This window comes from Castor canadensis, chromosome 10, assembly GCF_047511655.1.
Source record: "Castor canadensis chromosome 10, mCasCan1.hap1v2, whole genome shotgun sequence".
Lineage (NCBI taxonomy): Eukaryota > Metazoa > Chordata > Mammalia > Rodentia > Castoridae > Castor > Castor canadensis.
Window position 1 is genome coordinate 108,294,945 of NC_133395.1, and position 288,358 is coordinate 108,583,302.

The window sequence follows — 288,358 nt, forward strand, 5'->3', positions numbered from 1 at the left end:
GAGGCAGAAGGAGGGACAAGAAAGTAGATCATTTTTCATTTTTGTGGACAAGTCTGACCAGAGAAATATCCTGGGTATCTAATAAAGTGCATTACGTAAAGGATGTCTAAAATTCTAACACAAAGTGATTGTGCTTCTGTGAAATAAGTGTCCTATATTGCCCCCAAGTCATCAATAAAAGCCTCTACATAATAACGGGAGTATTCCAAGGAATTCTTACTTGAGTGGGGAGTCTTAGAACCAAAGGTAGAGGCAAGATAAACTGAATGCCCAACAGCAGTATGGCGGGGCAGGGGGAGGGGAAGAGAAGCCATCAAAATGAATGGAGTCAGAGTTAGTAAGATTTTATACACCAGACACAGGAATGACAAAGCCCCCAAAGGAAAGCAGTGACTTTTACAAGTCAGAGAATCAGGTATTTGAGAAAGAGTGAGCTCAACTCACCCTTGAGTTCATAGTCTTTTAAAAGAGTAGGAAAACTTGGACCCCCATCTCTAGGAATATGATTACCCATTTAAATGAAGTAAGTGGGGCATCTGTTCTGTATATCTAATTTTGAATATATGTATTTTTAATATAAATATATGTATTTTAATAAAGGTACAGAACATTGTGTATCCACATAAATTGCTCTTCAATAAACTGGTCTCCAATTTATTGAAAGAAAATGACAGTATGAGGTTAACTTTTCCAAACTATTTGGAATTATTTTAAAACATTGTTATAGCTCTGATAAAGAGTAAATACAGTTGAGGTTACTGTCAGGGACTGTTACTCTGGGACAAAAATAATATACATTTTTGAATTGTTATGTTTAAAATGGAATCTATCTGTGCCAGAAGGAAGATTGGACATTTTCATAATGACCCAGATGAGAAATAGAGAATGGAAATAAAAAGTCTCCCTTTCAGGTGGTTTGAGATTATGGTGATGCACTGAACCCCTACTCTAAAAGCATATCTTATGAAGACACTTAAGTCCCACTGCTTATAACATACCGCTTGCAAAAAGCAAATTGGGCATAAAATGCCAATTATTTTACACCTGAGACACAAAAGCAAGACATATTACAAACAAGTGTATTTTGGGAGATTCTTTCAAAACAGTTAATCACTAACTTTGGCTCATAGTCTGTTGTATGAACTTCAGTACCAAACAAGAGGCAGTTGGAGTTACTGTCAACAACAGAAGCACTACATAAGAAAGTCACAAGTTTTAAAGAAAACCTCCTGTACATTTGTATTGTAGAAATCCTTCTTATAAACAACGGAGAAAATGTCACTAAAAACTCAAGGTATTATTCTTGGAAATATTCACATTCACATTGTCTTGTTTTACTTTTTTGGCTCCAAACTATCTCGCGCCCTTTATGAAACTAACAGAGAAATGAGAGTCCTCCAAATTCCCTTAAATTTGGTTCATAATAGGAATGCAACACCAGTGTCAACCCAAATACATTTTTTCATTAATCCTGATAGACTTAATACTCTTGAGTGTCTGTCTTGATTGGGTTCTTAGAAGCAGACTTTGACATAAGGATTTGAGGGCAAGAAATATGCCAGGGAGCTCTGTTAAGAGGATTGGGAAGTGAGACAAGGGATGTAAGGGATAAAACCAATAAAGTGCACATTATCAAGCAGATACTCACTGTGGATATTTGAGGTTCAGTCCTCCCAGGAAGCCTCAGGAACAGTGCAGAACACACCCCAGAGTTGTCCCAGTCAAGGGACAAGTGGATGGCAGATATTTATCCACCAACTCCCATGTGTCTGTTGAGAATTTGCCCTGTGGTGGGCCTCCCATCCTCCGGGAGCAGAGAGATCCCCTCAGCAGAGAGCAGAGAGTGCTTGCATAAACAGCTTTGAATCATGTAGAGGAGGATGCCAAGAGGACATGTACAAGACACCTTCAGATCCCCCAGGGTGGCACTCAAGCATTTCACTGTAGAATGAAAGGATGTCAAATAGCAAGGGATCAAGTCCTTTCAATAGGTGGGTCTGATACCTTCTACCTGTCATAGCCCTCTGTGCTTTTGCAGTAAACACTTTAAATTATTTTAGGAAGGGAGAATAAGAAGAAGTTGAAATGTGCGGTCAAGCTCAGGATGTAGCTCAGTGGTGGAATGCATGCCTAGCATGTGCAGGAGGCCCTGGGTTCCATCCCAATACTAAAAAAAAATAATGGTGTTGCCTTGTGCCTGTCTGAGTTTACATGGATTTCATACAATTGTGACTTTTTTTGTTTTATCAATTCCCTTTCATTCTTTAATTTTGCATCCACTTTATTTTTTTTTCTTTTTTTATTATAATTGTTGTACTGGGGGTACATTGTGACACTTACAAAAGTTCTTACAATACATCAAATATATTGAATTCACCCCCCTCCATCATTCTCCTTTCTCCCCTCTCCCCTACCTCCTGCAAGAATTTCAACATGTCCAATTGTGTCTTTGGAGGTGAGGAAAGGAGAAGGTTGGAAAATGTGAGTTCTAATACAAAGGGCAAAAGAAAGGAAAAGTAGGAGAAACTGTCAGTTATGTGGTATGCACACCCCATCCCCACCTTGGGGGAGATTCATGCCAGGCATCTAAGTCTCACAGACAGAAACCAAGGAACTCTGGGAAGCAACAAAGATAAGAAGCTCAAGTTGGCTTTTGTGTTAGTTAGATTTTTGTGGCTGTGACAAAGGACTTGACAAAAATAACTTAAGGAAAAAATGATTCATTTTGGCTCAGGTTTTCAGAGGTTTCAATCCATGGTCAGTTGACTTCTTGGCTTTGGGCCTATGGTGAGGCAGAACATCATGGCAACAAGGACACGTGAGGAAGGAGGCTGCTCAGATCATGGTGGATGGGAAGCAAAAAAAGACAAAGAAGAAAAGGACAGGGGCAAAATATACTTTTGAAAGGCATTCCCTAGCAATACACTTTCTCCAATCAGGCCCCACATTCCACAGTCCATTTAATCATGAATCTGTCAATGGATTAATCCATTGATTAGGTCAGCCCTGTCATGATCCAATAACTTCTGAAAAGCCTTACTTCTTAACATTGCATTGGGGACCAAAACGCAACACATGAGCCTTTTGGGGGAGCACCTGATCCCTAAACCTTCACAGCAATTACATGAGAAGCTATGACATCATAAGAAAAGGAGACTTCTTGGTTTTTCTGTGCAATGCACATTTAACCCTAAATCCATGAAGACAACTGGATAGTCTGAGGGCAGTCTTAGAGATCCAAGGGCACTAGGAGGCAGCACCCTCAGAACAAGCATCAGTCACCTCAGCGTGGATACCAGCCTCTGTGACAGTGTTGGACACCCCTCCTAAATGGCTTCACAGATAACCTATCACAGAGGAAAGTAGAGTTTAAAATGTGGGAGAAATGTTAATAGCACCCAAGATACTGTCAACAAGTCTTAAAAATACTGAGAAGTGGTGGGGAAGAAATGGAAGTCACAGCTAGAATTAGGTAAAGAATCAGTAACGGAGAAAAGGATAAGATGAGGTCAGATGTTAATTGAGGACTGAGATAGTACACACATCCTGTGCACCACATATCCTGGTTGTACAGGATGGACCAGGGATGAAGGAAAGTTCATGGAGGGGGAAATCAGGAACCAGGATATGAGGAAAGCACCAAGAGAGGCTCTAGGATGGGTATGGAGAAAGGATTCATTCCTTTAACAACAAGTACCGATTAGATGTTCACTACGTCCATCCCCAGGAATACATCACACTACAAGAAAGTTCCCACTCTCGAGGAGTTTATAATTTAACACAGTGGTGGTAAAGTGTGTGCATGATGTTAAACACATTTTTTTCTCTTTTAAAACTATATTTTTAATTGTAAACTACAGTCATCCCTCATCCCTCAGTATCCATAGGGTATTGGCTCCAGAGCACTTCTGTCCTTCATGTATGAAAGAGTGAGGAAATTCATGTCCATCATTCAGAATGACAAAGTGTTTGTGTAACCTACGTGCTTCTTCCTGCATGTTTTATGTCATCTCTAGACTCCTTATAATGAGTAATGCAGTGTAAATGCTATGCAAATAACTGAAATACTGGATTAGTTAGGGAATAGTGACAAGAAAATGAAATCTGTATGCTCAATACAGACCTAATTTTTAAATATATTTTTGATCTGCAGTTGAATCCACAGATCGAGAACTCACAGACGTGGAAGGTCAACTGTGATAGTTTCTTTTAAATTAAAAGTTATTATCTTAGGATGAGGATTTTGCATATAGAAATATCCCCGGGATGAAAATGATTGTACCAAAATTTAACGTGCACAGTTCCTCAAATAGACATAGGTGGGTTCGGTAATTCCATGCCTTTTGGTACAACCCTGGCCAATGAGAGTGACAGGAAAATAAATTAAGGAGTTTCCAGGTGAAAAACAGTTTTCATTCTTTATAAAAAGACATTAAAAGAAATTTCCTCCTTTCTTTCTGGCCACCTGATTTTGTGAGTACATGGTACCTTAGGGGCAGTCATCTGTGTCCATGATGAAACAAACAGGGTGAGAGGAAAGACCACGAAAAGAACTTGGATCATTAGTATCATCTCTGGCCATGAACTGTCTATGTCTTATCTCCTTTTTCATGAGTATAGAAATTCTTGTCATTTTTTATTCTGCTTTTAATAGAATATTCTGTTACTTGCAGTCAACAGCATGCTGTCCGATGGACTCAATGAGTTATCAAAGGATCAACCAACAACACTTTTTAAACATCAGTAACAAATGTTCAAGACTGAAAAGAAAAATGTTATTTCTTGACCTGGAATAAACCTATTTATTTCAAGCATTCCAAAGACTGATTTTCCGTGATTAATTCTCATTTCTTCTAAAAGTTAAACCTTATAATTTTTACCATACATTATGATGAAATAGTTGTAATTTTTTATGATATATGTATTGGATATACCAAAATGTCAATTGATACATTTTAGTGACACAAAAGAATAAAAAAAAAATTAAGCCCCAATATTGGAGCATCCCATCATCAGAATTTCTTATGGAGAATTTGCTCTTTGTGGCAATTTGCTTAGCATCCTGTACACCTGATCCTTTAGCATCTATTTTTAAGGTGCAGAATGCCGGTACCCTTGATACGGATCCACTACCCTCACCTACAGCTCCACTTCCATCCTGCTGGCCACTTACTCCATGGAAGAATTATCTACTAACATTATATGATGTAGAGATCATCATGAGACAGTAAGAAAACTCCCTATAAAACTCTAAGCTCACTTCTCTTATATTGTCTTTATATCTCTATAAATCAAAACAGGTAAATCCTTCATACCACCTTTGCAAAATTATATTTTAAAAAGGAAGAACAGAAAAGAAATAATCAGCTTCTCTCACTGTCAGCTTTCACCGTTACATTGTGAAGACCTTTCAAGACTTTTCCCATAGAAACTATGTCAGGAAGAATCTCAAAATATATCATATGATCTGAATTGTGGATGACAAATGGCTTGGGTTTCCCATCATCCCAATGTTGTCAATTTGGCCTTCCTCCTCACTGACTCAGGACAGACAGTGGGACTCCAGCCTCATGCCTGCATTAAGCATCATATCCAGTAAATGAATTTATTTTTTACTATTATCATTGAATCAGGGAGAGTTGTGGTGGGGGGCGTTGGGTTGGAAGAACATTCCTGGTAACTGCAGATAGGGCTATTTCCTTCCTGTAGTCCCAATAAAAATGAAAATTTTTTTTTAAATGAAGAAAAGTAAAAAAGAAGATGTAGGAGAAGACAGAAGAAACAATTTCTTGTCAGTTTCATAGTCCCCCTCTGTTTTCATACAAATCCACTGCATGATAAAATGCACACTTGCTATATGGGACAGTGTGGATCCAATGAGTTCTCCGCCTCTGCCTGCCCTCCTTTCTCAGAACCACAGAGTTCTCAGATGATACAAGGGGAGGTATCTCTGGTGCTGGATGCCAACCCCCACCCCTATCCAATTTATTCCCTTCCTGAAAGCTTCCTTCCTCCTATGTGGCAATCGCACGCACCTCTTCACCTTCCTCATCCAAGAGCTTTGTTAATGTTCCTGATTTGTTTTCCCCTGCTTAAATAATCCAAAACCTGCCACTGTGCAGTACCTCACAGAAGAACAGATGCAGTTGGGTGCACCTGGGGACAGCTGCAGTCTGGACTCCGGGCCCCATCAATTATCACCCCCCCTTTACACTCGCCCTCCCCTCTGTCACGTTACCACCTGTGCTTTGTGTATTCCTGAGATTCCTTGTTGAAAAATGCGAAGAGTGGCATACTGAAGTCTCTCTGATTCCCACATTGTGTAGTCTCCCCTTCCAGCTCTCCCTTTCAACGAGCTAATTGTAAATGCAGATACAAAGAAATGCCTCCAGAAAACGCAGGCTTCAAGCCCAACCCAGACAAAGGTGTAGTGACTGCCAGAACTCAAACACTATCCGATTTCTGTTACAGGCATGGCTTTGAAATTCCTGCAGGCTCACAATTCTCCTTGTCTTCAAGGGCAGAACTAGGCCCAAGCAGGAGACAACCCCTGTGAGTCTGAGGACTTGCCCAGCAGTGCAAGGGTTTTCAATATATTACAATTATTAAAACACCAGTGTCAAATAACCTGCTCCACTATAAAGGGTTCCTGAATCTCTGAAATTACTCATTTCTTAACAAGGCTGGCTTTGTTGACTACACTTCAGTCGGAACTAGAAAACAAGGGTAGAGCCAGGCTCTGGAAGCTCTTAGAGTACTTGCTTACTTGCATTGTAAAGGCAACAACCTTCTTGCTCTGTTATTCTCCTGCGATTTTAGTGGAAACCAACCCAGATTTAAATGGCAAAGGGGAGCAACTATTAGCAACCTGAAGAACACAGCTGAAGGATGAAAAGGTGCTATTTATTCAGATTAAGAATACAGTGGGAGGAATCTTTGAATGAACGTCAGATGGTTTGATGAAAGCTAGTACAGGGAGGAACCCTGCAGAAAAAAAGAGGGAAATCAGTTTTAAATCAATAAAATCCTTCTTGCTTCTCAAGATGTACTGAATGTCCATATCATATGCTTGGTCTATTTTAAAGCAGCTGGTCACTTAAAGCAAAAATCACACAGATGGATGAAAAGTTCTCACAGGATTAGGAAATGTCTTTAAAATATCCATGACCACATGGGCTCTGTGGCCATTGGCAAGACTAGGACTTAAGCCTCTTTGCCTACAAGCTCACAGACTCCTACCACTCAAGTAGATTTCTGGCTCTCACAGTGTTATGGCTTTCTTCAAATGCAATTTCTTCTCTGGCCAAGAGTTTCTTTCTGACAAAGTAGGGCTCAAATCAGGTATAGAAAAATGTTATAAGGATTGATGGGTGCAAGCCATACACAGGTTCCAAGGAAATTGCATTTTTGTTTAATCTCTGAAATACAATATGCAAAGCTTTGATCTTCCTCATAGGAGGGTTTTGTTGGGACTCTGGTATGGTTTTGAGACCAGCTGTAGTTGTACCTACACTTGAACTTCGTAAGAATTTCTAGAGTTTTATCAAGCTAGGCAAAGACAGATCAAGTCTATAAATGCAACCCTTGACTCATTGCCATAGCAAAGTAACCTGGGGGTAGAAAAGTGCTTTGAAAATCTTCTCTCTAGCAACTTCTAACATACCATGAGTGCTTACTCTGTTCCAAGAACTGTGCTAAAGTATTTTATATAAAATATCTCATTTATTCCTCTCAGCAAGCTGGTGCAAAAGGCAATCTTGGCTTCCTTAAGCTCTAAATGAAGAAGCTGAAATATGTGGTATTTTAAGTGTCTGTACCCACGGCCACGGAGGTAATAAATACTAGAACCAAAAATGGACCCATGCATCCTAATTCCCAAGCCCATACTCTTAACTGCTACACAATTCACCAAAGAGAAAATGAAATGGTTACTACACAAACAAAAAATATCACTCCTGTGATATTACTACAGGAGTATAATATCAGAAATGTAAAAGACAACAACAAGATACTCTCTTCTTTCTCAGACTGGAAAATATTTACAAAATGGCTAGCAGTATTATGAACAAGTATTTTTAATTATTTTTTATTTTTTCTGGATTAATAATGTATTATTTTATAATCAACACAGTTTTAAGAAAGCTGTTCATACCTGTGAAAATAAGGTTAATTTGATTTTACAGATCAGCAAATCACAAATACATTGCATAGGCAATACAGATGTGAGATCAGTTATAAAGAATCAACATTTTCTTATTATTACATAATACTGAACTAAAATTAGAAAATGCTTTGTGAATTTAAAATGATCCATTTAATAATGCCTCTTTTATTCCCTCAGGTTCCAACATGCTCACAAGGAAAGGCAGAAGGAAGGGGTTAGAATTCCCACTACCCTAGGGAATTGGGTACAACCCTGCCTGATGTTATCAGAGAGGCAGCTTATTATTCATACATCAGGGAGATGAAGTCTCCACCCTACAAATTGGTGGGAGGAGAGGGCGATATACAATTATGATATTTGGTCTTAGTAAGAATAAGGGTCAAAGTCTGGCTAATGTCTGCAACTGAGTCACCTCCCATCATGTGAACTCTGCAGAAAAAGAAAATTGGGAATAAAAAACACAGACTATTCAAACTGTTTCCAGACTGAATGTCTGAAGTCCAACACAGCCCAAAATACTTCATGCTTACATGCAGAACTAACTCAATCCTTAACATTTTAAGCTATACCCACAAATTAGAGGACTCTGATTGTAACTTCTCCTTTCCACTGCCTCTTCATCTTTGCAATGCAACCACAATGTTCCTAGAGCCAAAGATGCAGGTTCAAGCTCTGTGGTTATCAACCAATCTGTTTCATGTACTCATATTGTAACTCCTGTGAGTCTTCTTAAAAAAAAGAGTTACAGGTTGGTCAAATAAGCCCAAAAGACTGAATTTTTAGCCAATATGGCAAAAAGTCAAAACATACACTATAAAAAGTGGGTTATTGATGTATTTCTGAACTACAAAAACAAGTACATATAGCATTGAACTATCTTGTAACCAGCATACTTTTTCTATATGTTTATTTCTTCATCCAATAAATATGTTAACTGATGGTGAGAAGCACATTCTTTGACAAGATCATATATGCTAAAAAGATGCAAGCCCAGATGAGTGATGGTTTCTACCACTTACAGCAGGACCATGCACTCAACAGATAAGGACAATAGTACAGTTGGGTTGGGAACATGGGTTATAATTCAATTACGAAATATTTGGAATGAATGTCCACACATAACAAATATTGCTATCTACTTCCGTGCCATTACATCAACTTTATCTGATAAAAATCACAAGCTTCTCTTTTTAAATATTATGTGTAAATATAAATATTTAATTTGTTTGGTGTAAATAATTAGACATATACATGTGTGTGTTCTGTTATGCATTTGAGTATATATAAGGATATATATCATGATGTGCTATAATTCACACCAAACTTAAACCTGAAATGATTTTGCATACCAAACCATATTTTATCACCTCAATAAAAATATTTAGTGAGCACCTTTTGGTGTACAAGTTCTGCACTAAGTGCCACAAAGGATATAACCATAAACAATAAATTCAGTATATATGCTCTCTGGCTGCTTGCAATTTATTAGGTGGTTAGAAAGACAAGCAAACAACTATTAAGTAAACTTAGCTAAGTGATGATGAGAGAGATATAAACAAAATGTTATGAATATTTCAAATATTATATATAGATACAGATATAAAAATAGATATAAATCCACTTTTTCCATACAGAGTAAATAAATGAGTCTCTCTGGGTCATACTGGACTTTGATATTGTAACCCAAAGCATCTATAAATGAGATGCAAATCAATGGGTGTGGCTGCTTCCCACTAAAACATTTGTAGACACTGCAATTTAAATTTCATATAATTTTCATATGTTACAAAGTATTATTGTTGTTATTGTTTCTCAACCACTTAAAAATGTAGCAACCATCTTTAGCTCACAAGCAATAGAAAAACAGGAGATGGCCCGAAGATCTTAGTTTATTGATTCTCGATAGTGATACAGGCATACAGAAAGAAACAGAGATCACAACTGGGGTGTGAGAAGTAAGAATTGTGGGAGGGGAGGCCCCATGGAGACATGGCTTTTAATATGCATCATGAAGGGAAATGTTTTAGAAGAGCTGTTAGGGTAATGGGAATGGTAATGAATGGGCAAGGAAGAAGTCATTTGAGGTCACTAGAATGCCAGGCACTGGTATGTGAGCAGGCCCTGAGAAATCAGGGAGATATTTTCAAATAAGGGAAAAGATGGGTTTGGTGAGGAAAAGGGACTGAGCTACTCTAATTATCCAGCTGAGATATAACAAAAACTTGATCTTCCAAAGTAGTCATGGGACTGAGGATGGGAGCAAAAAGTCAGTGTTAAAACTGCAGATCTAGTGGGAAAGTGAATATGGTGCATGAGAAAAAGAAAGAAAGTATGATAGAATGGCTCAAGTGATAGAGTGCATGCCTAGTAAGCACAAGGCCATGAGTTCAAACCCCAGTACCACCAAAAAAGAAAGGAAGCAAAGCCTGACTATGGAAGAGGATGCCATGAACAGAGACACAGGGGTCTGCAGGAATGGTCACAGAGGGATTACAGGAGGGTGATGCAAATGTCAGGGCCTGGTCAGGGAAAGAGGAACAAGCATACAAAGAAGGTGATGGTCAACTAGTTCACAAAATATTTTTCCACATGCAACCTATCTTCTCCAAGCTGCAGGACCATTGAGTTTGCAATGATTTCAAATAATTGTAGTGTATTACTTCCCAGCAAAAGTTGTTTTGGAACTATCAACATCTGGGCTCACATGGTTTTCATTAATCTTAGATGTCTTGGTAGAGAATATGTACAAAGCTAGGTTATCAACTTCAAAACTCGAAATTTTAATGACCCAGGCTACCCAAAACACCGAACCTTGGTTCCACCTTACTTCTCCATCCACTTGTTAACTGTAAGCCTGGTCCTCAAAAGAGTTTGAGTTTCAGTAGTAATCTGGAAATCAGTAGTATACAGAGTAATGGTGTCCAACTTTCTGCAATGAGGAAATTGTTCCATATCTGTGTTGATCGATATGGTAGCCATAAGCCAGGTGTCAGTGACCCATCCCTCTAACCAACTAGGATTACAGGGATGGAAGGCTGAGATTGGGAGGATCTTGTTTCCAGACTAGCCCAGGTCAAAAAGTTTATGAGAACCCACCTCAATGGAAAGCAGCTGGGCATGGTGGTTACACACCTGTCATTCCAGTGAAGGTGAGAAGCTTAAGATAGCAGGATCATGGTCCAGGTGAGCCTGGGTGAAAAATGATACTCTATCTCCAACTTCACCAGAGCAAAAAGGGCTGCAGGCATGGCTCAAGTGGTAGAGCACTTACCTATCAAGCAAGAAGCTCTGAGTTCAAACCCCAGTACCACCAAAAAGAAAAATAAAATGTTTGGTAGCCTTTAGGTTTCTTAGGAAGGGAAAGGGAAAACTACTGCTTAACACACACATACCAAATCTAACAACCAGGCTTTCTAGACACAAAAGAATGTGTACATACAAAGGAAACATGTTTTCCTTTAAATGACTTTTTTTTTCCTACTGGAGGAGGAAACTCCTTATGTGGATAGATTCCAATCAATATTATCACAGATTTTTCAATGAGAATTTACACTAGACATTTTTGTACAAATGGGAATTAAAGTAGAAGACCTAAGTAGGTCACTAAGAGAAGTAAGAATTTTTGAACAAAGTACAAGGGAAGCAAGAGAGAGGTAGGTTGAGAAGGGTTCCAAAAAGAGTAGAGGCAAAATATTATATTGTCATTATTGAGCTCAATTAATAAGAAGGGACCAGCATAGGAACCAAAAATCATGAGTACCATGCTTCTGAAAGACCATGTGGCATGTGTCCCCAAAAAGCTGGTTTGGAACTTCATCTCCAGTGCAACAATGCTGAGAAGTGGAACCCTTAAGAAGTGATTAGGTGATCATGAAGGTTCTGCTCCATGAATGGATTGACGTCATTACTCAGGGAGTTGGTTTTGTTTTCACAAATTGGTTGTTCCCCTTTTTTCTCTCTCTTGCCCTTCTGTTTTCTGTCATCCTACCACAGCATGACACAGCGAGAAGTCCTCACTAGACGCAACTCCTCAGTCTTGGACTTTCCTGCCTTCCCAGAACTGTAAGAAATAAATCTTGTCTTTTATAAATTGCCCAGTCTTGGGGATTCTGTTAAAACAGATTTAGACATATGCTTAAGTTAATTCTGCTTTCAGGTAAAGACACTCTTGAGGAGTGAATGCCAAAGCATCCTCACCTGAGATATGGCTAGCACCATTAGAGCTGGCACAGAGATAGTCAGAGGAGACACAGCCATTTTCACCTCTCCTCTCCCACCCATCACTGTACTTCCAGCTTACAGGCCTACAAATAAGAGTTTTCCTTTACTTTCCTCTGTGCAGTGAACATCAACATTGTACCTGGCTTATAGCTTCAGGCCTGTGAAACACATAGGTTGTGAAATACTCTTTTAAAAGAGCATAGAATCATAGACTAGCAAAGGCTTTAAAACGAAAGAAAAAAATCCCCAATTATCTGTCTTCAGACAGGTATTTCTTTTTTCTTTTTCTTTTTTTGTGGTACTGGGGCTTGAATTCAGGGCCTACACCTTCAGCAACTTTTTGGCAAAGGGTTTTTTTTGAGATAGGGTCTCCAGGAACTGTTTGCCTGGGCTGGCTTCGAACTGTGATCCTCCTGATCTCTGTCTCCTGAGTAGCTAGGATTGCAGGTGTGAGCCACCAGCACTGAGCAAGGTATTTCTTTAACGCTCCCACAAAAGATGATTATTTATTTCCTCTTTGTCAATCCTTAGGTACAGGAAGAAACATGACGCTCTGCCTTGTTTGTTTGCTGCAGGATTTATCCAGATGTTGCTTATTCTGAACAGAGACCTATATTTTCATGGCAAAACACACCAACCTTGAAGCTGGAGCCTTTGTTCAAATGTGCACTACACTTGAATAAACACGTCTGGGTCACTAAGTTTCCTCAGCAAATGTTTTAACATCTTCCCATTTCATTCTTCCATTTGTTCAATTCATTTCAAAAATAATAATCATTGTTCCTTGCCCTTTTGTCCAGTTTGTTACTCTGTCTTGTATTTTTTTTTAATTAGGGAAATTTAAAATCAGAGGCAACATGTTATGCCTCTGATTTTAAATGTCGACAGTAAAGCTCTCCAAACTCATGATTTCCATGGCAAATGTAACTCAGTCTCATTGCCGAGTCACAGAGGCACAAGCATTAACATTTTATGTTATATGACAAAATACTGCACTTTTGGAAAGGGCCAGAATTAATGTTACTATGACAACTCCAAATTTCTGACTTTTATGCATGTAAAATTTCAAAGATATGGTTGCATTATAACATGAGGTTGTTTATAAAATCTCACTTGAGCACTAAGACATTTATTACAAGTTCTCACTGAGACCAAGAGAGAGGGTCAACAATCCCCTGCCCCAAACCAATGCACACTGGTGAAATAGATAGTGTATAAATGGTTGCAAAATGTTATGAAATCGATTAAAATCTTATTTCTTTCTGTTGCTGCTATACTTACAAACACATATATACAGTATGCAGTACTGGATAGAAATACAAATAAAACATAAAGAGAAAACATATAAAACCTCATAAATATACAGTATCCTGCCTTATCAATATTCATTTATGCATATCTCTGCACTCACGCATTAATAAAAGCACATATATTGGATTTGAATGTGTGAGGGATGGGTAGGGAAGCTGTAATCAAGATATTCAAGCTCCCTATTCATGGAGAAGTATTACATTATCTCTCTCAGCCTATTATGTTTTCTGAAATTTCCAAATGTATGTTTTGGCCTCTTCAACTTTAGTCTTTTGCATTTAAGTAATGAGAAAGTTAAGTGCAATAAATGGATCACTCAAGGGCATTACAAAGAATGTTTTGATCTATTTAGAGCCTTTAACTTCAGAGCAAAGGCCTGGTTTAGTGTGACCTTAGCGAATTCAAATTGTTTTGTTTCACTAACAAGTACAGCATATATTTCAATAGAATTAATGTACGACTGACTTCTCAAAAAGACTCAATTGCAGGGGATTGAAGTACCTTGCTTCTAAACTTCCTCACCTATATTTTTAAGGGAGCATTTCAGTGTACTGTCAACTGACGAAAATTTGAAAAGTGTATGATCTTGAAGCTCTGTATGTGTGTGTGTGTGTGTGTTTTAGTAATTAGTTGTACGTGTCTAGCTTTTTTCAAAAACTCAGAGTGCTTGGCCCTTTTCACAAAAGCTCTAGTCTTTTTCTCAATAAACTCTTACAGTGTACCCCAGGAGATACCAACCTGCAGGGCCCTGTACTCTGTTCTTATTTGAGACCTATCAATATTGAGCCAAACTCAACTGTGAGATAAAAATTATGCTATTAGTGGGATTTCATTTCCCTTAGTTGTCTCCTTTTTTCTATGACTTTTCTCATTCCTTTGATAACCAAAAGTAATGCACCAATATCCTTATGAAATACCAGTTGTTTTATGGAGCCAGGATAGATAATTAACAAATTAATTCTTTCTAATTACCTCCTTAATTTATAAAAGATATGTGTGCCTATGAGTGAATAATTGTGAACCTGATTTTTTTCCCTTTCTACAAAGAGTTGGAAAGACATTTACATGGCACATCTCACATGTTTTTACTGAACTGGCCAACACAGGAACTGTAACAAAGCCTCAAAAATGGAGCCTTTGACTTAGTAACATAGCTCACATCTTTTTTTGAGTTCTTCTCAACAAGATGCTCTTCCAAGTATGTTGCAGTTGTATGTTTTAATCCTCACAATTAGATAAGCACTGCCTCACCCTCCAACAATTCCCCCCCCCATTGTATAGATGAAGGCTAGATGATTTGCTTGAGTTCTTCAACCAGAAAATAATGGATCCAGAATTTGAACCCAGGCAACCTGACTCCAGAGCACACTAGATTTCTTTGCCTGCCTTAATTTTATCAACCCTTTAAAGGAGATTCAGCATTTTTGGCTTAATGTTCTGGATGTTCTTCAGGTCCCTTACTGTCACTCTCCATCTGAAAATGGATTGGTCTTCCATATAAGTGAAAGCTTTCAAAGCAGATCCTCTCACTTCAGACAAGTTTTCCTGCTACATGCCTGATAGTCAAAATTCTTCAGGGCCCTTATATCAGTGAGAGAAGAGAGCACCAAACATGCTTTACTACACTTAAATTTTAATAGTTCAATTTTTCTTTCTAATTTTACAGGCCTTTTTCCTTATTGTAAAAGTAATGATCTCTTATTGTAGAAAATTTGTAAAATATCAAAGCAGTCATTCCTAATAACTATGTCATGTTAATTATCACTCCTGGTAGTAATGCCATAGCAATTAGTACTTTCACATATTTTCCATCTCCTCTACAAATATTTTTCATATATTGTATATAGTTTTTGCTAATATTTAAGACCAATAATCAATCAGTAATATGTCAAAGACTATTCTAAGTTTCTTGGGCATCTTTTTTATTTACAGTATATAATAAGTTTCATGCCAATTATACCATCTATTACCAATTCAATGCTTGCCATTTCACTATATGTAATATTTAATTTGTTTATAACTTATACATTTTTCCCATTTTCCTACTATTATAGATACTATTGAAATGAACATCTTTGTGTTTCAGATTATTTCTGATGTGCTTGGGATACATTTCTGGACATGGAATTACTAGAACAAAGGACTGACCCATTTCAGTATTGTTTTTGGTAGTTATTGCCAAATTACTTCCCAAAATCTACCGTGTGATTACTAGAAACCTGAAACATTTAGTGAAGCAACTGAGGTTTGGAAAGGTTGAATCAAGAGATGTGCTATCCCTGTTAAATCACCAGAAAATTCCATGTTTGAAATTCATTAATGTGAACCTCTCAGAACAGCCTTCCTAAAGTCACATGTCAAGAGTATGACCTTGGCTTTCACTGAGGACAATTAAGAACAAGTCCATGTCGTAAATCACAAGGTCTTCAGTGTTACTCAGTATCCCTCAAATAAAGGCTAACCTTTGTCCTATGGAACTGACATACATTCTTCTTTTTCTTTTAGAAAAATATGTAATTCCATTTTTGCTTTGACAGTCAGGAAACCCAAGTATTAGAATATAAGTAAATATACTAGAGTGACCTCCAAAATGAAATTCACTGACTATTTTTGAGAAATAGTCAATTATTCTCAATTATTTCTCTATTATTGAGAAAACAGTTAATTCACTGACTATTTTTGCCCCAGTCTGGCATTCCAATCACATCTATTATTGGTGTAAACTCACTCTCTGATCTAGACAAGTTTAAGTCCCACCTTTATGGTGTCTTTAATGTCTTCCTTACATGTGCAAGGTCCTTGCCTAAACACCTATTTGGGTCTTACATGCAGGTCTATTTTCTTTAGTTACCTTTCTATGTCCAACTTGGTGACTAGGTCATAAGCCCCAAAGGGCCTCTCTCATGTCCTTATCCTATAGGAACACTTGTAGGAGAGGGTCTCATACCTTAGGTTTATTTAGTAACCTGTATGGAGTACATTGTATGTACTCTGGGGAAATACAGTGAGACAAGGAGAGACAATTACTACCCCCTTATAACCCTAAAGGACTTGAAATCCCTTTATGTCATAATAACCTCTAATAAAGGCATAGTCACTTAAGCTAGCGAGTCATTCTCATGTGCAATAGACATGTAAATTGCTAAAGAGGTCCCACTTTCATTGTTAGAACTACAGCTTAGTGAAAGATCTCAGCTAGAATTTACTGAGTGGTTAGCAAAAAACAAATGTTGACTCAGTACTCATTGTATGTACCTAACCTCTTTCAGAAAGAAGAAGATCTTTCTGAAAAACCCCTTTTCAATTTAGTTAGGGTTTAGGAAATGCTTTCTGTAACCCTGAACCAGAAATCTTTCCTAGCAGCAATACTGCTACTGGAATAAGTATGTTTTATACAAACATCTTTGGAGAGTGCTTGTATTCTATGTTAAAGCCGTTATTTTTCAATATGGAAGCTCAACAAACTAACTCATGCCCCTTTGTATCCCTTAATCATTCCCTCTCCAGTTTCCAGAATTACTTGAAGAGAAGTAGTCACTTTTCAAACCTTCCATTGTTAAGTAACAGTTTGACCTGTATGCCTCAGTCAAGAGTAGAGTTGTAAAATGTGGCTAAACAAGACACTTGAGAAAAAAAATTCAGGGTCAGTGTTCAAGTCAGCCTGGAGAAGGAATGAATTCACTGAATGAAGTCACTAGGTAATGAGTAGGTTAGAGGCAATTGAATTTCATCTCCAAAGAAGTCTTAAACTCTTGGAAGGGCTAGAGAAAGAAAACAGACTTGTTGATCCAAGAGTCTCTTTACCTCTCTTATACCTCAAGTGTAGAAATGTCCAAAACTAGCCATTAAGATAAGATAAGGCAGCTTCAAGACAGGCAGCGACAGTTTTCCCTAATCTAATTTTCCATCAAAAACATACAACAAAGAAAAATGCAGAAACTCAGATCCTGGAGACCGGGAAGTAGCTAATGGAGCCATGAATTCATCATATTGATTGGTCCATTGATTTTTTTTCCCCCTTATTAAGCACCCATTTCTTGATTCTATGCCAGAGATGCTTTAAGGAGCTTAAACAAAACTTACACCAAGTCTTGCCAACGGCTCCCAAGGAAACTACAAACTAACTTTCTCTGTTGTCCCAACTGTAGCATCCAGGTGAATATTAAGCAGAAGAAATTGCAGTATACTGGATTCAAAAAGCTACTAAATCTATCTAACTAATCACTCTGACTGGGAAGAGAAGGAGCAGCATGCATGGTAAACTCAGATAGTTGAGTCAAGTGTACATGAAGAAAGAGGCATTCCTACCTCAGCTACTAAATATTGAAGGATTTATATTTCAATCAAGAATGTGGATGATGTTTTCCCAGGACCAACTACAAAAGTTCTGGCACCATCAATTCTTTAACTTATTATTTTATGCACTTTACCAAGTTTAAAAGTCATCTGGAACCTTATTAATAATGCAGATTCCTGGATCTACCTTCAGAGAATCTGCCTCAGTAGGGGGCAGGGCCCCAGACCCTGCATGGTGACAAGCCAACTCCTAGTAAAGGGAGCCTTCGGATCAAAATTGAAGAAACAACACAAAGGTTTACAGAAAAGCTTTGACTGCTGACTGCTAGAGATTACCTGGAAAGGTACAAAATGAAACCTGTTAAATCTTTGGATGACTGATAGAATGATTATCCCTTTGTTGCTATCCATTCATTCTTCTCTGCACAGTAATCAGAGAGCCTCTTGCCAACTTTGAATAACAAATATATAAAGACTAGCATTCCTCAAAAGCCTTAGATTGCAAGTAGCAGAAACTGACTTAAACCAACTCAAGTAAATCAATGCAACTTTTTAATATGCTACAGTGGCATCTCATGGAGTTCTAAAAGTTTATAAAAATACTGAGAGTAGAACTAGAAACTCACCACAGCACCACCTCTCATTCCTGCCCTCAGTTCTGAGGACCTGCACTATGTCTCTCCATCCCCCTCCCCATCCCCCTCCCCCTCTCCCTTTCCCTCTCCTTCTCTCTCTCTCCCCTTCTCCCCCCACCCTGCCCCTTCTATCTCAAACCACCTTCCCATTCTACACAATCGTATCTCACAACAAATCATAAAAAATTAAGATTATTCTTTCCTGGAAGGAAAATAAAATGGATGAATACCATTTAGTCTCAGCACAGGGTCAGCTCAAGGTATAATTGTCAAATAGGTAAAAAGTTTCTTATTCTCCTTATTCTCTTTGCCAGCCATGATTTCCCACCTATGTCTGTATGCTCAGCCCACTCTCTTCAATCAGTAGATTATCTCTTATCAGTCATTTGTACCTAGCATGTATGTTTAAGTTGATGTGTCCCTTATTCTAGGGGAAAAGATAACCACAGTATGCCTAAAGTTGCCCTTTTGAATGACAGAACATGAATTTCCTTTACCCCAAAGGGATCCTCCTCTCCCGAGGCATCAGGCATGGAAGTTAGTCCTTGTGTAAGATTTTAGTGACTCAGATTTGAGCAGTAAAGTAAATGAAAATGGACAGAGTGTGATCAGGAGTCCTGATCTCAACAGCAGAGATATTCTCAGATATATTTTTTGGCACTTCATGACCTATTTGCCTGTATCAGGAGATTTTTCTGTTTTTAAATATTTAAAAGGGGTGAAAAAGTTCATTTCAGCTTCGGTGGCAGGCAAACCCCATAGAGCTCTTCTACAGCCTGAACAGAATTTTCTTTCTGAAAAGATTCATCTGCCAGAGGTTGAAGGTGGAGGGGGAGTTTGATCACAACTTAGCAAACCTTGACATTCTCTACAAACTCTATTGCTAGAGGGGTTTTTCACCTACCCAGGTGTTCTCCACAAGTAGTCAGTTGTATCAGTTGTGGGGAGAAAGAGAGAGAGAGGTGTTTTTTAATCAAACCACAAACTTCTTTGCTTGAAATTTTATAAGCTCTTGCTGGATTTAATTTGTTCACTTGAAGAAAGAATTACCAATAAGCAGCTGATCTCTTGAAACTAAAGATGCCAACAAAGACTCCCACGGGAAATTTGAGGCCAGCTTCAAATGAGTCTCCCTTGAAGTCCAGTGTGTACAACTTCAAGTTCTCAGCTGAGATGTGGCTCTTCATTATTTAAGATGAGAATGAACAAGTACCAGTGAAATCCAATAGGACAGAGGTAGCAATGAGTTCTCACAACTTTTCTACCCTCTGGGAATTCACCACAGAAGGAAGGTCACTCCACACTGAGCCACCTTGTGGCCCATGTTGAGAACAACAGTCAGAGGCAAAAGTCATTTTAGTCTTGGGTGACAAGTATTTTTAGGACACTCTTGGGAGGATGTGGTGGCAATTCTGTGAGGCTCCTTAAGAGAATGTAGCAACTGGACAGCAGAATGGGCTTCTGATACGCCACTCTGTCTTCTACAACTTAACTATTCAAGGAGATAGTATTATTGTAGTGATTCATACAGAACGTTTGGAGTCAGGGGGAATTCTCACAATTTCTTCTGCTTACAGAGTCACATTTTGAAAAGAGAGTAAGATCCTTTTAACAATGCTATTGAGTCAGTGTATAAGTTTCATCATTCTTGAATTCAGTGAGTTAAAATGAAGCTATTTTTAGATTATCATTATAAAGATGTCCACTTGATGTCAATATAGACTTTGAAAACTTCCCTTCTCTTTTTCTTTATTGGGCCATTTGGCCAAAGTAGAGATCTTAAACATTAGGAATGTAAGCCAGGGAAACAAATCTCCCAGCCAGCTCCAGGCAACCAATACCACATCCATTCAGAAGAAAATTATTGGTCACTCTAGAGCAACTAACCCCAAACCAGTGAGCCAAAAGTTCTTTTCTCCCATTTTCTCTGTCTTCTTCTTCTCTCTCTCTCTCTCTCTCTCTCTCTCTCTCTCTCTCTCTCTATTTATGTCAGTACTGGGATTTGAACTCAGGGCCTCATGCTCGCTAGGAAGGTGTTCTACCACTTAAGCCACTCCTCCAGCCCTTTTTTGTGTTAGGTATTTTTGAAATAAGGTCTTGTGAACTATTTACCTGGGCTGGCTTCAAACCACTCAAACCATGATTCTCCTGATCTCTGTCTCCTGAGTAGCTAGGATTACAGATGTGAGCCACCAGTACCCAGCTTCCATTCTCTTTTTAAATATTGTATATTCTGAATACATCTGGAAAGTTTTTTTCCAGACTATAGAATTTTACCTATATAAAATACAATGGAAAAACTTTTGTGGGGGTAGAAGTTATAGAAAAATATTGTTCAAACCCAGTAGATTTCAATTTTGAGTAACTCCCCAGAAAGCAATATCTCAATAAGAAAAGGTAACTAAGATAAAATTATAAAATTATTGGAAAATTCCAGATACTTAGGGGGATATTTCTCAGTCTATTTCTCAAACTCATGAAAGAAAATCTTAGGAAGATGGTTTCAGTCAATGTAATAGCCAAAGACCCAGGTAATCGGAAAAGGTTAGTATTTTCCTTATCCATTTAGAATATAATTGAGGTGGCTTGGAAACCAGATTCAAGGAATCACAAGAATATCCAAGTGCAGGGATAGCAATATTTTAAATCTTAATGACAGATCATATGTGCTTTGGCCATTTTCCTCCGTATTATTCAACATAAAGTAACAGGAGTGGGGGCGAGAAGGCGTTTAGTTTTCCATCTCACTAAGGTGCTCAATATATTTTGTTGCTTGTATTTAATTTTGAGAAGGCACTGCATGAATGGGAATTATGCTTAATATCATAAGAATATATCATATTATATTTCACAGTTTTAAAATCCCTTTAAAGTTGGTAGTTTAGCTTGATCTTCACAACAATGAAATATGTCACACAGGTCATTCTTTTTTGCATTTGACAAATGCAAAAGATTAAGTGACTTGTTCAAGTACACTCTGCTAATAAATATCCATGTTGGATTACAATGGTAGTTTTAGAGGTGTGAATGTGATGTCAAGGAAATTTATGGAACTTCCTCTCCTGAAAATCTTTTAGAAACAAACTACATTCTCCTCTAAATCAAGTGTTTTGATATGTGGCTCTGACTAAAGGTAAGGAAAGAGATCAGAAGACCTCATAAGAATTCTGCATGCCCTGTAATTGGGACCATTTCTTTCTCTCTAAATGGAAGAACAGTGATGATAATAATTAAGCTTCAGGCTTCCGTACTTCCTTTCATCTGAGTTTGTCAGCCAGACAGGAAGGAACCACCACCCCTCTTCATGTTATGCTTCTCTTTTCAAACTGGTCCATGTTCATGAACCATCTAGTTTTGGTGTTTTGGTAAAGACAAATATCTTAGCGATATTTGATATTTGTCCTCAAGGAATTTGAACCTCCAAATGTGTAGTAGGTACACATTTTTACAAAGTAAGATGTTACAGGTACATAAAACTTTCTGAACAAAGAAAGTTGCTGCTCTTACACACAGTAATGAAGTTAAGGAAGCATCAAAATCTCTAGTCAGCAACATCTGCAAGTTTAGTGTGAAGTCTGAAGATAGAGTACAGATAGAAATGTGAATATTCCACTGCACCCCGCCTCCTCCCAGCCTTCCACCTGCAATAGACTGTATTCATCTCTCCCAGAGGAAATATGCTATTACTGATAATATGATCACTGAAACACTGGGAGTGGTTAGATACAGAGCTCTGGCAGTGGGTTAATAAAAGACCTAATGAAGGACAAAAAATTCTGCTAGTCGCTGTAAAAAAAATATTGCCCTCGGGAAATTATAAATCAGACACCATAGTGTGAAGTTTAAAAATATATGTGTAGTGTGTGTGTGTGTACTACATTGACTGCCTGATAAATGCAAGAGTGGGCAGACTAGTGACGAAACATATATGTCACTGGATGACCTTAAATTTCAGTCTACCTCAGCATGGTGCACTTAAACACCCCAGCAGTGCAAAGCCAAAACCACATTTGCTCAGCCTTGTCAGATCACACAGCCCATGTGGCAGAAACAGGATGCCTGGTCTGCAAATTAGGTACAATTCCCAGAGTCTCGCTAGCTTTTTCCCTTTTTATTTTTACTTTTTTGTTTGCTTGTTTGTCCAATTTCATGTCATTAATCTCAATAGACTCTTAAATGCTGTTACTGAATGGAGACCTGTATTCAGGGTTTTTTAATACAGCCACACTGAGCCTGTCTGCAAAAAGCCCAGTGGAAATCAGTTTTATGGACAGCCTCTACAATGCCACCTGACTGATTCAGGAAATGTGGTAACAATATAGGCCAAAGGCCTTGAAGAATAGTAGCACTTTGCCTTTTAGCTAAATTACCAGTGTCTAGGAAAAAAAAAGAGTTGCCCTCTCCAACTCTAGAAACACTAAACCTTGATACCTGACCGCAGTGACCGCCCAATTACTCAATGAAGAGCTGAAGTTCATCTCTTTGGTCTCTCCTCTTCACTGAGTAATATCTGCTTCTTTACCCCACCACCCTCTATCAGACCAGTTTACCCCCAGGGCACTTTTGCCACCTTCTCACCTAGTTGATGTGAGCCAGCCATTAACTGGAGGCAGCTTAATGGGGTCAGTACCAAGGATTAAACCACTACACACTGTAATGAAACCTGCTTCACATTCCACCTGTTGAAGCTGGTATCTTTCTATGCACCCTTAAAATAAGTGGGGAGAGGCTGGAATGTTTCAGAAACTCCTTTCCATTTTTTAGGGTGTCTAGGATATTCCTTTCTATTTCTCAAGGCTTCCAAAAAGCAATTCCAGGAAGTTAAGAAACTCTATTAAAGAAACTTCCAGCTCATTTACAAGTATCTAATAGGTGGTGCAGAAAGACATCTCTATTTGTAATAAAAATCTGGAATTTTATCCTAAATTCTCTTCCTTGAGATTTATATTTTCCTGGAAATCTCTACAACACTATCAGAACTACCATTACCCTGGTTTCATTGGGCCTCTTGGCTCAGACATGGCATCATATTTCTTTTATTACTGAGATGAGTCAAGAACATGTATAAAGTATCTAGAGATGGGGACAACAGGGAATCAAAACAGTAGAGAACAAAAGGAATATACAGTTTGGTGATCTGAGTGACACATATTGCAGTCTAGTGGAACATTGTTTGTACAGAGCAAAACTCTGATGGAGTGTTCATCGGTGTACAGTGAAACAGAATGGAAAAGAATAAAGTGGAGTGAGATTTTTTTCACCTGTAAAGTACATATAGTAAATTGTACTGATTTTATTTATTCTCATATTTAGTCCTTATGCTTATTGTCATAAATATTCCTTTCTCTTAACAGTAGATTTTATTTGCTTTTTATTTGGTAAAATAAAATGTTAATCACTATGGGTTACTCCCCCACTTTTTAAATTTTACTTGTCCCAGAAATCCAAAGGTCTAAGAACCTCCACAGCAGAGAGTTGGACCCCTGCCTTATTGCCCATCTACGGCAACATAAGAGAGTCTCCCTCTCTCTATCACTGTGGAACCAATCCACTTCAGCACATCCAAAGTTCTTAAAGTATAATTCCTAAACAACGAGGCTTCCACCCACATTCCAGTAGTGCAAGATTTTCCTAAAGTTGAAGAGGACCATCTACCTTATACCTGTTCTGAGAGAGAATTAGTTCCTCATAAATGCTACAAAGATGATGTCTCCCACTTGTTAGCAAAATGAGAGCAGTGGCTCATTTTAGTAGTGCTTTTTATTACTATGCTCTTAGGCAAACCAAAGACCTCCTTCCCTTCCATGTTCATCTAATTCACTGTTATATTTATTTTTCTGTGTGTAGCATCAAACAAAGCTTTGTAATGGTTCCAAATGTTATATGACTGACATTTGTAGAATAAAGCCTTGGACAGTAGCTATTTATTCATCTTCATGTATGAATACCAATTTTTAATTTGTATCACATGATACCAAATGAATAACCCAAATCAGCTGGGTTATCTAATTTTTCATAACTCAGTTACTTACATACAACTCTTAGTCACATGTAAAAATGAAAGTTTATGAAGTGACATATTGTTTCTACTTAAGAATTTAAAAAAGAACTTGTATTTGAGTGTCAGGTTCTACCAAAAGTAGATCCCTACTGGGTAACAGTGGAACCTCAAGCCAATCTTTAAGAATCAGCACTTGGGGAACCCTAAGTTACTGATGAATGAGTCATATTTATAGACCAGAATATTGGCTTGCTAGATTCTTTAGACATTTATTTTCTTTTGTTATTCCTGAACTTTTAATTAAATTTGTTCACTTGTTTCTGCTATGACAGTAGATCTTAAAGAAGAGTCTTAAATCTACATCTGTACTAGGACGACTGAGACATAAGTCTATATTAGAGTTAGAAGTTAAAGAAGAATAGAGGAAAGGCCCTTGTGCTGTCTTGTGATTGAGAGGAAAGTCTACAAGTACAACCATTGCTCTCTCATTGGCCAACTTTAGAGAACTTTAGTCATGTTGTTCTAAAGATACCACTAAATGCTGAGTAAAAAGGTGAACAGAAAATTAATCTTTGAAATTGGTACCATAAAGTTGGTGGTCTTAACAGAAGCAGTTTAAGTGAAGTGACAGGAGTGGAATCAATTGGATAACTTGCTGAAAAGTGAATTCAGGGAGAATGTACAGTAGCATTTGCAAGTCACTCTTGAGAAACCAGGTTCTGAAAAGGATTGGGAGACTGGTGTAGTAGCAGGAGGAGCTGCCAAGCCAAGGACATTTAGAGGTGGGAGATAATACAACATCTTTGTATTATGGGAAAAACCATTTAGGAAGGTAAATACTAATGACATAGCGGAAAGAGAATGAGCAATAAAGCAAAGATTTTGGTACAGTGATTGGGAGTGAGCTATGGAGTCTATATGGATATGCCAACATTTGGAAGGAGGAAGGACATCTATGTCTTCCATTGAACAGTAGGAAAGAAGGGGAAAGGTACTGTTGCAGTGGATTTGGATCACCAATTTTTAAAATAAGGAAAATGACAAAGTTCTTATCTTATGGTCTTGATGTTCATGACATTAGATTATCAGCTAAAATGAGGCAGAAAGAAGTGAGAGTGAAAGAAATATAAACGTGGTGCTTAATTTTAAAACATAGAATTGGTGGAGTCATATTGAGAAGCAATTTGAGGTCTGATATTTTGTCCTGAACTGTGTTTCTCTTTTTTGGGTGCAGATATGCAAAAGGCAAGAAAACTTATGCTAACACTGGATTTTTACAAAATTTGTATGACAGAAGGAAAGAGAATAAGACTATTGAAAATAATTGGAAGGGAGACGCTACAATAATAGATCTTGAAATCTAAGCTAGAAAGAAAGGGAAGTGTTAGGATAAATGAACTGAAGTCTTCTGGGTAAGCAATGGAATGGATGTACTGATGGGAAGTTGTGGTAGAAGAGAAGGATGTGTTTGGAATTTTGGAGGAGCAGAGATGAAAAAGTCACTGTGAAGACCATGTTCCCAAAAATCATGACAGGAGGAGAAAAACAAAGATCTGAAGCCAAAATTTAATGAAAAAAGGAAAATAGCTAGGAATGGATGTGTGAATAATGGTCACTAGAGGAAAATGATGGTCTGTGTGGAAGGGCAGAGCCCCAGAGATGTGAGGTAAGAGGAAGGAGGGGAATCTTGGCCTAAAAGTAACACAGTACAAAGGAAGACAGCTACATATTCTCTCAATCCTGAAGGGGAAAGTGTGCTAAAGAAAGAAAAGGAAACCCGTTTTCTAAAAGGAAGGCTACTTAGTGAGATCTTCATAAGATAGTCAGGTCTCAGTTCAAGGAGTGAAGTGGACATTTATTGGAGAATATGAGGCTCCAGGAAACTTGACAGAGGTCAAGATTTGAAAATGAGAGGAGTATGAAAGCCTATGCCAGTGTAAAAACTCAGAGAATAAGCATGAAGGTACTGCTTTATCTGTAAATACAGCCACAATTATGAGTACTATTGAATATCTACAATATACAAGGTATGCACATTACACATTATCTCATTTAAACATCACAAAAATCACCACTTGACAAGTCATGAAATTGGGACTTAGAAAGACCACATAATTTGCCTCCAAATAAACAGCTTTTAAAAGACAGAGCTTAAACTTGATTTACTTTACTTATCAATTAGTCACAGATGAATTCCTAAATAAATTTATTATAATCTGAATTTTTGTAAATCAAGCAATAGTTGTAGTTAAATGTAAGTGCTGAATGTTTCTACGAATCCTATTATGATCCTTTATCAATGTGAAAATAACTTCCCCAACTGGACATCTCCAAACTAATCTGTTTGACTGATCCCAGTTTTCTTGAAGCATAATTACTTTTACTTTTTACTGAAAGGTGTATTTACATAGCATCTTTCAGATATTGCATTGTCTCTCTGATTTACAAAGGGGGTGCCTGATGAAGTCAGTGGCAAAAGCAAGAATTACTCCAAGGTACTATGACACTACTCACTATAAAACATCGTGATTCCTCACTCATTAACAGAGTTTTATTTTTTATGGGATGTATTTCAAATGAGGATATGCTATAAGTAGAAAACAATACATACGGGTTCATTAGTCTTGCTCTTTTAAAGATAAATGCTGTATGTGGGATAAATGCTGTGAGCAAGAAATTATAAGCAGGTTCCCATATGCTAGATATCTATTTCCACGACTCCTATCATCACGATTTCTGGGCACTTTGACAGATAGATGAGGCTAATTCAGGCAACACAGTACATTCAGAGGAGTAGGTGAAAATTTTTTCTCTTTAATTCACTGCCTCAAAAAGAAAAAAAACAATAATTCATTGCAAAGTACGAAGAATAAAAGATTTTCTGGAATGGAAATCTAGGGGGCAGGTTTCAATACTTTGGTTATAATTAATAATGTTGACTGCATTACCTTTTGATCAAGGTGTCTGGGAATCTATCCTAAGTACATAATTCTCAGAGGGGAAAGTGTATGCTAATCACCGAAGCATTAGACGGGGGAAAATGCAAATGCAAACGAGGAAGAAAAGTGTTCAAAAGTAGGAGATAATTGTAAATAATTTATGGTGTATATTTCACCACTTATCATGCACTCTTAAAATGGTATTTACAAAAACTATGAAATTATTTGGGAAAATCCTTATAATACAACATTAAATGATGAAAATAGGCTATAATATTATATGAACAGTATGCTCCCAAACCATTAAAAAAAGAAAAATGCAAAGCATAGAAAAGGATCATATGCTGAGACAATGAGCCATTTTACTTTTTACTTACTTAAATTTTCTGTGTTTGTCAAATTTTATGCAAAATGTCTTATTTTAAAATATAAATGATAAGCTCATGATGTGGACTTTTAAAAGCTGGAAAATTCTACCAGTAATCACATTTTTAAAATCAGTTACTACACCCAGGTGCAGGTGGTTCACGCCTGCAATCAAGACCCCATCTCCAAAAACAACCAGAGTAAAAATGGTCTGGAAACATGGTTTAAGTGGTAGAGCATCTGCTCTGCAAGTGCAAAGCTCTGAGCTCAAAACCCCATTTCCATAAAAAAAATCATTCACTATGGATGATTAATAAATACATAATTAGCTAGTCACGACGTATTCTCTATTATCTTTTAATCAAATTTTCTTGATTCTATGTAACTTAAAGTACATTAAAGTGTGAAAAGTTTGGTGAATACTGATAAGTGCACACACCCATGTAAGTATACCATAATCAAGATAATAAAACATGTCCATCCTTCTAAAATGGTTCCTTATGCCCCCTGCCTAGTCAAATCCTCCCAAATGTCTAGAACAGGCAACTATAGATCTGTTTTCTATCACTATAGATTATTCATTTTTTCTGTTCTGGAATTAGATGTAAGTGGACTCATGAAATTGGTACTCTTAAGTCTAACTCATTATCTTGACTCCTGGGTGTTATCCATGTCATTACATGTGTTGGTACTTAGTTCCTTTCTATTGTACAAACCATGTCATATGCAAATGACTTTATGCAATCACCTGTTGATGGTCATTTATTTCCATTTGAAGGCATATGAATAATGATATTATAGCCATTTGTGTTCACATCTTTCTGTAGATGTACTTTCATTTCCCTTAGGTAAATACCTATTAGCGGAATTTTTGTGTTGTATAGTTGTATAGTAAGTATATGTTGTGTTGTATAGTTGTATAGTAAGTATATGTAAAAAAAAATGCTCCACATACTTTTTTTCAAGGTGATTTTAACCCTAAAGCTTCCAGGAGAAAATCTTTTCAACTTTAGAATAGGCAAAAAAAATTTTTAGAGAAATGCAAAAAGCACAAACTGTACATGAAGAAATTTTATATATAGGACTTCATCAAAGTTAAAAATCTATGTTGTTGTAGATAGCAGTTAGGAAATGAAAAGGCAAGCAACAGACTGGAAGAAAATATTTACTGTATATACACGTGTGTGTGTGGAAAGGAACTTGCATTTGAACATATAAATAACTTTTACAACTCAATGATAAGAATTCAAATACCCAATAAAAACACAGGCAAAAGATTTGAACAGACATTTCTTCAAAGAAGATAAACAGATGGCAAAAAAAAAAAGCCCATGAATAAATGCTCAATATCATTAGTCATCAGGAAAATGCAAATTAAAACCGTGATGAGATGCCACTAACACTTCTGCTAAAATGTCTAAAATGGCAAAGATTGATAATGCCAAATGCCGACAAGTTGTAGAGCAACTGGAACTCTCACACACGGTTTACTGGGATGACTCATCTCACACTGGTGTCTTAAATAAGTAGAAGATTACTCTTTAGAGTCAAGGCTTAAGATTCAATTATTGTTCATTCGTGTTCTCTCTCATGCCCTCAGACTTTGCTAATTTCTGTGCCCACATTGTTGCATATAGCATAGCTAAATATAAAATATTCTACATCAGGAATGAAATGACTATTATTGAATTGATTGAGTTATTTGAGGATATCACCTCTAAAACACTGCCAATTCTTACATCCAATACTTCATTCTAAAACTGTTCTATTTTAATTTTCATAAATCATTTTAGAGACCATACTATGTATCCTTCTTACCATGTAAATCTTCTAATGGCTTTGACCAAAAGTAATAAAAGTCAATCGAGAAACAAGGAGCAAAGTCATAAGTGATCTTTCAATTTGTACATCAACTTGAAAAACTAATTTTCCTTTGTCTCAAGTCAAGCTTTATGGACTCATTTAGAATAGTAGCAATGCTTAGTTGTGGAGTTTTAACTGTGAGAATGGGAAAATTCAAATATGCTTTTATTTAATCTAGACCTTTATTTTCCTGTAATCCCCTAGCAATCTATAAAATAGCTCAGTGGTCTCTTTGAAAGACAATGGCTCATTTCTGAATTTTACTGGTTCTACTTCCCTACTAGACTTATTTGCTCTATTTTTGTTACTGTGATGTTTCCAAACCTAAAATCAGATATTTTAGATGCAGCTGAAAGGAAAACAATCTGATTTACCTTGTTTATATGCCAGAGTATGAAATTTCCAAAATTTCTTTGATTTATGGAGAAAATGAAACAAAGTATTTTAAATTCAATTTTTCCTTGATCCTCAGAATATGCATTTACCATCTCTATAGCCATACAAAATATTCTCTTCACACCACAGCAGAAATATTTTTTCAGGAATGTACCATTAAATATTGCATATATTCAATGGTTTTCTTAAATATTCCAAGTTTGGAAAACCATATATTCTATAGTTTTCTAAATTTTCTGTAGACTTTTGTCCTATATCAACTTACTCTTTTTCAATACCAATATTAATGGACTCTGCTTCATTGTTCACTTCTGAATAAATTCCTTTAAATGTAGGCATGTACAGATTAAATCAGAAGGAAGAATTGTTCACGGCACAGCCTGTACCTTCTTGAAGAAACATATTTAATTAATTAAGAAAAATAACAGCATTCTGCAGGAAAAAACAAAAAATGCAAGATCAAAACTCCAGCTAAACTCTTTAAGCCATTATGAATGACCTCTAAACCACAAACAATGCTAAAGTTCTTGGGAAAACTTTGCTTAACTGGCACTCACAGTGCATATTAACTCAGAAGCACAGCCATGCCAAAAATGTAAACCAGTCACTGTTTATAAATGTGAAGAGAAAATTAGCACATGAGCAAAAGGAAAAACATATCTTTGGTGTCAACCTCTCTGTGAACTTCTCTACTGTGATTAGAGTGGCATTTGCTGGGTTTTGCAGAGGTGTGATGGACAGAGGGAAATGTACACCTGGAGTGAATGATGCAGCTGTTTAGAGTTATAGCTGGATCTATGTCAAGTATGACTGTGTTCATTGTGGGTCTTGATTTACAGAGCCCCTTAAAATAGTCACTGCAAAAAGAGGAAGTCTTGCAAAGGTCCCCAACCTTAGCTGCATGTTATACTCACTAGAGTGTTTCAAAAGTAAATAAATAAATAAAACCCTCCAATGCCTGATTCCTTCTTCATGTCCACTAAATAAGAACCTGCAGACATGAGGTCTGGACATCAGTATTTCCTATTAACACCTGGTAATTCTGACCCACAGTGAGGTCAGAAAACCCTATGTTAAAACAGATGTTTACAGCTATTTCCAACTCAGGCTTCCAATTGACAGAGAGAGTAAAAGCAGGATTGAAGGCCGCAGAGTGATTTCCAATTTATCAAAAAGTATAAGAGAAACTGTAATGCAAGCTACAACAGCCCCTTTTGGTTGGTTGGTTGGTCGGTTCATTGGTTAGTTGGTTGCTAGGGTGGTTGGTTGGGTGGTTAGAATATGATTATATTGACTTGATGTTGTGTCATGAAAGACAGATTAATTTATTTAACAAACAGAAACTGAGAAAATGAATTATTACATAAGAAAATATTTTCAATAGACTTAATTCTTTAATCACAGACTCCATGTGGTAGAAACTAAGAACAACTATAAAGGATCTCAGTGACTTTTGCCTATATAAAATCCATTCTCCTTCTTATGGAAACATTACTCCATTTTGTATTAGATAAAGATCCTTCCCCAGGTGTCAGTCTGAGTTCACTTGACCTTACCAGCTGGTTCTGGGAAGAGCATGTGACCCAGAAATGGATAACATAAATATCAGAACCCCTCAGCAAGAATAATTAGTTCAAGTCCATGAAGATTAACCTTGTCTGGCCAACAAAGTAGTCAAAGATCAGCTTTGGGACTCTTCTAGAGTGGTGAGAAGAAAACATGAGTCACCAGGACCACCATGAGAGAAAAGTCTATTAACCAAGAACACAATGCAGAGGAATGCAGAGACTAGCAGAGCAGGCAGATGGAACTGGTCTACTGTCCCTTGTTGTCCGTTATATGATTCAGTAAATCTAATTGTGTTAAATTTGTTCATTCATTGGTTTTCTGAAAGGAAATTTGAATAGGGATCCTGTTACTAGCAACCAAACAATTTCTAATGAATGAAAGATACTTGTGTTACTAAAATTGTCAGAACCATGAAGATACACAGAGATACTTCACTATTATTCTTTTCCAGTCTAGGCAAATTAAAGCTTTGACTTCCCAGAACCACAGGAAAATTTCTAGTCAATCATTCAATGCATCAATAAGTATTTAATGAGCCCATCTGTGTCCACCAGACAGGAATGTGAAAATAGGTAGAAAACCTTGTCCCTGCTTTGAATTAACTTACCACTTAGTCAGAGAGACCAAGCAAAATATTAGAAATAATTTAGGGAAGAAAAGGACCTAAGCTTCAGTGGAATGATGTATCAATTACTTTTGACTTTTATATGAGTCAAACATCATATGAAATATAGAAGAATCCTAAGAAAGAAATAGTACAGTCACTGCCCTCAGAGAACATGTAGTAAAGGACATGACACAGAGGACTTAAGGTCATTAAAAAGCAACATATTATAATATAATAATTAAAATAATACCTCAGTATTCAAGTCTTAAGGGGTAGAGTGGAAATTTCTAATTTACTCTAAAAGTTCAAAGAATTCTTCTATGGCTTCCAAGGGTCAACACTTTCAATTTCATGGGCTCATGTTTCTACCTAAACATTGAGTATGTGGGGCTTCTCCCAACTATACCCGGATCCCATGATCCCAAGACTTTTCTCTCAAACTATGTCACCCTCTAAAAACTGTAACAAATAACTCTCCATCATTTTCCAATTCTTTGAACACACACTATCTCAGGAACAGAATCAGAAAATCCAAGAACTAAAGGTTCTCTAATGTCTACTCTGATACTTCACTGCATTAGTTTTTCCTTTGAATTCTTACTAAACTTTCTATTAATGCCTGGATAGGAGAGCACGAGGCACTGAAAAAGAAATTACATGATTTGGCTACTTAGAACTCTTATTTTTAAATAAAAAGTTGACATTTAACTGAGTGATTGAATAATAATGTTAAAATATTAGCCAGCATGATCCCCACCCACACACCCCAAGTAGTCTCATACCGTGTCTTTGGCTTTCTCTCTGCTCAGTCAGCTAGGCTGTTCCCATCTAATTGTTTCAGAGAAGGGCTGTGACAGCAGAAAACAGAGAAAGAAGTAATCACTTCTTGGTTTTTGAATTTAAAAGCCTGAACAAAAGGCAAAAGTAGAAAGAAGTCATAACACAGAAAGGATTCAGGATAAAATACCACAGTGAAGCCCACAGCTTTCCTTAGGTCCCCATGGCTTATTTAGAAAGCAGTGTTCTGGGATGTTGATGGATGTGGTAGCAAAGGAAATACAATGTGAACATAGACCTGGGTGTGTCTCAGAGGGAGGGGCATTGTCCATCTCCTAGGCCAAGTCCAAGGCACATAACCAAACCCCTGAAAAGTTGTGGGCTCTAGGCTGAACCAAACAAGGCAAAATCTAAGAGAAAAAAAAATCACCTGAATCCCTTCAGGCAGATACAGCCTTAAACAATACCAAGATTTCCCACTCTGCCTTGTGGCAGAGAGGAAGGAAGAGGATTGATGTTGTTCGAGGGTGGCTCAGAGATAGTAGGAAACCCACTGGACCTGAACTGATTTGCATACTGGAAGAAGGCATTTCTCCATGGTGACCTGAGTGAACTAATGCTGAAGTCCAAATGACACAATGAATGTCACAGCCATTGTGGACATGTATCATCAAGGATCAGATGAAGCAACGGACACCTTCAAAGATGCCTGTATGGAAAATGACAATGAGGACCAGATTTCACCTGCCTCCACTTTTGCCTATGCAGAGTAACCCATAATGCAAGATCTTAACATTAAATAATTTATAAAGGCAGATGGAGTATCTGTTAAGCTCTATAAAAAACTGACATATTTCAGTAATCAAAACCTATTATCCAGCTGAATAATAATGTTCAAGTGACTGTTTCTAATGCAAAAACTTCTCTTTCATATTGATGATCACAAATTTCTGTGAGTGATCTCTTTCTAAAATGAAGCTGATCAAAATTTTACAACTGACAAATATGATCAACAGTCATCACATAGCCTTAGATTAATAAAAGCTGAAGTAGTCACACTTCACCCTCTTGAAAACAGACACAGGACTGAAACATTTGCAAACCAACAGGCACCAAAAGGATCATTCAAACAGTGCTCAGTATTAGTGCCATTTCCCCATTTCTCAGAGCAATGAGTGGGTGGCTTAAGACCAAAGCAGAGTAAACCTCTGAGCTTTTATACTGGGAGTAAATTAAAAAGTATTTATAATGTCACTCATTTGCTGCCTTCACATCATATTGTAGTATGCTGTTTTGAAATGCCTTCTACATTTCCAGGATCTAACCTTTACACCATCAACAAAAGCTGTTTGAGAACAGGGATTGTGTCAACTGCAAAGGCACCTCTTAATTCTATTAGTCCTTTCTCCTATATTTAATCTTTTTTTTTTTTTTTTTTGGTAGGACTGGGATTTAAACTCAGGGCTTCCTACACAGTCACTTTACCACTTGAACTATGCCTCCAGTCCTTTTCACTTCAGTCACTTTTCAGGTAGGATCTTGTGTTTTGCCCTAAGTCCAGCCATTGGCAGCAATTCTCAGACTTAACACCTTCTATGTGGTTGGAATTGCATGTATGTGCCACCACACCTAGACCTGTATTTAACATTCTTGCCACTTAGTCATCTTAAAACTCTCTTTTCACTTTGCTCCTTGACTTAAACCATTTGGCCATTCAATAAATAGTTACTGACCACCTGCTATGTGGGAGGAGCAGTACTAGTCCCTGGGAAAACTGCTGTAAACAAGAAAGTTACCATTAAGATTACATTACAGTGCAGAAAACAGGGTGATAGGAAAAGGCTATTTTTATTTAGGGTTGTCAGGAAAGACTTTTCTAAAGATGTGTCTTGTGCTATGAGACCTGAAGGATGAGAATGAACCAGACTTGCAGTGATCTGGGGAAGAGGAGGACTGAAAATTTCTAGGCTCAAAGACAGGATCAATCCTACTTCATGTCAAAAAAACGAATGCGGCTTACGCTGAGTGATCCAGGGGGAGAGTGGTAGCAGGGCCTGAAAAGGCAGGAGGGGTCAGCTTGTACTGAGCCTTTGTAGCCCATGTCACCACACACATTCCAATTCTCTTCTCTTTCTGACCACTCTTCCTCATCAATTTCATGAACTTTTCCTGCCCCATCTGACTCTCAAATACTAGTGTTCTGCAGAGTTCAGTCTTTCCCTTTTTAGGCTTTCCCAGGTTATCAGCACTTACAATCCATTTGCTGAAAATTCTAAAATCATTATGTCTAGGTGTATCATGCATTGATTATGACTCTTAAGCCCCACTGATGGGCACAGACCATATGAGTGTCAAAATATGAGAATTATCTATGTTGCACATCTGTAGGACCTACTACCAGGTAAGTTGGTGTAGCAGAGTCAATGTTCATGGTAATTATGTCTAGAATCAACATATAAGAGTTGTATATAGCACATCATAGCTCAGCTAAGAAGAAAACCACACCTATTGAGACCAATCATGAAAAATAGATGTTTCCTAACATATAACTATTTATCTCAATGGAACTCCTCCCATGGCAGGGAACATACTGTACCTCATCTCTCCTAACTTTACTTGAAGGTCAAGCTTCCAGTGACAGAAACTGAGTGTCCATGCCCACAAAGTATCTAATGGGATCCCATAGACACTCATCCAGTGGTTAAGGCAATGTATTTTCATACTCCTACTCCAAAGGGATACGGAAGTTTGTTCTTCATAGATGAATAATTTTATATTTGAATACATCTGTAATATTGAATAATTCTACAATAATTGTAAGTAACTTGAAAAACCTACTGTTGGGCATTTTTACTTAGCGCATGGAAGCTAGAGAAGTGTCTTAGATGCCTCCCCCATTACCTTCCCCCTGAGCTTTACGTTCATATATCCAATATCCTTCTGGGTGATTCACTTTGATATATCCAGGAAATGGCAGATCCAAAACTGAGCTCTCCCTCTCCTCCACAAACCTAACCCCCCTCCTTCTGAGTTATCATTATGTTATGATTACACCTTAAGTCACCAACCCCAGAACCTAGGAACCAGTCTAAATGCTTCTAGCTCCCTGCCCCATACCCAATCATCTAGCAGGTACTCCCAGTTTGATATTTCTTAACTATTTCCCCAAATCCATTCCTTTTTCTACATTTTCATGACTTCTATTCAGGTTAGACCTCAACATGCTTCCCTAGCCTGCTAACTGGCTTCTTTACTTCCATTAGCTTGTCTCTGAATCCCATTAACAGACTAAGGTCAGACAGACTCACTGAAAACCACTATCAACACACACCATTCCCTGGTTGAAATCCTTTCAATGATTCCTCATTTCCAACAAAATGTTCAAACCTCCTATTGTAGAATAAAAGGCCCTCAGCTTCTGGTCTCTACCCATTATTCTAGCATAATTCCACAGTGATTCCACCTTATCTTTTATGCTCTAGAAACATTCCTTGCATTTCTCCTCATCTTACACTGTATTCCAACTCCTTAGAAATATCCTAAACGTAAATATTTATATTTAGAAGTTTATATTACATTATATGGTGATATTCAACCTATTAGGAAATTTTATCAACTCTCTTTGGAATTGATCCAGATTTCAACCAGTTCATGCCACTGTTGATGCAATCACCCTGAAATTTTTTTCTTCTCACTTGGGTTATTGTGATAGCCTCCCATTTGAGTTCTTGCCTTCACCTTTGCTCCATACAATCAATTTTCTTCTAAAAAGACAGAGTAACACGATCATATCATGTTTTAATCCAATGTTTCCTATATTACCAAATTTTTCCTAATGGTACAAAATCTGCTAACCTAAATGCTAAGATTTTTATCTCTTCTCTCTCTCCTTTGCTCACTCTTCTCCAGCCACAGTGGTCTCCCCACTCCTCCTGAATATGCCAAGGAAGTCCTCTCTCATGGCCTTTTCACATGCTCTCCTGTTCTTAGAGACTCTTCCCCTCAGTATGGATGTGGATTACTCTTTAACTTCTGTCCAACTCCACAAGAAAGAATCCTTCTGTGACCATCCTAAATAAAGTAGGACACCAACCACCCCACCCCTTCTATAACCCATAATCTACTTTTATATTCTCCTATTTTATTTCTCTTTTACCAGCACAGTTCTTTTTTTTATGATTTAGCTTGTTTTAATGTTGACTGGTATAAAAATGAAGACTTCTGCCTGGTACATTTGGCTTTACAACCGTTAATGACTTGCCAATGCTTGTGCTGTATGTTAGGCGTCATTATAATCGGCTGACCAGTAACAGCTCTTTCAACGTGGGTTAATACCAAAACATGAATCATGGAACTTGTACTAAGCATACACACAATCTACAGAAAACTTAAATACTAATCTATAATATCTAACTGAATTATTGGATCCATTGCAGGATTAGCACAGTTCTTCTTTTAAAAAACAACAGAGCTGTTGTTGATTTTTTAAATTGCCTGTCTCCCCTTCTAGAATACATGCTATAAGGCGCAGGAATTATTTTCTGTCTTAATTCTCTCAGTCCTCTATACCTAGCACATGCAAATTGTTCAGTAAATATTCTTTGAATTAATAGTGGATCTCCATGTACCTACCTAGACTGCTTTTTCTGCCTGACATGTTCCATCTTTTCTCCTTTTTGCACAAACTAATTTTTCTCAGTATGGACATCATCTCCCCATAAAGCCTTTCCAGAAACTCTAGTTTGGGCTATCTGTTCTTCCTCTCTACACCCTTAAACCTGAATGTGTCATCTTCTAGCAAATATCTGTCTACCAAAATGATAAGAATCTATGCCCATCTCTTTCACTAGACTTTAATATTCACCGTAAGAGGGAAATGTCTTCAGCAGACACATTCGACACGCAGGTATTGACCATATAGTACTACTCATTGAGAACACAACATGGATTTTCAGTCCAGACTCTTGTACTTAGGATCTTTAAGGTGAATATCTTATTCTCAGATGTTCTCCCAACACTTGGCATCACCTGGTACACTGAGATGATCAATGAGTGTCTCTATTTGGACCTAATTTGTTACCTTATATGTGAAATGTGGTGTCTCTTCATATTACCTCTCTTTCATTAGAGTAAAAGGTATGAATTTGGAGGTATTAGCTTAGGTTTCCTGTATAGGTTATGCAATTCTGTTCCTATCTCAAAAGCCAAAGACATTTGTGTATTTTCACCAGGACAGGAAGAGAAGAACCCAAAGAGAATGGAAAAGTAAACTTATCCAAACAATATATGCACGTGTGAATAAATGAATAATAATTTAAAAAGAACAAAAAAAGTAAATTTACATATTATTTCAATTTGGGGTAATTATGAGTAAAACTGCCATGAATAGTTTTATATGAATTTTTGTTAGATAGCTAGTTTCATTTCTCTTGAGCTAATACTTTGAAATTGAAGTGGTGGGTCATATGGTAATGGATATTTAACTTAATTGCAAACTGCCAAGCAGTTTTCTCATGTGACTGAACCATTTGTATTTCTACCAGAAAAATATGAGAATTCTAATTGCTTGATGTCCTTGTCACCACTTGGTATTGTCATTCTTTTTACTTATGTCAATTTAATTCTTATAAATTTCATGACAGGTTACTGTTTTGATAATTAGGACAAAAGTCGGGGAATACTTAATTCTTATAGAGTAACAGAAACTAACAGATATATTTTCATAGATGGCTCAGCAAAGTCTGTGTGGTAGAGAATGGGAAAAAGAAAATAGCCAATACTAAGGGCTGAAAGCACACAAAAAACAAAATAGACTTTAGAATTCAAAAGGCAAGGACACAGAGGATAAGGCTGCAAGCAGGAATCATGGTTGAACCACAAGCCATAAGAGTGAATACCAGTGTCGAGATGAAAATCTAATTTGTGACCTGAAGGAGATGGGGTTGGGGAAGATTATAGAGAAGCAAAAGGGTCCTCTAGACAGAGCTCACTTCTAAAGAACTTAGATACAATCCTAACAAGTAGGATAGGGTCAAAAGATGTTTTCCTTAAGTTGCTAGAGCTTAAAACCTAAATCAACAGTTTTATCCTGAAGGAACTGAGTTTACTTAGGGATAGCAGAATTAAACCATTGCCCAATAAGCCATCATAAGTAAAGACTAAATTAAGGTTGCTTTTTTTTAACTAAACATAAACTTCATTTGTGCATACACATATTTTCTCTGCAAAAATTCACTCACATCATAACAACTTGTATCTATCTGTTTATAAAGTATCTATTAAGCTGTCCACATTTGATTATCATATTTTTGGGTGGTGGTATAAGTTAGAAAAGAATACATTAAAATACTTTGTATTTGTATATAATAAAATAATTTTGCTTTAAAAATAACTTGACTGTAGAAAGCAGCACTCTTTAATGGAAATGTTATGAACTTTTATAAAATAAACATAAGCCTGACATTTATAGTTGAAAAATATAAATCTGCAAAAAATGGTACAGGTATTTACACAAATATACCTGAAATAAGAGTGTACATAGACTATATATTATATATGAGTATAGACTATATACATAACATATATATACTTATATGTACATATATGTAATTCCTGGTGGTTATTTTCCATGAAGTTTCTATGACCACTGAATTAGTGAAAACTGAACCATTGCCCCATAAGGGAAATCCAGGATTAGATTCCTGCATGCCTTTGGTCACATTTTTATCAGCTAATCAATATGTGACCTAGTTTTATGTGTTTCCATTTAGAGACATCTTACTTAACATGCATTGTTGATTCCCTGACAACGAATTCATGGTCAGCAGTACTGTGACTAATGCTGACAGTCACGTTAGATAAATGAAGGTTACGGTGCACATAACTGCCTTGTAGGGAACATCACTGGCTTCTTCTGCTAGACAGTTCAGTGCTTGGATGTCATTCCCAACAGAGAAATCACTAAAAGCACAAAAATTTTTTAAAATGTGAAACTAAAAAGGCAATGGAGAGGACATTTGCTTACAGTAAGAGGATGGAGACAAATAGGCATAGTATACCCTTGTTTGACGTCAACTGGAAACATACATGTTGAGCAACAAGAATCTGGATGACTTTGAAGGCCTGTGAAACTTCTGTGAGTAGTGATTTTACTGGAGTTACAGTGAAGTTACAAATTCACAAATAATAATGAAGATCAACTGTGTGTGGGGTGTGTGTGTGTGTGTGTGTGTGTATGGTGTGTGTGTGTGTATGGTGTGTGTGTGTGTATGGTGTGTGTGTGTGGTGTGTGTGTATGGTATGTGTGTGTGGTGTGTGTGTGTGTGTGTGTGTGTGTGTGTGTATGCAAAACATTGTTGATAAAGCTGATAGACCCTAGAAAGAAAGTTCACTCTTTATGGATACTCAACAAATAATGAACAATCAGTAATTTTTGATCCAACATTAGTAGATCAAAGAAATTTAACCAAGGCTATTTCTCTCCAGATATGAATAACTCATGAATAATCATTTAATCTCAGACATTCTCTAGGCTAAAAAGCACTTTGCTAAGTGACACTTTCCCTTGGGAAAAAAATTATATCCAAAAATCTAATATCCCAGAATTCAGAAACCAATTACTAATTGCTATAGAACCTATTTGCCAGGCTTAGAAATCTTATAGCTTAAAGTTGGAGCTCTGTGGTCATTCCTTAAAGAAACTCCCAATCAACGCATACAAGATTTTTTGGGAAACCACATTTAATTGGCACCCTGATTTACCCTTTCACTTTCTAACCCTTCACCCAGCCCTTTCTAGAAAAAGCCAATACAATACCTTCCATATTTTAAATAAACTCATGGAAAAGTACACCAAATGTAAAACATTTTCTGTAGTTTTAATTCTTTTTTCTTATTGGATTAGAAATGGTGTAGAATAATTGTCCATTCATGCACTTATTTTTAAAAATCATTTAAGAAATGATGACTGAGTGACTATCATATCCTAACTCAACATCACGCTCTGTGCAGGAATCTATCATCTACGTAAATGCCAGCCAGCCAGCTCTCTGCTAGGTCTAATAATCTTGGTTCATATTTCTCAACCTTTCAGTCATCTTCATGTCTCTCTTCTATCATCTTTTTTTTTGTTCTGAAAAATCTGCTTTTGGTTCAAAAACCCAGTACTCAATCCCCTGAACATTTGACCTAGTGCAGACAAAACCAACCAACAAAAACTAAAGTATGTTGATACAAAGACAGGGAAAATATAAATTTTCCTAATTATAAAATTAATAAATATTTTTGCTCTAACATATTCAAAATAATGAACTTCTAAAGAAAAGAGTAATTTAAAATAATAGAAATCACTGCTAACCCCAGGATGCAGAGATAATCCCTTCATAATGTGCTGTATATCATTTTCTGTAATTCTTATTGACAATTTGTGGAGTTCTTGACTTTTCCACTGCCCTGTAATTTAAACTATTTATAACTATGATAATGTCCTATTTCTTAATGACATCATGATTTAGTTAATCACTCCATACTGTTAGACTAATAGATTCCTTACGATTAGATAACACTGCAAAGGCTTCACTATCCAAAGGAAGTCTTACTCATTTTTGCCAGGGTTGAATATGGCCTATTATTTCTAACTGGTATACAATAAATTTGTTCTTTGAGAATATAATATTCTGTGTATTTTTTACTTCCTTTTGTGTTTACAAATGTCACTTCAAATTCATTTCAGTTGGAGGTGTGAATTTAGCAATGGAACTTTAAATGACTCTACTATAAATAAGTGATACTTGAACAGAAAATACATAGAAGGACATGTCTGCTATAAAAAAAAAAAAACCCAAAAAATATTATTATAAAAATAAAGAATGTTAGAATCATACAAAAATAAACAGGGAGCTTATATACAATAAGATTTTATATATTTTTATACATAAGATACATAGATTATATATATATTATATATATAATATATATATTAGCCCTTAAAGATACAACATAGTCTGTTTAGGGCAGTTCACTTCACGATAAATTATATATTGTATGATATATGATGATTAAAAATATCAGAACTTTTATTACTCAAAGCTTGTGAAATAAGGGTAACTCTTTCAAATGTAAGCATTTCACTTTTTAATTTTAATCATGGCAACTATTCTTAATATTTATCCTAACATTTATTCCTAATATTTATCACCCCCCCCCACTCACCCCAGGGAATATGGCAAGCTACCAATTTGCTTTGTATTTGCTGAAAATGGCAGCTAACAAGTCAAAAAAAATTATTTTAAAGAAAACTGTTTACCCACTGTTACTAGGTAAAAGAATGTATTCCATACAGTGTTTTTTGGGCAAGTGGTCAAGATGTGGGAATAAAAAATTGGTCTCAAGAAAAGGGAGACCAAACCAGGATAATGAAAACTAAGTAATCGTGGGTGTTATTACCTGGGAATAAATCCCATCTATCATTCTTCAGAGTAGTCACAAGGTTAAATTACACTTCCTTCCCTCCTTAAAGTGAGATCTGGTCATGTGACTTGCATAAGCCAATGAAACATTAGGATGGAAGTCATTTTTGGATGACAGCTTGAATACCCATTGCACAATTTACCATAGGTCTTTTTTCTTTCCACTGTAATGGGTGTATGTTTTTTACCTGGGTTTCTGAATGACTATAACAAGTGGACACTTATTGCCAATTTACTTTGGAAATAAGTCATTTATAAGAAATAAACTTTTATTGTTTTAAGCCATTGAGATTTGGGGCACTATTTGTTACTGCAGCATAACCCTAATTTATTCTGAAACCATTTCTGTAGGAGAAAAAAATCGAATAAAATATCTCTTGCTATCTAAGTAACTTAGCTGCAGAGAGCCCAGTAGAATTGTGGCAGGAACTGAGGTCTTGTAACCAGAGCATTTCTTCAAGGCCTAGGAAAATGGTGATATTTGCAATTTGCTTTTAACACAACACAGGACTACTGAGCATTCCTTATTCTATGAGGTAAAATCCCCTTCTGATTAATGTTGGGTTTTTTTTTTTTCCTGTTTCATGCTATGAACGCCACAAAATTTATTCACTGCCTGATATATGCAGGTGATGTGAAGAATTCAAAGATGACAGGAACCTTACATGTGAGTACTTTATCACTTAAGGATGAGGATAAAACACTTCCAAACATAAGTACATAAAATAGGAAGTGAAGCCCTCCCCCTGAACTCCCATACTTTGGAAATAGTTATTAAACTGCTGTATGGTTTTACTGCATACATTAAGCAGTTTATCCTTTTATGTAAATGGAAATATACTGTGGTGTTTTAGAAACATCTTTTCTCCCACTTCTGGAATATCTTTCCATATGAATGCACTTAGTTCAACCTTGTTATTTTTGTATGTGTGTAAGGGGTGTGTGTGTTCCTCTGTGTAGTCCAGGCTGGCCTCAAACTCGCAATCGTCTTACCTCAGCATCCCAAATGCTGGAATTTACAGATATGAACCACATCACCCAGCTTTTTATTGCTTTGTATTATATCTAGAAGTATCTCAGTTTACCTATCCAAGCCCCCTATTATAAAATGCCCAGTCTTATTTATAAAATACTTATTTACTATAAAGGCACATATATTTATTCAAACCTAACATAAGGATATTAAAGGACAGAAGAATCATCTCAGGTAGATCCCAATTCAAAATTGCCTAAGGAAAACTAAATTGGCTTGTTTAATTTAACTGAAATGCCCATTGATCTTGCTCTAGACACTTCAACTGTCGTTCTTTCTCACTATTTTGTTCCAGCTCCCATAATATTCAGATGTTGCCACAGTCCCAACAGACACTCACGTGCAGAAGAAGAGCACATAGTCCCAGGGGTCACAATCAAGATTCACTCATCACATCCTTGGCCAGTCACTGTGCCCAGAGGAATGAGTGGGCCCTATGTGCAGGTGAGGGTCTCATGCTCCCCCTCTAGAATTGAGGTGATGGAGTACCTTGTTCAATGCATGAGTTAGAGAGAAGGGTTGTTGTGAAAAGGAGGAAGGCTAAATGTAAGACAATAACATCCACAGAAGCCCCATCTACTTCCCAAACCTCTACCTGTCCTCCCCACAGGCTGTCACTCTTAACACCGCTCATTATTCTTTCACACATTTTTCATGCATCTACAAGACACACACCAATGGGGTTATGCTATAGTAGTGTTTATGCTATTTGATTTTTCATTACTTTATCCTAGACTTTCCATATCTGCCCATAGAAATCTACCTTATGCTTTTCAATGGCTGCATAATATTTCATTATACATACGTACCTAATTCATTCAGATAGTCCCCTAGTATGGACTTTGGGGAGTTTGGGGGAGAGTTATAATAATAAATAGTGCTTTAGGGAATACATTGATACATATGTCTGGATACATTTGTTCAACTTTATCTCCAGATTAAAATCTTTTACTGGGACAAAGGGGGTATATGTGTAAAATGTTGATAGATATGCTCCAAAATACAAATAAAATCAGAGACTGAACTTTGCACTCCTATCTGCAGGATTTGCAAATTCATGTGAGTCTCTTTATACCTTTGCAAATTTGCAAAAGTGGTGACTGAAAACACTGTTTTTATTTTATTTTTCATGACCTATGTTTACTGGCCAAATGACTCCTGTTACCTGCAAATTACCTGGTTCCATGTTCATTTTTCCTTCCGAATAATACAAAATTTCTCTCATCAATTTCTTTTTTTATGGTACTGGGGTTTGAACTCAGGACCTTGTGCCTGCTAGGTAGACACTCTACCATACAAGCCACACCTCCAGCACCAAGTTCTTAATATATTAACAAAATTTGGGTCTAATCTACTATGTTATCATTTTTATGAGACTTTTGACTTTTTTTTACATTTTTGTCATGTCAAACTTTGAAGCTCTATGCATTTAAATTTGTAAATCTCTTTCCCTTTGAGTTTTTGGATTTGGTATGTTACTTAGCAATCACTTGAAATTTACATAATTTCACTCACATCTTCTATTCCTTTAATGGCCACTGTTCCATTTAAGTCATTAATCCCTCTGGAAATTATTGCTAATGTTAGAACATGGGAATATGTTTCTCTCCTCCCACAGGTTCCTGGCAGATAGCATGATACCCTATGGTGGGTGAGGATTGTAAATAGTTCAGGAATCACCTGTGAGGGGAAGTGACACAGGTCACTGAAGATCACACTACTTATCACTAATGCAAGACCTCACCCCTTCGATGCAGTGTCAGGCTGTTTGAGATAATAGCCATTCCATCAGCCAGGGTCTCCAAATCCATAGAAGTCTCCTCACACCTATGAGTAAGAAACGAACTTTGTTGATATTGAGCCGTTAGTGCTTGCTTACTTATACTTGATTGATTGATTGGTTGATTTTTTTTGTGGTACTGGGATTTGGACTCAAATCTTCATTCTTGCAAAACAGGCTCACTACCACTTAAGCCATGCTTCCAGTCCTTGTTTCTCTGACTATTTTGAAGATAGAGTGTCACTTTTTTCCCTGGCCAGCTTGCACTGTGATCTTCCTATTTTGTGCTTCCTGCCATAGCTAGGATGACAAGCATCTGCCATCACAGTGTTTTTTCCCATTGAGATGGGGTCTCAATAACTTTTCTGCCCAGGCTGGCCTGGAACAGCAATTCTCCTGATCTTAGCCTCCTATGTAGCTAGGATTACAAAGCATGAGCCACCAGTATCCAGCAACTTGGTTTCTTTTTAATTGCTTTTTAAGCAATTCTATCCCAACTTTTCTTTGGGGCACAGTTTTGTAGCAGATGCTGTCAATGCCTCTCACATCATCTCCCTCTTAGCACTGTTTGCACTTGTACTAACTTCCACTTCTGGAGCCAACAGTTCTTTGTTGAAGGTATCTTCTTGCTGCTGCAACTCACTTTGCCACCTGTTCAACAGGTTGATGACTCTGGAATTAATGCTTCCAGGAGCAACTCTCAGGCAATATTTGAGGAGTGTCAATGTATAAAAATTGCAGCTCCTGTACCACATGGGAAGGATGAAATCACTTCCATGGGCTTCCAAATCCTTCTCAGTGGCTTCCTGGAACTGGAAACTGGCTTTCTTCAAAAGTCCCCTTCCCTTCTTTGTGTCACTCACTCATCCTCTTATCTTTCTCTTCCAGTAAACTACTTGAGCTTAAAGCTTATCCCCTACCTGCTCTCAGGTAGCCCACACTAAGTCAAATTCAACCAGTGAAAAGTCTGGGGACATGTGGAGAAAGCAGCATGACAATAGAAAAACAAACAATACAATTGAAGAACAGTGAGCCATTTGGTTTGCCTGCTTTGAACTATCTGCAATGGGAAATAGTATGGGATCCAGCTGGGGAAAAATCTTGAGTGATAAACTGAAGTGCTGCGGCATTTGTTTTCATCACTTCTTAGCCTATTGTGATGTTCAACCTTGTTTTCATTGTCTTATATTCTCTCCCAAATGAGATCTTTTCTCTCCCCTACTATGGATCAAAAAGAAGAGTGCATAAACTCATTAAATACAGAAAAGCAATTTTCTCTATCATTCAATAGCTTGATAATATCAAATGGTGGAAGAATTGGACTACAGCAGCTCTGTAGTTCTAACCTACAACCTACACCATCTCATCTTTCTGCTCTAAAGACTATAGAGGGAATTTTTCCTTAACAAAATCTGTGCCAGACAGAAGATCAAGACCAACCCGAACTACATAGTGAGGTGCTGTCAGAAAAAGAGAGAGAGGGAGGGAGAGGAGAGAGAGACAGAGAGAAAAGAAAGAAGGAAGGAAAGCAACAACAAAAAATTCTGACTTAGGAGACAGGGCTATTATCCACCCATTACAATTAGCAAGCACATAATTCAAGAAGAAACCACAACTAAGGATTGCTAAGTGTGAAGTATCAAAAAGCTGTATATCACATGGTAATCTCACGAAATGCAGATACAACTCAAGGACCCAAGATGCTGGTTTCTGTATAATCTTAACCAAATCACTTCTCGTCCTTGGGACACAATTTTTACATCTCTAAAATAATGGGGTAAGACTAGAACACTAGAAAATTTTGCTTAGCTAAAAATGCTTAGCACCCAAATAACTATGTTTTATATATGTTTTATTGGTAAGCAGAAAAAAATATCAAGGAATTCCTATACCATTAGCCAGATCTGCAATTCCAGATTTTTGTGGCAATGTAATATGTACTGTCTCTATTCTCTGGATTGACTTCCTCCTCTGTTTGCCTTTCTTTCATTTACAGCTGGAAAGATGGCATGCAAAGCCATCCTCCCTCACCCTCAGTCACTAGATTTAAACGCTGTCTTTGATCTCAAGGAAACTGAAGCTAATTTTTTGATTTGCTAATGACTGGGTATTGAGGTTTCATAAGCCTTCTAAGTCTATTCTGAAAGAACAAGAAAAAATAGTTTTAAAACGAAAGAGAATACTTCCAAAGACCCTCTAAAGTTTTGGGCTGAGGGACTGCATAAACTAGAGGGTTGCCAGATAATGCTCTACAAGTTTAGAAATTTTCAAGGATGCCAAGTGCACCCTTAGTCTAAGACTATACAACAGCAAATCTGCATTATTTCTATGCCCAACACTCCCATGGGAGAGAAAAGGGTCCCTTGGGTGCCATTGACAGTATCCAGGGGCCACATCTTTGGTTCTTCTTATCAGGGCAGGCGCAAGAACTAATCTTGTCCTAGAGAGGACTAAGGTATTGACTATTTGACATGAGGTAAATTTGAGCACACTCTACTATACACTTTGTTCAGTACTCATCTGATTATGGGTAACTCCATTCTCAAAACCCAAGATGTACATACTCGGAAGGAGATATGGAGGAGGGAGGTGACCAACCATTGAAGTTTAATGTGTACTGGGACCTGGAAGGTTAAGTCTTAAAAACGGAATTGGCTGGTGGCTTGGACCTGTAATCCTAGCTACTCAAGAGGCAGAGATCAGGAGGATCACAGTTCAAAGCCAGCCTGGGCAACAAAAGCTAGGTTCTATCTCAAAAATACCCAAGTGGTAGTACAACTGACCAGAAAACAAGAACACCTCACTTCAAACCCCAATACTGCCAAAAAAAAAAAAAGTCTGAATGGTTAGATTTTAACAAGTGGTGTGTTTCTATAGCATGTTTTTGGTTTTGTTTTTTGGCAACACTGGGGTTTGAACTCAAGTTCTCATGCTTGCAAAGCAGGTGCTCTTACTGCTTGAGTAACTGCCAGCCCATAAATGGTATGTTTCTATACATTAAGAACAACTCATATGTGCCTAACCAGAAAAGCATTGGCATCATTCAGAATAAGATAGCAATTCTTGATGTGATATTAATTGAATGAAAGCTTTTAAAAATATTTTTGCTAGTGAGAAAAGTCAATAAGCAGTTTTTTTTAATGGAAGAAAAGATTGTGGTATCAAAAGGATGAATATTTATTTAGCCATAATTAATTCAAGGCCCGTTTACTATCTCCCATGAGAAGAGTGTCTCAAGAATGTAGAGCTCTGGGTTGTGAAATTGATACCTTTCCCAAGGAATTAATGAGCACCCTCAGATTTGAACAGGTGTCCAGTGAGAAAGTTCAGGCTTTCCCGACCTATGGCAGCAGGAAATCGACAATTTAAAGTTCCTTGGATGTCCTTCCAGAGTGCAAATCAAAACTCAAAACACTATTTGAAATGATCATTTTTAGGGTTTTACCATCAGTCCATATTAATCTAGATTGGCGAAAGCGAGTCTTGAAGAACTCAGAGAATAAAACCCACGTTTTGCAGTTTACAGATTACAACTGTGAAAGGAATTTTTCCACTACTGGCAAAGCAGGAAAAAAAATTATTGTTTTGTTTTGTTTTGTGTTTTGCAGAATTTGCAAAAACAATAATGTTAAATTGGTCCTCCCGATCTACCACAGGTTCTTAGTAATCATCCCTATAGGTATCTTTAGTGAGTTAGTTTCTGTTTTTTTCTTCAAAACTAGCTCCTTTTTGACATTTTTGTCCAGTTTTTCTGTTTGCTAAAATAACAGAAATCTCAGGCTGGCAGAGCAGCTCAAGCAGCAAGAGCACCTGACAAGCAAGCATGAAGCACTCAGTTCAAACTCCAGTGTCACCAAAAACCATAAATAAATAAATTTTTTAAATAACAGAAATCTCCTATTATGTAAACATCAGCAACTTTGCTGGGGATTTTGCTTCTCCAGCCCTCAGCTGTCTGGTCCTCTATCAGAGCAAGCAACCTGGCAATCTGGCTTAATGCATTTCACACAGAACTTTCTTCCTTAACCAACTGATGAAACTGAAATCCAGACTGGCCCACTGCTCTATATAAGTGTCAAATCCCTATTCTTCAAAACTTCAAATATTTTGCTGTGATTTCTGCAAGAAGCTTTTATTTTTTATTCTGATCTTAAAGAATCTAGTGTGCACCAAAATCAAAAATCAAATAAAGGGAGCTTCTGCTTCCAGCCAATTGACTCTCACCTGAAACAATCAGACAAAATATATAAAGCAATGGATCATCAGGTAAGGTGGGCATTGATCCCTGAGACATGAGAAACAAGTGAGGTAGTCCCAGTGGCTTCCCTACCTTACTGCTTTAGGGGATTTTCCAGGCCACTGCACAAAGAGGGAGAACCCAGGTCTCATTCAGAGGACTCAGTGAGGTGAGAGCACGGAGTTAAGGGTGTGAGGGAATGAAAGCAGCACAGAGGACCATAGAGGAGAGAGCTGCACAGAGAGAACCCACCATTCCTCTGCACGTTGTTCCTTAAGAGTCAGAAGGGAACAAATGAATGCATTCATGTGAGCAAATTATCTGAGGCCAAAGAAAGAACCACCCAAAAAGATGAAAGATAACAGTGTCCAGGGAACAATGAGGGGAAAATAGTGCTATACCCACATACAGGCAGACTGGAAAAGCTTGGGATATGCAATGTGCTGAGTACAGCATTCAGAAGAGTCTTGCCTCAGTACTGGAGAATATACACGATCAACACCACACTGGTCTGTCCAGGAATTCTTAAAAGCAAGATCAGAAAGAATCAAACTGTGTCCAAGTAACAAAACCATGCCGAGTCCAAAGCTCAACAATATTTATAGGAACACAAATATATTCAGCATCCCACAAGGTATAATTTACAATATCTGGCATCCAATCAAAATTTTCCAGACACACAAAGAAACAGGAAAATATGATCCATAATGAGGAGATAAATCAATCAATTGGATCTGATTAAGAACTAACCACAGATGTTATAGCTAGCAGAGAAGGATATTAAAATGGTTATTATAATTGTATTCCATATGTTCAGAAAGTTAGGCAAAAACAAGTAAAGTGTAAAAAGATCCAGTTCAAACTTGTTTTGATTAAAACTAAAATGCGTGTTGTGATAAAAAATACACTTTCTGGGATTAACAGCAGATTAGACATTACAGAAGAAAAGATTAGTGATTTTGAAGGCATATCACTGGGAATAACCCAAAATGAAATACAGACAAGTAATTAAAGTGAGAAGAGGAGAGAGTATTTCAAGAAATTATGGATGAAATTTTTCCTAATTTGCCAAAAACTAAAAGTCCATTAAGCTCACCCTAGTCAGTGGATGCTGGAGGCTCCTGCCTATAAACCTAACTACTTGGGAAGCTGAGGTGGGAAGGATGGAGGTTCAAGACCAGCCTAGGCAAATAGTTTGCGAGACCCCCATCTCCACAATAACCAGAGCAAAATGGACTGGAGGGGTGGCTCAAGAGTTGGAGAGCCTGCTTTGCAAGCATGAAGCCCTGAATTCAAGTTCAGTTCCACAAAAAAAGCTCAACAATCCCTAGCAAAATAAAGAAAACAACACCAAAGCACACAGTAATCATCAAATTTATCAAAACCAGCGATAAATAGAAAACTATAAAAGCAGTAGGAAAGAAGGATATGATATGGATAGAGGGATAAAGGTAATAGTACACTTCTGTTACAAACAAAGCAAGGATACAAACCAAAACAGAGTAACATCTTTAAAGTATTGAAAAGAAAAATTTCTGTGATTCTACAACTCTGTACCCAATGAAAAGGTCTTTTAAAAATGAAAGTAGGCCATGGTGGGACATGCCTGTAATCCAGTTATTTGGACGACAAAGATTGGGAGGATCGAGATTTGAGGCCATGGTTTGGGAGAGGGAGAAATTTAGCTAGACCCCATCTCAACAACAAAAAAGTCAGGCATGGTGGTTCGTGTCTATAATTCCAGCTATGTGGGAGGCATAGGCAGAACTGTGGTCCAAGGTCAGTCCTGGACAAAAAGCATAAGACACTATCAAAAAAATGAATAAATAACTAAACTAAAAAAAAGGCTGGGGAGTGGCTCAAGTGGTAGAGTTCCTGCCCAGCAAGTACAAGGCCATGAGTTCAAACCCAAGTACCACCAAAACAAAGAAAAAAGAAAGCAAAATGTAGATTTTTCCTCAGATATAAAAGCTAAAAGAATGCACTAATTTCTTTGAGAAAATTGGTGGATCTCTAGCCGGAAAAAAAAAAAGAGAAAATACAAAATTGCCAATAGCAGGAATGAGAGAAATGACATCACTACAGGTTTTACAAATATCAAAATGGTACCAAGGTAACACCACAACCTTACAGCAATAAACTTTGCAATTTGGGGGCAGTAGACAAATTCCTTGACAAATGCAAACCTCAAAGCTCACTCAAGGAAAATACAAGACAGCATGAACAGCCCCATATCTATTGAAGAAAGTGAATTAATTGTCACAAAACTTCCCACAGAGAAATACTGAGGCCCAGACTACTTAACTGGATAATTTGGCCAAAGATTTAATAAGAAATAATGCTAAGTCTGCACAAACACTTCCAGATCACTGAAAGGATGGGATATTCTCTAACAAAGAAGCTGAAATTACCTTAATATTAAAAAAGGAGATGAAGAATTATAAGACAACTGCAGACCAATAGCCTCATCATGATAGATGGTAAAGTTCTTACCAAAATAAGCAAGCCAAACTCAATACTATATAAAAAGATGTGTAAGGCTGGTTTAAGAATGGAAAATGTTTCAATGTATTCCGCCATAAAAACACAGAAACAAACAAAAGAAAAGTAGACTGTATGGACATCTCATAAGTGCAGAATCACAAAATTCAACATGTCTTCCCAATCTTCTAAAAAAAAATCTCAGAAAACTAGGAATAGGGATAAAAAAACACTTTCCCAATTTAATAAAGGACATCTACAAAAATACAGCTAACTTTAAATACAGATTTAACTATGATGGAACAAAGCAAGAGCTCCACACTCAATGTGTCTCTTCAACATCAAATTGGAATTTTCGCTGAGTGCAAGAAAATAAAAAGAAATATAGATTGGAAAAGTTTTATTTCAACTGTCATTATTCACAAATGACATAATTCTAAAGAAAATCTTCTAGAATCTGTAAAACAACAGCATTGCCCAATCCTTTAGTGAATTGAAGCAATGTTTTAGGGTAAAAGATCAATAAGCTAAAATGTATTGTCTTTCTCAATAGGAACAATAAATTATCGAAAATTAAAATTTTTAAAAGCACCATTAAAATAACATCAGAAAATGAAAAAAATTAGGGATAAATCTTTTAAGGACAAAGAGATGAAAGATCTGTGCACTGAAAAGTATAAAACATTAAGGTAAATAATTAAATAAGACCTAAATAGTGAGATATCTGTATTCAGAAAAAAAGCTAAGAGATACATTTGTCCTGAACCAATCCACAGACTTAAAACAATCCCAATTAAAATTCTAACAGACTTTTTATAGAAATTAAAGGACCAATTCTAAAACTGATATAAAAATTCAAAGGACCTAGAATAGCCAAACCGACTTTGAGAAAAGATGAGCAAATTTAGAGAACTCACACTTATTATGAAGCTACAATAATCAAGACAGTTTGGTAGTGGTATAAAGATAGACAAATATACGAATGGAACAGAAGAGAGGCCAGAAATAGACCCACACATATACAGACAAATGATTTTGACAAAGTTTCAAAGGCAATTCAGTGGAGAAAGATTAGTCTTTTCAACAAATGGTGCTGGAATAATTGGATATATACATATGCAAGAAAAAAATAAACTTTGATCCATATCTCACACCATAAAATTAACTCAACATGAATCATTGACCTAAATGTAAAACTTTTAGGGGAAAACTTTTGTAGCTTTGATTAAGTAAAGATTTTTTAGATAGAATTCCAAAATCACAGTCTATAAAAGAAAACATTGATAAGTTGGATATCATCAAAATTTTTAAATGAATGCTTTTTGAAATACACTACTAGCAGGATGAAAATACAAGCTAAGCTACAGACTGGGACTAACTATCTGCAAGTCATATATTTAATTAAGGATTTGTATCCAAAATGCACTTCTAAGAAAACTCTTAAAACTCCAGAAAGCAATAGACAAAGGCCTTGAACAGACACCTTTACCAGTGAAAGTATCTGGCTGGCAAATAAGAACATAAAAAAGATCCCCAAAGCATTAAATTAAAACCACAATGAGGGATGGGTGCCATTGGCCCACTGCTGTAATCCTAGCTATTTGGGAGGCTGAGATCAGAAGGATCGCAGTACCACACCAGACCAACCCTGGGCAAATAGTTTGAGAAACCCCGCTTCTAAAATAACTAGACCAAAATGGACAGAGGTATGGCTCAAGCTGTAGAGCACCTGCTTTGCAAGTGCAAAGCCCAGAGTTCAAACGCCAGTCCCCCCCACACATACGCACAAAAAAACACAATGAGACAATATTACAGACCTATGATTAGTTAAAATTAAATTTTTAAAAAGGACAAGGTGATATCTCTGATAACCTTTCAAATAATCACCCTGGTAAATGACAAGTTTCACCTTGAAGCTGAACTACCCAAAGCTTCAGTAGTTTGAAACTTGAAGCTTCTTACCCAAACTTGAGTAGACCAAGGTCAGACCTAGGTGTTTTAAGCATGAATGGTATTTTGAGGGTTTCTTTTTAAGGAAAGAAATAAAAAATTAAAACTATAATCTTAGGCATCAAAGTGATTATTATTATAGAATAAGAAAGTGAAAAATACTTTAAATGTTAAAGGACCAACAAAAAACCACAAGTTGCAGAAAGTTTATAAAAATAAAAAAAATAGTTTTTATTTTTAAGCACACTTCTTTTTTACAGCTTTATGGAAGTAAAACTGACATACAAATAACAGCATATAATTAACATGTATACAACTGCATGCATTTGGGCCTACACATACACTCAAGGCACCATGACCACTATCAACGTAATGGGCGTGCCCACCACCTCCAAAAGCTTCTCCATGTCCCTTTGCTGTGTGTGAATGTGTGAGAGTGTGTGTGTGCGCGTGTGTGTGTGTGTGTGTTAAGAACACTTAACATCTGGGAGGTGGAGGCAAAGCATTATGAGTTTAAGACAAGCCCAGACAAAGGTGGCAAGATTCCATCCCTGAAACAAAATGAAAGCAGCAACAAAAGCACTTAGGGGCACAGCTCAAGTGGTAAAGTGCTGGCCTAGTAGCATGAGGCCTTGGGTTCAATCCCCAGCACCAAAAAAAGAAAAGAAAAAGCAAGAACACTTAATATAAAATCTATCCTCCTTGAATATGGTTGATGTATTTTCTACACATGAATACACATGGAGAACTGGAACATGTCAAAATCATTTCAAAAAGGAGAGAGGGAAAAGGGAGAAAAATGGGGGCAGATGAACCAAAGAGGGGTACATTATATGCATATATGGAAATGTCACAACAAAATCCCCCCTGTACAACTACTATAATTAATAAAAACATTATTAAAAAAATCTACCCTCTTAATGTTTGAGTACACCATAGCTTATTGCTAACCATAAGCACTATATTATAAAGAAGATCTCTTAAAAAATCTTGTAACTATACTCGCTGAATAACTTATGAAAGCAGAAAATAGCATAGTGGCTTCCAGGGGATGGGAGAGGGTAAAGGAGATGATAAGTTACCACACAAAACTTTTTTTGTGTGCAAACTCTTTGTTGACTGTTCATATGACAGCAATTTAATAACATGGCCTATAAGAAAATAAAAGGATGATCCAGTATTTCCTCCGTATGTGTGTATATGTCTTGAGTAGTATTATTTATTATATTCCTGAAAGAAGCAAACTTCCTGTTACAATTCATATTGATAAGAGCACCATCATCCACTGGCAACTTCATGTTAATGGTAATTGGGAGACTTCCCCTATTTCTCCACATTTCAAATGAGGTTTTCTCCTCACTACATGTACAATTCTAGTGCTAAACAATTTAGTATTCATTCAGGTCCTGATAAAATGTCTGACCAAGCAGGTTCTTGTCACAATGCCAGGTGAGTGGGCACATTTAACAAAAACGTATTCCTAAAAGCCAATCCTGCCCTGAAGGTCTACCTCTACCTTCACTAAGATGGAAGTGTCTGTGCCCCATCTTCATGTCTTTGATTTTAATTACATCCCCAATAGAAGTCTCCCTTAGCCAGATTCCAAAATGTTCTGTGGTCACTTTTGTGCTACCTAACCCAAGCAGAAATATAATCAGACAAGGAGGATGGAGAGGGGTAGAAGGGAAAAGACAAGAGTCTTGACCAATTGCAGCTAAAATGTCTAGCTTTTGAAAATTATAATTCTATAAAACCCATTTCTAGGGTTCCTCTCATAGCCTTGGAAGTATGGTCCCTTGTGAGTGATAGATCCTGAGGCAGAAATGTCTTAAGTTTCAGAGAAAATGACATTTGAAATGAGCCACTATTACTTTGTTCAGCTTCCTGTTGTCTCTGTACTGATGGTCTCTCCTTCATAGTCTTCCCCCAGTTTTTCTCATTTTCTTAACTGAGGATATAATGATAGGCTTTTGGACTTATATATGATCCATAGAACGAATACCTTGAGAATTTTAGCTAAGAATTCTTAGCACCTAGAAAGGAAGAGACTGGAGATAATGAATTATTATAATAAAAGAGAATGTATTTTGCCTAAGATATATGAGTGTATTTTAACATATTACCCCAGATGAGAAACTAATATGTACACATGTATATTTTTTTATTTAAGCATATGTAAGTCATTTTAAAACTCTGCTTCTCAAGCTCAACCCCTGGATTTTATTATTCCTACAGGAATTAAAATTTCAACTTAACTAGAATTATCAGAAAAGGGCATCATTTAATTTTTTTGCTGCCTAACTTAAAAATCACCAAAAAATTCTTCATTTTCTTTCTGTATTGTTCCAAATCTTTGTAAATCTTGCCTATTTTTTTTTGATGGGACTGGGGTTATAAATCTTAAGTGGGCAAATTTTCTCACTTAGCAAGGGGAAATAGCTTAAATTAAATTAAATTTGATTCATTCAATTGTTAAATTGTTGAAGGAATATGATTCTGGAAGTCAATTCTCATCGTATCAGAGGTTTGGAAGATATAAGTGTTCTTAATGAAGATACATTCCCTGGAGAGTTACTGTGTCACTTACAACTGTTTATGTTGAAATTGACAGAAAACCCTTAAAGTAGCTCATACTACTAAGAGTACAACCTTTGTAGTTTGAGAAAATAGGTTTGAAACTGAAGCAGCTCTGAGTTCAGGTAAGGCTTAATCTAGGAGTTCAAAGATTGTCTTTTTTATCTCTGACCTCCATCTTCTGTTCAGTGACATCAAACTAAGACCCAACGTAGTAGCTATCCCAGAATTATGCTGTCTCCTAAGGTAAGAAAATGTTGCCAACTTTTCAGAATCCACATCATTATACAACACAGTTTTAAAAAGAAGCTTCTAGCCAGACATTGGTGGTGCAGACCTGTAATCTTAGCAGTCAGGAGGCTGAGACAGGAAGATTGAGAGTTCGAGGCCAGCCTGGGCTACACAAACAAATGCTGTCTGAAGAATGAAGAAGAGGAGGAGGAGAAGGAAGAGAAGGAGAAAGAGGAGAGGAGAGAACTAAGAAAAGAAAAAGGAGAGGAGGAAGAGGAAAGGAGGAGGGGGGAAGAGGAAGAAAGGAGGAGGGAGGAGGGGAAGAGAGGCACAGGAGGAGAAGGGAGAAGAAGGAAGAGGAGGAGAGAAAACTTCTCATTCCCAGACAACCCACAACCTCTCCTTCTGCCTCATGGCTCTGATTGCATTAGCTACTCATCTTTGAACCAGGCAATGAGGCAGGGATGATGGGAAAAAGTAATAGAACACAGGGGTTGTTCTTAGTCAATCTGGGCTCACTCCTAAAACAAGCAACAGGGTCAATTTTACACAAATTCAGTAGCTATTGTGTGGCAGGGTGTGGGGGACAGATAATGAGGACTAAATTTTTCATAGGAAGATAATGGCAAAGAAGAGTGGATATTAGGTCTGTCCCCAACTAACAAATGTCCACTATAGCATTCGTGAAATGATTAAGCTTCAGGTTCATGGAACCCAGCGGGCACAACATGTCTTAGTCCATTTTGTCCTACTATATTGATCATCTATGCTATAAATTTATTTGTTTACATTTATAACAGATAATTTATAAAGAAAATTCTGTTTTTCTCAGTTCTGGAGACTGAGACATCCAAGAGCAAGAATAGCATTGGCAAGGGCCTTCTTGCTATGTCATCCATGGCAGAAGGGCAGGAGAGGGCAGAGTAAAGGCCTAACTTGCCCTTTTGTGACATGTTTGGTTTGGTGACAAAACCTCATTCCCTCAATGGCAACATTAATCCATTCAGGAGGGTCGAAGCTTCATGATGTAATCACCTCTTAAAGTCCCACTTCTTAATGCTACTACAATGGTAATTAAATTTTGACATGCGTTTGGGAGGGAGCAGTCAAACCATAGCACAGCCCGCTTCCTTCATTATGTAGGACTGTTTTGGAACAGTTGCACCTTCTGGAAAGTGCACTCAAGGCTTTTAAAATAATATACATATGGTGAATGACACAGTGTCTGATACACAGTGCTTAAGAATAATAATTGTTATCCTTAAGTAAATGCTCCAGTCCTACAAACGTTTGCTTTTAAAATAGAAAGCAGGGGAATTCTCTTCAACAGAGACCAAAATAGCACTCAAGCTAGAACAACTTTAGGAGGCAACTGACTTTTGGCTACTGTCTTGACCCATCTTATAGAAAATCCTTTTGCAAGCCTCCATGGAAGATGTGTGCCAGGCAGCTTTCTGACACTGTGACCATATACATGAGAAAATCAACTTAGATACAGAAGAAAGTTTTATTTTCACCAATGCCTTCACAGGTTTCAGTCCATTATCAGTTAGCTTTGTTGTTTTGGGGCCTGTGGCAAGGCAGAGCATCATGGCAGGGAGCACATGGCAGAGCAAAGCTGTTCACCTCATGACAGCCAGGAAGCAGAGAAAGCAGAGGAGGTAAGGTTCCAATATAATCTTCAAGGGCATATCCCCAATGACATACCTTCCTCCAACTAGGCCCAATTACTAAAAGTTCCATCACCTCCCAATGGCACCATCAGCTGGGGACCACGTGAATTTTTAAAATTCACAAACATTTAAAACATTTAAAATCCAAACCATAACCTTATGTTAGGATGGAAATATTCCTGAAATTCCCAAGTCCAAATGGAAAGCCATTTTTTCCAGAGAAATAATGGTGATCAAGTTCCTTCAGTAGCTCAGAAATAACTACAAAATCCACAGTGTAGCTGAAAAATAGTGCCTTCACAGGTACATTTGGTGCACCTGCAAGGATATTTTATTTATCTATTGCAGAGTTGCTGTGGAGAAAATACATTCATACCCAACTCTACCAAAAATAGTGGCATAGGTTTGTCTGCCTGCAGTACAGGCCACACAGATACAACATTGAGAATATATATATTTGTATATTATAATGTATATATTTTAAGCTATATCTTGAAAACATACATATATGTATATTAATATGTGTATATTTTAAGACACGTTGAGAATATATATATTTGTACTATATTTTTTTTTCTTTTTAAGAAATCTAAATGGGATTATCCTACCAGAAAATTCCCAGGGTAAAGGATATGGGTGGACAAAAGACGCAAAGCAGCAGGTTATTCAAAAATACATAACACAGCACAAGGTAAGCCTTCAAAGTGCATTCCTTCTGTTACACATACCACATTATAACATCAACTACAATTCTGGAGAATTGTAGTTCTCCAGAATTTGTTTTTGTTTTTGTTTTTCTGGAGAACAACAGTTCTCCAGAAAAAGCCATTTTGTATGAACATAATGACATTTGAGATCTCTGTCTTTGAGGGAGAAGGGATAAAAGTGAACAATGGATTCCTCCCACACCCCGTACAATGAATTTATCCTAATAAAAAAATTTTTTAAGAAAAAATGAGCTCTCATTGAGAAGCAAACCACCAGACCAGACAAGTGCATATCTCTTCCCTGGCACAAACAAACAGTTACATGAAACTTTTTTCTGGAAGGCCTTCAGGTTTCCAAGCATTTCTCCACTACAACAAAGTTTGCTGAGATTTTTGTCTTGTCTTGTCTTGTTTTGTTTTGTTTTGTTGTTTTGTTTTGTCATCCTGTGGAAGGTTGCAGGTGGGAAGCAAGAAGGTTGCAGGTGGGAAGCAACTGTGCTTAAGGTAACATCTCATACATTTGCATTGTTGGCAGACTTGCCTCTTGTCTTTTCTTCCTATTCTATTCTTCCCATTTTCTTTTTTCTTCTTTCTAATTTGAGTTTATAGGATTTCACTCCAGTGTTCAACAGCCTTTTTGGCCAGGGAACAGTTACTTCACTCCAACTTAAAACCCTAGTGCTATAATAGCAAGGTTTCTTTTTTATTCTTCTATATAGAGATATGCGTGCAGCTGGTCAATCTATTCTGTGTTAAAAACTTTCATGAACTTGAAGATAATTATTAGATTTCCTCTCCATCTTCTCTTCTCCTGGCCATAGAAAAATCTTCACTCTGCTGTAATACTTCTTAGTCAAAAACTATTTTATCATCTCTTGTTTTTCCTGTGTATCCTATCCTAATTTCTCCTGTTCTCCAGAACTGAATTCCTCATGCAACAGTGGGGCTGAACAGTAAGGAAGAGAAGAAGAGAAGTCTTTGGACATGATGGATATCGTAATAGACCAGAATTTGAGGGTTTTTTGTTTGTTTGTTTGTTTGGTAGGACTGGGGTTTGAACTCAGAGCTTCGTACTTGCAAAGCAGGGGCTCTACTACTTGAGTACAGTCCATTTTGCTACAGTTATTTTGGAGATGGGGGTCTCACAAACTATTTCCCCAAGCTGACCTCGAGCTGCAATACTGACCTCAGCCTCCCAAGCAGCTAGGATTACAGGTGTGAGCCACTCACTGGTGCCCAGCCCGACTTTTTCTGAACACTTAAAAATTACTGAACACTTTGATTTCTTAATATAGAAAATAGAGATAACTCACAGGGCCATTGTGGGAACTATGGTATACGCTACATACACACTTCCAGGCACCCGCAAAGGCTCTATAAGTGTTCGTGATGGCCCTGCAAGGCCACTCCCAGATATCATTGAATGCTTTACTATCTGATGCATAACTTTTATTTTCAATGGCCCACCCATTCTTTTTTTTATTCATTTATTCATATGTGCATACATTGTTTGGGCCATTTCTCCCCCCACCCCTGCCTCACTTCCAGGCAGAACCTGTTCTACCCTCTTCTCCAATTTTGCTGAAGAGAAGACACAAGCAATTAAAAGAAAGACATAGCATTTTTGCTAATTTGCAATAAGGATAGCTATACAGAGAGATTCCTAGCATTGCTTCCATGCACAAGTGTATTACAACCCGAACTGATTCATCTCTACCTGACCTCTTCACTACTTCCCGGTTACCTTCCCATATTGACCTCTGTTTAAGGTTACTGTATTAGCTCCTCTGCAGTGGGCACATCAAACACTTTCAAGTTTTGGGTTTCCTACCTTTCCCTGTTCCTCCTGTACACATTCTCCCCTTAGTGTGTGACCCATGTCCAATAATATTACTGCATTTGTTTTAGGTCTAAAATCCGCATATTAGGGAGAACATGCGATTTTTGGCCTTCTGAGCCTGGCTAACCTCACTCAGGATGACGTTCTCCAGTTCCATCCATTTACTTGCAAATGACAAAATTTCATTCTTCTTGGTGGCTGAGTAAAATTCCATTGTGTATATATACCACATTTTCTTGATCCATTTGTCAGTAGTGGGGCATTTTGGCTGTTTCCATTACTTGGCTATTGTGAATAGTGTGGCAATAAACATGAGTATGCAGGTGCCTCTGGAGTAACCTGAGTCGCATTCCTTTGGGTTTATCCCTAAGGAGTGGGATTGCTGGATCAAATGACAGATCTATGTTTAGATTTTTAAGAAGCCTTCATATTGTTTTTCCAGAGTGGTTGCACTAGCTTGCATTCCCACCAGCAGTGTAAGAGGGTTTTTTTTTTTTCCCCACATCCTCGCCAACATTTGTTGTTGGTGGTGTTTTTGATGATAGGTATTCTAACAGGGGTAAGGTGGAATCTTAGTGTGGTTTTGATTTGCATTTCCTTTATTGGCCCACCCATTCATCTCTTCTTCAGGAGATTATCCTAAGGCTGCTGAAGCAGAAGTACCTGGAAGTTTACAATGCCTTTAGCAAGGACTGATAAAGCACAAATATGAAATGTCAGGTTCCTCCTGGTTGCCTCATGAACCATGCCTTGAGGTTCCCTTGTAAGGCTTGGGCTAACAACACTTCCTGCTATGGGATGTGCATGAAATAACACACTTTACTTGACTTCTTCCCCTTTCCTTTCCTGATGCCCCCACTCCCTTCTGGGAGTGATTTCTTAATAAATCACTTGTATACAAATTGTCATCTCAGAATCTGCTTCAGGGTAAGTGTTAAGGCAATTACCAATACAGTTATCATTCTCACTTCCTCATAGTACAAGTCGCTCAGATGCCTCAGTGTAGGAGACAATACTGATATTCGTTCACATGACAACGCCTCTGAGTAGGGCAATGTCCCTAACTCATGGCGCCAGACAAGACTATAGAACGTAGTAAATTCTCTAGTAAATCGCCAGACGTAAAAGACGCTTTAATCAGGTAGTATGGACATTTATAAAATAGTTTACTCTTTAGAAATTGTTTTGTCATCCCCCACCTTGTTTCTGTAGTACTGAGCCCATAAGGAATTACCTAGCATGGGGACTCAATTCTTCTAGAACTGCCGTGAGAAAACTTAGTTTCAATACGCCTAATCTCTTTTCCCACTTGTCTCTAGTAGGACCAGAGACAGAGTCTTGAGAAGTTGGAATGGGTCTCTTACCTGAGTCAATCTAGAAAAGGAGACATGAGAATCAAACATCTGAGAGACAAGCATAACTATGTAGTGAAGTTGGGGTGAGAAGAAAATGGTTTGGGGCCTTACAGAGGCAACTTCAGGGCAATAACAAGGAAGACTATTCAAGAAACATCCATGGTACTTTCTAGCCAGTCCTTGGGAGCATTTCATATGTGGAATGAAGCATAACAAACTATCTTAGGGGTACACACACAGAGATTGTAGAGATAAAGATCAGCCAGGATAGGAGGCTGAGGACTTAAATTAAGTGTTCTTCTTCTGTGCTAGTCTCGTTAGTTTCTACCTTTCCCACTGTATGTCACTCCTAGATTAGTCAGAAATTAGTCATAAATCTACTGTTACTAACATTGAGGGGGAAATCCAATGACCAACCTGAATCCTCCCTGCCTTAAGGAGGACACTACCATGCCTGCCCTATACCACATAAGTTCCGAGACAGCCTTCTCTTAAGAGACTGTATTTCAGTTTGTTGAGACTGCCAGAAATGCAATCCCAAATACGTGTGTCAGTACTATCATTATTTTTCACACTTATTTGCCTTTCCTGATTTTCATGAGGGAAGGTCTACATTTTTTTCAGCTTTAAAATTAATCTGAACTTCCTTTCCCTCCGCTCTCCGTTTTTACCAATTCTCATTCCAATAAGATAGAACTTGAGGCCTCCTAAACCAAAAGGATATGTTTTAGCCAAAATAATCCTGCAGTCTGTAGCATAATTAGACTTCCTACCAAATCCACCCATACAGCTGAAAACCCATACATTTTTTTTAAACTGGGTTTTAAAGCTTTGTTTATTTCCCAAAAGATGGGGGATCGCTTATTTGCTTTCCTCTGGCCTTTACTCTTGCCAAGGCCACAGTATGATAAATACATTGAAAAAGCAAAGTACACATGCACAAATTTTTTTACAAGGTCTCTTTTCCCCGTTGTCATGGTTTCCATTGAAAACTATTACCTATGGTAATATTATTCAGATAATATTCTACTTGTTTGTTTGCTTGCTTATTTGTTTGTTTGTTTTAAATATCACATCATTTAACACCTTCATGTATAGGATGATGATGAAGGGAATTTGAAACTCTCGTTCTGAATATCTAATTTTCTCACTCCAACCTACCATCAAACAAATTGCTTATATCTTAAAACATGTCCTTGCTTAATCCATAGAGCGGGATGAATGTCTTAGATGACTGTAGACCTTGAGATCAACAAAAATAAGTTCTCCTGAGGTCACTGGTGATGGGTTTCATAATGTTAAATGGAGAAGTCTGATGATTCCCGTCTTACTTGACCTTTCAGCAACATGACACAACTAATCACTCTGTCTCCTTTGAAACATGTTCTTCACTTGTCTTCTTAGACATCACACTCTTTTTGACCACTTCTTAGTTTCTCTGGTTTTTCTCTTCCTTTCCTGGAACCCCAAGGTTCAGTTCACAGACCTGTTCCCTAAGAGGTAATCTAAGTGATCTCATCCAGCATCATGACTTTAAATAACATGTGTGCTCATGTTATGCAAATTTCCATCTCCAACTTGGCCTCCTCCCTCTACTCTAGACTCATATAGACCAGGTTTTACCTGATAGCTTCATGTATATATCTAATAGACATACCATTCTTAACATGTCTACATGCAGTATCTTTACACCCCTGGCAAAACAACAACAACAAAAAAAAAAACCTCCTTTTCCAATCTTCACCTCCATTAATTAATTAACTCCCTTTCACCACTTAGGTCAATGTCTGTGTGGTATCCATAATTCTACTCTTACTCTAATAGCCATCATCAAATTCTCTCATTCTATGGGTAACACCAGCTTGAACACACCTTATTTTGTCTAATCCAATTCTATTGTCTCTTCCTTCAAAATACACTCAGAACTTAACTACTTTCCCCTACTACCGCTATTTGGTTCACTTCCACCTGGATAGTTTCAGTAGCCTTCTAACTGATCTTGCTATATCAGCCCTTGCATCTTTTCCATTCATTCTCAATCAATATAACATCCAGAATGATGACCCTGTTAAACCATAAATCTATCACCTCAGTATTCTGTACAAAACCTTCTAATAGTTTCCTGAGTAACTCAAAACAAAAGCCAATGTGCCTTCTATGACTTACAAAGTCATACATAGTCTAATCTTCATTACCTCTTTGATGTCATCTGCTATAACTTGGAACCTCATTGACTCCACTCTAGTAATCCCAGCCTCTTTGCTTTTCTCCACAAAAAATGCTAGGCATGTCCCCATGGCCTTTGCACTTGCTATTTTCTCTGCCTAGATTGCTGATCCACCAGATATCAGCATGACTAATTCTTCTTGCTTTAGGTCTTTAATCAAAATCACATTCTCAAGGAGGCCATCTTTGGTTACCCTATCTAACACTTCCCTTGTTCCCCTCCTTTATTGTCTATTAGCTGTTATTATTACCTTATGCTACTTGCTTTCTTTACATATTTTATTATCCATCCTATCCACTAGAATGTAAGATGAAAGATGGTAGAAAGTTTTTCTGTTTTGTTCATTATTGAATCCCTAGGTCCTTGTGCCTGAAGCATACTGGGTGCTCAATAAATATTTGTTGAATGAGTAATGGCCAGTGAATAGATATTTTATCTAACTATCTGATTTACCCCAAACAAAAAGAAGATAGTCAATGTAAGAGTTGCTATGGAAATGGATTCATCAGTGATCACAGGAAGACCATCATCACTGAAGAAATGAGAGATGTTTATACTGGATCTGTGACCAAACAGCCTTAACAACATCACTCTATACATCAGTCATTTGACATGTGTGGTAGGGAAGAAATGGGTTTTACCAAAATCATTAGGCATGTGAGGCTGCCAAGAACTTATTTCAGGCTAAATTATTTGCTGGTGCTCATCTAGTAGTGAACATTTTATTAGGAGTACATCATTGCCTCTTTCCTTCAGGTGTGTATAAACAAGAAGGTTCTCAGCGTTCACATATCAAAAAGAATTATGTGAGTTTTGCTTTAAAAATGGGTTTTTCATAAATTGATAATAAAATCAGTCCCCCAGCTTGGCAATTCAAAACCTTCTGCCTTGATTTCTACCTTTTGTTTTCCTTATTTTTACAATTGTCCTCTTTGCCAACTGGTTTTTTTTTTTTTCTTCTCTTTTGTTGTTATTATTATTTTTTTTTTAATTTGGTGGTACATAGCAGGAATCCTACATAGTTCACCTGAAAGCAACAGAAAATCAGTCAAGGAATGAAGGAATACCTGCAATTTCATTACTCAGTAGAGACCAGTTTAGACAACTTTCAGATTGTGGAATATCTTCCAGTTTTGTTTGTTTGTTTAGCTGATTGTTTGTCTGTTTTTCTGCTTCTCTGATCCCATCATACCTAAGACCGGGGGGAAATTCCCTTCCCATATTGTATCACCTACAGACATAAAGATACCTACAGGCACTCGTGTGTGTGCTCTGTTCATTTGGGAATTGGGTATATTACTATTAGGGTGTGGAAGATTTGTTTCATACAGGGAGTTATGCAGCATCTTTAGGGGATCTGAGACCTAGAAAACAGCAGTTCTACTCAAGAAAGACCATGTTACCAGGGAGCTTAGTTATCAATCAATGTACCACAAAAATTAAACCGTCTCTTAGAACAGCAGTTGAAGCACTGTGGGCAATGAATTCTTAGGGGGTGGCAAAACAGATGAAATCCAGTCATCACGTTTTACAACAGATCTGCTGCTTGATAAAGTACAACTGGAGAGCAGACTGTTAGCAATAAGGCCATTTCTAAGAATAAAATGAGTTTGTAAAAGATCCATTTGAATTATTAACTCCAAAAAGTGGCTGGAGAAGAAAATGGTTGCTGGTATCACTGACTTTTCTCCTCACATGTATGATTAAAACAAAGGGAGGCAGGGGAGAGCAGGGAAGAGCAGGGGAAAGACGGGAAAGCAAATATCTCTCCAACATAAGGAGGCACATTTTCACGCAGTGCCTCATAGATACATGGAGAGGCCACCTACCAGGTAAAGGGAAGCACTGCGGCCATTGTGAAGGCAAGCAGATGCCGAAGCAGGGGAAAACGACACTTGTTTTTACCAAATATCATCTCTCTTTTTTTTTTGCTTGCAAAAGCATTCCTTTAATACCAAGTGGACACATCCAGTCTTTCCTCTGCACCCTGTGACTTTCTACTCCCCACTTCCACACATCCTAATCCAGATTCAATCTAAAATGCAAACCAGGTTGGAGGTCACAAGGAAACAAATTCTTGTGGAAGTTGTAAACAGAGGTAGAATTGGTAGAAAAAAAAGCAATGTTAGTGTTTGCCAACTCGTAATTTCTTACCACATTCATGATTGGAAATGAAATCTTTCACCCTAAGCAAAGCATGGAAATATGGTAAACAGGTCAGAAAAGCTCTCCTTTGGTTTTCTAAGCATGTTTTCTCTATGATATAAAAAGACAATCAGATGTATTCTGATGCCACAAAATAAGACACTTAGTATGGGAACAAGTGCAGTGAATGAAAACAACCATCCTAATACAGCTAATGAAGAGTCTGGAATATCTTTTAGCCTTTTCCTCTATAGGAAGTAGCTCTCGGGACCCTTCTGAGTCTTCTTTAAATGCTTTCTTTAGAAACCCTGAAGTCTTCTCTGCACAGTATACAACATGATCTTTCAGAACATGTGGCTCCCATCGGCCATAAACACTGTTAATAAGTAATGTTGAAGCTTCCTGTTTCCTCCCTTGTTAAAGATGCATTCCTTTTGTAAATAAATTAATTGAATGTAAGATAAGTTGAATGATATTTAGGGTCATTAAGGACTAAATTATCCTTCTATTTGAAAAAAAAAAGGTGAAAGTACTCTGAATTTACATCTGTAGCTCTGATCAGGACACTTTAAGAAAGACACAATAAAAGACTAAAGACAAAGGAGGAGGGGAGGCACCATGCATATGTTTAATCTAAAACTCTGCAATCTGAGAGACATATGATCAAAGGATATAAAATCACATGGGTAAACGGACTTGTTCACCAAATTGTGGGAAAACAGAACCGTAGTACTTAGAAGAAGCAATTTTAGGTTCAATTGTTGCTATTGTTTATTGGTTTTTATGTATTTAAGGAAACGATTCATGTAGCAAGGTAGACATAGTCTATAAAGTTGCACATTTGATCCAAAGAAGATTGGGTTCTTTATATTTGTATTTATTTACTCTGTGTTGAGCACCCTTTTAAGCACTTTTTAAAAACTGACTCATACCCAGGTGCCGGTTGCTCACGCCTGTAATCCTAGCTACTCAGGAGGCAAAGATTAGGAGGATGCAGTTCTAAGCCAGCAGGGAAATAGTTCACAAGACCCTATCTCGAAGAAAGAACCATCACAAAAATAGGGCTGGTGGAGTGGCTCAAGGTGTAAACCCTAAGTTCAAATCCCAGTACCACATACACACACACACACACACACACACACACACACACACACAGATTCATTAATCCCCACGAAAGTTCAGTAAAGCAGCTATTCTTATTATCCTCATTTTTCAGATGGAAACTGAGGCTGAGAGATGTTAGTAAACTGCTCAACAGCACACAGATGGTAGGTAGCAGAGTTTGGACCTAGCGTCTGTGGTCTTTACCTCATCACCTGTCATTCAATCACACATTTCATAAATGTTATGTAAGTACCTATTGAGTGCAACAGGCTGTGCAAAGGTAAATATTTCCTTTATTTAAGATGTCTATGGGGTTGGCGGAGTGGCCCAAGCGCAAGGATCTAAATTCAAGCCCTAGTACTGCAAAAAAAAAAAAAGTCTACAGATTACCAAATGAAACGAAACATGGATGAAATGCCTACCCGTAAAGAAGCATGTGAGAAACTACCTATCAGAGATGCTCAGAATGTACGAAACAATTCCATAATCCCTACAGATGGTTGAAGGGGATTGGGAAGTGGGAAAAGCAGAAGAGAAGAATTTAGGAGGGGAACAACCATTATAATGAGAATAATTGTAAGAGAACCTGTGGGAATTATTCAAAGCTGGGAAAAATAGGGTTCTCCTTGAGAGAAAAATGAATTATTACATAATGCTTGGGTTTTATCAATTTTAATCTGCTATAGACTCCATGAGGTTAGGTTTGTTTCTGGGAAAACCTTTTCTGGGGGAAAAAAGCTTTTGTTTTGTTTTGTTTCAATTTAACTAAATAGACACCTACCTGCTCACCTAGCAATTCTACCCTTAGGTATTTTCTCAAGAGCAATGAAAACAGGTGTTCACAAAAGGACTTATACAAGAATATCCACAGTGCTACTCCATAGCTGTAGGATTTCGTTTATACGGAGTCTAGACGTGAAGAAGTCTTATATGGTAGAATGAAATCAGGACAGTGGTAGGCAGAGGGGAAGCAGCGCAGGGTTTTACTGAGAATGAGCAGGACGTAATCTCCTGGGTGTTGATGAAATTCTGTGCCTTGAAAGTTTAGATGACAAAGAAATATGTATTTCTCAAAACTCACTGCATGGTAAGCAGACATTTGTATATTCCACCACCCATAAATTTTACCCCAAAAGGCAAGAGAAAAATGTGAAATATACTGGTTCTAGTGAAAGATATGTATGATATAATATCTAGGAGCAAAGTATAGTCATTTTGGCTACTTAAACTAAAATATATGAAAAAATAAGATGGACCAGTGGATGACTAGATATATAAAGTGCATGTAATATCCTTACATGGTAATGTTAATTATAAAATCTGTCTGACATACTTATGAATATTAGCTATACGATTATTTCAATTTTTCTGTATGTCTGAAAATTTTCATAATCTAATACTGGGAAAATAGAACCTAACAATATATTAGAACATTTATTTTTAAGAGAGGTTTAAAGATTTGAATTGCCTGTAAATTAGAAGTAGTGCTGAAGAAAACTTGGGTTTTTATTTTTGAATAATGAATATGCTTCCTTTACTGAAGCACAGAAGAAAAGAATCAGAATAGTAGCAGCACTGTAAGGCATAGCTGAAGGCCCATTGCCTTAGCACAAGATTCATGCCACCTGGGTTTTAGAAATGACTCAACTATAGCTCCAAATGGGTTTTTAGTTAAAGAACAAAACAAAAACTGAAGTGGTTCACCCTATAAACCTACCTACTCAGGAGGCAGCAATCAGCAGAATTGAGGCTCAAAGCCATCCTAGGCAAATAGTTTGTAAAACCCTATCTCCAAATTACCCAACATAAAGAAAGGACTTGCACAGTGGCTCAGGTGATAGAGTGCACCTAGCAAGCATGAAACCCTGAGTTCAAATCCCAGTATCAACAAAATAAATAAATAGGTAAATTTTTATTTTTTTATTTTTTGCCTTTTGCTCAGTGTGTTTTTATTAGGATATATTCATTTTATGAGTGGGGATTCATTGTGACAATTCCAAATGGGCTTACATTGTACATCGGTTAGATCACCCCCACCATCTCATCCCATCAAACCCCTCCCCACCCCACTTAAAGCAAATACAAGAGGTTTCTTTGTTCTATTTTATGTAAATATATAAAGTCCATCCACCATATTCCCTCACCTTCTTCTCCTCCATTCACCTCCCCCTCCCACAAGTACCCCCCACCTTACCTATTTTACAGTCCTGTCTTTTGTTATTAATATTAAAGTTGATGTTCAAAGGCATTTCTCAGTGTATCCCCACTGTGAGTCTACTTTACTTTGGTCCATTCAACCCCTTCCATTTTTTGCTCAGTTTTGATTGGATAATGGATCTGTTCATGTGGTTACATGGTACATTCATTCTCAAAGTGCAGATTATTCCTTTGTATGTGTATCCCACTTTCTTTTTTTTTTTTTCTTCTTCTTCTATTTTTTTTTGTTTGTTTTTTTTCTTTTGTTCATATGTGCATACAATGTTTGGGTCATTTCTCTCCCCCCACCCTTCCTTCTCCCCCCTTACCCCTCTCAAATGAATAAGTTTTTAAAAGATAAAATCTGCAGTGGATACATCAAGAGTTTTGGAATATAGGTACATTGTTAGGGTAGAGCACGAGGGATTTTTTTTAAACATTTATTGCTTATTGTCTAGAAAACTTGGAAAAGCCCCTCAGATTCACAGAGAAGGAAAAAACCACCCACAATCTCACCAAAGGAAAACCACTACCAGTAGTTTGAGAACTTTATTTCCAATCTTTTCTCTTTGCATATTATTTACAGCATTAAAAGGGTAAATATAATATTTTAGTATGGTAAAATCTACTTCATGCATGGAAAAATTTTTTCAAAAATACTTTCAAGGGCTACATCATGCTATTTTAAATGAGCATGTTACCCATTATTATGAAAAAGTAGGCATATGGGTTGTTTTTAATTTTCTATAAAAAATTGTGGGAAAAAATATCCTTATGTCCCTTTCATTAGTACCTTAGCTGTCCTCCATGATTAGAGGAGAAGGCCTCATGGACTCTTTTCTTCTTGGCAGCACTGGGATTTGAACTCAGAGCCTACAGGATAGGTAGGCAGGAACTCTACCCCTTGAGCCACTCTACCAGACCTATTTTAGATTGGGTTTTTTGAGCTAGGGCCTCAAGAACTATTTGCTCAAGCTGGCTTAGAATCATGATCTTCCTTATCTCTGCTACCAAGTAGCTAGGATTATAGGCGGGAGCCACCAGCACCTGGCTGTCCATGGACTCTTTATTTGAGGGACTGAGGGGAAGGATAACTTATTGATCTTTTTTTTTTTATTGTTGTTCTGGGTGGGCATTTACATTGTGGTGTTTACAAAAGTTCTTATAATATATTAAATCTATCATACTGAGGCTGGATATAGATGAGGAGACAGGGAAATTATATTTTAATCAATATTTAAAGGGCCAGACTCTGACATTGGAACAAGGAGATCCAGAGCAGCTGACCCCCTCCTATCTTTTAGATAAGTTACAAAAACAGGGAGACAAAGAGGATCTACCTGCTTCTGCTTTCCTCTTTGAGATGTTAAGGAGCTGCATGGATCCTCGGATGGGTGGAGAAATAATCGTGTCTAGGAAAAGGAAGTTCTGAGGCATCCTATTGTCTCTGATTTAGGGTGATTTGGGAGGGTGACCCTCCATGTCAGCCATTTCAGCCACCAAGACCCATTCTCTTTGACCACGTGTGTTTATTTCCCCAGCCCTCTCTCCAGTACAAAACTAGACGTTGAGGGCCACCATCTTTAGTCTTTGCTCCCAGTCCCTGCGTGAGGAACAGGAAAGTATCTCTTTTCCTCTCGCCCCCACCTTGTGTATGCTTTATCCTGTTATACTAAAATAAATTCCTGTTAAAACCTTCACCTTGTGAAACTCTTTGTTATGCAACACCTTAAACATTTTTCAATGCCTGTGGATTGCAAGGACCTGTGACTGGGAAGCTGTGGGAGCCCACTCCTCTGTACTCCAGTGACAATACTTGAATTAACCCATCCACCATTCTCTTTTACCTCTCCCTCCCTCATTCTTGGAATAGTTTCAACAGGTGTCATTTTCCCAATTATGTACATGTGCACACAGTATTTGCACCACTGCTACCAACAGTTCGATGATATTAAAACCATCCGTGTTTTGTCATCATTCCAGCAGCTCATGGAAAGAGCCCTGTTACACACACAGTTCGTGTAAATAGACTTGTGGCATAGGAAGCAGGAGATGATTGACTCACTCTGAAAGTGTCCCTTTTCTCCCTCCCAACAAGGCAGGCATGAAATACAATCCTCTGTGAGGCAGAAGCCTAACCCTGGAAGAAGCCCTGAGAATGAAGGCACGAGTTCTATTCTCAGGGGATGAGCCCATGCTGGAAGCACTGTTGGGCTGAAGCTCCTGGTGGCCCCTAAGTATTCCTACAAAGAGCATCCTCTCCATCACAGAAAGAAGGAGCTATTTAAAATCAATGTCTAGAAGGATCTATGTAAAATCAATGTCTATAAGAAAATAAGGCATTTCTATGCCATAGCAGAAAAAGGTGTGCACTATGGAGAACCACTCAGAAATGGAGGCTCATTGCAAAAGAACTTAATTAAACTCAATGTATCCTGCAGGCAAAAGGACCTGGTGCAAGGTGAGAAAAGATTTGTATCTGTCTCTTTCTCTGCCTCAGCAAATGACTTAGAGCTGGTGGAGTGCTGGAGCTAGCAGGCACCAACTGGAGAGAGTTGATGGGTAAATAGTCAGGAATTTTGCAAACCAGTTTGGTTACTTAAAATTGGCCAAGATGGAAGTATTTACAGCACGGAAATCAGCAAACGCTACAATTCAGAGCAACCCCCCCCACCCACCCAGCCTTGGAGATCTGGTTTAGCAGCTCACCACACCTCAAACTCAAAGCTCCTTGCTGATTTCTCTCCCAAATTCAGAACCAATCATTGCCATCTTCATTGGGGATGTCTCTGTTTTAAATTCCTTAGGCTCAAAAGAGAATGTGTCAGATTCTCTCCCAGCTATTACCTTCCTAGTGCTCTTTGTATTTTTGTTAACAATGTGCCGTCTTTCCAGACACTAGTACTCAAACCTCATAATCATAGTTGACACTTCACTCACTAATAAACAAGAAGAAAGAGGAGGAGGTGGAAAATTGCTCAAGTGGCATTAATTTCTTAACACGTTATGTGAGCCTTTGTGATAAACCCTTTACATATGTTCTCACAATATCTCTTGAGAGAATGTATTATTTCACTTCTATAAAGAGAAAACTGAAGGTCAGGTAGATTATGTTCCTTACCAAACTTCCACAGCTAAAAATTTCAGAACCATGGACTCTGTGGGCACAGAATCCACACTTAAACCAATTTACTATATTTCTAGCCAATCCTTTGCCAAATTCTGCCTTCTGGAACTTGTTTTGTTGCTTTTATGGAGCTATTATTTATATACAATGACATTGATAAATCTTAAATGTACATTCACTGAGGGTTGAGAAATATATTTGTGTAACCCACATCTCTGTCAAGTTATAGAACATGAGAAACTGCCACACTGCTCCCAACATGGCTTTGTCATTACATTCCCTCAGCAGTATGTAATGAGTCTAGTTGCTCTGTATCCTCAGCACACTTAGCACTGTCAGCCTTTTTCATTTTAGCCATTGGCTTTAATCCTTATTTCCCCAATGGCCTATGTAGACTTAGACATTAAAGAAAACACAGGGATATATCATAGTGACTTTAGAATCTGTAAAAGTTCCTTTGACAGGACCCAAAAAGCATTAGCTAGAAAAGGCAAAAAGATATAGTGGATTTCATAGAAATTAAAATCTTAAGCAAATTGCAAACAAGGCACATACTGAAATAAACATACACATACAAAGGACTTATATCTAGACTCTTATGACTCAAAAAAAATTCAATGGGAAAATATGGGCAAAAGACTTGAACTGGTCCTTTACAAATGAATATACATAATGCCCCAAAACCATGGAACAAAAACCTCTTCACACTTCATCTTTACCTATTATAGGAGCGATCATCTTTTAATTTTGTACTACAGTCTAATTCCCTACCCAGACTGCATACAACTTGAAAGCAGAATGAAGATTTGAGTCATTTTTGCACCCTCTAAGGCATATAGACATGTACAGACATGAGAAGCTCACAAATATGTTCAAAGGGTTGATCTAATGAATTAGCAATGTATATCTTAAGAACTTTTAGCAGACCATTAATATTGTAAACAAATAAAACAGTAACTAGAGAGGAAAAGGAAACAGATAGCCAAAGAAATAAGCAAAAAGGAGTTTGAAGGGAATATTTCTCAGACAGGTGAAATGACATTCAAAATGCAAGTATAAAATATAAGAGGAAATAGGGTTTGTAGAATAAAATGACAAAGATATTGTGAAACAAAGCTTTCCAAAAATAAGACACCTACTCTTCTGCATGGGTAACCCATCTCTCTGGGTAATTTTGCATCTACGAAAGCCCAGGGGAAGCTATCAGAACAAAACAGGAAGCTGTGTGTGTGCTATGGGGCGGAAGTCACCACGTCGTGCCCCTTGTGTATATGCATCCTGCTTGCCAGAAACTCAGATCCTTTGTCAGAAATTGCACCCAGAAAAATGTAGGTGGCATCATTACTACATCATGGTAGTATTTCAGAGTCCCATGACGTCATCTTGGAATTCCCAGCACACCATAATTTTAACTCCTCTCAGATGACCTTCCTGATAAAATTAATTCACTAAGGCATTTGTGAATGCCTTATGTGCAATTGCTGACCTTCATAATTCATGGACTATGATCAGTATTTATAGTAATTCTGTAAGAAATTTTCTAGAACTAGAAGCTTACTTGAACAATCTTCAGAATTATTTTTAAATAAGAATGCACATTTTGTTTCAGATGATGACCTTACCACTCAGTTCTTTTCAGGAAAAAACTCCCTGAATATATCCCAATGATTTTATTTCTGTTCCAAATTTCAAACTAATTTGTATAAATCATTCAATTTCCATATAAAAGTTTTTTCTTTCTTGGTAACATATAAAAATGCCATTACTTTGAAACATAAAAATTCTGACTACAAGAAGTGATTTTCATGACTTCTTCTTTCTCAGATCCTCAGTAGGAAGGAAGGCAACATTAGCGAGTAAGTCACATTTCATGACTAGAGCAGTACACAAGACGAGTACAGGTACACACTGGGGTTCATGTAGCCTCTGGGAATAGAAGTGAAAACAAGTTTCTAGAAAGAGAGGGAAGAATTAAAGGACTTAGAAGACCCTAAAATGATGCTTCCGAGGAATGTGTTTCACTTAAGTATAAAGTGTGTGTGGGCTTATGGGGGTCAGGTGGATGGGAGTCAGAAAAAAGAAAATCTTATGTGAACATTACAGTTTTGTCAAGAAATCCTTGAAGGCTGTATTTGCAGTCATTGAACTAACACAGAAAGCTATTTTGTAAAGCAAAGGAGATGGAGCCAGTTAGCTTATACTCATAAGTAGGTATAATTCACATACACATTCATTCATAATTGAAACCCTCATATGAGAAATAGGGAATGTCCTCAACTTAATCACTCCCCTGCCTCATGCATTCTGAAGCTCAAGACCTCATTTTAGGACAAATTAAAGGCATTCCTTATAAAAGATAAAGTTTGTCAATATAAGATATCGGTAGGTAGGTTTGGTCAGTGTATGTCTTGTCCCACCCAAAAGTCCTGTAAAGGAATTCAACTCCCCCCACACATACCCCCTCCTCCATAATGCCCACTGCATTTCCAGCCCAGGTTATCATCTGACTCTTGGATTCCAGCTCCACCCCTCAGTTCTAGACTTGCCCTGCATGGGATGCTCTTCTTTCAGAGCATTGCCCTCATGGTCCCCTCAGGACTTCAGCTTTCACCCTCACTTCAGAGGAAGAATAACCTGCAAAGTCAGTCAACATTTGCTGACTTCATCAACATTCCCTGTAGGGAAAAAATTCCGATAACTGTCTGGAGCTCTATGTTTGCATCTCTGTTACAATGGTCCTTCATTTCTTGGAAAATATCTCCTAGGAACTTTACATTGAAGGCAGGAAAAAGCTTGGCAGGTACAAGAGAAGTCATCAAACCAGTTGCTTCAAAGTTGGTTGACTATGTCAGGGCTGTGACTATCTGCTTTTTTGTATTGTCCCAGCTAAAAACATTAGTTGGCTATTGATGAGAACTAGAAAGTAGAACTCATCCCACTATACTGGATAAGGTCAGGAGAACCTGAAATGACATTGTAGATTTCACAATACAAGTGCAGATATGTAAATAAACTGAGCATAACATCAGAATGGAAATATATTGAAGATGCATAAAACAGTAGACATACCTTGCTCAATGAGAATTACTTATCTTATGTTTAAATTTGGATTCAATTAATTTTACAGCCACCTTTTAGGTGTTAAAATGGAGTATAAACATATTTATCTCTACTCAGGCAAAACACCTTGATAAGAGGCAGAACTTCTTAAAGTTTTTGTCAACATCTCAAGAGCATTATTCCGATAGTGAAGATAGCTATTCTAATGCACAGGTGCACGCGCGTCTTCACACTACACCTGAGCCACAGTGCTAGACACAAGGAAAGCAGAAGGTGGCAAAAGCAAAATGGCAGAGTCCACTTAAACATGGTGAGTGCATACATAACCTTGAAACCACTCTTGAAGTCTAACTTCTCTTTCAGGTTTTCTCAATGAATAACTAAAAAGAGCACAAAACGCTTGGGGCCAACAATGAAAGTAAACAAAAAGTAAATGCTCCAAGCTTTTCGAATGACGTCAAAGTCAAGGCGGATTGATTCCGATTTCCACATTCTTTGTCCCTCCCAATTTATGGTAAATGAACTCTGAAAATGCCTGCTTCGGGCTCCTCTGCTCTATTTCACTGCCCTGGCATGGAAACATGGCTTAGATTATTCAACAAATTTAACTCATTCCTATAAAAATTATCATTTTTTAGATTCGTCAGTTGTTTTTAATTCTCAAGAGCCTATTGCTTAAGGTACTCTCCTAGTTTATAGATGCCTAAATTCTAATTCTGGCATTTGGGAGTTCTATACAGCTTAGCACATCAGCAGAGCGCTCCATTTCAGAATCCGTCAATGCGTCTGCTAGGCTAGAACGTCAGGCTTTAGCAGGTTATTTTTGTATTTTGTTTTACATCAAAATGCATATCCTTTTTGTGACAACCTATCCATTTCTAATTTGAATTTTGCTGGGTGGTTTAAAGCTTTTACATCCTTTCCTATTCATTCTTCAAGACGCTTAGTTTAGCATCTTAGGACCCCCTCCACCCCCCACCAGGAGTTCATTTGTGCATAATTCTTTGACACCCCAAGCAGCAGGCTCTGAAACAGTAGGCTTTCCATGGCCCCCGAACCACCCCAAGGAATTTGAGGAATATGGACAACTTTGGGAGCGTCTTGAAGGGTTTGGTGCCTGGGGTAACGTGTGCTGTTTGTTTAGTGAATTAGCACCTTGGAAAAAAAAGATTGTAAAGGTGTTTCTGGTGGCATGGAGCGCAAAAATAGGAACTGTGTTCAATCTGTTTCAGCAGAGCTTTGTCAGCACTCCCCAAATTTTTTTAGACACTGGTTTAAAATTGATAACCTAGATTTTGTAGCCATTGTCTATAGTATCGGAAGCTACTTTTTAGAAGATGACTTACAGAATCCATGATATTGGAGGAGCTTTCAATAAGAATGTGGTTGATTTGGTCATGGAAGATTCAAAGACCTATCTTGGTTTTCCCTGCTTCTTGCTGGAATTGCCAGAGACCTCAGTTCTGAGGTTGATTTTCCTACATACTGTGCTTCAACAATAAATCCGTAATGATTCTCTTTTTTCACTTTATGGCAATACTTGGGTTTTGAACTCAGCACCTGCTCTACCACTTGAGTCATGCCCCCAGACCTTTTTTGCTTTGTTATTTTTCAGGTAGGGTCATGTGCTTTTCCCAGGGCCTCAGACTGAAATCGTCCTACCTAAGCTTCTCATGTATCTACAGTCATGAACCACCATGCCCAGATTATTGGCTGAGAAGGAGGAGAGGGGTCTCACTAAATTTTTGCCCAGGCTGTCCTTGAACCCCAATCCTCCCAATTTCTGCCTCCTGAGTAGATGGGATTATAGAAGTGAGTCACCATGGCCAGGTACAGAATGATACTTTTTAAGATCTAAATATTAGAAACAGGTGAAAAGGACACCTGCTTCCTTATGGTAGCGATAATACCGATACCTGTTACAAGGTGCCGACTAGTACACAATCACAGTATTAAGCTATTTACCTACAACTGATCCTTATCATAAAAGCTGCAACTTAGGTGTTATTATCTAAATTTTACAGAGAAAGAAACAGCCTTTACATAGCTAAAAATATATGTCACCTTGACTCCAAAGTCTAATTTTTTGACTTTTATTCTACACTGCCTCTGTCTATAATGCAGTTAAGTGTGCTTTGAAAGATTTAACATTCTACCATCGTCACGTGGTACTAGTAACAAGGCAGCTGGAAGAGTCTTCACTTGCCCTGTTCTTACTGCTCCATCTAAATGAAGCAATGCTATAAGTGATATGAATGGCACAGCTCTCCTTGGGTTCCATTTAAGAGAGTGGAGTTTACGGTGGTAATTGGGTGCAGTCGTACTTCAAAACCAATGTTTTATAATTGTAAGAACTCAAGATACAGGCCACAGTTGCCAGAAGCTGCTGCTAGTTATTTCTAAGTGAGAAGGAAGAGCTTTGACAAAAAATAGCAAACAAAACAACTACTTCAAGGTTGATGAAGGCCTCCCTTGGGCACCTACATTTTTCTGCTGAGGTGACAAAGAAAACGTTTGCATTCTGAGAGCACTTCAAAGTGAGTTCATTTATTTGCTCCTTGGAAGATACCTCTAGGTTCAGTTTTTGAAGGAAAGGATCTTGTTTGCTGTGACACCATACTTAAAGACTGAGTTTCCATTATCCATGGCTATTGTTCTGAAGCGAGATATTGATTGCAGGTCAAAAGTCAAGACTCCTGAAGCAGAAAACTCAAGCAATGTGTTCAGTACTTTCAGGAACACTGATCCAGTTCATGTGGATACAACATGTTGTAGTTTAAGGGATATCGTTTTCTGATCGATCTCTATGAAAGCAATATTATTTTTCAGTCTTCCCTGAAACAGAAGTTAACACGTCACTATTGAGACACGAGATTGCTTTTGCTAACAAGTTGATGATTTGGGCAGCAATAAGCAATTACAAGTTATCAATAATTGCTTTGTTAAGCAAACAAATTTCAGCAATTTCTCTCCAGTAAAATATTGCTTTCATGACATTAACCCTTTAGCTGAAAAGAGGAATTAATATGTTCTTGAGGCAACCAAAGTGATCTTAATTACAGCTGTGGATTTGGTCTCATCCATTGATTAGGGGAACTGTTTTGTTGATCTCAATGGATTGTTGAATTCTCTCTCTCTCTCTCTCTCTCTCTCTTTGTCAAAATTATGCAAGAATCCTCAGGCCTGAGCTGATGTAATACACTTCTACTTAAGAATTCAAATTATGTATCCCCTCTGCCATCATTAGTAAACATTGCTTTGGAGCAGAAACAACAGCCTATGTAGGTTGAGAGGGAATGAGGTAAGATACCTGTGATCACACACCTTCAGGAGGGAGCAGATGGGGTGTGTTAGGGTGTGAAAGGTGAAGAAGAAAACTTGGTGACCATCCAAGCCAAGAGTAATTCAAGACCTGGAATTGGAATGTTGAACAGGGATATAGAGCAAAACTGACTTCTACCCACTTCTGGTTTTACAATTCTTATAAAAACAATGGGAAAACTGGCCTTGGTATCCCTTTCAAGCACTTTTATTTTTCTTTGCCCTAAGGAAATCTAATGTATTTTTTGTTTATAATTCTAACTTGATTTTTGTTACCACCAATTTATCCCATTTGTTTTAAATTGACTCTATTTTTGTCCTGGAGGGGAAATTGAAATTTTTAGCCTCTACTAAGGACAATGTAGTAGAGAACCTATGGCAGGCTTTGTAAATTCTCAGTCTGTATCTAAACATTTAATTGGAAAAAACCACAGGGTCTTATGTAAATTGTTATTCCTGATTTAACAAGACAATAGTGTTGACCAATTAATACACACTTCTCAGCCTTTAAATGTGTGAAAGTCCTTAAAAGATTTCTGAAAAAAACAGGTAAAATATGGTGTGTGTGTGTATACATGTTCACACGCATGCATATGGAGGCATGCACATCTGTTTGGTTTGAGGTAGAAGCCAGAATGAGAGGTGAAAATTAAAACTAATAGTTAATGTCTCAAAAGTTAAGCATTGTTTTCAGTTTGAATCTGAAAGAAGGATTTGAGTAGTTCATGTTCTATCTAAAATGCTTTGCTCATAAATAATGAACAATAGAAAGACAGCTTTCACATCTAAAGCCCCCTTCCATCCAAAAGGAAATTTATGATCCTTTCAAATTTTTAAATCATTTCAGACTGTGTAAAAAGAATACCTTTAGGTATTATTCGTGACCCAAGTTCACAGGCAACTTGCAAGAGTTATATTCTATATAAGGCAGGGTTACTCAACCTCAATCCATTTTGCACCAGAAAATTTACTGTTGTAGAGGACTGTCCTAGGACATTTAACACCATTCTTGGTTTCGATCCACTAGATGTGGAAAAACAGAGTTTAGAATTAAACTCACTAAAAGATAATTTCATTTTTAAGATGGTATTGTGTGTTGAAAGACATAACCACAGCATGGCCTCCTCTCATAGGAGGTGAACCGTATTTCCCTGCCTTGGAGTCTGACATTGACTGGTGAAGAACTTTGACTAAAAAAATGTGCAGAAGCGACGTTGTGTTGCTACTGAAATAGACCTTAAAAAAATCTTGATGTTGCCAATTTGTTTACTTTGGGTTCTTCTCTAAGGACTACTCTGAAAGGATGCTATTCTAGCTTTTTATAAGATGAGAGAGTACATAACAACAAACCAACCAACAGTCAGCACTAATTGCCAGACATAAATGACACCATCTTGGATTATGCAGGCAGCTGGTCTCCCAGCTAATTCAGTATCATGAGTGAGCCTTGGTGAAACCAGTGAAAGAAATACTCATCCAACTATCAGAATCAGGAGAAATAATGAATTGTTATTTTAAGCCTCAACATTTTGGGGTGGCCTGTTATCCAGCAAGGACTCAAGGACTAACAAACAGATGGTTGCCTGGCTTGGGCCCAAAGTATGCTGCTATCAAGAGACTCCTGTATGAAATCTGCGGATCAAATCCAGAGAGGTGAGTGTTTATGGCCAAAGTTTTGAAGACATGGTCCCTAGTGACCTTAGAGATTTCATTTGACTTCTCAAGAGCTTCAGTGTAAATAAGATACTCACTTTTCAGAAGTTCATTCAATTCAATTAGGAAAAAAAGCATTCACAGAATATTAATAGTGCATAAAGTACATAAAGGGGAGAGGGGAAGACTGTGGGTTTCTACTTGTTCTAAAGTAGATTTTGACCTTGGCTATGATTGTAAAAAGAAATAAAAGACAAAGCAGGTAAGAAATGTGATGGTTTTATATTGATAATTCATCAACTTGGCTATGCTGAAAGAATTTTCCTAGAATTCACTTTCACTTGTGGTTCCAGACCAGAGTTGATGAAAAGAGGAAGTTGCATGACACTTTTCAAAGGTGGAGGTGAAGCTGTTACTATTATATCCCATTATACTTTTCATGGTTAGATGCAGATAGACAGGCTGCAGAAATGCCGATGGACTCCAGCTTGTCCATTCCACACTGTGATCAGTTTTCTCCTCACCCAGTGGAGCTGCTGAGTAACTGCTATCCCAGACCCACCACCTGACGCAGAGGAACCAGCATCCCAGTCATTCATGCCTTTCTCTGCCAGCTCCACTTGATAGTACGACTTCAGCATCTGGACACACTTAGTTTCCCAGACTTTCCATAGTTCTCTCACACCAGTGTGTCAGAGGGACTGCATGGTGGTTTGGGTACAATCCTTCAACTCTTCCTTTTACACAGCTCAGACTTCTCTCAGGTTTGTGTAAGATCTTCCTGTTACAGATTCTGTGTGTCAGGATACTCACACTGGTTTAGCTTCCCAGTTGAACTCTGACAGATACTGTTCAGAAAGAAGATATCCCAGGGATGAGATTTTGCTCTGGCAGTCCATATGATCACACTTTATTTGAAGGATCGCATATAGTTGGCTTTCTTAGCATCAATGATACAGGAAAATGTCCTTTTCTTATCATGTATACACAACATACTTGGTATGCTTTGACTAATGGACAGAGCCTAAAAGGAAACATTAAAATCATTATTTCCTTTTACTTAAGAGGCATTTTCACAAAATAGCAAGGAGGTTTAAGATACTATGTAAAGAAATCAAGATCTCATAGACAAACACTACATTGAAGAATCGTAACAGGAATATTTTAAAAATCAAATGTAGAACAAAAGTAGCAGTAGACATTTTGGTGAGACAAGAAAATGTTTATGACATTTGAAGGGAAATATATCTCGGAAATAATTTAAATAGGTTTCAGCACCTGTTATAAATACCAAAATACCAAAAGAAAAATCTATAGGCAAATGTAACCTTGAGAGGTATAAATCAGTAAAGAATAAAAAATTTTCTGTAAGACAACTTGAAATGTGTCAAGGAGAAATAATACCATGAGCTCCATGCTTGATAAAATTGAGCTTTGGAGTTCTGAACATACTACATGTGCAAAAAAGTTACAGTGTTCATGATCTATTCTATTGTGGTTAGAAGGAATTTTTGAAATTATAAAAATGATGCTGCAAGACTGCAAATCTAAATTGTAGGGGTTTTGCTATTGTTTTGTTTTGTTTTTTTTTTTGCTAGAACCTGAGTTTGAAATCGGGACTTCAAGCTTGCAAGGCAGGAGCTCTGTCACTTTGAACCACACACCCACTTCCTGTTTTTTTTTTTTTTTTTCGTTAAACTCTATGGATCAAGTCAAAGGTATGCTACTGATTGTCATTCACTTTTGTCCCTAAATATTTAACCCTGGGCCAACGCAGATGCAAGAATCAAGCCAATGTTTCTCCTGGAGATTTGCAGAAAATATACCACATGGACCCCCACACACCTGGGAATCCTCCATAGGTCTTTAGGAGATCCAGCTGCACTTTTTCAAAACGTTCTAGGTGATGATGACCTAGTTAGTCCAGGATCACACCACAGGAAACACTTACCTGGGTCCAACAGAATGAGTTCCTCACTATTCTGAGTATACCAAAGGAAAAAATGTAAATGTTATTTCAAAAGCAGAAAAATATCACAGGTCACTCTAGTGAAGAAAGAAAAATTCAACTATAACATATGCTTTTGTTCCCATGAAAAAAATGCATGTAAAATCATTGTTAAGTGTGTGTGTATTTGTGTGTGTGTGTGTGTGTGTGTGTGTGTACCAGTGCAAGAACATCCTGTACTGATGCCCTTCATGTGGTTGGCACCTTTGCCTCAGATGTGAAGACACAAGGGTCTCAAATTTCCTGGCAAGACATGGAAGATGGCTCCAGGCAAGTGCAACATTTTCTGTCATCCTGTATTGCTAATTCCAAATAAATGCATAAAATTGATCGTGTAAATTTATTGGTGCAAGGAAAAATCTGTATTTTCTTTCTAATACTGTACATTTAGGAAGACTGTGATCCACTATAAAGAGTTTACTCTCAGGAGAAAAGGTAACATTCAAACATCCAGCTTTCAAAAACAGCAGAGAAGACACATTTTGTGTTTAAGGATTTCTCAATAATTCAAATACGAAATGGGTTATCAATCTTCCAAACTTGGCATCTGGATTTTGCTTATTTTTCTGAGAATAAAAATGGCATATCTGAAATGTCATTGCATTTGACGACGAAGAGCGTTTCACATGTTCTCTCTGGCATCTTCGCTTTGTAAGACTTTGTTCCCCCAGTATAAAATGGCTTCCCTACCTACTTCAGTCTAAATTCTGCCCTCCCTGGAGATCCCGTCTCCTTAAAGAGCCTTTTGCTGAAATCCCCCCATCCATACTGCATTATGCCCCTAAAGCAGACATTTCCTCCTCTGTGGTCTCCCAGGGTGGGTATTGTGACACAAACATCTGCAGCCCCTTTCCTTCTGTCACTAACTTGAGAGCCCAGTGAGATCCAAAACCTCATCTTCTTTACCTCTGTGTGCTTCTGGGGCTGAATAAATAGTAGGGGGTTAAAGAAATATCTACAAAATAAGTAGATTTTAAACAATTGAAAATTATTTACCCTACAGTAAGTCCTAATGAAGCATAACACTAGTGCTGAGGGTTAGTTTCATGTGTTAAAGAAATCTACTTCTAGCCAGGCACTGGTGGCTCACGCCTGTAATCCTAGGGACTCAGGAGGCAGAGATCAGATGGATGGTGGTTTGAAGCCAGCCTGGGCAAATAGTTCTTGAGACCCTATCTTGAAAACACCCAACACAAAAAAAAGCTGGTGGAGAGGCCCTGAGGCCAAGTACTGTGGAAAAAAAAAAAAGAAATCTGTGTCTAAAAAAGCAAACAGAATATATATACATATATTACAGCTACAGCAGAGATTAGCATGGCATGCAACGTTTAAGTGTTGTAAGGTTGCAGTGTGATTAGTATGTGTTTTCTCCATCACACTACAAAACTCTCTCTCTCTACCCCTTGATAGTTTTTTGACTCTTTTGTTTGCTCCACACAGCATCGGCCAAGACCTATGCAAACTGATCTCTCTATTTCTTTGGTCTATGATTAAGTACTATTATTTGATATAATTGTTCAAATTCTATAATCAAGAATAAGAACACAAACAAATGCTCAATTTTCAAAAAAAAAGCATTAAGTATTTTCTGTCATTGATTTGTTTATTTAAAATATTGCTTCACTCCCAGTGTGGTGGCACACACCTGTAATTCTGGCACTTGGGAGTTAGAAGCAGGAGAATCAAGAGTTCAAGACCAGCCTTAGCTACACAGTGAATCTGAGGCCAACCTGGGCTATGCAACAAGACCCTGTCTCAAAAAATAAGACTACAATAAAATAAAGTGAAGCTCCATCACTTAATTAACATTGTTTATTTGGGTACAATTTTACATTTGCTTGTACTATTCTAAACTTTTTTTTCTTAAAAGTACAGATTGCCTATTTGTTTAGTATTCTTTTCTCCCACTACAAGTTGAGCTGTGCAATGCCAAGCAAACTGTGATTAAGAAAATGAGTTTTGCTTTTAATCAATTAAATTAAAAAGTTGGCACAATGAGCTTATAGCTCCTTAAAATAATGGCTAAATAAAGCAGAGGTAGTTTAATATTTACCGCAGTGAGACAATAATCAGAATGTAATAAAAACAGACATATTTAAATAGCTAAAAGAAATAAACCTATATAATGTATAGGGTTTATTCCAATAACCTCCAAAATTAATATCTTATGAAAAAGTGAGTGCAAATCATTGCATCTATATCAGTACAATCAAATTAAACCTGGCACCTGACTGTAAAGCTGTCCTCACAGAGGCATTTATATCCTCAGCAAACAAAGGTTTTTCGGATAGGAAAATGAACATGCATGGGAGAGAAAAAACATGTACATATTTCAAATAAAAACTATTTATTGAACTAAAAAAATCTTCAAATATTTTGAGCCCAACATTCACTTAAAAATTCTTATCACACTTTATATCATTCTTAGGAATGCAGAAGCCTATGATTTTAAATATAGATCAAGAAGAGATGTAAGTGGAGATGCATTTTATCTTCTTAGAGGTATGATACCCGGTTTGTTGAGAGTTGTCAGAATTTTTTAAGAATGCTTTTTACTATTGTATATTTATGGTAAAAAGTAATGGGTCTCATTATGACATTTCATCCATGTATATAATGTACTTTGATCATATTCACTCCCCATTGCACTCTCTTGTCTTCCCTCCTAAGAATTTCTTTTTTTTTTATTGGTGGTGCTAGGGTCTGAACTCAGGGCCTACCACTTGAGCCATTCCACCAGCCCTTTTTTGTGATGAGGGGTTTTTTGGGGGGATAGGGTCACAAAAAGAACTATTTGCCGAGGACTGGCTTAGAACTGTGATCCTCCTGATCTCTGCCATTTGAATAGTTAGGCTTACAGGTGTGAGCCACCAGAGCCCCTGAGAATTTTTTTTTAATGTAGCGGAAATACATACTCATGTATGAAAATGCCAAAAGGAGACATGTTAAAATTATTCCAGGAATGGGGGAGAAAGGGTAAAAGAGAAGGATGGAAGGGGTGAATTCAACTATGATATGTTGTAAGAACTTTTGTAAATGTCACAAGGTACCCCCAGCACAACATTAATATGACAATAAAAATAAATAAATAAAATAATAAAATAAACGGAAAAAAAGAGGAGAACCTACATCCTGGATTCTGAGCTAAGCATGAACTAATATGCTGATATAAATTATTCCAAAGAAGTAGTTCACAACTGTGAAAAGAACTTCAGCATATTCTAAGGAAGATGCTAGGATAATAAGAATTTGAGATTTTGAGTAATCATGGTGATTTGCCAATTTAAGATAAACCCAAATTTTACCATGAAAATAAATTTCTTTTTGTAGGAGACCTAAAACAACTTTTCAAAATCCTATTCTACTATTTGACCTCCTTCAAATCTTCACTCAAATGAGTCTTGCTTGATGAGAACTACTCTGAAGACCTATTTAAAACTGAAAATTGGCTGGGCATCAGTGGCTCATGCCTGTAATCCTAGCTACTCAAGAGATGGAAATCAGGAAGATCACAGTTCAAAGACCCTATCTAAAAAAATTCCCAACACAAAACAGGACTGGTGTAGTGGCTCAAGCACTAAAGAGCCTGCCTAGCAAGTGAAAAGCCATAAGCTCAAACCCCACTGAAAAAAAAATCATTTAAAAAAACTGAAAATGTGAAATATCTCTATGAGATATTTGATCCCTTTTATCTTGGTTTCTTTGTCTGCTTTGCTTTTCTCCTAACACTTCTTTCTAACTATGTAACGTGTGTACCATATATTTCTGAGACTCACCTCTACCTAAAGCACATAAGCTCCCCAATTGAGGGACCCTTTTTTTTGGCAGTACTGGGGCTTGAACTCAGAGCCTTGTGCTTGGCAGGCAGGTACTCCACACTTGAGCCATCCCTCCAGCCCCTTTTTGCTTTAGTTTGTTTCTGATAGGGTCTCATGCTTTTGCCTGGTACCAGCCTCATACTGAGATCCTCCTATCTCTGTCTCTCAAGAAAACTATAATCAGAAAACACAGGCACATTATTTGTAGGAAGGCACAGAAAGTCAGGTGGCTTCACTCACAAGTATATATATCTTTAATGATTCTAAGAAGATATCCGTAGACTTGTCAAAGGGTTCCCCAGATGTTTTCTATGAGGATAAAAATTACCAAAACTATACTCAGATGCTGGGATAGATCAATAATTACAGGAGTCACTGAGGGCAATCAAAGATTTGCATACACACATACACACACCCTCACCCTTACCACTGCCCAAAGACCTGTACCAAAACACTGCTCCCAATCTTTCAAGAAACAGATCATTTCTAATATTTAAATTCTTTAAGCACCAAGAAAAAGGGGGAAAAAGTTCCCCAATTTATTCTTCAAGCCAAACAGAATAACCCTAATATGTACAAAATTCCTAAATAAAATAACAACAAAAATCTCCTCCAGGTTAGAAAAAAGGAAAACACAGAGACAATTGAGAAGGCTTAGAAACTGGTATGAGAAAGCTGAGGCACTGATCGCTGATTTCCTCTGAATTGGAAGGCACTGGCAGGCTCTGAGAGGGAAGTTGGAAGACAGAGGGGGAAATCTGACTTCTGAAGGGAAGGGAGCAGTTTGAAATAATTGTGGCAGATGTGAGAGAGTAATTTGTCCAGAGAAATGAGTAAGCTTGCCAGGCAGTGTTGAATGTCTTTATGAGGTGGGATATAGTTGCCCTATGGCAAGATTTTTTTCAGCAAGTCTTGTTGCTTGTTTACAGGGCATTGAGATTAAAAAAGAAAATATCTTAGTGAGCATGGTGGTGTATGACTGCAATCTCAGTATACTCGGGAGACAGAGGCAAAAGGATCACAAGTTCAAGGCCAGCCTGAGCCAGAAGCTCAGGATGTAGTTCAGTAGTACAACACTTGCCTAGCATGTCCAGGGCTCTGGATTCAATCGCCAGCACTGCAAAAAATAAAAATAAAGAGAGTGTTTGCCTGTGTAGTGAAATAACTAAGCTGGAAAACTGACGGGCAGGAAAGAGAGACCTCAGTAAACTATAAATCCTGCTGTTGGAACAGATTACCAGGGCCCATCTCAACTGACAGCTAGGTCTGGTGTTGCGCCTGTCATCTCAAGCTATGTGGGAGGCTGAGATTGGGAGGAACTGGGTTCAAAGCCAGCCCTGGCCCAAAAAAAAAAGGTTGCAAGACCCCCATCTCAAAGGAAAAAAAGCTGTGCATGGTGGTGCCTGTCTGTGGTCCCATTTATGGTGGATCACAGTTTCAGGCCAACCTGGGCCAAAATGCAAGACCCTATTTCTGAATAATCAGCAGGGGAAAAAAGGGCTGGGGCATGGCTCAAACTAGAGCGTGCCTGCCTTGCAAGTGTGAAGCATTGAGTTCAAACCCCAGTACCACCCCCCACAAAAAAGCAGAAGTTGTTCTATATGCACAACAATGTAAAACTGTCTAAGATACATTTATTGTGTAATTTTTAAAAAAGACATACGTGTCTGTCCAGGTTGGGTGTATCATTCTAGTAAATGATACAATTGCAGGGAGAAGAGCTTACAATTTTTATTTTATTTTATTTTTAGAAGTACTAGGGGATGAAGTCAGGTTCCCGTACTTGCTAGGCCGGTGCTCTACTGCTTGGGCCATGCTCCCCGGAATTTTTTACTTTTAGTTAGTTTTCAGGTAGGGTCTTGAGTTTTTACCCATGGCTGACTTTGGACCATGATCTTCCTACCCACAGCCTCCTGAGTAGCTGGAGTTACAGGTGTGCACCACCTCATCCAGCTTTTTTGTTAAAATCACGTCTTGCTAATTTTTTTACCTGGACTGGCCTCAAACTGAGATCCTCTGGATCTCTGCCTCCTGAGTAGCTGGGATTACAAGCATGACCACCACCATGACTTATTTTCATTTCCTATGAGATTTCTACACCAACTATGCATTTAAATTTTAAAAGTATTAAAAATGAAAGCTATTTCCATGTTGAAAATAATGTCATGAATAATTCCATTACATAGAGATACTACTTACTGCTAACACTTCTATTTGTTTTCATCCACTGTTTTTATGCAAATTTTTTTACAAACGGAAATCACATTGTATCTACTTTTTTTTTTTTTAACAACTTTGCCCACCTTTTCCATGGCATTAAATATTTCTCTAGCATCATTTTTAATGGCTGAATAGAGCCTGGTTGTTAAATATTTATGTTTTATCCAATTCTTGTTTCTACCCAAAACACTTCCATAAAAATCTTGTAGCTATAATCTTACAAACATCTATGACTATTTTCTTAGTGTGAATCCCCCCAAAGTAAGAATGCTGGTTTAAGGGTTTTATGTAAAATTCTAAAGCATTCAATAAACATGGCCAAACTGCCTTCCAGAAAGATTTTAAAAATTTACACTCTCACCAATAGCATATGCCAGTGCTTCTTTCTCTACCATTTTGCCAACACTGAGGATATGAGTTTTTAAAACCTTATAAATCTAGTTTTTAACTATTAGACCCCTAAAACTAGATTTATCATGAGGTTACAGATTTTTCCGTTCAACATCTATATTAAATTATATTTGCAAACTCCAATACTGTAGCAATAATGACTTGGAAACAATCAGTTTTCTTCTGTGGGATATAGAAATAAGGAAAATATTCATAAACCTATTGCAAACTTTCTAAATTTCTGTTCTTCAGTTACATTAAAAGATTAAGGATTAGGTTTCGAAAGTCTGGTCACTGCCTCCAATGAATGAAATTATGAAAATTTAAATATAATTTTAAAAACTGTGCACTGGACCCTTGTGCCACCAGTGAAGGTCAAGTTCAAGCCCCTTATTTAAAAGGACCTCTCCCTGAGAGATCACAAAAGGAAGCCTATTAACATTACATCTTTCCTCTTTCTTTTCTTCTTTGTTCATTTTTAAACACAGGTAATCCTGACTGAAGGCAGGAAATGGTCATGGCTGGTACTGTGTGAATGTGCCACACTTACTGGACATGACTATAGTGGAAATCCTTGGTGAATTATCCATCTAAAATCAAAGCCTAGCTGTTTTGTTTCCTGAAAAATACTGGAAAGTCCCATAAAATATTGCTATCTTAGGGATTTTGTTTTTATTTTGAAACAAGAATTTCAGAGCCTGATATCATTAGAGTTGGCTACTAAACACTCTAGTATTCTTATGAAAGTCAGTGATGAGTTTTCAAACAGGAATGTTGTTTGAAACAGTTCAACGCTACAGTTCAAGACTGTGAAATGGTCTAAAATTATAAAAACAATATTTCTTTTGAAAAGGTAAGAACATATTTGCTTACTATTGCTGTAGCCATACTATTGCTGTGTATGTCTAAATAAAATAATAATTTACTGAGAAAAAGATGAAGAGGGTGGTGGTTGCAAGTGGATTTATTGTGTAAACATAGCCATACTCTTCAAATTAATTATAATGACAGTGTTAACTTTTATTGCTCACTCCCATGTGAAAATTTCAAAAAATGCTACAATGCTGAAAAAAGAGAGACTGAGAGAGATCAAAGAGGATCAAAAACAATTGAAACCTCCGGTGTCTTAGCAGTTATCAAAGGAAATCACACAACTCTCAAGACATTCAACACTTACTTATTTCATTAAAAACACAGTTGAAGCCAAAAAAAAAAAAGAAAGAAAGAAAGAAAAAATACCACAGTAAAACACTATTTTTCCTCTGCATCTCACCCAGGAGCTTTTCAAACATGTAATGATGATCTGATTGCTTTATTGAAAAAAAATAATAATTACTGAAATTTTACTTTTTCCACATAGGACTTACCTGGCCACTGACCTATCTATTTCTTCTATTGCCAAGATGCAATTAGAAAAGGTTCATATTAGTCATGGCTGTTTTATTTTATTCCCAGCACAATTTTTGTAATAGATCAGTTTTATCAAAACACTGAATTGATGGTTTCAAGTGGCGAACCGCATTACCCTAATACCAAATGACAAAGGAGGTGCTAGACCATATGGAAATTTACAAACCTAGTTACACATTTCCAACCTCAAGGATATGAGTGTCATGTCTGGAGATGAAAGAGACTTTGTGAGGAGGACAACTTTAAAAACAACAGCTCTTGAGTCCACTCCTAAGGCAGTGAGGAAGACTGCCATCTGCTTCCCCAGACCTAATGAGAGGGTCTCAGGACCTCTCAGGCTGCAGCTGGCCCTAGGATCCTCATACTTGGGGAACTCTGGGAATGTTTGTTGGATTCCTATCAGGGAAAGTCACAGAGGCTGAGGCAGCACAATGAGAAGGGACCTTGCTGGTCTTGGGGGTACTTGCAAATTCCATCTGACAGCAGGTAAAAGGTGAGTGGATCCCAGAGCAGAAGAGTCACATGGGAGTAATTCAAAATTCTTCCCAAGAGGACCTGAGACAGTGTGCAGATCACCAGGGCACCAGAGTGCACGGGGTGTGGCTGCTAGAGAGCTGCTGCCACATCAAGGGAGACACAGGGCCAGGTCCAGCAGAGGAAACACTACACAACATACCACTGCAATTGCCAGAGAAAGTGTCAACTTGACATGTCTGCCAGGCACAGATGCACAGCCCCATTGAAAATGGCACTGGGTAAATGAGCCTCTTGCTTTCTTCTGCCTCTCTCCTCCAACACCCACTGTGTCAGAAATGATCAGTATCAAGATGGAGGAAGAAGAATAGGGAAGAAAGAAGAGTTCATTTCAAATCAGGTTTTGTAACATCAAGGCTAGATGCTCAATCTCTGAAATGAGATTGTGACTACAAGCAAGCAACTGCCTTTTAGTTATCTAAGGACCCAAGGAGTCAATGAGGTTTTCCTAGTTACTAACCAGGACAAGGAAGGTGACTATAGGAGCAGATTGAACAGAGTGCAGAGAATAAGCATATAGTTGGTCACTATAGTTACAGCCCAGGAGTCCTACCTCTTCCATTGCTCTGTTGAATTCACTTTTCAAAAATTGCTGTTAATCTTAAAAAGACAGTATAACACACAGTAAGGAAACTTATTGACTTGTAACATAAGATCTGAAGTCAAATTCTGAATTCACAACCAAAATAGCTGGGTGGTCTTGACTAAGTAATTGAACCTCTTTGAGTCTCATTTTTTTAATCTATAAACTTAAAAGGTTAGAATAGTTAATATTTAAAATTCTTTCTTGTTCTCAATGTTGTTTGTCTTGGTTTGACTTCCCTAGAAGAAAAAAATCTCCAACTAGGATCCTAATGGAGGGCTAGCAGAGTGATTCAAGCCGTAAGTGCCTGCCTAGCAAGTGTGAGGCCCTGAGTTCAAACCTCAGTGACGCCAAAAATAAATAAATAAATAAACCCACAAATGATCCTAATGGAAACCCAGGAGATGGCCCCAGGAAACCTACTAGAGAAGAAATAAGAGACAGGAAAAGAAGTCGATAAAGCTTGAATTATCCAGCCAGTTACCATGGTGGGCAAGAGAAACTCCACCCAATTGAAGGATCAGAGACCCGGTGTAAAAAAGAGCTGTGTAGAAGACATGGCAGGCCACCAAACTGATAGTTTCAATGATCTAGTAGCCACAATTTTTTTTTAAGTAGCAAAGTAGGTGGAATTAATTTAATAGTATATTTCCCTTAATCCATTAAATCTCATGTATCATATTTTGATATGCAATCAATGTAGAAACTATCCATGATATATTTAAGTTTTTTGACCTAGCCTTTAAAATCAGGTGTGCATTTTATACTTAAGGTACAACTTTATTTGGATACTCAGTTTTAATCCTGATTTCTAGTCAGCTTTCATAAAATTTATAGTTGAAAAAGCAAACTTGCATAGCCTGGGTTTTCCTAAACACGCTAAAAAGTTATCTAGAAAGTTTTAATTTTTAAAATTTAGGTTAATTAAAACCAAATAATCAAACTCCAATATCACCAAAAAAAATCAATAAAATTTAAAATTCCATCCCTCAGTCACATCTGTCACATTCTACATGCTTTGTAGCTGCATGTGGCCAATAGCTGCTGTCTTTGGTGACCCAGCCATAGAAGATGCTTTGGAGTTATTCCACCCAAGGGGCAAAAAAGCCAGGTACTTCCCCATCGAACGGCCTGTCACTGACTAATCGCTGTTTCTGGGGCCATTGACAGCTGTGCACATGACTGAGCTCCTCACCACCAGACCAAAGCTTTATGCAGAGGGGTGCAGGTGTTCACAGTCAGATGCCTTCTTCGTGGAGAAGTGAATGCTGGGGGATGTGGGCAGTGTGACATGTCTACTGCAGCACATGACCTCCATTTTGTTACATATTGTCACTTTTAGCAAGTCTCTTTTCCTTGATTTCTTTGAAGCATGTGACAAATCAATTTTTGTTCCTGTATCTCCTACAGTGAAAACTGCCCTCCTGCTGCCATCCTTGACGTCCTGTGTGAAGCTGTGCCTACCTAGCACGGCCTGCCACCTGGTAGCAATTCCCTTAGAGCTTATATGAAGTAATTCAGGCACAAGGCCACACTCAGGGGCCATGGTATTTAGAGTGTGACCACCCTTCTCTAGTCTCTAGATCCCAAATCTGGTTTTAGGCAGAAAGAACTAAGCTCCAATTTAGAACTGAGGACTTGACGTTTAACTCTCTCTACACTTGGGTGAGCTCAGAGCTCAAGCCTCAGATCCTTGGGCTCATGAGACCTGTTCAAACTTCTACCACAGTTTGATTCTCTGAGCTCCTCCCTGGAGCCCCCACTGCACTGTCTATTTCATAATCACAGGCAGAATGCAGTCCAGTCAGCGACTTCCCTGGTTATGTTGTGTCTTTTTTTTGGTTGGTTGGTTTTTTTTGGTGGACTAGGGTTTGAACTCAGGGCTTTGCACTTGCAAAGCAAAGGAACTCTACTGCATGAGCCACATGTCCAAATCCATTTTGCTCTGCTTATTTTGGAGATGGAGCCTCTCAAACAATTTGCTCCAGCTGTCCTTGAGCCATGATCCTTCAGATCTCAGACTCCCAAGAAGCCAGGTGTGAGCCATTGGCACCTGGCTAGGTTATGGTGTCTCACCTGCTTTCCCCAGCTGGGCCTCCAGATGCCTGGAGGGTCTTCCCCCACCCCTTTTATCTCCTGGGTCTCTGTTGACCATGGCTTTATGAGTTGTGTGAGGCTAAGCCCTACGGATACCATGTTTTGTCTGCCAGACTAAATCTCCTATCTTCTCCCTCCTGACTTGAGTTACCTAACTGGGAGGGTAGTAATCCTGGTCCAATTTTACCATCCTGTCCCATACAACTGCACTTAGCCAAATCTTATGTATCACAGCCCCAAATAGGTTAGCATCTGCCTTCAAGCCTAAATTAATGCATATAAGCTATTATTATTCCTCTTTTTAATTCATTCTGCACTATGAAGTCAGATTCATTTCTTAAAATCCTGTACTTGGCATGTCAAAATTTGCTAAAGAAATAATTCATAACTGTCCTAGATGGAGTCAGGTGCCAGGGAGACAAAAGAAATATATGACAATGTTCTGGCTTCAAGTAGTTTTCAAGTGAATTTGAGAGGCAAGATTCATATGCGTGATGGAGTGCAGAACAAAGATTCAAAGACTGGCAAATTTTGTCTGAAAAGGGCTAGATAGTAAATATTTTAGTTATTGGGAGCCATGTTTTCTGTGTTGTAACTATCAACTCTGTCGTAGCTTGAACAGCTACAGGCAATAAATAAATGAGTAAGTGTGGCTGTGTTTCAATTAAACTTTATTGGGCAATGAGGTGGTCACTAAAATTTGAATTTTATATTATTTAAACATGCCACAGATATTCTTCTTTAGATGTTTTTTCAACCATTTAAAAACATAAGCTGGGCACCAGTGGCTCACACCTGTAATCCTAACTACTCAGGAGGATTGTGGTTCGAAGCCAGCCCAGGCAAATAGTTTGTGAGACCCTATCTTGAAAAAAATCCATCACAAAAAAGGGCTGGTAGAGTGGCTCAAGGTGCAGGCCCTGAGTTCAAGCCCCAGTACCTCAAAATAAATAAATAAATAAAACAGTAACCATCATTCTTAGCTTGCAGGCCATACAGAAACAGGCAGTACGCCAGAATTGTTTTGGCTTTCATAGTTTTCTAACTCTTGGTTTTTTGGGGGGAAGAGTGAGGAGGGGGATTGGGTTTTAGCTCAGGGCTTTGCACTTGCAAAGCAGGTGCTCTACCGCTTGAGCCACACCTCCAGTCTGTTTTGCTCTGCTTATTTTGGACATGGGGTCTTGTGAACTGTTTCTTTAGGCTGGCCTCAAACCAAGATCCTCCCCTCACAGCCCCCCAAGTAGCTAGGATTATAGCATGAACCACTGGTGCCTGGCTGTTTCCCTACTCTAGGTCAGGAATTTAATTTGGTGCTTAGTGGGGTGGTTCACATCCACTGCTACAGAAATGAGAGGAAGGAAGGAAGGAAGGAAGGCTGTCTGGTTAAGTGTTGGGATAGTAAGATAAGCAAGAAAGAGATAGCTTTAAGATCCCTTAAGAGAAAAGTCCAAACTTAAACCAAATATAGTAGATAGTAAAAGAATACATGATGAAAGAAAGAAGGGAAAATTTATGGTCAGCGATAGCATAATCCAAGAGATGAATTGAGGATAGGAGTTCACCAGTGATGAGATTTCACTGCGTAAGGCAGTCCTTACTGTCTATGTTGGAGATTGCCCATAGAGTTGGCTGGATAAAATGCAAGCATTACTGCTCCTCTCTACAGGGGAGCTGCTTCAAGATAGAATATTTAACCCTCTTTATCTAGCACCCCTTGATTCTATTTTTTTTTTTTTTCATTTTAGAGCAGGTTCTCAGCATGTAACCCAGGCTGACCCCAAACTCAAGATCCTCCTGCCTCAGACTCCTGAATGCTGGGATTGTAGATCTGTACTAACACACTTGAGTTAGTCTCCAGGACTCTTAAACACTTTCAAATTTTTTTAACTTTATTCAGAATGATTTTCTTTTCTTAAACCTGTTTTCTAGTATTGAATTCTTGTTCTTAGTTGTGTCTGATCTACTGGGTAATTCTTCCACTGAGGTGTGAGTACCAATGGCTCTAGGTTATTACTAAAATTCCAATTTTACTCAGGTCTTCTTTTTCTAGTTTCTTACTGACTATTGTTGAAATACTCTTGTATAATTTCATTTTTCTTTTTAGCAAATTAAGCATACTTACTCTGTAGTATATTTTAGATTGTTTTTATTATCTCTAGCTTTTAAGGTGCTAATTTTCTGGTTTCATTGCTCATGATGATTTGTTTCTTGGTTTATAATTTTTTTATAGTAAACTAATAATCAAAAGAGTTTTTACCCACAGACCCTTTTGTTCAGGGTTATGAAAGCATCCCAACCAAGAGGTTTTGCATTTGTCCCTGCTAAGTCTGTAGGAGTTTTACCCATTCCATATAGTTTTTGCATTAATTTTCTTAGGTTGGCTGCCATATAGGCAATATAAACTTGGATCCCACACCCACAAAGAGTACAGGCTTGAGTTTGAACTTTATGAGTGATTATTTTCCTATTTATGGCCCCCTAACATAAGGCACCTAACACCTAGGTATTTTGTTTTTGCATGCTTTGTTTTTGGCGGTACTTGGGTTTGAACTCAGGGCCTCATGCCTGCTGCAAAGGCACTCTACCACTTAAGCCATTCTGCCAGTCCCACCTAGGCCCTTTGTTAGGGATATTCTGGAGCGCAGGTTTAGGCCTTTACCTGGCTCAGGCTTGAGGCTGCATTTCCTATTCAAGCAGCAGCATTACAATTTCACCAACCCTGCCCTTGAGCTCTATGGGTCTCTTTATGTCTATGAACCACTGCTTTCTGCTAAGGCACCTGGGAATTTCCCTTCCATTTGAGCTTGCCTATGTATTTGACCCATTTTTAAAAATTGTATTTTACCCAGTATTTCTGTACTTGGAAGGCAAAGGAGCTTTACTATCCTCTTCCATCTGACGAGCTATCTGAAAAACTCAGAGGGTTTTATTTCTAAAATGAGGAGATAAAAGCACATGACATTTTAAATGTGAAGATTCTAAGGCATGAGAGGCTGGTGTGCCTCAAGTGGTAGAGCTCCTGCCTAATAAGCATGAGGTCCTGAGTTCAAGCCCCAGTGCTGCCAAAAAAAAAAAAAACCTAAGGCAGGAAAACCAGGCCCCTCCAAAGACACTGGGTTTCTTTCTCCCTAGATAGATATCTAGATAGATAGAAAATACATACGCATAGACAGACATGTATATAAAGAGACATATAGCCACACATGTATGTTTTGTTTGTCTGTTTTACATTTTATATGAAATAATTTCACATTTGCAGAAAATTTGCGAAGATAGTAGGGAGTTCCCACATACAGCGTCACCTAACATTAATATCCTACATGACCACAGCACAATAAACAAAACAAGAAATTAACATGCATGCAACATCATTAATTAAATTTACTTAGAGTCACCAGTTTTTACTACTTTTTTTTTTTTTTATCCATTCCTTGGCTTCAAGCCAGTTTTTCATATTGTATTTAGTTTGTGTCTCCTTAGTTTTCTCCCATCTGGGATAGTTCCTCAGTTCATTATTGTCTCTGATGACACTCTTTGTATTTTTTGCAGCGCTAGCAATCAAATCTAGGGCCTCATGCATGCTAGGCAAGTCTTCTATTGCTGAGCTGCACCCCAGTGCTTCATAATTCTTTTTATTTTTTATTTTTTGGCAGTACTGGGGTTTGAACTCAGGTCTTCTTGTTTGCTAGGCAAGTGCTGTACCACTTGAGCCATGCCTCCAGCCCATTCACGACATTCACTTTTTATTTTTAAATTTTATTGGCATATAATAGTTGTACAGGGGCTACATTGTGATATTTACATATGTGCTTACAATATATCTTAGTTAGATTTACCACCTCCATCATTCTCCCTCTTCCCACCTCCCTCCCTTAGAACAATTTTAATAGGTTTCATTCTTCTATTTTCATGTATGGATTCAAAATACCTCTACCATATTCATCCTCACTCACCCTTTTCTTATGACTGCCCCCTCCCACAAGTACCCACCCCCAGAAAAGACCTATTTTGCCCTCCTGCCCTTCATTTTTTTTGAAGTGTATATTGATAGTCCAAGGGGATTTTGTCTTGGTACTTCAGGACTATATATATCGTGCTTTAATCAAATTAAGCACTCCCCATTACTTTCTCTTTCTCTGTCACCATGCTCCCCTAATATTCAACAGCTTACAGTATAGTGCATTATTTTATATTCATATATAAATGAGTGCCTGTCAGGTATTTTATAAAATACTCTTCAATTTGCACTTGTTTAGTGTCTTCTCGTGATCAGATTGAGGTAATGAAATTAATGAGAAAGACTCCACAGAGGCAAGGGGCAATTTTCAGTGCATCCTAACTGGAGCACATGTGAGTAGGTCTTACTAGGGGTGAGGTTAAGATGGTGTCTACTGTGTTCTTAATTATTATAAAGCTAATTTGTTTCCCTTTGTAAATAAAAATAGCTAGAGGTTGATACTTTGAGGCTATTAAATATACATCTTTCTCTATAAACTTTTGCCTACTAATTTAAGGATAGCTAGGTGAATCCCTGCAACAATTTTTACCAGTGTTGGAGTGTTCTAGTGATGATTTTTTTATTTCCTGCTTTCATTTTACATTTACTAACTGGAAGTTTTCTGTGAGGAGTTGTCCTTTCTCCACCATTTATTTGACTCAATTACTTATTTGTAGCTGTATGAACTTACTTTATTCTATCTTGTTGCTGAAATTGTTACAGCTTTCTCTGTTGAGAGCACTTTTAGGTTACCTCAGCATGCTTCCTCTTTTCAGGGAGCACTCCCTTGCGTTCTTTTGTGTTTTGTTTTGTTTTTAGTTTTTTTGGTATCTTAAGATCCTCTTAGCTCATCTTAGCTCATCTTGTATTATCTCTGCCCCTGACCACCACTCAATCACTTTTCCAAGAAGATATGTGATATTTTAACCCACAATGGTGCATAGTTTTAACCCTCTACTCTCCTCTTATGAATGAAAATAGTCAGGAAAGAACAAGCTGAAAGGAACTAAGGAGAAATCCACATTCAGAGATTGAGTACAGCATCGTCTCAAGTGAAATTAGCCAGTTTAGAAAACCAAAGGCCGCATGTTTTCACTCATATGTGGAATATAGATGCAATACAAATACAAGCAATATTATGAAAAACAGGTCACACTAAGTGGAGGTCACTAACGGGAGAGGGAGGGTAAAAGAAGGAAGTTAAGAAGGTGAATATGGGTGGTGTACTTCCTATACAAGAATGAATACAGAATTTTTAAACTTGTTGAAATCGCCATAAAAAGGGGTCTAAGTGGTAAGGAGAAAAATAGAGAGGATGAGCCAATTCAGGTTATAATACATATATATGGAAATGTCATAATGAAATACCCTGTAATCTTAAGCAAGCAAAAATGTCTTGCCAGGCACTGGTGTCACATACCTGTAATCCTAACTACTCAGGAGGCAGAGATCAGGAGGATCAAAGTTCAAAGTCAGCCTGGGCAACTAGTTTGTGAGACCCTATCTCAAAACACTCTTCACAAAAAAACTAGTGCTGGTGGAGTGGCTCAAGGTGTAGGCCCTGAGTTCAAGCCTTGGGACCCATCAAAATGTCTTTTTTTTCAAAATCGGAAAACAGGAAGGTAAAATAGGTCCTGTCTGGGGGTTGGTACCAGTGGGAGGGGGGAGGATATAAGGAAAGAGTACAAGAGGGTGAATATGGTGGAAGTAGTAGGCACCTCCTGTATGAAAATGGGAAAATGAGACCTATTGAAACTCTTCCAGGAATGGGGGGAGGAGGGAGGATAAAGGAGAATGATGGAGGGGGTGAATTCAACCATGATATATTGTAAGAATTTTGGTAAAAGTCACAATGTATCCCCAATACAATAATAATATAATAAAAAATTAAATAAAAATTTAACCTAAAAAACAAAACAAACAAACAAAAAGCTTCTAGAAGTCCCTGTTATCTTTATCTCACTATCCTTTCATCATGAAAACAAAAGATTCCAGTTACAGCCTCAAGTTACACCCTGTCGGCTTTAGACCTTCACCCATGGAGCTGAAATGTTTCCTCTTCCACACCCAAATCCCACTCACCCTTCCAAAGCCAGAGCAAGTCATGGCTTTTCCGTGAACCTTTTCCCAAACTCCCAGCCATACCATGGTTCTCCTGTTTGTTTTTTTGTTTTTTTTTTTGGTGTCAACAGTGAATTTATGGGATCACACAGAAGTAAGTCAATAAGGAAAGGAGGCGAGAGAGCAACACCAGGATGGTAGAGGGGTGGGGCAGGCCTGGGGCAGGAGCTGGCCCAGGGCTGTGGGGCTCAGCTGCTGGAGCAAGTTGAGAAGCCAGCAGGAACACAGACAGTGCACCAGGTGGTCAAGGCCCATACCATGGTTCTTATCTTGTAGTCAATTTAGTACTTGGACTATATTCTTTTAAAAGCTTTTCTATTTGTTTCATATTATTTATTCCCCCAGCAATAATTTAAGTCTGCCTTTAAGTCAGAGGCCACACTTACTCATACTTTCGGGTATGCTCAGTAGTTAGTAATACTTAACTACTAATAAAAGTTTAATACAAACATGTCAGTGTAGCACTCATATCAAGAAATCAGCCAAGTTAGATAGTCATCAAAGAAATACTCCACTACACTGGGAAGATTCCAGGAGCTATCTTATCTATGCAAGAATGTTAAAAACTACTCCTTAAGATACAAAGTTGGAATGGTTTAAACTCGTTGGTATTCTAAGAAAATGTAACTCTGAATCTGGGCAATTAATTCTTGCAGATATTCATGGCTTATCTCTTAGTAAAGTAAGTCACTATATGATTTCACAGGACCATTTGTTGCTGTGTTTTTGAACAGTTACTTGATTTTTTTTTTTTTTTTTGGCAATACTGGGGTTTGAACTCAAAGTTCATGCTTGCTGGGCAGGCACTCTACCACTTGGGCCACAACTCCAGCCCATTTTTCTCTGATTATTCTGGAGGTAGGTCTCACTTTTTATCTTGGCTGGCCTGGACTGCAATTCTTTTATTTTAAATGCGCTGGCTCTGTAGCTGGGATGACTGGCATATACTACCCACACCCAGCTTTTTTTCTGTTGAAAGGGGAATCTGGTGAACTTTTTTTTGCCTAGGCTGGCTCTGTAGCTGGGATGACTGGCATATACTACCCACACCCATCTTTTTTTCTGTTGAGAGAGGAATCTGGTGAACTTTTTTTTGCCTAGGCTGGCCTTGAACCACTATCCTTCTAATTTCAGCCTCTTGAGTAGCCAAGATTACAGGCATGAGCCATGGGCACCTGGTTCTACTTTTATATTTAAAGTCAGCTACCTATTACAGAACTAGTAGTATATAAGGTCATTGAATTTTCAAAGGACAAATGAAAGCACATTAATGGAATTCATGTCTAGAAAATAAATTTTTGTTCTATTAGAAATATAATGCTTATTTGTTGAAAAGTCAAGAAAATATAGATAAGCAAAAAAGACAATAATTCCACAACCTCAACACCCCAAACCATATACTCTGAGCATTTTATTATATTGCACACTATATGCATGCATATGGGGTATGAGTGTGTTATGTATAAAATAGTTTTATACATAAAATTTATTTTGTATCTTACATTTTTTCACTTCATGTTCAGTATTTTCTCATATTACTAAATATTTTTCTATATATTGCACACTACATGCATGCATATGGGGTATGAGTGTGTTATGTATAAAATAGTTTTATACATAAAATTTATTTTGTATCTTACATTTTTTCACTTCATGTTCAGTATTTTCTCATATTACTAAATATTTTTCTATACTTATCTTTGTGGCAGTGAAAGAATTTTCAGATTAGGTGTATCATAACTCCAATTAGTCTCAATGTTGGGACATCAGAGTATTTCCTAATTTCCTTCATATTTGCAATGCTGTGATGAATATTCTCATGCTTAATTGTGAACCCACTCATAAATATTTCTTTAGCATAAATTCTTCAAATTGAATGTCTCTGCATGTAAAGTTCAAAGTTTCTTTTCATTCCCCCACCCTCCCTTAGTAGGCAGGGCACTCTACCACTTGAGCCACACTACCAGCCCATTTTGTTTTGTTTTTTAACCAGCATCCGCTTGTCTGTTAGAATGGTTATGCCAATCTACCATCCCAATCATTAGTAGCTAAAGCAATTTTTAAACAATATATCATTTTACTTATTATTATTATTACTGTGATACTGGGGTTTGAACTCAGGGCCTTGTACTTGCTAAGCAGGTGCTGTACTAAGACACATCTCCAGCCCTCACTTTATGTATATTTTTAATATATTTTTTTCATTTTATATTTTTAAAGGAATTATACATCCCTCTAAAGAGTCTCTAAAAAAATAATAAAAATAAGCAACATTCTAAATTTTATGAGAGTGCCCTTCTCCCCTACAACTTTTATTAATTTTCAAGCATTTTGATTCCTGATATTAAAAAAATGCAAACATTTAGTATGAGTTGTAAAGGAAGCACAAAGTCATCAGAAGTAATGTAGTCCAAGGAAACATGGCTGCAGCCTAGAACACTAGCACAATTTATTAATCAGGTTCCTATTTATAAATTTCTTGATAAGAACAATTATTTTTGAGTAAGTTTTCCTGCTTTCTTTGGTACTATTAGTGTATTTGCATGAAAGATAATATTTTACACTTTTATAAATTTTTTCACTTTTGCCAACTTTTCTTATAAAAACAATCAGGATTAGGCAATACTTGCATGGACATAAACTCATGATTGAGGGTCATTGCTACATTTAAAATAAGAAATAGTGGCTAAGTGGTAGAGTGCCTGCACAAGGCCCTGAGTTCAAACACCAGAACCACCAGAAAAGTTGAGAAATAATGGGCAACTAAAAATAAACATAAAATACTAAAAAAAGAAATAATGCTTCCCAGTAGAAATGTGATTATTAGTTATTTATTTATATTTGTACTGATCTGAACACTCAGCTTTATACAGAGAATTCAAACAAAATATTTACATTTTAAATAACAATAACAAATGAAAAAAAGAAATATAAATATGTCAATATATTAGTTAAATTCCAATTTGTTTACACAAATTATTTGTTCCTACTTGAGACATAATTTTCATTGCTAATTCACATATCAGACTTATTTTTTGCAAAACATTAAAATAACAATTTGATAAATTAAAACTCTTAGTATTTATTTCAAGAGCAAAATGAACACAAGTACTTCAAAGAAATAGTATAACCACTTTTCCATTTTTTTTTTTTTTTGTAAAAAAAAGGGAGTTTATTGAGATAGAAAAGTGTAAAGTGGAGAATAGAGATCCCAGAGCTGGGGGGGAGGGCTTCCCCAAGAGAGGGTACCCAAGAAGTGACATAATCTGAGGGTTTTATCCATTTTCTCCAGGGCATTGCTCAATCTAGGCTAATTAGGTGTGCAGAAAGCAGCACTTTGATTGGCTGTTCTTGCAACATTCTGATTGGTCAGTCCTGACCAATAAAGTTTGCCTTTCCTTTAAGGTCATGGGGAGGTCATAATGGCAGTTTCCAGGGGCCCTTCCCTCTGTTTCATTCTCCTCTTTGAAGAACCACTTTTCTGTGTCTATAGATAAAATCAGAATGAGATTGAGACTCCTTACAAACAGCTTTTCAAACAATTATTCCAGTTGTAGTTTAAAAAGTAGCCCAGTCTCCTAGTCAAAGATCTGTAAAGTGGAGAATAAAATCAACCTACAAGGTTGCTTTAAATTGAACAAAGCTTTAAACTAATAAAGCATTCTTAAAAGATAGGAAGTTGACACCTCAGAAAAAAAGAAACACTTTATTGATTCCCCAAAGAGACACTGAGAAAGCTAAGCAGCCTTTTGGCAATGGTAACATGGCAAGGAAAAGCTATTGCTACAGGGCACTGCCACCAGAATGCAGGGATCTACACACAATCTTATGCTATTATTTGTAATTCTATTTATATTTTCTGCAAATTGGACAATATGTATTTGGCAAGACAAGCAATGTTGCTTCTTAAAGAAATCCTAAGTAAGAGAACTGAGAAACAGTCAGCAAACTGAGGTCTGCTCTGGTCAAGTCCATTACAGTATTAATAAATCACATATAAGATGGCAGTGTGCCTTCAGGATCATGGGGCCAGATTGGGACTTCTAGAAAAATGTCTCTCTGTTTAAATGCCAAAAGAGTTATTCTGTAACTGTATGTTACACCTTGAAACCTCCAATGCTGGGAGTAACACACACACACACACACACACACACACACACACACACACACACACAAAAACACCTTTTGGTCTCTCATTATAAGATCCCAAATTCTAGAGTGTCTGTTTTTTGATGAGTTGTTTCTATAATACAAGCAAATTACCTGCTTTTCTAAATTTTGGAAATTTTTTTGTTTTGTAGATTAAGACTCTTCAGTGAAAAAGTGATATATTTTTCTCCAGAAGCTACAATAATTAGAAACTTCTGGAGAACGGAACAGATTCATGTCAACTGGCACTGTGTGGACTGGTGGAGTGGCTCAAGTGGTGAGACTGCCTGCTTAGAAAGCATACAGCCCTGAGTTCAAACCTCAGTGCTGACAAAAAAAAATAAATAAAATTCAATTGGCACTGTACAACTCAGCAATTTTGAGAGCTTTATCTCCTCCTAGATAGAAAATGGTAAATTTTTCCTCTAATGAAAGGCTGTGACTAGATACAATGACTTGTTGAGGACTTAAAATTATAAATGCAGCTTCACTTGTATCCAGTGAATGCCTGGCTAGTCTGTCTTTCACCCCATTCCATCCCAGGGTGAATAACAATGTCATGTTCTGATGACATTGGTTTAACTTGCTTGTTTTGTTTATACTGTTATGAAGTACATAGTGCGTATTTCCTGTTTTTTATACCTCTTTCCTTTTGCTGCCTGAATGGAGGGAAGAGGATACACCTCAGGAAGGGTCCTGTGCTATTGCCACTCAGAAACCATCAGCATGATATCGTCTGGAAACTTGTTAGAAAATCACCCCAAACCTACTGAATCTGCACGTGCCTTTGAACAAGAATGCACCTCTCCCCCCACGAAACCCAAATGCAAGCCAAAGTTTACAAGCATAGTTTTTGCATATCTTCACTCTTCCCTGCTCAAGTTTTTTCTTCTTGCTTCCTCCATGTAGAAAGAGATGTAGCTACCTGAGCACATGGCCCATGTCCAGAGAGACATCAAGAGAGGCAATGCTTTTCACTTCTCAGTCTACTTTCTGTGAGTTCTACTTTCATTGTTCCTTGTCTGGAGACATCCACCTTCAGGATGAGGTGATTAGGATGATTACAGCAGACTCTAAAGAAAAAGGGAAAGAGTTCAAGTTCATCCTTCAACATCCCAGATAAAATGTTTATTCTGTAAAAAGACAAAAAACTTAGTAGGATGTAGTGGTGCATGCCTGTGATCCCAGCACGAGGGAGGCTGAGGCAGGATAGCAAGTTCCAGGGCAGTCTGGGGCTAGGAAGGCCCTGTCTCAAAATAAATAAATAAATAAATAAAATGCCAAGGTTTATTAAGAGAAAAAAATACTTCCATCATCCCTGTCTTTCCCCTTCTTATATCATGAAGCAGGTGAATGCAAAGCCCATTATCTTTTCCACAGAATAAAGAAGACATTCCCTCCACTGAGGTCATGAATTTTTTTCCTTCATTAGTTTTACTTGAAATCATTTTATATTTACAGAAAAGTTGCAAAGATAGCACAGAGTACTTCTGTGTACCCTGCACAGTGCTCTACCTTATGTGTATATCTTACATAACCATGATACAACGATCAAAAGTAAGGAATTAACATTAACCAGCACTAGATTTTATGCTGATTTCTACTAATGTCCTTTTCTTTTGGTCCAACTCACAATGCCATATTGAATTTAGTGCATTAATCTCCAAGCTGCGATCATTTCTTGGTCCTTCCTTATCTTTCATGATCTTGACAGTTTTGAAGAGAATTGGTCATGTATTTTTAGAATATCCCTCAACTTGAGTTTGTTTAATTAAACAATTTTTTATAGACTTTGGGGAAGAAAACCAGAGAGGTGATGTTAGGCCATGTATGTTTATTCTTAATGTATAAGGATAAACTGTGGCAGAAACAGAAGGCCAGAAATTTGCTCCTTCTGGTCCCCAGAGATGGTAGGGAGAGAGACAGAAGTAGGGCACACAGCTAAGAAGTTACTAGTTTTAGTTTTCACTGTCTTCTCTACATAAGAATTTCTGGGGTCAACCCTTGGGAAGGGCAGCTTTATAACATCTGGACAGGTACAGAGCGATGGGAGGTCATTGGGTTAGAGGCTTACTTCCCCAGATGCAGGCCCTAGGCAGGGGTGTGCCCTTAAAGCTCAACACCTGGCTCTGGGGTGGTGGTGGAGGTGAGGGCGGGTGGAGTCCTGATTTGCAATGTTTACCAGTTTCCATGTTGCAAAAACTCTTCTACCCTGGCTCATTTCAAGCTGTGAAAATGATGTCATTGAACACAGTCAGAAGAGCTGTGGGGGTAGTACACCCCAGACAGAGTATTTCCACCATATGCACAGTAATAAAATGTTTAACAGTAAATAGGAAGTGATTTTTTGAGTATTAGTTATTTTTGGTTTCGATATAACTGGTGTGAAGGTTAAGTTCATACTTTAAAGATTTTTAATAATATCTGTTTTTAATAGCTTCCTGGAAAAAAAAATCTGAAAATTAGCTAAGGTGTGCATCACCTTCAGCACTCCTCAACTTCCAGAAAACTCTATTTGTTGGGCTCAGCACCATATCCCATGAGGCTCAGAAACAATGGCACAGAGGCAGATAGGGCTTAGAAAACATTCCCGTCTCATCATGGCCTATCTGACAGTGCAGGTAGAATGGCAGAGGTGTGGGCAAAAGAGGCACGGGACCCCTTAGATAGCAGGGGAAATGTTCAGGACTATGGCATTTCTGCAAGGACCAGGGCACAACATATCCCAAAAGATCAGTGGGACTTAATCACATGCCAGTGGTCCTGATTCCAGAAAGATGAACCCAGCCTCTTGCCACAAGGATACAAGACCCCCCTCACATGCCCATATGCTATATTGAGAATGAGAAGAGAGGCAGAGAATATGAGAAAGACTATGCATTTTCCCTTGCCACCACAATAATATACAAAGTGTGGTCCAAGAACCAGTGCCAGCCCACAGACTGTTATTGACCTCAGGTGAGATAAGCACAGGTGAAGAGTTTGTGTGAATTGATGTTGCTATGACGTCCTAGTTTTTGATCAGTAGACTCGACTTGTTGGACAGGATATAGACCAGTTTGGGTGTGTTGAACTGGCACGGTGAAGTGCTTGTGGCACACACTGAATACTAGTCATGTGACACGGAACTATGTATTTGGTCCACAATCAGTTGGAAAGATGAATCAATTTGAGAACTATTAATCTAAAAAACTTTAAGCCACCACCTTTGGGTGGGAATTTAACTCTGAAGAGTTGGAGTCAGAGATTCTCCAAGTGTGGTCAGTGGACCCAAACTCCCAGCATTCCCTGGGAAGTTGTTAGAAATGGCTCCAAGGGCTCCACCCCAGATATCCTGAATCAGAAACCCTGGGGATAGTTCCAGCAATCTGTATTTTAACAAGCCCTCCTAGTAACTCTGTTGCGTGTTTGAATTTTAAAAACTGGTTTAAACTGTGAGAATTATAATCAAGCTGGAGAGAATGAAACTCTACTAAGTGTGAATTATCCCAGCTAGACTGACAAACTAGGGCCTGTGAATCAACCAGGTAGAGAAAAAGAAAGAAAACTAAAACTTTTTTTGCATACTTGAATGATATGCAAGTGAGCAAGTCCAAGATGGTAGACTTGAATGCTTTTATTTTATTTATTTTCTCTACAGCTTTCTATAGCATAACCCATATTGTCCTAGAAGTAAGTGGTAGACATAGGGTGTAGGTAGTTAGCAGAAGAGTAGACCTTCCATTCCCTGCTACTATTCTTAAAATAGTTCAGGAAGTCCCCTCTTGGCTAATTTGTGTTAGATGCCCTCTGCCTGGGCTACTCTCCACCACCCCCTATTCCACCCCCACTCCACTCCTGGCACATATCTTTCCGGTGCTTCTGCTCCTTTTCAGGTAAAGTTGAGCTGGTTTTGACTTTGAATCTGATTGTCCTGGATATTAACCACATTACAGCCAAGAAGAAACTCTCTGCTTTTCAGCTGTGCTATGTTATCTTACTGGGGGATGGATGGTACCCAGGGCTCCAGTGAGCTTCTCAAACTCTAATATGCACACATTCATCACAGTTCTTGTGAACATACAGATTTAGATTCAGCAGGTCTAGGACAGAGCCTAAGGACCTGCATGTCTTCCTTTTCCTGGTTTTTGTTTTGTTTCTTTTTCTTGAGACATAGTCTCCCTAGGTACCCCAGGCTGGTTTGGAACTCACTATATATCCCAGGCTAGTCTTGAACTTGTGATCCTCCTTCCTCAGCCTCTCAAGTGCTGGGATTTCAGGAATGCACCATCACTCCTGGTTGAGAATCTGCAGTTCTAACTGGCTCCTAGGTAAAGCCTATGTTGCTAGTTAGTGAACAATACTTTAAGAAGCAAAGTTGAAAGCAATGATTTTTCTACCTTCATCACGTCTTCTCCTTAGGTCTTAAGTGCAGGTAAGAGGGCAGTCATAGGGTGAGCAATTGCTCTGGTTGGTAGAGTCTGTCTGTCCTGCAAATCCTGGGTCAGAGGATACCTTTTAGTTGGGGCTAAGCAGGATGCCTGTCATCCTACCAGTCTGGATTGGTTATCCTAACAATCTGAACAGCTCATATCCTGCTCTCCATATGTCCTGCCCACTTAGTCCCCAACTCAATGATTGTGCCTTTGTATCTCATCTCTTTTGTCTATAGGAAAAATGGTTCCCTTAAGGCTCTTCATTCCTCTCCCAGGAAATGTTCTCCCCTTGGGAAATGTGTATCCACCAGACATGAAGACACAGCTGTGTTTGCAGCCAGTGTCGTGGTCCAGTGTACTGAGTTGCTTTGGAAGAGTCTATTCAATGTTCTCCCACAGTTGATGAAAACTAAGAGGCCTACCTACTCCTTTCTCAGCAGAAAGATTACATATTTAACAATTGGCTCTCATACTCCCACTTCCACTTCCACTCATCCTGCCTGGTCTCTGCAGAACAAGTGGGTTTGCCTAATGTCACTGGGGGCCATGCCTGATCTGCTTTGCCTCTTGGGTGATTATCTGGAATTACAAAAAAAAATTTTTTCAACTGCAGGGTTGGCAATAGTGTGTTTTTTAATATTTCCAATTGTCCTTTCAGTCTTGTAGGCACAACCTCCTGCCTGGACATCCTAGAAACATGACTGATTATGTCCATTCATAACTGAAATCCTCATTAGCATGGAATTTACAGCATAATAATTTCTAAACTCCCCACCTGAGTACAAAGTCATGGTTCTCAAACCTTTACTATGCCCAGAGAGCTTGTTGAAAACACAGATTGCTGGGCCCCACCCTGAGGTACAGGATTCAGTAGGTTTGGATGGTTGGGGGAGAGGAGGGACATCTGTATTTCTAACAAGTTCACAGGTGATACTGATGCCACTGGTCTACAGACCACACTGTGGGAGCCACTGGCCCTGGGGACCCTTCCCACCAGCCACATTCGTGCTCCTGACTTCCAGATTTAGTTCATGTTTCCAAGAGACCTCTCTTGCTGCTGTTCTTACTGAGTGTTTTCCTATTCCATGCCTTTGTTTTGTTTCATTAATTTATTCACTTGCTCATGGATTCATTCATTCAATGACTCATTATTTATTTCATTTACTTGTGTATTTTCATGATACTGAGGTTGTTCAAACTCAGGGTTTTGAACTTGCTAGTCAGGCACTCTACCACTTGAACCATTCTGCCTGCTCTTACATTGTGTTGGGTATTTTCAAGTTAGGGTCTCACAAATTATTTGCTTGGAGCTGGCCTTGAACCTTGATCGTCCTGATCTCTGTCTTCTGGGTAGCAAGGATTACAGGCATTAGCAACTAGCAGCCAGCTGTCAAACATTTTTTTTTCTTTTGGTGGTACTGGAGTTTGAACTCAGGGCCTCACACTTCCTAGGCAGGAGCTCTACCACTTGCACCACTCCACCATCCCTGCCAAACGTTTTTTAACGACCAAAATCAATGGTTCTGTCGAATGCTATCATGGGATTTATGGTGAAGGAGGAAAAGAAAAAAAAAATTTCACCTTTTTCTTGTACAGAGTGTTTCATAGCTTCCAAAGAACTTCCACAGGCAAGGCCCCAATTGATCTTTTCCAGAGTCCTGAAAAACAGACCACGTAGCAATTATTTTACACCTCGCACAAGTGAAGAGACATAAGGCAAGGGAGGAGAAGCAGGTCATCCTGGATAATGTCACCCCATCCTTCTAGACCCAGGTCAGTGCTTCTCCCGGAATCAGCCTACTTCAGCTTTGCTTCCACTGTATTCCCCTCCTTTTGCTGCCCCAAACTGTACTTCATCTTTGAAGCCCAAACCAGATGTCCTCCAGGAAACATTCTCTGGTAACCCCCAGTTAAGTTGCTACTGGGTGTGGTAGTCATTCCTGCAATTCCGGCGCTGGAGGGTGGAGGCAGAAGGATCACTAGTTCCAGGCTAGCCTGGGCTAGATAGTGAGACAATCGAACAAAGATAATCAATGAAAGATATATTTGAAAATAAAAGCAGAGCTCGTGTTACCTCTTTCTATCTCCATAAATAGAGGTGGGGCGAATTAGCTATTAATGAAGGGCTTGTTTGGTGCCAAGTGTTTTATACTATGACATCTTGTCCTTATAACCTAATAGATAAATACTGCTGCTCCTGTTTTCAAGTGGAGGTACAGAAGTCCAGAACCATTCAGAAACTCCCCCAAGTTCACACACTGCAAGCATTTTAGAGTTGGGACCAACTCAAATTCCATTTAACCTCACATGGCAACACTGTCACATGGAATCACATCTAGTTACATAGTAATAAGAAATTGTACCTACCACCATAAGAAATCAATTCCTATGTAATAGTAATCATAGGCTGGAGGAGTAGTTCGAGTGGCAGAGTGCCTGCCTAGTAAGTGTGGAGCTCTGAGTTCAAACCCCAGTACTGTTAAAAAAAAAAAAAAAAAACCATCTTGCTGGGCGCTAGTGGCTCACGTCTACAATCCTAGCTTCTCAGGAGGCAGAGATTAGGAGGATCACAGTTTGAACCCAGCCCCAGCAAATCGTTAACCAGATCCTATCTTGAAAACACCTGGCAAAAAAAAAAAAAAAAAAGGCTGGTGCAGTGGCTCAAGTGGTAGAGTGCCTGCCTAGCAAGTGTGAGGTCCTGAGTTCAAAACCCTATACCACAAGGAGAAAGAAATAATAATTGTAATAATCTTGAGATCACCTTCTGGTGACTTTGTTAGTGGTTGTCATTGGTTCACTATTGCTGGGTGAATTCTTTAAATCACTCATTCAAGAAAGGAAAAAGAGTTTCACAATTCTCATATTTTTTTTCTGGTTCTTTATGTGACCATTCATCACGGCTTGTGAAATGCTGGCCTGAGACTGAGAGGGTAAATCTGTCTTAACAAATGCAATTGTGTCCTGACAGAACATACCTGTCAGAAAAACAGTGTGAAAGGTTGTGGGGAAAATCTTGGAACAGCGTGGAAAGTTATGGATCAACTCAGAAATGCCTCCAGGAATAAGCTTAAAAAGAATAAAAACTTTAGGGAAAATGGAACACTCAGACATTAAAGCCACATGTTAAACATTTACCATACTGTAGCACTGAGATTATTAGAGGGTTGAACCAGAGGCCTTTGCCAACAATAGATAGACTTGAGACAGTCAGTTAAGTGGCAGACAGCATTAGTACGATGATGGACTCACCCCCATTCACAAATGCAGCTGAACCCTTAAAACAGCAGAGCCCTGCACCATCCTGAAAACGAAACAGATGCATCAAAGGTGACTGTTCTCCCAGAGAGATGAAATGCTAATGTGCATCCTTTTTCTTACACATATTGCCATACCCAATCTGGTTAACACCTCCAAGTTTCATTGGCAGGGGTTATGAAAAGATCTTACCATTTCATTAGCCATTAAGATGGCTACCCATAAATCTTGACTTCTTAACAGATTTAAAGACAAATATAATTTTTACTTTTTTTCAGGATAGAAATTAATTCTCTCTCTCTCTCTCTCTCTCTCTCTCTCTCTCTCGTGTTCGAACTCAGGGTCTCTCCCATTTGAGCCGCATCCCCAGCCCACACATGTCCTCTTCCTTAAACAGTTTTTTGTTATTTCTCCCATTAGGTCAGGGAGTTGGTGAGAAGTCATGTTTCTGCAGACAGGTAGAAATTAGGGAAGGCGATATTTTCTCTAATTCAGTACTGATGACGTTATCTACTTCAGTGGGCAGTTTCAACCACTCATGTTTCTATGCCTTGGAATGAGACACAGCAGACAGACTACTTGAAAAAAAAAAAAACAACAACAACAACAATGGGCTCAAGTGGTAAAGTGCCTTCCTAGCAAGCATGAGGGCCTGAGTTCAAACCCCAGTACCACCACCAAATGGAAAAAAAACACAAAAAAACAGACATTTGATTTTTGTCACAGTTTCTTAGAAAAAATTCAGAGCAACCCCTCAACCAATAGCAGGTTGGTTCCTAGAAAGTTGCGTATTGGGGAATTCTTAGTAAGCACAAATTAAGATCCAAATATAGAAATAAAACTTATTGCTAATGTGTGCACCCACCTGAGAATCAGCTGGGGAGAATTGTCACCTTGCCTGGTCACCAAGGGGCTCTAAAACAATCTTTTTTGTAAAATAAAAATGACAAGAAGAAAATGACTTATGCTTATGCATTCTCTAAGTACCAGATGCTGTTCTAAATAACATTTTCAGGTAGATTTGCTCCTCACAACCTCATTAGGCACTTACTGTAATACTCCTGGCTTCACAGGATAAGGTTAGAGACTTATAAGCAAAAGGTCAATAACTTGTCCAAGGTCACACACCTAATAAGTGGTGACACAGTCTGGATCCTAAGCCCATGCTGGTGCTCACTGTACTCTACTGCTTTTTCATATATAAATAATGATGTATTTTTCTAACATAAGAAACACTTCTTACTAAAACTATGAGAAAATAAAAATTGGGACTATGGTGCTACTAGACTCATAATAATTGTGGTCAGCCTTTTGAAATATTTGCTTTCAATCATATTTTTATGCCTGTGTGTGTGTGGTGCTGGCCCATGCTAGGCAAGCTCTCCACCACGGAACTTCATTCCTAACCAATGCTTATTTTTAAATTTGTGGTAGTTCTGTGATTTTGATCTTTCTCTTTTCAAATTATATCAGAACTATTTGCATGCTGCTCAGTGTTTAGAATGTCCACTTTTTAATACCTGCAAAGTATCACATGGTCAGGGTATACTGTATCTACTGAGTCATTCTGAAGTAGTTAGCATTTAGGTTGCTTCCAAAAGCTTAGAGCAAGTCAAAGTGCATATGAGCCAAGTTCAAATCCTGGCTCCTTTTCTTATGAGTTAAGTAATCTTGCACAAGTTGCTTGACCTCTCAATGTTTCAGTTTCCTCACCTGTCAAATGTGCATAGTGATAGCAACTACCAGCTGGAGTTGTTGTGAGGGTTCTTCATGGAAAAGAGCACTTAAAATAATATCTGCAGATAGTCATAAGTAGTGATTATCCTCACACATGACACAGCACACATTTTCTAAAATAACTTTCTTAGGATATAGTCTCAGAGATAAGATTATTGGGTCAAAGACAAACCTTTTTTTTGTTGTTGTTCAAATAATTAATTTGTGTTGCTAAAGTGTTTCCAGAGAATGAATGCCAGACACTGTATGGAAAATTGTGGAGCTGTTTTGAGCTTCTGAGAGATCAAGTCTTCATCAAATAACGCTTCACTTTAGCTTTGATAGTTGGTCAGGTAAGTGAGGTTACTCTTGGATTCCCTCCTCTCTGGGTTCTTAGTCTCTTGCACTCTCCAGCTTAAGGCTCTCCACTGCCTTTAAACAAATGCTTGCTAGGATTTCATCCATTTTGATCTAAATATAATCCCTGGGAGTGTAAGTCCCTGGCATTAATTTAAAAAGAATTAATTTAACTTAAATACAACTTACTTTTGTTTTAGTGTATTTTCATTTGATTATTATTAAGGTAGATGTCGTCCTATGTTTGCAAATGTATTATATTTCATCTTTTGTAAAATGTGATTCTTCTTAGCTTAGGGGTTCATTAAATATGATTTTATTTTTTGTTGGTACTGGAGTTTGAACTCAGGGCTTCACAGTTGCCAAGCAGGTGCTCCTCCACTTGAACCACTCTGCCAGCCCTTTTTTGTGTTGCGTATTTTTAAGATAAGGTCTTGTGAACTATTTGCACAGGCTGGCTTCGAAATGCAATCCTCCTGATCTCTGCTTCTCAAATAGGTAGGATGAAAGGTATGAGCCTCCAGTGCCCAACTGTGATTCTATTCTAAGTCACACACTGTTTGTGTATTACTATCAGTCTGTATGAATTCCTGTGAAATAATCATATTAACCTTTCCTATTAGGTTCAAATCAGTGTATGTAGGCTACTGTTGCCATGTTTAATTGTTTTGAAAAAGTATAATCAAATGTATTTTATTTCTCACTTTGCAATTTATTACAACATTCTAAGCCTATAAAAATAGCTCCTTTAGATTTCCTAAGGTTTGAGTTTTGGTTATTACATGTATATGATGAGTGCAAAAATTTATTTTTTGCAAATTAATCAGTCCTTCTCCAATGATTTATGCTCTTACCATTATCAAATATTTGTTTCTTATATGAATTTATTTTGACCATATAGTTTGCCTCATTGATCTGTTTTAGTGCTGGTATTATATGGTTTTAATTATCACAACTTTATAGGAAATGTTAATATTATTCTTTCACAAAACTCAGTTTTGCTATTCTTGCCTATTTTCTTTTTGGATGAATTCTAAAATAAAGTTCCTCAACATTTCCTAAAAATATAAAAAAAGTGAAAGATTGTTATTGGATTTTCATTAAATCTACAATTTGGAAAGGTTTAAGAATATAAAAATGTTATCTTTGAAACTTGAAACCAGTCTTTTAATTAAAGATTAGTATAGCTGTCAAAGTTTTGTTTAGACAGGTCTCCTATTTCTAATTAAAATTAGTCATATAACTTTATGCATTTAGTTGGTTTTGTGAAATGAGTCTGTTAAAAGGTGTATGAGTTAGTGATCACTGCCACGTAGGAACACCTGATACATGCTAATACACATGTCTTCTAATGCTCTCTGAATTCATTAAGCTTATTTATGTTTTCATTGATTACTTTGGGTTTTCAAACTGTACATTTTTTCAGTACATAATGGTAAACTGCATCTTTTTTCACTCTGTAGCTCTTCTTTCTTTGGTCTATTTTTGTTACCATTGATTAGGCTTTAAAATACAACTAAGTAACACTATTCTGATAAAACCATTATAGTACCTTTACCCATTTTAAATTTATATTTGTAGAATTTTTATATTAATTTTACTGTTGATAATTAGTATAAAATATTATCTTACTGAGGAAATTTTTTATTTTTCCTGTTTTATCAGAAACAGGAATTAAATTTTATCTAATACTTTTAAAAGCTATTAATAATTTACTTCATTTTCTTCTTTCACCTTCTACTATTAAATATTTCATTACAGATTTGTAAACTTTTGTACTGACTTGGATACATACTATTTTTGCTGTAGTGAGCTCTAGTATACCAAAAAAAAAAAAATGGAATGTATAAATTATTTTTGCTTCAAATTACTTGTTGCATAATCTTCTAATACCATTATGTCTTCATTCATATTACACTGTTAATAATTAAAAATAGTCCCTTTTGTCTTGTTCACTGTTTTTTTGCTAAAAATAATCTACTTTTTTTGATAATCATATTGCTGAATCTGCTTTGAATGTGAGGCTGGAAAAAGTCCTTGCCATTAAAAAATATTTTTGTGTCATTTTTCTTTAAGTGTGACTTTTTTAAGCATTAGACTTTCATTTTAATTTAATCTAAGCATCTTTCCATTTGAGTAGGAAAATTTAAGCCATTTATACTTGTCATAATTTTTAAGCTTGATTGGACTGATTTTACACTTTCTTCTTTTCAGTAGCCCCCATCGTTTCCTTTTTATTTTGTCTTTCGCATGGAGTGTGCTTTGTTTACTTTTTTAACTTTTATAATTATTAAGGAAATAAGCATCTTGTTTCCAATTCCACTCCTGCCTACTTTAAATTGTCCTAGTCTATCCTAGCATTCTTATCTAATGAGTTCAAAATGCAGCAACCATTTGAAGTCTTTCGTTTCTTCAGCTCCTCTTTCTACCTTTACAGACTCTGTTAAAAATGTTAAAACCTCCTTTTCAAAATTATGTTGAATACAATGCTTCCTTAGTAAAAAGATCTCACCATAAGTCTTAAATTCTTAATCCATTTTGATTTCCCTATACTTTATTCATTTATTACTTGGTCTTTACCATCAATGTTTAGCACTAATACTGAAACTTCCCATTCTTGACTTTTTATACTGTCTTCCCCATCAATGATCTGGACAATATCACTGTAATTTTTGCAGAAAAGACTCTTGGTTATTACAGCTTCAGATACTTGAAAGATTATTATTACTACTACTATTTATGGTAATGCTATTTTGAGTTAAGGTGCTCTACTACTTGAGCTACATCCCTAGCTTTTCTTCGTGTTTTTTTGGCTTTAGTTATTTTTCTAACAGGGTGTCTTGGTTTTTGCCCGTCTGCCTCAGAGCATAAGCCTCCTACCTATGCTGCTCTGTAGCTGGGATTATAAAATTCACACAACACCCAGCTTGTTACTTGAGTCTTGCTAACTTTTTGCCTGGGCTGGTTTTCAACTGTGATCCTTCTGATCACCACCTCTCAAGTCGCTGGGATTACGTGATGGGCCACCATGCCCACTGAAGACTTTCAAATATTCTGTTGATATTACAAAGAAACTAATAATTAAGTATAAAATACACAGAATCATATCAGTTTCTCTTAAAATGATACACAAATTTACCTGTCTTTAAAAAGTTCTTGTTCTTCATAAAAAATATGAGGTTAATCTACAAAAGTGTTTTTCCCCCATATACACCCGCAGTAATTTTCTTTGACCTAGAAGTTCTAAAATGTACTAGCTAGCCTTTGATAGGCATTTATTTCTATTCTATTCTGTTCTTTCATTTTGTTCTAAAGAAATCTTAGTGTTAGTGCAGTTTTTTTATATGGAAACTTTTCTTTCTGTTATAACTTTGACTTTTCCTTTTGACCCATCTGTTTTTAAAGGAGTACCAGTTATTTTATTCATAATTTCAAGAAACATTTATTTAATAATAATCATCTATACTGGGTACTAAGCCCCCTCTCTTGCTATCGAGTTTTGGTAACAGATGTTTATTTGCCCTGAATGAGCTTGTATTCTAAGTCAGAATACCCACATGTGTCTAGCCAGGTTCCATTTTTGTCCTTTTAACTCTTTATTTCCTCAAATGTTTACACTAGTCATGAAGATTTGCTTCTGCATCTCTGATTTTGATTTGTACAAAACAGAAATTTGACCTAGTGTATTTTTTCATTTAGTCATGACCTATTATGATTTTTATCCTGCTCTTGTTTAATTAAAAACAATATAGTTTCTCCTGTTATACTGTTATAACCATATTGCTAAGAAGGCTCATTTTATTAAAAGGTTATTATAAAAACAATGGAGACTCACACCTGTAATCCTAGCTACTTGGGAGGCTGAGATCTGAAAGACTGCCGTTCAAAGCTAGCCCGGGAAAATAGTTTGCAAGACCCTATATCCAAAATAACCAAAGCAAAATAGACTGGAAGTGTGGCTCAAGTGCAAAGCCCTAAGTTCAAATCCCAGTCCCACCAAATAAAAACAAAAAACAAACAAAAAAAAAAAAACCCCACAATTATTTCACAGGGGAAAGGGCTTGGGGCTAAAGTTTCAAGTGCATAATAATAAAGTTTTTCTTACAATAGAAGTCTTAATATTGTCTTTTTAAAATATCTGGTATTTTGTTTTTTGGTGGCACTGGGGTTTGAACTCAGAATCTCATGCTTTCTAAGCAGGCGTTCTTACCACTTGAGCCACTCTGCCAGCTCTCGGGATGATTTTAACTCAAATTATAACAATTTTTGTTTATCAAAACTAGTGAATTACAGTCTTAAACATTATTGATTAAATAATGTGATAAAAGGTAAAGTAACAGCAAATCTTACACAAGGAGCCTCTAGAATGCAAAATAAATTTCTGTGATGTAAAATAAATTACATCACAATTTTTAGTTGTCCACTGTAAAGGAAAGACTGTAATAGTAGGTGAGCAACCAGCCATTTAAGCAAACCTATTTCAAAATTGTTTTATGGAACAACTTCCTTTCCACACGAGTAGTTTTAGGTCTAAATAAGCCATCATATGAAAATTTATAACAGCCAGTACAATGTAAATCCTTCTGTTAATGTACCAATGGTATCTTTAATTCCATCTATAAAACCTCAGGGAGTAGGAGTGACTAGACTCTCCTATAGAAGCAACCATAGTTTCTGGGGTGCTCTTCATGCATTAGGAATGTTTATTGCTCTAAGTTCAGATATTGCAAGGAGACCCAACCCAGTGTGAGCCTAACAAGGACGCACCCCCCCACACACACTTCCTGCTGTTCTTTCAGAATTTTGCTTCCACAAAATTTCCCCTTTTCCTCTAAGCTCATAGAGCCGGCCTCTAGCAACTCACAACTAGCCAGGAAAAGAGAAAAAAAAAAAGACCAAAGGAGATTTTTGTGGCAACAACACATTTCAAACTACTGGTGTACAGGCTCAAGAAGACATCAGAGGGAAGCCTTTTATGTTTGACCATTAAAATGCAGAAATGCAATTGTGGCCAGCAACAGCTTCCACTCTGCTAGAATAGAAAATTCCCAAAGTATGTCAGGGCCAGCAACACAGAAGACAGAAAGAGCACATCAGAGAGCAAATAGGATTGAAAAAGTAGACTCCTGATTCCTTCCAATAACTGAAATATGCTTATTTCTTAGATTTTTATTGTTGATACGTAGAATTATTTCTCAGATGGTTCTAAAGCTTTTTTGTAAAAGTAATTCGGTGGAAGAATGTTCACAAACTGCAACTCATTTGGTGTCTTTCCAGAAGTCCCTCAAATTAGAATCTTAAAATATGCTTATTGGGATGAAAAACCAGCTTAAAAACAGTTGTGTCAAATAAGTCTGCTTTTTTTTAATTCAATGAATGATTTTAAAAATTAGCTTCATTGTTTTTTAATTTACCATCTGTTAACTCAATAAATATGAGTTCTTAAAGTTAACCTAATTGTCTTGGAATTTGCTGTTTTTGAAGTTGATTAAAGTTATTGAAATTAATTTTATTGTATATGCAGACTAAAACAAAGCATGTGTCTGCATTTAGATAGATCTTGACTAATAATTTACAAATAAATGTGCCCATTTGTATAATGAACCATTAATGTTTATGACTCTTAATATATATTAGTCAGTATGTGAGAATATTCAGAAAGAGATGATGACGTTAGATCATCAAAGAGGTAGTGTATCAACACACCAAAACTAAGCCATGAAAACGTGTGATCAAGTACAAAATTTTCATCAACTCTGTCTCATATCTAATGAACAGGAAATATAGAATGGACATCAACTGGAATGCAATTCCTTTTCACCCTACATCAAAAGGAACTATGATATTTCTTTAAGTATTGTCCTGCCTCTGGTCACAGTTTATTGGATTAAAGGTAGACCTGGATGTAAGTGGGCCAATCACATTCTTCTTTAAGAATTGTAAAAGACAGGAAATGGCCCTTTCTGTGGTAGCTTGACCCAAACTTACATGGCTCAGGAATGACTGGCAACCATGATTCACACTATGTGAGCTGACTACCATGAGGAAGAAAGAAAAGATCAGTTGTGGAGAAATACTGAGTTCCCTATAGTAACTCAGTAGTCTTCTACCACCCAGGCTCTCCTGCATCCTTGTCTTTGGACTGCATGAAAAAACCCCCATGTACTTTTCCCCTTTTCCTTAACTCAGAGAGCCAGCTTGTAACATTTAAGTCAAAATATCTTGAACTATCTTGGTCTTCCTGGTTCCTCCCAGTCTTGGGACCCTTGGTTTTCCCTATTACTTCTCCTCCTTATCGGACCTTAGATTGTTTACATTCTCGCCAAGTTTGTTTCCTCTTGTCTCCAGGCCATAAACTTATAGATGATGCTACAGCATGAGTTTCAATTAATACCATCTAGTGGTCCAGTGCCCCTCAGACCCCTGGACCAAGCTTTTGCACAGTTTTATTCTGGTTCTTAATTAGACCTTGCAATGTCCCTACAGACTGCTCCATAACCCTCTGCCAAAACAACCAATAAGTAAGTAGGGACATCTCTATGTCCTTGCCTAGCTAAAAGCAATTCCAAGAAGATGAAACTTGTGCCCTACTTAAACCAAGATTGGTTTTGTAGTTCTGTCAGGGGGAATGTGGAGAAAAGGTTTCCTTAAGGAGGCATGGCCAGGCAGAATGAGAAAGGAGGAGCAGAGTAGGAACTGTTCTCATGGCACTTAAAATTCAAACCATTCTCTGAGGAAGAAACAACCAATCAGTGAGGCCCACAAAAAAAGAAACAGCCAATCAACAAAATCCCAAGTAAAAGCCTGTCCCCAACTCCATATGGGTGCAGAACACCACATTTCCCTTGTTGCTAGGCTGCCCACTGCCGCAAACTTTGCTTCTCCTAAAATGAAACAAAACAGCAAAAAAATAAACTTGAATGAAATGCACATGAGAGGAAATCTTCTTGGTGGTAATGACTATTTAATCAAGGATTTCTAAGCTTCATTCTTAGCCCTACTTTCCTTTAGATAAGGATAAGTTTGAAATTTTAACATGTAATTTACCTATTTTTTTTCTTTTATGGTTATTGTTTTCCATGGCTTATCTAAAAATCTTTGTCTAGCTCTAAGATATAAGTTTTCCTCTAAAAGCTTTATGGTTTTAGCTTCTACATTTAATTCTATAATCCACTGCAAATAAATTTTTGTATGCAGTGTATGAAGTAGGGATCAAGAGTCCTTCCCATCCCACCCCCAGATATCTAGTTGTTCTGACATGATTTGTTGAAAACACCTTCTTTGGCACATTTGGTTGCTTTGGTGAAGGTGAAAATGGAGTAGGGAGGGAGATGGGGAAAAGCCATTTGAAACTAAACTAATGGTTTATACAAAAATGAAGAGGGAGACTTTATTCTATTAATTTTATTAGTGAGTTTAAGAAAATCCTAGTAGCTTCACTTAAAAATGGGTTAAAAATTCATTGCCCAGACTTCACTTTTTCTATAAACTCAGATGTAATACACCTAAGACATACCTGATAACAGTCAACTCAGTTTCACATTCTTCCATGCTTACCCCTTCCATTGTTTAAATAATGTATACGTATTCATTATGCTCCCAACATTAATAGGAACTAGATATGCTGAGATCCAGGCTGGGACTGTATTCATTAGAATAGACTACCCTTGTTCAAGATGGTTAAATAAAACCAAAACCATGACAAAGACAAAACAGAATTCAACTGCTGGTCCTGCTTGTTTGTCTCACCTCTTTGTATCATCACTGGAGCATCCATTGTCTTTTCAACTGCATAAATCAATTTTCAGGTTATCATGTGAAGATCCTACAGCAATAACACTATGGTATGTTTGAGATGACTTCAAAGCAAGAATGACTTGGAAAATCCACTGCCTGGAAAGCACAAATCAAAGATCATCCACATCCAAGTTGCCTTCAGGACACTCAGAAAATGCTTAATATTAGCTCCCAAACACTGGATAAACAGGCAAGGCAACTGGTGTATTGGCGGGGACCTTCTTAGGCACTTTCCAAGCCCTGCCTGGTCTCCACAAGGGCTAAATGCCTCAAGATCTTGGAATACTGGTTATACTTTTCTAACATAGCATTTAGGGCCATTTCCATCTAAGTATTCCTCAAAAATGTATAGTAATGGATGCTTGTTTTAGTTAACAAGCATCCACTTTCCTATTTCTAGAAATTTTTACCTCTAATCTATCCTAGAAAACCCTTCCTCACTTCCAGCCTACATGATTTGGGTAGAGGGGCTGGACTTCCAAACTCAATGGTAGGCATTTGCCCCAAGGCTGCTGAGTTGGAGAATTACAACTGCTGACCAGGGTGAAGAGGGCAGGTATGCATGCATGATACGGTTTGGTATAGTCACAGTCAGAGGTAGCTCCTTAGCTAGAAAGTGAGAAAGAGGAACTCCTTCTAGTGGGGTTTCTATATCAGAAGAATGGAAGCTAGGGGAAAAGTCAGACTAAGAATAAAGCTCTTAAGATTGAACTTCTTGAAGGAAAAGCCAAACTAAGGATGAAGTGAAAACAGAAGTTAGCACAGCAGAAAACAGAACCAAGAAACGCTTGGTGACATCAATGAAACAACAAGATCCGATTATGCCTAAAGCAGTCTTTCCACTGTATTTCCCACATATGTGGGGAGAGTGGAAGAGCGGAGGGATAGAAAGCGAAACAAAACCAAAAATAAATCCTTCCTTAAACTGAATTTCTGCCCTTCAGACCCTGTGCATCCCAAATCCATTCTGATTACTAGATCCTACCTGATTCTGCCAAATCTGAATTTCTGGGCACAGAACAAAGAATCTGCATTTTCAACAAGAATTCCATTTAAATCCTATATGTACTAAAGTTTGAGATTTACTCATCTTACCTCTTCACTTTATGGCTAAACAAATTGAGACTCATAAAGACTGTCTTTTTCAAGGTCTTTCAAAAATACATATTTATTCTAGGTGTATGAAGATTATTATTAAAAAGAACAAAGTCCTTTAATGTCATGGACACCAACAAGCCAGTGGGTAAGGGCAGAATGTGAAGTAGAATAGCTTTCTTCATGGTGCCTTGCTGCCCCTAAGGCCATGCTCCAACCTCTCTCTTCCTCTCGCTAACACATCTTTAGTTTAAAAATCAAATATTTACATATGGCAAAGATTTTACATTTGGTCGCATTCACAGCACATAAAAAGTGCTTTTACCATTTGAAGGTAAATATTACTGGTGTCTGTGGTCTGGTATCTGCAAACGTTACTACCAAAGTGGCAGAGAGAAGGCAGTAGAAGAAGGCCAATACAAAGCCCACCATTTCCTGAAGATTCTCAAGCAGCCCAAAAGGTCTTTAAAGACTAGTTTTTTGTTAAAAATTCCTGCAAAATGTTACACTCAATTCCTTATGTCTGTAACTCTGTTTAAACAGAAAAATAATTTTTTTTAAATCTGTAAGAGAAAAGTAAATATTCCAGAAATAGAAGTCATAATTATTATTTGGTTTGTGTACCCCAGCATGCTAACAACTCACCCAGAAAGTACTTACTTCTACCTTACTCTTTCTATCCTAGGATTTCTTTTCTATTAGAATAATAATGACAAACATAACATCAATAACAAAAGAAACAACTGCTGATCCTTACTGAGTACTAACTCCATGTTGAAGTACTTTGCATCAGTAATTCCTCGAGGTGGGTACTGTTAATATCCCTATCATCTGGATGAGGAAATTAAGGCAGAAAGAAAGATGTCTTGTTCAAGGCCATGGAGGTAAAAACTAACTGAACCAGCCTTACACTTCAGGCAATTGGACACCTAAGCCTGTTTTGCCTAAAAAATTTATTTACTTCAAGGTTCACTTAAAATATAATTTGCTCATGTTGCCCCTTTGTATTTAAAACTCCTGGAACATATAAAATGGGTGATTTTTATTATACATAAATTATACAATAAAAGTCAAGAAAGTTAAATAAAAAATTATGACCTGTGGAGCCAACTTGTTAAGAATTTAAAGACCTGGTTGTCTGGTGAATTGAATGGCTTTAAAGAATATGGATGTACCCACGGGACCAAATCTACAAGAAACTTCGTATGCCTTATGAAAGGACACTTAAGTGTTTCTGACATTCTAAAGTTTATAAAAGTGTTGGGGGGTATTCTGGCATCTTCTGACTGCTGTTGAATGACAGGCAAATATGGTTTCAAAGCAAAAGAGGGGTCAGAAGAACATACAATTAAGTGAGCTCAAAAAAATTTTTAAAATATCAAATATCTTTAAGATAGTGTAACGCACATGCTTATGGGTCATCAGAGGTAAAATATATTTCTTCTTTATTAGAAACATACATACATAAGCTATACAAAACATATATATAGGTCAAAATCAGCATAGGGACTGCCAGTGTACTTTAAAACATGAGTAAGTTATTATTATTCAATATTTCAATTTCTCATATGTGTGATTTTTTTAGCCTTTCTTTCTTTCCCTCCTCCCTCCCTCTCTCTCTCCTTCTTTCCTTCCCTCCTCCTTTTCTCCTTCCTTCCTTTCAAACTTCCTTGTGGTACTGGGGTTTGAACTCAAGACCTCATGCTTGCTAGGCAGGCACTCTACCACTTCAGTCACTCCGTCAGCCCTTTTAGCTTCTTTTAGAAATTGGAAAATCTGACATCTTGTATGTTGGCGTTTACTTCCCCATTTTGACAGAATATATTTGTCAGACTACTATAGTGCCCACCACTGTTGGTGATCTTAAATTGGTCTGCTTTGCTCTCTTATATCTATGCTTGGCCCCAGGTGAGCACAAGAATTTGCAATCCCTGGTGTATGGAGTGATCAAAGTCCAGACTGTCTGCAAGGCCTTCACAATCTGGAGCTGCTTGGTTCCAGACTTGCTGAATTCCTTACAGTTTCCTAAACAAGCTTGGAATATTCTCCCTCCATCTTTCTGCCTTGAGGAATTTCATGTATTCTCAAGACTTAGTTCAAGTGTCAATTCCTCTATGGGACTTTCCTAAATCCTGCCAGCTTGCTATGTGCTTCTTCCTAAGTGTTCCCATAACACATTGTGCCTCTATTAGCATTGTAATAACTTTTTATGTCTGTCTGCCCAATCGGAAAATGTGTTTCTTGAAGAGAAGCACTCCTAATCATATCCATATCCTGGTCCTTAAATAGAGAGCCTGGTACCTTCTATACTCAAGGAATACTTACTGAATGAACAAAAAGTAGAATAAATGAATTAATGAGCAAATACTTTGATGAGAATTTTGTGTCACAAGAGCATGTCAAGCATTATGATATTTACAATAAGGGAAGTAACTACTCAAGATCAAGTCTCAAATTTTGATAATGATCATGACATCTTCAGATAACAGTTGTTAAAAGTTCCTGTTCATTGTACCCTTGCCAGGAAAACAAGTCTTGAGAAAAGAAAATGTGCATAATATTAATAATGTACATAATATTAATAAATATAAGACTGATGTCAAATTGATAGCGCCATACCTTAGTGGGGAATGGGAGTTGCAGTTCTGAATTCAAAGAAAGAGTAGATGGTGAAAGCAGTTGTGTCATGTCTCTATGAGTGTGACAATATTTCTGACAATGTTTACCCTGGAGAATGGAAGACTTGAGCCACAAGAGGCAGGATGGGATGGTGTAGTTGGCAGGCTGTCATAAGACAAGGATTACTACCAGTGTGACAGTCCTTAGAGTTGAGTACCACAGTGCCCCACTCTTGGGCATGAGGTAGGCTGCACTATTTTGTGATGATGTGACGATTCCATAAACAGCTTTTGCCAGGGGCTGGCCTCAGACCTCCACCCTCCTCTAGCCTTGCACTTAATAGGCAGGTGCTCTACCACTTAAGCTGTGCCCTCAGCCCTTTTTTCTTTTTACTATAGTTATTTGCCAACAGGTTTTCATGCTTTTGCCAGGGGTTTGGCCTCAGACCTCCATCCTATCTATACCTCCTGCATAGGTGGGATAACAGAAATGTACCACCATGTCTGGTTTATTTGTTAAGATGGAGGTTTTGCTGGGCTGACCTTGAACTGTACCCCTCCCAATCTCTGCCTCCTGAGTAGCTGAGAATACAAGTATGTATCACCATGCCCTGCTCAGTGTAGGTTTTGATACAAGCTGCTGTTACTGACCATTTAGTATGTTTCATATAAATTTGTTTTTTGACCAGTTAAATTACATTTAAATTTGTTTAAAAATCTAGTAGCACAAATATGTTAGTCTATTCTGGCTGTTATCATAAAATACCTTACACCAGGTGATTGATAAGCATCAGAAATCCATTCGTCACAGTTCTAGAGGCTAAGAAGGCCAAGATCCAGGTGCCACTAGATTCAGAATCCAGTGAAAGGTTGTTCTCTGGTTCACTGATGGCACCTTGTAGCTGTGCCCTCAATGTAGCAGAAAGAGAAAGGCAGCTAGCTCAAGCCTCTTTTGTAAGAGTGCTAGCCTCATTCATGAGGGTTCACACAAAGTACTGGGTTCCAACGTAGGAATTTGATGGGACACTAACATTCAGACCATAGCAATTAAGCTAATAATTTTCAAGTAAGATGCCCTTTTCTTCAAAAAAAAAAAGGCTTTATCCTTGTACTATCAAATTTGTGACTGATTACAACGTTTTACTAATATCTTAACTGAGTTAAGCATTTAATGAATTCCTACTGTGTATCAGGAGATAGGCTTACATAGAGTTATCAAGCTATGTTATTTAATGCATTGCACCCAGAATTACCTAAGCCTACATTCTAATAGAGCCTAGGAGTTCTCTGTATGACCTTTTTTTTTTTGGATGGAGGGAAGGAAGCAAATTCAAAAGGTTGGGACCAATTTTCCTCTTGGTTTAACTCAGGGGAGTATATCATACCTTAAATTATGGGGGCTTAGCTGATAATTTGAGGAAGTAGATAAGTATATAAATGTGTAAGGAAGAAAAAATCCTTTTTTGAATTTCAAATTTCTGTTAAGCTTATTTCAGGCATTTAGAATTGGAGAATCAGCTGCTTGCTATGAGATATTACTAATAAGCAGTAATTAAAAACTGAGAATGTATTTTTCCATTTCAAACCTGACGTCTTTCTCAGATGGAGATGCTGGTATTGCTTGGTTAGGCAATTCAGCATTTTGATAAATCAAGACAGGAGAATTTGTTGTCTCTTGGGATCTGTGGGGGCAAGAAAGTAGTCCGGGAAGAAAAAGTTCTGTTTGCCCATTGCAAACATTTAATTTTTTTTGCTTTGCTTTATAGAACTAGAAGTTGAGGCGGGCACTGTGTCTTAAAAGGTTGAGGTGGACTAGTACAATAAAAGAACACCAACTCATAATTTTTTTAATATTCGTACATCCTTGGAATTGTTTTCTCTTGCATAAAATGATAAACAACAGAAAAAGATGGATACTTTCCAGTGAATTCAATATCCTACCCATGGGCAGAAAAGGTGGGAGGGAGAGATCAGAAAGGAGCAAGAATGCACAGGCTATTCTCCTTTATTTAGAAAAACCCCACAGAATTACAGCACAAATTGATATTGTTTGTTACCAGGGCTTGAAATTCGAATCAACCACTGTGAAAAAGATAAAATAAGGCTGCATGGATATCAGGATTTTCCCAGCGTGATTTATTTCATAGGCATCTGACAGAAGAGGACCTAACAGAGCTTTTAGGAAAAACTGAATTCTCAGCCCACAGCCACTTTCCAGGAACTTCCCTGCAAACAGTACTCTGCGCTGGCACGATGGAAATCTTACCATTCTCTCTCCTGTTACCCTCCTTTCCTTCTCTCTAAATACAATTATTTATGGGGACTTAATGAGAGAGCAAGCCTTGTGTGAAAGAACTCAAGAAAGTGCAGCTTCTAAAAATAAACCTACAGTCTTTATTGTTACAAACTGACGTTTTGCAATTCATACCATGAATGTAACAACTCCACTTTTTGTCTAACACACGGACAAAGAGAAAAAGTAAAAACTATGTTTTCTCTTTTTGCAATCCTTTAACTTTGAGTAAACAGTAGTAATTTTCTGTTGTCATACTCAATGCAAATTTCCCAAAGGCAACACCACACGAAACAAAAGACCTGTTAACTTCCTGAGAGCTGGTGTGCGTGTTTGTTGGGGGTGGGGGTGGGGGTAGGGTGTAGAGGGAAAGTAACAAGGGGAATGGGTTAAAGTTGATCCAGTTCCAGTTTCTCCTTAGCCTGGGGGTCCTGGAGCCTCCAGCCATCCCGATCTTTCAGAGGTCTTTGGACTTTCCCATTTGGGAAGGTGTCCTTGGCTCTGAGTCCTCAGTTAATTAAATCCGCATTTCTCGCCCTCTTTGCCCCAGCTTTGGCTGGGTGTGTGGGGGGGGGGGAGGGGGTTACATTGGAGCTCGGCGTAGGCATCTTGTTCCAGTGGATAGCAAAGAAGTACAGATGATGACCTGAGGATAAATATTGATACAAATGGGCAGGGGCAGAGCGTGGGGTCTCCAAAAGAGACCCCTTGGTCCTCCTTCCTCCACGTGCTCCTCTTTTGGGGTGCAGAGCTCCTGGATGGGGCAGGGAGGAACCAGGATGGGATGAAGAGAGAGCAGAGCAAAGAGAGGAGAAGGAGGCCCTCTAGGAAGGATCATCTCGACAGAACATTGATAAGCAAAAAAAAAAAAAAAAAAAAAAAAAATTTTTTGGCCCGTATGCCCCTAGTGGGGAGCGACACACCCCACGCAGGCTAGGGTGTGTGTGTGTGGGTGCTTCTGGGCCTCTCACCTGACTTCCTCCTCCGCTGGCGCACACACACTGGTCTCCCCCTCTCTGCCACCCCCCCAACCCCCAGCCAAGCCAAACAACGAACAACAAGAGGAAGCCGCGGGCGGCAAGAGGAGGGGTGCGCGTGGTTGGGGGCCCCCAAAGAGGTGAGGGGCAGGGGTGGCGGGCGTGGAGAAGCGCGCGGCGCACCCCCAAGCGCATTCGCCAGCGCCCACACTTACCCTCGCCGACGAGGGTCCGATCTTCGGCGCCAAGCCCTAAGCGCGCCCCCTCGCCCGCCCTCGCTCTCCGGCCCGCCGCCCCCCCCCCCCACCCGGCCGGCGCGCTGGGAGGGAGCCCGGGAGCGGCGAGCGGCGGTGGCGGCGGCGGCGGCGGCGCGGCTCGGGCTCGGCTCGGCTCGGGCTCCCGTGCGCCTGCAGTAGCCGGCGGCCGCCGCCGAGGCTCCCACCGCCAGGGGGAGAAGCCAGTTGGGGCGGGCGCTGGGGAGGCGGGCCGCCCCGCCGGCCAGCCCGCGCCGCACCAGCTCCGGAGCGGCGGCGGGGTCGCCAGTGCGCCCTGGGCGCAGCGTGCCCGGCCCGAGGCGCCGCGGCTGGATGCGCGCCCCGGGCGGCTGCGGGCTCCCGCGGGGGGCGCCCCGGCCGCTCCGGAGCGCCTCCAGACTGCGGGCGCGGCGACCGCCGAGCCCAGAGCAGCTCCCGCCGGCCCCTTCCCCCTCCCGCCCCCGCCACCGCCCCCTCCCCCTCCCCCGTTAACATCTCCTCCCCCCCGCCCCCCCTTCCTTCCCTCGGCCCCGCGCGCTCTCTCGCTTGCTCGCTCGCTCCTTGCCTCGCTCTCCCCTTTAAACGCCCACTTCGAATGGGGAAAGAAGACAACTTGAAGTCAAGTTGCAATTAACTTCCGCGGCAGCCGCAGATCGGCGGCGGCGACAGGAGAGGCAGCAGTCGCCGCCTCGGAAGTCCGACGCCAGCGCACTCGCCCGCCCGCCCCGGGAGCCGTGCCTGTTCTCCGGCCCGCACTCGAGCGACTCTGCGGCCCCCAGCGCTCATGCCTGAGTGAGTTCTCCTTCGCCACCTCCTTTCCCATGCGCCTCATGCTCTTTTCTTTCTGTCCCCGTCTCTGTCTCTTTTTTTTTTCCGGAATTGATCCAAACTTCTCCGAAGCACCCACCCCCGGCGCCCCAGCTTGGGGCTGCTCTGCTCACCTCTGCGGGCGTCCAGCGGCAGCGGGGGTCTTCCAAACCCCATCTCGCGCGCACATGGATGCCGGAGGGTGGGCCGGTGGAGTGAGGGACAGCGGCTGGGATGGGGGACTTGGAGATGCCATTCGTTCTCTCTCAGGGTGTGGACACTTGACACACCTGCCTGACAGATCCTGGCTGAGCAAACTCCTTCAGGCCCCCTTTTCGAAGAGAAAGGTAGAGTGGCAAAGACCGAAGGGGGCTGCCAGGGAAAAGGGGAAGCCTTTCCGTGCACTCCGCAGCCGGGTTGCCAGGGGGAGTGGAAGTGTTCCCCCGCCACATAGCGAACACGCTGAGCATCCTTTCCTGGCCGGTCCCCGACTGCTCCGCTCCGGCCACTGCGGCTGGTGGCAAGCGACAGCGGAGGGAGACCCTCGGGAAGTTTGTGTCAACTTCTCCATCCTTGAACTCACTGGGGCGCCTAAGTTGGAGCCCGGAGTTTAAAATCCGAAGCAGTGTGCTTTGAGTCCTAGCCGCCAACAGCGAGGTGGGTCGTGGCGGGGCTGTTAGCGTGAGTGCGGGCGTGGAGTTGGGCTGGTGGCAGGAGCAAGGGCTGTCCTCCTACCAGGCAGGGGTTTAGCACAGGTGCAGCATCGGGGTCTGCACCGTTTTGCCCTCCTGCCTATCAGACCCGAGCGCAGAGGCCTTCTCCTGGGCCGCTGATATGGGTTTTGGGAAACCACCATAAGAAGGACTAAGCAGGCAGGTGGCAGGTCCGGGGAGTGACACGTGCGTACCGAGGAAAAGCAGAGTAGGACACTCTTGGGATGACCCTGAAACACCGAGAGGGGAGAGCGATATAGAGCTCAGGTTGTAGGTTTTGGCCCTGGCCAAATTTCACTTACAAGTATCAACCACAGGGTCCTCTCTCAGAGGGCCCTGGTTGACAACTTTGACCTCTGCGCCCTTCCTCGGAAAACTTTCTCCGCGGCATTCTGAATTTTCAGGCAAATGGTGTAAGACATGGACTCCACAAGGCTGTAAAATAAAGATAGGGTAAACAGAAAGACATCTTTCCTGGAGAGAACCTTTCTGCCCTAACCTATGGGGGTTGCATGTTTGTATCCTTGGAGGCCAGAGGATCTGGCTTTCCAAAGAGAACAGAGGAGGGGGAGTGAGATTTTCTCCCTGTTCCCAGATTTTGTCCTAAGCAGTCGCTGAAATTTACAGTGTTTGGGCTGTTGAGGAGAGAGAGTCTAACTCACCAGTGGAAACTTTATGGAAATTTACACCACATCTAAAGTGGATTTTCTGAGAATGTGAGATTTATTCTATAGTCATATGTTGCTCTAATAAATAAATAAATAAGAACCCCCTACTTTAAGTCTGAAGAAAGCCTAGGTTGAGGTGTTTGCTCTCAAAAACCTTTATGGATCTCTTTTGTGGGGTGATGCTATGGTTTAGCAATCCTTTATTTCTATTGCGTATTATTTTAGTAGAACAGTAGTACATTCACATACTGGCTGCTCCAGTCTGCTGGCAAGCATTAGCATTCAAGCTTACATTTTTGACAAATGTGCAGACAGGAATAGCATGAATAGGCATCTTAAATATTAACAACCTAAGCATCTGTTGTGAAACAAATTTAATATATTTACTCTGTTTTTCTCACATTGTTAGAAAAGGTTATAATAAGTGCATAATTTCAACTTTAGTTAGCAGAAGTAATCGGCTGTATCTTTCACTACCTCTCCAAGTGTTTAACACAATCACCAGATATAAATACTTTAATTAACTTGGTTAAGCACACTATTAAATACACTTTAGACAATATGCCTACCACATAACATGGAACAGTAGCAAATATGTATCTGTTTATGCACACTTTAAATGACCATGCATTTTATAAATATAACAAATCTATTTATTCTTCATCTCCATTTGACACTTAGTACTTCATATTTTCCTAATGGAAGCAGTGTTTTAAATGTAGAGTTGTTCAGTCATATGTAATACACACTATGTGAACAGTAGCTATAAAACACAAAGCATTGCTAAATTTGAATACGGCTACATATAACAAGATTATGCAAGAGAAATAAAATCACTGCTCAATTTTGTATTCCTTTCTGAATAATGAATGCAAATTATGGATGAAAAAAGAACAAATAGGGATTTCCCTTCTGAAGTACTAGCTTCCTAAAATGTGTGTGTGTGATAGTGGGGTGGAAGAAAAAAAAAAAAAAAAGATAAAGAAGACCTCAAAAACTTCCAAAAGTCTGAGTAGTTGTTTTCAGAATGAATGCATTCTTCACTTTCCCACAAGCTGAAATATGTAATAAATAATAGTTCTTTGTATGTAAAAGTATTCAAAAGGAATGTCTTTTGTTCACTTGTTGTATTAAATTAATATGTTCTTTGGTTGATAATCTACAGAAGTAGTTCTTTTGTCTCCCAGCATCTTAAAGGAGAACAACAACAAAATGAATGTTGGCTTCTTTCTGCAAAGACCTCTGTTGCCAGCTATGTGAACCTGTGAATCAGATAGGAGATGCTGAGTGATGGTTAAGAAGCACTACATTAAATTAGCAAGGACTGAAATATCTACAAGAGAATCTCAATTTTTTTTTTCTTGTAACAGGTTGTGGATTGTAAATTAGGCCTAAAAGGTCAGGTGACAGGCACCTGTTCCTAATTATTGTAAAAATCTTTTGGTTACAAACACTATTAAGCTAAACACAACATGGATATACAGCAGGGACTCTCTAAAGCACTCTAGTGGATTTCATCTGCTCTGTAAATTACCAAAAGGGCCATACATACATAGATATGCTGTTTACTCAAATACATCATTCCTTCTATATATGTTGCTTTGAATCTTTGCAGTTAATATTATATTAGTATTTGGAATTGATGAAGTACATAAATGCAGAAGACTAATCAATCTTTCAATCTTCTGATTATGTCTAGACATATTGTAGTTGAGGGCAAAAATATTCTTTAAAAAAAAACCCTTTCCTTTGCAATTTATTGATTATCAGACTTTTGATCTTGTTTTAAATAGAACCTCCACAAATTGCCTTTTATACTTTTTAAATGAGTTGCCATTTTAAATGATACCACCAACTATGTTGCTTAGGACTCATCTATAAGGGGGGGGACTAGTTGCTATATATTGTCATAGGTTTATGGCATACATAAAATAGGAAGAAAACCACATTTTACATGAAGGCTGTTAGGAAGGATATCATCTGATCTTCAAACTTTTGCCGCTTCTCTCATGAGCATTCAGATTCTTTTCTATTGGAATTAGGGAACATGGCTTAATTTTTATGAATGGTTTACCTTTAGATATTTCACAGAGCAAAATAAACATGTATTATAGAAAAGATCAAACTAGCACCAAATTGCAAAAAATATTGAAAAGCGCTATTTGCTTTTAATTAACAGAAGAGGAGGATTTCGAGTAAATTAGATAACTCAGGTGATTCAATTCTATGTTATTTAAACATGTTCTTTGTCTTTTGGGGGGTTTTAAACAGTTGATGCTTATTATATTAAGTATTCATTTTTAGTATTTGTGATCAGATTACAGAAGAGTCATTACTCTTGCTTTCCAAATTGATTTGGTTTTCAAACTCCAAAAGTCTGTGATGATTTTTACAAATTGGTTTACATTTTGACAGAACAGAGTTAAGCTAATTAATAGATCAGGCACGAAAATCATCCATGGTAGGGTATATTTTCTGGTAAAATGAAAGTTATGTTTCAGCATGATGAGCACTGAGGTTCGGTAATATGTTTCTCGTGTGGAATGAACACTTCCTACTTTGAGCTAGCAGGCACCTACTGTTTATTTACGCTGCATTAAACTGACAGCTCAGCAATCAGAGGAAAAATATTACTTACCTTCCTGAAGTAAATACCAGTTTATAGGTTAGTGCACGTATTTATATTCCTGTCACCACTAAATAACGGCTCTGTCTCCGTTTTAATATCTACCTGTGCTATAATCCAGGGCTTCACACTCTTCCTGGTTGGGAGTAGGGGTCGAGAGGAGTTTTTCTTATCATTTCCCAGTGGCAAACTTTAAAGCAGTGTAATTTCATCTCCTCATTTCTGTCGTGTGAGAACCAGTTGAAAGAAATGTTATGTACTTTTCCTTTGCATACCTCATCTATAACATCAAACTCCCCAAAGAATCTGCATGACACTTAAAATAGTCATCTTAAAGCAGCCTCAGGACAAATATGTTCGAGCACATTCAAGTATGTGTTTCCTAAATTAACTTTCTCCAAAGTTCAAATAGATGAAACTATTTGATTCCTTAGATAATAATGGTGATAGTGTCTTCCCTTCAAGTCTTGGATGGAATGCTTCAGTTTTTAATGGAAGTTTGCAAATAGGAGGATAAAATGGGGCACATTGATTGGTTGATTGACTGACTGACCGATTGATTGATTCTCTTAACTTTCCTCTGGAAATATTCTTGCCTCCTTTATTTGTCTTCTTGATAATGTGCCATCCTTAAAATAAAGGAAATTTCTGCCTTTTTTTTTTTTTACAATATAATACTAAATGTACTTTTTTTAAAATTAAAGGCCCTTTCTCTTTCAGAGCCCCCTTGAAACATCAAAATCCGTTGAAAGTTGAATTCCCAAACTCATGATTAACTTGAGAAAATGCTTGTTTTGCTTAAGTTATCTTAAGAAGCACTATATTCACTTACTCTACACAGTTGTCAATCTCTGATCCTATATTCACTGACATCAGAGCAGAATGTGGTCTTAATACAGCAAGCATATAAATCAAATCTGTTACACAAGGTTCTTTCCCTTCACTGTATCAAAGAAAAAGTGTCTACTATGGTAATTTGTATCACATTCCGAACTGCTATTCTCAATGGTAAGTCTATTTAAACTTGATGTCTTCATCGAGTGTGATCAACACATCAACACACATTATTTTGTACTTTTGATCTTATGCCAATGGTACCTTTTGCTGTTTATTTTTTTAAATTCTTTTTTAAGATCAGATACTTCATTTCAGAGTAAATAGATACAGATTGTGTGTATATATACTCAGGGTGAGATTTAGTAGTGTAGCATTTCTCTAACATATTGGCCTATTTTTATTCTTTCAAGTTATTCTGTATCACTTCCACAGTTGTTGCTGTCTGAAGGTTTGTAATAGAAATTCTAATCACCTCTTTCCATGGACTTTCAAGGATGTAATTCAGTTATGCAGTGATCTAGTTTAGTTACGAGAAATGAAAATTAGTTAACTGGTACCCCAGGATTTATGTTGCCTAGTTTCTGCTGAAATTTATTCAGTCCAGTTATTTGACATTTGGTAGAGAAGTGTCTTGTAATCAAAATTTAAGTTTCCAGTGGAGGAAGATCTTGCTGGATAAAACATTTAACTGTGCAATATTTTATTATGGTCATCACTCATTTTAGAGCCCGCTTATTGTTACACACATTTTTGAGTACCAAGGAGTGCAGGTTCCCCAAATGGGGCTGAAATGCTTGCAGAAGAGGCAGATGTCAGGCTGCACCTGGTTATGCCTTTACTAGAATGTCTGTGGACCCTAGCTGGCCCCCCTCTTCTGCTCCCCTTCCCCCCAGGTGTGCAGGAAGTAGAGGGCGTTGTACCCAGTGAAGTGGGTGGACTCTACTCAGAGCTATGACCTGATTTGTGACGCACCCTCAGAACTGCAGTAATGGTCCAGCTGCTTCACAGGCAACTGGTAACCACCTCATTTGGGGGATGCTTCTGCCTTGCTAGCAGTGCCACAGAGAACTTCGTCATTGTCACCTCATCAAAGACCACATTTTCAGATCTCTCCTATAGGGCTAGATTCGGAGAACAGCCTCTGATATTTAGAGGGTAAGTGCCAGAAAAGTTCCATGTGGAGACTCAGGGCTGCAGCCACAGTGAAAGACAGGCATTTAGTGTCCGGGGGAGGACTCTGTGTTGGTATGTTGCTTTTTCTCAGATTTGGGACCAGATACCAAGGAAAATTCTTCAGTGGCACTTTTTTTTTGGGGGGGGGGGGATGGTGAGATGTGGTAACAATCTCCCAGAGGAAATTCTTAGACCTTCTTTTCCTTTTCCCCTTAAAGAAAAGGTAGACAGTACTCTGTGATGGAGAATTCTTTACATGTAATTTTCCTGGAAGCTAGGGATGTAGGAGAGACGATTGCTAGAGATTGCTCTGTATTCTTTGCTCAACAGTTCCTGATACGTGTCAAGAGCATGTAAATGACAATCTGGCCTTCTAATATTTACAGTATTAAGGACTTTAAGGTAAAACAGGTTTTGTGTTATAAATATTTTATTGTAATAATAATTATGAATAAAATAGAACTTATGTATGCAGATATCTTTTGAAACAAAGGTAGTCTTGAATATAGCATATCCATAATTAGTTGTTTGATTTTGAATGCACTTGTTTTCCTATTCCAGTGAACCAGACAATGGAAATCATTGGAGATTAACAACAGAGCTATGTGATTGAATGAAGCACAAAATCTAAATATTTACACTTTTAAAGCTTAAAAGAATCTTCAGAATTGATAAAAATAATTTTAAGTGTTTCCCACTGTATTTTCACTAAGTGAAATGATACTTCATGTCCTGTTTAATGGTAGATAGATTCTTCAAACTATTGGAAGAAAGAACCATATTTTATTAACTATGCTTTAAAAAATTCTTGGTGGTGGTACCCTTTTTGGGTGGCTTAAGAGGGCTAAAATACAATTTAGAACATTAACTTAAAAGTTTAAGAATGACAGCCTTAGTTTGTATGGAGTCATTGTATTTTAATAATACTGTATGCTTATTAGTGTTATTAGAGCAGTAGACAGTTAATTACAGTCTTTTCTGAGACATGTTAACTGTATATTAACAATCATGTTAAAAAAGAATGATGTATACTCTTACATACAAGCTGCTTCTTGCTAGACTCTTTTTTTTAATATTTTATAATGTATACAGTTAGATTTTTGGTTCAGAATCATTAAAGGTTTTTACTAAAGCAACTGAATTTTAAAACTTTTTTCTGGGTTAGAACATTTTCTTATTTTTCTTTCTTTGTAATTAGTATTGGCTTGATAGGTTTTGCTAGTAGTATTAGAAATTGTTGCCCCTCAGCAGTTTTAGCTTTTCCATACTGAATTTTCAGATGCTCACATTTTCTTGTTTTTTGATGACTGACCAGTGTAAGCCATTCAAAGCTTATTGAGTTGATTTAGCACTTCTTAATATGTCTTTTTGCGAAATCATTTTAGTCACTGTTTCTTTAGTCAAATTACACTTCTTATAATTCTATGCAACTCAATTATTTAAAGTACATCTGAGCAGCTGATCATAGTGGTATTTCTAAGATTCTTTCATTGTCCATATCTCAGACCTTGGTTTGAGCTATGGCTTCTATCATGGCAAGACAATAGATGACTGAAAGTACAGAAGTATGAAGCTTGAGCGATTCTACCAAATTGTTAGCTATTTGAATTCTTTTGATGAATTTGAATTTGTAAACCTTGTAAGCTTGCAATACAGCACTTAAAAATACACTAATATTACCACCGTATCACGTTTGTGGGTCTTGCTGTCATTTATTCCTATAAGGTATTGAACTACAAAAATAGGAATTAAGTGTAAGGTACACGTCTGTGCCATATAAACAAGGAGAAACTTTAGCATTCCGTGCCTTGCATATAGGAGCCCTCCTTAAAGAAGTGCTAAATTAATAGAATAAATATTGAATGCAGTTTATGGTAATAAAGATTTTTGACAAAAGAGACTTTTCATTCTCCTTTTTTGTTTTCATTGGGGTTATCTGAGCACTTAATCTACATATGTCCTAGTTTTCTGGATAATTGGATGCTTTTCTTCTTTAACTATGGGCTCTGCCATTTTCTTGACAGTAGCACCAGGGAGTCTGTTTTATCTGAATCCTCTGACCTTCAGGATTAGGTTAAGTATCTCTGTTCAGGTTCATGGTCCTTTGGTGCCTGGTTGTAGTAACCAACTGTACTAAAGTCAACAGAGTACTCCTCCGAGTTCCTTGAAGCTGGGCTACCATGGAGTGGTGTTTCTGATATTCCAGAACCAAAAATACTATGGACTAGTGGCTCAAGGCTGATTGACCTCTACCTGTTCTTTCCTATGATAATGATTTTTTTTTCAGGATCCCACTGAATAAATCTCAGCTTTGATTATTGCATAAAAATTCTTTTTTCCCTATCAGCTATGTACATGGTTTAAAAAACATGGTAAGACTCAGCATGTGTGTCTTAATGACAAGTTCATTCCTTAAAACTAACGCTAGATTTGCTGTAGGGTTGGTAGCTGCAACTAAAACCTTCTGAGAAGTTCCTGTTACTTTATCAAAGTTGTCTTTAAAAGATACTTCCTTTTAAAATTTATATCCTTTAAAAAATACAAGTGGGGCTATTTGTAAGACATTTCTATTTGGTTACATGAAAAAGAATGTGTTCTTCAGCCAGTACACTGCTGTGTGACCTATTACATTATCTTGCATATTCTGTCTCTTTAAAAACACAGTCTCCTGTATTTGCCCTATTAATTGTTGATATGTTGCCATCCACGAGACAAAAATTAGAGCTGTAATTAAATAATCATGTGATGCTCCTTAGTGCCAGTGAGAGCAAACTCATTTTTCCAGGCCCTGATGGTCACTGATTATTGTATTACCACTGGCTTGCTTTATTTTTTTTAATGATTTTCTATCTGTAGCCTACCTAACTACTGTCCTTTTCAAAATTAAAGAAAGTAGCAAACATTCAACCAGTTAATTGGCTAGAGGTCCACAGGGATGTAAGGTAGACATACCTTTTTTGTTTTTGGTCACCTGGTAGGTTCTTTGGGGAGGCTACATCAGTAGTGTGGTTGCCTGCCATTTAATTTACACTGGTGTTTTGGCTGGGATGAAGGCATGTAGGGACTGCCAGGAGAATTACAAAAGGAGCCGGGTATTAAAATTCAGAAATGATTAAAATTGAAATAAAAGGATGCTGCTTCTTTGCCAGTACTCTGGCAGTCATAATGACACATAGAGATTAGTTTCCTCCTTCATCTTTGCCTTCTTTCTCATTTCCTCTTGTTTATTGTTGACACATTTTCCTTATGTCTGTCTCTCTTCTCTGTATGTTTTTGCACCATTATGCATTCCTCCTTCTTGCTGTCTTTCCTTAAGCCTGGAGAAACCTACTTAACCTTATTATAACAATAACAGAATAGGTTATTAATATTTAATATGCACATGATTAAAATTTCTCTCTCTTAAACATAGGTCAGCTGTATTATTATTAACCGGCATGTAATTTTTCATTTAAAATATTCTTATCTGCCTTGCTGTTTCTGCAATGTAGTCTACTTTAGTAGTGATTTAATACATAATGTTTAGAAAACTGTGGTCAGCTAGTGAAAAAAGAACTTACCAGTCATGGATAATCAATTATGCATGAATTCAAATGTAACAGATGGAATCTGGTAAGTTAAAGTTTCTCTTTGCCTTAGTGTTTTTTTTTTTTTTAATTTGTTTGTTTGACACCTGTCTCTTATAGAGAGATAAACCTCTAGTGTGGCATGTGAGAAATTTCTTTGTATCTTAATTGATTTTTTTACACTAAATGTAATGATAGAATTTTAAAATCTGGCCTTAAAGATGATCAATTCTATTCCATCACTTTATAGATCTGGAGCTTGATCCTGTTTAACTAATGAAGGATCACTCAGCTGGGTTGCAGAATGGAAAGCAAGACCCAAATCAACTTGCCCAATCTTTTTGCCACTACTTTTTCCACCATGTCATCCATTCTGTCTTTTTTAGGGGTGTTACACTACCACTTCTGGTGTGTTTCTGGTGGAAACAGTGATAGCCTAATTTTAAATTGTATGATATGCAAATATTATCTGTATATACTTCTCAGGTTATGCTATATGTACATTAAATATACATATACACATTTCTTCATCCTTGTACATTGGCCAAATAATTGGATTTCTCAAATCTATTAAGAATGCCACAAGATTGGGTTTTATATCCTAAAGTATGGCATATGCCAGTCTCAAAGACACATTTACATTGCTTGCAGCCTTGTAAATTTGTAGTGACAAATATCCTTTGTGCAAAATGAACTAAAAACTTGTTTTTGAGAGCCTTATAACTTCCAAGGAGAGATAAGAAATTTCATTTTCATTAACTATAATGTGAGTATGTAGTTTTTTTTATTGTAGAAAATAGAAAAATGGCAGGTATTGACCATCTTTAAAGCAATGAAGCCTCAAAGCAGTTACAAGCCGGTCCCTATCAAAATTTTTCATAAATATGCAGTTTGTTTCTCTCCCACATGTATAAAAAAACTCTTTACAAAATAAATGATTAAAAAAATAGCCTCAAGGCTCTCTAGTTCTTTTTTTAAAGTTATACTGTAGCATTATTTATAAACTTTTCACTTCATATCAGCTAGAAATTTGCATGCATATTTATAGTTCATGTTAGTTATCTATGAATTAAATTTCACAATAAGCTCACTAATAAATAAAGAGGCACCTTCAACACATATAGCAAATATGATTGACATATACTGTGAAGCTAGTTTTTAAATATTGTATTTAATGCTTTTATATGTATTTAATGCTTTTAAATATAATGTTCATTTAAATTTATTCCATCACTTTATAGATCTGGAGCTTGATCCTGTTTAACTAATGAAGGGTCACTCAGCTGGGTTGCAGAGTGGAAAGCAAGATCCAAATCGATTTGCCCAATCTTTTTGCCACTACTTTTTCCACTATGTCATCCATCCTGTATTAATATTCCTAAGTTTTACTATCAAAAAATATATGGATATGAAATTCAATAAAATATAATTTATAAGTGAATTTCTAATTCATTAATATGAAAAAATGAACTCAGTTGGAATAGATTATATAACACATAGTAAAATCAGTATGTGATTAAAAAAAGATAATACTTCTAATTGTTGTATAAGAAGTAAATAATCCTTAAACTGTCACTAAAAGTAACTGACCAAATTTCAAAGCCTTTAAAATTATTTTCTTTTGTTTAAGAGATAGAATCTAAAGACTTTGGACATAAACAATTTATAAAATTATTATATAGACTACATTTGTACAGTTGTTAGAAATGCAGCTGTGCTGCCTGTGAGTGGGAGACATTTAAAAGACTGTTCACTGGGAAGGTGCAGTACTTCATGAATGTAGGTAATTTTTATTCTTTCGAAAAACATCCCAAAAGAATTTTTGGACTTAATGTACTGTTACTTATTTGTTTTGTCTGTGCTTCCTTCTCCTCTTTTGCTAAGATAGTGTATTGACTAAAACCTTCAAAGAGAACCCATCTTCTTGCATGGGAGGCACTTCAAATTGGGTGAGATCTTGGTCTTTCATTACCAATCTATGTTAATTATGTTTAGGTCAGCAATTCATCACATGAATTAATTATCTAGCATAGCCTGGACTGTGGCTGTTAGCAGGTAAGGACAACACAGTGGAAGGTTGGGGTGGGAATTGGGTTGTCTAGTGTGTTGTAGTTTATTCTTTCTCTCAAGTTTGCCATGGCATTTTAATGATAATACATTTCTGCCAATCTTTAGGAATAACTGAAAGATTGTTTTGCTTTGTTATTTTAAGATTTTTGTATTAAATATATACACTGTATACACATACATAACATAAATATGCCATTTTGATGATTTTTAAGTGTACAGTTTGGTGACATTAATTACATTCATACTGTTGTGCAGCCATCACCACGGTCTGCTTCTGAATCCTTTCAGCCCCTGTGGAATGTGTTTTATTTTTTAATTAAACTTCCCTTTTGCTTCAACAAATTTCAAGCATTACAGTGATCTTTTATTATCCAGTTGTATCTCTTTGGTGGTAGCTTTCCTTTCCTGTAGGCAGTACCTAGTCTAGTGTCTTGTGGCAGTGGGTATGACAGTACAATGTTAGATACTGCCTTTGACTGGCGTTTCACCAAAATGACCTGGGCTAGGATTCAGGCCTATTGTAATCTTAAACTCTTTCCCCCAATAACCACACCAGGGAAGAATAACAGCAATATTCACATCTCTTAAGAAAATTTGGTTGATATGTCTTAGCTAAATCCTTGGGAAGGGTTGCTGCTGGACTCCTTGGAATTAAAATCCTCTGAGCTTCCTGTGAGTATCAAAGTCAGGGCAGGGATGCCCTGCAATTGGTTCTAGGGAATGAACGGTGTGAATACTTTGGTTTTGTTCAAGTGCAGTGATTTAGTCTGGAAATAAATTGAACAGTTTTCAACCATTTAAGGAGAAGCCCACTCAAGAATGAATAGCTTTTCTTTGCTGGGGGCGGGGGGATAAAACACATGCAACTATGTTGAAAAAAGAATTAGAGGAAACTCGGATGGTTCTGGCTCCAGTAAATAATAGACTGGTTTTGGAACCGTACTTCCATGTGTAATTTTGTGGTTAGTCGCTTATGTCTGTGATGATAAATCACATACCTGCACAGGATTTCTGGCACCCCAGTAAATCTCAAGCAAATGCCCAAATGCTAATTTATCATGGTTCCTCAAATAGCATACCTTTATTCACCAAATCAATGATCTAATAGTTTGTCATTCCCCACCCCACCCCACACACACCTTTTTTTAAAAACCTTTTTTGTTTGTGTGTTTGAAACTAGTGGCTTGCCTATACATACATTTCTTAAATTTTGAGCCACTGCTGGTTCCTAGAACAGACTTAACCTTTCCCAAGTGCCTCCAGGATTGGGTGAAAAAGTTCATCTCAGGGGTATTCTAGCAGGCATGTTTGATCCTCTGTCTTCAAAACATGATCTAACCCAGTAGGTGCCAAGCCTGGCTGGATATCAGAATCACCTTGGGAGATCTAAAAAACTGAATGCCTGAAGAGGGGAACCTTCAGCCATTCTGATAGAATTGCAGTGAGGTGCAGCGTGGACATCCTGCTTGTGATCCTAGCACCTGGCTTCACTTCCTAAGATTGTTAAGCAGCATTCTTAGAAACACCCAATCCTAAAAGCAGCTCAGGAATGTCTTTACTGTGGTGGTAGGCACAGTGAGAGACTCCAAGAATATATACATAATAAACCTCAAGATGCTTAGAGCCTTGAAGCTTGGAAGTGCAGACATATAAATATGGAATGCCACATGGCAAACAGGACAGGTAGTGTGATAGAACATCCAAGAGGTGAAATCAGGCTGCATATTAAAGGAGCTAGCAGAAGAGAGGTCCCCAAGGGAGAAGGAACAGGAAGGGCACTCCCCTCTTTGGGCCATGAGACAAAATGAAGTGTCCTGAAAATGAAGTACCTTGGTGGTAACCTTGACTGGTGAGCTCAATGGCAATTGCAGAAGTCTTCCCTCCTCCCTTCTCAATTTTGGATGTAGGTCTCTATAGAAATACCAATTTCAGTGGAATTACTACCATTGTACCTTGCATTGTACCTTCCATACCAACATCCATGGAAAGAAAGGTAGTTTTTAAAAATTTTACCCAATGAACTTTTTGCTAATAAATAAGTAATATTTCTAGGTAAGAGGTCAAGATACCTTGTCAGTTTCCAGAAGACAACTACCAGGGCTGCTCTTGTCCACATCTCCCAAAGCTAGAATAAACATTGGCCTTTCTTTGCTCCACTATAATAATGATCTTTGTCTATGAAGATCGTATGGACTGGAGGTGTGGCTCAAGCAGTATGGTGGCTGCTTTGCAAGTGTGAAGTCCTGAGTTCAAACTTCAGTTTGAAAAAGAATTTGAAAAATTATTGAAATCAAATAATTAATTACCAGTGAGTATTTACATCTATCCCAAAGTAATCAGGAAACAACTTCTGGCTATAACTGAAACTCAGTTTATTTGGGGGGGAAAAAGCCAAAACTCAAACCCTATATTTAAAGTTTGTTATCATTACCTTTTTATCTCTCCTGCCACATTCTCAGGACTTTTGCCATTATTTTCTGCAGTATATTAGTGTTTGGTTGGTATCTGGATTTTATCTACAATTAAAACCTCCAGAAGAGCCATTTCTAAGGGCAGCTATGCTTCCTTAATGTGGAGGCCAAGGGAAGGGTGGGAATGACTGCAGTTTTTAACTTCACCTATGAGATATTTAAATGCTCATGGAAAACAGCATTTGGAGTAAAGTCATATTATTCCAAATGTATTACAGGATCCTTTCAAGTACAGACATGTCTAGAAAGTTGTCTTAAATTTGTGTTCAGCAGTACACAAGTCTCATTCCATGCAACTTTCCAGATCTGTGGGCTAATTCTAAAATGGAAAATGATCTCGATTCAGACATCATTAGAATGTCTGAAAGCCATTCAGCACCCCTAACACTCCTCCTGACCTCATCCTGGAGTTTTTGAGGTAAGTGCTGTCCAATGGAACTTCTGCAGACAGGGATGTGTTCTGTAATCTATACTCTCCATTATGAAAGCAACTAGCCACATGGGGCTATTGAGCACTTGAAATATGATGGAGGAACTAACTTGTAAACTTTATGGAATTTTAATTAGCTCAAATTTAAATGATACAACCACCTTCTTCACCGTTCCCTCCTCCTCACTTCTGCCATCCCTAAGAAGTATTGTCAATACAATTAGCAATGCAAACTGGTTAAAAATGACACTGAGCTTTTTGCTTCTATACAGCCATTCATAATGTAAATATTGTAAGGATATCGCATTAAGTTTCTGATATTGTGGCAGCGAACAGAGACTTCTGCATTCAAAGGACTTGTGGTCTAATAAGGGAGATATTTATTCAACTAATGATTATTCAAATTGTTAATTGATTTAAGACTGTGAGGACTATTCCAATGGAGAAATGAAAGATGCTATGAAAGCTATATTGGGGGCCAGAACATCTTGTGGGATTAGTCAGAAAGTTTAGTAAGAGAAAAGCATGAGGCGGCATTCTTGAACTTCCCCAGGTTCAAGTCTGGGTCAGGTTGGCTACATGACCCGCAGCTCTCAAAGTAAGGCAGCTAGCATATGCTATGTCCTGACCTCCAAAGATGTGGGATCTGCCTAAGGAAGCTAGATGCATACACTGCAAACTTCTGAACTTGACAAGTAAATTCTTTCTTACACTGTGAACGGTTGTGATGATATCGGTCATAGATAATGTGTGATAAGAGGGTGAAAATGTTTACAGGATATTGCATTTCCTCTCCAATACATGTTTTCACAAAAGTTGTTTGGGCTGCAGCCCCAGCATTTCCTCCCTGCTCTTACATACTGGTATCTGGTCCATTCAAAAAACGATGTGGAAATCCGTACTGACATCCCAGACAGACAAAATGAAACACATGACAGCAAAACATATGGCTTGAATAGACATCCTTATATGGCCAACACAGACCATATTCCCAGAAATTCATACATGGAAAACACCACCTGCAGCTAAAGCCAAAAAAACAAAGAGTTGACATGACAAAAAAAGAGCAATATGCTACATAAATTGTGCTGCTGTAGGAGTATAGAGAGATAGCCAACTATATTTGAATTAAAAAAGTTGAAAAACAAAACAAACCCATGTCCTTAGAAACTGTTAGTAAAGCATTGCTTTACTAACAGTCACTGGCGGAGTTGCTGTATCTTAAAAGCATTTGAATTCTAAATGCTTTCTCTGTTTATTACAAATGTATGTGCTATTCAGAACTCTGAATGTGTTTTAATGCTTTGGGATATCTGCCTGCATATTTATCTTAATATGTTGCCATCTGAAACATGCAGTAGTCCTTTCACTAAGTTTTAAAAAATCTTTTTATCTGTTATAATATTTTATCTTTGCTTCCTTTGTATAGCCAGTAGGAATGCCTTCTCATGTGAGAGAAGAATGGTGCACTCTGTTTTAACTGTATGTCCACATATTAAATAGTTCATGCATCTGAGTTGCAATATTTCATGTTCCTTGAAGTTTTCTACTTTGATAGCAAGATTTCTAAAGTTTATTTTGTTTTAACTTTTTTCAATACTTGGCATCATTATGTCTAAATACATGATGCCTGTGTAGAAACAATTGATGTTTTTCCCTTTCACCATGATATTTAGGCTAACATGTATAGGGTAGTATTTTCCCTAATTATCTTTTTTCTTGTTTATTTTGATCTAAGTTTACACTGTCCAGTACTCAGTGGCTGTAATAAATATTCTAAAAGGGAAGATAATGTAGTAATTCATTTATCAATGTAGTGTATCACTAGGGGATAAGCCTCTGTGTGCCATTTTATCTATGCCATTTCTTATAATCCTATAGTTCTAGAAAAAAGAATGTGCTTTAGGGGAAATTAATGTGTATATGGGATTGATAGAGTCATGATTATGCCATATTGTTACTCTTTACAATTAAGTCATTATTAGGTGCCTTTATTGCTCCTTTATTCTATTTATCATTTTCAAGGCCATGTCAGTCCTTATTACACACTTATGTTACACGTTTATGAATAGATTTGTGATTTCTGGATAAAAAACTTAAAGACTATTAACTCCCATGTTACATTAGCATAGGTCAGGTCATTAGGACACTAAGGCAATCAGGAGGCATTTTGTCTTATCTGTGTAAAATGGTTGGACAAACATTTACAATATTTCATCCCATTGTGTGTTAGTATTGATATTTTTAGTACCTTTTAAAGTGTTTTTCTGTTAGCTAAAACTTTATTTTGCCCAACACCTTTGTTTTAATTTTCTCATCATTTTAAAAATTTTGATACTCAACTTAAGGTGAAGTTGCACTGCAAATCACATTCTTTTGTAGTCTAATTTTTCTTTAAAAACCTTTTTTAAAAATTGTTTGTAAATGCATCCAACGTACTAGACTGCACTGTCCCTGCTGAAAACAACTTAGGTTTCAGTGAAACATGTCAGGTGTTTAAACAGCTTTTGAAATATCTATGTTGGAAATTTCAAATTGAAAAACATTGTCATTATAGAGATAATGATCTCATTTTCTTTTAAATATCAAAAAATCTTTTAAAATAAGTTTCACCTCCATCCATAATGCAAGCTTCCCCACACGTGCTTCATTTTGCCATATTTGTGTATTTCCTTATTGATCATCTTTTCTTATACTTTAAAGTAGCATTCTCCATATTTCTCTTCATGTCAACTTTTTTAAATGAAGTAGGCTTTTTAGAGAAGATTGCCTTAAATTTAGTTTTTTGTTTAGGATGCTGTGTGTTGCGTGTATCACATATCCTTTCTTTTGCTCAAGGCTCTGGTTTATGTGTGCCAAAAAATTCAAGGTTGCCTTCCTTGAGTGTGACTAACCTTTCCGGTTTGTGGGTGAAACTTGGGTGCTATAAGAGTGATCTATTTTCATTGTGTTTCTCCTAAACTTGTCCTCTCCCAGGAGGCCATAATTTCCTAACTTTATCTTCTACTTTACCTTCTGCTTTTTCTTAGATTTCTAGTGTAAACAGTGTGTGTCTAAGAGTGTATTGGTAGCTTTAAAAAGCTTAATTTGCATATTTCCCTCTTATCTCAGTACTTGTGCTAACTTGTTGCTTTTTAATGTGTAACAAAATGTTTATCTGACCGATTTTTCTCTTTTCCATACTAGTGTATTCTGCACAAGAATTCTTATAACATTTTGTTCTTGTTTATAGTTAACTGCCTTAAGAGTGCTAAAATGGTGGTACTAAAACCTAACGATGCATTTCTATTTTGGGTGAGATGTAATGTCCTTTATTTTTATATGAATTTTATTTGTTTATGTAAATAAGATACGTGGTAATGTCCATTGATCTAACAGGGAAACTTATTCTAGATTACAGCACAGTATTTATTGATACAAAGATGTATTTACCAATCCAAACTTTCCTTTCTTTCACCCAGAGTAAATCATTTGAAGGATGACATCTATCTTTTCCTCTGCAATAACAAGTCAGGTGTGTTTTTTTCAAGTGACCCAAATTTTGTTTAACTCCACCACTACGGGCCGCGAATTTCTTCCTCCAAAGTGTTCTATGGCTGTGACTTGTACAGAAAGCTCCTACTCCATTGTTTTTAATCTTGACTCTAAGTAGTTTAGGGACCACCCCCCTTGAGAATAAATATTTGGGAGAGCATTTCGAGGCCCCTGGCCTTTATTGCTCTGAAAATGGTTCTGCACCCTCTGCGCTTCCCCGAAGATCTCCAACCCCGCGCTGTCCCCTCAGACACTTCCTGAGGTCTGCCCTCCACGGTTCTCTGCGCCGGTCACTTGCAAGGCGCAGGCCCCTGTCCCGCGGGGCTAGTGTCCCCCTCCTACCCCCTCTACCGCGCCTGTCCCTCCGGTGCCCGCCTGCGACGCTCGCGGAGTATTCCTTTTTGTGGCTTTTGTGGCGGGAGGGTTGTTGGTTAGTTTCACCCCCCAACCCACACACGCCGGCCCTCGCCCCCTTCCCCCCACCACTTTCCTTCCCCATCCCCTCCCCTTGCTAGTTCTGCCCCTCCTCCCTCCGGCTCCCACCCGCACACCTGCCCTCGCCGCCCGCGCGCCGCGCCGCGCGCTCCCCTCCCCTCCCGCTCGGTCTGGCTCGCGCTCGCTTTCCCCTCTCTCTCCCTCTCTCTCTCCTCTCTCTCTCTCTGTCTCTCTCTCGCGCCCTCGTTCGCTCGGCGGCCGCTGCCAGGGAAGCCCCCGTCGCCTCCTCCCCTCGCGCTCTCCCCGGCACGCCTGGCGGCCAGCGCGAGCCCTCGCGCAGCGCCCTGTTATTCTGGGTATTGTGTGTAATAAATGTCGGGCCGCCTCACTCTAATCAAGCTCATTATAAATTCGTGCGCGCCCGGGGCCGGAAGCCGTGCGCTCTCCACCTCCCTCACTCATTCACTACTTTCTGGGTTTTCGGCTTTTTTTTCTTTTTGACACCACCGCCCCCACCCCCCTTCCCCCAATCCTGGCCCTTCCAGCCCGGGTTTTAATCCCCATCCCTTCTCCGCCCCGTTCCGTGCACCCTGCTCCCCCACTCCACCCCCCCACCCCACCCCGGCCGCCTTCCTCCTCCGCTCCGCACCCCTTCCTCCTCCTCCTCCTCCTCCTCTCCCTCCCCCTCCGCCGCCGCCGCTGCCGCCGCCACTCGCTCGCTCGCTCGCTCCCGCTCCCCGGACGCGGCGGATGAGCCGGCCCCGCTGGGGAAGGCTCCGGGCGGCGGCGGGCGGCCGGGAGGAGGCTGCGTGCTCGGGGCTGCGGCTGCGAGCGGGGTGATTTTGTATTAAAATGAGGAGGAGGAAGAAGAGGCAGCCACAGCGGCGGCGGCGGTGGCAGCAGCAGCAGCAGCAGCACCAGGCGCAGCGGCGGACGGGGCTGCAGCCCGGGCGGACGCGCGGAGCCGAGCTGGGCACGGCGGCGGCGGCGACAGCGGCCGGGATGAGTCAACTAATAATTTAATGGGGGCAGAGACGGCAGCGAGGGGAAGAGCGAGCGAGGGAGAGAGAGAGAGGAAAAAGAGTAGAGAGAGAGAGGAGCAGCCCCGTCCGGGGACTCGCGCTCACACGCACGCACACACAAACGCGCACACACACCTCTCCCTGTGCCACCCAGCAACACCCGGCCTCGTCACAACAACAACAGCAACAGCCGCCCTCTATCCTGCCCGGGGACCGAGCATAAAGCCAGGGCGACTCCCGAGGACGCAGCCCACTCCCCCTCTTTCATTTCGGGAAACTCCTGATCAGTTTTGTCGGCTTTCTGGGCTGCTTTTTTTTTTTTTTTTTTTTTCCTTTTCTCTCCTGCTGCCCCCGCCCCCAACCCTAAGTCCTAGTGCCATTGTGGTGCTCCTTGTTTACCTCGGACTCGGGCTGAGTGTGAGCTTGGCGACTTTTTGGGGGAGGGGGCGGGGAGTTTTTCGCCGCCGAGGCGGTGGAGGTGGCTGGGGTGCCTTCTGATCGTCCCCCCCCCTCGCGCTCTCCCCCTCCCCGCAGTCCTTTCTGTTCCCCCCCTCCCCCGCCGCCGCCCCCCTCTCCCGACGCGCGCAGCCCCCGCGTCCATGGACAGGGAGAGGGTCCTCAGGGCTGTTGTCGGCAAGGGCGGAATCAAAAGTGGCATCTTAGTGCCTTTCCGGGGCTCCCGTGGCGACCCTCGGCCCCTCACTCTCGCTGTCCCCTGGTAGATACCCTTGTTGGGGGTGCGAGGCTGTGGGGGAAAAGTTTAAGGTTTGTTAATATTAGTCGCAATTGTCCGGGAGGGGGTGGGGGCGCATGGAGGAGAAGCGAGGTGGCCTTTCCCTCTCTGCGTTCTCTGGGGTTATTGGAGAATAATATTGTAAGTGACAGCCAGAAGTAGACTTTCTGTCCTCACACAACGAGCAAGAGGGAGGGAGGGAGGAAGGAGAGGGAATTTTTTTTTTTTTTTATTTTCTTGAGACCTTGTCCGCAGTGATTTTTTTTTTTTTAAAGAGATTTCCTCAGTCACCACCTCGCCTCCCCAGCACCACCACAGTGCACAGCTCATAACGGGTTTTGCTTTGTTTTTACGATTTCCCCCCAACGAATCACTTGTCAGATCAATTTTATCTTCTCCCTCCTCCCTACTTCCCACTCTCCCCTCCTCCCCCGTCGAAACTCGGTTCTCTGAGGTTAGACATTTTACAAACCATACATGTTGTTTTTCGAATTGTGATTTTTTAATAAACCTCCCCCCCCTTCCCATGGCTACTCTTGTAGACATTTATTCCTGCCCTTCTCCCGTTTAGGGAGGGGGTAAGGGAAGAGAAAATAATACAATTTCAGGGGAAGTCGCCTTCAGGTCTGCTGGTTTGGTTTTTTTTTTTTTTTTTTTTTTTTTTTTAAAGGACATAGAAAACATCAGTCTTAAACTTCACTTCAAGAACCCGGGCTGCAAAGGAAATCTCCTTTGTTTTTGTTATTTATATGCTGTCAAGTTTTGAAGTGGTGAGTTTCAGGTCGGATTTGCTAATTTCACTCAGTAAAACTGCAGTGTTTCTGTTTCTAGATAGTACTTTGCTTCTTTGTCTCTTTAAAAGGTCACAGTGAAAGCTTGGCCTGGATCATGCCGGCCATATGGAATGGATAAGGACACAATCTCTTAAAATGTGACTATGGGGTTCTGTGGGGGCCAGGGAGGCCATCCAGCAAGGAACTCATTGAAAAGGATCCCAGGATAAAAAAAATATGTATCTATAGTTTCTTGAAACCGAAATTTCGTGCTTTTATTCTTTCTTTTTAAAGGAAGTATATTGCTGAGACCCAAGTTCACTTTCATTAACTATCATATGTGGTCTCAGTTCATGGGCAGGTAAAACGGGCTTTTGAGAAAGTAGCCTGTTCTCTGTGTCCAACTAGACGTTACAGTAAAATGGGCTTTACAATGAGTACTCAAAAGAAACTCTTCATCTGTCGACACCATAGTTAGTTCCCAGTGCTGTGGCCTGTTGGAGGTTGCTCTTTCCATTCTAAATTGAGGTCTGGTGAACCTTAGCCTTGGGCATAGAGTTTAAAGAAACAAATTGGGTGTTTTATGTGCATGTAATTTTGCTTTATAATGTAAAGCTTTTTACTGGTTGACTTATTGTTTAATAGATGCTTTAGGTGAGTATTCAAAGGACCATTTTGCATGACCTATATGATGTTTTGATTGTCAATACATTAACTAAATTATAATCTATCACTTTCATTTGCGGTACAGCTTACAATGCTGTTAAGCCTCATGATTACTTAATATGCTTGGTAGCATTAACTTTGATGCTGTTGTCTACTTTTCTCCCTTTTTTTTCATAAGTTGCCTTAAGGGTTAAAATTTTTCTTTTCCAATCATGTTTTAAAATTTGTCTTCTGCTCTAGGGTAAAGTAACCAATTTTGGAAACAGCAGCTCTGCATTATAATCCACATGAAACATTATAGAGTGTTTTGAATAAGTTAATAGTCATCACTCTCATTTTGGTTTTAGACTGCAACTTAATATAATGGAAAAGAGTAATCTTGATAAAAAGTGGTTTAAAAAGGCACATTTATTGTTAATGAACCTCATAACCAAAAACAGATGGGACCTCGATCAATGGTAAACCTTTAGTTCTCAGCATGCCACCCTAGAGTACAAAGATAAATAGCCATTATTATTTCTCAAACTTTATAGTTCTTCGATTAGCATTCTTAAGGTTGCTTTTAAACCTCCAGATTACCCTCACCCCTCCTGCTTATGTGGAACGAAATAGTCTATAGTTAAACAGAGGGAAAGAATGTTTACAGCAAAGCCAGGCTAATACAAACTGACTTTCAACAAATCCAGACCTAAATAGTTTTGGTATGATAACTTAAAAAAATATATAAGATATGTCAAATTGCTAGACAGCTGGAAGAAAGTGGTAGTTTATTTTCTATCTTGTCTTCCTAAGTATGTTCCCTTAGTGCTGATAAATATTCAATATTTCAAATCCAAAGTTCATAAAATAATTCTACTCACCTATTCTTATAATTCTAGTTAGAAGTGGCATTGATAGTTATGCTAATTGCTTTATCATAAGCAGCATGAAAACTGAAGTCTAATATATAGGTGAAAATCATTAGTTGGTTTTTTTAAATTAATTATGATGTAACTATTTTTCTATACTGAGATTATTTTTGAATACTGGAGATTATATTTTATCTATATCATTTTTTCTTTAGGAAGTGAACTTGGCACTTCAATTTATTGTGTTTATCACAAAGTACTTTCAAGTTTTTTTGCTGTTTGAATGAAGAGCATTCTTTTGGCAACGGACACCTAAATACTGACTGTAAAAGACAAGTTGTAATGCTTCAGTACCTGGAATAGTTGAAGAAACCCTCCACTTCTTCCTGTTTGCTTAGGGGCAAAATGATCCAGTCACATGTTTGACCCAAGGCTTGACTAGATCTTTAACAGGTCACGTAACTGTTGAAACTTAGATAGAAGAAAACTTTTTTCTATGCGTGAGCTTGTGAGAGGAATGGGAAGTTTAAAAGGCACTTAAGATGACTGTTCTTTTTTTAGATGGTATATATATTTCATAAAATTAAAATATAAGCACATACATTAAATTTAATATTTTGAATTGCGATACTCTCCATCTTTTATTAATGTGTTGCTCTTGTAGTCTGTAACAGCAATTTTTTAAAAATTTGGGACTACAAAATATAATTTGTTATTTTCTTTTTAACTTGTGTCTATTCTTGCTCTAAAAGTAAGCCAATTTTCCTCCACTTAGTTTTGTTTGTAGATGACAAATTACCCTCTTATTTATGTGCGTTGGTAGTTTCCACAAATTATTCTGTTGATTTGAATAGAAATATAATATCTATTCTCTATATAGGTAAGTAATTAGGAAAATATATTTGTGGAGGGAACTGTGTGGAGGTAAAACATTTATATAGGACACATAGATAGGTATAGACCCTCCCCCCCACATTGTAACATGTCTTCGTTTTACATTCTGGCAGGTGATCTTTAGACAGTGACTGAGTATGGATCATTTGAACGAGGCAACTCAGGGGAAAGAACATTCAGAAATGTCTAACAATGTGAACGATCCGAAGGGTCCACCAGCCAAGATTGCCCGCCTGGAGCAGAACGGGAGCCCACTAGGAAGAGGAAGGCTTGGGAGTACAGGTGCAAAAATGCAGGGAGTGCCTTTAAAACACTCGAGCCATTTGATGAAGACCAACCTTAGGAAAGGTAAATACTTTGAAACCAAATCCTGGAAAGCTACAAGCAGAGATGTCTACCAAGGCCATGTTGTGCGGGGGTGGAGGAGTAGAACAAGCTTTGTATATTCTTTTCCTGGATTCTCTTTCTGATCTGAAATTAGTTACATTCTGAGTTAGAGTGTCAATCATGCTTAGAAAGTGTGGGCTCTGTTTTTGAGGGGGGAGCATCTTACTCTACTATAAAGATTGGAAGCATTGGACTTTTTGGATGATCAGGACTGAATTAAGTGTAAAGGTCTCAGTTTGGGCAAGGGTCCATTCTTAAGGCGTTATTATAATAAAGAATATGTAGGTGATTGTTGCTTAAGAAGACACTTAGATTGTTTGAGAACCTCCTTAGCTTTTTTTCATAAGATTCCTAGACATAAGGCAATTTCAGAGGTCATTGAAATCTTACTATAAAAGTTTTGTGATGTCATTTTTTTGTGGTTTATTTTTGAAGAGCAAATTCGTTATTTAGCAGTGAAAAACCTGATGATTCCAGTTTCTTAATTTTTGCTGTATTGGATATTTTTGGTAGAGGAAGGGCAGATTTAGGCAAGTTTATAAAGGGAGGAAGATGTGTAACTGAATGACTCTTTTACTGCCGATATTAAATTGATGAGGTTTAACAACTTTGACTGTTAGACATTGTTGTTTGTGTCTGGCAGCGCCTATACTGAGTGTAATGTGTGTGCCTCATAAGGGTCTCATTTTGTCTGTGAATAACGTGTATAGGAATCAGATTTTCTGTACATTTGCTAAGCAAAGGATAAAAATGCCATCTTTTAGCAGCCAAGAATATTAAGTAGATAAAGTTAGAAGGCATAGGAATTTCATTGTGTTTGATGCATAACATTTATCATACAATCATTTATTTTTTCCTTGGTTTGGCGAAAACAAAGAATATATTGATCCTGAAATGAACAGACACAGCAGTCCGTATTGTTAGATCTTTATCTATTAAAAATGGAAAAACAGCACTTCAGCAAATTCTTTGGCCTCTACTCATGATTACCCTATTTATTGATTGTTTGCCAAGAATGTATGCATCTTAAGAAAGCCAGGGTAAGAGCATTAAAAATATAATTTATTACGGCTTTTCAAACAGAGTACATTAATATTGTACTGTGAAGCACTAGAGCTCTATAAAAAAGACTTTCTGACGCCTGCAAACATATAAGTTCCATAAATTCCTAAATAGGAGATTTCAGCTGTCTCTGGTATTATGTGATATTTGCACAGCAAACTTTAATGCCAGGACAGTTTTAGACAAGGATTCTACAGACTTCACTGCTCCTTATGGCAGACGTTCTGTTTACACAGGCTCATAAACCTTCAGCAAAAGCTTCTGAGACTGCCTTCAGGTTTAAATCATGTGGTATTTTTAGCATTCAGCAGTGACCAGTGCTCTCCCCTTTTCTAATGCTGGAAGGTTATGAAGTTGCTGTAGTTGGAAGTCTCACCAGACATTAGCACAAGTAATCAGTCAGTTCAGAGAAGGCTCCCAGTAACAGGAGAGCAACCAGGACAGTTGGATAGGTAATTTAGCAGCTGAATTTGCAGTTTGATGATACTATTGTTGCTTTATCTGTAGCCACCTTTCTGGTCTATAAGGCACTTCTAAACTGGCTCAATAAAATATAAAGTAAATCTAGTATACTGCCAATAGTTATAGGTCTGGGAAGAAGCCTATAGTAGAATGCATCTGCTACAATCTCATAAGAGAAGAAAACCCAATGTGTATGTTTTTGTCGTACTAACCCAGCTCTTTGAAGACATCAATACAGGGGAGGAGGAACCAAAGTATAGTAATTTCACTTCCTGTTCAAATGATTGTTGAAAATATTCATAATGACTTATTTTAAAATGCAGTTTAATTGTAGAAGAGTTTCTGCTTAATCCAAATAACAAAATTATTAGAACCTTTTGGTGGTTTCTTTTTTTTTTTTTTTTTTTTTTGTTTCCCAGCTTATTTTTCAAGTGTATGGCTTCTGTTTGACAGGTGCTAGATAGAAATTGTGGCTGAGCTGAGAAAGCACTACTAGAAAAAGGGGTTGAATGTTTTTATTTGTTTAGGAGATTTTGCCAAAATACCTTCAAGCCAAGGAAAAAATCACCAGTTTGCATGTTGCTGTTTTTGCTGTGGTCTCCCCAAGTCGTCTTCTGATCCCTGACGGGTTCTCTCTCTGGTATAAAACAGCTGAATGAATGACAAGAATATTGGCAAGCTCTGTGACTTGTTTTTCATGCCTAGCCTGTTGGTACTTCTGAATGAGTTTGTGAGCTTTTCTAAGTAAACCTAAAGGGGTTTATTTGTCAGAGCTAGAATCGCTTGTGCACAGTTCACTAAAGCTTTGGTGAAGACACACATGTGGAAAAATGTTGATGTTTTATTGCCAGCTTTTGTTCAATAGAAACAAGAAAATCAAGAATTTATAAAGGGCCTCTGTGGTGTCAGTAGGAAATCCTGATTTCAGTGATGGCTGGTATACACTTGACATCTTCAGAAGTTGTTAGGATCCTGCAAGTCCAGAGGACAGAGTTGATACAGGCATGAATATCGGACTAATTGAGGATCCTGGGTGCCCTGTTAGAGTAACCCTTGTCATCATTTATGCTAAAGATGATACCTTCCTGGCAGTTTGCCACAGTGCAGTACAGATGTATCTGTTTTTAACCCTTTTTCTGTTCTCATTTGAAGTCTGACAGTGCACCTCGTAAACACCTTGAGTGCCACAGCAGACAATGATTGCATTTTTAGATGAAGTGGTGTGACCTGCACTTATTTATCATCTGGCTACTGAGTTATTTCACTGGATTAAAGGAAAGCAAATGAGAACACAGTGAATCCATGCAGATTTCTTGATCCTAACATACCCTGAGGGGGCCAGTTTTCTTTTCTCTCTGTCATTTTTATCATATTTATTCTAACAGAGATTGTTCATTTTAAAGACTGACTACTGTGGTCTCTTTTTAGTCGGGTGGATTAAATGAGTAGTCACAAAATAAATGCTCCTTGTCTACATCATGTTCATATTGAAATTGTGTCATGGGCATCAGTTTGGTTAAGTTGTGTTTCTTTTATGGAACCTGTTAGGGTAAATATCCAAGAAAGAAAGAAAATAATAATTTCATAGTCAAAGATAATTTGTTTGGACACAAACAGGAAGAGTTTATTATGAACAGAAGCATGTGGGCAGGGGAAGGTGGGTTCTTCTAAAGACACAGCAGTGAGTTCTGTTTGCATTCTGTGTACTCCTTACAGCAAATCAGATAGGACACACTTATTTATCTCTCGTCAGCATTATTATTTGCTTGAAAAGGTAGTTCTGCATTCATTGCTTTTGAAAACAGACTGTTAAAATTAGAGGACTGCCTATGATATCTTAGGCCCAAGTTCACATGCTATTTAAATATTGCCCTTACAACTTTAAAGAAATAAAAGATTGTATATGTTTGTGTGTGTGTGTGTGCGCGCGTGTGCATGCCTGTATTTCTGTACCCAGTCTGCCTTGGAAGCACAGCCTCTCCTCTCACTGTAGTGCAGATTTATTTTCATAGGTTAGCTTTTCCTCCCCTCCAGACTGTCTTTCTGAGGACTGTTGGTTTTCTGTGTCTTTTTCTCCGTCTTTTTGATAGGAACGATGCTACCAGTTTTCTGCGTGGTAGAACATTATGAAAACGCCATTGAGTATGATTGTAAGGAGGAACATGCGGAGTTTGTGTTGGTGAGGAAGGATATGCTTTTCAACCAACTGATTGAAATGGCACTGCTGTCCTTGGGTTATTCACATAGCTCTGCTGCCCAGGCCAAAGGTAAATAATGCATACGTGGGGTTGGAAAAAAATTGCTTGGCATCCTTTTGTTTACCTCACAGGGAAAGCAGTGAATGTTTTTATTCAAAGAACTGTAGCCCATGTTTTACATCGGTTCCTTATAGACTGTGGCTTTAAAAAATTGGCTTAATTCAGTTTGGTTTAGTTAACACACATTTTGCTCATGTGGAATGTCGAGGTAGATTTTTTTTTAAATTACTTCAGCTGAATCATTAGTATGCTTATTGACCTTAATAATCTGCTCCACTGAGGACCCACAAGGAAGTGAGGAGCGTATTTGAGCAGATGGACTGTTGAGAGTCAATTTGCATTTATGACTGAATATCTAGTTCTGTTTCTTTTATTCTGTTTCTGATGGTTTTATGGGCTGTAAAGTATTTTTCAATGCTGATTCCCACTGCAATAGAAAATCTTATCTAAATCGTAAAGCCATTTAGAACTGGTTTGGCTATGTCTTATTAGAACTTTCTGTAAGTTAGGAAAATGTGGCCTTATGCATAGGATTTATTGATGGGGTTTTATTTCCAAAATAATAAACAACCCTCTAGTCATTTACATAATTTCACAATTTGGAAAGCTAAACTGTGAATATTTTCATTGACCTGCCTTTAGAGGGAAGGGACTCCTTCAGACAGAAATAACAATATTGCTTGTGGCTGGGGGCAGTGAAAAAGAGAAGAACAGCCACCTTCTGCTAGATACATTATCTAAGAGTAAAATATTCAGTGATGTATTCTCTTTATCTGGATAGGGCTAATCCAGGTTGGAAAGTGGAACCCAGTCCCGCTGTCCTATGTGACAGATGCTCCTGATGCTACTGTAGCAGATATGCTCCAGGACGTCTATCACGTGGTCACACTGAAAATCCAGTTACACAGGTGAGTCAAGGCAGCCATTGTAGGGTGAGCCATCCTCCTCACCTGGGCTTTTGAAGTAAAGCATTTTTTGGTCAAGCTGCTGTTTCTATTTACCCTGTCTTTGAGAAAGGTTAATCTAAGTAGATTTTGTTACCTTACCCCTTTTGCTTTTTATTCCCCAACTTCAATGTATTATTTAAAATCAAACCTCACACCCAAATTTTTAGGTTTTTGCAGCTTATCAGAAGATAAGACTTTTTACATTTCGTCAATTAAATGATGCATTACAAGATGGCATTTTACATAAAGTTTACTTAAGAAAAAAATATTTTTGCATATCATGAACGGTGCCATCTGTGTACATTTTGTGAACGAATGCCTTATTTGCTGTTGCTGTGGTCTTAATTATTTATATATCTATATTTTTTTTTACCATTTTTATTCGTATGAACGGAGTAATGAAGGGAACTCAGTTAATACATTAATGCTTTTTTCATGATAGCTCGTGAGAAAGCAGTACACCTTAAATTGTCTTCCCAAGCGCATCAGAGCAGGAAGGTAGAAGTAACATGAAAAAATAGCCACCACAGGCAGCTGATGTATAATTCATGCATCGATACAGCAGATGTGTTGTATAAAGTAATTAACTAATCGGAACAATCAGGAGACCGAGAGCAATCTCCAGATGCATCTGTTTGATGCGCAAAATGAAATCTGTCTGTCTTAAAGGAATGTTCTGCAGCGGGATGCAATCTTGTAATAATCCCCTTTCTAATCTATGTCTCAAATAGTTGCCCCAAACTAGAAGACTTACCTCCCGAACAATGGTCTCACACCACAGTAAGGAATGCTCTGAAGGACTTACTGAAAGATATGAATCAGAGTTCGTTGGCCAAGGAGTGCCCCCTTTCACAGGTACTCAGCATAGCATGTCATAAATCATAAGATATCATGTGACGGGGATCCCTTGTTTAAAGCAACTGGTATCTGAAGCAAGAGTTTGCTAAAAATGCAGAGTGACTTGACCACTGGTGACCTTTTTAAAATGCCTGATTCAGCCTGAACAGAGCCTTTACACTTTTTCTCCTTTGGGGGAAAACACCCAGGACTGTTTATAAGAAAAACAGCTGGAGACAGGAGTCTGCACAGGCTACTTTTTTTTTAAGATTCATCTTCTGAGTGCACTGAGCATGGTGGTTAAATTCTCCTGAGTGCCCTCTTCAGGGAAGAGTGGGAGTGGCACCACTTCCCTAGCGCTTTGGCGATTGGGAAGTACAATGTCAGTGTTCACGTGCAAAACTTCAGTGTGTTATCTGAATGAAATAACAGCACTGTTACAGGATTCTTCATTACAAAACTTCGAGAAGAAAGTGACTAGTAAAAATAATTATTAATTACATAAATATTTTATACATAGTCCTTCCTCGATCAAAAGGTTCATAGTCACTGCTCATTAGGATCTTATAACCAGTTTTGTAGTGTTGCTTCACATTTAAAAAGTGGAATCCTACTTCATTTTCATCTGAGATGTCTGTTATGTCATTAAGGATTTTTGAAATGAGACAGATTTATTATTATTGTACTCATTTTTTGGAATGAAATTTGATGAAGGCCAACAGAAACTCTTCATTGTTTCCAAATTTAAAACCAAATGTCATTTTTTTTTAATGCTCGGCTGGTTTCAAATAAGAAAGAAAGAAACAGGATGCTGTCATCATGCTCATAATAGTCTGCTTTGTGTGGTCGTCATGGAATGTGTTAGGATACTGACCCACTATGCTCATGTTTAGGTCATTCATGATACATATAATTGAAGTGTTGGGCTGATTAGGTTTTTACTCATTTTTTAAAGTTTTTATTAATTCAAGTTTATAATGTAATTCTTGAATAACAGTCCCTTACCAGTCATTTGAACTTGAATCGTATGACTGCTGTGAGCATTTCTGCAATTGAGGATAGTCTAAGAGTGTTTCTTTTATATTCTAAGTAGTAGATACTTGCTGTTGTATTCTTACTGTAAGGCTAATGAAGATTACCAGGTACCTTTAGAAGGAAGTCTGTTAACACTGCTGTTTCATGGAGTCTCCATCCCTTTCAGTTTTGCTACCTTATAGTCCTGCAGCTTTGCAAGACTGTTAGAAATTTTAGAAATGGAGCAAATCCTAAATTAAGCTGTGGCCACAGAGTAAATATTCTCTGTATTGTCAAGTATCAATTTCTTGCAAATTAGAGCAAACTTTTTGGTCAGTTTTTTTACACTTGAAGCTGATCTCTTATCTTCCCACTCACCCTTGTAATAAGAGAGGATACGAATTTATAACCATCTAGTAAAATTTAGATTAATTAAACACAGTTAAGTAATAGGATAGCACAATCAAATAGGGTGACTTACTTCTGGGACTTTGTTTTGCAGACAACTTCAGATAGCATGTTACTTGATTATTAGCATGTGAAAGGTTTAAATGACCTAGAACCAAACTTTTTTTTTTTTTTCTGTTCAGAGTTAAAACATAAACACCCAGTATAGGAATCTCATGTATCTTCATGTTATCAGATGTCCCATTGATTCTGCAAGTAAGTTTAGACTGACAAGGCATTTACTATGGGCTGGAGAAGAGGAAGCTAGTACAAATATTTATTAATAAAGTCAGTGAGAAGTACTTGCTAAATGGCATCAGCATTCAGCCAATAAACTGCATTTCACTGTAGTTTATAAATGTAATGGTGAATTACTTAATGTTGTTGTGGAAAATGAATTGAATACAGACTATTATAACATTAAACAGAATGACAAAATGAAATTTGGGACTTGGTTTTGGAGTCATACAGTGGTACATTTCTATAGAGAGGTCTTTAGTAGAATACATGGCCTGATAGCTGAAGACCCCACCATACTAGGCTATAATTTCAACATGAGTTATAATTATAATCTTCCTTTCTTTAAAAATATGTTTTGGAAAAATGGGCATGTTTTAGCAGTGGCAGCAATTATTTGAAATGAATTTAATATTTTGAAAAAGTTAACTTCTCTAAATGAAGGACTTATTTTATCTTTTGCTGTATCATCTGTTTCTTTCTCTAGATTGAGTCCATGAATCTGATACTCAGAATGTTTTCACTACGAACTATTTTCCATTTGTTTCTCCATTATTTTTTTCTTTCTAAAGTTAATAAAGATGAGAGATAAAGACTTCCTAACTTCTACACCCAAAATGTATGCCGAGTTTGACAGAACTGCCTTTTGTTTCTCCTGTGTTGGAGAGTTGATGATAGAGATGTTGTGGTGAAGAATGCCTAACAAATAAGTTATGCTTTATTTACACATAAAATGGAGCCTAAAACCAAGAAATGCTGTGTTAAAGTTTTACTTCATCTGTGGAATTTTTCGATTCATTCATGTGAGAACTTTAAACGTATAATACAAACATTTTACTGTATATTAAGTGTTTGTTTTGTTTAATGTGATAAAATATTCCTCTAGCAAGAATGACTGAGGGTCCCTAAATAGTGTATGAGCAGAAAGTCTATGCTATGGACTCAGAGACTCCTTTGAATAGAGGTAGGAGGGAAAAGGATTGGGAAACCACCAGAAATTTGCCTGGAGTGCTTGACAGGCACTGCTTCCAGCACTCTTAGGAGGATTGTCCAATACTTGCTAAGCAAATGTCTAGTTGGATTTGGATTCTTACAATTAGAAGGGATTATCTTTCTCCAGCTCCTCCTTTCACTAATGAAGAAGCTAGTGTCTCTAGAGATTAAAGTCAAGGTATTGGTTAATGACTGTCTCAAAAGTCTTAGCAAAAACATTTGCTAAGTCTGTGTCCTTGCCCAATGGTAAATCTTAAAGTAGGTGTTGATTTTATGGTGGGTACTTAGGTTTTGGTGTAATGATGTGTTCTCTGATAATACTTGCAAGGTTTTTTTCCAGCTGCAGAAATTCCGTAAGTGGGTATGTGGTTTGATTTACAACTCATTCCTTTATTTCTGTTACTACTTTCCTATCATAAATCTGCCCAAATAGATTGACGCATGTTTATTAAGTTCTGTGTATCACATGTTTGTTTATTTTTGTAAAATGTTCTAAGACATAAAAAAATGCTTAGCTCATTATAGATCTGAGGTTGGGTGTTTTGTTGCTTTTGCTTTTTTCAGTGGATGTGGTTAGATAAGTTGGATGTTGCATTCTGAACAGCATCTGAATAGGTGAAGAGAGTCTGATTTGGGGATAAGAAAGCTATAGTCATGAAGCATTAAGAGTTATGGATTTAGCAGGTAAGCTGGGAGTTACAGAAGTAAACACTGATTTACAATAAAACATTAAATTTTGACACTAGTTTCCTCTAGAGTTTTAGAAATTAAATTTAAACATTGGATAAATATATACATTATGATACAGGGACAGATTATTTTGTTTGTTAAAAGTACCACAAGTAAAAGGTCAACTATTGTTTCTCTCAGTCTAATGTTTCCTTTCTAAAAATGTTTAGGTCGGATGTTCCTGAGAGATGTTAACCTGCTATGTACATTTTTATCTCCCCTCTTTTACCACACGTGTGTATATATGTATGCAGACATGCTCATAGTATACACACATACACGTCAAGTTTAGTATTTTTCAAAGCAGTGGGTCATTTTCTAATTCATTTCATTAGCTGCTGGCAAAACAGATAAGAAAAGAAACTGCCCTGTCCTCCTGAAGCTTAACATTCACCTAGGTTGCTTGCCTGAAGCTTGGGAGTAATTTTCATAGGCATTTAATAAGCTTAAGTACTCAGTTGCATTTCAGTGTGTATTGCAACTCTGATTTAAAAATCCTACTATGTTATAGAAGTGTTTATCTACAAAAAACTATTTTTTATAATGTTTGGACTAAAATGGCATGTTTTTCAAAATTTTTAATAAATGTTAATAACCACATTCTTTCAAGAGAATATCCAGTATCAATGCTCATATATCGTATTTCACTTGAGACCAACCTATGAAATTTATACACATTCATTTATCAAAAATAAGTATTGATCACTCCCCAGCACTATAAAAAAGGTGTTGAAAAAATTTCTTTTTAATGTATTAGTCTGCTGTGTCAAGCATCCTATCTTAATAATAGTTGAAATAAAAGTTCTTCACTAATTTTCACTTAGTGCAGTGCATAGACTTTTGTCCTCATGTGCAGATGGGAGACTGAGGCATAGAATATTTGAGCGAGTAAAGCTGTATGGTACTGAGAGGGGTCAGGCTTCATAGCCAGGGCCTTCATCGTTCACATATACAGATAAGTCAGGTTTTCAAAAAAGAAAACCAGCCTTTCTCACATAAATTTGATGTATTTCACAACAAACTTTGATTTCTCTGAAATACTAATAACTATTTATAGGTTTCCAGTTCTATTTATTCTCATTATGGATGATTTTCTTTGGTGTATGTGTATTGCTTTTGTGTCTTTGTTTGTCTTGTTTGTACTCTGACTTGCTTCAAAAGTATCATCTTTTCATGCCCCTATTAGGACATGAGGGAGTAGTTTAGAGCATGGTAAGTGAGTGCTGGATAATCCAGCATTTGGAAGGTCCGGAGGGTCTCAGTGTGCAGCCCTTCTCTTCCCTGTCCTCTAGGTCAATAGGTATAATTGAGTTATAGCCCTCTATTTGGAGCCCAAGGTAATACTAAGCATTTCTTTTGGAAATAGCAGTTAAGTTTCTCAGATCTATTTTAAAGTAGTCTTTTGTCACCAGACTGACCCAATCTGATGGCAAGGGTGTGACTGACAGGTCACTTAAAAATGGGAGGTTTTCTGTTTGAAGGGCACCTGGAGGACTTTGTGCATGCTCATTGCCTGCATGAAATTAGAAGTCTGTGTTTAAACATCATGTATTTTGAGGTAAAGTTCGATAAAGTTATCTTTGCATTTTAAAATTGCAAAACTTTCCCTCAATCTGTACCCGGCCAACCATGGGAATCTGAGATTATGAATATTTGCTTTGTTAGGGACTGAAGTACTTTATAACTAATTAGATATTACTTGATAATTAATTGCATAACAGCAATTGTATTAGTGGTGGGATCCATAAAGGAAATGGGAAACCAGTCTTATGTGGGTAATTGTGTGAATTGCAAAACTTCTATAAAATAATTTTTTGTTTCTATTTTTTGAACCAGGCATGACATCACTGTAGTTCCTCTTTCAACTTAGATGTCTGCTCTGTGTTAAATTACAATATTATCTAATCTACAAGAAAAGTATCCTCCAAATTGCAAGTTTTCTTTTCTGAATCTAATAGATCAGGCTCATATTTAACTGATGTAGATACATGAGGTTTTATAGTAGCTTGATGTTAGCCCTCTGTAACCTTTCAGCTATATTAATCAAAAAAGACAAACTTAATAATGCATCTGACTTACAATGGATAGATCTCAGATATTTTATAGCCACTATCTTTTCATAATAGTAAAATATAAGAGTTTAAGTCATGCCAATTTTTGAGAGTGCTTAACAACCTGTAAGCATTTCATTTTCATTTAATAGATTTTTACCTATGCCTTGTTTTAGATCTAAACAGGTTTCCTTTGACCCGAGAATCACTAGTGCAAGGAAAATTACCATATCATGAGAGCATTTCCCTCCTCTTTCTGTGACGTTTAGAATAACAAATATTACCAAGCCTTAGGAATAGGCATGGTCTGAGAGAATCTCTATTAAATGTTATTTTGTGGTTTTTTTTAAACCTAATCAAATCATGCTAATCAGACTAATTTTCTTGTTAAGCAGAACTAGTTTTAGAGTGCTTTTGCACATTTATTTTTCTCAGTTACTACTAAAATTTCAAGTTGGGCTCTACCTGGATTTGCTTTTTAAATCTGCTTTATTTCATGTCAGATTTGAGCCCCAAACAAACTCATAAACAAGGAAACAGCAAAAACCCCCTAAGTTCAGAATAATTAAAACAAACAGATACACACACCCAGTGTTCCCCTCTTTCATTGGAAACTGCTTGATTATAACATGCTCTGAGTACAAAAAACATAAGAGAGCCTTTAACGTAACAGGGGAGAGCCACAGCCCTGGCTCTACAGCTCTTTCCCAATTGAAGTAAAGAACACTCTGGCTGTTGGGACTTTTAAATCTAGACTTAAAAGTTATTTGTTCTGTTTAGCATTTTTAAAATGATTCTATTAGGAATTGTATGTGCTTCAGTTTTAATTTTAACTCATAATGATTGCAAAGCACCCTGGGATGCTTGTGTGAAGGGCGCTATAGAAATATAAGATTATATTGTGTTCTAATATGCAGTATTATTGTGGGGCACTGGAGTTTCCATCATGGACAACTCAGAAGGTTGCAGAATTCTTCTGCAATAAGGAGAAGGTGGCTGACTTCCTTTCACAGTCCTTTTTTTCTTTCTGATATTCTAAAACTTTGTTCTCTTTAATCATCTTTTCTTTAAAAGATACTGATTCATTTATATTGCAATAATCTCTCATAGTAATGCTAATCTAATTTAGTTTACTCAGAGGGGTTAAAGATGCAAACCAGATGATACTAGAAGTTAAGAAAAGACTAAAGCTTTATTTTAATTGCTATTACCATTTAGGATGGCATTCTTATCTGGATAACAAGACATGTTCCTTCATTATTGAGTATCACTTACTGTCCTACGCAGGAAATACCATTTTACTATCAATCTGATGTTTGTTCCAAGGCAATCAAAAATGCCAGGCTAAACCGAAACGAGGATTAACTTTGTGAAAACATCACATTGGAAACTCCTCCTGTATTGAAGCTCCTGGGTTGTGGTAACCTATGACAGCTTGATTCCATTTTCATGGGGCTGTTTCTTGAAGTAATGCATTTCTTCAGCAATTTCACTGCCACTTTTTACATGCGTTGTCTCTGTGTGTCATCGCTGCTACCTTTATGTTAGTTAGTGAGCCCACAGCATCTTAGCTGTCATGAATATGAACACTGTCATGACCAGTTGTGAGCCTGGGCAGCTGACTCAAGAGAATATGTCAAATTGCTGTGAGAATTACGTGAGTTAATACTTGTAAAACATTTAGAATGTTCTCAGTGCTAACATGTATGCTAACTTGAGATGTTTTTCTAAAATACAGACCTTGAGAGTTCGAAACTACACTTGCGTGTGCCTCATGGTTTAAGAAACTTTGTGGCTACATAGATTTTTGATGCAAGCTCTATCTTTAGTGGAAACAACCAAAAACTTTTCATTTGTAGAAAAATTAAAGGACCATATTATAACTCATTCTCACCTTTACTGGATACTTTAGCACCACCTTTACATTCATTATGCACTTACGACATATCTTAAGATAGAAGTGAAGCGAGATTCAAGCACTGAATCTGTAAGTCTATAACTAAGTATAATAGGAAAATAGTTCATTTGCAAGTTAAGCAAATACATCTTAAGCTAGACAATGTCAAAAGGAGACAGATGCCTCATGAGACTGTCATCTGTATGTCAGCTTCTGTGTTCTCCTTTAACTACTATCAGCGTGTAAGGTTCTGTCATCACTTCCCATTGATTTCCACATTCTGAAATTGCCTGTGGACAAACTGGCTGGCTGTGTACACTGTAGAGGATTGTGCCAGTGGAACTAAGTATTATTCAGTACGACAGTCATAGACCCTGGCACATAGTAGGAACTCAGAAACAACCTCATAGAGTTTGTACCATATTTATCTCACGAACCAATACAGTTTTATTAGTAGTACTTTGTAGACACATTTACCTATAGCATACTACCTTAGAAACTGTTTTCGTGTTGTACTTAATTATGGATTTATAGTTTACTTAAGCCAAGAACAAATAACTTTGAAGTTTTTCAGAAAACCTAGTGATATTCCAAGTTATCTCATTGTTTAGCATGTTTTGTAATTTTCTTGAATATATATTCAAAAGTTACAGGTTTTTAAGCAGAACAAATGTCTTAGAGGTACAAGGGACCCAAAGATCTGAAAATCAACAAAAAAAATTGTATATCACAATTAAGCACAAACTCTGACAACATATGTCTAGTGTTTCTGTGCACATTTAAATTTTTTCTTTGACAGGCAAAGGTATTGATGCTGCCAGCGTGGAAATGTTAATGGTCAGTCCACCCAGGCTCACTTACCATGTCCTTTCTGCAGTTAACATTCTCAAGTCCATATTTGGCATGGGAGACTCCATTTGGGGCTATAAGCATACAGTGTTTTAAAGTCACACAAGGGAGATATGAGGATAGGTAAGACACCTAAAAAATTAGCTAGCATTTGTTGCCCTCAACGCAGAGAAACTAAAGCAGATACCTTAAAAGCAAATGAGGCAATAGGAGAAGGGGACCAGGAACTAGAGAAAAGTTTAGATCAAAAAGAATTAACCTAGAAGGTAACACACATGCACAGGAAATTAATGTGAGTCAACTCCCTGTATAGCTATCCTTGTCTCAACTAGCAAAAACCCTTGTTCCTTCCTATTATTGCTTATACTCTCTCTTCAACAAAATTAGAGATAAGGGCAAAATAGTTTCTGCTGGGTATCGAGGGGATGGGAGGGAGAGAGGGGGCAGAGGGGGAGGGGGGAGAAATGACCCAAGTATTGCTATGAATAATAAATAAATAAATAAAGTCAGCTGTATTTCCTGTGATGTGTTCCTCAAAAATAAATAGGAAGAAAGAAATGTAAAAAAAAAATAAAAAATAAAATAAAGTCAGCTGTATAATGGTCCAGAATCACCTCAAGTTAGGGAGAGCTGCAGGTGTAGATACCTGTTCAGCCATTGCAGAAGGGGGAGGGGGTGGTCCTAGGGAACTGGGTTGTCCACCCATCTGCATGAGCACCAGCTCATCTACTGATGGATGGAGCTCTGTTATTTTATCCCAATACAGTCTTATCACTTCACTATAACTCCCAAAGAGATGATTTCCACAGAATGGCATTTTTGAATTTTTATAATGTTGATAGAGATTAAATCAGATTTTCTTTATGTACTAATCCAGAGGTGATGTTGGTTTATATTTATCTAGTAGACATTGGAAATCTTGGCTTAAAACTAACAGTGATGAGTAAAATATGGAAATCAAGGACAAGATTTAGACCTTTTTCTCCCATGAAGTCATGGATCACATCTGAGTGGGCTCTATGGACCTCATGATATACTTCTAAGGGTTTTGGAATATATAGGGGAGAACTTTTAATAGGTTTCACATGATACCCTATGGCCCCTACTTAGCTTAATGATGGTAGTGTATCCCCCCCACCCAAATTTTAGGCAATAAGATTTAAAAATCCAAGTGTTCATATAAAGAAGGAATGCAAAGAAGGACTATGAAGTCTCTTGTGAAGAGTTCAGAGCCTAATTCTAGTATCTACTTTTGGAAAAATGGATTGCTCAAAGTACTTGAGTTCTTGTTTTTATTCTGTGCTTTCAAGTTTTTTCAAAATGTTCTACTTAGGACCTGGAACTTACCACAAATTTCTTTTTCTGTCTGTTTTAAGCACAGACACTACAAATTTTAATCTTTGTACAAGATGAAAGATTTATCCACACAAGGGCACAAAGAAGGAGTAAGAAGTATTCCCCAAATATATAAATTGGTACAGAGTAGTGCCTGAGATTCAAAATCTTAGAAAGTAACTTTTGCTGTAAAATCAAAAACAACTTGAAGGATTCAGACTTATTTATTAAAAAACTTGAAAAACATCTATTTGAATTAATATAATGATTAACTTAATGTTTAGTCTTCCTAAAAATAAAACCGATAGGAGACATTTGCACAGTGTGTGTCAGAGAATGAGGTGTGTTACGATTGAATCTTCTGTAGTCACCCTAGGAAGACACAGACATTTCATACATGCTTACTGCTAGTGCTATTGGAAGAGGTAGTAAAGGTTATCTAGTTCAATTTCCTTCATATTGTAGTCTGTGTGCACTTGATTTGAAATTTTACATACCCTTAGAAATAATACACCTTTTAACAAATATTTTATAAATGAAACTCTTTTCTAACATGTTTAATTGATTTGAGTACCACTGTTCCAGTGTAATAAGAAAGATTTAGTTAGATATGCACATAAGAGGACACAACAGAGAATTTGGTTCAAAGACATTATCTTGATATTATGTAAAATTGTTAATTAAATGGGAAAGACATATGAACTATGCAGCAGCATTTTCTTTAAAAGTTATCAGTTGGGTTTTTAAGTAATTAAATGAAATGTCCATGCTTTGAAATAATCCCATTTCATCTTCAGGAAACGTAAGAGGAGAATTAAAACAATTGAGTATGTTCTTTTTGTATTTCCTTGGAACTTTCTACTGAGTCTCCATTTTTAGCAGTGTGTCAGGGTTACTTCGTGTGAAAATGCCATTTTCAGGCACTGGGATTGATGAAGATGGCAAGAGCCATAACTATGACAACTGGAGTTTAAGTAAAATGTAGAAGTGATTAGTCTCTTAACAAATTGAGATTCCAAATATTCCCCAGTTGTATCTCTCAAGAGAATAGCTTAGAAAGTAATAGAAGATCCAGAGGGAAAGATTTGGGTAACATAAGCTAACAAGCACAAACAGAATATTCCACTTAGATACCATGCCATTCGTTTTTCAAATAAATTGAATCCTATTTCCTGTCCTTCCCACTCCCAAATACCAGATGGGGACTACCTGTTAATTCTCAACAGATTCATTCCATGTCAGAATCTCATAAGATGTGCCTTTTTAAGAGCTTGTTTGCAGTATTTGATATCCTTTGGGATTAAAAGAAAGCCCCATTTATGGAAGTTGTTTGCTAAAATTGTATTTGAGTGTGGAGTTGAAATTAAAGTTTGACTTTTGAATTTTCCACAGACTTAAAAAAAAAAATACTGCCATGAAGATTCATGTCCTAGGTAAACAGAACATACACCAAGGGGAGGGAGATGCAGTTCTCAAAAAATTAAAATACAAAATAGTAAAAAGTCAGTAGTTTGACAGGTTGTTCAGTAAATGCTCATTTTATTGACAGTTATTAAAAGGTGCCTAATACCTCTGTGCCATTAATACAATACATGAAAAGGTTACTATCAAGATAGTGTTCCAGGCCTGAAAATTAACTTTAGGGCTTTGAATATTACTCGGTGTAGACTGAGAAGTAAAAGAATTTTTTTAAAGATACAGTTTGCATGTGTGAGCATTTATTTCAGAAAAGCAGGTATTTTGGACCTTATACCAAGGACGTTAGCACTAATGTGCTGTTTAAAACAGGCACACCAGGCACACATTATAGACAAGGTAGAACCATGAAATTTGCCTTACAGAATTAGACCTGTGCAAGATTATTTCCCTTGCTGTCTCTCTGGAGTATTCCAACTCAAAACATACATTCCTTCCTACAGAAAAAGATTCAGATTCCTTAGTTGAAATTAATTAGCATTCAGAAACCAGATAGCATGTTTTTGGGTATTCATGAGATCTCTGTTTGAAAAAAATGTTTTTAACTTGTAGAAATGTGTTGCAACACACAGATGGGAAGAAAAAGAAAAAAAAAATCTCTTTAGCAAGCACTGTGTGTAAAAGGAATATTACATTTTGCACGCTCCTGATTGCTCTATGTAAACAGTTTTTGACATCTGTCTTTATAGTTTTCGAGGAGAGGAAGACTTTGTTAAAAGAATCATTTTTATACAGCAGTCACCATTTCAGTCTTGCTTTACCTGTATTATGAAAGCAGATGGTCTGCATGTCTTTTGAATATTTATAACTATCAAAAACAATCTCTTGCTATTCACCCTTAGGCTTATGAGATGTCAGGACTGTTCTGGTTGAAAAAAAATCATCTTGGGTGTTTACAGAAAGAGGATTACATTAAGCTGAAATGACTATACATTTTCCAGTTTAATATTTGTCCATCAGCTGTTTAATCGTATTTAGATAATTGTGTAAATAAGATGTTGTAACCCTTGCCCTCTCTGCTGAGGGAGCCTGTAAGCTTTAAACATGAGTGAACCACCATTTTGCAGATGCTGTTTCTGCCTCCTCCCACCTCAGTGAACCCCTCCACAAGTCCTTAGCAAGTTTGGATCCTGACATCACAGTCTTGTTTCAAAAAAAAAAAAAACAGTGCACAAAAAAGCCAGTATGGAGATCACATGAAATGCCAGGGAGCTGCTGGCTTCCGGTACGGTCTGTTTAGTTTATTAGAGTATGTCATAATATGCAAATATGGTACAGCACTCCTATTACCCTTTAAAAGATGGCCTGGCTTTCTCTTTATTCTCTCTGACCATGCAGTGCTCTGAGGGTATTTTGGAAAACTTTTGGTTCAGTGGGGGTTAACTGTTTTTTGACTGGAAGCTGAGCAATCAGAGATAACAGATTTTGCTGTGGTTGGTTGATTTGGCAGAAAAGCATGAACAGTTTTGGTTTAAATGATTGAATAACCTGATTAGCATTGTTTTGGGGGTGGGTTTTTTTGGTTGTTGTTAAAGGCATAACAAAGCGATTTTTAAGGGTATTCAGATCAGTGCCCCTTCCCAGTTGAATCTTTTTTTTCTGAGAAGGCCTTACCCCTCGGAAACCTATCATTGGCTACTTGAGATGACCAGGTAGAAAAGTAAAATCATCTCCCTTCATTTTCTGACTGTGTTATACATACTTACCTACAATGTGTATGATATCTTAGCAGGGGTTTGAAAGAAGATAACATTTGGTAAAATTATGTAACCTCCACCATTTCCTTGTGTTTTTTGTTTTTCCAATTGAGAGAACTGCAGATTTTAGAACAAAGGTTCAGAATGTTCTAACTCTGTGTAAGTCGGGCTTTAGAAAAATTCCACCCTTACCTTTTCACAATTAGAAAGGTTATAAATAATGTATTTGGCTGAAAAGGAAGCTCAGCCTGTGGCAGATGGTATCATTCTAGAGGACGGGGGTTTCTGTGAAGATGGCACTCTTTCAGATCGGAACTTCAGCAGACTCACAGAAAGAACGGAGGCTCCTCATAGGGAGGAGACATGTGCTTTGCGGATTTGAGAAACGCTTACAACTTGGCTCCTAGGATGAGAATATTGTGTCACACTGGGGTTAGGAGACCCACAGCCAATTTCTGCCGACTTTCAAATTTTATTTCTCAACACTGGAAGCTGTGGCCTGTTTCTTGGTTGCTGAGCTCGATAGCATTTGAACTTGGGATTTCTACCGACTAAGTTTTGTCAGTTGGATTATTTTATTCCCAGAATATTGATGTTTTTATACTACTGGCCATTAAATAGGAAACTTGCCATACAAGTTGTATCTTTTTCAAAGTGTTTTGGAGAGCTCATATAAATAGAAAGAGAGCTGGAATAACATAACCACCCAGCATTGCAACTTCCGAGACATCTGTGTGGATGTATTTTGAAAAACCTAGGAAGGGATCTCTTGCAAATTAATGAACAAAGGTTCTTGAAACTATGGTTTCTGTGTGATGGCTAAAAACTGTGGATTTTAAAAGGTTCATGTGACAGGTCAGATGACTTTTCCTTTAACTTTTAGGGAAAAAGGAAGAAGGATGTCCTAGTGGCCTATAGTAATGACTTATTTCAGTGATCCCCTGTTGATCACTGTGCCTGCACCAAACCTGTGATGAGACCAGGCTGTATTGAAATAAGACCTATGGCTCCCTGATCTAGGAGAAAATAAACAACATGTCAGATGTGATGTGGCACTAGGGAAGTTAGGAAGGACCTCGTAGGAGCAGAGGTGCTCTAGAGATGTCCTGAAGGATAAGCAGCTGCTAGCCAGAGATGGGACTGGTTGTAGGTCTGTTGTCCAAGTCAGAGGAGTGGTGTGTGTATCTCTGATGTCAGCTGCCAGGTTCAGGCCAGCTTCAGAAAATACCTCCAAAGGGGAACATGAAAACACTTCCATTTAGTGTTTTTCCCTTGTTATTCCTTGACCACCTTCTTACTAATTTAATTAGTACATTTTTTAGCCTTCATTAAGAAAATTTACTTGGCAAAAAATATATAATTTTCAGCATTTTATCTGATACTCTTCTGTTACTGACTAATCTACATGATCATATAATAAAAGCCCAATGAGGAGGAAGAGGCAGAGGGGTGTCATAGTAATTAATGTCCCATAAGATCCTGCTTGATACGTGCCAGGCTCTGTGCTAATTGCATCTCTCCCTTCTTCTTCTTTTTTTTTTTCCCATTGTTTCCATTTTTTCCTAGTGACTTGCCCCATGCTTGGCACACAGTAGGAGTTAAATAAACGTATGCTAAGTGAATGAATGGGTGGAAAAATTCGTGAATGGCTTTTCAGAACAACCCCATGCAGTGAAAGCAACTATCATTTCCATGATAGAATTAGAGAATTGTGGTAGACTTGTGAATTAATTGACCCAAGGACACACTTCCAGTATGTGACACATTTTGCATTTGAATCCAGGTTTAATCTGCTCTATTTCATCAGATGAACATTCAGTTTGTAATTAATGTATGCCAAGCATTGTGCTAGAAAATAGTATGAAGCCCCAGTCTTAACACAGACTCATAGCTTAGTGCAATATTTTTTAAACCAACACTTCTTTTTGATTGACATTCAAAGTTTCTAGCATTTCTGTCTTAAAACATGGAAGTTGGTCTATTCTGTGTACATTCCCCACTGCCTCAAAGCATATTAGAATCTTGCCTTTCTGTTATTTGTGTCACAAAGACAACAGGTGTTTCTGATTTTCCAAATTTAAGATTGCAGTATTGAACTTGATCTTTCAAATGTTCTGTGCACCACAAGATTCTACAGTCTCTTTTCCCTGCAACTGAACTCACTAGTTTACTCAGATGTTGTGTGCAAGCCTGCAATAGGGATCTTATCAGGAGAAAAAAACACTTCATGAAGTGACTCTATGAGAAGTTTAGTTGTACAGATTCCTGCATATTGTTCCAATAAAGATAGAGTGACCAAAAATTATCTGAAGTAGGGAATATTTTCCAGCCCTGGAAAGTCTCAGAAAGATAGGGATTCTAAAAGTTGTTTTGGTGTGTGTTAGAACTTGTGGATTAATCCTTTGATTGGTGCCTTGCTTAGGCTAATATTTACATCAATCCGAGATTCCTAAGCACATACCACTTGACAGAATGGAAGAAAGCACCCAGAAAAACCACTTTAGGATAGAGCACACTTATTTCGGGTTAAACAAGGGCAGGGGAAGCATTGATGCTGATGCACATATGGATATTATTTTCCACATATGGATAATAATTAACTGCACACACTATTACATATGGCCTCTAGTTTTATAAAGATATTTCAGAATTTCTTTCACACACTATGAATTTTTCCTTTTCTCCCCCTGCATATTTTCCACTGTTGGTGTACTGAATCGCATTATATTGAAATGATCCACTAAATTATCTGTAAACTTCTTGTTGGGAGAGGCTGTGTTTTGCTCATCTTTGTATCCTTAGTACAGCAAGGCACATAGTAGGTATGCATCAAAGAGCAAATTTCATATATAGAAGTATTTGCAAACTGATCTAGATGGGATATTTGTTTTAAAAAAAACCTCAGCAAAATTTAGATATTCCATACATTTCTAAAAGTAGGAAATAAACTATATCTAAAATTTATATATACTATTATATTAACATGAGAAACTGTCAAAATGTCTAGGTAAAGAGTAATAATTTTTTTAAAAATTGGACCAAAGTGAGAGAGCCTCAACTGTCATCCATTTGCAGAATCACCATTATCCGTCAGAGATCTCAATAGTTTTATTACTGTCTAACTTTATTGATCCATTATTACAGAAGAGTAAGTGAGATTGAAGATGACGGATTGTTAACTGGATCAGGTAATCTTCTGGCTCAGGTTTTGGCAACCTTGCTAAGTGTCTTTTTGCACTGTGGACTGTGGGAGGAAGGCTCTTAGTGAAATTGCAAGCTATTGGATTAATGGCAGAGCATCATGAACACATTAAGAATGTCTTTTTAGAGAAATAATATGTGAAAATGACTATAAAGTAGAAAGTGTCAAAAAAAAAAAATCCCAGTGCCTCTTAGGAAAGATAGCCATCTTTTACATAAATAATGCAGCTCTAGCTGACCCATTCTCCCAGTTCTTCAGCAGTCCCCCAAATTTATACATTGCAGAAATATGTGCATGCTACAAAATTTACACTGATAATGGATGTCAGGAGAATTAGTAATAGCCCAAAGAGCTTTACATTAGACATAGTTTTAAAAAGATAATGATATAAAAATCCTTTTGTCCCCAGACTGGATTTTCTGGTTGTTCACTGACTTCCAAACAAGGCTGCTTCTGTAAACTATTTTCCCATAGAACAATCTAAGGCTGACATGTGAGTCCTCAGGTTTTTACTCCTAGGTTTGGGATGGATTGGTGCTGTGATCTCATTCCTAAAACTCCATAGAACGTTAAGTTAGCTGCTACTAGAGAATCGGATGTTGTGGTTTGAAAAACCAGGAATTAAGTCACTGAAATTACCATAACCAAAATTTCCTGGGAAGAAAACACTTCTGTTTGCTAAAATGGGATTTTTTTTTTAAAGCCCTTCTCCTAGTAATACATAAAAATCAATGTTTCTTCATATTTATATGTTAATTGTGTTCGGAGCTTCTGTTAAAAGCAAGATGAATAAAATGATAAAACAAGTTATTTTCTTACTTGGAGTATCCTTGAGAAATTTAGTAAGCACAAAATGTATACTTAAAGTTTTTATGGTCAGTTGAAATTCAAAACTCAAGCTTTATGAGATAGAGATAAAGCCAGCACTTAAGAGCGCAAGTTGTTTTCTTCTTCTGATAGAGGGTCTCTGTGAGTAGTTTGTTTCTTTTCAAATGTGATCAGTTAACCTTTGAACACTGCTAATGCTTCTGTTGAAATCCAAATAGTATAAGTGATGTTTCCTAAATTTGAATATGCATACTAATCCCCTGGGGATCTTGATAAAATACAGGTGTTAGTTGCCTTCCTCTGAGGTAGGCTCTCAAATTAGGCATTTCTAACAAGCTTCTAAGTGATGCCCTAGAAGCTTGTATGGTCTCTGGACCATAGTTTGAATAGCAAAAGGATACCTCAAGGTATCATATAATTGTGAATTGAAAGCAATGCCGTCTCGATGTATTTGGATTTATTGGGATCGGTAAGCATTTGACGGTCTAGGAATAGATGACATTGATGGAGATTGGGTAAATAATGCCAGAGCAAAGTCTTTGGGTTTGATTGCTTTATACTGGTCTCTGTGGGCTGTTGCTTGCTATTTAAATAAGCATTTGATGATCTACTTAATGAATTTTAAGAAGTTGAAGCTTTTGGCTAAAGTGTAAAACCAAAGTGTACTGAGACTCAGTTGATTTTTTTGTTGTTGTTTTAAAAACTACACAATTGCAGTCATTTCTGTGTTCTGTCTCATGCGCTGTGTTACAAATGTTCTCCCCCTCTTTGTGCAGAGTATGATTTCTTCCATTGTGAACAGCACTTACTATGCAAATGTCTCAGCAGCAAAATGTCAAGAATTTGGAAGGTGGTACAAACATTTCAAGAAGACAAAAGATATGATGGGTAAGCAAACACATGGAGCTGTGGTGGCTACATACCATGACAAGTCACATCTAAAGCCAGGTCTTTTGATAGCCCAATTAGAGATCAATTTAGAATACTTCTTTGGGGGTAGGAGTGGGTATAAGCATAATGAGATAATTAAATTCAATAAATGTTTGTGTTTAAATCAGCCAAACTGACTTGGTTGTCAGACATGCAGGAAATCGAGGCGTGAGGAGGGGAGCTGTCATGTTTTAACATCTCAGTGAAGACCTAACCAGGCCTTGAATAAGTAATATTAGCTGTGATTTCTCTCAGAGATAAAACATGCTTTAGGAATTTTTGCTTTTGTTTGAGAGAAACAGAAAGGACTAAGTTTAAAGAAAACGAAAATGGATTAAACTTATTAAAATTAAACTATATTTGTAGTTTCCATAATTGTGATGAATGATTTTTATAGCTGTAATCCCTGTGTATAGGTAAGCGTTTTGATTAGCACATTGCTTTACCATCTGCGTAGCAAAGCCATCATTGCATCATTCTAAACTTCTAATTCCGTTGCAGCATCCTATCTTAACGTGAAACTTTGGGTTAACATTTGCCACACAGGAAATAAGGCAAAATGATCTGTAGTGTAAATAACAGGTAAAGGCTGTGCGTTGGACCTAAGTGTTCAGATTATGGCATTTTCTCTGTGTTGAGCTTGTTAGTAATCACAGAGGAAACACTGGGATTAAGGTTAATGTTTTAATTTCTATTAATGTCCTCTCTTACATTCTTGTTCCTTCCAAATAATATGTGTTAAAATAAAATAGGAGTGGGATATTTAATATGCAAACATTATGTCTTGTTTTAAATCTATTTCTGTTTATCTTCATTACATTCATTTAACAGTAACATGAATAGCTTTTCCTAAAGATTTTAATAGATGAGAAACCCAAATTTTGAGCATGTTTTAACTTTTAATACTTGAAGAAAATCCATCCATCCACCAAAACATCTTTCCTTTTATAGCTTTGGGCTGTAATGAAGACAATGCATCATTTTTGGAGTAATTTTGCTTGAATTACTGTTCTCTGTGAATGGCCCACTTGGGCTGATATCACTGGTAGAAACTGAAGGTTTCTTTCTCAATTCTTAGTTATATTTTGCATATATCAGTGACTATAGCAATATGATAAGTTCCTCTAAATATAAAACCTGCATATTTAATGGAAAGGGAAATGATGATCAAACTCAAAATAGACTGTCTGTATGGGAAGTGTGGTGTAGATTTGGAAAGGCTTACCTGTTTACATTGAGCTTCATGCTCAGCCTTTCTAGTCAAGGACATCGAACCAGTTTCCTCTGTGTAGCAGCAAAGCATCAGATACCCTTAGACTAGCTGACTATAAGCCAGCCCACATAAGGGTTCTAGCCAGGGGAGAAACACTCACTCCAAGTAGGGGAAAGCAAATTGCAGAATCGTCACAGCATCACTATTGTTCCAGCCCCTTTCTTACAAGATTGTAGCTTCTGGTGATAGCTGTAGCTTCTTGAAAAAGCATTTGGGTCTTAGTTAGCAACACTGGGTAAAGTGGCTCCCTATGCAATAAATCACATACTTCATTCTGAGAAATATTTGCAGATAGGTCTATTGCTCATGATGATTAGGTTTAAATGAAACAAACTATTAAAGGTACTCAGTGCAATATTCAGCATAAGTCAGCTATTATTATTATTATGCCCATTTTATTATATCTGTATTCTATTGACTACTTCTTTATATTTGCTGCTATTGCAGAGCTGAAGTAGGTAACATTTTGTCATTTTTTTCTTTCACACCTTTTGCCTAGATTACGAAAGTTAATACATATCATGAAATACTTGTAAATTTCTTTTATCTAGTTGATTGTAATTGTAGGCTTATTTTCTTAGTTTGGCTCACTGTTTGTAGTTCCCTTTAAGAAAATTTTATTCTTTCTGAAGCCATTTTAAAATAAACATCATTGCTCGTAAGTCTACCTGGGGTAATAAGTGAGAACATGTAACAGTTTGATCGTAAAACCAATCACAAAGAATTTTGATATAATAGATTGTATGCCTAAAATCTGAACTGTACTTAAGAACAGAATCAGGAGTGTTGTCTCACTTCTCAAAGTTCGTAGAATTCTTTAGAAGAGGAAAACAAAAGCTCAGCTTAGTGAGTTCTGCCTTGAAATTGGCTTGACTTCTTTGACTCTGCAGTGTACCCTGTGCCAACTGTCTTTTTTTTTTTGGAAATCGCTACCAAGTCCTTTGTTGTTGTCTGAACATAATTTTACTTTTTGTCTACTTTAGTTGAAATGGATAGTCTTTCTGAACTATCCCAGCAAGGTGCCAACCATGTCAATTTTGGCCAGCAGCCGGTCCCAGGGAACACAGCCGAGCAGCCTCCGTCTCCCGCACAGCTCTCCCACGGAAGCCAGCCCTCTGTCCGGACCCCTCTTCCGAACCTGCACCCTGGGCTTGTGTCGACGCCTATCAGTCCTCAGTTGGTCAACCAGCAGCTTGTGATGGCCCAGCTGCTGAACCAGCAGTATGCAGTTAACAGACTTCTAGCCCAGCAATCCTTAAACCAACAGTACTTGAACCACCCTCCCCCTGTCAGTAGGTCTCTGAATAAGCCTTTGGAGCAACAGGTTTCAACAAACACAGAGGTGTCTTCTGAAATCTACCAGTGGGTACGGGATGAACTGAAACGAGCAGGAATCTCCCAGGCAGTATTTGCACGTGTGGCTTTTAACAGAACTCAGGTCAGTTTTGGTTTTGTTTTTTGTTTTTTTTAACTTGGAATTGGCTCTGCTCTCTTTCCCCTTTTCCTCTCTTCTTTCTTTAGCCCCATCTGGGCTGATGTTTATTCTTTTATTCTACTAACCTGTTGTCTTTCTCTTAATGCGATCATATTACTTGGTGGTACCTAAACTTGATCACTTCTTTCTCTGATATAGCTCTTTTTGTTATCAAGGGAGAGCTGTGTTTAGGTTGATCCCAAGTCAGGAGCTTTTAAAAGAATGGATTAAGTGACAAAAATATTTCCAACTGGCATTACCAGTGCTCTTATGTAGTGAAATTATAAACTGTTAGTAATAGAAAGTTCAGGAAAGGGTATGGGTAGGATTCCAGGCTTCATGCAGTATTTCCATGTTTCCACTCATATCACATATCAGTATATAAATGTGCTTTGTTGAAGTTCTGTAACATTTTATTTTTAAGACCTTGAAGCTCAGTAGCATTTACTTCTATGCAGCCATTTGGAAAAAAAAAAAAGATAATATGGCTTATTAACCCAAAATGTTTCTTAGCTTTGTCCTCTCCTTCATGTTATTGTAAATATTCTTCCAAATGTCATTCTTTATACTAGAGAGCACACTTTTTTCCACTAAGTCCAGATAGTAAATATTTTAGGTTTCGAGTACCATAAAATCCCTGCCACATGTAAAGTAATAAAAGTCTTAGATAGTAAAGGAATGGGTGTGGGTATGGTCGTATTTCAGTCTGTCTACAAAAAGGCCATGAGGTAGGAGTGGCCTGCAGGTCTTAGTTTGCAAACCCATTTTTAGACTTGCCCTTGAGATCTGCATTTGCCACTTCTGTTTACACCTTGTCCTCCTGTGCACGTTCCTTTGAGGGTTTAGAGGTGATGCAGGTTATAAGAAGTTGTAAGATACAGATATTTGAGGACTGGTGGAGTGGTTCAAGTGGTAGAGAACCTGCCTAGCAAGCATGAGGACCTGAGTTCAAACCCTAATACTGCCAAAAAAAAAAAAAATTGAGAAGCCCTGAACAAATTGATTTTATTAAACTGTGGATAAGATTTTTTCTTTATTTGGAAACTAGTATGATATATATAGTGCCATTTTTTTAGCTAAGACACACTAAAAAATCAGAAGAACATGTAAATTTGATTAGATAGAGGACATAATGTCTTCTCAACTTTGTTTTGCCACAGCTCTTTCTTTTGCCAATTTATTTTTGTATTTTTGGCCTGACTCAAATATTGCTCTCATTTAGGTTATTTTGTTTATTACATGATTTTAAGAATAAAATTCTGGTACAAAAATAATCTATTCATTCCTTGTTGGCAGAATTTCTACACCTAGGAGAATCCAGCTGTAACTTATTGTTGGTTTGCCTTAACTATATTAGGAGTTGGGGGGGCCTGACAAAGCCTTTAGTTAACAACTGTAATCATTAATATGACACCTTAATTCAGTTGGGGGATAATTATAAAAAAATAGAATGAACAAATCAAAAGTCAATCCTCTAGTACTTCTGTTTCTGGTACCATTCTTTATTTTATAAATACAGTAAATACTAGTAATTCTTAGACTGGACAAAAAATAGGACACTACATAAAAATCCAATAATACTTCTTGAATTCAATTAAAAGCCCACAAAGAAAACATAAAACATAGACACAAATTATAGATACACAGATTTACTGATAAGTGTTTGAAAAGCTGAGCAAATAGTATCTTAAAGCACTAAGGGAAGTGCATTGTGTGTAGTGAAGAAGGTTGAGAGAGTAGATCGAGGGAGAGGAGGGAAAGTCACCAGGCAGTAGTCTTTCTTCTGATTTTATGACTGTTTTTTCTGCCTTTGATCCTTACATTGAAAAAAATTGCACGAATATTTATGTTTTACCATAAGAAAAGTAGAATTTTCTCTTTTTCTACTGGATTAATCTCTTTAAAAGGTAGTTATGTCTGTGGCTGATATCAGAAACAGTGATTTTATTTTTCTGATAGTGAGAAATATACCTTTTTTTCCTAATAGTAGCCATTTGGTGATAAAGGGTTGGTTTTAAACCTTTACATTGGTAATTGGTACTCCTCCAGAAATAGTTGGGCCATTTTTGAAACTGTTTGGTTTAAATATGACTGGTTTTATATGTATGTGTAAGTGTTCACTGGTTGAGAACTAGATTTTGCACACACAAGCATGTATGTATTTTCAGTGGTCATACTTAAAAATCACTCCCACGCACCCACACACAGCTGCATTTATTTTAATGATTATATATTCATATTAATGCATGTAGTGTGTTTATTTCAAAGTGTATGCATTTCAATAAAAGCAGGTGCAGAGAGAGTAGGGTGTGAGTGTGGAGTACGAAAATACACATGCTAATGCATATGTATAGGCAAGGAGCTCTGCAGAGTTAAATCGCACATCACACACTGGTGTGCACTTATTACAATGTGCAGCTCCATCCCGAGTTTAAACAGTTACTGTAAGCTACATATATAAAATGAAAACCGTAATACATGGTTGGATAAAGACATTACACTCTATGAACAGTATGTTGAAACATTAATGTCATAGATGGCATGGTTGTGAATTGAGAGTTCTTTTAGTTATTGACAGTTCTGAATAACTTTAAGATCCTGGATTTCAACTCTTAATTGAGAATTTTCTCGTCATCTTAATAGGTTTCCTAAATTAAAACATAATCCTCTCTTAAGACTTTCACACGTGATTTTTTTTTTAAAAGTCTACCAATTCTGAAAATTTATGGTGAAATTTTTATAATTACTTGTTTTAAGGAATTTCCCTCTTCTGAATTGATGGGCATATGTTCTTTAATTGCTGCTGAAGATACCAGCTTTTAGCATATGTCATTCATTCAGTCGTGTCTACTTGATGACTTTTTAATGGAACCTATGGCTAAATGTAATTGCCAAAGCTTCTCGATGTATACTTTTCAATTGACCTTTGTAATATTGCTATTTAAAGATAGTGATACAAGAAGATACATTCTTTAGTGTCCTACTTATAAAAAAATAAAATAAAATAAAACCCAGAGTTTAACTCTGATCACACTGTTGACTTTTCCTCTTTCTCCTCGCTTCTCTTGTCTTTGGCACACTTTATTTTCCAGTAAAATAAAGAATGAAGATGGATTATTCAAAACTGATAACAGTAATGGACCATCATGTAATGTTTTATTGAATTTGAGTTCTGTAAATTATGTGGTGGAGAGAAATTTGCCTGCTTAAGTATAACAGAAATTGCTACTGTGTTCCTATAATTCTTCACAGTGTAATTTAAGAAAAGTCCACTATCCATAGCACTATTGAATAAAAGGTAAAAAGGTGCTATTACCCCAACATGACAGCTCTCATTTAACCTACCAAAGGGCAGAGATAAATGCAGCTACTTATAACTTACTTGGCTTGAGTCCAAGGAGTGGGTGGAGTTTGAAAATCCTTTTTCACCTGAACATGTGACTAATAATTCACCAAACAGCAGAGGCAGGTAGCCTTGAAAAATATTGTACATAGGGAGATATTCTTTTTTAGGAGAGAGGTTTTATCAAATCATATTTTTTTTTTCCTAAGGGCTTTGAAGTTCCCTGGAGCTGATAAAATCTATTTGAATCAGTGATTATGTTCAAAGAGAAGACAAACGGGAGGCCAGACAGGCTTTTTGTTCAGATCGGCAGTCTCTTTCACTTATCTGCTGTTTTAAAGAATTCATAATTAGCTTTTGGAAGTACTGATAATATTTATTGAAGGTTTTTTCATTCTTTTACAATTACTAATGAATTTTTCTTGTAATAACTTGTAAACTATTGTTGGAATGTAAAAAAGAGGTTTAGGAATTCATCAGTAAATTCATTCTTTAATTGAAAAAAATTAGGATCTCACTTAACCCACTATGTAATGACAATGGAGAATAATTTTATGTTTTCATATATACAGCACACATCTAATTATTTGTAAGATGTGAAGTCCCAATGAAAGGCAGCTTTTCATTTCCAATAAAATTAATATTCATGAGGTGCTGGTAACTTTCTACATAATATACAAGTTCTCAAATTCTTTTTAGAAACAAGAATGACTAAGGATTTTGTTGAATTCAGTTCAACACATTTATTGAGCACCTATAGTGCACAATATTGATGGTATGTTTTTATCCTGGTGTTTCAGCATATTCAAAGCAAGTAAAGTATATGAGGAGCTTGACATACTATTTTTTTTTAGTATGAAGAAGAATTTTTGGTGGAAAAATTCCATAAATGTCAGTCATGAGGAATTAATGTAAATGACCTTGACCTGACACGTCTGTATTGCATTTTCAACTACAGAAAATGGGAAAGGGCTGGGAGGGGGGGGGCACATACATCTTGAATCCATAAGTGCAGCTATTCAAATAACAACGATCTGAATGATACTAAAACATGTACTCCTATATCTGGGCTCATAGCAGTCTTTTTGTATCCAGAATTATTTGAATGTGACATGACCTTTTTTTTTTTTTAATTAACACTAATCAAAACATTTTATAACAATATTTTCAAGCATTTCCACCAGGGGGCACTCCCCTCATTGAAAGCTTCAAGCCAAAAGAAAGGTTTGTGAAACACAAGAGTCCGTCTACACTGGCTGCTTTAGATCTCTTTGAGTGCCCCAGGGTTTGAAGCATTGCTCCATACCATCAGCATATTCTAAGCAAAGAAACCACACCTGTTTCAGTAAGATAAATGATTTAAGAGGAAATAAATGCTTTGCCACCACAGCACTTGTGTGCTTAATTGGGCAGGCATGCCAGTATCAAAATTCGGGCAGAGGGTAGAGAACTTTCTAAAATTTCCTATCTAAGCCACACCAGGGTGACTTAGACTCATATTAATAAGACTTGAGAGGCTATTATGGTGTATTTTTTCATGTGTCTCATTTTCTCACTGCAGTTCTCTGCTGTTACAGGAAACATTTCTGGTAGAAATATGGCAGTATGTGATAAATTATTTTGTCATTTACAATGTTTAAATGTCTAATTTCAAGTTTCTCAAATGTAAGAATATCCTAAGTATTTATAGAATATATTTCCCCTACTATGTTTTTTTAAATATTGAACAATTAGTGTAGAAAAACAACTCAGAAAGTACCACATAGCTGTAACTTTTCACTGACAGACCACCCTGAGGGATAATAATTATTGTTAGAATTCACCTGTGAGTAGCATAGAAATCATATTTCTGTCTTCTATTTGTAATTTTTTTCTTTTGTGGTCAGTATACACATAACAAATTGGTTTTATAAATATTTATCAAATACTTATGTGGTGGACCTTGTCCAGGGATGACAAAAATGACTATCATTAGACTCAAGGAATTTTTAACATTGTATTTATATGTATCCAGTATATGCATCTCTCTCTGCATTTCTGTGTAGTTGATGTATATTGCTTTGCCAAGCACTTGTTTATTTGTTTATTTTGAGACAGGATATGAGTATGTAGCCCAGGCTGGCCTTGAACTTAAGATCCTCTTACCTTTACCTTCTGAGTGCTGAGATTATAGTTATGAATCACCATACCTGGCTTCTAAACACATTTTTTTTTTTAAATAATATAACATTTGCTGGGGGGGTGGGGCAAGCAAGGGCTATATCATTACACACCTATTTTTCAGACTTTTTTTTTTTTTTTTTTACTGTGCCCTGTATGTTTTGGTTTCAGTATGACTCATCAGTAACAGCAAAACAGGCACCAGTGGGTCACAGATGTAATCTTCGCTACTTGGGAGGCTAAGATCAAGAGGATCATGGTTTGAGGCCAGCCTGTGGAAATTAAATAGTTTGTTTGACTGGCTTTTAGTTAATTTGAATAGATGTTTTGTTCTTGAGGAGACATAGGTACAGCATTACTTGTTGGTATCATGAATAAAAGAACATGTGCCCTTCATTCTTTTGTCACATTTCTGTGGCAAAACTGAAAATACAGGTCCTATTTCTAGGCTTTGGGCAATAGACCAAGTGAGAAATTTCTTTAAAATTGACTTTCAGGACTTCAGAGTCCTTTGGAGGTTGGTTGGTTGTTTTGTTTTTTGTTTTTTAATGTCAACTTATAAGTCATTTTAAAAGTAGACAGTACTTTTATACTATCTGTAACAACTGTCATATTTAGTTAATATGGTACATTGTCTTGATAGATTGGAACAAAACCAGGTTTGTCCTTTGAGGAAATCATGAAAAAAAAAAACCCAAGTACTAAAACCATTGGCTCCATTGTTTTGACAAGACAATTTGCTTATCCTTTAACCATTTCAGTAGGGTTTTTGGAAAGTGGATTTGCAAATTATATAGAAATCTTGATGTAATTTTATTCTGAGCTGCACTGTGAGAATCTGGTATTTGGGCTAAGTGAAGAAGGCACTAGTGTTTTGATGTTCCAAGTGTTACTCCATGAACAAGATTGAAGAGCCCTTTGAACATGGTCAGCAGAACTTCCCAATCCTTCTGTTGTATCCCTAAACATACTAAGAAAGCCATCCATTTTTAAAAGAGTTCTTTGAAAAGTTAAAAAAAAAATAGTTGAGAACTGATGCTCTATTATTTAGGAAAGAAAGACCCCTTAAAGGAGACTTGTAATGGTTTGTGAATTTCTTCTGTTACTAATAATGATTTTTATTTCCTAAAAACTTGATAATTCTAAATTTTGATAATAGTTTTTTCCTTGGCATGCTCTGGTGGATTTTTGCAATGTGGAAGAATGGTTATGGATGTCAGATTTTTATCTATGGTTTCTGAAGTTCAAAATTTCAACTTGTTACCCAGTGGTACATTACAGCAAAATCATAGTTGGAGTCATTTGGCATAGTCTACACTTCCCTTGAAATGGCAAATTGAAACAGGCACTTGGTGCCATTTACTTGGATAATGTAAAGATTAAGAAATAACTTCAAATACTGCCTGCAAAAATATAGTGTAAATCTTAGGCCATACTTTAGTAATAGCTTGTTTGTTTTCAGATATATCACAGGTCATTCTCTTTAGTTCTATTACTGCTCTAGAAATGGCTTTGTATCTTTACATACTGAGCTGTTGGCATTTCCCTGCCTTTGTCTAGGCAGCTTGAGAACTGTATAGCTCAACATTGTTGTATTACAAGGATTTCATTTATTCTTAACTCCCCTCTATCGTCTCTTTGAACCACACCATGGCAAGTTAAACCTCTCAAAGGAAGGAGACCAATTAGGCAATTTCAGTTTATGTTATATGTAAAGCAGATGCTTAATAAAATTAAGAATACAATTGAGGCTCTCTCTCCTCTACCACTTCAATTGTAACTAATATATTCCTATGCAGAATTAATGCCTCTGACTGTTAATTTTCTAAACAGAGTGGAGAAGAGGGGAAATATTCCTCTCTTCTGGAATAGGGAGCAAGCTCACCTTGTCTTTTTCATTCCCTGTAGGGCTTGCTTTCAGAAATCCTCCGGAAGGAAGAGGACCCCAAGACTGCTTCCCAGTCATTGCTGGTAAACCTTCGGGCTATGCAGAATTTCTTGCAGTTACCAGAAGCGGAAAGAGACCGAATATACCAGGACGAAAGGGAAAGGAGCTTGAATGCAGCCTCAGCCATGGGCCCTGCCCCCCTGATAAGCACACCACCCAGCCGCCCTCCCCAGGTGCCTTCTCCTCTTCTTTGCTGTTCTTTCATCTTTCTTTTAAAGAAATGTTTAGGGAAGAACTTCAGCAAGAAATTAGATAAAGATTTTAAAGAGTTCACAGAGTTGCTTGAGGATAATTTGGTCCCAAAGCACTAATTGTGATATAAAAACAAAAAGCTACTAATTAGGTAGAGGAAAGGAAATTGCTTTTTGTTGCGTCTGTTCTTTGGGTTCTTTGGGGGTCAAGAAGTCTTTAAGTGAGTATTTGCTTCTACTACTGTTACTGAGTCAAGAAGTATTTAAAACTCAGTAGAACAGAAAAGAGTAAAGTTGGTTTTTATCTTACCAGTTTCAGAACAGCCATTTGAATTGTAAATAAATAAAAATAAATAAATAATTCCATTCGTATTTACGCTTTCCAATATGAACTGCAGCTGGTACCAATTACATATCATCTGATTTGTAATCTTTCATAATTAAGTTTAATACAATCCTTGAAGGCAGCTTTATATGGACTGATGTGTAATTCTATTCATATTCCCAGAAATGGGCACATTTTCTGTTTCTCCAGATTTTTTCATGTTTTTAGGAAGGAAAAAATTCACCCTTCAGGTAACTTTGTGTATATAAATCTGTACCATCTTTTTAAAATCAGGCTTTAAAAGTCTCATAACGACTATGAGAATTCAAGAATTAATTTTCAGTAGAAACTATTAGGTAAAAACTAGACCAGACTCAAAATCCACAAGCAAATGTATTTTCTTACATGCTTAATTTGTGGCATGTACACCTCTTAATATAAGGTCAACTAAAACTATATAAAAATTGAGTATGGAGCACAAATTCAAAGTATTCATATAACGTAATGTCATTGAAATTACATGTTGATTTCTTTTCATCGGTAGTAACAAAAAACCCATACGTTTCTAAGTACAGAAGTCTAGTAAAAGCTGGCTCAACACTAATGAATGAAAATGATGCAGAAACTGCATAAACAAGGACTAGACATAATATTCAGCCACTTGTTGAGGGTCTTGAACTGTTGATCATTATATTCTGAAATGATTACTTTTTAAAAATGTCACAAAAATCCATTTTCTTCAGCTTTAATGAAAATCAATCCGGACTTGAAGTCTACGAGAGATCAGGTGTAAGAACGTCATTGCTGTAATTATGAGTAAAAAAGTTCTGTTTCTCTATAGAAAAGATTGGCAGCTCTACATACCCACCTACACACACACACACACACATTTTACTGAGTTTGGTTTCCAAACCATTCTATAAAATAGTTCCTAAGAATGAGGAACTCTTTATATACGTGTATGACTTTTATAAGAGTGATTAAAAAATTGTCTGCCTTGGACTTAGTTTAACACTTTTTATTTTTTAACAGTGTTTCAAGTTAATACATACGCCATCACCAGCTAACTCTGCTCCTATAGTCATTCCTGACCTCTGACAGAGACTTATTTTGCTTATCACTGGATCTACAATGCTAATAAAAGAATTACTTAAGACCAATAGGAATTTCAACAATGAGCATCTTTTTAAATCTGCCACTTACTAGATTTAGTGATTCCTCAATACAGCTTTGGTTTTCTAATTTTTCTAGGATTTTGACTGTGTTACTTGTTTTCTAAACATGAATTTGTTATCCTTATTTGTTTTTGTTTTTTAGCCAAAGTTACACTGATTCTTAAGTGATATTTTTTTTTCATATACTTTTAAGATACTTTGGATGGCTTTCCTGTATATATGTATAAAGACAACATCTGTTGTGACAAATGGGATAGAAAATATATGTAATTTATTTTGGTCTGATGTCACCCTTAGCTGTACTTGTTTGTTCTGAAGAAGAGTGGAGACTAAGCCTTTAGCTGGGGTATTCAGGCAATGTAAAATATAAAGTATCTAGATTCCTAGTGAAATTCTTTCAAAGAAAATCTCCTGGTGCAGTATTACTGGCCATCTAACCAAATTCTGATGTGACTGTCTGATATATGTACATATATGTATCTCATTGCTCCACAGCGAAGCACGTTGCATTACTTAGTATTATAATAAAGCCCACTACCAGTTTGTTCACAGGAATTAAGTTTTAAGGAATTCTTGATATATTAAAGGTGTCATTGCAACATGAGTATTTCAGACTTGGGGGGAAAATCATGCTATAAAGCACTTAAATTAGTACTGTTTCTTAGTGTTTGAAATAGAATCCTTGAATTTGAACCTATATGCCACATAAAAAGTTTTAATAGGCTTACCACAAATTACTAAAACAGACAGGAAAAAGTAGAGGAAAACACAGATACCGAACAGACTTTATACCTTCTTTAATTTTATATTTTGCCAAGGAGTCTGGGTGAAATCTCTATACATTATCCTCCCTCCCCACAAAATGAAGATATTTGAAACATATTTTGAGAAAGATGGATTGAGCTGGAGTTGAACCTGAATTTCTTTCTAAAGAAGTGCAGGTTAAAGACTGAGGGCTCATGGAAGACCAAGGCAGCTTTAGGCCTGAGAGACTGAATTCTATTCCAGTTCCTTATAGGGTTTAGGCCTCATATAAAATGATTTGAAATACCCCTGAGTCTTACCAGAGTGAGTAGCTAAATTGTGAGGTCCTTGGATTCTAAGACATCTTCAAGAAAGGACTTCCCTGGCTTGGGGGAGTCCCAGGTATATTTCCTAGGAATACCTCAACCTGCAGAGACTTCAGCAGCCTCAGAAAACAGCATAGCTCTTGGCTGGTGCAGCCCAGGTTCCGAGCTTCCCGTACAGTCTTGTCCAGTGTGCTCTCTAGGGGCTTTGTTCTCTGCCTGAGGCAGAGAGCTCTAGGCCAGACCTGTTTGCCAAAAGTATATTTTCACAACTTGTATGCACTGATTCGAGAAGTAAGAATACCTTGCACTTGATAATGATTCACAGTTTTCTAAGCACCTTCTCATGCATTAATTCATTCACTCCTCATACCAACCTTAGCTGAGGGAAAAATGAGAAACACAAGTGAAAAGTTTAATTAAAATCTTCAAATCCTCTGTTAAGTCTGTTGCTCTTTCCTCTACCTCAAGTCACCTTCTCAAAACACAAACTTATTTTAGAAAGGGGAAAATGAAACTTGAAGTCCTTTTCTGTTTGTCATAGACGATGGGAAGTTGTATTGTTAAATTAGAAAGAGGAACACATTCGAGAACATTGTCCTGATGGAATAAATATTTGACACATGATCTACTTGGCAATGGTGTTTCTGGAATTGTGGAGAAAATACCCCTTCCAAACTTTGGTCGTAAGCAAATATCTGGGAGCTACCAATTCTAAAAGTTCTTTGATCTGAAAGATTTCTAACTGTGCTTTGTAAATTTTCCAACTGAGTTTCTTAGAGGAATTTTATTAATAATATTAGTTATTTTCTGCATGATTATTTCTACAGAACAGATCAGTTTTAAGTCGATGGTTTCTTACTTTGGTTTTATTCGTGTATTCTTGTACATGTGACTTTTGGAGTGAAATTAATGTTGCAATTTCAGTTTTCATAAGGACTGTTTGAAAGCACATAATTATCAAGTTATAACTTACACATGAATTATATAATCCTTTTTATATCTCTTCCTATAATTCTTTAGTTTCTTCTAAAGTAAGATATGATATTTTATAATAATGATTTAGAAAATGTACAAAGTTCATGTAAGGAATATCTCTTCCTTTCCCTGTCCTCTTTCTTCTCCACCTTCTCCTTTTTCTTCTCCTCCTCCTCCTTCTCCTCCTCTTCTCCCTTCTCTCTTTTGAGCCTGAGTTTCAGCTTTATAGCCCAAGCCAGCCTTGAATTTATGATCCTCTTGCCTCAGCCTCCAGAGTGCTAGATTACAGGCATATGCCACCATAACCAACAACAAATCCCTCCATGTTATAATGAAATATAGGTTCTTCATGCTTTCAGGTTCAGTTACAGACAGAATTTAACACCTGAGAAAGATTTATTTGTTATGGAAACTTGGAAAACATTTGCTTTAAAATCTTACTTACCTGCTTATAAAATACTTCCCATTAATAATCACCCTTTAAAGCCCATATCTAGAAACTAATTAATACCATTCCTACAAAAGTCAGAATTGTCTGAGATTAAACTATGGTGCTACGAAGAGTGTTAATATATAAAAATTTGAGAATAGGACTATTTTCTCTCACTAGTAAGCATGCCACAGAAAAGCACAGTCTTTACACGTAACTGAGGAAACATTTATAGTTGGCATACCTTGGAAAATGAATTCACGTTGCATTTTTAATATTAATTATAAAATCATTAGTTATTAAAACTTTAGGCATTAATGATCTAGTTTAACTTTCCTTTCTTTTTTCTTTCTTTCATTTCTTTGTTTCTTTTCCTGTCTTTTTTTGATATTTTGAGACAGGGTCTCTCCCCATGTACCCCAGGCTGGCCTTGAACTCACCGTCCTCCAGCCTCTAACTCCAAAGTGCTGAGATCACAGACATGTGCCACCTTACCTGGTGATAGATAAGAATTTTTCTAAGTAAAGGAGGTCCATATGGCAGCAGGAACTCTGCATAACTCCTTGATCTCTGAGATAAGATCTAGTGCCAGACAAACAGAAGTTCAGATCTTAGCCTTGTACCATGGACTAATTACATAATCCTTGTGTCATAACACAATTTTTAAGTTTTAAAATGGGGTAATCATAGTACCCGTGGTGGGCTGTTATATTGATTAAGATGTTAAACTACATAAACAGAGTGCCCAGCACAATAACTAATAAATGTCAGACTTCATTGTCATATTTATTTGAAGTACACAAAAGTTTACTTTTGTGTGAGAGCCCGTGCTTGTGGTCATCAAAGAGTAATGTGTTCACCAGTCAAGACCAGTAAAACCTCAAAGCATGATGTCATGTATTCAGCAATCCATAAAGAAGCAAAATAGAAAATGTGTGCTGTACTGCACAATTTTAGTGAAATGAAAAGCAGGTCCTAGTGCTGCACCCATCAGCACATGGGAGGCTAAGTAGCTCCTACTCTTAACCACTTCCCTGGCGCCTGGGTAATGATGGAGTAGTCCGCCTTACCTTGATAAAAGCTATTCCAAAGGCAACTGCATTTATTTCACCTCCTGTGCTATTTGTGGAGAAGAGTGAAGAGTAGTTTGTTTTGCCTGGAATGAACTACTTTATGAATTTTAATGTGTGATATAATATTAAAAGCTAAACCAGGATTAAAGAAGATTTTTTTTGTACTAAGCTAAAATAGTACTTAGTACAGTGAGGTATAAAAGATTTTTGTTTCCATTTTTACCTGGGGAAAAATTCAGCTTTCATATTTTGAAAAGCTGTCCAAGTGAGTTTCCCTTAAGCAATAGCTTGTGTTAGGAAAAAATGTGATTCCAGAATTCTGATAGCTTATCTATGATAAGATACATATCAGGGCCAAGGAGACCTTAGAGAAGAGTTTTTCTGAATATTTTTTAAATGAGTAATATAGACAGATACTTTTTAACATTCCATTTTTAAAGTTTTTTCCCTCACATTCTTTTTTTTCTCTTAAATGTTTATGCTTGTTTTCCACTTTTGTTATGATTTTGTCGATTATTTGATTTTTTTATGATTTAGAATTCTTGCTTTGTGCTTCAAGTTGTAATGGCTTTATTTAAAAAATTAAAGAAATCTTAGAAACAGAATCACAGGGCGGAAACAAATAATTATAGCCCACCTCAAAGATAAGTCCTCCAATTTAATTTTTTTACAAAAGAATGAAAATTATTTTACAAACAGAGAACCTCAAGTTTCCAAAGCCTGCTCTTTTACCGTTGCTATGTGTAGTGCTACTACAGATCTGTTTCTTCCAAGGCCTTGACTTTGTGCCTTCATTTCCATAACATTCAATTTTCAAAGTGATTGAAAGGGCTTTTCTTTCCTCTTTCATTTAAGCAGTGAGAAAAATAGGTATTAAAAGGGACCCCATGGGGTGATCAAATCTATCCCTCTGCCTCAAAGCAAGACCACCCCAGAGCAAAGTTTCAAATCTCACCAAAGCAACTTTGTAGGCAATTTATGGTAATGCGTTAACTCTTCTGGCTCCTAAAGTGGTGTTTAGCAGATTATTGCTTCAAAGCCCTGTATGCTTCTTAGTGGTCTCCAGCCCTCAGTACACCTCTGTGAGCACCCTTGCTTCCTACCCCAGAGCTGGAAAGAAAGCCCTCGAGATGCAGCCTGCACTCCCATTCTCTCTCCAGGTGATAGTTCAGCCATGGTCACCTGTCTTGCCTCACCTGCTGTCCCCTTCAGGCCTGGGGTCCAGCCATTGCATAGCTTAGACTTTCCCTACATAGATGGGTAATCTTCCTGTCTCTAGATGAGCAAGAGGTGAGTTATTCTGCTCACTGGCTAGAAGTTAGAAGGATTCAGAAGGTACATTTCGAAGGAGACTTAATTGAATCTCCTCAGTTACCCTCTGCCCCTTCTCATGTTAAATATTTTGACATAAATGTGGAAGACTTGCAGTTTATCCTAAAATGTACTTCATTTCCTGTTGTTCATTGTTGGTAAGAGAATTTATGGATGAACATTCTAGAGGACAGAAACCTGGGTTCTGTAAAGGATCCTAACAAGTGAGACCATTAATGAATCATTGCTGAGGGAAACCTGGTCCTCTCTCTGTCCTAATGTTTCATTTACATTTCCATCAATTTCTCAGTAAAAATTCAGCTACATAGTTCATTTGCAGATTGACAAGTCTGGTTCACATAACTGAATAATAAAAATTAGATTTGGAGTTTAAATAATAATAGCATCAATAAATTTCAAGTTTGGAATATGATTTTCTCCCCAAAAGTTTGTGGCATTGTCCTGTTGATAGAGCTACTTATCATTATTATTAAAGGGCTAGTACTAATTTTTCTGCTCGGATAATGCATTTCAAAGATGTGTAAAGTCACTGATTATATATTTTGTGTAATTTACAGTACTGTTCTATTAAATGTTGTGAAACATTTTCTTATTGTCTGGTTTTGCAAGTCAAAAGGAAATAGTTCTATACAAGAGTGCCAGGAAAAGATGAAATAATTATACAGAACAGCTTGGACGTGCACGTGTAAAATGCAACCAGCCTTTATGATAATTAAGCAAGGCACTCTACCTGTTTCATGGATGGATAGAAGATTTAAATATGCAGTTTCTGCAAATGGCTTTGTTATGGAAGATTTTTAAAATGAAACATAAGAGGAAAAGGCATTAAAAAAAAAGAGTCTAAAATTAAAAAGGCCATAGTCTATAATAGCTATTAGTGATGCAATTGTCTATTAGGCACTGGGCACCCAGTGAAGATATACCATCGTGCTTTATGATTTTAATTATGAATTTCCTTTGTTAGAATTGGAATGGAAGGTAATTGGGAGACAATTAGTTTAGGGTTTTCAAGTCTTTGAAACTATTCTGTTTTCCAGAAAACTTACTTTATGGTATTATAATTCCTGGTTGTCAGCTGGCAGTTGCTGTCACATTACCAATGCAATCACCTGTGACAATGTGACTTCTTTAACTTAAGCAGTCTGATCTCCAGGCAATAACTAATGTAGAATGACTGCACTGTTGATCACCTTGATTGTAAAAGGAGCAACAATGTCCGGTTTGGATGATGAACCTGAGAAGCTTCAAAACAATTTGGCCAATGAAAAATGACAGCCATGTTCGAACTATTTTGTAGGTGAAAACAGCTACTATTGCCACTGAGAGGAATGGGAAACCAGAGAACAATACCATGAACATTAATGCCTCCATTTATGATGAGATTCAGCAGGAAATGAAGCGTGCTAAAGTGTCCCAAGCACTCTTTGCAAAGGTGGCCGCTACCAAAAGCCAGGTAAGAGCCTCGATTAGGCATTGGGAATCTTTATCTGCGATGACGCCTGTGGCATTTTCATTAAAACAGGTGTCTGTTTCCATTGTGAACTTGCGTCACCGAGAGGTCACAATATCCAGGATTATGTGCTCTATTCTGCCAGGAAACAATGGGCAGATTGAGTACAGAAATGTGTGGTTAGTGTTCATCCAACAGCCACTCCTAGACCAAAGATTTCTCCTCAGTCCCCAAGCCAGTTAGTGGTTACCTTCAGAAGAATACCAAAATGTACAGAAAGTTTCTTAATCTATTGTATTATAATAGAGCAATGAAATTACTGTTGTTTCATTATTATTAGATGACCTTGATTTTTATTCTAAAATACTATGCCCATTATATATCTCTTCCATTCCAACTTAACTGTCTACAACTATTAGGTACAATTATTAAAATAAACCACCCACATACACATGTATCTTTGAATGATTTTAATCTTTCTGTATATCTGTACCAGGACATACAAATTGAATCACAATTAGAAAAACCTGTCCAACTCAGATGAGCTACAATTGAACAGACTTGAGTTGGGAAAGTTACAAAACTCTATAAAACAAAATAAAAACAAAGGATGGATAATACAGCCTTTTATCTGATCATAGTCATATATTGATAATTTTTAGTCATCAGAGTAGAATCATCTTTCAGAACAAAACTCACAAATGTCTATAAGTGCTCCCCAAGCCAAGAGTACTTCGTAAAAGACCACAAAAACACTAAGCTCTTTTCCCCTTCACAAAAGGACTTCATAACACTATTAATGTGAAATTTAGAGGCAGGAAAGGGTACCAGATGAGATATGAATGACTTCAAATTTTACACAAGTATATTTTCATTGTCATTAATGAACTCTCTTTTATATAACATCCTGGCTGTTGTCAATTCGTGATAAAATGTATAATCCTGGAAGTACTTACAACACAATGTATTGATAACACAGTACCTTTTTAGATTTTTCTGAACTTTAATTCTATCAGCATTAATAGTAATACTTCACGGGAGCTTTGCTTTAGGAAAATGTTGCTCTTGTTTAAGTTATAGACTGGATGAAATACTTAAGGGATATCTTGGAAATGTTATATAAAAATGATTAAACTCAAGCTGTGGACTGTAAAAATTATAGCTTTATAGGCCACATGCCTGCCTACCCTTCAATCACTGTCAAAGTGATAATTTCTACAATAATATGTTTCTTTTATTGTGAGATTCTAAACATCAAGTGCTGTTTAAACATTAAACTGAATTGTTTATGTTAGTGCTATACTCAGAGTGTCATACATCAGGCCACCGTAATCTCTCATGGAATGTAAAATTCTGTCATGAATCATGGCTTGTATATCGGAAATTACTGTAATTTTGATTGGAAATTACAGGGCTCTTGAAATGTTTCTAATTATGATAGAATGTTAGAGCCGCTTCAAACCTGTGTGCTTCTTCAGATGTCTTCATTAACATGCCAAGACTACGCATTAAGGAGAAATGTCCTATATTCACTTTACCCACCCACCCTGCACATTCTTGTTTTGACTGTTTTGTCTAATTATGATGAGGATCTCTTATTTAAATATACATTTTCTTGCCTTTCTTTCTGATCCTACATCTTTTCTTCCTGACCTGTCCAATTACCAAGAATAACAGATTGCATTCCTACAAGAGCCAAGCACTTTCCCCGAATCTCCAAAATGGAGAAACTAAACATACATTAGTATAATCTGGTCAGCTATAAAACAAGACAAACAGAAATTAATATTAATGCTTTCCAGTAAGTATCATTTAGTCACCCATCATCTGTCATTTAATTCACTCTAGTGCACCTCCGCCCCATCCATTTCTTCTATGACAATCACAGAGCTCCCTGTGGTTATCAGTCTTTTGCTACCTTTGATTTTGTTCTTCTTGTAAATGACATCCTAGATTCTCCACCCTTGGGTCAAGGTACCAATTTTGGAACTCTTCAGAAAGTGGCAGCAGTTAGATAATACTGTCCATGTGTGTGATGTTCTTGGGACTTTTCAAACATACTTTTCTTCGTAGCTTTCCCTTCACAGATCCTAAGTCCATGCCTCAGCAGTGTTGATGGGCACCTTCTAAGCCTCTGCTCTGATGGTGTGTTTCCCAAGACTCCCTAGCCCCAAATTTTAGCTGGTCTCCTCATCACTAATTGAGAACGCCAGGGACCAGTTGCAGGCTATGGAGTCAACAAAATGGTGAACTTTCTCCCTTTGAGTAGTTATTACTAACTTCTAAGGTATTCTAACTTCCTAGTAGAGCATTTTTATAATTTTCTCTTGGTAAGAGAGTTCAAAAACTATATATATCCCTGACAGAAGAAATCTGACTAACAAGGAAAGGTGATCATTTACTTAGGTTCTAGTCTTCTGCCCTGATATCTTGTAAAGGAAACAGAAAACCTAACAAACCAACCAAAATATCTTCAAGTCAAATTGGCCTTTTTTGTGGTCAAAATTTATAACTTCTAAGATAGTGATTTAGGCCTCAGACATGTGTGCCAGGGCTGGTCAGAGCGAAGAAGTGCTTCCCCAAGATCAAGTGTGTGTGAAGCAAGAAGAACCAGAGGTACTTCCATATCAACCCATCTTCCTCCATCTCACCCTGGTTGTCTGACCTGGCTTAACGGCCATTGCCACATTTGTGCTAGACCCTATCATATGTTGTAGATACCTACATTTAATTTAGTAACCCTGTGAGCTATGGTTATTTGCCTTAGTTTACACATGGTGTCACTCGTCATGAACTTGAGGGTTGAAGGCAGCATGAGTACTTCAGTTACACCCTGCTCAAGGAAAGATTAGGGGATATTGGACTACTTGACAGCAGCGAAGGCTTGCATGGATCACAGGCTCATGTTAACACATGAACCTCGTGGAGGTGGCTATAAATGGTAGAAGAGTTGAAGGAGGGCCAGGCTGTGTCCCTGGCACCATAATCTTAAGTCACTTGACCCTACATTTATATGGGAGGAGGTCACATGCTATGATGTATGCAGAACTTCTTTTAAGTTATACAGCACTAGGCACAAATGGATAACATTTTTTAATGTGCTAAGTAAGAGGTACAGTCCTCCACATGGAGAAGAGTGACTTATTTATCATGTATTTATGCATTTCAGATAGCGTCCATTTTAAAAGATAAAACAGGCTCTATATTGACTAATGCACAAAGTATTTTCAGTACAAGAAGAAACCAACTTGTGTGGTTTCTGCTATTTCACGTGTATTATATTATTTTTCTCTTTGATGAATAATAGAAATTAGATTGTTTCTAACTCTAATAGTAACGTCTGAATAAAATATGCAAGTAAAAACTGAAGGTAGGCTACTTTTTGTGCTTGGTTAGGAAAGCAGGCTAATGCAAACTTTAAAAAGATGATATGCTTTAAGCATAATGTGACTAGCTACAAATGAATACACTTTATATTCTGGGTATTCAAATAAGTAGCAGGTTTTGGGTTTTTTTTTTCCAAGTGACTCTTACTGGAATTTTATCAAACATTTTGTCTGATAACATTCAAATAATTATGAGAGCAGAATTTTCTAATTTTGCTGTTTAAAAAAATAGTTGATTTGGGTAATAACCATTAGGATATCAAGGTTCAGTTACTGTTCATTGGTTAGAGAATTTTCATATGGGAGATGGAAATGGAATTTTTTCCTTAATAGTGGCAGATGTTGGAATCTAATTTTATTCCACAGCAAACCCCTGGAGAGCTCTGAGACTTAAGGTGTGTCCAGCAAGGGGACATTAGCCACGCCGTAGGCCTTGCCTCGTACATGGAGCTGTTACATTGATTTTCGTGTTGCCGAGGTGGGGCCAGCAGATACAGTGGCACAGACAGAACCGAGCTGAGGGCTTTTACAGCACCATGCTCGTGTTTAGGAAATGATTCCTCCCTCCTGCTTTACTGAACAGGGTTTTTCTTTCAGGTAAAGCAATTAGAACTAAGTAATGCAGATTTTATTTGACTGGACATACTTCCAGTATAATCTTTCGCAGCCTTTGTGAATTATAGGAGTCTGGACACTATAACTTCAGCTGGATTCACGGGTATTATTTTTAACACTTACAAAAAAAAATTCTGGCTGTGCAAAAATAGCACAACTCATAGAAGAGATGAAATAATTCGTTTTCTTTCTTCCATCTACTTCTCAGACGCTTTCGTCTTTGAGATTTGAGGCCTCTAGGATGAATGAGAAAAGAAAATAGGGAGAAAAAGAGAAAGAAAACTTTTCTGATTCTTAGCTTGGAAATTCTTAGATGGTGTTTGAAATGCCTTAAATGTAAGTAAGACATATGTCACCAACCAATGGATCTAAAAATACCAGGTTTTTTCCTGCTGGGAATTGGAATCTGTAGTGATAAAAATCCAGGAATAAAATCAGGTGACTCTGTACTCTGCATTCTAGCAGGTTAGGGAAGGCATCTTTTATTTTGTTAGAGTTAAGTTATGTTTCATGGAAGCCATGTTTGAAGCTGTGTGCTGATTCATTCTTCTGGAATGTTCAAGTAACAGACTTTTCTGCAACACGATTTCACCTGCATAGTCTCCTATTTAAGGCACACAGGAGGCCCTGCAGACTTGAGAGTCACAGTTTCTGTTATTTCTGGTGCCGTATCCTTTTGTAGCAGGCTGTGCAAAGAGCTGCTTCTGTTGGGCACAGGAAGGCTTCTTCAGCTCAGGTCTAAAGAGAACTATCCCTTTACCCCCTCTCCATCTAGTACCTCCTAAACCAGGTAGAGGAGACTCTGGGCAGGGCAACCTAGTTTCCCTGGATCCACTTGCTTAAAGGAGGAAGGGGCAAAGGGAACATTTGTGGAGAGAAGAAGGAGAGAAGTAAGGCAGCCCAGAGAATAACCCCTGCATCCATCTCAGCCATCTGCTGTGTTCAGTTTAACAGACATCTCTGGGACCCCTGTTCTTGAGTAAGAAGAACGTGGAGTTCACCATCTCCTCTTTTAGGTGTTATTAGTAATTATTGCTAACAGTCTCTTATGTCTAAATGTTGGGAATCCATTTTGGCTTTAGTTTTCTAAGATGCTGACCTATGTATATATTTCTAGTTGAATGCCAAACAGGATCATTGAAATTAATGACTTTAAATAATGCCATGCTCTGATAGCCTGAAGGTACATGATTGTAGGTTGCAAAGAGCTAAGTTTGTGGATCTAGATATGAGCCCTTTTCTAACTTCTGTGTTTTAAAAAATAAGCATATTTTAGTTTGTTAAAAAAGGAGGCCTAGAATTATTAAATAGAACACTTATTTGTCCATTGTATTTCTGGCTAAAAAAGTGATGTAAAGGGGTATTTTATCTTCTAGACACTTGGTGTTACCTACTTTAACAAGTTAAAGTCAAAAGAAAAAAAGATCTTTGGCTATCTCTTTGCTATTTGCAAATAATTTTATAATTTCACTTTTCCCTTCTAAACTTAAAGTTGATTAACTGAAAACCACAATTTTCTTCAACCCATATTTTAAGTTTCATTGCTAAAAATATAGTCATAACTCATTGAGTTTAGTTTCTCCATTTTTTAAAAAATGTCACAAGAAAATTTTTATAGAAGATTTAAAAAGAATCAGTTTGTGAATATTGGGCCAACTGTTTAAAGTAGTCCTCATGTGAGGAAGTATGAGGAAGACCACCGAAAGGGTGGTCACCGTTCCACAGTTGCGCATATGCATTGTGTTGCATTACAAATGCGAGTGTACCAATTATGCATTTATAGAATCTGCTTTAATCACAGGCCACCTTTTGTTCTCAAATGGTAGCATAAACTGAAATGCCTGGACCAAGAACATCCAGTGCAGGCTCCTCTTTTTGGATGTTCTTCTGTATTCAGCTTTGATATTTCAAGAATTAGTTGTTTCAGGAGAACAGAGTTGGGTATCAACAAAAATGAGAGTAGGGAAAAGAGTAAGCCAGCGATGTTGAGCTCATAAATGGGAATTCGTCTGAAAACTTCATGTCATTCAGTTAAACTTAGCACATAACTGTAGCACTGACACAACCCTTTAATAAAGTACCAAATTAAAAGACAGTGTTTTCTCAGAAGTCTCAATAGTTGTCTTTTATGTTTTTCATAATGCAGGTGGGTTTTATTTTAACTTTATCTTCTTTTTTCTTCACATGAGAACTGAAAATAAAGGCCCTGTGAAATGAATGAGCTATGAAAAGCATTTATGCAAAATGACAATAGAGAAATTGCTCTGAAAGAAACTGTTCTATTAAAATTTCACATCAATGAAAGGTGCTAAGGGAGGGATGGAAGAACTTATGTAGGTAATATGACTATAATGTAGATTTTTTTTTCCTGCCTTACAAAGACTACTTCTACCATCTTAAAAAGTAACCTTAGCAATTACCCATTTTTCTAAGTATACCTCTTATACCTTTTTACACATGCAGTTTATTGCTTGGCAAAATGACACAACAGAATCATAGACCACCCACTTACAGTAAATGTCTGTATTTTAGAGATTAGTAGAAAAAAAACCATTCTATCATTTATCACTAAATACCTTGTAAAAATACAAGCTCCAAACCATTGGTGGAGTTGATGTACAATTATCAAATTGATGAAGCTGTTTCTTTTTTTTTCCTAAGTCTTAATCTACTTCTGTTGTATGTTAATAGAAAATCTATTCTCCTTTGATTTCTTGATTCAACAATTCCAGTTGCCTTTGTGTATTTTCTGAACAATTCCCTCTTCAACCCGTATGCTTCAGGAATTGGGTTTAAACACACTGTTTCATAAACTGCCAGCCTCCTCGGCCGCCCCAGTGTCTCTGATTCCGTAAATCAGATCATAGGCAGCATGCTGTCATATAATAAGGTGTCTGATCCTTATTACCAGTTTGTTGATGCACAGGCTCCTTCAAATTGACCATTGCAACACATGGTTTCCCCTGAAACTAGCTGTGATAATTAGCGTGGTTCTAATGAGACAGAATGTCACTGATCTTGTGCTGACTGTCGAGTATCGATGCTACGGATGGGAACTGTCAGAGCCTGCCATCTGTGACAACGCTTGGCATATTCCAGTGGCAAGGTAGTGCATACTCGACAGAGTATTTTCAGACAAACGGCCCTTTTCTTGATGAGGGCTCTGTGTTCTGTTCAACTGGAAGAATGGATGACCCAACTTTGTCCTAGATGAAACCCATTTTGAGATCCAATTGCGGATAAGTATTTAAATCTCTGTTATGTGTTCCATAAGAGAGGAATCTTTTGTTTAGCAGGTGAATTTGAAGTGGCATTCTTTCCTCTGTTGTGGCTTTTTTTTTTTTTTTTTGTTAGCCTCTCCCAATTGTCCCATATTGTCAGTTAATAGTAAAGCACTCATTTAAGATACTTTTCCCCAATTTTTAAATTGCCTTGTTTAGAAGAGATTTGTTGGGGAGTTGGGGATGGCTCTGAGTGATAAAGCAGTCTGATTTAACAGAGGGAAAGGGGAAACGAAGAAACGGTTCAGAATATGTGTAAGAATGCACTGAGTAGAAGAATTAAAATGGACAGGACAGTGAGGTCTGAAGACTCCAGAGAGAAGTGAAGATTTTTTGCTGGAGTAGAAGTCCAGCACTACTGATCATTCCAAAATATGCTTTGTTGCTTTTTATTTCCTCCTCTCTGGCAGACCACACAGGGCTTGTTCTGAAGAACATTTTCACTAATCTGATCAGGCAGCCAAATACGCCGGGAAAACTGCTTTAATGATCCCACTAATTACCTCAAGTCAATATGAACTGTATTATTAGACTGAGGGAAAATATTCCATTAGGTCTCCCCCTTGGGAGTTTCTCCGCTTTGTGATGTCACCGAAGCCTTCACCCTCTCGCTTGTAATTAATTTTATTTACACACGCAGGCACGCACAAGGTCACACCTGCAGAACCGGCGCTGGCCAGGGAGCTTGTGGCACTCCGGCTTAATCAGATCTGTCATAATTACCATTCTGCATGTTTCTGACACACGCTGTGAAATATTTCAATTTAACTGCCGCTACCAGCACAACCAGATGTAGTGCGAGTGTGGCTGCATTGGAAATATTATTCCTCAGGATAAACTCTCTCCTCCTCCCCCCCTCACAGCTAATGTGGCACAGAAGCTGATGGATCCTGTAAATCTTGAATGCAGCGCTAGATTGATAACAGGCGATTAGACAGTTTAACCACAAACAGCTTGTTCATTTTTCACAAATGAAAACCACATGTGGTGTAACTAAAATTTCAGGCCCTTTTTTTTTTTTTTTTTAAAGGGTTGGGGTATGTATGTGTGTGTATTTAAAATGTGCTTAAATAAAAATAAAATGCAATAAAAAGTTAAATAGCTAGAAAAAAAATGAAGAAGTTACCTAGTTTTTTTCCTAGTTTATCAAAACCTTCATCAAATTCCATTTTTACACTTTGACCAAAACTCAGATGGGAAAAAAAGGTTGTATTCTTCATGGATCTTTTTTTTTTCTTTTGGTGTGGGGGATATAATATCCCTTCGACCTTTTGTTTGTGTGTGTGTAAAACATTTTTAGTAGAAATTCTGAGAGGACTTCTAATGTTGAGCATATGTAGTTTTCTGAAAAATAGTTTTTCTTATTGGGATTTTGTTTTGTTTTGTTTTGTTTTGTTTTAAGTGAAAAGTGACTACTTTTGTTTTTATTGTAGGATACTAGAAAATCCAAAAGCAAAAATGGTCCCCCATCAGGAAATTATTTCACAAAGATATTTGTTGGTTTGCAGTCATTTTGAGAGATTTGGAATTGAAAGTCAATGGGCTCTGGTCTTAGAGAGTGTTGGAAGGTTTGTAGGAGGTACAGATGTGGTGGGTTCTGCACAAGGCCAAAGTCTCAGAAGAATCTAGCCATGAACAAATTTAAAGTATCAGAGTGCTAAAGAGAGTTGGTAAAAAAGAAATGTGAGGAGAGGGAAATCCAGTTAGTGGTGGTGTGGTATCACTCAGAGAAGGCTCATGGCAGTCCACTCCAGAGAATGTCTAAAACAGGCAAAGCCTGGTTCCATGTCTTTCAATGCCAAATAAAGTGCACTCTTGATGCCTTTATTTTTATTTTCCCCTTGAGCTATGAACCTAGCTTAGATGCTTCCTTGAGTTCTGTGGTGGTCCTTGTTGGCCGATTGGTAAGAATGCCATTGCCCATGTGGACTATATTCATTTTCCTTGTTGCTTAGAAATTTTCTCAAATTCATTTTTTTTGTTCCTTTAATTTTTCGTCACTTCTCAGCCTTTTAGCTAAGATCAAGTATCCTTTAAGTTTCACTGGGACCTTCTTCCCTCCTAACCTGGCTATTTTCCATGTGTTTTGTGTTTGTTCCCTGTTATCTCCAGCTCTGAAATCTTAACATTTTTCTGCCTAGTCAAACTTTCCTTTGGTGTGAATACTTTTCCTTTTAATACTTTCACTTTAAAGAAAAAGTATTTATGAAATATTTGCCTTTTAGTCTGTTCCCTTCTTCTATTTAAGCTGCTAAACTGTTCACATAGTTAATCTAGATCTTTTTTGCACAATCTTAATCTACCTTTACAGATTCATTAGGTCATTTATTTTTTTTTAACAGTCGTATTCTACCTTTGTAGTCATTTCGCAAGGCTCAGTTGTTGTGGAAGATTTGATTCAACCCCCACCTCACCCACCTATTGTGAAACTTTCCTGTAGATAAAACCATCATCTCAGAATCCTTCTTAACACAGAAGAGGGGGCACCCACTGTCAATCAGTGAGATAACCCTATCCCTGCTACAGTCACTCGTGCTTCAGGATTCCCAAGAAAGGTTTGCTATCCATTGCAGGTTTGTGTTGGGGTGAGTTCAAGAAATAAAAAGAAGAAGTAAGTAAACTTCTGACTTTATTACTCCTGCTTTTATTTAATATCCCTGATGTTTTTTACACAGCTATTTCATGATGCTTTAGGGATAAGCAAACATGCACGGTGAATCACATTTCACATCACTGGTAGCGGTGGCCAAAGGAAAGATTTTACTTCCAATATGAAAACTCTTCCCATAGTTTTTTGTGTTTGCAAACTTCAGTGTTTGTGTGTTGGAATTTCTTTGCACTCAGCACACCTGTTGATACAAAAGGAAACAGGAAAGAGTAAACACAGAGATGCTGTTAGGGATCTGTGGTATGTTTGGGGTTGGAGAATATTCAATATTGTAGGTGTAATGAAAGAGCACATCTGCCCATTACATTTTCTTAGACTACCAGAATCCCACTTTTCAAAGAAAATATTTTAACTTTTCATGGCCCCTACTTGTTCCTACGTAATAAGGGGACAGTTCCCATGTGTGTTAACATGTCACATGAAGGAAGAGTTGGAAGCAAGGTAGTTTATCATATATTTATTCTTCAACTCAGTGCATTCACCTCAGCCATTCTTCCAGCTCTTCTTCAGGTTCTCAGATCTCACAAAAATGTACAGGAAGGAAACTGGTTCCTTTTAATACTCTTTGCTATCTTCTTTCAAACCACCATCTTCATTTTTCTCTTCTTCATTGAAGTCGTTAATGCTTAACAGTGTAGCTCACATTTGTGTTCTGAGCTGAAAGGAATTACAGGCCATGGCTACTGGTTATCTGCATCAGATGGAAATAGGGTAATCGTGTCTAGTTTGAAGCTCACAGGTTGTGCACAAACTTTCATCTTTTAGAGAAAACTTTGAGACTTGCAGAGTGTTGGTCCCAATCCACTATAATACTCTATCTAGGTCCAGGCAAGTCGGTTAACCTGTGAGACTTTGAACTTCCTCTTCAGGAAAGTAAAATAGGTTGAGTCACATTATGTCTAATGTCCCTTGCATAACTAAGTTCTGTAAGTTTGTGACTGAGACAGGTGTACAAATTTGAAAGAGGATTCTGTTTTGATTGAAAGTACTGTTGATAGGTGTTTTTAGCCTGGAAATGAGTCACAGCAGAGGGATGAGATTGAATAATGGAAGGTCTTACTTTGGTGGAGGGAGGCATGCTATTTTGAGGTCTGAGATCAAGAAGGATAATTTATGGGTGACATATAGTGAGCAGAATTGATTGTTGGAATCCAGTGTATGGACTCCATGTTACATAGTATAAGATGAGCTCAAGATTGACGTGACATCATCTGAGACATGTTAATAGATGAGTGGAACCTCTCCCCTTTATTATATAGGGACCTGGCAGAGGCAAGACAGTAGAGAGCATGAGACGATCGGAATTCAGTTGGGACATGGAATTGGTTTCATTTGTGGTGGGTGGTGATTGCCAGCATGGTATGATGTGATATTTGTTCAAAAGTCTCCCTGAATATGTCAGTTTTGGTTTTTAACCAATGCCCGAAGGTACAGCCTTTTATTTATTATTGTTATTATTATTATTATTGATAGACATTTTCTGGGAAAGATAGCACATTAAAGAAGGAAAGTCAGGACAGTATGAGAATCCTAGGTCAATGAGAAATCGAAGGTTTGAGAAAGATTAGAGGAATAGAGAGAAAACACAGGTAAAGGAAGGGGAGTGACAGCTCGTTTGAGAGTATATATTAGACCTCACATTTAGAAGTTCATAAATTGGTAGCTGTAGCATGAATAGATGCTGAGAAATATCCACTACCCAGTGTCCCTTTGAAACTTTTACCCATTTTACTCATGGTGCCAGCATGAGTGTTGCTTGTCATGGGTGCTACTTGGCTGGTTCATTGATGGAGTGTTTGGCAGTCTAAATGAAATGCAGATTAGGTAAAAATAAATTACTTTCAATAAGGTCAAGGAACTAACGGCTTTAAATAAAATATACATTCACAAACAGACAAATGCTCTTAGGAAATCCTGCCCAGTCCATGCCAAGCAGTTACTGTCTAAATTGCCTCCTTTCTTCCTGGCTGGCAATTAATTTTTGTTTATATGTTTGGAGATTGGGGAAAGGGTAATAGTCTAATGGGTAATGATTTTATTTTAGTATTTTGATTAAAGAGACTAAATAACTTGGACCCTAGATGACCATAAGGACTAAAGCCTTATCCATCAAGCTTAATTTCTAGACAGAAGTTTGTATTTATATTTCTGGGTAAATTTAGCATTGATCAGTGTTATGATACAAAGTTATGAGATGGTTATGTGCTGAGTTGTTTTCTACCTGTCTCTCTCATTACCATCTTTCCCATTCACTTTCCTTTCCTTCTTTCATTCTCCATTTGACTTGCCTTCTGCTGCTAAATTCCAGTCTGAAGGCAATTGTTTTCTGACCATTTGGTCTTTGAGAAGTGAACAGAGCAAGGACCAATATTTGGTAGCCACAGGTTCCTGTCATTTGCATGGCACTCCCCTCCCCTGTGTACCTCACTGTCCCAGACTGTACTGCTGTTCAATTCCTCCCTCTATCCTGAGTCTTTCCTGCTATTCCATTTGGGAAACCCAGGAGTCTTTGGGAAAACTTGCTAGTATTTCTCTTCCTGACAGATAGACATTCCTCAAAGGATGTTCTGCAAATATTGTTTACCTTTAGAGTTACTTGGATGGTATGAAGTTAACCAAGTTGATTGCCGATGCTTCATTCAGAGTTTGTAAATTGTTCTCTGAGTGGTTCATCACAGGAAAACAATGTGGTATATATATATGCTAGTGAAATTGTCAGTCAACATTTCTTAAACTATAGAACCACCGTTTTATGAATGAACCATTGTTTCAGTCTCATCCAGAACTGAAATACATAAATTAAACGTTCTCTCCCATTTTGATTGATCTGAGGAGTGGGTGGGGTCAGGACCTACTCATCACCCTCCCACCCTTCACATACACAGCTGCTGTTGAAACACCTCTCACGGAAACTTGAACAGTATTCTAACCACTCTGCTGTGATTAACTATTTTCTTCTGCTCCACCTCTTAAGAGTCGTGGTCTTGTAGTAGCAAAAGAAAAGAATTCTTTCCAAATCAATAAATAATAATTTTTTTAATATATTAGGAGCTTATGTGAGTTAGCTCAGGAAAATGTTTGAAGAGTGTGTATATATATCTGGTGTATATGGATATGTACACACACCATGTTTAGAAGAGGGAGGCATCCCATTCAGGGGTTCTTAACCCATGTCCCACAAGTGGACCGTGAACTGGAGTAGAAAATAATGTACTGTAAAGTTGGCATTTTATTCAATTTTCAACAAAGGCAGAAATTAGCAATATCTATGAATTTGTCACCAGTAAAAAAAAAATCACAAATATTTTCATGTCACATTAGTTTATCATTTTTGCTCACCACTGAAAATCACAGTTATTAGATATGTTTCTTGATCTTGTTATTTAGTGTGTTAATAAAAAAAGGCACATCACAAAGTCTTGATACATTGGTTTATTCTAGTCTACCCCCACCTCTGCTACCCAAGTTAGACTATAAACCAATTATATATATATTTCAGTACAATTGATTTTCTTTGTAATCGATGTATTTTATTTTATTTTCTCTTGCATTATTGTATTTTATTTTAGACATATAAAAACATTGCTCTGAAGAGTACCCATGACCCACCAGACTGCCAGAAGGGCTCATGGCACAAAAGAGATGATATCAACTATTTAATAAACTGGATAGAGGAAAAAATATTTTTTAACATAATAGCTGAGGAATTCTTTTTTAAAAAAAATTTATTTTTATCATTTTTTACATTTACTTACATGTGTATACATTATTGGGGCCGCCTCCCCCCATCCCAGCTGAGGAATTCTTGAATTTACCTGGGAAACATTCATTAAGTTTGTTTATTGCCTTTTGGTGTGCTTATTTTTCAAGTGTCCTTCATTCCAAAGCACAAAACAGGGGTTACAATAATTGCGGTAGCATTTAAAACAAGAACAGAAAGCTTCCTGACAACCTTAACTCCCAGTATTCAGAAGCACAGATACATTGCTGGACTCTGTGAGAGAATGCCTTTGCCCCTAGATTAAAAATTCATTGCCAGTTGAGCCATGCTTTTAATATCAAGTTAAATCTGAAGCTTAGGCAGTTCTTACCTCACTGGGCAAGAAGGGTAGGGAGAAATGAATGCCCGTTCTGTCAGTGCCACGTTCCCGCTTAACCTGCCTAGGAGCTGGCACAAAGATGACACTCAGCAATGATGTGTGGAAGGATGTAATGATTGAGAAGCAAATTTCATCTGATCACAATTTCACCCTCTCAAAAGCTAGCATATTCCTAAGGAGTCAGTGTGGGAGGGGGCTTAGGGGACATAGCAGGGTAAGACTCCACTGCTGTTGATTCTCTGCCCCAATGCAAGAGGAGCTTGCTGTTCCCAGGCGTATGAGGATCAGTGGTTGTGAGGAGTAACTGAGACAGCCTGTGCACAGCCTCAGACTCCCTTATTTCCCTTTATTGGTAAAATTATAACCTGGCCATTGTCACCAGGACCTACGTTACGCTTCTAGAAATAGTTGTGCTTTCTGTTTTTAATTCCTCCTTATGAATCACAAGATTTTAGTTTCTCAAATTAAGCCAAATTCTGATTAGCAGGTTTGCATAATGGATAAAATGATGTGGTTTTTCGACCACAAATGGGTGTTACTTTATCAGCAAAATCATAAGCAAGTTGGGAGCTCATAATGACCTTCTCGATTGTTCCTCTTAGGATGATTCCCCTAACTCGGGGAATCCCCGATTGCCTTCTCCTGGTTTTAAAGATTCTTTGTTAACTCTCCTATAATATCATAGAGAAAAGATTTAAATTTTTAGTTCCCAGTCCCTAAATATGCATAATGGGGAGTGGAGTTCATTTTAGGAGATAATCTGCCATGTTGAAAAGTTTTCTATAAATCAGTTAAAAATGTGGCACAAAAATATTTGTTTAAAAACACCCTAGTAATAAATTATTTTTGTAAGCAAACAAACCACCTTATCAGGTTAATCATCACCTAAAATTATTCACGTTATGGGTTCTTATTTTTATCCATGTTTTTCTTTTTGCACTTGACATATACAAATGTTCGGCTGCATTTTTAAATCATTTAAATGATCATTTAAATGATCTTTGTAATTTTCAATAGGAAAATAAATGTTGTGAATTTTTAATAGTGACTTTGGGAAGCAAGTATTCCTCATAAGAGCATGTATTCATTTGAATTGAGGGTTTGGGAAACGTGGCACTTCCTACATGAAGCGTCATTTTTTTTTTAAAGGGTCACGTGATATATTTGCCTTTGACAGACTCCTTCATTGGTACTTCCCTGCCTCCTAAAACCGAGTAAGCGGAGTTCAATTTGAACTTACTTCTTTTTTAAATATTTTATGTACATTGTTGTTGTACCGGGGATACAATAGTACAAAAGGGCTTATAACATATCATAGCTAAATTCATCCCCTCCATCATTCTCCTTTATCCCCCTTCCCTCCATTCTTAGAATAGTTTCAGTAGGTCCCTTTTTTTCTTTAAAATGTAGCAGCATCATTCCGAAATTACATTGCTGGACTATGGTACCATACACGAATCCCCAGGAATCACAGAGGTATGTGCAGTTTCCTACCACCAGGAATGTGGTGCAGATTTTTATCGTGCCATTTTGTCCCCCCAATTATCTGGCACTTCTGTTTGCCATGGGAATCTTTTGCCACATTTTCGCATGCACTCAATGAAGTGTGAGGCTCAGAGTATTTCCAGGGCCATTGGGTGGAGGACAGGGAAGAGTTTGCCACTCACAGGGCTCTTCCATGTTGACATTTGTGTAGTAGGGTTGGCGGTAGGCTGGAATGAAGAAACTGTCAGCATTAGATCCTGGAGGAAATGCTGAGGGACTAGTTTAGAGCAATAGGAATGAAAAGAAGGGATGTTCCAAAGGGAGAGAATTGACAGGAATTCATGATTGTTTATGGAGGGTACAGACAAGAAAAATTAGATTTTTAATTAAAGTCATTTGCTATATATTTTTTATTACAAAATCAGCATATAACCACTATAGAAAAATTAGAAAACACAGCCAGAAGGAAGAACATAAAAATATCCATAACCCCAATGACCTAGAGGTATCCTGATTTAATATCCTGATTTATGCTCTTTATATACACACATGTACTTGTTTGCATATGTACGCATAGCTATATGTGTGTATGTATGTGTGAATGTCTTTCATTCATTCATACACTATACTTACCATTAATTTCCTATCAAGATGTAGTTAGGTTATATTCAACTTCTGCAATCAGAAATAATGCAAATGTAAATGTTATTATAGTTCAGTATTTGTACACGTCTTTCATTATCATTTCCCTATGATAAACTATCAAAAGTGAGATTATTGGATCAGAAAAAGGCATTTGTGTTTTAAAGCTGATTGCTAGACATATCTGCATTCTACATTTTCACGTTGCCCTTCAGAGAGATTATAACAATTGTACATTCGAATAACAAACTTTTAGCCTAGGTGCTAGGTGAGTAGTACAGCTGTGAACTGAGTTCAGTTACTAGGAGCTTAACCTAGCCTGGCAGGAAGGATACTGACTTCAGATTGGAATGTGATAACTGAATTATCTTCATTTAACTTCTTAGATATTCAGAGCCCTCTGGGATGAAGCAAATCTGACAATGACAACAATAACAGGAGCAATTATATAGGAACAGCCATCATACTGTTATTAAGTGCCAAGCCCCTTCCATAAGTGTTCCCACTTAATCCTCAGCATCCTGTGAATTAGGTGGTTAAAATCAGACCCCCTTTTGCAGAGGTAATAAATTGAGATCTAGAGAACTTGAGTAACTTGCCTGAGGTTACAGGGCTAGGCTAGTAAGTGGTAGAATTGATATTCAAACTAAAACCGAAGTTTCTTCATAGATTTCAGAAGTACAGCGTTTAGAAGACAAGAGGCTAAGCTGTGTTCTCAAGAAGTATGGTCAGGGTGGTGGGAGGCTAGTCAGTTCAAAAGCACTGGTTTACATATTTTCTCCAGCACTTTGCTAATTCATCCTGCTCCTTAGTTGTGTAAATTTTGCCCATTCTTCAAAGCCAAACCATCATCACTCTTCAGCAATGAAGACTTCCTATTGCTTCTTCCCCCCTCCTGTTTTCTGCCATAAGTAACCTTCATTTATATACTGCTTTGCACCAGTAATTAACTTTGAATACCAAGTTTTCCCAAATAGTCTGTGAGCCATTTAAGGTAAATGCCTTCAGTTAAGAACATTTTGTAGTTACCATGGACCAGGCTTTAGGCTGAATGTATGCTATTTCATTTGTACCAGCCACTATCCTGTGAGATTAACACCATTACTGTGCAGTTTATGGAGGAGGAATTTCACAATGGCTCAAAAGGGTAATTTGCTCAGGTTCATATAGATAAATGCTTACCCACAATCCCCTTATTGCTATACAGAGGTGCCTGAGAATGACTTGAAGGAGAAGTAGCATTTGGGTGGCAGAACAAAGGAGAAAGGGTCTTCCCGTTAGAGAGGGCCATATAATAAATAGTCCCAACAATTAGTGGTGAGTAACATTGGGAGAAGCTTTGAATGCAGCCTGTAAGAGTGTGAGTTTTTTCCCTATGTTGCGAAGCCACTGGAGGTCACGTTGGTAATTTAAGGAAGAGGTACCCCAATTCAGACAAGCTTATAATAGGCAGAATGGAAAGAAGTAGACAGTTTTTAATGTTAGAAGCAGAGACTAAAATTGAAGAAAACTGTATATAGCCTGAAGCTTGGGAGTATTTTCTGTTTTTAAATGATACCATCTATGAATGATGAGGAGAAAATGAAAACTTAAGATTAGAAGGCAGAGTAGATAAATGTTAGGCATTGCCAGATCATATCACTGAAATTTATGTAATGTCAAAAATATATCTGAGGGGGAAAGAAACGGGTACGACATCCTTTTTTCAGAGTCCATATTCAAGTATCAGACATAAATAAAAGCCAGATTTTTATTTGTTTTGCTTGAGCTGTGAGACCACCCTGGAAACAGTTTTGAAGTATATGCAAGTAATAAACTTTTAGACTAGGCATTTTCCAAATATGTTTTAAAAATAAAATTCACACCTTTGGAAATTCTCTATTTTAATCAAATTAAGAGAGTCTCTTTTTGCTATTTTAATAGATTGCCTATAATTTCACACTTTTATTTTCATTCCTCTTTTTTCTCTTAAATTCTCCGTTCTGAAAATATCTTTTATTAACATTTTTATTAGTTTATATTAGTTGTACAGGGGGGTTTCATTTGAAAATGTCTTTTAAAATATGAGGTTTCTTTGCCTGACAACTTTTTAAAGTAAGAATCAGTTGTATCTTCTCCTCTGGTTAAATTGTCTTTTGATAATCTTGTTATGCCCCAAACAACTGACAGCAAAAGAAAAACCACTATATTTCTATGTGCCCTAACGTCCTTGACTTAGAGAAGGTGGAAAAGAGATGAACATAGAAAACAAATGCTAATTCATTTTTTATCTGATTAAATTTTAAGTGAAATTAAAATTCTTTCTAAATTCACTAAACCTTAAATTGAAGCATTTCATTTGGATTATATAAACATTATATTTTTATGCTAATAATAAACCTCCAGAAACTGCTAGAGTTGTTTAACCTCTTAGTAACAAAATGGCCAAATTTACTCAAGTAAAAAATTTTGTGGATGTCCACTTTATGTCCTATTATTACCCCAGTGTAGAAACCCACAGATTTTTGGATAAGATACTGAGTTCCTGAAATAAAACTGAAGGGTCTAGAGAGAGTTAAAACAGTAATCTGGGGAGTTTAAAATCATAACAATTTAAAGTATTTTTATCATGACTTTCTCTTTTCAACAAATATAAGAATCAGAAACCACACCATGAAAACAAATATATTTTACCATCACACATACACACACAGGCTTTTTGAACTGTATTTCTTTTTAAAACCCATCTTTGGATAAAGTGGCTGCAACGTTCTGCTTTCAGGATGGAAATGCATCTGCTGGTATGTCTCTGTTGAAATTTATATTCTGCATTTTCTTTAATAAGACCAGTGTTAAGTTAGCAGGAAAAGTTCCTTTTGATGTCTGCTGAGATTCTCTTCCCATTACACGAAGTCGACACTACTAAAGCAGGAAGGAAGATGAATGCACTTCTTACTAATTCCATAAAGAATGTGTATCTGTGTATCTTTATTAATGTTAATGGTGGGTGCCTCTCTTTATGTTATAGAACAATTTGCTTTAGCAAAGGTTTCCCTTCTAAAGAACTTTGTAACATTTAAAGGTTAACATGATAGGTAAAGAACAATATCTTAAGACAAGCGTTTTTATTACAGGACATGATGGGATCATTTTTATTGAATTATATGATGATTTGAATGGGGAAGAAGAAAAAGTGCATTGCTAGATGCTCTCAACTTTAATGTCTTTAATCAAATAATGACCTTCTGGAAAATAGTTAATTTTAACCATTTCGAAAGATCAATACCACTTTGCCACCAAAAAATGGCCTAGATGATGAAATTTGATGTATTTAAAGTATCATTTCACCCTTTTAACCTAGTAAATAATTTAAAATGCTTCCAGTATGCCTTTGCCACTGTTCTGTTTCTCACTGTCAAACTGTGAGAATTTGTGAAAAAGGATTAGAAATTGGCTTGTGAACTGTTCAAACCTCACACCTAAAAGTGGTCTCAGGTGGATCTCTGGATTAAGCCCTCCCCCAACAAAGTATTATGTTTAAATATTACATTGGGGCACAGTGTATATAAAGCATAAAAGATGTGAAGATGAACCAGGTAGTTTAAAACACCATTAGTCACTTTGCATCTTTTGTGATGTCTTTAAGCCTTTGTGCTAAAGGCAAAGAAATAGGTACTCTGACAACCAGAACCCATCCCCCTCACACTTAAAGAACACTGATATGAAATTACCCTTGAGTGCCGACAGCTTTGTAAATAAAAAAAAAAATCGTCCTCTATTAGTGTGTTTGTGGGCAGATTAAAAACTGTCTTCATTAGCATAAGTAACACTTACAGATTCTTTTAAAAGTAGGAAATTATTTGCTGAATGATAAATTGCTAGCTTTATCGTTAGTTGTTGAAAATGTACTCATTCAAAATGCCTGGTGTAGTTTGGTCTACAATACTGAATTTTTTGTTAGAAGTACTATTTAATGGATTATGTACTTAATCCTTGTTCTTACTACTTACAAAAATGTAATTCATGCTTCCCACTAAAATGTTTATATCAAATACTTTCCTATTTAGATTGATTTCTTTTAATATCATATATTATTATACTATATGCCCCAGAGATTGGAGCAAAATACTCCTGCAAATAACACATAAAAGATGAGGGTGAGGGGAAATAAATACAGACTATAAAATGTTTTGCTTTTTAGAACTCAAATTACCATTCTGTTTTTTAAAGTGTACTTTTCCTTCTTAGTTGCAGCAAGAATTGTCATTTTCTTTCTCTCTTTTTTAGCTCTTAGTTTTAAAATGTGTACGTACACAATGCTAACATATATGTTAATGTATATTGCATTAAATGACTTTTTTCCCTCTGAGAAGACCACAGTCAATTCTCCCCTGAAAAACTCATCCTGTTATGAACTCCTACACAGGAGTTGTCACAGGCTAGGCCAGCGATTCACACTTTTATGAGTCTGAGGTTTTATAGGTATAGTAAATTCATTTGTAAAAGAATGTTACTTTCCTAACTCAATTAAAATCACTGTGCCCCCCCCTTATCCATTAATATGTTAGTAGTGAATTGACTCAAATTAACTGTTTTAAAAAGAGTGGAGTGGAAATCAGAGATTGAATTTGGTTGGAAATTAGCAGCTGAGAGATGAAGGTGCCAGGATTTTTATTTAAATGTGGTACAACAAGACTCTGTCAGTAAAGCACATCATTAGAATATTGCGTTTAGAACTGCTAATTTTTCCTTTAAAATGAGCATACAGTCATGTTTTCATGGACCATAATAAATTGCCATTGTGTTGCCATTGAGTTTGTTTTGCTTTTTTGCAGTACTGGTTTGGCAGTCATTCTGCATTTTCTCCTTTTCTTTTTTCTTTTTCCCCTTCCAAACTTACATTTTTTTTAGTAAATCCCTAACCAAAACCAGTTCAAAGAATGTTATTTATTTCGGTCTTAGGTTTAGCATCTTTTGCACCGTTTTCTTGCTTACAGTAGCAAGACATTTGTAGATGACTCTTGGTTTCTATAAAGTGCATAACAGTATTTCCTTTGTGGCAGATGGATTTAAGACTTTTAGTTCTCAATAAATGTAGGTTTACAATACATAACTTTACAGGATTTGTGTTGTATGTAACAGGTTTGAACATATTAACTCAGAATTCATCTGCATGGCATTTTCAGCTTATTCAGGGCCCATGCCAGTTTTTTTAAGTAATAGGGGAGCGTTGTGATTGATAGCAACAGCTCAAGGCGTGATTTTGAATAGAAACAAAGGGTTTAGAACAGAAGGTGTCAAATTAAACTTTGTCAGTTTAAAAAGTAGTAACATCCTGAAAGTTTTACTAATTTATTTACATGTGGCTACTGTTTATATTTTGCCCTCTTTATATGCAGTGTAATGTTGCTTGGCAAATTTACTACATTTAAAGTTTACGTCGTTCCTTGTGCCATTTTAGTTTTCTGAGAATGGATCGGTCTCATTATTTTAAGGCTGTTAGGCCCCTGTCTTTTCTGCTGTTCAAACAGTTGTGATCTAATTTAATTTGGAGAGTAGTTCCCCATTTGTCCTGCATATAGTCTTATAGTACAGCAAGCTCCTGAGACCCCCTCCTAAAAACAGAATAATATTCACATTTTGCAAAAACCCAAAAAACTGCTTTTAATTCCCCATCTCCCTCCTCCCAGATAAATCTATATTGTTATCATTTAAAAACCAGCATAGTACTTTGTCAAATACTACAAATATCCCGAACTCATCTTCATCTCCCCAAGTTCCTCTGCTCTAACAATATCAAATGGAAAACTAACCTAGAAAAAGGTGTTGAAGAATTAGAAACCATTTGGCTCTTTAGTCACGTTCTGTAAAATAGATCAGATTACTGTCATCATTAATAGAATCACAATCAATAGGATTTGAGGCAGTCAGAATATTCCAAGGTATTTAAATAGTATTCGAATAAATTAAACTTATTTTTACCTGTGCAAATTGGGGAATGTGCCAGTTTATTTCTACATCGACAAGAGAAAAAAATGTGTTGATATGTCTGTTTTCTATTATTTCTTAAGGAGTATACACATCAGGAGCACTCCCCTCCCCTTTGGTTTTTTTGGAATACCCTTGTAGAACTAACAGTCCCCAGCTGCACCGTTCAATATTTTTCTAAGAAGCATCTGATTTCAATGTCTTAAAAATCCTCGTGTCTCTTGAAAGGCTAGCGGAGACATGTTCAACTTACAATTCATCAAATTATTTTTAGATAAGGAATTAGAAGTATTATTTAAGGGCAGGGGTTAATAGCAAGCTACTGGAAATGTTATGTTAGTCATGAGCAATTAATAAAAATAAGGATCTGTCTCATAAGTGTAAAGACACAGAAGTGACAATATAAGCAAAATATTTGTTGAATGAGTCAGGGCTCTTCTTCTGAAATATTTGTTAAACCAGCATGAGTGTGATTGTTTAGGCATTAGCCATCATTATTAGCCATTTTAAAAGAACTAATGATTTTCTTTTCCAAAGAACATCTGTGATCCACATGTTTCTTCCCATATATCCAAGTGCTAACTGAGCTCTGCATTACTTTAAAAAGTTTCTAAAGGATGTAGAAAATCATTGGAGATTTTCAGTTCTCTCCAAGCAGCTTTTCTTACACGAATCATTCTTAATTTAACTTTTAGCAATTTTTAGTTACAAGCATTTATTTCTAAAAAAAAAAAAATAGTTCAATGTTTAGCACTTATTGCAGCAGTAGAATACTAGCTAAGTTTAAAGAAGAAAAAAAACTTCTCTGATCTTACTTGAGTCTCCTGACTTCTTGAAAGGTAAATAAAACTATACCATTTTTCACATTCAGGCATGGGGGCCTGTTGGCTGTCACAGCTTAAGGATATAGACGTGGAGGGGGAGGGAGAGCAGAGAGAGAAGGGAATCTGAACCACAGTTAATACTCAAGTCTCCAGGAAGATGTGTATCTAAAACCTACCCAGCAGCAAAATTTAGAAAGATGGTATAACGAAATAACTTAGATGTAGGAAAACATACGTTTTCTTTTTTGGCTTAATCCAGATAGTAAATATAAGAGATAAATAAACATTCCCATGACATCGTATACAGGTGGGTCTCAAATACTCAGATTCAGCATTGTAGTGAGTATCATTGTCATATAAGTAGAGCAGAACGATATGACAGCATTCTGGGAGTGAGCATAAAATGGCTATGGTTAGTTGGGGAGCCTGCTCCAGGCCTGTCATCACAGTGATAAGGATTTTTTTCAGCTGATACTCTTTCAGGTAAATGTTCAGTCTACTACTTGCTCTCCTCACATTATGTACTCAGTAGCATCAAATGTGTGCATCACTGCATTTGGATGACTGTACCTGTGTATGTATTTGTTTAATTGAAAGACCTGTCGAGTAGAGGATCAAACTGTGGTAGAGGCTGGGGGTGTAGCTCATTGGTAGGACACTTAGTATGCACAAGGTCCTGGGTTCCATCCTCAGCACCAAAAACAAAAACAAGCATACCTGTCTTAGAATAATTAGTAGGTCTCATATGGTTCAAGGAGAAACAGGCCTGGCACTTTTTCACTGTACATTGTAATCAGAAGAATTTTCTCTCAAATGGTTCGGTTTGAGAAGGGAAGCTTCTAGCTTCTGGACTCATTCCCCAGTAAATAACAATATAATAGGTCCTTGGCAAGATCTAAAAATCGCATTAAAAAGGAAACTATATTCTGCCCATTCTCATGTAATTAAAATTTCTAAGAAAACCCTTGTTTTTAGTTAGGGTCCCTAAAAGCAAAGCCTATTATGGGTAGGGAATCAGGTGCCCATGATTTGATGAAGGCTCTGGAAGGAGTGAGGGAAAATAGGGAGAAAAGTTTCATTGAGAATGTGACCTTAGGTGGTAGGAGAAAAAAAGTATATGAATGGCCCTAGAGTACATTGAGGTGTAGAGTGAGCAGTCCTCTTGAGATGGCAGGAACTTTGTAGCACTGGGTCAGCCACGCAGGGGTGAGGAGACCAGTAAGGGAGTGGAGCATCCCCATCTGGCATGGGTCCCAGACATTTCTCCAGAGCAGTGTGCAGCTGAGAGCTGTTAACTGACAGCACAACAGCTAAGGAGTGGCTTCCTTGGCCAGTGGAGTTTTTCTTCTCTCTGTCCTCCTTACTGCATGCTAGTGTTCATCATGGCAGCCAAGATGAAGGTTTGAGATGGTGGTTAGGGAACGTGCTGTCTTGGACCTCTCAGGTCTTAATAGCTAATACTGGGATCAAACATTGGGCCTTAGGAGGCATCAGAGAGGTTCAGATTTGGGCATTCGTTGAATGTTTCCTTTTCTCTTAAACCAGGAAGCCTATTAAAATGCTTGCCTGACAGATCATATGCTCAAGCTGCAGCAGGCAGAAAAACAAAGGACTCTGGGGTCTCTTTCTGGAAAGTTCTTTCTTGAAAAGTTCTTCTAATGTCCATCCTAATCTTTATGCCTAATGTCCTGTCTCTCCCTCTCGCTCTCTATATTTCTTTGTTTCCATCTGTATCTCTGTCACCCCACCCCCACACAAATACCTTAGTTTGTTTCTAAAACATGTCCTGTCACTCCTTAAATACCTTCATTGTCCTAGATGGCTCCAGAGCACATTTATCTGTGCTTTTCTCCTATTTCGCATGCTGCAAAGTCTGTGATAAATACTTCTGTTGCCCTTGGAGTCTGAAAACATGTCTGTCCTTCAAGATGTAAATAAGAACATTCGTCAGAAGCAGAACCTTCCTCCTCCACAGCCACAACTATCCTCTCTGAATAGGTTAAAAGGAAAAACAAATTAAAGTGGTTGAAGTGTAAGCATATGAAAAAGTTGATTCTTAGGGTCTTCCCTTTTTAGATCTTAATGGAAAATGCCAGCCCCACCCCACCGCCAGCAACTGACATATTATCCCCTTGTCTCTAAGGGCTGGTTGTGCGAGCTGTTGCGCTGGAAGGAAGATCCATCTCCAGAAAACAGGACCCTGTGGGAGAACCTATCCATGATCCGAAGGTTCCTCAGTCTTCCTCAGCCAGAGCGAGATGCCATTTATGAGCAGGAGAGCAACGCGGTGCATCACCATGGCGACAGGCCGCCCCATGTCATCCATGTTCCAGCAGAACAGATTCAGGTTCGTTTACCTTGGCCAATTCAGTACAGCACTAAGTAACAAAGCTTTAAACTTAGTGAGGAAATTAGCGTCTCTCTTCTTCCCGCCAGTCTAAACATAGGCTTTTAAGCAAGAGATAACAGTACACTGACTTTTTGCTTGGGGGGATAAAAGGAAAATGAACACACTTTTTCTACCATGTGTGTTGTGTTCATCTCCCCAACCCCAAAGTGGCAGGAATTCCCTTTCGCACTTCTTATTTGGCAAGTATGTCTTTGTGAGGTTTGGGTTTTGTGCATGAGAGCTTAGAAGTTTTCTTGTTTGTAAAAGAGAATCAGAATTTGAAATACCACCTATTTCTTAATTAATGGTATACTGCCCCCAAGGAAAGGAATTACTTGTGGTTCTGTAGAGGAAGTTTGCAAAGTCACAATTTTATACCTTGGCTTCGGTCCAGTGCGAAGAGGGGAGGGAAACCTATTTGGCCTCTTGCTTTCTGCGTCTTGGCCCTTCCTTCACCTTGAACAGCCTCCCTACCCTCAGCTGCAGGTCATGGGTGAGTCTTGTCTGTTTGTCTTTCCTTTAGAGCCCCTCTCCCAGCACCCATGGGAAAGGAGGGTCTAGAGGCGTTTTCTTGCCAGGCCTGCCGACCCCTGCACCATGGCTCGGTACTGCTCCTCAGGTGAGCAGGCACTGGTTACCTATGCCAGCAAGAAAGGGAAGCAGAGGGGGTGGCTTAAAGACCTGCTCCCTTGCTCAAGATCTTCAGGTGCAGGCAGGATGGACTACCCGTAACTGTGGCCAAGCACCCCTGGACCAGCAGGTTCAACCTGGAGGTTCCATCTGGTGGTTTGATGGTCTCTGGTCGAGGGCCTCCTTCCCCATGAATTAAGTTGAGGAGTTCTGGGATCCGGTAGTTTGTTGGGGCTCTTTACAGCCTCAGTAGCTTAGAAAGTGTGTTCTAGTTGAAGTTGAGCTGTGTATCTTACTTCTGTTAAATCTGAGGGGTGTCTTTAGCTTTCTCCTTTAAGGGAAAATGCCACTGGCTTTTTGGAATCTTTGTTGAATCACCTGCATTACTTCTTGGTATTGCTATGGAAAAAAAAAAATACAGATATGTGTAGCTAAAGTAATAGAGTTATCCATCTACTAGGAAAAAAGAAAAAAGATCTTTGAATGTATTCAAGATAAAACAAATTGAAAAAAGAGAATCCCTTAGGGTATCAAACACTAAAATAATCATGAATGCCTGGAAAACTTACTGTTTCAGCTAAAACAAAGGAGAGAAAGATATATGTTAAGTAATAAAAATAGTACTTGTTTGAAAATGTAAATTGTTTTTAATAAAATTGCTTCTTAGGGGGATAAGAGGCAATTTTAACTCTGCTTAAGCACAGTACAAATATTCTAATATTTTGCCACTCACTCAGGTTGATTTGCTTTGTAGATAAGAATTATGGATATCAAGAGTACAGTAAATGTGTGTGTCACACATTTGTTATGTATAATTGTGTACGGAAATTACAGTGCATATACAGCTACTAATTACAAAAAAGTGTCTGTATACACTAAATTTAAATCCTAATCACATCTGAATTTACTATAGACAAAACAATTTGCTAGCCAGCATACAGTGAAATGAACCTTTATTTTCGGGTAAGAAAAAAAACTTAGCGTCAGCCTAGTACAGTTTGGTAAGAAGTCGTATGTATGAAATTGGAGCTGTCTGGGAGATGGTTCACACATGTGAGACTCGAACATGTTTTGGAGAGCCTGCTGCCTAAGTCCAGGTGCCCCCTTCTGGTTTTGCTCCGTGTCTTAGCCATGCATTGGAAAGGGGCAGAACCTGCTTCTTTCCCCGTGGCTTTGTAGCTTACCTTTCCAGAATGTCTTTGAAATCCTTGCTTCTCAATCTTCGTTTTAAATCTTCTGTTAATTATTGACTTTCTAATTTGCTGTGCTGTCTTTGCCTTTGATGCGTGTCCATCTGGAGAAGTTTATGGCTCTGGTTTTCCGAATGCTGAGTTTTCTTCTCCTCTACTGATCTCTGATAAGTGAGCACAGCAGCACCTGAAAGCCGCACTATTTCCTGTCTTCCCACTTCATATCATTTTGATTTTTTTTTTTCCTAAATGCTGTAAACAATTTAGCTGGCCTGCTTCTGACTGCGAACCTGTCCCTGTCAGAGGTGCTCTGTGTGGAATGCACACCGCCGTGTTCTAATTCTAGCTGGCTTTGTGGGGAGCGGGGAGCAGAGCTCTGACCATCTCCTTGTTTCCTTGCAGCAGCAGCAGCAGCAACAGCAGCAACAGCAGCAGCAGCAGCAGGCACCACCACCATCACAGCCACAGCCACAGCCACAGGCAGGTCCCCGGCTCCCCCCACGACAGCCCACTGTGGCCTCGCCTGCCGAGTCCGACGAGGAGAACCGGCAGAAGACCCGGCCACGAACCAAAATTTCCGTGGAGGCCCTGGGAATCCTCCAGAGTTTCATACAAGATGTGGGCCTATACCCAGATGAAGAGGCCATCCAGACTTTGTCCGCCCAACTTGACCTTCCCAAGTACACCATCATCAAGTTCTTTCAGAACCAGCGGTACTATCTCAAGCATCACGGCAAACTGAAGGACAATTCTGGCTTAGAGGTGGATGTGGCAGAATATAAGGAAGAGGAGTTGCTGAAGGATTTAGAAGACAGTGTCCAAGATAAAAATGCCAACACCCTTTTCTCGGTGAAACTAGAGGAAGAGCTAGCCGTGGAAGGCCACACAGACATTAATGCTGATCTGAAAGACTGAGATCAAAGTGTTATTTTCATTCAACAGTGCCACTGGTATTTACTAACAAAATGAAAAGTCCACCTTGTGTTCGCTCAGAAAACCTTTGTTGTCCATTGTTTGGCCAATAAATCTTCAGAAACTTGCACAAACAGGAAAGTTGGGAAGGATAGAACAGACTGCACTAAATGTTTTACAAACTGCTCGGCAGCCCCAGGTGAAGCATCAAGGATTGTTTGGTATTAAAATTTGTGTTCCAGGGATGCACCACGGGTGCGTGCCCAGTCAGCATGATACCAGAGATTTTTTTTTTTTAATTATAATTATTCTGGAGCCTCAAACAAGCATTATAACTTCTGTGGTTATGCTTTCCTTTCCTTTAATTATTTCTATAACACTCCACACTGATCTTTGGAAACTTGCCCCTTATTTTAAAAAAATAAAGGAAAAAAAAAAGAGTTTGTTACTCTATTGTATGTTACAAAAGAACTATAGACTGTGAATGCAGTTTAAAATGACATGCCAACAAATGCCTTGTATTATATGGCACTGCCGTAATTCAAATTTGTTTTTTTTTATTTTGGAAATAAAAGTTCACTGTAATTTTTTTCATTATCATTGTTATATGATTTTTTTAAGCAAAAAAAAAAAAGGAAAAGAAAATGTGAAACACAATTTAGTCCTTTTTATTTATTTGTAGATCCTGCAGCACCCTGTTGTAATTAATTTTTTAGAAGTTTCCGTTAAATGTAATATTGCTTCTCTTGTTACCATACTGATTCTTTTCTATTTATAAATGTATTTTGATGGGCAGTAAAACAAAGTGTCTTAAAAGTTTTAACTAGAGAAAAATGTGCTTTACACAGTTGCCTATAAAAAAATGCTCTATGTTACCCAAGCAATTCATACTATAAGCTTCACTCTTATTGTTGTATGCAATTTTTACTATCATGCAAATAAGCTTAGGTTAATAAAACTAATAGATCACCTTAGAAAATTATGCAATTAATGTGAAAAAATAATTGATGTTTGCAATGTGTCTTCCTTTGGTTTACAATCAATTTTAAAGCTACATCTGTATAAAGTTTCTGTATAAAGGTGTATTTCTTTTTTATGAGTTTATGGCTATGAAAACACCAGCTATTTTGTTACAGCTGGCTGTTTTTATAAGTGGATCACAATTTTCTTTATGCAGAGATGTTCTGATTAGGAGTGGTTATTGACTGTAACTACACAATTAAAATTGTTTGTATGGTATGACATGGTAGGGTTTGTCTGCTTATGTGAAGTAACTTTAACAACAGTCAAAGGATGACCCTGTCACTTTGGTGCATGTTAAGACTTTCTAAATGACATTTAGCTGATTTTTAAAAAGAGCAATTGAAAAGTCACTTGAAACACGTAAATTTAAATCATAAACGTACTCATTTTAAATAGGTATGAAATTTCACAATGAAGATGGTTATCTGTTCTTTTGCATAATAAACAGGACAGTCAAAAGATTCTAACAAAAGCACAAATTCACTTTCTAGCAGCTTTGTGCTTAGAACGGATTCATCTGCTTTTATCTCACAGTCCTTCGATTATGGCAACACTTTTCCTTAAGCTAAGGTGTATTTTTAAAAGTCAGTAGTAGTAACAGAAAATAAGTGCAGAAAAAATGAACCTCTGTGTAGGAACCCCTTACTAAGCACTTTTTTTTTTGTTTTGTTTTTAACAAGTTATAAGTGGAGAAAATTGATCATTCTGAGCTCATTTGACTGTATATATCATAACTACGCGAAGAATATAAAAATACCACACCTGCAATTTAAACATCTTCAAAATTCTTGCAACATAAAACCTTAGAAAACAGCCATACCATGAAGTAAGGTTCCTTAGTGGTCACAGAAAGGATTGAGGCCTGTTTAGTTTTGGGTTGTTTTGTTATTTATTTTTTGGCTTTTTTTTTTTTTCAAATTCCGTAAATGTCAATGGGGGATATCTGGGTTCCTGCAGACATAGTTATGCAGCCGGACCTTTTCCTCAGGCCTGGGTGAGCTCATTGGTAGGCAACTGGCCTCTGTATTTTAGCATCAGCTAAAATGGGATTATGGAAGACTCTCAATGAAGCTTTAAAGTTGTGTTTACTTTTGAAGTCCAGCTGAGCTATCCTGGAGGCTGCTGGTTTGTTGCAAACTAGTTTCCAGTTTTTGGTTTTTTTTTTTTTTTTTTTTAAATGAGAAAACAAACTTTAAAGTTTCTTCACTAGAGTTCAGAAAAGTAATCATTTGAGCCAAAGAAATTTTTATTAAAGCAAACTACATTTCAAGTATTTTAAAAGATAGTAAAATAGATAGTACTAAGAATAATGCCATTAACTAAAACAATTATCTTGTTTTCCCCAAATTTAAAGTCTAGAATCAAGTAGAATGGATGTCTCTTTTTTCCTTTTTATCTAGCCCAACGCTTACCACAAGATGTCAAATCGGCATGAAATTTAGTGATGTTTTAGAAGAAGGGATTGGTTTGCAAGTAATATTTTCCATTCCTAATAGCTTCCAGAATTCTATTGAAATAGTTTTTGATGAAATGATGAATGTGTGTTGGAAATCAACATAATCTTACTAACAAAATTCTCTTACTTAACTTTTTAAGGTCAGCATGGTTTTTTTTAGTACAAAGCATTTGTTAAGCAAAATTGTTTTCAGGAAAGATGGCACATTTTGGAAAAGTTCAGGTGATCTTCATATCAGTCCCCCAATGTCGTTACCACCCATGCCAGTTCTCCTTTTGTTGCCTGTGACTATGGTAAAATTCCTTTAACAAGCTTCATTGTGTCCAAGTAGTTCAGAGACTTTGAAAAGGTAGGCATGACATAGTGCTATGTGCTGTTAAGTCCTGAGCAGAGTCAGGTAGTTTACGGGTAATATTCAGCCTTGAGCATCTGAATCTGTCGTGGGTTCCTTCACTCAGCACTTTGCCACTAATTTGTATTACACTCTGTGGCCGTATAATGCTTACACATTATGCAAAAAATAATGTTGATAGTATCTCCTTGCCACACAATATGCAGAGTTGACATAACCTTTGAAAACCAAGCTAATATGTGCCCTAGTTGTGTAGCACTTGGTAGCAAAGTCTGTACATACTATGTATAAAATGTGTATTGATTAGCAGTTAGTACTAAGGAATTCTGAGCTTAAGTTTTTCCCCCCAAGTAGTGATATCTATATCTAACTGTGCTTATCTAAAATACATAGCCGAAATAGAAAATATTTAAATGGTTCAAGATTGACTTAAAATGTCAATATCACACATTCCCTGATCAAATTCTGCCCTATTCCCTGTTGTTAACATCTGGCTGATACAAAGTTCCTTGGCTGTCACAATATTTTCAATAAATGAGATATTCTGAACCGCCTGGTGATACTTTCAAAGGAGCAATTAAAATGTGTATACCCTACAATGTAGCTGACAGAATTAGGACTTCTGTGTTAAAGCAAGCCAGAAGTTTGCATGACTGGAAACCAACAGAAATCCAAAAATGTTAATCATAAAGTATGAGAAAATACCAATACTCTATCTTACAAATAAATATTTTTTATCTTTTAGAGGGGCATATTATGGATTCAGTGTTTCTTCTGAAACAATTCTTTTAATGTAAAAAGTGGTAACTTGCATGTCTTTTGACAAAAGCTGAACTACGATCTATTAATATGCACATTTTTAATAAAATATAACGTACCCTTATTAAGTGTGGGTGGAAGGTGTATATGTCCAGAATACTATAACTGTTTTACAATACTATATGTTAAATAAAAATAGTTTGGAATTAATGTTTAAAAGATGAGCAACATTTTTAAGCCTTTCTTATATTATCCTACTTAATGTGGAATACATAGATAAATAGCTATATCTCCTAATTTTATCAAAAGAACACTACCAAAATTCAATGACTTGTACCAAGGTTGTGTATTAAGTCATATTTTTCCACTGGCTATTTTCAGCTGCTTGTGTATCTACTGTGAGCAAAAGCACTGGACTTGGGCCCTGCTCTGTATGATAATGGTTGATTAGGTGGCTGATGGGTTACAGTAGAGCCATCCATTTGTTACCTTGCAGAGAAACTAAAGTGACATATTAATACCAAGTTAAATGTTTAATATTATTTCTTTACTGTTAGCCCAATCAGAAACATACGCAATAAGACGTTTTCATCACAGTGACTGAGTCTTTAATTTATGTCCTTAACCCCTTCCAAAACAGAAATGTCCCATTTGCTGCTCTCATTTCCCACTCATGAAAGAATCAACAGTACCTGCAAATCAGAGTGTTTAAGTTCAGATATTCTGATATGTCCTTTAATTTGTTGAGTTTGTAGCAATGTGATACAAATGAACAGTTGGCCAGGACAAAAATTATGTTAAACAACTTCTCAATGTAGGAACCGGTTTCATCTACTCCACCTGTTATCAATTTTAATGTCCACATAACCATCTTACCAGCTCTAGTACAAAGGTGTCCTACCTTCTGAGGCCCCTTTGCTAGTACTGCCCTCAAATGTGTTTGAAATGATAACACTTACAGAGTACTTCATCTTCTGAGGCCCTAACATACCTTGTTTAAAGCTTTTCATTCCACTATGAGGCACTTCAGATAGGCACTAAAATTCCCTCTTCAAAGACAGGGAAGGAAATCTCAAATAGGTTAATTGACTTGTTCAGCTCTGAGGTGGCCATAATAGTCTCAAACCCAAGTTTTCTATCTTCACATTTCTATATTTTCTCTTTAATAAAATCTTTCTCAAATGCAGAAAGAAATAATTGCAATGCACAAATTTCAGATCTATAACTTATATTTTGCTAATATGAAAAAGATCATTAAGCAACCAAAATCAAGTGTATGGAATATTTAATCATGAAATAGTAATCCTCAAATCCTATTGTTCTGGCATGAATTCTATGCATATCAAATGTTTTTTAAAAACATTTTATTATGGAAAATTTCAAATGTACAGGAAAAAGTCAAGACGAAGACTCCTCCCAAGGATTCGTCACCTAGCTCAACAATTGTAGTATTTTTCTATCAATAAGTACTTTGTAAAACTCAGTAAAGAAGTAATGTCTTCAAAAAAAACTACTTTTCAGTGTTATGACATCATCTTATTTTGCAAAGTAATAGATTTCCTGATTTCTAGAGAAAACATTAACACTTGAAATTTCCTTAGCGTGCTAAGAATTTTCAAAAAGCCAAGTTTCAGAAGAACCTGTGAGAATACCACAAATATTTGTGACATGAAAAAACGGAGACAAACCAGCCTCTTTTTATTTATAAACAATACATGCTTTCATATCATTGTTGAAACTAAAGTACATAATTTTCAGTTATGCATGATAAAATATGTAATTAAGCAACATTCCATGGTGGATTAAAGAATTAAGAGCTTCAGGTGCAGAAAAGAATTTGTTGGCATTTTCTTTTACAAGGTGGTATTTTGAGGTGTTACTTTTCATTTTCCTTTGACATCTTATACACAAATAAATAGACAGAAGCAGGTGAGAAGCAGACAAAATGAAGAATTGGGTCTACTACAATAGACCTGACAGCAGAGTGAGGGAGAATGTTTGCAACATTCCCAAGAAAATGAAATTTAAAAGGGCCGAAGTCTGCCTGGGGAGAAAAAAAAAATCCCTAAACAAGGATTTGTGCTTCAAGAAATAGAAATAACATAATAAAAAGTTAGCTGGATTTGATAATTCCTATATATAATTCATACACCAATTGGAACAGTCTGGGAAACTTATTGTTCAAATGAAGAACTAAATAATTTGGTACTAAAAATATTGAAGTTCCCAAAGGCATTTGGCATTTATCCTACTTTTTTAAGGGGTAATGCATCAAATAAAATCAAACCCCTCAAATGTCAGAGTGTGGCAAGATGATTCTGGAAAAAAAAAAAAATCCTACTGAGCTTCCAAGAAGAAAATAATGTTACAGAGATGAAATTCTACATTCAGTATCATCAGGGCTTTTAAGTGTCTGAAGTTTTCATGTAACGCTTAAACTACAATTATAATCAACCATATAAATTCAAGTAAATTCGCTAGCACGTACTTGTATTATTCAAATCCTGCCACAGAAATATGTTTGGTGAATGAATGAATGGATGAATGAAATTACACAATTTAGCAGAAATATTGGACATTGGAATGAGAGCCACATCCCATGACAATTCTCTACATGATACATTTTAAATTGGCAACTAGCAAAATTATTGAGGTATAACTGACATATAGTAACCGTACCTATTTGAAGTATACAATTTGATATGCTTGACATAAATATGTCAAAAACCTATATGACATATGTGCCTATACACAAACACATAACTGGGAACATAAGGAACAAATCCATCATCCCAGTAATTTCCCTGTGCCCTTTTGTAACTATCCCTCCCCTTACCCTTTGCATGCTCATGTATCATTATCCCCATAAAACCACTGATCTGCCTTCTGTCAGTGTAGAGTAATTTGCATATTCTAGAATTTTATATGAATAGAATCATTCAGAATGCACTAAACTTTTGCCTGGCCTTTAAAAAAAAACTCAGCATAATTATTACAATATTCATCCATGTTCATTCCTTTTTATTGTTAAGAAATACTCCCTTTTGTGGATATAACACAATTTATTTCATTAACTGTCTGATGGACTTTGGGTTATTTCCAGTTTTGGGCTACTATGAATAAAACTGCCATGAACATTTATATACAAACCTTTGGACATACGCTGTCATTTCTCTTGGGTAAATTCGTAGGAAGAAAATAACTGTGCCTATCATAGGTATATGTTTAACTTCTTAAGAAACTAACAAGCTATTTTCCTAAGTGGTTGTACTGATATACATTACCATCAACTCTGTGTATTCTTGTTACTCTATATTCTTGCCAATAACTGATATGGTCAGTCTTGTTAGTTTTCAACACTTTAATGGGTATATAGTGCTATGATGCTCTGATTTTAATTTTTCATTTGCTTAATCAGTTATATTTCTTTGACTGAATATATTTTCATGTGATGACTTGCTCTCCATCTATCTTCTGTGAAGTGTCTATTGCTTTGCCCATTTTTATTGGGTCTTTTTTTTTTTATTATAGAATTTTGAGAGTCCTTTATACGTGGTTTGCAAATATTTCTTGTTTCAGTCTATGGCTTATATTTTCATTCTCCTAAACAGTGTATTTTGAAGAAATGATGTTTTTAATTTTGGCAAAGTCCAATCTCACAGTTTTTTTTTTTCTTTGAAAGGTCTTATTTTCAATGCTGCAAATAAGTAATGTTTGCCTAATTTAAGGTCACAGATTTTCTCTTATCTGTCCTTTTAAAAGTTTTTTAGTTTTAGGATTTGCATTTAGATCTATGATTTATTTTGAGTCAATTTTTGTATATGGTATAATATCTACATCAAAATTCTCTCTCTCCTCCTCCCAATGTCTCATTTCATTCTCTATCTACCTATCATCTTTCTATCATCTATTTACCTACCTATCATCTATTTATCTATCAATCATCTGTCCATTCATCCACCTCACCTTCTTTTCCTCTTTCTTCTTCATCTTTTCATGCATTTCCAATTGTTCCAGTACCTTTCTTTTAAGTTTATTCTTTCTCCATTGAGTTGTCTTTGCATCTTTGCTAGGCAGGTGCTCCACCACTTAAGCCACACCCCAGCCCTCACCCTTTTTAAACTGTCTTTGCATTTTTGTCGAAAGCCAATTGTCACATGTGCCTCTTCTGAACTCTGTCTTTTGTTTTGAAGCTGTTTGTCTTTGATGCTGTTAACCGACATGTTAACTCTGAATCTTTACATCCATGAACACCACATATCTCTTCATTTATACAGCTCTTCTTTATTTTCTCTCAGCAACGTTTGATTGTTTTCAATGTACAGTCCTACTGTTAATGGCAAATGGTGTTTCCAGAAAACCTTAGTCCTTGAGATCCCGTGTGGAAGAATTCAAGGAGACCACATAGGTATAAATGGGGTTTATTACAAGTTAGGAGAGGAAATACAAAGGGAGAATGGTGGACACAGGTGGAATCCACTGGCCAAGAGAGCATGCTTTTTCTCTTTCAGGTGCTTTTAAAACCTATATTAATCCATCAGGAGGGCCCACCCAGGAGATTCCCAACTAATAATGACTGAGTGGGGAGGGGAATGGGTGGCTCCCAGGCAGAGGAGGGTGGTCTGGGCCATCTCCAGGCAACCTGCATGAGCCCCAAACTTTTCCTACTTCTAGCCTGCCTCAATACCATATCTTGGTCAGGTTTATCCTTAAGTGACTTCGTATTTTTTATTCCATTGCAAATAGTACTCCTTAAATTTTTTTATGACCAATGCTATATTTTGAATATGGGGAGGCATTTTTTATTTTTATACATTGAACTTTTGTCTTACAACCTACTCTAAACTTACTAAATGGTGATCTTTTTTCTTTCCTTTCTTTTTTGTAGATCCTATTAGATTTTCTACATAATCCTATCATCTTACAAATAAAGACAGTTTTATTGTTTTCTTTTCAATCAAAATGCCTTCTTTCTTTTATTTTCTGTAATGTCCAGTACAATGTTGACTAGAAATGGTGAAAACAAATATCCTCACATTGTTCCTGAAGTTATGTGCTGGCCATCCTCTAAACCCTTTACCACGCAAATCTACTAACTCTCCATAAGATAGATACATTATTAGCATTATATTCGTGATGGTAAAACTCAAGCACAGAGAAGTTATGTAGCTAGCCCAAGTGGACAGATTTTCCAACAACCCTGTGGCCTCTCAAAATGCACGGAGTATTGCCCCTGTGCGCTCTGTTCTCTGCTCTAACCTTCCTTGCCACAGGGGCATAGCTCCTGATTAGGACATTCACAAAATTCTATTTGACCAAAATGAACTTGAAACCTGGAGAGCTATAGGAGGAGGATTGTGCAAAAGAATAAAATGAAAGGAAGAAGAGAGCTAGAAGAAGGCATACAGGAAGAGAAGCCAGAAGCCCATATTGGGAAGAAAGTAGGAAGACTTTGGCTAAGAAGTGAGATTACTCAAAGGGGAAACATACCTTCTGCATAATTTCATATGATGAGAAAAATTTCTGGAAACTGTATCTCTGGATTAAGAGTCCAGAGCACTCACCATTACACCATGGAACCATGTGGAAACTGTATCTCAAACCTACTTCTTTTAATGATTATAGAGACATTGCCTATTTGTGTTTAGTTCTTCCAATGAATGCCATAATTTTGAAAAAATATGTTTTCATATATGATATTAGAAAAGATGGAACAATAATACCAGTGCTGAAGATCAGGAATCAGTAACCTGGGTTTCATTAGCCAAATCTGTCCTACCACCCACTTGGTAAGTAAAATTTTACTGGAACAGGGCCATTCCTCTTCATTTTTGTATTCTCTGTGGCTGCTTTTGGGCTACTACAGAAGAGTTTCATGTGACTGTGAAAGACCCCATATGGTCTGGCATGCTATAATATCTAATCTCTGTTCCTTTAGAGAAAATGTTGTCAACTTCTGCCCTAGACCATTAAACTGTGCCTAGGTTTGTAAAAGTAAGGAATTAAAGCAAGGGTCTAGCAGGATATGGTGGCTCATGTCTGCAATCCCAGCTACTGGGAGACAGAAATAGGATCATGGTTAGAGGTTAGCCCAGGTAAAAAGTTATCAAGACCTTATCTCAAAAACAAGCTAAGTGTAAGGGTGCACAGCTGTAATCTTAGCTGCATGGGGTACATAGGATGAAGGATCACAGACTGAAGCTGGCTTTGGGCAAAAAATGTAAAACCCTATCTGAAAAATAAAGCATAAAAAGCTGCAGCATGCTTTCAGTGGTAGAATGCTTGCCGAGCAAGTGCAAGACCCTGTGTTAAAACCCAATACCACCAAAAAAAAAAAAGAAAGAAAGAAAAGAATTAAAGCAATGTTTTAGATAATTTGTATCCAAACAAAATAATCATTTCAGTATTTTTTAGAAGAGCTGGATCATATATTAGCCAGAAAACTCTTTTGTTCTCAAGTCTACATCTCACTTGATGTATATAAATAACCCAATTCATTCATCTCTACTAATTACTTTGACCTACACAAGAGCATAAAACCAGGTATCCTATACCCTGTTGCTCACCAGCAAATATTCTATAAATTTAGAAAATTATTGAGTAGAAACTTCACCCTTTCTTGATAAACTCTAGAAGTGTTAATATTCTTGGCAAAATTATTTTTGCACTAATTGCCATATCCATCTGCTCTGCAAGATTGATTAGACTGTAAGAACATTTGCTCTCTCCTGCAATCCTGCTTCCTGGCCCAGCAGAAAGCTAGAGCAAGCTAGCTTATTTCCATCCTGAGATGCACCACTGACAAGTGCAGGCTTCTCCTCCTTGGAGCATCGAGACTAAATTAGCACTTGGCTCGATGGCCCTTTGGGAAATAATTCAGTCTAGAGAGTTCTATTGAAGTAAACCAAGACTGTGGGAATTAAATGATGTCTTTCTAAGCGGAGAACTCCTCTGTTTCACAAAGGCTATTTCTGCAGATCCAGTGCGTAAGTACCTTGTCCTGGAGAAAGGTTCTCCTGATTGCTGGAGAACCACAGAGGAACAAAAAGCTTTGTCCTCATCTCTCTCAACCCTGCCTCATGAGACCTGCAGAGGATGAATGAGTAATGCTGTTGAGTGTCTAAGGGAAAACAGCTGTGCAGCCTAATTTGGTCTGGATTGAACCCAATATTTATTTTAATTTTATTTCTTTATTTATTATTTGCTAAAAATACAGCTAGCACAATAACCTCTGGGTAAAAATAGGTGGGGGAGGGGGAACATAAGAAAGGCTTATAATAAAAATTTTACCCCCAAAATAGCAACCAACTTCTGCCGTTACAGTCCTCTTCACAGACCTTGCTGTATTTCTGTATTGGACTATTGTTCTAGAACTTGGGTATGTGGAAGACAGTGGCCTACACAGGACAAGCAACTTGATTTTATAGATCAAGTGTGAGCAAAAAGAACCTGTCTACAAGTACCACAAAATAAATCTGGAGAGCATTTCATTTAACAAAATTTTATCCTGTTCTTACCAGCAGTGTTAGTTTTAGTCCACACTGGCAGAGAGGTCACAAGGGCAGAAGTTCCCACTTGCTTGTCTCTTCAAAGGGACTTAGGTAAAGCTGAGTGAGAAGAATAAAAAAATAGGTGAAAATTTTTTGTAATCCTCAACTTATACATTTAAAGTATTGTGGCTTCTTTCAAGATTTCTGTTTTCTTTCTTTGGGTGGTAAAATGCCTCTTATGTAGAATATGGTAAAAATGCTGAGATGACCTTCTGTTTTCTTGTCTTTATATGGCTCAATGAGCAGAAAGTGACCTAATTGAGAACAACTCTAAAAATCTTTTGTTTCACATATCCATATAATCTAAAACCTAATAACTCTTAAAATTGACTAATAGTTTTCATACCTTTTGGTCTCAATATTTCTTTAAATTCTTAAAAAATGATTGAGCCGTCACTTCTGGGTAAAAGGAATAGACATATTTTTCCTTATTCTTCCTGCTAAGTACAACTAACCCCCCTGAACATTTCATAGAAAGCAAACACTATGAGAATTAGAAAGTTGACAAGAAGAGGCAGATGAGCTTGGGGGCTCAGGACCATGGAAAAACATTGTGCTAAGTTCCTTGAAGTTTCTTTATGCTTCATGTATCCCAGACTTGGAAATGAAGACACCATTAATTTATGGGCCAGGTACAGTGTCTCATACCTGTAATCCTAGCTACACAGGAGATGTAGGTAGGAGAATCATAGTCCAAGGTCAGCCCAGGCCAAAATAAAATAAATCTCAAGACCCTATGTAAAAGTAACTAAAGTGAAAAATAAGGGTTGGAGGGTTGGCTCAAGTGGTAGAGCACCTTCCTAGCAAGTTAAGATTCCAAGTTCAAACCCCAGTACCACCACAAAAGATAGTGATAAAAATAAGCCATCAGTCCAGAAATTCTAAGGATGCAGACAAAGAAGTCCTCCAAAGCCTGATCTCTCTAGCCTAAGGAAAAGAATAAGACAGCTTAGCAAGACAGAAAACTTTTAGGCAGAAACCTCCCTAGTCCCTCCAAGCACCGTGGAGAAAACCATGTGTCCTCCCATCCCCCCACCAAGAGAGTGGGGACCTTAGACTTCTACCCTCCAGGGGCTGTACCCAGGTGCCCCCATATTCTCAGGGGTGTTGAGGAAGGCCTGCTAGACAGTCAGGACTTTTATTACTGCCCAGTGGTGACAAAGCCACTCCAAAAGACCCGCCCTCACTTGTCAGTAAAAAGGTGCCATCCCCACTTCTTTTGCAGAGGAGTGTAAGTTATATCCGGAGTCACATCACATAATACTCAAAATACTCAGTTTTCAGTAAAGAAGAAAAAAAAAAACCAAAAAACTAAAACCCAGGAAAATCTCAAACTGGATGGAAAAAAGTACATCAATAAGGGTTAAGGAAGAGGGAAGGAGGCAGTAGAATAATCTTAATGACTCCACAATGGTAGATACATATCCTTACAAATTTGTCCAAACCTATAAAGTGTACAATACCTAGAATGAACCATAATGTAAGTGATGGATTCCGGGTGATAACGATGTGTCAGTGTAGGTTTATCAGTTATAACACATGCACCACTTGGGGTGGGGATGCTGACAATGGGAAGCATCACCCCTGTGATAACAGCTGGGGAAGGGATATATGGGAAATTGCTATTCCTCCAACTCAATTTTGCTGTGGACCTAAAAAACTAAATTATATTAATTTTTTTAACTCCAAGTAAGTTTGCATTCATATGCTATTAGCATACAAGGTTTTAAAGTTTTTCATGACTATGGGAAACAATGAACAAGTTGGGGGCTAAAAAATACAGAACTGTCATGATTGCTGTGTTATACAATGAAGTTTTTAAAATGCAGGATATGTTCATATTTCCCACTTTCAGAAAAAGGACTGAATTGAAAGAAATTTATGTGTGTTAATATTTAAACATCTCTACAAAGTAAACATTACACACTAAGCAAAAGTCACAGATTACAAGATGAGAATTATCAAACAAAGATTTTTTTTACCCGTACGGTGTTGGGATTGAACCCATCATGCATACTAGGCCAGCGCTCAACCACTGAGATGTTTTCCCAGCCTCCACAAAAGGTTTCAAGCAGTCAAATACCTCAATGAGCAACTGTGCACGTTTGGAAGAAATAAAAAATCTCAGCAAAGGGATAGATGATATAATCAAGAACCAAAGGGAAATTTTAGAAATTAAAAGTTTAAGAACTGAAAGTAAAAACTGAATGGAAGGGTTCAAGAGCAGACTAGAGAAGACAAAAAAAAAAAAACAAAAAACAAAAAACAAAAAACAATGTATGGAAAGATAAAAGAGTATATGTTACTGAAAATGAACAAGAGACAAAAAAAGACAGCCAAACAAATCAACAAAACCTCAGAGATCTGTGAGACTGTAACAAAAGCTCTGCGATTCCTGTCATCTGAGTCCTAGAAAGGGGAAACAGGCAGGATTGAGAAAGTCACTGAAGAAATAATGGCTGAAAATTTCTTAAACTTAAGTACATCATGAAACTGCAAGTTCAATAAGCTGAGTCAACCTCAAACATGATAAATGCCAAGACCAATTAAGGTCAAATTTCTGAAAATTATAGACTAAAATCAGCATGAAAATAGAAGGAGCGAAATGAGCCTTACAGATAAGGCAAAAACCATTTGGACTGGAGGTATGGCTCAAGTAGACGTGGTCCTACTTTGTAAATGCAAAGCCCTGAGTTCAAACCCCAGCACCACCAAAACAAAAAGGAGGAGGGAAACCATTTTAAAACCAGTAGATTTCTCATCAGAAACCATGGAGACCAGAAGGAAGTAACATACCACTTGTCAAGTACAGAAAGAAAAGGACAGTGAGGCAGTAGGTGAGGAGGGAGGGGAAGGGAGTGAGTGCAGTTATGAAAGCGAACCCTGAGGGCTCCCTGGCGGGAAGTGTTCTCTATCTTGACTGTACTGACACCAGCATCTTCTTTGCGGTATTGTGCTGCCATCCTCAGGGTACCTCCCTTATACGGAAAAGGGTAGAAGGTGCACAGATCTCTCTGTGTTATTTCTGCATGTCAATCTCCAACTATCTCACAATAAAAGTTCAGTTAAAAATAAATTATCTGTTGAACGTGGTGATGCATGCCCATAATCCCAGTTCTTGATAGGCTGGAACAGAAAGATCGTGAGTTTGAGGTCAGTGTGAGCTCCATAGCAAGACCTTGCCTCTGAATAATTAAATATAAAATAAATTAATAAATAAATAAACTACTATAGATTAAAAATTCCCACCTCTGGGTATGTGTCCAAAAGAATTGAAATCAGAGGCTTGAAGAGATAGCCATACACCCATATTCATAGGAGCACTATTCACAATAGCCAAGCTATGGAATTAACCTAGGTGTCCATCAGTCAAGGAATGTGTAAAGAAAATGTGATATGTACACACAATGGAGCATTATTCAATCATGAAGAAGAATGAAATTATGTCATTTGCAGAAAATATGGGTAGAACTGGAGACCATTATGTTAAGCGAAATAAGGAAGACTGAGAAAGACAAATATTACATGGTCTCTCTCATATGCAGAAACTAGTCCTTAAAAATGAATGACAAAAATGTAAAACAGGTTCTGTTTAGGGGTAGATACCAAGGGGAGGGAGGATTGCGAAAGCAGGTAAGGGGGGTGATATGGCCTAAGTGCCTCATACCCGTGTATGTAAATCGAACAATAAAACTTGCTGAAATTGTTTTAAGAAAGGGGAAGGGGATAAGAAAAAGTAATAGAGGGGGTGAATTTGATCAAAATATATTTTTTGCCTGGATAGAAATATTACAACGAAACCCCTTTGTATAACTAATATATACTAACAAAAATGTTTTTAAAAAAAGAGGTAGAAGTAACCTAATGTCCACTGATACACTGAATGAGCTCTATACACACAGTAGGACATTTTTCAGCCTTAATAAAGAAGAGTATGAGGACATTATGCTAAGTGAATTAATCCAGTTACAAAAGGATAGATTCTACGTGATCCTACTTATAAGAGGTGTGTAAAATGGTCAAGTTAATGGAATTAGAAAACCGGGGTTAGGGGAAGGAAGAAAAGGGAGGTGTTTAATGGGTATGGCTTCAAACTTAGGAGATGAATAAGTTCTGGAGCTCTGTTTCTCAGTTATATGAACTTATGCCACTGAACTATTCACTTAAAAATGTTGAAGATAAGCCAGGCACAGTGATACATGAGTGTAATCCTAGCTACATGGAGGTATAGGTAGTGGGACTGCATTTGAGACCAGCCTGGACAAAATCCTCAAGACCCTATGTGAAAAATAACTAAAGTGAGAAAGCGCTGGAGGTATGGCTCAGATGGTAACATGTCTGCCTAGCAAGCAGGAGGGCTTGAATTCAAACCCCAGGATTGTAAAAAAAAAAAAAAAATTAATATTTACAATATTTGACATTGAAACTGAGAAATATTAAAAACATTTGTTTATAAATTCATTTAAAGAATAACAATTAGAAAGCCACTGCCTGTTCACATAAATGATGTGTTTTTATGGAAATCACTATGTATTTGAAAATGGCCATATTCTTTAACATTTCACAAATTTCTTTGACTCTTTTTCTACAGAAGACAGCTAGATTTTCATACCTGATTTCATATGCAATTTGCTGTCATATTATTTTTTCCATTTTTATTAGAATATATTCGCTGTGGGGGGATTCATTACGTTATATATTTGTAGACTCTGGAAAACCACACTGAATAAACACTCATCAAAGAATAAGAGCAAATACATCAAATAGCATCCTGTTGTTACTATGAGCATAGCTTTGACTTTGCAGACCCCACACAAACGTCTTGAGGGCCCCTACAAGTTTCCAGATCACACTTGGAGAACCACTAAACAAGATCATTCATCACCCCAACAGACAGGGCCTTGGAATAAATTGAGCTATTGGTCTCAATTCCTGACTCCCACATGGTCATATTTACATCTACATCCCTGTCATGGCCAAGGTCATTCTCCCAACCTTGATTTTAGGCTAGTCCATGGAATTTTCTTTGGCCAACACAATGTTAGCAGACTTGAGGCAAGAAAAGGCCTTAAATGTTCACTTCCCTTCACCTAATGCCCCATAATAAGCAAACAGGAGCAGACCTGAGTCCAACTCACAGTGAGGAACCAAGCTGAGCTGAGCACTCAGATAGAAGCAGAGCACAGCTGAGCCCATCCTAGATCATCTGATTCCACAGACAAACTGCAGACCCATGACTATAGGAATAAAAATAATTTATTGTTGGATGCCACTGAGGTTTGGCTTCGTTTATTATATAGCATTACTGTGACAATGACTGACTAATTAGAGCCTCAATGTTGTCAGCTGAATTAAAGGAGCTGTGAAGGAGCAGGGTTATTCAGACAAGAGGAACAGAAAACTAATGGGTGATATGATCATCTTTTTGAAAGAATTGTGACCATGAGTCTTGTCTTGAATGAGGTCAGAACAAAAGAAAATTCATTAAAAACTCAATCATAGCCCAGTGAAATTAAAGACAAATTCTTTGATAGAAATAGTCATGGATTATTACTGAACGAGACACAGGAAGAAAGAAACATTTATTTCTGCCCTTCATTGGCAGAAGAATGCCAGTGGTAGTTATTTTTTATTTTATTTTATTTATTTATTTTTGGTGGTACTGGGGTTTGAACACATGACTTCACACTTGCTAGGCAGGCACTCTACTGCATGAGCCATACCTCCAGGTTAGTTACTCTTAATATAACTTTATTGACAAGGAGTGGCCAACTAGAGAAGGAAACACTAGAAAGGGGATTGGTGGAGAATAAGCTAACAACACATTCCAGGTGAGTCACTTACCTAGGACTATTAATAACGTACCCACTAATATTTCATAGTGTGATTCAATTCCCTTAGTGGTTTTTAGAAATACGTATTTCTAAACTTCTTGTGGAAACTTATATCAACCAAATGTCAAGCGATTTATTCGTACTGAAATTTAAGGGTTATGGATTGGGATGCCTGGGCCTCTGAAGTCAGATTCTACTCTTTTGATAGGGAAACTATGGGATATGACTTTCTAAAAAAATGCCAACTAGAGTATGCTAATTTTCCACATTCATGTCTGACCCATGCATATCATATCTTTTATTCCATTGTATTGTCCTGGACAACTCCAGGGGTTTTGGAACAGTGCAGAGAACAAATGGGAACTTTAAAAAAAAAAAACAAAAACTGTTGACAAATCATAAGTCAAAAAGCCTGCAATGAGAAAAATGCTACCAAAATACAAAGGAAAATCTCTCCTCAGGACACGTACCCCACAGCTCTACTCCTGAAAATGTTTCAAGGTTGTTTAAATGTTTTGTAAATCATCAAGTTCATTTTACTCCTGTTTAAAATGAGTAGGGTTCAGGCATGGCAGCATGGGACTTAGGTTCACAAACCAATGCATCCTCTATATGACTCTCCAAACAAAGGCCTCTGATTGAAGATAAATATACAAAACAAACTAACTTTTACTTTAAACATGCTGGAAAGCACTTTTACCAATGGGACTAAGTCATCCTATAGACCTGATTTTAATCTATTCCAGTTTACATTTTCACATTTAGAACACCTGTTTCACTGGAGTAGAGATTGCTGTTTAGAAGGGCTAAATTTAAGAGAACTGAAATTTCTTGAGATCTAGTAGAATTAAGCTAGAAATAAGTAACAGAAGGTAATTGGGACATCTCTAAGTGCAAGCTAAACAATTACTTCATATAAATAAGGACATCTCAACACACTGTGGAATCCTCTGTTTATTTGTTTGCGGGGGGGAAGCTGGAGGGAGTCGTGCGGGGGAGACAGGGTCTCCCTATGTAGCCCAGGCTAGTGTGAATTTGCAATCCTGCCTTAGCTTGCTGAGTGCTGGGATTATAGACATGGATTACCAGGCTCACCTTTAAAAAATACTTTCAAGTGAGCAAAAACTAAAATATACTGCAGTTAACACAGTGCTTAGAGGAAATTCATAGTATTAAATGCTTATATTAGAAAAGGAGGCCTCAAAGGAATAAGTGAAGTTACCACCCTTAGAAACCAAAAAAAAAAAAAAGAGCAAAAGAAGCCCAATTTGGTAGAAGGGAGAAAATAATGAACAGAAATAGAAACAGACAGACAAGAGAGAAAACAAAACCAAAAAGCTGTTTCTTTGAAAATATAAATTAAATTGATAAAAACTTTAGCACAAATGACAAAGAAAGAAAGAGACCAAAATATACATATGAGGAATGAAAGAGCAGCATCACTACAGACCCAAAGGACAGTGAAAGAATAATGAAGGAATGATCAGTTCCTCACATGTACATTCAACAACCAACATGGAATGGACAATTTTTTCAAAATCCACAAACTCACCCAAGATGAAATGGATAAACTGTATGTCCATAATTATTAATGAAATGTAATTCAGAGTCTTAAAAAATTCTAAGAAGAAATCTCCAGTTTCTGGTGATTTTTCAGATGAGTTCCTACAAACATTTATGGAAGAAACAATACTAACTCTGCCCAGTCACTTCTACAAAAGAGAAGAAGAGATACTTCCCAGCTCCTTTTATGAGGTTAGTATTATCCTTATACAAAACCAAAAACATTAGAATTGAGATATTAAAAATCCTAAAAAAGAATAGCAAATTGAATCTAGCCATATATAAAAGGAATAATATATCCCAAACAAATGGAGTTTGTTCAGAGAATGCAAAACTGCTCAACATTTGAGAATCAACCCATGCAATCCACTAGGTTAGCAATCAAAAAAGGATTGTTAATTCCACATGATCATAGCAACGCAGAAAAACATCTGAAAGAATTCTACTCTTGACAAACCAGAAATAGAAAGTAACTTCAACAATAAAAAAGAAGCTGGGCTCTAGTAGCTCACGCCTGTAAATCCTAGCTACTTGCAAGAGATTGGGAAGATCACAGTTCCAGGGCAGCCCAGGCAAATACCCCATCTCCAACCCAATCTCCAAAATAACCAGAGCTAAGTGAATTGGAGGTGTGCCTCACATGGTAGAATACATGCTTTGCAAGTGCAAAGAGCTGAGTTCAGACCCCAGGCCCATCAAAGAGAAAATAAAAGGAATCTATAACAAAATCCATATGACCAACCTCATTCTTAATGTTGAAAGACTGAATGCAAGGATGTTCACTCTCCCTGCCCCTATATTTTGCAATAGAAATAAAAGCCATATAGCTTGAAGGGGAGCGATTAAACTATTGCTATTTGTAGCAACATATTTTTATGTAGAAAATTTCAAAGAATCTACCAAAAAAAGCTGTGAAATTGTGTAAGGGTGAACTTGCTAAACAAAAGTCAAGGTCAACAAATAAAAATTAATTTTAGTTCTATAAAAAAGCAATGGAAATCACAAATTAAAATTTGAAAACTAATGCTCTGCTTATATTAGCTTCAAAAATTAAATACTTAGGTATGTATCTATCTATCAGAACGTATATAGGTCTATTATCCCAAACACAATGAAACATTAATAAAAGAAAAAAGTCATAAATAACTATACTTACGGTTTGGAAAACTCAACATGATGAAAATATCAGTTCTCCCAGTTGATCTGTAGAGTGAATGTAACGCCAATTAAAATTCCAACAGGACTTTTGGAATATTTCTGTAATAATTCTAAAACTTATACAGGAATGGAAAGGAATAAAGCAATTTTGAAAAAACTAATGAAGTTGGAAGGGTCATACTATCCAAAACTCACATTTTTAAAGTCATAATAATCAAATCAGTCCTGTACTGACAAGAGGATGGACACTTAGAGCAATGAAACAGAACCAAGAAGGAAATGAGTTGCACACATACCCGACTGATTTCTGACAAAGGTGCAAAAGCAATTCAATAAAGAAGGTTTTATCCTTCAACAAATGGAACTGGAACACCTGGGTATCCAAAGGCCCAAAACATAAAAACAAAACCAAAGCAACCTCAATTTATTAATCTAAACTTTATACCTTCTCTAAGTTAACCCAAAATGGAACAGGTAGCTAAATGTAGAATTGTAATACTTTTAGAAGAGGAGAAAATCTATGCCATCTTGAATTTGACAGTAAGTTCTTGAACATGGTTTAAAAACTACAAGTCAGCTGGGTGTGGTGGCTCACACCTGTAATTCTAGTTACTTGGGAGGAAGAGATCAGGAGGATTGTGGTTCAAGGCCAACAGGGGCAAAACATTTATGAGACCCTATTTCAACCAATAAAAGCTTGGTGTGGTGACACATGCCTGTCAACCCAGCTCCAAGGAAAAGCACAAATAAAAGGATTATGTTCTGGGTGGGCTCAGACATAATGAGAGACCCTGTCTCAAAAATAACCACATCAAAAAGGCTAGTGATGTGACTCAAGTGGCAGAGCACCTACTTAACAAGTGTGGGGCCCTGAGTACAACCCCCAGTACAGCCAAGGAAACCCAAACCAACCAAATAAAAACAACAAAAATCGCAATCATAAGCCATGAAAGAAATTTTTGCTCTGCAAAAGACACTGTTCACAAAAGACAAGCTACAGACTTGTTGAAAATATTTTTAAACATCATGTTCAACAAAAAATTTGTATCCAGAATATAAACTCTCAAAATAAGAAAATGATCCAATTACATATTTTAAAAAGATATGAGCAGACATTTCAACAAGAGTATACTAGAGTGTTGAAAGAACACTTAAAATCACTATCCATTGGGTAAGTACTAATTAAAGACACAATGAAATATGATGATATGCCTATTAGACTAGTTAATATAAAATATAATGAATATATCAATGCTGGAGAGGAACAGAAACAACTGGAATTCTGATCCATTGATACAGGAAATGCAAAGACCACCACTCTGGAAAATTGGTTGCCAGTTTCTTATAAATTAAAACATATGTATACCTTAGAATCTAACAACACCATTATTAAATATCTACCCTAATGAAATGACAACCCTGTACACAAATGTTTGCAGCAACTCTATTCACAGTTGTCAAAATCTGGAACCAGTCCAGATATTCTCCAAGCAAATTGTCATATATCCATACAATAGACAACCACTGAGCAATAAAAAGGAATGACGTGTGACACATGAGACAATTGAGGTAAGTCATGAAAGTAGTATGCTGAGTGAGCAAAGCCAGTCTCAAAAAAGGAAACATTTCTATAATTCCACTTGCAGTTGATCTTTACTGTTCACTAATTCGTTATTTTCTAATTCACCTACTTGCTAAAGTTTATTTGTAGCACCAAAATTATTATGTGAGACATTTTCATGGTCATTTGTGGACACACATTCTTAGAAATTATCTTAAAAAAGCAGTTTTTACTTTCACTTAAATTCAAATATTTTCAAATGTGATAAAAAGCTGATATTCCTCATTCACATGGAGTGACTTTTTTTGAGAAGGTTGGGATTGAGGTTGTAACTCAGGGCTTTACACTTGTAAAACTGGCACTCCACCACTTGAGCCATGCCTCCAGTCCATTTTTCTCTGGTTATTTTGGAGATGCGGGGTCTCATAAACTATTTGCCTGGGTTGGCCTCAAATTGTGATCCTTCCAATCTCAGCCTCCCAAGTAGCTAGGATTACAGATGTGAACCACTGGTGCCTGGCATGGGATTTTTCAAAGTAGGGGTGAAGGACATTATTTCACCATCTGGATCCTCATTTACCTACTATTGCCCCCACCACCAAAGACTGGACATATTGAAGCATTTGGACCAATTAAAACAAAAATATCAATCCCCAATATTTTATCAATGATTGACTTAGTTAATATCATATCTTCCACAAATCAGAGCTAGGAATTGCTATGGGTGTTTAAAGTTTGTACACAAAACACTAGCATGTACTGATGTTTAGAGCTCCCCCACCTCCTTATTAATTTAAAACTGTATGTGTTGAAATATACTTTCATATTTAATGTTTTAGTGTAGTATATAAATGGGCATTTTCCACACTATAGCCACCAAAGAGACCAGACATGTTTCTACTTAAAATCTTTGAAGATTAAGACAATGATTAGGAAAAACAAGAATCCTTCTTTAGAAAATGAGACGTGCTCTTAGTTTCAGGTCCCTGGCATTCTTGGGGCAGGCGGAGGGTTCCGAGGCTAGCTCCGAAACCAGATCCCCCTGATTTATGACACTTGCAAAACTCCCCTGCTTGTTTCCCTGCTTGCAAAACCTCAAAAACTTCCAGTTTCTCAACTAGCTAAGCATGTTGACCCATTCCATCTGGTGATCACAAATAAACGGAAGCCAGCAGACCGGCTGTTCTCTGGGAGGAACACCCTCCCTCCCTCACAGTGGGGCCCCTCCCATAAAGCCCCCCTACCCATTCTAGCAGAGCTGCTGCACTCTGAACCCGGGAGTCAGCACAGACTTCCAATAAATCTTTCTTTTCTACATGTGGCGTGGTCTTTGTTCTGCAGTTCCTTACACTTAGGATTATGAGAAGACTGTAACCCAAAAGAAAGCTTTCTGATTGTCAAGATCAAAATGTGGGAGCTAAGGTAGTTTGACAACATGAAAAGTAGATGGATTACATTATATGTAATGGAATAGTGAAGATAGACATTTTCTTTGCAGAGTTCTGGGGTTTTCTCTGGGTGAGGCTGGATCAGGCACAATCTGACAAGAAGAAGCGAGACACAAAAGAGTCAATACTGTACACCATTTATATTCCATTCTTTTTTTTTTTTTTCAGTGCTAGCAATTGAACCCAGGGCCTCTTGCATGCCAGACAAGTGCTCTACCACATAAGCCATGCCTTCAGACCTTTTTGTTTTTGAGATAGGCTACCCAGGCTGTCCTTGACCTTAGGATCCCCTTGCCTTTGCCTCCCAAGTAGTTGGGATTGCAAGTTATGACCACTGCAATGGGTCTCCATATATATGTAATTATACAACTGAAAAAAATCATCCACAGTGACAGAAAGCAGATTCATGGTTGCCTAGGGTGGAAATATGGGGGAATTAACTATCATGGGGCATGAGGGAATATTTTGTAACAGTGGGTACACTGTTAGGTACATTTGTAGAAATTCATTAAGATTGTTCCATTTAAAATGGCCATAATTTTATTTATGCAAATTGCATCTCATTATTATTGATTAAAAAGAAATAAGACATCCACTTTTCTCTACTACCTTTTGTAATCATCTGGCCCAGAATTACCTTTTATCTTCCTTCTTTCCTTCCTTCCTTCTTTCCCTCCTTCCTTTTCCTTTCCTTTCCTTCCCTCCTTCCTTCCTTTTTTCCCTCTTTCCCCCTTCCTCCTTCCTTTCTTTCCTTCCCTCCCTCACTCCCTCCTTCTTTCCTTTCCTTCCTTCCTTTCCTTTTCTCCTTTATTTCCTTCTTCCTTCATTTCCTCCTTCCTTCCTTCCCTCTTTCCTTCTTTATTTCCTACCTTCCTTCCTTTTCTCCTTCCTTCTTTCTTTCCTTCCTATCTTAGCATGACATTCCTTCCTTCCTATGTGCTTTCCTACCTTCCTTCCCTCTCTCTATCCTTCCTTCTATTCTTCCTCTCACTCCTTCCTTCCTTCTTTCATTCTTACCTCACTTCCTCATCTTTCTTCCTGCACTCTTTCCTTTCTTTTTTCCTCCCTTCTTTTCTTCCTTTCCTAACTTTCTTTCTTCCCTCCCTCCCCTTCTTTCCTTCCTTTTGTTATTATTATTGTTGTTGTTATTATTGTTATTTTAACCCAAATGCCCATCAAGCCACAGGTGCTTCCACCAATCTTGGGATAATAAAGACATTATTATCTTCCAGCCAATGTCCTGAAATATAGAAAAGGTATTGACAGAATACTGGACTTTGGAGTCAGATCTGAAAACATTTGCATTCAACCAGTTGAATGCACACATCAGGTCCTGTGCATGTATTTCTGAAACAAGCTTAAGTTTTCTATAAAAATGGCAAATAGACCCCCTGCAGAGGTGCCTCTAGCAGAAGGTAAAGCTTTGGCAGGGGAAAAGAACTTTCCTGGAGGCTGAGTATGGTCAACATGCGTTGAACCATCCTAATAGAAAAGACAAACAGAGAAAACAAATTCTCTTCTTTCTTTCTTTTTTGAAATATTTTAAATTTAACTTTTAAATTAATGTATCAATTGTTCACATTAACAGGGGTTAGTGTGATTTTCCAGGTTGATTTTACCATCAGGCTTGGCTGATCACCACAGTGAGAGAAATTTAGAAGGGGAATTTCTTTTCTGGTACCTCATGGTCACAAAACAGGACCTTTTAGTTTTTGCTTTATATTATACTGTCCTAATGTTTAGAATCCAATTCCAGTTTAACATGAGTTTTCTTTGGACCAATGAAGAGTTACTCCTTCAGAAAGGAAAACCTCTATATGGTTCACCAGGACAAACATTTATGTTTTTAAATCATAGACATCAAGCCTCTTCCAAAAGACAACCCATTAAACAGCTAAAATTTTAGTCAAAGAATATCTTGATATAATTTAAAATGGAAATTAACAGATGTAAACGTTTTTCATATTCAACAAATTATACTTGAAGGCAAAAATCTAAAACCTATCTCTGTCTAAAGTTCTCTAAACCAAGGGGAACCAATAAGATGGTGCCAGCACATCCATGTGGGTGCAAGAGCAATTTGGCCCTGGGAGACAGGACAGTATATGAATATGGGTCATGTGTGCTTTTCTAGCTCAGTGGACAAAGCCACACAGTAATTGAATGGCTTGACAAAACACCCCAAGGAAGTTGGGACACATGCAAGTGTGTGTATGTGCGTGTGTATGACTGTGTATATCTAGCTACATGCTCCCCCAGAAGTTTGATAGTCAAAACAATTACCTAAAAAGACATTATTTGGTGGAATGGCATTATTTGCCAGACACACAGAGAACAGTTACATTGCTGCACAAAAATATTTCAAGTAGGAGAATAGAATATTAACAAAAAAGTTATTTTGAAAAGTAAAAGTCCAGGCATGTCACCATACCAGCAAGATTATTTTTTATTTTGTTCATTCCCTTACTATTGGTCTGTAATAATGAAGATTTACTTTATTGAAATCTAAGGTTACTTATAATTTTACTTTGTATTTTTCTTATTAATCAACAATTTTTCTTAAGGTCTCAAATATTACTTGCAGTATTTATTAGTATCTTAAAATAGCCTTATAGGTCATTTAATGCATGCATTCTTGAGTATGTGGGTTTAATAGGTGTTAACTTGAAGAAAGTGTTCTGTGATGAAACTTGGTTGATTTCTGGTGATGATTACATTGACTCAGAGAAGGGCGCCGATGTGATGTAGTTTCCAAATCTGTTTGAATGCAAGCCTTTTTGAAAAGGAGCATCTTATATGATTTATGTTTCACGTGATTTGTGTTCTACAAAATATTATTTAGATCAAATTTTCTATAAGAAAGCTGAGGACCAGAGAGATAATTTGTGATAGAATTCAGGCTAGAATATATAAATAAATTTCCAGTAATAGGACTTCTATCATAATCTCCTTTATTATTTTGACTGACATATTGACTGCCACTAAAAATTCCCAACTTTTGACAATTCTATGAACATATTCCACATCATATTATCCTTCTGTTGAGTCAGTAGCACAAATGGAAGCCTGAGGGCTGGTAGAATGACTCAACTGCTGGAATGAGCACCTGCCTAGCAAACATGAGGCCCTAAGTTCAAACCCCAGTACTGTGGAAAAAAAAAGGAAGCCCACTTTGACATTAAAAAAATGAAGTGAAGACTGAAACATAATCTTGGGATATTGATTGAGTGGTACCTAGGCACAAAGAGCCCAAGGGAAGATATTAGCAAAGTCAGAGCCTGAAGAAATATAGATACAGATTGTTAAATCCTGTACGTTAGTGCTGGCAGAGTGGCTCAAGTGGTAGAGTGCCTGTCCAGCAAGCATGAGGCCCTGAGTTCAAACCCCAGTACCACCAAAAAAAAGGTTCTGTACATTTGGGAACAAAAGACTTATTGAGAAACTATACCAGGAACATTTTGAGGAAAGACTTCCATTTTTTAAAATAAAACTATTAAAAATTCTTACATAGAACATCACTTACAAGAAAAACAAATGTCCTAGTGAAAGAATGAATTTTTCTTATCTTGTTGTGCTTTGATTTTGATTACAAAGCCATGTAAATTCTGGCAAATCTGCTTGCCAGAATTAGTTGATAAAATCCCATCATATTATAAAAGAATACAATCTTATTATCATGTATCATTCTTAATTAAACATTCTATAAGCTAACATGCTAAAGTTATTTAAGGGGAATTCTGTTAGTAATGTCTTAGTTCAAAACCCTTTTTTACCTCATCCTCAGGATGGGATATTCACAAGGTAAACCTGTACTTCTCTCAGCTTAAGACTTGTAATGCTAATATAACCAGATCTTCACCAGCTAATTAATGTAAATAAATTTTCAAGGATCCAAAGTTTTTGTTCTTGCCCCTGTCTGCCCAGACTAGAATACTCTATTCTTTCAAAGTTTCCTTTGACTGTTTCTGGAATCCCAAAGGTCTGAACTTTCGCTGGCATGTACTACTGTAATCAGTCATTTATATATGGCTTTTGATCTAATTGGTTGTCATAGTGTCATGAAATACAAGTTGTAAAAATATTTTATATTGATAATCCAGTGTGTGCTGGCAAACTGGGCTGTACACTGTGGACAACCACTGGACTCTGTTCCTTCTCCTACATGCTTCACACAGGGAGATGTCTGTCTCTCAAAAGTCACTCTTGCCTAGTATGGTGGTACAGTACTGTAACCCAGCACTAGGGAGGCTGAGGTAGGAGGATATCAAGTTCAAAGCCAGACGGAGCTACGCGGTGAGTCTCTGTCTCAAAAAAAAAAAAAAAAAAAAAATATATATATATATAAAACAATCTCCTCTCAAATTTTGCTCCTGCTATTATCAATGGAGCTCATCATAGAAGCTTGTTTTCAATGTTTCTAAAGTTCCCAAGTATTGATGTGTCATGAGAGACTGTGCAAAGAAAGGAAGAGTGACTCTTGCCCTCACCCCATGCCACACTTTGTCACCTAGAAGCCAAAGACTTACTTCTGCCTAAAGCCTCACAAAATCTCTTGTGAAAGGAATCACATAGTCCATAGGCGCTTCACCAGACAGACCCAAACCCAGCCCCAAGAGCTGGTGAGTTCAAGGTGTACACTACATTTTCCAGAGTTCTCATCTCCTTTCTGTATCTTATGGATTCTACCCTCAGTCAAATCTTCCCTTCTGAACTACTCACAAAGTGGCAGTTCCCATGACTATCAGTGACTGCCACCTGAGGCTGGTTAGTGGTTTGTTACCACTTGCCACCTGAATCCCAAGTCAGAAAAATACTCCTTTTTACTTATTAAAATGCACCAGTCAGTGGACAGATAAATATGCATATAGTAGTTTTAAAAAAAACCTTGTGAGAAGGAAAAGTAAGTGGGAGAGAGGAAAGTGGGATGAAGCACTCTGAATCATTTATTTGGTTTTTTTTTTCCATTTTTTTTTATTATTCATATGTGCATACAAGGCTTGGGTCATTTCTCCCCCCTGCCCCAACCCCCTCCCTTACCACCCACTCCGCCCCCTCCCTCTCCCCCCCCAATACCCAGCAGAAACTATTTTGCCCTTATTTCTAATTTTGTTGTAGAGAGAGTATAAGCAATAATAGGAAGGAACAAGGGTTTTTGCTGGTTGAGATAAGGATAGCTATACAGGGCATTGACTCACATTGATTTCCTGTGCATGTGTGTTACCTTCTAGGTTAATTCTTTTTGATCTAACCTTTTCTCTAGTTCCTGGTCCCCTTTTCCTATTGGCCTCAGTTGCTTTAAGGTTTCTGCTTTAGTTTCTCTGCGTGAAGGGCAACAAATGCTAGCTAGTTTTTTAGGTGTCTTACCTATCCTCACCCCTCCCTTGTGTGCTCTTGCTTTTATCATGTGCTCAAAGTCCAATCCCCTTGTTGTGTTTGCCCTTGATCTAATGTCCACATATGAGGGAGAACATATGATTTTTGGTTTTTTGAGCCAGGCTAACCTCACTCAGATTGATGTTCTCCAATTCCATCCATTTACCAGCGAATGATAACATTTCGTTCTTCTTCATGGCTGCATAAAATTCCATTGTGTATAGATACCACATTTTCTTAATCCATTCGTCAGTGGTGGGGCATCTTGGCTGTTTCCATAACTTGGCTATTGTGAATAGTGCCGCAATAAACATGGATGTGCAGGTGCCTCTGGAGTAACAGTCTTTTGGGTATATCCCCAAGAGTGGTATTGCTGGATCAAATGGTAGATCGATGTCCAGCTTTTTAAGTAGCCTCCAAATTTTTTTCCAGAGTGGTTGTACTAGTCTACATTCCCACCAACAGTGTAAGAGGGTTCCTTTTTCCCCGCATCCTCGCCAACACCTGTTGTTAGTGGTGTTGCTGATGATGGCTATTCTAACAGGGGTGAGGTGGAATCTTAGCGTGGTTTTAATTTGCATTGCCTTTATTGCTAGAGATGGTGAGCATTTTTTCATGTGTTTTCTGGCCATTTGAATTTCTTCTTTTGAGAAAGTTCTGTTTAGTTCACGTGCCCATTTCTTTATTGGTTCATTAGTTTTGGGAGAATTTAGTTTTTTAAGTTCCCTGTATACTCTGGTTATCAGTCCTTTGTCTGATGTATAGTTGGCAAATATTTTCTCCCACTCTGTGAGTGTTCTCTTCAGTTTAGAGACCATTTCTTTTGATGAACGAAGCTTTTTAGTTTTATGAGGTCCCATTTATCTATGCTATCTCTTAGTTGCTGTGCTGCTGGGGTTTCATTGAGAAAGTTCTTACCTATACCTACTAACTCCAGAGTATTTCCTACTCTTTCTTGTATCAACTTAAGAGTTTGGGGTCTGATATTAAGATCCTTGATCCATTTTGAGTTAATCTTGGTATAGGGTGATATACATAGATCTAGTTTCAGTTTTTTGCAGACTGCTAACCAGTTTTCACAGCAGTTTTTGTTGAAGAGGCTGCTATTTCTCCATTGTATATTTTTAGCTCCTTTGTCAAAGATAAGTTGCTTATAGTTGTGTGGCTTCATATCTGGATCCTCTATTCTGTTCCACTGGTCTTCATGTCTGTTTTTGTGCCAGTACCATGCTGTTTTTATTGCTACTGCTTTGTAATATAGTTTGAAGTCAGGTATTGTGAACCATTTATTTGGATATTTATTGAAAATATTATGTGTTCACAGCATTGACTCTTCTACCTACTGAGCGATGACTTCCTTCTTAATTCCACACTGAGTAAAATGCACTGGTGCCTTTTATTTTCATTTTAAATTACAGGAATTGTTATGGACCTACACTTTCAAGTGCAAACATCCAACCTTTGATGTTGACTATTTTAAAACAGATTTTTGTGAAAGAAAGGAAATACTGATAACTGAGTAGGTCAATTGAAAACTTTACCAATATTATTGAATTCTAGCTCCAAAAGTTCCTTTAAACCATCAGATATCATGCAGACTTTCAAGCAAATTATGAACTCCCAATCCATGGAGCTGGAATATTTCCAAGATTAAAAATGGTAATACTCCAAAGCTAATTCACATATTAAATCAATGTATCAATGTAACTGTGACATCTAATATGACTTTTGCTCTGTTTTTTTTAAGCTACCATGCTAAAAGAAATAGTCAAAAAGTTAAAACAGGGCCAAGTAATATAGTAATTATACTCTTTATTGGGAATTTTCTTCAATATAAACATATTGTGATTACAGTTCCAAAATACATTGTTTTGTAAACAGCAATAATGGTCAGTTTCTCTGGGTTGATTTAAACATACTAACTCCAGTACTTTCTTGTTTAATATTCCTGCACTAAAGGCAGGCTTTCTCAAAACTTCTGACCAGAGTTTGGTTGAAGATGGATTGTTGTATGCACCCATGAGTTGATCATTCACCAACATCTTATAGAAACTCCAGACAGGTGAGACAACTGTTATTATTTTATAAATGAAAAAATTAAGGGTTAGAAAAGAATAAAGGATTTAGAGCCACAGAACTAAAATTAGAACCAAATCCTCTAAATCTATGTTTCATTGTCCCCACTATATGATCTCTAAGGAGACCAGGATGATCTGGGTAGGACAGGGTGGTGAAAATGATCACTTCAATAATAAAAGAGTCAAGGAACAAGTCACAGGATAAGGATCCCAGTAAGGTCTTAGTTTTTAAATAAGGACTTTGCAAGAGATGGTGAATAGATTTCTGACCAGAAACAAACTGATTTCTGTGTGGTGGATCTCTGGGACATGGTTTGGTGAAGGATTCTGGGATTGTGAGAAAAAGTAGAGGGATCAGTCAGTGATGTTTGCTATGATTCATGGAGAAGGGAAGGCAGCACTAAGTGCTAAATGTTTTTAGTGCCTCCATTAGAGTCTCACTTAATGTGGCAGACACTGTTTGCCAAAATCTTGGTGTTTTTCTTCCCAGGAACACAGTTATGCTATATTTCCTAAACTTTATAGCTATATGCAGTCTTGTGATCCAGTTCCAACCAGTAGGGTGCATGTATGTAAATGTGATGCGAGCCATTCCTGGTCTAAGGCTTTTAAGAAATAGCTATTTTTTCGATTTTCTTTTGTAGACTGAAATTATGCTAATCTCATAGTCTTGTAGACATAGAAAACCTAGAAATAAACAATTACAATACAATGAGATGCTCTAACAAATATATAAGCAAAACTTAGGGGCTCCATCTTGGATGGGTCAAGCACAAGAAAAAACTTACAGAAAAGATGATGCATGAATTAACATGAAAGTAGATTTGTGAGTAGGGAGTAGACTTCTGCAAGAAGTTAAAGGAGAGAAGAGGACTTCTAAGGCAGAGGAAGAAGAACTGTTCTTCTATGACTGTGATTCATAGAGCAAAAGAGTACAGTGAATTAAAGGAATTGCAATCATGTATATGGCCTATGTATGTGTGAAGACCTATACACGGGACTGCCAAGAGAGGCATGGTCAGATTGTGAAGACAATATTTGTCATGTCCATGGCTGTGGAGTTATGGAGGGATCTGAAAGGAAGGCACCAACTTGTGTTTAGAAAGATCAGTCCAGCAACAGTAGAGAGCATGGACTGAGGCCTCAATAAGAAAGAGAGACTGAGGGCTCTGTTACTTAGACAGCTAAGTAAGAAAATGTTTGAGAAAGTCTTTATAGAGATGACAAGGACTTGGTCAGTACAGATAAAGAGCAACTGAGAGTTTAGGGAATATCTCAGACACATTCCACAAGATGGATGTAGATAATGATGAAGAGACATGGTTTAAGATGATTCCTGCTTTGTGTGTTTCCTTGATTTGATTTTACCACAGAGTCAGTGTAGATTGTAATTCCATCTGTCAAGGTAGGAAATGAAAGAAAAAGGAGCATAATGTAGGGGAAAGCTGAGGAATGTGGTTCAAAATTTAAGGTGTTGTCATAGATGGAGGAGGCAGTTATATATCTGTGGATGTGTGTTTCAAAAGAAGTCAGGCTGCACAGAGACTTATGTGCCATCAGCAGTCTTGAGAGTTGAAATGTTAAGCAAAAATATGGGAATATGCTAAAATAGAAAAGATGAGGCCTGTTAAAAGAGCCTTCAGAATCTGGAAAGAGTGAAGAAAGTTATAGAAACAGGAGACAAACTTAGAGCAAATGATATGGTGGAAACTGATGACAATTTTGAGAAAAGAGAAACAGTGGATGTTGCTGTTTTGACGGTCAAGCATCCAGTTCTCTTAGTGCTATTTCTTCATTGGGAGTAGTATTGATGACAGGGATACCCTCTTTTTTTATGAATGAAATAAAAAAGAGGCTGAGTTTCTCTTCTTCCTACCCTGAACTAACAGAGATCTAGGTAGAGCGTTGTCACTTAGGACTTTCAATTTTGAATGTATAGCAATAAGTTAGAATGAATTCACCCCTGTGACAGTGTGGATGAGGCTGGACCTGTTACACACACAGTTCTTTTACCCAGTTCGCCTAATCTGTTATGTACCTTCTGATCTTCCAGTTTCCTAACCATTTTTCTGATAAATTCACTTTTACTTAAGTTAGCAAAGATAATATGTATTAATTTCACTATATACATAAATGAGTCAACTTAGGTTCAGGAAAATTAAAACCACCTAAGGTCACAGAGTTATTTGTGCACATGGGACTAAAATTCATGACTCTTACTTTCTTTTTCAACTGTGATAAATCACACAGAATCATAAATTTACCGTCTCAAACATTTTTAAGCGTACAGTTCAGTAATCTTAGGTGTGTTAGCATTTCTGTGTAACCAAATACTAGAACTCTTTTTCATGTTGGCTAAGATAGCTTTCATCATACCCTGTTGAAAGCTACTTCTGTATATTCTCCCAATGGTCCTTCTCCCCTTCTCTTTTATGGAAAAATGACTTCTCCGATCCCCACAATTTTTATCTGGGCACATGGCCACCCAAAAGAAATTTGCTTTTTGAGCCTTCCTTGTATCTAGTTCTGGCCAAAAGATGTGGGAAGATATGACTTGTACAACCTCTAGGTTTTACCCTTAAAAAAAAAAAAAAGGCAACGCTTCTTTTTCCTCTTTCCTATGGAAAGAAATGTGTGCTATGGAATGTGTTGTTAAAGCAAAATATCTATGGATGAAGCCAGAACAAGAGTGAAGGACACCCTGACAACTTCATGAGGCAAAGCTCCATGAACTGTTACATGCAAACAACAACAGACTTCAAATTCCTGTACCATTTAAGCCACTGTAATTTGGGCTGTTCCCGTTACAAAAGCTGAATCAATTGCACCTAATATGTCCATACTGAATCGTATTTCCCTTTCTCTTCTGAAGCATCCCAAGGAAAATGCAAGTGATTTAGGTTCTTTCCTTCTTTACCTTTAATGTCTTTGGACTCAAAGTCAAGAAGAGGGACATTGACTTTATCCTGTTAGCAAGGTTAAGGTAATGGAGACATACACGCACATAGTGCTACAATTTAGTGGATGAGGGAAGCTTGGAGGAACTCTATTTTGTGCAACATGTCTGAAGTGAGACCTTTGTACTAAAACAGCTTACCCGAAAAATAAATGGAAAGAAAAGCCATCTTTTATTCAGATTTATTTCTGGAAGTTAAGTATGTGCAGGTGGGGCGGGGGTTGAGCAACAAGAATACTTTGCAAATGTTTTAACATATTCTTACACATTTGAAAACTAGGAATATTTGTTCGGGAGCTGGTGGTACCACCAAGTGGTAAAATGCCAGATAGAGAATTCAGGAAAGAATGTTGAAGTTTTGTATTTAACAAACCATGGAGAGCAGTATAAATGTTATTTATCCTAATTCACAAAAGCTTATAATTCCTATGAAACACTCTTTCTAAACATGAATTATAATGCTGAACATTTTTCTTCTAGAGATTTCTTGGATAAAGTACATCAATCAATCATGTACTACTTCAAATAATGGCAACGAGGCTACATGATCTTTCCCTTAGTAAGGGCGTGTAGCAGAGTCACTAACGATGCTAAGTACTTTAAAATTGCTTGCCTGGGAATCACACAGACCTGGGCACAAATCCCACCATAACCACTTAATAGAGTATGATTTGGAGAAAGCTACCGAGCTTTTCTGAGCCTCAGTTTCCACATCTGAAATTGCACACAATCATATTGTCACTATAGGGTTGATATGCTGATTAAGTGAGCATATAATTATGTAAAGTGCTTAGCATATTAACAAGTGTGCTGTAGATGGTGTGCACCGCTGTTCTTTATGGTTGTCCTTATTACTAGTTCTAAATAACAATTTCATTCTAATAAAGCCTGATAGTTGTTAGTTCCCTCTCCAAGTTTCTCCGTGGGTTTTCTTGACCTTGTTTTTAGATATGAATACTGAATTTTAAATTAGAGAAGTTTCTTATTCTTTTCTTTTTTTGTGTGTGTTTTGGTTTTTGTACTGAACCCAGGGCCATCGCTGAACTACATTTCCAGCCTAAGAAATTTCAATTCAAAACAACTGAGGGGAAAATTCTACCTGAATTAGAATCTGAATGAGTATATTCTTAAGGGAGGAGAGAAAGGGAAAAGGAGAGGGAGAGAGAGAGGAGTGAAGAAGAAGAAGGAGGAGGAGGAGGAGGAGGAGGAGGAGGAGGAGGAGGAGGAGGAAGAAGAAGAAGAAGAAGAAGAAGAAGAAGAAGAAGAAGAAGAAGAAGAAGAAGAAGAAGAAGAAGAAGAAGAAGAAAGAAGAAGGAGAAGAAGAAGAGGAAAAGAAGAAGAAGAAGAAAGAGAGAGAGAGAGAGAGAGGAAGCAAATACTGTGGTGCCTTTTATGTTCTAAAATCTAAGTCATTTATGTTCTAGTCTCTGTCATTTCTACCTTATTCTGTTAGAAGCAAGTCACTAAGTCTGTCTACAGAAGGAGAATTAAGCTGCACTTCTTAAAGAAGAAATATAAAAGAAGTTGTAACCTTTAGAAGAAGAAGAAAAAAAAAAACACACCACACAGAGTTAAGCCCAGTTGTGGGTATGATTTCACTGATTTTTTCCTTCTGAAAATTAGTAAATCATGAGCTCTTACCTTTCTTTAGTTTGGGACATTTTCTTTTCAGTAATATCTTTGATATTTTATTCTGTTGTATTTACTTTAGCTTCTTTTCATAAATCCCAGTTATTCTACAATATGTATTTCAGCTTTCTGTGTTCTATAGTTATATCTCTTTTTTCTCCTGTAACTAACATTTGTGTCATTTTCCTCTGTAATCTAATAATCTTGTGTTGGTCAGGCTTTCCATTGCTGGGATAAAATACCTGAGATGAGCAATTTACAGGGAGGAAATATTTATTTTGGCTCACAGGCTCAGAGGGTTTGTGCTGTGGTCACTTGGCCCAGTTGCTTTGCACATGTAGTTAAATAAGACATCATGGCAGCAGGGGCATGTGGTAGATGGGAAGCAGAGAGAGAGAAAGAGAGTAAGGGGCCAGAGAGCCAATATCCCCTCCAAGGGCACACCCCAGTGACCTTCCTTCCACTGTGCCAACCTAATAAAGGTTTCACCACTTCCCAATTAGTGGCACAGTCTGGCAACCAAGCCTTTTGCATTTGGGCCTTTGAGGGACAATACTACTCTAACACCACTCTACATCAGTTCTTCTCTTTTTTGACCTCTAATATCATTCTAAATTCTGTTAATACCTTTTTAATTTATCTGCAATACTTCCTCATCTCATCCACATCTGTTTTTATCTCATACAATTTCATACAACAAAGGGATATTAATAGGAAAGAAGCAACAGTCTAAGAACAACTTCTAAGTCTCTATTTAGCAAAGAAAAGTCAGAGGGAAGACATACAGAATCTTTTCCTCCTCCTCCTCCTCCTCCTCCTCCTCCTCCTCCTTTTTTCTGTCCTGCTCCTCCCCTCCTCCTCCAAATTCAGTTGGTTTCTTTACAGGTGTTGACAGTCAGGTATTTCATGTGGTAAAAACAACTAGCTTTGTTTTTAGCTTAGTTTTTTCCATCTGATCCTTAACATTTAACCCATCCATATTCTGGCATTAAATTAAATATTTGTTCATCAGTCAAATATTTTGGAATTTCTGTGCATTTTAATTGTTTTCTGGTCTTTATAGATGTTTTAGTTGGAAATTAAATGAAGTATTGTAGCAAACACCCTGAATGATGACATTTTGTTTATTTTTTTATTGTTGTGCTGGGTGTGGGTACATTGTGGCATTTACAAAGGTTCTTACAATGTATCAAATATATCATACTTGAATTTCCCCCCTCCACTCCTGTCTTCCATCCCCCCTCCCCTGATTCCTGGAAGAGTTTCAACAGGTATTATTTTTGCATTTACATACATATGTATACATTGCTTGCACCATATTCATTGTCCTATTCTTTTCCCCTGCCATCTCCCACCTCCCCCTGAATGACATTTTAATCTGGAACTCTCTCATGACATTATATTAGCAGAAAAGAAAATATGTTAAACATCCACCAATAGAGGAGAAGCAAAATAAATTATGCTACATCTTTGTGAAAGGACACCTTGTAGTCATCAGAGATCGTATTGTCGAAGCATATTTAAAATATTTAATGGCATAGGGAAATGCTTACAATTTATCATTTGGTTAAAAAATTATACAATGGTATGTGCAATATGATTCCAGTTTCATAAAGCAACTAAAAAGGAAAGACATATAATACAGTATTCCAAGAGCTTGCCTAAGCAGTAGGATTAGAGATAATGTTATAGTTTATTTTGAATATATGTATTTCTTTACACTTTACAATTTACCTAAAAATTGTCTGTTAAATATGTACTATTTATTAAATAAGACAAACAATTCTATTTTAAATGATCAATTTATAATGATAAATCACTTGCAAAGATTCTATTTTTCTAAGTATTAATATTATATGTAGAGTGGTCGGGGGGGTGGAAAAGAAAATATATCCTCAGCAATAGAGAGAAATTTCTATGTCCAGTTAGGAGTAAAGATACGTGAGAAACAGAATGTTCTGTATTTAACACAACACTAGTAGGATGTGGCTTTATCGTTCTTTGATTTGGTGATTTATATGTAAATATTATAATATGTGCATGCTTCCACATACATCCTAAAATTGACTTGAGGGCATCTGATGGCCATTTTAAGAGGATACTGGTGTCCTCTATCTTGAGAGGACATTTGGCCACAGCAAAAAAGACTAATCTGTAGCTCAGGGTTCTCAAAGTGTGGTCCCTTGGGTGGGCAGTAGTAGCAGCAGCAGCAGCAGGGTCACTTCAGATCCTGTTACAAATGCAAATCCTCAAGCATTTGTTGGATCCCAGATGCACTTAATCAGAAAATATATTTTAACAAGCCCTCCAGAATGATTCTAATACTTCACAAAATTGAGAACTACTGCCATAGCCATGGTAATGCGGACATTATCAAAAGAGCAGAAGCCTTTTACAGGTGTGATCACAAAGAACAAAAAGAGCCCAGGAGGCAAAAGCCTCTCTGAGGCTCAACTAGATAACTCTTCACAAGATACCATTGAAAGCAGGTGCCTGATTGAACAACAGGAAAGCAAAAGCTTGATCTTATTTCTTTTGTAGCTCTGATATGCTACATGTATTTGTTGTGGAAAATAAAAAAATAAAAGAAAAAGACAAGGTATACAATGAAATTCTTGTGAACTCATCAGTTCAACTTATTTATCATCCTAACACAAGAATTACCAAATGCCAGGTGGGTGCCAGTGGCTCACACTGTAATCCTAACGACTCAGGAGATTGTGGTTCAAAACCAACCCAGGCAAATAATTCACGAGATCCTATCTTGAACATACCATTCACATAAAAGGGCTGGTGGAGTGGCCCAAGGTGTAAGCCCTGAATTCAAGCCCCAGTACAGCAAAAAAGAAAGAAAGAATTACCAAATGCCAAAAATCTGTTATCCCGTACCTCAGTAAATGGTTTGCTCAACTCCACCCCTGTGGAAGAAGCATGCTAATAATATCCAGTAGCCACTTCTAAGGTCATTTGCTGAACCACAGTACTTAGTGGTGGAGCTCTGAGGTAAAGACAGAAGGTAGTGGAGCTCATTGACCTGAAGGTGGCTGTCTCTTTCTGGTCTACCTTTCTCCTTCTATCTCCTTGATGTGGTGGTGGGCCAAGATCATCCTTCATTTAGGAGTTATCTTTGTGAGGAAGCTGAGGAACAGATGTTAGACACATCTGCTGTAGACTTTAGATCTCTTTCTCTCTTCTTCCTTATCTGTGGTTTGCTTTGCTAACTAGTGGGCTAGTAATGATTCATGTGTCTGAAATGTGTACATAGGTCCAGATGAAAGGAACCAAGAGAACATTTGCCTCAGGCTTATGAATAGCTGAGGTCCCAGAATTCTTTTCTTCTTAGGATTGCTAGATTTTTTTTTTTCTTGTAGTACTGACGTTTGAACTTAGGGCCTCATACTTGCTAGGCAGGTGCTCTACCATTTGAACCACTCTGCCAGCAGGATTGCTAGATTTAACCCCAAAATTAATGAAAAAACCCCAATGCCCAGTTAAATTTTAATTTCAAATAAATAATGAATAATCTTTTAGTATAAATATGTTTCATGCAATATTTGGAACTTAACTTTATAGTATAATTTGTATAAAATATTTTATATACAAATATTTAGTATGTCATTTTAGTATAATTAAACTTTCATTGCAAGTCTACACATCCTGTGTTACTAAATTGGATGTTTTGGAGGGTGTGGTTTATGCCTTGTACTTTTAGCATATAAAATTTCAGACACTTACCACTTATTGGTTGTTTATCTGAAATTAAAATTAATGGGGTGTCCTGTGTTTTATTTGACAGCCCTATTAGGTAAACTCAGTTCACTAGAAGAGTCCATGAAGATCTGTGGAAAAACCATAAGGCCTTTTCCCTTGTAAAAAGAAAAAGACTGTTTATCCCCGGATGTTCATCCTCCTTCAGGAATCTGGTCTGGTTATGGGTGAATGGCTGAAAACTTGGGTGTCTAGCATTCCTATGTTCATCCATCCTCACAGAATCTTAGTATGAGTCATGGACCACAGCGGTACACCTAACCAGCTAGATGTTTAAGCCATTTTGTTCCTTGAATAATTTCCAAATTTGTCAAAAGAGGTGAGGATAAGGGTGGGGTTGATTCTATTGGGTGGCTCATGATTAATTTCTTTTGAGAAATATATCTTCCTAGTTCACTGACTGCAGAGAATATCATCATTGTTGCTCTGCACACAATTTCCAAATAGAAGTGGCATCATTACTGACAAATGGATCCACGGTCAACACTAGCAATCACAGGCGACAAGGGGTTTAGAAAGGCAGTTGTAATTTATATTAGGTTTTCACACCCCTGTCTCACTGACCATTTAGGGAATCAGTATTTGCTACCAAAAAAAAAAAAGGAGAAGGATTTTTAATAAAAGAAAAATTCCCCTTTATAAAAACTCAAGTCAGGAGCTCATCAAAGAAGGTTAAAGGAATTTATTTCATGTTCTCCAACTTGGCCTATTTGTCAGTCTGGAAGCATGGTTCCATGCAAAGGCTTTGTGTACTGCTGGTTTTCAGCTGGAGATGTTGCATATGAGCTATTGCTCCTCTCCCAGGTGAGAACAGGTGTACACCACTTTAAATTTCCTGTGGATCTGATTGCATCATTTGTTATATTATCCAACATAATAACATGAAATACGTAAATAATAAAATGCCAGTTGCTTGCTGAAAATTTAAAGTGGCAGCTCCTCTTTCTTCAGTTGGAGAGGCTGCTATCTCTGTTGATGGAGTTTCACTGCTGAAAAATGACAGCCACGCTGAAGGGAGCACAGGGGAAAATGTCCTCTTCTGGCTGATTGAGGACATTGCCCCAACTCCATTCTACACAATCGCCATATCTTCCTGCAGTTATGATATGCGGGACAAAACAGGTTAACTTGAAAGTATGCATTTAAATTATCAGACTGTAGAAGGAAGTGTGTGGAAAGGTCAAACATTCTGTTATAAAGAAAGTAAAAGAAACTACTGGATTTCCCATCATTTGCTTAAATATATACACCATTACTTTTGTTTGTTTTTTTTTAAATCCAATTGGCAACTTGATATATAAATGTTTGGGGTAGAATGTAGGGAAGGAAAGAGTGTAAACATAGATTATGTTGATTAAATGATTTGTCATAGATTTGGGAAATCAAAGCAAAACTCTTCTTCGGTGATTCTACATACTTTTTGTCTTCTACCCAATTTCTGTAAAGAAAATTTCCCCAACATTGGTCAACATCATCCATAGATTTTTGTATGAAGTATAAACAAAGTAGCCCACAATTTTTTTTCAATGGAATTCAACTCAAATGTAATGCGCTCTCACTCTGGACGCTTTGTGTGAGGTATAAGAAGTAAAAACACTAGTGAATAAAGCAGTTTCCACCTCCAAGGGCCTTATTATCTTTATTTATTTATTTATTTATTATGACCTTATTATTGCTGTACTAAGGGTACATTGTGACATTTACAACAGTTCTTACAGTATATCATAGTTGAATTCACCACCCCCACATCATTCTCCTTTACCCACCCCCACCCCTATTCTTGGAACAGTTTTAATAGGTGTCATGTTCTTGAGAATCATTTTAAATGAATCCAGGATTTCAAATCTATGATGTCATTTATTTACAACCAAGAGACAAACTTCATGAAATTACAACTCTTCACCTATAAATTCCTTGTTAAAAAGAACAGCAAGTAGTCTTTAAGCAGTGGTACAGAAATGGCAAGAGAAAACCAATTCACCAAATGTCTCTAGATGGTAAAAACCAGGGCAAGAGTTGTAAGTGAATGGAATACACTGGACTGGCAGAACTTAGTTCTCCAAAATACATTCTGGAGACCTTATAAGAGACATAAACAGTGTGGTACAGTACTTAATGGAACATTTGGCTATGGAGCAATTGCTGGTGTGTTGGATAAGGAATGGATGCCAGCACTATACAGAGTTATGAGACTTGACAGCTCAAAGTATTATCTGTTTATGAATTAAGAATGCTTTTTGATGGAGCTCTGATAATTTGCCTAGAGGAATGAGAGTGAGGGCTATAGGAATAGAAAAATCTCCCAGATTGGTGAGACATTGGTGACCTCAACTATATGTCAGTTGTAGTTGAATATGTATGTAGGAGAAGAAAACATTATATATTTATATTGTTACCATTCTGGGCAATGTTTTGAATGGTACGCCATCTGACTATAACTATTCTGACTTAAACTTGTCATTTGCAACAAAAGTGAAAATCAGTTTCTGAGATATGTATTCAGAACTACCATGGTGTCTCATGTCTGTTTTTTCTTGGTATGAATTGCATCCCCTCCTGGGCTCTATCTCTAGCCTTCACCTTTTTCCATTTTCAACTTATATCTTGTTGGACAAGGGAGTAGAAATGCATTGCAAGCAAACGGTGAATTAAAAATGACATGTGTGTGGTATTTCCCCTAAAATTGAGTGCTTTACAAAATTTCATTGTAGTTATATATATATATATATATATATATATATATATATGCAAGTCTTAGCTCATTTATGTTTGTTTTGGAGGGTGTGGGTTTTACCTTATACCTCTATGGACATTTTAGGGTGCTGAGCACAGTACATGTCCATTGGGTAAATGAATTATTCTACAGGATCATCACAGACCTATTTAAAAATGATATATATACCATGTGTGCATGAAAATTTAAAAAACAGAAGTATCAAAATTTTTGCACCCATAATAAACAGTGATTTCTAGCTCCTATCTTGCTCAATTAACCAGTACTGTTATCACAACAGATCTTAACCTTATCACCAGAACTTAAATTTGTTGAATGGGCTGATCTAATTTTTTCCTCAAATCCTGTCTCCACTTGATCTTGGGCCTTTTATTCAAAGAGTTCATATTTCATAGTATAAATGGAGATATATAAACGTCATTGTGATAAGCTTGGATGATAGAGGCCAGATAGCCAGAAAATAAAATAGTTAAGCCATATGGTGACTGGAATGAGATGTCCACAGGTTTGAATCTCAGCTCTGCTAATTGCTAGCAACTTGATCTTGGCTTTCATTTCTCTTTTTTATAAATGAGGAAAAATCGTTGGGAGAATTAAAGTAGATAAATGCATATAAAGTATATGATACATACTAAGAACCTATCTATGCTAAAGTAATATAACTGTGGGGAAGATATGATATTATTTCCTGATGAAAGATGTAAATAAATTTTGAATGAGGCCTTAAAAATGAGCAAGAGTTTTTCTCTTGCTTTAGACACAGAAACAAGGGAATGAGATTCTAAAAAATAGGAAACACCATGAGAAAAGACACTTGGGTTAGAAAATATGTGTGTTGAGATATCAAAAGCCCATCCACATATGGGCCATAGGTGGTCCCTAGAACATGGTAAAGAGTAGATAGGTCATGTCAAGAATTTTTAAAGCCATGGACCTGTTCATGGAAGAGATGATGCCTAGAACCCATCCCTTAACTTTCAATGAATGAGTTCTTTGGTAAATACCAATCTTCTGGAAACTAAAATTTAAATTTCTATCAGTTTCATCATCTCCAAGGAAGTTTAAATTAAGTCTCCACAGATTGCTGGATAGAGGAACTTTATTCAACCCCCTGAAAGCCAAGAGCCTACCTGATCTTGGTGAATGTTAAAGCCTTCTCAGCATACGTCAACAGTGAGGGCAGATGTTGCTGCCAATATTTTTAGACCAAATTCAGAGACCTGCTAAGAATTCCAAGCAGCTGAGTATTTCACTCTCCATATAGGCAATTAGTCATCCCACAGACATATCTTTAAATGCCCTAGTATGAAGTTTGCTCATCTTGATCTGCAATTCCAACATCAGCTGTTTGTGGATGGTTACTGAGTAATTGTAAGTTAAAAAAGTGCAGTGGGGTTCATTTAGAGTGGACCAACCTATTTATAGACAGGAAGCCCAGAATTACTGCTATGCTTTGGGAAAATTACAGTTCTACTTAGAATAACTTCTTACTTTCCATTGCAGTAGATAAGGAGAAACAACAGTTTTTAGCTTCATTGTTTTAATTCTCTATGAAAGAGCTCAGTGATCAACATAAAATGTTCAATAGTAAATAGATGCTTAGCATAAGACATATGGTAGGCATAATTTCAATAAATATCTGCTGAATTAATGAATTTAATCATTAATGACCGGAAATACGGGTCATTCATTTGTGACCCATACTTTTAAATTGTATCTTAGAACATGTGGAGATCGACATCTAGGGTCATGTGATGATAAGGAAGAAAGAGAAATGAGACATGTTCTAGAAATATTCCCCAGAGAGGTGTCAGCTTACTGACCTTGAGCTAGTCTTTTACCTCCTTAGTGCCTCTTTAGAAAAACAAAGTAAATAGTATCCTTTCTAACTCCAAAACCCTGTCATCCAAATCCTAGTTTGAGTGATACCAGAATATAGGAAGTGATCCCTTGTAACATTTGCCAAAGTTGAACTGCTATGCTTCACACTTGGAACATTGCAATCCATCTTAATTTTTCATGAAAATAATGTTTCCCTTAGTGGCTTGCTGCCTTATCCTTTTTTCTTGTATATTCCCATTGCACTTTGCAGAGTTTTTCTTGTACAGAGTCATGTTTTATTCTCGTCTCTCCCTCTTTAGCCAGGGAGTCCTGAGAGGCAAGAACTGTGCCTTGTTTTGCATCCTTTAAGCATCTAGCACAATGCCATGTATCACGGAATCCCTTCTTTACAATCCCAGTGCTGTTTGTTTCACAGTCACCCTGGAATAATGGTTCCACCTTAATTTGTGGGTTTAATAAAAAACAACTACAACTGCAGTCACCCATTTTCTCCTTCCCTCCATTCCTCCCTTCCTCAGTTCTAGCCATATGGCTGCCTTTTGATTACTCAAAAATGTCAAGATTGTTCTGACTTCTGGGATGATGTCTTGTGTGGAATGCTGCTTCCCCAGGGTCTTCATTCAAGGTTCAATATTGAAGTCACTACCTCCAAAAGAAACTTTCTAGCCACTCTTGAGTTACTCAGTAAACACTGCTTTTTCCTTACAGCACCATTACCTGAAATGATGGTAGTTTTTAAACTTATGTCTTTTGTCTTTCCCACTAGAATATAAGATCCACGAAAGCACAGAGTGTGTCTGTCTTGTTTTCCACTGGCACCTGAAACAGTGCCTGCTGTGTCGTAGATTATCATTAAATATTCGTAGAATAACCTAATCCCCCTTTCCCTCCTTCTTCACCCCTAGCTTTTTTCCATCTCTTCTCTATCGTCTTCCCCCTGGTGCCCCTGTGTAACATCTTGGTCCTTGGTCATCACTCAGCACTTTGACATGACATTATTTACCATATATATATATGTTTTTTGCTTTCAGTATTATCAGCTAGAAATTCTCTTATACTAGCACCCTTGTGGTACTAAAAACAGAAAGTGTTATCTGTAAGTAAATAAAGATTTTTATTTTGTCAGGAATATTAAAAATTTCTCTGAAATTTTAATGTGATGTTATGCTAGATAGTATATGATTATAATGGAACAGAGTTGAAGGCATACCAGAAACTTGGCAGTTCATGGGCTAAGAGTATGCTAATAATAATTGTTATTATAAGACTTCATTAGCACTGATACTATCTTGGGTTCTATATATGGGAGAAGGATAAATAGCTCATCCTAAGGCAAGGCAAATAATGTTTTAAAAATAGCTATAACCTGATGACATGTGAAAATGTTTTGTGTTTAGCATCAGAACAGGTTTTGGTGGAACAGTTGACTACAGAAAGTCCTATTGAATGATTTATTGGTGGAAGAATAGATGGAAACAATTCAGTCATAATCCTGCTGTAGTTCTGAAGTTTCCCGTAGGTTGCTGTGAGAGTTGTTAGACTGCAGTTCAATTGAGTCCCCACCTTTCCTGGGCTTTGCTATGGATCACAAAGGATTGAAACATTATTTCTCAGGCTCCTTTCCCAACCAACTGACCATTAGACTCTGTCCACAGGGGTTCCTGACAGAATACTGGATTTGGGAGGAAGGGAAAAGCCAATGGATTTCTTCCTGCTCCTTTGCTTGGGCTGTCTCCAGCACAAGTGACTGCACCTTCTCCCTGCTGCCAGCTCTCTAGAGGGAAGCCCTGGCACCTGGGCTCTGGTTCCATGACCTCTGCCATTTATCTTTCTAGCCCTAGAAAGTAGAACAACTTTCTGCTGTTTTCTAATATGTAGCCTGCTCATTTTCTCCTAGTTTCCCTTTTGTTCTTTCAATATCTTTCTAATTTTTCCTTAGTGTAAATTTCCCTCTGTTGTAAGATCTGTAGTACATTCTCTTGTAGACAGCCAGCAGACAATGGCTGATATGATAGTCTAGGAGTCATCAATTTTGGAATTTTAAATTTAAATTTCTGACCCTATGATTTGTTCAGGAGCTTTAAGAAAAAGAAAACACAGCTGGGCCTGGGGGCTTAAGCCTCTAATCTTGGGTAGACATAGGGAGATTTGAGATTCCAGACCACCCCAGGCAAAACCTTTGTAAGACCCCATTTCAGTCAATGGTTAGGTAGAGTGTCATGTGCCTGTCATCACAGCTACTTAGGAAACACAAATAGTAAGATTGCCGTCCAGGCTTTTCTAGACATAAAGTGAGACCCTATCTCAAAAACAGCCAACACGAAAAGGGTTGGCAGAGGGGGCTCAAGTAGTATAGCACCTGCCTAGCAAGTGGGAGGCGCTGAGTTCAACCTCCACTACTGTCCAACCAAAACCAAAAAAAAACAAACACAACTCCACGAACTTGGACCACATTCTTTTCAGGCACTTTATATAGAACTCAGTTTCATTGGAAAAAAAGTAATTGAAGTTTAAAAGTGATAGATAATTCATACACAATAAAAATGAAAATGTGATTTAAATATAAGAATGGGAACTTTAGTTTTTAAAAGACCCACTGAAATATCTACTTAATAGAGGAACAGGAAGGGTAATAGAAGCTTCTCCACACAAAGTGATTTAGGTGAAAGCACAATCAAAAATAGCTTTCTTAGAAGCCAAGAATATTTGCCTATTCAAAGGACACAGACATCTTGAAAAACATTTTACAGATCCTTGAGAAAAACTGTGCAAAGTCAGATGACATTCAACAGAACATTTCTAGAGAGTTATATAATTCTAAACAATATGTGAGGAACCATCAATAAAAAAGAATTGAAAAAGTTACACTAAGGACATCTGTCAGAAGAGTTTCTACCAATATCAAAAAATAGGGTTGTAGGATCTAACAGTAGACACAAGCTACCAAGGTAGAAAGGAGGGATGACATCATTAAAAATAGAAGCAAGTTGGGCATGGTGGTTCATACCCATAATCTTAGCTACTCAGGAGGCAGAGCTGGGGAGGATCATGGTTCAAGGCCAGCCAGTGCAAAAAGTTAGCAAGACCTGCATCCCAACCAATAAAAAAGCTTGGTGTGCTGGTGCAAGCATATCACCACAGCTACACAGGAGATGCCAAATAAGAGGATCATGGTCCAGGTAATAATGAGAGACTGTTCCAAAAGTAACTAAAAGCAAAAAGGGTTGGAATGTGGTACAAGGGGTATAGTACCTGCCTGGTAAGCGTAGGATCCTGAATTCAAAGTCCAGTACTGCCAAAAAAGAAACTTAGAAGCAAACCAGAACCTATTTCTTCAAAAATCTAATTAACTGAACCTAGTACCATAAGGCATGAACTCACATCACTTTCATAAAAATACAGCAACAAGCAGCTGTGATGTCATCCACCATAGTGTTCTCTGATTTTTAGACTATGCTTTGCAAAAGATGTGACCAGAATGAATATGAATTTTTTTTTTTTTTTGGTACTGAGGCTTGAACTCAGGGCCTACACCTTGAATCACACCACCAGCACTTCATTGGTGATACGTTTTTTTGAGATAAGATCTCATGAACTATTTGCCCAGGCTGACTTCGAACTGCGATCCTCCAGATCTCTGTCTCCTGAGTAACTAGGATTACAGCATGAGCCACTGGCACGTGACCAGAATGAATATTTTTTAAATAAAGTTTCTGAAAAATAGAATTTAACCTGAAAAACTTTGCTTTACACATTTATCCTCTTTTGTTTAGCCCTTCCCAGGTTATTTCAGATTTTCCCTTAATAGTTTATTAGGAAAAACTAGCTTCATTGCTGGAGCTCTCATATGACTAAGTCAATACTTGCTTTAATGAGATCGAGAAAGAGTACTCAGCTGGTGTGTATGGAAGCCACAGGCTAGAAAATGGTGGAAGAATTTGGAAAGCAGTTATGAAGATTCTATAGGTTCATGATTACACACAAGGAAACACTGAGAAGCATATTTTGATCAAACACACAAGAGAGAAGTCATAAGAGATTTAATTTTAAGTAAAATCTTACTTACAAAGAGTTCTCAGTCTTGTGTGATTTTGCTTTTATCCCCTTGTTTCTAGATGAAAAGTATTTGTGATTATTTGTATTTTGATTAAATGGTATTTGTGAAAAGAAGGCATTATTTTTAACAGTGTTTGCTCAAGTATAAAACATAGAACATGTAACAAAGATATCTTGGATCCTCATACTCAAACTCTATTTAGAATCACACACCATTGTGTAATTCAAAAGGGATTATTTTCAACTTCCTATAAGGCAAGTGGTGGTTTGCCGTATGGCTGGATATTATTAAGCCTTTTCCACTGCTCTTGGAAGGTGCACTTACATCCTGCTTCCCTTCAGCACAGGAGGCACCTTCAGTTTAAAATGCAGCTGTTCTTGGTTACAGTTGCTATGTGAAGTGTTATGAGATAGAAATTACTGTCATAATTAATAATAGGTAAAGGTTTTACCTTTGATGTGCTGCATTCTACATTTGATTGAGCCTTTTTGATTGTATTTATTGTATGTCTCTATCATCCCATTGGTTTTCTGTGTGCTTTGCTTGATGTCTGTTTCTATTTAGTCAAGGCTATTAATGCCTTTCAGACTTATTTTCAACTGCTCTGTAAACCCATATGGTTTGAGTTTAAAAGGAGATTTACACTATTACACTCCTGGATATTAAAACCCACTTGTGTCTTTCTTCATTTTGCTATCCTTAAAAAAGATGCTATGATTTATTGAAAAGGTATCTATAATTTTGTACAGATAGCAGCCAAAATAAGAACAAAGACAGTTTAGAAAATAGACTCTCCTAAGCCAAAAATTTTTGTAAAATAAAACCCTCAAATATGTGTGAATTTGTTACAACTTACAATTCTCATTCTTATATACCAGGAAGGTATGTAATGGAATACCCTGCTGTAAATTGGGTTTTATGATTAAAGTGGACACAGTGTATTTTTACTTGTCTGGCATCTTTTCCCCTTTCTTCTGCACATAGATTCTAATTTTGTTTTTGAAAATTACCTTCCCAACTGGGTACAATATTGGTGTGACAGATAATCAAGATAGCCCAATCTATCCTGACATACCATTAGGTACATGATTAAAAAGACATTATTCTTCTTGGAATGCAAATTGTTGACCTTTGTTTGCCAAAGACTGAAAATAATTGCAGGTAATTCGTTCTGACCATGTACCCCTAAAAAGACTACCTGTTAATTTCTGCTCTCTGGCCAATCCCTTTTTTTCTATTAAAGACCACTGATACAAAAATTGGCACATGAAGTAGGGGACAGCTTATGCTATCAGGAAAATGTGTGTTATTAGGAACTGGTAATTAGTCAAAAGATACCAATGGCAAAATTAACTGAGTTAATGCCTCTGAAAACTTGGCATCACCTCCCATTGGAAACAAAAATCTGGGGTATATGTTTCAGTTCCATAAAACAACTCAACCTTGATTTTGGACATCCAGCATCTACAACTGTGAGAAAAGAAAATATCTCATCCAGTATGCAGCACTCTGTTACCGTAGCCCCAGGAAACTAATTTAGAGGCACCCAAAGGACCTTCCGTGGCCTAATATTTAATATTAATGTTTAATATGCAGATGGTAGACATACGAAATATAGTTAATGTACAACTTAACCCTTGACTCAATGATCTATAGAACAAATATGGTCATCCTTCCAGCGTGGATAAATCAAAAAAAACCAAGGCATACCTCTGAATTTTTCTGATTTTTGTATAACAAATTATACAGCATTTTATGTGTTCATGGCACTATCATATTTACTTGCACCTCATCATAATCCTATTTATTAGAAATTATTATCACCCTCTCCATCTTATGCAAGAAGAACTTTAAACATATGAAGGGAGATTAACAACATCCGTAGCCACACAGCTCATAAGCAGGAGAGCTGGGGTGAGCCCTGGGGAGTCCGGTGTTGGAGTGTATGCTCTTGCTTCTATACCACACCAAGGGATCCAAGACTGGTGTTTAGCATAGTTTCTGGCACATAATTGGTTATCACTACATGATAACATAGAAGCAGTGGTGGTAACATGAGGCAGGTCACTAATGATGACAACTAATGATAGTAATGATAGCAGTTATTCCTAGGTAGGCATTAATATCAAAATGGGCAAAGCTGTACTTTAGTCATGCATTCTAATTTTTTTATTATATCTACTTCTGTATGTTCCTCTTCATCTTTTTTGCTGACTGTATGTTCTATTTGACATCTTTTTCTAAGAAAGCAAGGCCTCATTCCACAGGTTTCTCCTGCTCACGACACAGACCAACCCTGTCTGTGCCCAGTGACACTACTATACTATTTGAAAATTAATTCCATGTAGTTTTATATTCTGCTCCATCTTCTGAATGCTCTTAGCATTCAGACTTCATGTATCCTTGGGTCTACGTTTGCATTATTTGCTTACCCCTACAGAAGAAAGCCAAAGGAAGATTAATTCATAAAAAATGAATGGTTGTTGAAACTCTTCAAAGCCTTGATTTACTGCATAATTAGTAGACAACACTAGAAAACAGAATTTTTTCTGCCTGTGAATTAACTAAATTGATTAATTCATTAATTACGTATGATAACACCACAGATAGCATAATCGTATCACTGGTTAACAAACACAGCAGAAGAATCAAGCATGTTATCAACATGGTAAAAATTTAATTTTTAGTATTAGGTCTCTCTCTTAGAATTCTAATGAAAGACCTCAGGAAAGTTCTATACAGTGTATACACATTTTTTGAAAGAGAGTTGTATTATTCACATAACATACTGCAACTAACAGCAATCCTCTTTTTCTCCCTGAATGTCATTGCAACCAGAAATCATTCATTCATTTATTTATTCACTAAACAAATCTTGACAAGTATCTTCATAGCTTGGGTGCCTTTGTAAGATGGGGGATACAACAATGAACTAATTAAATAAAGAACCCTGCTCTCCTAGAGCAGGCATTTGAGCAGTATTCTGTACATTTTGGTAGCTACTAGCCACATGTGGCTATTTGTTTTTAAAGTTAAATGAATTAAGACCAGAAATGTAATTCCTCAACCCTACTAGTCAAATTTAAGTGGTTAATCACACATGGCTTGCAGTTACCATAGCTGACAGCATAGAAGGATCCCTTCAACACTGTAGGAGAGTCCTCTCTGACTGTGTTATTCTAGAGAGTAACATAGAGAGCAAGCAATAAAGAAAGAAGACACTTTTAGGCTATGATAGGAACCAAAGGAAACAGGGGGATAAGAAAGAGATCATTTGGGAACAGGGATGACCACTTTTTTGCAAGATGACCAAGACAGACATCTATGACAGCATGTCTGAACTGAAACTTAAAGAATATGTGAATTAAATCAAAGTTGAGGATCTGCAGACACAAAGGCCCTGACCTGTAGGAGAACCCTGATGTGTATAAAGAAAAGAAAAGATGTCAGCATGCCTGCAGCATTGTCAGAAGTAGGGAATGGGACAAGATAGAGATGGAGAGGAAACCATGATAAGGAGGAGGGTTTTATGCTAAGTTCCATGGAAATGACATGTTCTGATCCATGTTTTAAACCCTGGGTAAAGGACAGTTTGGATGGGGGCCAGAGTAGAAGGTGAGATGCCTATCAAATGAAGACATTAAGGCAAATGGAACTAGAATTGTGGACTGGAATTAATTGGAAATCAGCATGGAAATGAAACAAAATTTAGAGGAGAGATGACTGGGTTTGCAGATGGATTCCGTTTTATGAATGAGGAAAAGGGAGGAATCAGCAATGATTCCTGAATTTCTGCATTGAACAGCTGAGAGGAGTGATGGACCATTTGCTGAAGCTGGGAAGATTCCTGAAGAACAAATTTGTGATAAATTAAGATGAGTTCTCATTTGCCTATGTTAAGTTTAAAATGCCAGTTTAACATCTGAATCATAATGTTGAACCATAGAGTTGGGTAGTTAAACCTGGAACCAGCAGAAAAATTAGGGTAGATACAAATTTGATCATTAAGCAGGTGGTATTTAAATCCACAACACTAGATGAAATTATCAGTGCTTAATGGGCAGAGAAGAAATAAAAGAGGACCAATGACCAAGCTCTACCAAGTAGGTTAGAGGAAGAGGAGCCAGAAGAGGGTGCCCAAGAAGGAGCAACCAGAGAGAAAAGAAAACCAGGAGGGTGTGGCAGCATGGAAGCTAATGAAGGAGTAGGAAAACTGAGCAGAACAAGATCAGAAGTTTCATTGACACTGTATGCAGGAGGGAGGTCTTCTGAGACCTTGTCAAGCATGGTGTCAGGTAAGAATTGAGAACATAGGCAGAAAATAACTTAGGTTAAAACATAAATGAGAAATGAGGAAATGGAGAGGGTTAAGTGGAGAAATGGGGCAGAAGCTGCCATGGATCATGGTCTCAAGAAAGGATGTCTTTTAGAATGAGAAAGAGGAGTGCATGCCTGCTGGTGCAACAGAGAGGAGGAAAATAATGAAACTAGGAAAGAGAGGGAAGACCTTAAAGCAACACAGGAGTCATACAGAGCATCAATGGAGGAGGCTAGTGTATTGTACTACAAAGAGAAGCAGAAAATATAAACACATCTTGAAGTCACAATTATAAGATGCAATACAGTAAGTGAGTTTCTTTCACCACCTTTTGAGCTCTGAGGAAAAAATTTTTCAGAGCCCTCAGGAGTCGTTAGCTGAAGACTGTCAAGGACAAGGCTTTAGAAATAGACTTGGTATCAAATCTTGACCTCACTAGTTATGAAGTGGGTGACTCTTTGAGCACGTTAAATTCTCTCAGCCTTTACCTTTTCATCTGTAAAATGGCACCTACCACATATTTAGCCAATTAAGATTCTCCATAGCAGATGTGGTTTACATATGCATATAAAGTGTTTTTGAAATGACAAGCAAAGGAAACATAAAAGCAGCAATCAGAGATTGAAGAAGAGGGGTCCTGTATCATGAATGTCAAGGGAGGAGAAACTTCTAAGAATGGGAAGTGGTCCATAAATTCACATGAGACAAACAATGAAAGGAGAATCAAGTGGAGAGAGGGTCACTTTATGTACTAATGAAAATGTTACTGGTGACTTTCAGCATGATGGTTTTCATGCAATTGTGTTTGCCAAAATCAGAACATCTGGGCTTTGTATATAAGTTAATCAGCAAGAAAGACAAAGGCAGACACAATGGTGTGCTTTCTCAAGAGTTAGATTGGCTAAGTAAGGAGAAAGAGAAAGCAGGAGTACAGTAGAGCTAGAGTGAGGGAAGGCTTCCTTTACTATAAAGAAAATGGAGCTATTCTGTAGGCAGCAGGGAAGAAACTATGCCAAGGAAGAAGAGTCAGGAGTGAGTGCCCATGTAAACAAAGAGCAAAGTACCTCAAGGCTACATGAAGCCAGATCTTTGGACAGCAGGATAAATTTCTGTTCTTACAGAGGGGAAGGAGAGAACAGGAGTCGAGGGGACCAGTTTGTTGTCTGGTTAGAGATCTAAGTAGAGAAGAAGCAGAGGAATGAATGAATGCTCAACACATTTCAGAATTGCTAGAAAACTGGAGTCAGTTTAAGGGCATCAGACTTGGGTAGACAGAAAAGTCTTCAAAATTAGGATTTACCTGTATGGAAGATGGATTTTTCCCAATAGCTAAATGAGGGCCACCTTTCTTGCCTTCAGGACACAGAAATGCCAACATCATATTCTTTTCCCATGATCTGATCTCCAACAGAATCCAGTACACCAGATCAAGCCTCCTTCCAAGATTGCAAAATGAATTTCTAATTACTCCGTCACTCTGAGATCTGTTTAGCTTTTTATAAACTATAGCTATTCCTACAGTTGAATAGTTAAATCTACTGTGAGTGGAATTTATTCACTGAACTCTTAACAGAAAACCTTAGTCTGTTGCCTCTATGAAGATCAGTAACAGATACTGTTAAAAATCAACCAATTCACAGATTGGTGTAACAGGTGCTCCTATCGGATTGAACTGCCCATCAGAGTCCTTTTATCAGTCTCTCTCTCTCTCTCTCTCTCTCTCTCTCAGTCACTCTCTCTCTCTCTCATATCTGCACCCCACAGAAAGCTTGAGCTGTCCAATGAAAGCAAACACAAGACAAGTTCTCACCATCACGGCCTCCATGCCCACAGCCATTTCATTAATTAGCTGGCATTCCTCAAACCTCCAGGTTGTAAAAGGAGTCTATTTATGAAATATCTGGCTATGGTGTATAATAAACAATGCCAGAGTGAACTAAAAACAGACTAATTTAATAAGCAATTCCTTTCCCCTACACTGTTTAAATTTGCATAATCAACTGGCTATAATATTTAGCATACTTTTAATGTTTTACATTTGTTTACACTACAATTCTATGCTTCAGACTTCTCCATTCACCAAAATATTGATTGGCCTACAAAGGCTACAAACTAGCAAATATTCCACTGCTAATCACTATGTGAACGTGAGAGATGGAGCTTCTGTATTTTTCTTGTTGATTGCAAACTTAATATTTTATTAAAACGTATGAGTTGAAAAAATCTCAATGAACTCTTTAAGCTATTACAGTAGATAAAGTATTCCACCAAAGTATTAATAGTAGCATCATTAAAATAGCTTTATTGAGTGTGCGTATTTATCTCCAGACTGGAAACAATTGCAGCCCAGAGGAGGGTACAGCTCCTAAGTATTGTGGTATGAAATCCAAGGGCAGTTTTAGAGTCACATAGAGTCTTCCTGTGGCTTCATGACTAAAGGGAAAAATTCTAGAAGCCACAGTTATAAGATATAATAGAGTAAATGAGTCTATTTTTCATCACCTAGGGACTCTGAGAAGAAGACACTGCAGAGTTATCTTGATAAGGAAAGAGCTCAGATATCAAAATACATTAACTTTGCTTTAATTGATTTAAACAGATCCAGAGCTTTCTAAATGCACATGATGTTATTTCTGCATTAGTGGACAAAATAGATCTGTGTTAGATTGCAAAACTCTATTCATATCTCTGTCTGGTGTGGACAGAAAAAATACTCCATTTCTTAGTCTCTATTAAAACATTCGTATACACACACACACACACACACACACAAGAGAACATATTTATTAGCTCTAGTTAAATAATTTCTTTTTTAAGATCCCTTCCTCAAAATGTCTTTTGGTAGCATTAACACATTGTTTTTCCATAGCTCAGAATGCTGTAGCCAGGGAACAATAACAATTGATAACCATAGCTCAAGTTTCTTCCAAACCATAAAAATAAAATTGTTACTTCAACCCTTTCAAATCTCCTACTAAAACGATTTCTTTTATCTTCCTCTGTTATTCTCTGTTGCTGAAGTATGCCTTTAAAACACTGGCAATGAACCATGATAGGGTAGAACTAACTGGAAAAGGCTGGCCAGCCTCACACCCATCCTCCAATTCACAGATGGGAAATAAGCTCAAAGAAAGGAAGTGAGTGATCACAGAACTTGGTTATGCCGGAATCCACTCCAAACTCTAGATCTCCTTTATGAGACCTGAAACATTTTTATAGATCCAAGGAAAAACAAGAGAAGTGTAAGCATAGGTTTCCATTTCAACTGACTCTTTTTGGATTTACAAAATATCAACTTTGGGTCAACGACCAACAACAATCTCCTGTTTTGATGTGAGAAGAAGGTGAGGATTTTATAGATGTTTCTCTGGCAGTTCAATTAAATGGCAAAGCTCTCTCTGTGTCTCCTGGTTCATTCAAAATGTTTTCTTCTAGTGTCTGCGGATTGGAGTCCTGCTTTTAATCTTGGGTTTCCTAAACACCAGCCAGGGCCATAAAAAGAAAGCTAGAGACATATGCTGGTTCTCAGAAAGGCAAAGTTCAAAGGTGATGAAGTGTGCTGCAGCCATCCCCACTTTCAGCACCCCGCTGCACATGCAAGGATCAGTAAGTGAAAGTATTCATGTCAGCACACTGTATGAAAGTCAAAACTCTGTATTCCCCTAATAATCCTAAAACAAATGCTGCCGAATAGGCTGCTTTAAGTGCTTTGTTTATTTTAGCAAAATATTTCCAAAGGAAGCTTTCCTATGTGGGGCATGAAAAGGCTTTTATAAAAGGATATTAATTATATGCTGAAATTTGAAAAGTATCATTGAGCAAGAGTACTGCTGGATAAAATACCAATATACTATCTCAGAGATCTACTAATTTACGTTAGTCCTGATTCTATATTTCCAGCTGAGAAATGGAATTATTTAGCAATTGTTTAGCTGAACATAAATATTTGGAGACAGTTTTTGCTAACAAATCTTGCCTCTGGGAGCCAGGCCCATAACAATATTCTTGCCTTTGCTTCTTCACATATAAATCAAACGTCTAACTTCACACCTTCTCTATTTCATTTTTACTATTTTCTATGGTACCAATGCTCCTTTCTATTCCTGGCCTCTTTTTTTCACTACTTGGTAAGACAGAAACCTGGCTGACCTCCTGAGACCTGTATTATGAGGCTGGAAAACTGCTCAAGAGAGACAGGTTGGGTTCTTTTTTGAGTATTCTATTTTGTGGAGTTTATGAAAGTTTTCCAGGTCTAGGATCTGACTTTTAAATAATTAAGCTACCTGCTAAACACTCCCTCTTTCTCATGTTTTGTGTATGTGGAGGCATTTCACAAATATGCAACTCTGATCTAGGACATGGAAGGTTATGAAAAACACTAGGCTATTTCTCAACCTGCAAGAGATACCTCTGTTTTGAAGAACTGACCAGTCATGAATAGGAAACCAAGTGTTTCCTTTGGTGGAATAGGATAGACTTCCCCATGTCTGGAGATTGTCTACCACCAGGTCTTCTGTGAGCTTCGTCCCTCTGAAAACCCACTGCCTCTCAGGAAAGGACTCACCACTTTTCCAACTCTCTACTAAAATTTCATTGGGAGCATCGTTGACAGCAGCACTCCAGCTGAGTTCTCTACATATGGTAAATAAATCATGTGAACAACAGTCCCCAATTTCACATTAATTGTTTGGAAATCTCCACAACATCAAACATTTTGTTAAAAGTCTAGAAAGAAATAAGTGTAGCTCTTTTGTTGTCGTTGTCGTTGTTTTGCTTCGGAGTGATTTGTTCTAAATACAGCTTAACAGGCAGATGACTGGTTTGTGACTAGAGTATCTTTTCTGAGATGAAAAAGCAACACAAATGCTTCCCCAAAGGATGCCAACCAGGCACAAAGCAACACGGGGACCGTGGAGTGGGTGCACCTGGGGAAATCCTTATCACAAATTGGATTGACAGGGAGGACTCGGTGCCTTCCCCAGCACACGCGCCTCTGCAAAGCTGAAAGGGAATCACAATGCTTTAGGAATGAGATCTGGGAATTGCCTAAATATGAGAGTTTCAAATTGCTCAGGCATTAAGAGAATAAGAACATGAAATGCAAATATTGCAGGAATAAAGGGGGAGAAAATATGGCACAAAACACATATCATTGAGAAATAGAAGCAAAGTCGGGAGACATACTCTGGGGTGGAATTTAGAGAGCTCTTTCTCCTCGTGGAGGATAACTCACTTTCATCCTTCCCTTCCAGCTGACTTCTGCTCACCACACCTGAACAAAGCAGAACACAAGGATCTTCCTTCACAATGCATTTGAATACAGAAGAGGAAAATCTGTTTTGACCCTTCTTCCTCAAAATCATTCTTGCTTATGAAAAAAATTTACCATACTGAAGAGATAAATGAAAGCCAAGCTATCTGTGTCTGCAAGAGTCACTCTGAAGTTTAGAAATTTGATTTGGTTTTATGAAGTGCCCTCTTGGTTCTCCTCAGACAGTTAAGGGACCAACACCTTTCCCACCACAAGGGATTAAATAGTATGAAGACAAAACAATGAACATCACTTCACAAAACTTACCCAGAAGTGGTCAGATTTCTTCAGGGTTCATTTCAGAGCATGGAAAAATCATACCCATGATTTTACTTTTGTAAGACAGATTCCAAAATTCTTATAATAAAGACTTTCTCTCCAACCAATCATGCCCTTTCAGAACAAAGTAATCATAGTATTATTATTTGGATGAGCCTACTCATCCAAGCCATGGCCACAGGAATAAGCATAGGCATGAAGGAATTGATTTTTTAAAGGAAAGACAAATCCTAGCTATCATGTCATAAAAAAACACTTTGGGGGATGAGAGAACTGAGTCCCACTAAGGTAACTAACTAAAATAAATCACAAAGGAAATTTTATGGTCAACCAAAAGGGGAAGATCAGCAGCCTGGACTCTTTCGTATTACTTTCTTCACTCCATACTCTTGAGGATGAAGCACAATTGAGACATTTACATGGATCACTGTCAAAGGAAGATTAAACATTGAGGCATCAGAATCAAAGAAATCCTTTCTGTTGATTCTTCTCAACAGAACAATGTGAGATCATGGAGTTTTCCTCTAAGGTCTTAGCTTCTGTATTTTCTCTCTCACCACTAGGCACAGCATATTAAACACTCAAAAGAAACAAAGTGTCTCTTTCACTAACCTGGTTAATACATTGATTAGCATGAGAGAGTGGGAGGCAGGAGATCCAGAGGTTAAACTCTGCCTGTGTTTTCAGGAACCCTGGGTAACCCTTGCTTGGAGACTCAGTTGCTGCTTTCTAGAATGGGAACAACCCAACTCACTATGTTGTTGACCTAACTTCCCTTCTTCACAATGGTGTTATCTACAAATTCCACAGAACTCTTAGCTCTTGTAGGAGTTGAGAGGAACTGTATTTTCTTATTGAGAATCAGGGGACTGGGGATGTAGCTTCATGGTACAGCACTTGCCTAGCATGTGTGAGGCCCTAGGCTCCATTCCCAGTACCAAAAAAAAAAAAAGCCAGGCCTAGTGGTACACACCAGCACATGGGAGGCTGAGGCAGGAGGATCACAAGTTCAAGGCTAGCCTGGGCTATAGTGAAACCCTGTCTCAATAAATAAGAAAGAGTAATACAGGGGGTGAGTATAATAAAAGTACATTATATATATATATATATATATATATATATGAAAATATCACAATGAAGCTCCTCAGTTTATATAATTGATACATGTTAATAAAAATAATTTTTAAAAAACGAATGAGCTCAGCTACTAGTGAGACCTGTGTTGGCTCTTGAGCAAGCCACTGAAGTTGTCTACACCTCTTTTGTCTTGTCTGTAACACAGAGCTAGTTCTCTAGCTCTGCTGTCCCCAAGGGTGACCAGGAATGTTGAACAAGAGTGTGTAACATAACCTGAAAAATGTCTGGCTCATAATAAACTCACAAGAAGGCCTGCTACTGGAACCACTGTTCTTAAAAGATGGCTGATCACATTTCAGGGATAAGTGATATACCAAAGAGGGAATGACAAGGCAGAGGCTTCTGCACTCAGGGTTGAAAGTGCTTTTCCTTTAAAAGTTAACCATGTTTCTGCCCGTGGCTCCATAAACATTTGTTTATCCCCTGAAGTTCTAGCGTTCTCCATGCAGCTGGCCCTTAAGTGAGATGGGCCTCCTACACTGGAATTCTTTGTCTTTTTACCGGAAGCTAAAAATGAAAAGGCTCAGATATGCTAGTGATCCCTAGAAATGCAAAGAAAAACAGTAATAGTAATTAGTATCTACCAGAGCTGTTCAGCATGACAATAAGCTGTGAATTTATGGTTTTGTTAAGAGTCAGGATACATTTGAAGTCTTTTATATAATATTAGATATGAAAATACACACCATCTGGACCTCTCGCTGGTAGCCTTGAAATGTCTACATCTCACAGGAATCAAACCCATTTTACCTGCTAGGGAATAAAACACCTGTTTCACATATTACTTCACACTGGGTGATAACATTCCCTCCATCTCAAGCCAGAAAGAAAAAAATGAAACTGTGGCTTCACATTGTTTAGTAGATTTTAAAAAGCTAGCAGGGTTGGGAGCAGTTTTACTTGCTGTTTGCATGAAGGTTCTGCACATTGCCCCTGTAACAACCCCTAATAATTTGGGGGAGTTCTCTGCAGCCCTGTCTAGTATGATAAAAATGCATTTTCTTCTCATTATAAATCTGCTTAGGAAAACACTTAGTGAAAGTGAAATGAGCCAACTTCATCTTGGCTGCAGGCTGCACCTTGTAATGGATGGTCCCAGAGAAGATAGAAGGCTGTAATTCACCAGAGGACATCTGCCAATGACATCAGAGAGTTGAACACTTTGTGAATAGCCCTGGAATCTTGAGAGAGAATGAAACTTCACATTTTTTTCCCTGGGACATCTGTTGTTATTCTACTGATATCCTTCTATAAACTTAGGGTGTGGGGAGAGCTCCTTATCATCTCCTCCCTTTTCACTTTTCACAAATCCTTTTGTTCTTCAGTTGAAACCAAACTGCCCTGATAGGGAATCAGGGTGCTGCTTTATTTATTTTTTAACCTAATAACAATACTGTTATCTTCCTTCAAAAAAATCGCAATAATACCCTAATATCTTTCAAGATCTAATCAGTGTTCAACTTCTCAACTGCTTCATGATTTTTTGAAGTTTATTTGTTTGAATCCAGAACTAAATAAGATGCACACTTGTTCCTTGCCACTTACTCCTTGTGTCATTGTATGTTTTATAGAGATTCACACAGCTGGATTTTGCTGACTATAACTACATCTCTGTGGTATAATTTAACCATACTTAGATCCTCTCTATTTTTGTACAGTAGGATATACTATATACAATATGCAGTATATTTGTGTATCTGTCAGTCAAAGGCTTGATCAATATATGTACATTGTCATTTGAAGGCTTGATCCAATTTAGGTTTTATTTTATTGGTCTGAGTGTTTCTTCTCTTTCAGGAGGTATGTGTTCCTTGGTGGCTTCTATTTTTATGTTTTAACCATGCCGATATTCATCAACGATTCATTTCTTTCTTTTTTTTTGGCAGGACTGGAGTTTGAACTAAGGGCTTCATGCTTGCAAAGCAGGTGCTCTACTGCTTGAGTCACACTTCCAGCCTATTACCCTATTTTGCTCTGGTAGTTTTGGAGATGGAGTCTTGTGAACTACTTGCCCACTGGCTTCAAACTATGATCCTTCCAGTTTGTCTCCCAAGCAACTAGGATTACAAGTATGGGCCACCTGCGCCTGGCCACCAATTAATTTCTTGAAAAATATTGCTATGTTAATCCTAACACACTTTTCTCTTGTAATATGTGTAACAGTTCTATGATTACATTATATGTATTTATAAAAATAGCATAACAAAACCCATTAACTATTTAAACAAAGAGTGGAGGAGGAAAGGGGGTTAAGAAAGAGTAATAGAGGGGGTGAATTTAATCAAAGCCCATAGTATGCATGTAAAGAAATATCACAATGAAATCCCTTAGTAAATTAATTTATGGTAAAACAAAGTGGAATAATTCTATAAAGGAAACTTTCCCTGATCAACTTCTGATTACTCAGTGGAACCATTTATATAGGAAAGGCAGGCTAAAAACTTAATTTTTCCTTTTATGTATCAGTTTTCAAATTAATAAAGTGACTTTTTTAGCCTTTGAAGTAGCTATTTATTTTTTAAATTAGCATTGTAAACTCACAGATTTAAACATATTTGAAATGTTTCAATAAATTGAAGTTTTATATATTTTTGATGTCTTTGTTTTTCCTGAAGAGTGGGCTTTTTGGCACTTCACAGTTTCCTTACTATCTGCTACAAGATGTTTCATGCTCATTTGGTACATATTATTCCTCAGATCTGGCATCAGCCATTTCTTAAAGGTGCCCTGGCATCTTTAATGGAAAATGGTATGTGGACCCAATAGTTTAGGCACAAAGTCTGATCCATGTTACTGGTTTGGTAGATATTTCTAGACCTTGTCAGTAAACAGAGCTTGGAGATTTCTCTACCATTGGTCTATGGTGAAGCTCCAGGGCTACAAAATCAATCTTCAATCTTTTCTTCAGTCTTAAGTCCATATCTCTTTTTTCCCTCACTAAAATTCCTAGTTCTCAGCAATGACAACAACAATGGAACTGAAACACCCTATAATTATTCAGTTGATTCATCCCACAGTATACTCACAGCAGGTCAGAATAGTGGAAACTATTCTATGAATGATACTATGATGGTTGAAAATAGTTTATGAATTTTAACTTCCTTTTGTACATAAGATAGATCCCATTAGACAAGTCAAATTATACAATTTTACTATCACAAGAAATTGTTTCTCTTTGCTGTTATGTCACCAACTGTACAGGCATTGGATTTATTTGATTCATTTTGTTTCTCATTCTAAAAATTACTTTTAAATTTTTACTTTATTTTATAAGTGTGTCAAATATTTACAGGGTGTGAAAGTCAAATCTACAAATAAGACAAATTAAATAAAATGTAGCATCTGTCTCTGTCCCTTTATTCCCTCTTTCTTCCTATAAACCACATGCAATGGTTTTTATAAAATTATTTCCCTCATAGGTTGTATTTTTTTTCTTTTTTAAATTAGGATATATTCATTGTACCAGGTTGGGGAGGGGATCCATAGTAACAATTCTGAACAGGCTTATATTGTACATTGATTAGATCCTCCCCACTGTCTAACCCCTCAATCCCCTCCCCACTTAAGCAATTGCAATAGGTTTCTTTTTTCTAGTTTATGTAAGTATATGAAGTATATGAAGTCCATCAACCATATACCCTCACCTTAATCTCCTTCATTTACTCTCCCTTCTCCCCTCTCGTACTTATTTTACAGTCCTGTCTTTTATTATTATTATTTAAGTCAATGTTCAAAGAGTTTTCTCTGTCCCCTTATTCCCTTTCTCTCCCCATAAACCACATGCAGTGGTTTTTATAAAAATTATTTCTCCCCTAGGTTGTGTTTTTAAAAAAAATAAAATTATAGTTTAACCCTTCAGTTGCTTGCTTGTGAAATTTAAGTTGATATCTATCTATCAGTCTATGTATCACTCTCCTTAGATAAATAGTAGCTCACTAGACTTTTTTTTTTTTTTTTAACTTTGCCTTTTTCGCTTCAGGGCAACTTGAAGTTTGCCTTATAGTACACATGAAGAAATCCTTATCTCTTTTAATTCCATAGTGCCCATTTTTCTCTGCCTATCCCATAGATTATTCAACTAATCTGCTGTTGATGGTCATTTTAATTGGTTTTAGATATTTGCTATTAAAGATAGTCCTATAAAACCTGGTGTGGTGGTACATGCCTATCTTCCCTGATAGGTAGAGTAGCAACTGGTATTTTACCTCATCCCTTTAATTTCAGAACATGATAAAAAGACATTCTTTTAAATGATATTTATGGGAAAATGTTTCAATGCAGCAAAAATTGAGAGAGCTGTATAATTCACTCTTGCCTCCTTTCAGTTAGTCAAGGAATAAAATATTAAACAAATGAGAATTATCTACTTATGAAAATGGTCACTCTCCTTTTCCCGTCACGTTTGTGGACTGAATTGCTCTTCCTCTTAATTCTCTCTTCATTTGATTTTAAATGGTTTGACCTCATATATATCCTGCTAACCATCAGGGTGAGTTAGCATGTTCTCCTGTTTCTCCGTTCTAAAACATCCCACACTGAAAAAAAAAAAATGATGCACCAGAGTTATGTCCTGTACTTACTATCCTCTACAGAAGTGTTACCCAGAATGTACTCCACAGGCACTGCCAGTCTACAAAATGTTTCCTCCCTTAATGAGTTAACATACAAATTAGAATTAGCATAAGAAAACTTTTATATTTTGGTCACCATGTTGACACCAAATGCAATTGCCAGAATCTTAGGAAGGTATAGATCCATAATTGATTAGAAATGTTTAAAAACTGGTATTTCATCACAGATAGTTTAAGAAGCACTGGTCCGTGGCTCTGTTTTTTCCTTTTGGTTTTATTCTGAGCCAATTGTTTTGCATCTTATGTGTTTAAAGAGTATCTATGTAACACCAAACTTTTATTTAATGCTGAGAGATTACTTGGAAATTATAAACTTTTTAATAGTCTGCTCTGAAGTTTAAGCTCTGTTTTCTGGAAGTTCTCCCATATGTCTGTTCTAAATCTTCCTAGCTTCAGTGTGGATTCCATTATGATTGAAATTACCTTCTTTGTGTTTCATAGTACTTCAAATCTTCCTTCTCAGTTTTAATAATTCCAAGGGTAGAACTGTATACACTCAACCTTTGTTTTCTAAGACCAGAATATTTCTACGGTAGCTTTCAATCCACACAGTGTAGACATAAGGAACCTAGGTTTTGGAAGAAATCATACCTTAGCACAGGTATAGTTAGAATGAGATGTCTGCAGAGACACTGACAACTCCAAGAGGATTTTGTCTTAATGATTTGAACTTATGTGATTGGCTTCCTAATAGACATCTTTTTATCCTTAAGCCCAGAAATGTTCTGTTCTCTAAAGAAATTCTAGTGGCCCATTCTCACTGCTGTCTCAGGGAGTTTTTTCAGTTAATATTGATTCTTATTATTCCTCATTACCACAGACATATTCATTACAAAAACTCTAGAAAATATAGGAGAGTAAAAGGCTCTTTTAAGATGGATTAATTTCATCCTTTCTTCTCCTAATTGCTATCGGGACAACAATGAGCCATACAGACATGATCTCTGTTCTACTGAGTCTTACATAGTCTGCTCAGGTGTGATTCAAATAAACAAATCTAAGTTAAAAAAAAAAGCCTCACCGATACTATTATCTGACACAAACACTATAAACATTCTGATGTCTTACCTTCCTATGTTTTCCCTAAGAATACATACATGTAATATATCTATGTACATATATCACATATGTACACCAGTAGATGATATTTAATGTTCATATTTTACAATACATGTAATATAGGCTTAGATATTGTAAATATCTGTTTTCATTACCTTATTTTATTTTTTGTGTGTGGTGCTGGAACTCGAATCCAAGGAAAATCCCTCTTGTTTATTTGAGTAAACAAAACATAAATTGCATAGGAACACTTTTAAAGTCCAAAGAGACCTGATTTAAGGCTGCAATACTGATAAAATATCTTCTTGCTACCTTCTCCAACCCTCTCTGTGGGCCACAGAGATACATTCAGAAGCCTGTTAGCTTCTGTTAGTTTCTTTCTTTCTGTCTCTTCTATCTTTTCATGCTTTTTCTTATTTTATCACACTTGTTGGAAATTTAAAAAATCAGTCTTGAATAAAAGTGGTGGGTAGGTAGTTTGTGTTGTTTTCTTGTTCTTGACTTTTGAGGAATATTTTCACCATTAAAAAAAACATTTACTTTACCTTTCAGGTGATAACCTTTAATAGCTAAAGTACATGTTTATTTCCATTTTTTCAGAGGCATTTATATAAAAATCATTATTGAACAAATGTGTATAACTTCTGTGATCAGCTCCTTAATCTCCATCTCTTAATCTCTAATTATGTCTAGTTAGGGCCTTGTTGTTGAAAGGAATTCTATTTTTTTTTTCTTTTATTATTCATATGTGCATACAAGGCTTGGTTCATTTCTCCCCCCTGCCCCCACCCCCTCCCTTACCACCCACTCCGCCCCCTCCCTCTCCCCCCTCAATACCCAGTAGAAACTATTTTGCCCTT

General features: G+C 37.5%; 1 protein-coding gene and 1 long non-coding RNA gene across 8 annotated transcripts; one reads left to right on the forward strand and one right to left on the reverse strand.

The window, feature by feature from the left end:
- Nucleotides 1–103,414: 103,414 nt before the first annotated feature.
- Nucleotides 103,415–129,452, reverse strand: LOC109701225 (uncharacterized). The gene is made up of 3 exons (XR_002213801.2): nucleotides 129,372–129,452; nucleotides 110,630–110,706; nucleotides 103,415–105,706 (listed from the first exon to the last, which is right to left on the reverse strand). It is a non-coding gene; the product is annotated as an uncharacterized lncRNA (long non-coding RNA).
- Nucleotides 129,187–225,845, forward strand: Satb1 (SATB homeobox 1). Of its 7 annotated transcripts, none has more exons than XM_074043839.1 (11): nucleotides 129,187–129,296; nucleotides 153,790–154,024; nucleotides 157,678–157,854; nucleotides 158,627–158,753; nucleotides 159,524–159,647; nucleotides 177,161–177,272; nucleotides 179,571–180,025; nucleotides 187,473–187,685; nucleotides 195,381–195,536; nucleotides 220,645–220,848; nucleotides 223,113–225,845. In XM_074043839.1, the coding sequence occupies exons 2-11, from the start codon at nucleotides 153,814–153,816 to the stop codon at nucleotides 223,623–223,625; spliced, it is 2,292 nt and encodes a 763-aa protein (XP_073899940.1). In that variant the 5' UTR covers nucleotides 129,187–129,296; nucleotides 153,790–153,813; the 3' UTR covers nucleotides 223,626–225,845. The 7 variants fall into 7 exon arrangements, with proteins under 7 accessions (XP_073899940.1, XP_020042280.1, XP_073899939.1 ...); XM_020186691.2 differs by lacking the exon at nucleotides 129,187–129,296 and adding an exon at nucleotides 129,977–130,202; XM_074043838.1 differs by lacking the exon at nucleotides 129,187–129,296 and adding an exon at nucleotides 134,929–136,216.
- The last annotated feature ends 62,513 nt before the right edge of the window (nucleotides 225,846–288,358 follow it).

Coding starts and splice junctions, on each gene's coding strand:
- Satb1 (XM_074043839.1), top strand. CDS start 153,814: ATGGATCATTTGAACGAGGCAACTCAGGGGAAAGAACATTCAGAAATG. Junction 154,025..157,677: donor GAAGACCAACCTTAGGAAAG/GTAAATACTTTG, acceptor TCTTTTTGATAG/GAACGATGCTACCAGTTTTC. Junction 158,754..159,523: donor CTGAAAATCCAGTTACACAG/GTGAGTCAAGGC, acceptor TGTCTCAAATAG/TTGCCCCAAACTAGAAGACT.